Source organism: Rhinolophus sinicus, linkage group LG17, assembly GCF_036562045.2.
Source record: "Rhinolophus sinicus isolate RSC01 linkage group LG17, ASM3656204v1, whole genome shotgun sequence".
Taxonomy (NCBI): Eukaryota; Metazoa; Chordata; class Mammalia; order Chiroptera; family Rhinolophidae; genus Rhinolophus; species Rhinolophus sinicus.
Genome location: NC_133766.1, coordinates 24,701,261 through 24,989,618, shown reverse-complemented (window position 1 = coordinate 24,989,618; position 288,358 = coordinate 24,701,261). Strand labels below are relative to the sequence as shown.

The window sequence follows — 288,358 nt, the reverse complement described above, 5'->3', positions numbered from 1 at the left end:
TTTACTATTTGGAAGTGCTGAAAAGGCTGTGTGAAAAAGTTAGACAAAAATGGCCTGAAGTTTTTGCCAAGAATTCATTGCTCTTGCATCACAACAACGCACCAACTCACATGGCACTGTCTGTAAGGGAATTTTTAGCCAATAAACAAATAACTGTATTGGAACACCCTCCATACTCACTGGATCCAGTCCCCAGTGACTTCTTTCTTTACCTGAAGATAAAGGAAATATTGAAAGGAAGACATTTTGATGGCATTCAGGACATCAAGGGTAATACAACCTCAGTTCTGATGGCCATTCCAGAAAAAGAGTTCCAAATTGCTTTGAAGGGTGGACTAGGTGCTGGTGTCAGTGCACAGCTTCCCAAGGGGAGTACTTGGAAGGTGACCGTAGTGATATTCAGCAATGAGGTAGGTAGCACTTTTTCTAGTATGCGTTCTCGAACTTAATTGTTAGACTTTGTATAGTGAACTTGGCAGTTGTTTGGGACTGAAGAAAGCTAGAAAATAAAAATGGAATTTCCCAAATTAATTCATTCCACAAGATTAAATCAGATTATTTTCACAGTTTTAGCAAGCATGTCTTCCTAAAACGTGTAATTACTACATGTGAAAAAACACATCTCTATAATATGTTAGTTGCACTGAGAAGGAAGAAAGAATATAAAGTTGCCAAGAACTGCTGAAAACCTGACTTTGTATTCTCTTCCTTCATCTTTCTCTGTAGGAATTCTCCTTCTTCCCTTTCTATTTGAAACTCTTGCTTGGTCTCATGTCTATGTCTTTAAAAATTCTGGCTTGATGTCTTACTCAAGTATTTATCTCCTGTGTCTCCAGTGTCTTATCTCTGTCTTTCATCCCTTCTACTGCCAGACAACTAGTGTACTTTCATCAAGAAGATACTAGGTTTTGAGACTTCTTCTGTTGGTATGATGTAGCAGGGTATGAAAGTCCTGTTCTGTGTCATCAATAAGAAAACCAAAATAAAAATCATACTTTTCTATAGGACATGTAATGAGTGGTGTATGCAAAAAACCCTCCATGAACTGAATTCCAGAGAGAAATGTGCCCTTTGTAGAAGAGCACAGAGCCTATAGCTCAGGGGTAGGAGGCTGGTCTGGGGTACAAACCAATAGAAGAGAGATCCTGCCATAAACAAGACCTTGAGAATAAGGACAAAGTAGGTGAAACTTAGGTGATAGTATAGGCTGGTAAGACAGGCTGGACTCTAGAAGAGCCTCCATAGCAAAAACAAATTGTTTTGTCCAACAATCCTCACAATTCAGTAAGCATCTCCAACAGATGTCTTATGCTAAAAAAAACTACAATGCCATGATCATACCTTAGAAAATTAATAACAATTCCTACATATGATATTCAATTTATGGTCAAAATTTCCCGATTCTGTGAAAATGGTTTTTTATTAAAATTTTCTTAAAATGTACTTTCTTTTTTATTTTCAATTACAGTTGACATTTAATATTATTTTATATTAATTTCAGATGTACAGCATAGTGCATTTATATAGATATTTATATAATTTACAAAGTGATCCCCTGTTCCCCGATTAGACTGGTACTCACCTGGCACTATACATAGTTATTACCATATTATTGACTATATTCCCTATGCTTTAGTTAACATCGACATGACTGTTTTGCAACTACCAATTTGTACTTCTTAATCTCTTTGCCTTTTTTACCCAGCTGCTCAACCTTTCCCCCCAAGAACCATCTGTTTCTTCTCTGTATCTATGAGTCTTTCTGTTTTGTTTGTTCATTTATTTTGTTTTATAGATTCCATATATAAGAGAGATCATATGGTATTTGTCTTACTCTGTTTGACTTATTTCACTTAGCATAATACCTTTCAGGTTCATCCATGATGTTGCAAATGGTAAGATTTTATTCTTTTTTAAGTCCAAGTGATATCCCATTGTATATATGAGCCACATCTTCTTTACCCAATCATCTATTGATGGGCACTTAGGCTGCTTCCATATCGTGGCTATTGTAAATATTACTTGAGCAGCAAGTTTTAAAAGACAATTGACAGCTTGACCTCTGTTTTTATGAGTCAGTTTTTGTATTGTTTTATTTTGTTTTGTTTGTTTGTTTTATTTTTTTAGATTCCACATATAAATGAAATCATGGTATTTGTTTTTCTCAACTGATGATTTCCAGAGGGGGCAGGTGGGTGAAAAAAGTGAAGAGGAATACAGTCAATTATATTGTAATAACTTGTCACCACAGTGACAGTTGATTACTAGGCTTAGTGCAGTGATTACATCGTAAGGTATATAAATGTCGAATCACTATAATGTATACCTGAAACTAGTATAAGACTCTATACTAACTATACATAAGTAATTTCTTTTTTTCAAAAGAGACATTGACAAACAGGATTGTATTTAGAAGAGAGTAGTCAGGACAGTCGAAGGGGCATGTGTCGTGTAATAGAAAACTAAAAAACAAAAAGGAGACTTAGATACAAGAGAATTTTAGGAAAAGGACACTTTAGAAATCATCTTGTGCTTTCTCAATACTCCACTTAAACTGGTGAAGACATGAAACTTAGGGATATCAAGTGACTTGTCCACACTCAAAAGTCACATAGAAATGAGTTATTTTCAGATATTTGAAAAATTATCATATGGAAGAAGAATTAGACCATTCAGAGAGAAGAACCAGGATGAAAATAGGCAAATTTCAGGAAGAAGGATTTTAATGAGCTCTCTAAATTGGAACATGTGAAACTATGGTGGGAGAGAATTTAGGGAAGGCTTGGAGAATGCTTAACCATGGAATTAGAGAAAGTGTTGGGATTTCAGGGAGGGGGAAATAAATGATATCTGCTCTTCTGTTTCTGAGTTTGGAACCAATTTTGAGATAGGCTGAAGTCATATAGATGGAGAAAAAGAGTCAGCTCTATTACTGATGAAGTTGATTGGCAACTGTGGCTTCAGGTGAGTGGTTAGCATGATTAGCACTCAGGAAAATGCCTGGCACTTAGCAAGTACTACATAAATGTTGGCTACTATTATCATTATAATGATGATGATGAGGGACAAGGGGGAAAGAGGAGGAGGGGAAGATGGAGGAGACCACAATGAGTTGGCAATCCCAAGCCTCCCAACAAGAGGACAGCCTGCCCTTGTGAGCAGCTGTGAGTAGACAAGAATGTATATCCCACAGACAGGCTAGTTCCAAGAAATAGAGCTCAGCAGGGGCTGAGTTGAGCTTCTTCAGTTCATCTTCCCAAAGTCACAAAACAGTTCATGAGCTAGAGTGAGTGAGGAATGGGGTGTGGAGATAGGCCAGGAATGTTACTCTAGCTAAAGTGACCCCACTTGGAGGGATGCCTACATTCCGTAAGGGATTAGATTAAGAGAACTCTTAAGATTCCTACCACTTATTTAAGTGTTTGAGGCTATATTTCTTCAAATACATTCTCAGTTTGAGTTTTTACCACTGTTTTCCTCAGTTTCTCCATCTCCCTTCTACCACTTTATTCCGATCTATTTGATCCTTTATTTTCCCAGCTGACTTAAACTCTTTCCAGACTAAGAGTACCTTTTTGAAGACTAAGTCATTTGTGATTCCTCCTTCTCTATGATTGGAAAGAGTTGCTATGATACTACATCAATCCATCTTAGGGCCCTCGAGGAGACATGAAACACAGTTCTCAGACAGGCTTTCAGTAGATACTATGCAGAGATGGAATAGCACACCAATTAGAACACTAGAACTTAAGAATCCCCCAGAGTCCTTCTGGTTCTTATTGCAAAGCTGTTACCAAATCCCCCTCACACCCACTTACACACATATCTGGCAAAAAATGATGAAAGCAAGAAGGGGCAATTTGTTTATTATAAAGAAAATAGGGAGATTTCCAATCAAGATGGTATAGTAGGTAAACTTTGTGCTTGCTTCTTCTTATGACCACATCAAAATTACAAGTAAACTACAGAACAATCTTCATTGAGAATCACCTGAAGTCTAGCTGAATCATAGTCCTGCAACTAAGGACATACAGAAAAAGCCACCTTGAGACTTGTAGGAGGGATGGAAACACAGAACAGGTTGGTCCCACACCTGCGTGTGACCTTTAAAATTTGGGAGGGGGGGTGGCCCACTAGCTCAGTTGGTTACAGCATGGTGCTAATAACACCAAGGTTGCTGGTTTGATACCTACATGGGCCACTGTGAGGTGCACCCTCTTAAAAAAAAACTGGGAGGGATATCTCAGCTGTGGAAGTTCCTCTGGAAGGAGCAAGGGGTCCCAGTGCCACATCAGGCTCCCCAGCCCATGGTTCCAGTGCCAGGAGAGAAGTCCCCGTAATTTCTGATTGTGAAAACCAGCAGAAATTATGGCTGAATGAGATGTAGGGCAGCTGGAGTCTCAGGCATTCCTCTTAAAGGGACCATGCATGGACTTACTCATTGATGGAATCACTGGCTCTGAGCGCCATCACTGGGGCAGCAGCTTGAGAGGCAACAGGGACATCTGAGGGTGGGTTGGGAAAACTGAGTTGCGTGGGTTCAGAATGAGGGCTGGAGGGACAGCTTTCTTTTTGACAGAGGAGGTGGCAGAAGCTCCTCTTTGTTTCTTTGTTGAGCCCCACCCTCACCCTGGTGTGCAGACTCATTTAGCTGCTGTATCTGAGTCTCCATCAATCTGGCTAACACTGTTCTCCCCACCCTGTTGATTCCTTGAGACCCCACCCCGCTCAACTTGCAGACCCACCCAAGCTGCTTTCAGTGGCTTTTTTGTACAAACATCCTGTCTCGCACATGTTGAGGACTTTCTTAAAATCTCTCAAATGTTCAGAAAAGCCAAATAAAGTGTCTGCCTTTGGCATCTCCCATACATCTGGCTGAGCAGTCCTAATCCCGGCAGTAGTGATAGCCAACTTTGGTTCACGGTTTGACCACTCAAGGCATCTCCAAGCCCAGTGCAGGAGGTGTCCACTTGCAGATTGCTTTGTGACTTACACCAGATGGCTCCAGGCACAGCACAGGCTGCAGCTAAATTTGGCTTACAACAGGGCCCCTCTCATGAGGCCCCAGTGCTGGAACACCTGGTGGCCAGCTAGGACCGAGCTGGAGCATCACCCAGCTGCCTCCAAGGATGACACACCTGAAGCGCAGACTAGCACAGCACCAGAGCCCTGCTGAAGTGAATCCTGCTCTGTAGGGTCAGCCCCTGCACAACAGCTCTTCCACTGTAGTCATGGCCAGTCCTCACAACCAATCAGCCTGAGGTTCAATCCCTCCCATTGACATGCCAGCAGCAACCCAGGCTCAACTACAAGAGAAGGACACACACACACACAATCCACACAAGGGACGCACTTGGAGTGCACAGCTCAGGTGACTAGGGAGACTGTGCCACTGAATTCCACAGGATACCTACTACATAAGGCCACTCTGCAAAAACTGGGAGGCATAGCAGCCCTACCTAATACATAAAAACAAACACAGGGAGGCAGCCAAAATGGGGAGACAAAGAAACATGTCCCAAATAAAAGAACAGAACAAGCTCCAGAAAAAGAACGAAACAAAATGGAGGCAAGCAAACTACCAGACACAGATTTCAAAACACTGGTTGTAAGGATGTTCAATGATCTCAGAACTTCAACAAAGAGATAGAAAACATAAAAATGGAGATTGAAAACATTAAAAAGAATGAGTCAGAAATAAGACTACAATAACTGAAATGAAGAATACATTAGAGGAAATCAACAGTAGATTAGATGAAGCAGAGGATCAAATCAGTGATTTAGAAGTTAAGGTATCAGAAAACACACAAACAGAATGACAAAAAGAAAAAAAAATCCCCCAGAAATGAGGGTAGTTTAAGGGGCCTCTGGGACAACATCAAGTGTACCAAACTTTGCATCACAGGGGTACCAGAAGTAGAAGAGAAAGAGCAAGAAATTGAAAACCTATTTGAAGAAATAATGACAAAAAACGTCCCTAACCTGGCAAAGAAAATAGACATACAAACCCAGGAAGCCGCAGAGTGTCAAGCAAGATGAACCTAAAGAGACCCACATCAAGACACATCAAAATTAAAATGCCAGAGGTTGCAGACAAAGAGAAAAATCTTTAAAGCAGCAAAAGAAAAGCAGTTAATTACAAGGGAGCTCCCATAAGACTGTCAGCTGATTTCTCAACAGAATCTTTACGGGCCAGAAGGGATTGGCACGAATTATTCAAAGTGATGAAAAGCAAGGACCTACAACCAAGAGTACTCTACCAGCAAAGCTATCATTTAGAATTGAAGAACAGATAAAGAGCTCCCAGAGAAGAAAAACCTAAAGGAGTTCATCACCACCAAGAAGAAATGTTAAAGGGACTGCTTTAAGAGGAAGAAAAAAAATCACAATATGAATAATAAAATGGCAATAACTACATATCTATCAACAGTTACTTTAAATGTAAATGGATTAAATGCTCCAATCAAAAGACATAAGGTGGCTGAATGGATAAGAAAACAAGAACCTTACATATGCTGCTAACCAGAGTCTCACTTCCAATCAAAAGACACACACAGACTGAAGGTTAAGGGATGGAAAAAATATTTCATGAAAGTGGAAACAAACAAACAAACAAACAAAAGCTGGGGTAAAAATACTTATACCAGACTAAATAGACTTTAAAACAAAGTCTATAACAAGATACAAAGAAGGACCTAGTAATCCCACTTCTGGGTACTTTTTTCCTCAGAAACTCAAAATGCTACTTCAAGGGGACATATATATCCATATTCTCATTGCAGCATTGTTTACTGGCCAATATGTGAAGGCAGCCTGAGTATCCATCGATGGATGAATGAATAAAGAAGAGGTAATATATAGAAACAATAGGATATTGCTTCGCCATGGAAGGGATGGGTTCTTGCCATCTGTGGCAGCATGGATGGGTCAAGTATTGGGTTGAGTGCAGTATGTCAGACAGAGAAAGACAGATGAAATATGATTTTGCTTACATGTGGAATCTAAAGAACAAAATAAACATACAAAACAGAAACAAACTCCTAGATACAGGGAATATTTTGATGGTTGCCAGATTAGAAGGAGGTTCAGGGGTTAATGAAAAGGGGGAAGGGATTAAGAAATACAAATTGATTGTTACATAGTAGTCATGGGGCTGTAGGGTATAATATAAGGAATATAGTCAATAATATTGTAATAACTATGCATGATGTCAAATGGGTATTAGATTTATTGGGGTGATAGATGGGAGAGGGTTGAGGGGCAGGGCGAAAAAGGTGAAGGCATTAAGAAGTACAAATTGATAGTTACAAAACAGTCATGGGGATGTAAAGTAAACCACAGGGAATATAGTCAATAATATGGTAATCCTTACGTATAGCGCCAGGTACATACTACATTAGTCAGGGGGATCGCTTATTAAATTATGTAAATATCTAACCACTATACTGTACACCTGAAGTTAATATAAAATAATATTGAATGTCAATTGTAATTGAAAATTTTTAAAAAGGGGTAGAAAAGGTGAAGGGGAATAAGAAGTTCAAATTTCCTGGCACAAAACAAATAAGTCATGGGGATGTAACGTACAGCATAGGGAATATAGTCAGTAATATTGTGATAGGCTGGTACAGTGTCAGGTGGTTGCTAAACTTAACATGATGATCACTTGTTTAGGTATATAAATGTTGAATAACTATAGTTTACCCTTGAAACTAATGTAATATTGTATGTTAGCTATATTTTAATAAAAACCTTTTTTTAAAAGAATGAAAGGGCAAAAAAAGAAACAGGGTAATTAAAGAAAGGTTAGGAGTACTGTAGGAGGAAAAAAATCAATGTTTTAAAAGTTTGTAGGATTTTTCAAATAGATGTATTATATTTTGTTTCACTTAGCTGCAACTGGAAGAATGGATCTAGTAGGGGTGAGAAGTGAATGGAGGGGGGCCATAACAGGAAGATGGATATTTGATTCATTTCAATAACTTTCTAACAACCAGATGTTCCCACTACTGGAGGTGGTAAAGCATGGGTCACAATATCAGGATGTGGCAGAGGATATTCAGGACTTTGGCCAAGCAATGGTTGGACGGTTACCTTTAATGTTTCCTCCAAACCTGACTATCCATAATCTTATGAATAGAAATGTTTGATTCATAGCCCTAAAGGATCTTTGGGGGCAAGAAATGGCAAGAAGTTTGAGAAAGCACCATCCTTCACTTGATATAACAATCATTATTTAATTTTACTTCTCTCATTTCATCTTCTCATTTTCCCAAATTATCTGATAATCCCTATTAAATCCAAATCTAGCAGCCCTTTCTAAGCTCCCTTTCTCCCCAACTGTTTCTGATATAGAAATCTCTTTTGTCCCCATTGGAATCGTCTTTCTTACCTTCTGTGACACCAAGTGATCTTATTTTTGTCCTTGGCTGTGTTTTAAATTTTTTTTTTCACACGTGGGTATATCATTATCAGTGGCCTACTTTTTAAAATTTCTCTTCCTATCCTCAGGTTCAAAGTGTCACTACAAGAAAACTAACTGTGATATCTTGGTTCTATTTTTTTTATTCTGACCTTCAGTGCCTCAATCTAGGCTACGTCCTAGAAATTTTCTCATTTCCATTTTTACTTCAAACTTTTTACCTAAAATACATCTCCCTCTTGTGGTTGCTGTGTGGAACTCTTCACAAAATCCTTTCTAGTTATGACAACAGCCTCTAAATTGGTGGTTTTGTAGATCTCAATCCAGATTTCATTTGGGTTTGATGCCGGGTTTCGATATCAGTGGTTTTTTTTTCTTTTTTTCTTTTAATTAAAGTTTATTGGGGTGACAATTGTTAGTAAAGTTACATAGATTTCAGGTGTACAATTCTGTCATACATCATCTACATATATCACATTGTGTGTTCACCACCCAGAGTCAGTTCTCTTTCCATCACCACATATTTGATCCCCTTTACCCTCATCTCCCACCCCCCACCCCCTTACCCTCTGGTAACCGCTAAACTATTGTCTGTGTCTACAAGTTTTTGTTTCTTCATTTGTTTGTCTTGTTCTTTTGTTGTTTTCAGTTTTATACACCACATATCAGTGAGATCATATGGTTCTCGGCTTTTCCTGTCTGACTTATTTTGCTTAGCATTACAATCTCAAGATCCATCCATGTTGTCACAAATGGTACTATTTCATCTTTTCTTATAGCAGAATAATATTCTATTGTGTACATATACCACAAGTTCTTTATCCATTCATCTATCAAAGGACACATTGGTTGTTTCCATGTCTTGGCCACCGTAAATAAAGCTGCAACCAACATTGGAGCATATATGTCTTTATGGATAAATGTTTTCAGATTTTTTGGGTAGATGCGCAGGAGAGGGATTGCTGGGTCATATGGTAATTCTAGTCTTAATTTTTTTCTACACTACCTTCCATAGTAGCATAGTATCAATATTTTTTAAAAACTACCCTGGTAACTAATATTTAGATAATCTTGGAAATATTTGCAGGTGTGGGCCATGTTTAAGTGCCCAGGCAGTTACTTTCAAATTATGATTTTTTGATAGCTCTACTTCTTGGTACATAGAAGTATATTTAGTCTACACAGAGATCAATAGGGATCTAGTGATCAGTGGTTCTCAATCAGTGGGAATACTTTTCCTACCAGGGAACATTTGACAGTGGCAGGAGTCATTTTTGATTGTCATGACCAGGGACAGGGGAGGTGCTACTGGCATCTAGTGGGTAGAGGCCAGGAATGCTGCTAAACATCATACAATGCCCAGGACAACCCCCATGACAAACAATTATCTGGACCCAAATATCAATAGTGATACAGTTGAGAAACCCTGCTCTTAAACTTGCTCCACAAGGGGAATTTGGAGAAGTTCAAGGAAAGGTATTACTCTGGCTGTGACAAAAATTAAGCAATCCTTTAAACACAGTTCTTTTCTCCATGTGGAAGGTGGCTCCTGACTTTGGTGAAGAAAACACAGAGCTAACCCTTGCCATGCCCTAGGAAAGGGACAACTCATCAAATCAAATCAGCCACCTTCAGTGTTTCGTAACTATAGCCATAGAAACAAAAAGCCAGGAAGCATGTCTTGCCATACTGCTATGTTACGAATACTCTAGGTAACACAAGACAGGAATGCAATTTCCTTAATGGATTGTCTGTATTTTATTCATTTCCAGGAGGTATTAGAAACAAAAACTTCAGGAAGAGAAGTAACTTACTGTAACCAGTGGCTTCTCAGTCAGTATAGGAACACTTTACCAGTCACATCCTGGTTATGTGACTAGAGGAAGTGTCCTAAAGAGGCTTGAAACTGGTTATATTGCAGAACCCCAGTCCCTTAAGACCAAGAATGGGTCTGTTCCTTCTGTGTTCTCCAGAATTCAGATATGTTCGTTCAAAAGAAAACACTAGAGAAGAAACACAGGGAAACCAGACCCTACAGTATCAGTTTTATTTTTAAGCCTGAAGAAAAGGAATAGTTCACTCACAGTGCCTTTGGAGAAAACTGGAGAGTGGGAAGAGTATAATCTGAGGGGTTCCCTGCTTTCCCACTTGAACCTGAGATCTGGTGGTGCACGATGTAATGTCAAATATCATTTGAAGGATGGCACAAAGGACTCTAAGACACAGCCATCCTCCCCAGTGAGGTCTTGAGCCTAACACAGGGAATTTTGAGGGGATAACCTCTTCGTCCCACTTTAGTTTCTGCCCTTCCATCAGGTATAATTTGGCCACAGGAAAAACCAAAGTGCTGGGAAACAAGCCACTGGAACAATCTGAGTTTTAGTAAAGGATAGAGTGGTCATAACAAACGGCTGATTAGCCTACGCTTAGACAAGAGTGGAGTAGTGGATATTTGGTTTTTATAGCCTGCCCAGCATTGAATTCCACTGCTTATGTTTGTGGAATTTTCTAACTCACAAGAGACAGACCCCACCAACAACTATGAAAGTAAAAATTGCCAGATATTCAATTCCAAGCCTTCCTTGAAGTAGAGCATGGACATGTGATCTAGAATTGCTCACTCAGTCCCAGACTCTGAATTAGAAACTAGAGATGAAGAAGGGACCCTGGAAAATTCACTTTGGTGCAGATGGTGCAAGAGCAAGATTGAGTTTTCAAGTCCAGTGAGGTAAGGAGAGAGTGATGGAGTCCAGATCTAGTACTGGGAGGACAACGGCCAGGCAACTATTCACTAGCATCATCAATCCTTGGGCTGGTTTTCTGAGTTGGACTGTGGTACTAGCCACAACCTAAGTCTCACTTTTTCCTGCTCATTTTTAAAGTATGGTTTTAAAGAACCTTCTAGGAGTTATTTGAACCAACCAATATCTTTTCAGTAGATTCCTTTTCTACATTAAAAAAAAACCCACATCAGTTTCGGTTTATTGCAACTAAGAACACTATCACCGAAATTGGTTCCAAGAAATCCACTAAGTAACAGAACTAAAATGTGAATTGATGGAACAGAGATAGCACAAAGCAATAAGGACCTCAGAGTTTTGAGTTGAAAAGTTGGTGACCCTTGTTATACAGTTGTAAGATAGTTGGTGATTTCTTACAGTGTTCACTAAGGTCCTACAAGAACTTATCAGAAAGAACAGCTTAAATTGAAGAGGGCCTGTCTAAAAGCAGAGAACAGGCAGAAAAGAGGACTATGAAAAGAGACTCTTTCTGTCTGCAGCCTGCAATTTAAGTTATTAAGCATTCAATTATTGAAGCTGATGGGCTCAAGTATGTTAATTTCCTAATACAGGATAAATTTAGTGTAAGGAGAGGTATGCAGGGGTTAGGAAGTGCCTGGTAGATGACGCAACACCATGAATATAAAATAGATTCAGAATCGGGTTGAAGAGTCTTAGCTGAGGCTCCAGGTTTGTTATTCAACAGAGTAAACAGAGAACTAGGATTTAAAAATCATTTTGGGAAGTGAAAAATTACCCTGGAATAAGTTCTGATTATCTCGAATTCTTTTGTAACAGCATCAACCAAACACTTTCCACTTTTCTTTAAATCTGAATGCCATTTGCACAGAACTATACTTTTAAGAATATTAGATGATTTTCATTTCATTATTTAAAGCTCAGAGACCTCAAAGTCATATTTTCAGTTTATTGACTCTTTAGCTTCTTTTATAGAATAATCTAGAGTGTTTTACATATAATAAGGAATTCATCTTTCATTGTCCATCCAGAGAGAGAAACTGAGGCACAGAGCTTGATCAGGTCTGCATGGTGATCAGGTTCAGCTCCCAGAACCAAGTACAGGCAGTCAAAATATAAACTGTTCCAGACTTTGTGGCTGGTGGTCAGCTGTCTGAAATAGGTGCTCGATGTCCTGGCTTTTTGCCTTTGGCTTTTGTTATCCAGTCCTTGCGAAGAGCAAGACACCTGAAAGTCTGGACTCACTGGACCCACATTATCCATTTCATCTGCTACACCACAGGAATGGAAAACTCTGTTCTGGGCCTGTGCTCTGCAGTGTAGACTAAGTGCTTGGGAAGCCTCACTTCCTTGTCCATTTCACTGGTCAATGGGGAAGCAACATCACCAAGGAGTTGATCCAATGTGTAGAGTATCATTGGGAACTTGAGACCTGGGGCCGAGTTCAGTGTTTATTTTGGCTCCTCCATATTCCTTCCGAAAGTCCCATCACTGGGTTTATGGTGTCAGCTCTCTGGAAGTGTTATGCTGGCATAGACTGTGATGGAGCTTGGTTCCTGGGGGCAAAACAGAAGAAACCTGTGAGTGGAGGAACCAGCAGTAGCTTCAGGGAACAAATTGAAACAGCGTTGCTTAGGAAAAACAAAGAGTCTTAGAAAATCCTGTAGCGTAGAGACTTGCTAAGGGTATGGTTGGAGGCAGCACTCAGGTCCTCAGACTGCCTGCCCTGCCTGTAATACGGGCTATAGCTCCCTTCCAAGCATACATATGACCTTAGGGAGACTGGGAGACCTGTCCCAGCAATCTGAGGATGAGAACTCAGTGCTTTCTTCCCTCCCTTGACTTACAAGGAAAACCATTTGTTTTACTTTTAGGAATGGGAGCACAGTTTGGAAAAGTTAAGAAGAATTCTAAATTCCTGAGCTTTAAAAAGAGTTAGTGAGGGGTGCAAAGGGAGAAGGAAGAAATGGTTCAGGCAGGAGAGAAAGTGGGAGAGAAGATGAGGAATGTAGGCAAAGACCTCTTATAGAGAGAGGAGATTCAAGAGTCTGAGGAAGAGACAGAAATGGGGGAATTTAGGAGGTTTTGCTGTAAAATGTGAAATACACTATTTTACTTCCCCAACAAAACTCCATTAAAAATCTACATTACTTTTTTAAAAAGCTTTTGAAGTCAGATTTGTATTTTTACTTCCCCCTTGGATAGAACAATGTTCTGAGAATAGACCTCAAGATAAAGACAGGGCACCCTCCTAGGCATTTCTGGGTGTGTGTACCATGGGAACTTTAAAGAAGGGTAAATGTAGGCATTTTGTATGGCCTCTTAATCCTCAATTGTTTCCTAAAATGCTTTATTGAATAGAACCCAACTGGAGCCAAGATTTCAGCCCAGAATTTATTTCTGTACGTTTAGTAAAAGGAAAGATTCCTGCCAAGTAAATTTAATTCATGCCAATCTTGCAATGGGGTAGAATAGATGAGGTTCATTCTCAGCTACACATCACATTCTCTTTAAGCTTCATACCTATGCAGAGCTCAACTCCTAAATATTCTGATTAAATAGGGTTGGGCGGAGCCTAGGCACAAGCAGTTTTACAAAGCTCCCCTACTGATTCTGCTACTCAATTGCACTCGAGAACTCCCGGACTTTAAAGCACCATTCCCAAACTTAAATGTGCATCAGGATCACCTTGGGGGGAGGGGGGACTTTTTCTTTTTCTTTTAATGTGTAGATACCTGGTTATTTGCCATGGACATTCTGATTGAACAGAATCCTAGGTGGAAGGTCCCAAAAATCTTTGTTTTTAACAACTATACCAGCTGATTCTGATGTGTTCTTTGGACAATTCTCAAAGAAACACTAGTAAGCAGAGGGAGCTGTGACTCCATGTGAGCAGCCATGAGGAGTTGCTCGGAAGCCCTGCAGCCATGGCCACAAATGCTCCTTGCTACCTGCTTGCTAGGTCTGCCTTTTCCATTTCAAGACTCTGTTTCTTTTCAGCTCTAACCAGGTCCCACCCTCTCCCCTTCTCCAACTATCCCTTCTCTACAGAGAGATGCCTCACCTGAACAGGCTCTGGGACAGGCTCTGCGGCAGCAACATAAATGGTGGTGCAGGGGTCCTGACCTGGCAAGGGATCTGGTTTCTTCTGAACAGACTACGAGGGAAGCAAAGAAAACCGGAAATTAGCTGAGCAGAGTTATTTCCCATCCAACTCTTCCCACGGAGAAGCACAAAATCAAGAAACTTTGAGTTAGAAATCGCCATAGAATTATTTGGTCCAGCTTCTTCCAAGGTGGAAATTCTCCCTCAGATTCCCTGGAACGCCTTGACTCCCCAAGTGACATCTTGGAGCTCACAACCTCATGAGTCGGCTAATTAGTCATTAGCGCTCCTTAGATTCTTAAAAGTCTTCCTCACAGTGAACTAAAATTGGTGTGGCTTTACTGGGGAACCTGAATAGAAGGTGATCTTCATAGTATTTGAATCTTGCTCATATCACTCACTACATGCCTAGTTCTTTCCATCCCCACACTCTTCTTGTTACTTCTCTTTCCTGCCCAACCATTGAACTCAATAATAACCACACATGTAAGTGTGTTAAAGTTTACAAAGCCCTTCACATGTCTTCTCATTTGTTTTCCAACCACTCTATATGTTAAATACTTTTGCCACTCACATTTTACAGATGAACAAGCTAAAACCCAGAAAGACTTAGTACTTTCCTAATATATACAACGCAAGAAGTATAAACGCCAGGAGTCCCACCAAGATCTTTTAACTTACAGTTTATACTCTTTCCATCACACCATTTTTCTTTGGCTGTTTCAATTTATAATTACCTCTCCTTTACCTAAATACCTCAGGTATTTAAAGTCTAATTCACACACACTATGGCACTTACCTATTTACACATTGTTTCTCCAAACAGACTATCAATTCCTTGATAAGTAGCCTAAATTTCTTTGCAGTCCCCACAAAACAGTGCTGGACACATAAAAAACCTTCAGGTGATGTTACTTGGAATGAATTAAAATCCACAAGACCAGGATGAAGTCAGTGTGGGGGTAAATTGAGACCTCATCCCTGTAAGATGGAGAGGACATAATTTGTGCCAGAGAAATCGTCCTCTCAACATACTTTGGGGGCGCTGCTGTATGGTAATGCTACTCTCCACTTTTTCTGGATTTAGAGCAAGACTTGAAACTGAAGCACATAGGTTTTAATGAGAGGGAATTTAGAATCTTGTCATCTGATGGAAGAGGTAAGGAATTGGAAACGTTTACTGGAGGAAAGAAGTTTCCAGATAGGACATGATCTTTCTCTTCATATGAACTGATGAATTGCCATAGAGAAATTAGATTTGTTCTATATAATCCTTCAGGTTTAAACCAAGGTTGGAATTTTAGGAAAATTTTCTGGTTCAATATAATAAAGATTTTTCTAAAAGTAAAAGGTGTTCAAATGTGGGATGAATTGCCTTGGGAGGCAGTGAATTCCCCATTACTGAAAGTGCTTGGGGTAGATCAGGGCTTCTCATACTTTTAGGTGCATGTGAATTAACTGGGGATCTTGTTAGGATGTTGGTTCTTTTTTAGAAGATCTGAGGGGGAGCCTGAGGTTCTACATTTCTAATAAGGACCTGGGTGATACTGCTGCTGCTTGGTCACAGACTATATTTTAGTAAAAAGGACCAAGCCAACACTTTGGAAATAATGTTATAGAAAATGATTCCAGCAGTAATTGCCTGATTCAAATAGATGACTTTCAAAATCCCATACAACTTGTAGATACTACATTTTGGAGAAATTTAATATTTTTTTCAAAGTAAAGTTTATTGGGGTAACAATTGCTGGTAAAGTTACATAGATTTCAGGTATACAATTCTGTATTACATCATCTATATATCACATTGTGTGTTCACCACCCAGAGTCAGTTCTCCTTCCACAATCGACAAAATAAACAGGCAACCAACTGAATGGGAGCAGATTTTTGGAAACAGCGCCTCCGATAAGGGGCTAATAACCAAAATACACAAGGAACTCATACAACTCAACAACAACAGAAAAAAACCACAAAAAAACCAATTGAAAGATGGGCAGAGGACCTGAAGAGACATTTCTCCAAAGAGGACATACAAATGGCAAATAGACATATGAAAAAATTCTCAACATCACTCACTAATCATCAGAGAAATGCAAATAAAAACCACAATGAGATATCACCTCACCCCAGTCAGAATGGCTATCATCAACAAGACAAGTAGTAACAAGTGTTGGAGAGGCTGTGGAGAAAAAGGAACCCTCATACACTGTTGGTGGGAATGCAGACTGGTGTAGCTGCTATGGAAGGCAGTGTGGAGGTTCCTCAAAAAATTACGAATAGAATTACCACATGACCCAGCAATCCCTCTCTTGAGTATCTACCCAAAAAATCTGAAAACATTTATACATAAAGACACGTGTGCTCCAGTGTTCATTGCAGCTTTGTTTACAGTGGCCAAGACATGGAAACAACCAAAATGTCCTTCGATAGATGAATGGATAAAGAAGTTGTAGTATATATATATACACAATGGAATACTATTCGGCGGTAAGAAAAGATGAAATATGACCATTTGTGACAACATGGATGGATCTTGAGATTATAATGCTAAGCAAAATTTTAAATTTAAGGAAGAATTACTTGCAATAATAGATGAATGAGGTGAACTTGAAACTAATTTAGAGATTTTCATCAACAGAAGAAACCCCTGCCTGCCTTTCTGTCTGGGAGGATTTTAATATGACCTATTTTAGAGGCATGGAGGAAAAGGTAAATAACTTATGCTTTTAATATTTAATTTAAAAGTTTTAGAAAGAAGAAAAAGTATAAAGGAAATCTTCCATAGTTCTATCACTTCAACACAACATGGTTAACATGTTGTTATATTTTCCTTCAGGAATTTTTATCTAGGCATAGGGAATTATTTTAAACATAGTTGTAATAATTTAGTACATTTTTGTATCTTGGTGTCTTCAGTTAGGGCACAATTCCAGGATGCATAATTTGCAAGAAACTCCAGGGGCCTTATTCCCATATATTCTTTGTGAATGCTATCCCCTGAGATTGTGCAAGGTATAACAGTAGCCCTGATAAGACCTATAAGAGTCCCTAGCAGAGAGCAAACATTTGGTAAACAATTTTTCCATTCGATTACAGTCTTTATAATGGTATTGTATAGCCATTAAAAATGAGAACAAATGAAATGTTAATTTTTAAATAATTGTCCATTTAAATAATTGTCCATCACAGTCTTTGTATGATATCATATAGGCATTGTAAATAGGAATAAAGAAAAATGTAAGGTTGTGGGTAAGTCTAAATGCATATTGAAAACAATAATAATTATATCTCATGAGTTTAAAATATATATATTTAAATAATGACCAAAAGGCCCATAAATCAGGAGGTGAAGATAAAGGTAGAGTTAAAGTATTGTCCAGGAAGAGAATAAGCATTAGACTTTGATAAATCAAGGATGCATTTCATAATTTCTAGGGTAACCAATAAAAGAATAGAAAAAAAATTGTTTAATTACTCATCTAAAAGAAAGGAAAATGAGATAGGAAGTATGTAATTTAAGTCTTAACCCTGGCTCTAAGAGCTTCACCTGTGAATTCTGTCAACTACTTAAGGGTAAAAATAACATAAATTCTTCCCCAACACTTTCAGAGAATAACAAAAAGTAAATGCACCCTGTAGTGGGTTGAATTGTTGTCCCCAAAAGATAGGTCCACGCAGAATCTCAAAATGTAACCTTATTTGGAATAGGGTCTTTGTAGATGTAATTATGTTAATAATTTCAAAAAGAGGTCATGCTGGATTAAGGTGGGTCTTAAATCCAGTGAGAAGTGTCCCTATAAGAGACAGAAAAGGAGACAACACAGAGACACACAGAGAGGAAAGTTATGTGAACATGGAGGCAGAAATTTGAGTTATATAGCTACAAGCCAACAAATGTCAGAGAGCACTGGAGGCACCAAAAACTGGAAGAAACAAGACAGATGTCCCCTAGAGCCTCAGAAGGAGCATTGCCCTAGTGGCACGTTCATTTTGGACTTCAGTCCTTCAGAATTGTAAGAGAGTAAATTTTTGTAGTTTTAAATTACCAAGTTTGTAGTAATTTGTTATAGTAGCACTAGGAAACCAACTTATTTTGTGAGGTTAGCATAATCTTGATGTCAAAACCTCACAAGGGCATTACAGGAAAGAAAAATTATAGGCCATTTTCACTCAGAAACAGAAACAGAAAAAAATTGTTAGCAAATAAAATCCAGCAATATTTTTAAAAGACCAGACTGAATTGCTTCTATTCCAGGAATGCAAGGTTGGAGTAATCTTTGCAAATCAGTGTAGTTCAGCAGATAAATTAAAAAGATAAATTTTAAAAAATCATGAGATTATGTGAATTGAAAATGAAGAAATAAAACTAATTTTTTACAGATGATACAATTGTGTACAGATACAATCCTAAACGATCTATAGATAAGTGACTGGAGTTTACAAATGAGTTTAGAAATGTTTCAAATATAAGGTTAATATATATAAATTAATTGTATTTCTATATATCAATAATAAACAAAAACTAAAAAATTCAAGGTAACATTGCTGATAGTATCCCAAAATATCAAATGCTCAAATGCAAAGTAATAAATTATGAAGGCTGTATAAGTCCTCTTATGTAGAAAACTGTAAAACATCACTTAGAGGAATTAAAGAAGATCTAAATAAAGGAAAGGATATATCATTTTGTGAATTGAAAGACTCAACACCATAAATATTTACGGTCCCCTCAAATTGATCAGTGTAGTTCTAATTCGAATTCTAGCAGGATTCTTAGGTGGAACTTGACAAACTGAATTGAAAATATATATGAAAATACAAAAGACCAAAAATGGCCAAGAAGAACACTTGAACACTTGAAGAACAAAAACAAGTGAGAAAACTCATTTTACCAGATGTCAAACTTATAATAAATCTGTAATCACAGATTATAAAGACAGTATAGTACTTGTGCAAGTATAAACAAGTAGACCAATGGAACAGAAGAGAATCTCAAAATAGAGCCACACATATGTGGACCCTTGATTTATGATGAAGGAGGCACTGCAGTAGGCAAGGATAATCTTTTCAATAAATGGTCACTGGGCTGGAAAAAAATGAAACTTGGCCAAACTCACACCATATTCCCAAATCATTTTAAGGTACATCAGAGATATAAATGAGAAAGATATACCATATACCTTTAAGATGGTAGAATATCTTCATTACCTAGAAATAGAGAAAGATTTCTCAAACAGGACACAAAAAGTGCTATACACAAAGGAAGAAATTACTAAATCTACACTAAAAAAAAAGAGAAATTGTCCTTATCAAAAGGTATCTCTGAGAAACTGCAAAAGCAAGCCACAGAATGAAGATATTTGCTAACACAGAACTGCCAAAAAGCTAAAAAAATATTTAAGAGCTTATACGAAGCCATAAAAAAAAAGGCTGAAATGCAAAGGAAAATGGGCAAGTGATTCAGTCACTTTAAGAAAGAGGACATTTACATGGCCAATAAACATACGGAAAATTGTTCAACTTCCTTAATAATTAGGAGAATTCAAAATAAACTATAAAAGCTGTATCCAACAAAATGACAAAATTTAAAAGACTAATAATACCAAGGTTTGATTAGAATGTGTAGCAACTGAAAACTTTTATATGTAGTTGGTAGAAAAGCAAATTGGTATACCGACTTTGAAAACAGTTTGGCTTTAGCTAGTCAATTTGAAGATATGCATACTCTACAATTTAGTAATCCTACTTCTAGGTATACATCCAACAAAAATATGCGCTTGTGTCTACCAAGAGACATGCATTTGAATGTTCATAGTGCAATTTTCATAATAGCTTCAAACTGGAAATAACCCAAATGTCCATCAATAGTCAACTGGATAAATTCTAGTATATTCATACACTGACATTCTATAAAGCAATGGAAATGAATGTATTCTATCTAAGCTCAAAGACATGTATGAGTCTCATGAAGGTAATATTAAGCAAAAGAAATCAGATATAAGAGGAAAAATACTGTAGAATTCCATTTTTATAAAGTCAAGAAAAAAGAAAAAATTAAATTATATTTTTTAGAAAATCAGGATGGGGTATTTTAGGGTAGGAGAGAGAGGATAGTAATTGGGAGGAGCCCAAGGAGGTCTTCTGAAGGTTGCTGACAATATTTTGTTCCTTGATCTGAGTGGTAGTTTTATGGTATTGGAAGACTCAATACTGCAAGATCTAATTTCTCCTCAAATAGATCTGTAGATTCAATGCAATCCTAATAGGATTTTCTTCCCTTTTGCAATACTTGAGAAGCTGATTCTAAAATATATATGATACGAGGGGACAAGACTAGCAAATACTCTTGAAGAAAAACAAGGTGGGAAGACTTACTTTACTAGATATCAAGATGCAGTAATTCATTGAGCTGAAACATACATTGTGCACTTTTAGTATATATGGCATACTTTACAGTAAAAAGAAGGATGCTTACAACATGAGCTAGAGTAGTAGGTTAGGCACCACGGTAAATGCAAGGGTGGAGGTTGCTCTTGGGACTCTAAATGGAGCTTGGGTCTCAGTGGTGGACATGGCCTGTGTAATAAACCCTTCAGGCCACTAGAGGACAGCAGAAATAAGAGCTTTGTCCAAGAGTTCATTTCCGGTTATCAGAAATGCATTTATTGTCATCTGATGCAATTTTCCAAGGTGCCAATCAAAGCTTTCTTTGCCTTCTCATCCTTTACTCCAGAATTTGCTTTCTCTACACCCTGATGGTCAGATTCTGGCATATACATCACATAGATTGTCTTCATGTCTGAAAAACTGTATCTTCATAGCTAACCATAATCCCTTTATCCTCCCTCTTCTAACATCTGCTCCTCAACTTCACCATGACTCTAGTGTTTCCATCCCTCTTCTATCTCAGTCCAACGATTACTCCATCACAGTTTTGCTTTCTTTCATCTCCAGGCTGCGTATCATCTTCCATCACTTCATCCAGAGTCTCTAGCCAGAGTCCTAAAGATCCTCCTTCCTGGTCTCTTTGGCACTTTGCAGACATCTGAACTTGGCTCAGACCAACACAGCACACCATAGCCTTTTTAAACCTTTCCCTCTCTCCTCAAGCCACACCCTTTACTCTAGAGGAAAGAGTTTGATGACATGGAACTGCAGATGCTAGAATGCCAGAGATAGAAGGAGTCACATAACATATCTTTCTAGTTTCCTCATTTTTTTCCTATGAAGAAACAGATTACCAGAAGATTACCCAGTGTTTCCCGTTATTTCTTTAACAAATAGCCCCATCTGACACTGAAGTTTAATGCCCTTTTAGAGAGCTCTTGTTCTTGACTTCTGCTTCCCTAATTTCCCCTGCTTCAGAAACCATGTAGAACCATGAATATCAGACATACAATCCAAGGGAAACATGACAGGTCTACCCCAGACAAAGAAAGTATAGAACTTACACCTGATTTCTGGACTTGGGCATAGATAGTAAGGCTTTTCTCGTCCACTGTTGGCTGGTGATGGTCTGCTTTACCTAGGGAAAAGAAACCATCGTATTTATTTCTCTCTGGTCCCCAGCATGAACTCTCTGCTCAGACCTGTCTGGTTTTTAACCCCATAGCATATTGACCTTCCCCAAGAGTACCATAGGAACAAAGCACTGAGTCCCAAACCCTCTGCACATTTCTCATACAACATTAGGTTAGTTATTGATCTCTCTGGGCCTATTTTCCTGTCTGTGAAATGGGGTTGAAATACCTGCCTCACAGGGCTGTTGTGATGACTACATGAGATATTACTTGTAAAGTGTTTAGAATAGTACCTGGCACATAGTGTTAGGTTGGTGCAAAAGTAATTGTGGTTTAAAGGGATAAAAATAACTGAAAAAAAGGCAATTACTTTTGCACCAACCTAATAAATTCCAAATACATGTTAGGTGTGATTGGTATGCCATTTAATTATTTTAATCTCTACATTTTGATATGTGTAGCTGGTCTTCTAATAGGATTCTAAGTTCTTTAAGGGCAGGGCAAGTTCTTTATACCGCTTTTGTACTCACAGTTTGCTCGCGTCTCTGTTTCAATGGGACTTGGTGTGAGTGAAGCAGGGAGGAAATGTAAGAAGGATGATCCATTTGAAACTATTTAAAAATTAAAGCTATAATGTCATTCTAGTGCCTACCATCTGGAAATTTTGTTCAGAGCCTAAGGTCTCTAGAAAGTAATAAATTGCAGAACATTTTAGTTTTTAACCAATTTTACAATTTTTCTTTTTAAATGATAGGAATAATTCATTTTTGTTACAAAAATTTAAATTTATAGAGTAAAAAGTATGTCCCTCTCCTCCATTAACCAATGCAATTCATTTTCCTAAGTAATCACTTTTAACAGTTTGATGCTTCCAGACCAGCTCGGTGCAATAGAACTTTCTGCAGTGATGGAAATATTCCGTGTCTGTAGTCTAACATGGTAGCCACAGGAAGCTATTGAGTACCTGAACTGTACTGATGCAACTGAGGAATTGAATTTTAAATTTGATTCATTGTAATTAATTTAAATTTAAAAAAAAGAAAAAGCCATATGTGGCTAGTGACTACCATATGAGACAGTGCAATCCCGGATATTTGCTATACTTGCACAGATATTTTTAGGCAAATTTTAATGTAAATTTTTTGCACATACTTCTCTATAACTTGACCTTTTCACTTATAATGTGTTGAGGACATTTTCCATGTATCTCATTGTTTCTAATGTTTCATAGTATTCTTTGCGTGCATCATGTAGCAGTGAGAAGGGTGGAGGGAAAGTAAGACACTGAAAAATAGAGGTCTATTTTGGGACTATTACAAAGTCTAGGCAGAAGCAATGGAGACCCAAACCAAATCACACAAAGTCTTTAGGGTACACTTATTTTGACACCAATGAATATATCCTCTTAAAAAACTTAGAAGCATGTCTCTGAGCGAATAGCACTTAGGAGAGGTATATTTTTCTTTGAAAGGGAAGGCCTAGTATATATGTATGTGAAGAGGGTAGTGGACCATGTGGCGTGAGGGTGTGATCCTTGGGGAGGAAATGATGGGCAGCCGCTGGGGAACCTCAGAGGATGTCAATGCATGATTTTCTTGTGTGGGTGTGGCATGCGGTGCTGGTGGTTCCAACTGCACTATTTTGGTTAGGGTTTATACTGGCTGAGGAGAGAGAGAGAGAGAGAGAGAGAGAAGAATTGGGGTGATCAGAGTAGGTAACAGAGAAGATGCAAGTTAGTTCTGTGAAATATATCCATTTAGTTCAAATCCATGAATGTTTGCAAAGTTAGAAGCACTGACCCAGCACTGTCTTAGGTGCTGTAGGGGAACAAACAGAGAACAGACCCCATTCTTTAAGGACTTCCAGTCTTACAGGTCAGCTCAGCTGAAATTTAGAATTGGGACAGTCCTAAATGGCCACACAGATGGAACAAGTAAGGCTAAACGTTGCTTCTCAAAAACGCCTCTGGATCAAGATCATTTAGTCTCATTATTTTGTTCCCAGTGCAAGACCAGGTTTGCAGGAGCCAGCTCAATGCATCTCAAAGTTAGTGAGGCCTTCTGGTCTAATGAAAAAGTTCTTAGAATTAGGACACCTACATTCTAGTCTTCATTAGTTGTGTGGCGTTGGACAAAACATGTCATCTAAGTGGGTCTCTTCTCGTACCGTAACTGCACAATGAAGATGTAGACTATCCAATGTCCTTTTCAACTCTCACCTGAAGCATAAAGTTGTTATGTTACCATGATTTCAACTATTTTAAATCTTTAAAATTAGGTACTGTCCCAGGTTCTTCTGGTACTGCTCTCTGCTGGCCATTGGACTTAAACATTGATGTTTTAACTCACCTACATTAAGAGGTGCGTGTGTGCGTGTGTGTGTGTGTGAGTGTGTGTGTGTGTGTATGTGTATCTAACTACCATCTATCCACGGAAGCTGCTGTGTTCTGTGATTTCTGTGTATGGATCACAGGTCCCCCACAAGAATACTATGAAGTATATAATGTCCTCATTTTACAGAGGAGAGTTTGAGTCATTTGTTTGGTTATGCAGCTTGTCAGAGGCAAAGTCTACATTTGAAAGTATGTTTGTCTAATGTCAAAGACCATGTTCCTCACCAGTGTATTCTGGATATGAAATTACCAGAGTCCATTTGAAAACCTTCAGAGTTCGGCTGCATTCTGGAGATGGCAGCCTTAGAAACTACCAACAGAAGCCTTTTAGGCGGAGTCTTTTGGAGGGCACAGCAATTAAGGATAGGTTTTTCTAGAAGTTTGAGGCAGGGTGTTTGTGTCCCCAGCTTACAAGAAATACATGGTGACTGGAGACGAGGATGGATATGTGTGTTGGGGACGGTGGTAAGGAATTGTAGTGGGATGGGGAGTACTAGTCTCTTCAGAACCAACCACATGATGAGCAGAATGTAGCTGAGGAAAAAATGTGGGTGAGGATCTCAGCACTTTTCACTAACTAGGTTAAGGTGGGTGTGTTAATCTCAGTTTTCTCAGCCCTGGTGTGTCACTGTGCCGTTATTATCCAAGCCAAATGTAGTTGCCCCCACCCCCGCCACCCCCTTAGTCTCTCCTTATGATTTCTAGCTGAATCACCCCACCCCCCATCTCCTCCCTGGCTAGCTCTTAGATGGAGGAAATGAGACAAAAGTAGGCAGCTGTGCTGTGATCTAGATTTTTCTTATACAAGCAAAACCAACATTAGAGTGCTAAGGTAAGGGCTTTTCCAGGAAGGTTACATGTGGAGAACACTGATCTACTCAGAGAATGAGATCAGCCATCAGCTTGGTCGTGGCATGAGGCTCAAGCTCTCTCTTCACCGTGGTAAAGCCAGCCTGGGCTATGTCCTGGGCTGGGAGCAGAACCTTCTGACTCTAGTGTGAGTGGGTGAGGCAAGTTATGGCCGAGGGGATTACACTGCCCTGAGACACTGGATTATAGGACAATTTGGATGAGAGTTCAGGAGAAACTCCTTCTAGGCATTTAAACTGCAAGGGAATAACTGGCTTTAATGGTTTCAATCTACCATGGGCTGCTTTCTATACTATTTCGTTTAGCTTTAAGCAACCTCACAAATCACACCCTTTCCCAAGCTGAGTCAGAATTTGTACTAAAATCTTAGTAAAGAGTGTTCCCTCTGCTGTCTTCTGATGACCTGTGGGCCTTCCCAGTGGAAAGCACCCTGGTAGTTGGGAGACATAGTTATAGTTCTGATTCCCTCGCCAACCAGGTGGGTGACCTTGCATGAATCATTTAGCCTCTCTGTGCCCCTGTTAGTCCACTGCTAAGTCACAAAGAAACAACTACCATGCTTCTCTCAGAGGGATATCTTAAGGATAAAGATAAATTATAGAAAGGATTCAACCTTTGAGTAAAAACATCTTTTTATAATGTCCCTTTATTAGTCAGTAATTATAACTTTTCTTGAATGAGATCCAAGAATCCTCTGAATTCTGCTCCTGGTGAATATTGTTAAGCCTCACATCTGGACCTCTTCAGCATCCTGCACATACCTCTACTACAGTGCTTGTTATACTGAATTTAAATTATCTGTGCAATGTCTCCCATGTTAGTTAACTATGACTCATCTCTCTTTTTATCCCCATAGATCAGTATAGGGGATCAAGGCATTTTGAATTAGACTGAATTGAACAAGGTCCCAGGATATGTTTATTTAGTGTTTTTGCAAACGTGCTCCCTGCAGAAAGCTAAAGTGGAGAGAGAAGTCGGCGCTTGTGGCGAGAGGTCCCCTGCTTACCACAGAGCCTGATAAACATCTCTTTATTGTCAGACACCTACCTCTTCTTCTCAACAGTAGGTTTACCACTTGGCGAATCATGATGACACCAATGATGCCCCCTAAGAACAGCCCAGCATACAGTCCCCATTGTGTTGGTACTGAAAAAAAAGTTAAAGGGCAATCTCAAATGTGCTGTGAGTGTAAAAACATCCTACACTGAAGTGGGGAGGATGGACCTGTGCCTCGAGTTCTCTTTCTACATTCTCTCTCAAGGGAGACATTGATTTTCTAGGTTTTAAAGATCAGCTTTAGGCTGAAGATTTCCATATATGTTTTCTTATCCTCAATTCTCTTACTATATTTGACTTTCATATTCCTAATTTCTGTAAACATTTTTCTATTCAAATGCTTTATTTTTACTTCAACTACCACATCACATGTCTAAAATCAAACTTGTCTTCATCTTTGCTAAGTCAACGTCTCTGCCCAGTTTTTCTCTTTTTAAATATTTAATGTGTTCTATATCCATTTTAATAAAGAGAACACGATGGCTCCACGTGCTGTCCCCATACTATCCCACATCATTCTCATGAGACACTGAGAGAAAGAAAGACCCACTTTCGTTTTTCAAAAATAAACATAGCGGTGCTATTATTGTCCATCCATGCAAATAACTGTTTGAACCCACTAGACCTGAACTGAAATAAAAGCATGTCGTTTTCCTCTCAATCCTTCCCATGTTTAATGTTGTCTCTAGAGTACCAGTCACCGAGGCTCAAAATCAAAGAGCCAATTTTTATTGCTTTCTCTCCTTTACCCACTTCACCAAATCCTTCTGAACTAGAAACAGCATTTTGGAAAACGGTGATTGAGACCTATTGCCCCAATAAACAAGACATTTAGCACAATAATATAATAACAGATGATTCTGAGGCAGGATTTTTTTTCAGTGCACCTTGTGTATTAATGTATTTAATCCTCACAACAATCGTATGAGGTAGGTACTCTCATTACTCCCATTTTGTGGATACGAAAACAGGTGTGGAGTTGGACCTAGAACTAGAGTTGGACCAGGAGTAGAAACATGGCTGAATACTGAAGACAGACTTCTTGAAGAGTCAAAGAGAGTTATGGGCTTGGAATAAGTTACACCAGGGCAATGAACAGTGGAGACCATCCTGAAGCACTGGGGTGCTACGGAAAGTAATAGCATTAATGTTCTAAATAATATACTACCAGGTGTTGACATTAATGTGTAAAGGTAACTTGTAGGATGATTATGGAATAAGCCTATTGTTGAACCTGTGATGAATTTGTTGGGAAGAAGTTGAAAAGAAGGAATAGGTAGGTGGCAAAGGAGTAGAGTGCTTACAGACAATTCAGATGTCTACAGAGCTGGCCAAAGATAAGACTGAAGTCTCAGTGAATTGATAAAAAATATAAAAAGGCATTCCACTAAGATCCAAGTGGACCTGCAGCGTGATAGCTAACCATAAGTTGCCTCCTGGTTTTGAAAAACTTCTCTTTTTCTTTTTAGGCCTTTCAGACATCAAGTCATCCCAAAGAATCTCACTGAACTGGCTGTGTGAACATCTTGATTATAGATTCTCTTCCCCCAATTAAACATGCTTTAACTCTTCCAGACACCAACTTCAGCAGTCATATGACCTGATGAAAAAGCTAGAGGACAAGCAGAGTTGCAATAAAACTCCTGAATTTACATAAAGTGTGAAATTTGAGCATGGAATCACTGCTGAGGCTGGAGTTGCTCTGTGAGCAGGTCCACTCTAAATGACTACTCTGAATGGCTTATGGTTGCTGAGAACCCCCTGTGCAGGTGTGTGTGTGTGTGTGTGTGTGTGTGTGTGTGTGTGTGTGTGTGTGTGTGATAGAGAGCGAGACAGAGCGATTATCCAGGGCTTATGTTGTCAATACCAGGTACCTGTGGAGAAAACTGTCACATCCTAAGATAAGAAGCAGAGGCAGCAGCCTAAGCACACCATGTCTCCTCAGCCCATGGAAGTGATCAGAAAATTGTTATAGTAGCCCTTCCTATTTTGAGACAATTTCCTCTTTTTTTCCCTCATGTATTTGGCGACCTTCTAAAACAACAGTTAGTCTAAGAACAAACGCTTCAACCAGTTAAATCATTTTAAAAGGTAATGTTTTTCTCAAATTTCATTTGAGATAAAAATAAAATAAAACCAACAAACAAAGTGGTGCCTCTAAAACCAGAAAATAACAGATAACAAAACTGCATTACTAACGCCTGCCAAGTGAAACTTTCTCCTGTCCCCTGGGGCCTGTTGCTGACAGCTACTCAGGTAAACTAACAATGACTGGGGCATATTATTGAGACCCAGAGGACATACTAACTCCAGCCCTTTCTTTTCCACTGTCTCGGGAGCATGAAAGTCATATGCTACCCTTGTACTATAACATAAATGACCAACTTCTGCCAGCCCAGCCACATCTGAAAGGCAACCTGGCCAAAGTCCTGGAAAGAGGTTTTGCAAGCCTTAATTTTTTCCCCTAGTCTTTGGATACAGTGTAATATGAATCTATTGGAGGATTTAAGTTACAGGACCATAGGCTTTCTTAACCTTGAAGGAACTATAGAGCTTATGTCACCCAACCCACTAATTTTGTGCTGTGGAAATAGACTCGGACGAGTGTACCTAGAGTCATAGAAGAAGTTGATGGCAGAGTTGGGTGAGGTGAGAACTGCAGACTTTGTGGTTTGTATTTTAGTTTATGGAGATGGGGCCCCCACAAAGAAAGCAATGGCAGGCTGGGATATCTGGGAGACCTCATGAGTCAAACGCTCTCTGAGGTGCCAACTCACCCCTTCACCATCCTCCATCCAACACCTGCCCATTCCTGACCCCACGCTCTCTCCTCTTCCCTTGCTGTACCTTCAGCTGTCTACCAGGCCTGCCCAGCCTTGACTGCCAAGCCAATCTTCCTCTCTGTCACTTTTCTTGACTGTTCTATCTCCCATGCTTCCCTCTCCCTTGGACTCTGCCATAATCTTGGTTTATGTCATGCATCTTAGAACCTGAGTTGTGACAACATCATCTTTGCTGTGGAGACCATTTTCAATGAAGGCATTTGGAACCAGACAGATGGATTCAAATTCTGGGTCTACCACTTGATAGTTCTGTGGCCTCAAATAGGCTGCTCATACCCTTTGGGGCTTCAGTTCCCTCATCTGCAAAATGAGCATAATAATATTCAGTTCACAGAGCTGTTCTGATAAACCAATGAAATAATGTATGAAAAGTGGCGAGAGCAATACCTGGGATTCAGCACGTGGTGAATAATGTTAACTCCTCCCACTAGCCTGAACTCCCCAACTAGCTGCTAGGTTCTTGGAGGCTATAGACCATCTCTTTACTTCTTTTGCAGCTCTTTAGTACTTAGCACATGTAGGTCCTTGGTAAATTCTTGCTGGTTGATTGGAAGGACAAGGAGATAAGTTTGATCTCAAGTCCAAAGGAATCCCTTCACTGATGTCCAGAGATGCTTTCAGCCCTATCCTGTTGTTTGCTTATGATTTAGTTTCCCTACCTGTCTAGCTTCCCAAGTTTATTTGCACTTGGTGTTCATCTATTGGGTACTATCTAATTATGATATTTGTATGGGAACTAAATGTCAGGGACTCTGTGTCCTCAGGAATTTGGGTAAATATAGACAAAAAGTTACTTTTATGGCTTGTTGAGTTCAAGCTGCCCATGATTTCTGTAATTTCTGGCAATGACTTCCTTGTGGTCCTTTAAGTCTTTGCTTCTGCAGCTCTACTTGCTCTAGTCTGGGCTGTCTTGGGTGCAAGGTTCAGCACCTTCATCAGTTTTCAGACACACACACACACACCCTAAAACCAAAACCAAAACCTAAAACCTACGCTAAGAACCTTGTGGGTTTGAATCCTCTACTGTAGATTTGAAGGGTCACAAGGAGTAGAGTCCATCATGAACCAAGCAGCTTTCCACTACCAGAGAGGCTCAGACCTTTTCTGTCTCTTCCTGTATCTACATCAGTAATGTCTTCCCCCTTTCTCATACAGAACCATCTACCCACTGCCAGATTTTTGGGGGTGAGTCTCACCTTCTTCCCTTTAGAATTTATTAAGTTGTTATACTAAACAAACACGGTTCTCTTCCAAAGGGGAATTCTAGTAGCATTTTCTTTAATATGCTAATATTTTTCTATCTAATAAGGTATAAAAGTCTCACCTAGATTGTGAATTCCTGGAAAATCGACTCTGTACCTTATGCTTTATTTGCATCCCCCATTCCGTCTGATACAATGTAATGCAGAGAGACACTCAATATATACATGATGAACTAGTTAAATTAGAGGCCAAAGAATGAAGCTGGGAGAAGACTGTTATGTACCTTTTTGCTAAAAATTATCTGAATACTAAATATACTCATAAGAAGGTCTCAGAAGGAATGCAGTGTCACCTTCACCAGGGCAGGAGTAGAAGGGAATGAGAAATGACCTACTTGGGATATGCTTTATAATAACAACATGGAACCAGGAGGAAAGTGTGTATCTGTGCTGTCAGCACCACCTGTGTTCCCATTTTCAAACCACCATTTCCTGTGGCAGAAACTCCAGCTCTCCTCTTTTGGTTCAGAAATAGAGAGAGGTCTCTCAGGATGTCGATGCTCAGAGATCAGACTGAAGTTGTTCTGTTGTTCTAGGGTCTACCGGCTTCATTCCTCATTCACAAAGAAACCCTATTTGAACATTCTTAAACAAGTTTGGTACAATCCCCCAGCCCCGCCAGCTTTTTAGAGAGAGCTGAGCAGGCTGATGGAGAACTCCTGTGCCATGAAGCACTTATGAAGAGTACTACACGAGTCTCCACCTTTTGGTCCTCTACTCTATTGGCTGTGGTTTAAACATAATAACATGGCATGTTGCCATGCCTCCAAGCAAAGGCTGGAGGGCCTTTTTTCAGTCTCTGAAGGTCTGCTGCCACAGAAACACAAAAGCTCCTTTCTCTCCTCAAGTCCCCAAACCTTAATGTTTAAAGGAGATAAAGAAGAAAACAAAAAAGAATCTGAGAAACAAATGTATTTTGCCCCAGGAGACACTGAGATGCTAATGTAACGGTCTGAGAATGCCAGATCTCCTTCCTGCCTTTCATGTGGTTCTGTCAGCAAGACTGCCCGTGATGTACATCTACTTGAAGAAGTCAACCATCTGCAAGAGATACCTTCTTGTTGGTGGCGGTTTCCACTCAGAATTGGGGGTGGGGGAAGGATGCTTACAAACCAGGTACTAATTGAAGATCTGGGACTATCAGAGTAAACGATTTTTACAGAGTTCATAGCTTCTAGAAAAATCCCTTCTACCTGCCTATGCCAGCCAACATTGTGTTGCAGAAGCTGCCGGTTGTGCCGCCAGCGCCATTTACCCCATTCCTCCATGGACAAGTCTTTTTCAGTTACGTGCCTGCCCAGCTAAGGACTGCCTTTCTCAGCTTCCCTTCTAGCAGGTGTAGCCACCATGACAAGGCTCTGGTCCATGAAAGGTTCCCAGGTTCCATCCTTCCATCATTGTTGTCATGCTTGCTGGATTGGGAGTAACATGGAGTGGGGCCTGCCCCTTTGCATGAAACATCTAGGTGACTCTGCAACAATGGGGTCTCCCCACTTGAAAAATGGCCTTGGTAGAGAGGGAGCGCCTCGAGAGCTCACTGGCAGGTATCAGCTTTTTCTTTCACTGAGCTACCCCAGACTTGCTGAGCCAGCTTTTTGCCAGTCTACTGAAAGGGGTCCTCTTTTCAAGATGAACTTCCAGGGGAATTTCCTTTCAGTTGAACCATTTATAGCTTTGTGTTATTCATGCTAGCACAATGTTGGAACATAGTCGAACCTCAATAAATGTTTTCTCAAACTAAGCATTAGTATTATTCATTATCAAACACAAATCAATGAATTAATAAAACTCTTTTCAGTAGTTAGGCAACCTGGCATATTGGAAACAGCATACCACAAGCAAGCTGTGTGATCTGGTTTTGACATGCTGTGGTTCTCCATCCCTGGAGGCAGAGGAAGGGATCTCTACTTGTGTTATGGGTTGAATCGTGTTTCCCCCAAAAGTTCATATGTTGAAGTCCTTAGAATGAGAACTTATTTGGAGACAATATCTTTACAGAAGTAATCAAGTTAAAATGAGGTCATTAGGGTGGTGTTATGGACTGAACTATGTTCCCCAAAATTCATATGTTGAAATCCTAACCCCTAGTACCTCAGAATATGACTATATTTGCATATAGGGTCTTAAAAGAGGTGATTAAATTCAAATTAAGCCATTAGGGTGGGCTCAAATCTAATCTTACTGGTGTTATAATAAGAGAAAATTTGCACACACAAAGAGACACCAGGGATGTGCATGCACAGAGGAAAGACCAGGTAAAGGCACAGCAAGAAGGCAACCATTTAGAAGCCAAGGAGAAGGGCCTCAGAAAAAACCAACCTTGCCAACACCTTGATCTTGGACTTCTAGTCTCCAGAATTGTGAGAAAATAAATTTCTGTTGTTTAAGCCCCACAACTCCAGTCTGTGGTAGTTTGTAATAGCAGCCCTAGAAAACTAATTACAGGTGGGACCCAATCCAATATGACTAGTGTCCTTATAAGGAGGAGAAATTAGGACAGAGATATGCATGGAGGGAAGACAATGTAAAGATATATAAGAAGACAGCTATCTACAAGCCAAGCAAAGAATTCTGCAACAGATTCTTCCTCCCAGCCCTGAGGAGGAACCAGACCTGCCAGTAACTTAATTGTGGACTTCCAGCCTCTAGAATTGTGAGACAATACATTTTTATTGTTTAAGTCACCAGTTTGTGGTACTTTGTTACAACAGCATTAGCAACACAAACACACCTTCACCTTGGTAACCCCTCATTAGCATTTCTTACTAATGTACATGGCAGCTGAGTCATAGAATATCAGCTCTGGGAACAACTTCAGTAGCTCACCCTTTTCATTTTACAGACGATAAAACAGCCCCAAGAATGTGAAATGGCTGCCCCGTGCTGGGTAGTTCGCTATGACCGAGCTGAGAACCTGAAAGGGCTTTTTCCATGGCACCATATTTATGCTTTCCCTGTCTCTCCACATCTCCCAGGAGCCTTCCTCATATTCAGTAAATCTGGTTCACGCTACTGCATACTTGGTCCTTAAATTAGCTTACATGGGTAAGGGCATCTTCATGTTTCTTTAGAGTATCTTGAGCCAAGTGCCTGAATGTATACTTTATGGCCTACCACGACTTTGGAATGTACTAAATAAATTCTTGTTAAACCACATTGAGAAGCACGAAGAGAGTTCTCCCTCTTTTTTGAGATAACCAGGGTAAAATATCTGGTGCCATGCCTTCACTCTAAGAGGGCTGCTACAACCAGAGAGGGCTGTGCAGGGGTAAAGGCTACTGCTTCCACAGCTCCAAGAAAAGCAGCAACACATTTTTATTATGATTTATAAGGTATTTTAAGTGTATTATCTCTTCCACTAGTACCTATGAGGATTCCAGGATCAGACAACTAATCTCTGTCACTTGCTCTGTGTGTGACCTTTTTATATAGTTATTTTCTCATCTGTAAAGTGAGGATGCTAATACTACTCTGTTGCTGTGAGGATTAAGTGAGAGGCCATGTAAGTCACACATAGTAAACAATGAAAACCTGTCAGTTATTATTTTAGAGGAAGAACCTAAGTCTTAGGTTAAGTGACTTATCCTTGTAAGTAAAAAGGGCAGCACTGGGTCTAGGACCTCGGGGACCACATTCTGTAAACTCTAAATTATGCAACACTGCTTTCTTGGTCCTGCCAGCATGTTCTGAATGACTGTGGGCAGGGAGGGAATTCTGAAATGGGGGGTAGCCTCAGAATGTAGTTTGTGTGCAAGGTAGGCAAGCAGCCAGATATAATTAGTAGGTGGGCAGATGGTTGACTCTGCCATAAATGGCTGGGGGAGACAACACAGGTTAGGTTCACCAAAGAAATCTCAGCTGCACACTGGAGACCAGATAGGAGTTTTCCAGCAGTCCATCCGGGAATACCTCAGGGGAGTTTCTGAGGTGCTAGGCTGAAGGGCGTAACCTAGCTGGATTCCCCTGTCCCCTCATCCCTGATCATCTGGAAATCCCTCATATAAACACCAAGTCTACTGTGGGCAGACTCCTGGTGGATGCAGAGAGAATGTTAGCACATAAGTAATGCCTTGCAGGGCCAGTGCCTGGTCCTTCTGTCCCTGAACCTACCTGAGGCATGGACACAAAATCTATTGGTGAAAAGGTCAGTGGTCTATCTTGTTTCCAACCTCAAGTGGTTAGGTGGGCATGCTTAATCAGCCCTCCATTCCTTTTGATAACAGAATAATGATGCTTTTCTTTCTAGAGAAAGAGCAGTCAAAGATCTCGGTTTTACGTGCTGAGTCTACAATTTATACGTGAGGAAACTTGAGGAGGGTACTTAAATGCCATGAGATTCATGTTCTTCATCTGTAAAATGAAGGAGATGATAACACTTATCTGGTAAGGGTATTGTGAGGGTCAAAAGACCCTCATTAGGTAGTTGAAAGTGCTTTGCCAATTATAAAGTGCTATATCATTTATCATTTTTTCCAAACTTCCCAGTCCAGACCTTAGACAAAAAACTGAATGGGTCTTCTGACCTGCTATGGGAATCACAGTCCTGTCTGTAAAATGTGGCCCTTTATTATATCCTGCTTTTCATTGCTGAGCCAGTATTTCATGTCTTATCTTTACAACATGTTACTGGAGAGCAGAAAGCATGTGTCATATCTTTCCCCAATTTCCTACAGCCTGGGTAGTCAATAAATAGTTATGGATGGTGTAGAACTGTTCCACCATTAGTGCAATAGGGACATGGGAGTCAGGATCTGCCACCTGCACTCGCTCACCCAGCCATCCCTGCAGACTGGAGCCAAGGCAGGAGGAGAAAAGGAAGATCACGACATGGAGACCTGGGCTCTGGATTTGCCTCCATCTTTTCTTATTGGTTTCCTCAACAGTGAACTTAGTATAATAATGCCACCCTGGTCATTATGCACAGAGAGCACTCCCTGGATGCACATGGGAGATTTTTATAAACTATAGAGAAAATGCAAAGTGTTGTTACCAAGGTGAAGTCTACAACTATGGAAGCAGAGCGACTGGTCCAGGTGGGGACTGAGCCCATATCATTAATGTGGCACACTAGTCACCACCAGGGCACTCACCTGAGGAATACAACTTGCATCTGGACCCTGGGCTGAAGATCCCGGAGCGATTGCTGATGGGGTTGCTCGCAGTGCAGATGTAGATATTGTTGGCATGCTGAGGGCCGAGGGTGAGGTACAGGAGGTGAGAGCTGTTGGCTGGGCTCAGCAGGTTGGTACCTGTCTTCTCGCTCCAGTTGTAAGTCACATGGTCCCCCCTTTCTACCATACAGGCCAGCATCAAGCTGCAGTTCCCGTTCTCTTGGGTCCAGTTTAACACCTTAATTTCTGGAGTGGAGACCTGCTCTGTCAGGAGGGGGAGGAAGGGAGCCATCACTGAAATGAACCCTTTGGAATTCTGACTTGACTTTTTGTTAGAAGAAAATGCAGCCTAATGACACTTCCCCTCCTGCTGTGTCTGCAATGTGATCTGTTTCTAGTGAGGATGTACTGCTCTGCACCATCCCTCTCTCCCCACATAATCCTTTCCTGGACCACCTTGGAATAAACAGAGAAGAAAAAGTTGTCTTTTAGTTCTCTCCTACTGTTAGGGATTCCCTTACCTTTTCTGGTGTCCCTAATCTAGGTTGCTCTCCTGTATTCTATCCTTGGAGTATATCCCATGGGTTTAATTGTCATTGACTAAAATATTACCTCCTAGACCTAAAAAAAATGACTCTTTAGTGGTGGGATTTCATCTATTGTGAACGTGTCTGTGTGTGTGTCCAGGGCTTTAGTGTGTCTGAAGTAGAGATAGCCTTAGGCTTTATTAACCTATCTCACTCTAATGCTATGAAATAGGCAAGGCAACGGGAAATGATTTATTTATTTAGCAACTACTATAAGAGAAGCACAATGCTGGAACTTTATATTCGTCATGTTCTTTAATCTTCTCAAAAACTTTCTCAACAATTACAACCCTAGTTATAATTATTTCCATTTCATAGATGAGGAAACTAGGTCCCAGAAAAATGGAGATGTTACATAATTTCACTCAGCTTCTAAACAGCCAAGTTGAGTCTGTCTGACTCAAAAATCCAGCCTTTTTCTTTGACTTGAGAAAAGCACTATAGTTGCAGAGACTATATTTTCCAAGGTAAGAATTTGATCACAAAATGTGACTAGATATCATAAAGGCAGTGAACTGTTCTGGAAAGTGCATGATGTGTATTCTCCACGCTCCTGGCAGCCTTGAGCCAAGGGCCACTGTCAGAGTGATCAGGAATCTCCGGTACCTGCTAGAGGGCTGTAGAGATTCTGCATACACTATTCGGAGGAAAGGGAATGCTAGGGGCAGGGGAAGAGTGGGAAGGGTATTGCTGTCTCTCCTGTAGTACTTGAGGATTTCAAAGAAATGCTGAGTCTGGGGCTCCCTGTTCCATCCTCACAGATAAGGAAGCCACTGAAGAAGCAGGACAGCCCACATGGCGGTCAGGACCCCTGGGAATTTAAGAGAGCCTCTGGGCCTGAGAGACACAAACGTGGTACATTCAAGAGGGGCTGGCATTGAAGAGGGTCATTCAAGCACTGGCCTTGGATTCAGATGGACCTAGGTTCTAGTTTAAGTTCTACAACTAAGTGACTGAATAACCAGAGCCTTTGTTTAAATGAGAAAAAGGTGCCTCTTCCCCAGGAAGATGCAGTCCTATGCCAGGGAAGAGGATGGGCTTGACGAGTGGTATGTGGGCTGAGATTCAGTTCTTCTTCTCCCAGGACCCCTAGTGTAGTGAACCATACACACAGATGTGTGGAAGCACATGTAAACCACTTCTTTGGTTTTCAGTGTCTTCATCTATGGAACAGAGGTGGGGGCTTGATCAGTGGTATTCAAACTTTTTAAAACTCAGAAAGAAAAACAACAACAACGCCCTTTTTTTCTGAACAAAATCACATTAGCAAATTGAGATTCTTGTGGCTCCAAGCCTTCTACCCCACAGGCAGCTGGGCTCCTTTCCTTTGGGAAATGATGGTAAGGGTGACTAGTACTAATCAGCTACCACCAACATGCAATTTGGACAAAAGTTTTGTGAACCTCTAAAATTCCCCCTGAAACAGTTTAAATTCCCCTGGACTAGGTGATATTTCAAGTTGCTTTTAATTTTGAAATATCTTTTGCTTGTGAGAGAGGTCTAAGTTCTTAGGCAAGGGTCCATTTTGGCCCTTTCGGACTGGGGAAGCCACCATTATTACCATAGAGCTTCAGTTGCAGGCAAAAGCTCTGGATTGAAAGCTGTTCCTCCAGGGACATATGGTACCAGCCCTCATCTGTCTTCTTGCTTTCCAGGATCACGAGGCTCAGGTTTTCCAAATGAAATTTATAGCCATCTTCCAGGTGGCTCAGAGAGCCTTCTTTTGGTAAATCAAGAGACACAAGTTTATTACTGCGGTTGCTTTTTGCTGATTTTGCCATTGTGACAGTGATGTGGATGCTCTTGTTTGTACTGTTACTTATCCCTTCAGATGTCAGGGGCAGCAGCACACTGCTTCCCAACTGCCCACGGATCGTTGGGCAATTCGAGTTCTTGGCTGTGGAAGGAAGAAGACAGTTCCTTATTATGGGGGTCTTTGAGAAACACATCCTCTCTGATAGACTGGATGCTCTCCCTCTTCCTCTTGGGCCATCCCTGGGCTTGCCAGGCCTTAGTGGTCTATAAGGACTGTCACAAGGGTCCTACTGTATTCTCAATATTTCAAATATCCCAGTGGAAATCTTAAAGTTACTTATTTTAGAGCTGTGTGGACTAGGACACGGGGTTTCTTTTATCTAGGAGGGATTATCAACTCAGATATATAGTTAAGGCACCTAAGGAATAGAGAAGTTAAATGACTTCCCTAAAGTCACATAACTAGTAACTGGACTAGAATCCAGGTCTGTTAATTCCTCGACCGGCCTTCTTACCACTATATACTATGAGGGATGGAGAGCAACTGCTGAGCTAGTGAGCCCAGGAGACCAAGGTTACAGAAGCATGATTCCAGACAGTGAGGGAAGAGAAACGTCTGAGGGATGTGCAATCAGCTAGGTTTTGAGCCCAGTGTTCAAACTATGGAATCCTAGTTCTCCAAAAAACTGTTAGATAGTTAATAATGTTGAGGGTCAGAAACTATTTTTATTTTTATTTTTCAAAAAAGCTGAGTGAGTAACAACCAAAAAACAACAACAGCAGCAACAACAAAAAACAACACCCCAAAACCTTTCAAACCACCAGTAAGCGACCCTACTGCTGACTATTTAACACCTCCTCTCTCTTCAAACCCACAACCTCAGCTGATGACCCTGCTTCTCATTTCACTGAAGAAGTAAAAGAAACAAAAAGAGAACTTCCATTAATTATCACCACCAAATCAGCCTACTTATTTGGATGGATCATCTGTGCTCCCTTGTAAGGCTGGTCTCCTCCTTCATGGAGCACTCACCTACTTCAAGGCTTTGCTCCTGCACTTGCCCACACCTTGCAGCATCAGCTTTCTTATGGTATGATATGTTGTGTGTTATTTCCAACATGTCATTTCCTTCACTTAAAAAACCCTTCCCCTGATGCCAGGTCTATCCTCAGCCAACTCCCCATTTCTCTGTTTTCCTTATCACAAAGTTCTTTTAGGTGTGTTTATACTTTCTGTCTCCATTAGCTGACCCACTTTCCTTGTACCCACTCTGAACAGGCATTCTTCCCTACTGCTCACTGGAACCACTCTTGTCAATGTCACTGTATATTCCATGATACCAAGTCAATTCTCTACCCTCATCCTGCTTTCTCAGGAGCACCTGACATGGTTCATCATTCCCCCTATGAAACCCTGTCTTTATTTGAGTCCTGGAACACTATGCTCTTCTGGTTTTCTTTCTATTTTATTGGTGACTCCTTCTCAGTCTCCTTGACTGGAACCTTCTGCTCTTAAAGACCTCTTAGGTACTGCACCATCCAAGAACCCAGTACTCAGACCTCTTCTCTTTCCCAGCCACACTCATTCAGTTGCATAGTTCAAAGTATTTCTGGAATGCTTACAGAGATATATCTCCCACCCAAACCCTTTACTGTACTCCTCAGTATTTGGAGGTCTAAGGGGCATCTCTAACTTAGCAAATGAACTCTTAATTCTGTCAACCCTTCTGCAAACAATATCACAATTTCCCCAAGTTCTCATGCCAAAACACTGGAATTATCCTTGACTCCTTTCTTTCTCATATACCACATTCAGTAAGTATATCAGCAAATTCTGTTGGCTGTGCTTTAAAATCCATCTGGCATCCAAGCACTTTGACCTAGTTCATTTCTACCACCATCATCATGGGCCTGGGCACTGCCATCATCTTCCATCTAACCTTTTTGTATCCATACCATGGACAGGGTATGGCTACATAAAACTGTCAGGTTTTGTTTCTCCCGCTTTTAAACTTCCAGGTTGAGACATAATCATCATGGAAAAGTGAAAAAGGCAATATAGGCATTTGTTCTTTTAAATGCCTTTCTAGCACCCATAAAATAAAAGTCCATAGTCCTTGTTCTGGATTCAAAGTCTCTGAATAACCCAGTTCCGGGTAACTCCAAGTCCGGCCATCTCTCTGCTCTCTGCACTAGGGCCACATCGGCTCTGGCTGCTCCCTCGCACATCAGAAACATTCCTAATTCAGAGCTTTTACATTTGCTGTTCTCTTTCTCTCTGTCTTTGTCTCTTTCTCTCTTCCTCCCTCCCTCCCTTCCTCTCTCTCCCTTACTCTTTCCCTCCCTCTCCCCTCCCTCCCCCTCTCCCTCTCCGTTTTTTTCTCTGTCTCTCCGTTTTTTCTCTGTCTCTCTGTCTCTCTGTCTCTCTGTCTCTGTCTCTGTCTCTCTCTCTCTCTCTCTCTCTCTCTCTCTCTCTTTCATTCCCTCCTTTCCTCCATTCCTCTCTTTCTCCCTCGCCCTCTCTCCCTCCCTCTTCTTTCTTTCTCTCTCTGGAAATCTCTTTCTTTACATATCTGGATAGGGCATTCCCTCACTTTATTTTAGGTTCCTGCTCAAAAACTGATCTCTCCTCTGTGAGACTTGTTCTTACCATTTTATCTAAAATAGCATTCCCTGTATTGTTGTACTTATCACTGTCTGATGTTATATTGTTATTCATTTATTTTATTTTTGTCTCCCCAACTGGAATGCAAACTCCTCAAGAGAAAGAATTTCATTTTGTTCACTATTTTGTCCTTAGGACCTACAACAGTGGTTGGCATATCTGTTCAATTTATGAATGCTGAAAGCCTTCCTGACTAAAATCTCTCATATTTAGTTTTACCCAACATATAACTGAACTTAATAACTGAACTTAACCATAGCTAATGTTCATAAAAGAAGGAGCCCATGACTCAGAGAGAGCATAGATTATTCTTGTTGATAAGCAAGTCAGAAGAGAGAAAAATAAAACTGTCTGCTTATGTAATGCAACCACCTTGAAAAGCACAATTAACTTGTGGTTAAAATGGGTTATTGGAAAATTGGGCAAACTTGCCAAAATATTCTTGATACCAAAATACCCTGACATCTTAATGCTGTCCCGTAAAGGAGCCAAATAATATCCTAATATCAGACTAAAGATTCAGAGATTACAGAAAAAAAAAAAGCAGTCTACATAGGCCAATATCAGGATGAGAGTGGTTGAGACATAATCATTATGGAAAAGTGAGAAAGGCAATATAGGCATTTGTTCTTTTAAATATTGCTAATATACCAACTCTAAAAACAGAGTGGTCTCCTTGTTGCTTAGTTGATTAGATGAGGAATGAAGGTATTGGTATCTTTACAAAGATAATTTGGGAAGCATGTTGGAATTTCTTCCAGCCACGTTAACGGATGTCTGACTGTTCAGGTAATATGGCAGGTACAGTACCCAAGAGAGTAATCTCTTATACTCTGAACTTAAACTTCTACATATAAAGGGATGGCAGAAAATGAGAACCATACATGGAGGTAGAAATGTTCTATGGTACACAAGCGCCCTGAAATTGTGTACAAAAAGTTGCTAGATAAGCATATGAACATTTTTCTGGGAGTACATCCATAAATGTAATTTCTCACAGGGGTCTGAGGCTCAAAACAAGATTAAGAATCATTATCATACTGTCAATTTTTTAGACCAATTTTGATATGGAGAAAAAAAGAAATGGAAATGATTCCACTCTCATATCATAACCCTCCCTCTCCCATATGTTTCCCATGTGCCCCTTCCCCCACCTAACCCAATATCCATGCACCATTGTTGGTGGGGAGGGGGAAAAGGGATATAGGATGAGAGAGGGAGCAGCAAAAAAAAAAAAAAAAAGAACTCGAGAAAATAAAAGAAAGAAAATAGGACGGGAAAGAGGAAAATAAAAGAGGGGGCAGATGAGAAAGACAGGCTGAGTGGTTTGCATACACTCAGTCATGGGAGCGGAATCAAAATTTGGTTAGGAAGAGACCCCTCACACACAACCACATAAGAATGATGATGTAACAACTGAGTGTGTGTGAATGGCTGGGGGACTTGCAATCATTGCCAACTAAGCACGAGTGGAAAAATAAATGAGGACTTTAAAGTGGTTCACAAAACCCTTCAAGTGGTGTCCCTGCTCCTGAAACGCGTCGCTGCCTGATGACTGTTTTCCAGTGGGTCTGTGATTCAATCACCCCTGTTTACTAAAAACGCCCGGAGGGAACATTTGAAGCTGTTAACACCGACTCACTTTCCTTCCAGGGTAATTCTACTTAGAAAGTAGAGTGATTCACATGGGCCATGGATATTTTCCTGAAATCAGTAGCATTTAACCAACTCTTTCACAAGATGGGATTCTACCTGATGATAGCACCACACCCCCACCTCCCCCAATCTTTCATATGTGCTTGTAGCATCTGGCTACAGCATTTCTTTTGGGTGGAGAAGAGGCAGGACTTATAGGCCTCTCAGTTCTTATGGCAAAGAAAGAAAAGATAACTTGGTCTAAGGCTGCTTTTTAAATTGTAGTCTCACCAACAGTCCTCTTATTCCCATTCCTTGATGCTGCTGTGTTTTTCTATCTCAGAGTATTTGCACTTACCATTTCCCACCTAAAAGCCTGTTACTGCCTTTCATTTGCCTGACTAATGCCTTCCATCCTGCAGGTCTCTGCCTCTGACCCCCAGCTGAGATGAGGTTTCCCTGCCATGTGCTTCCAGTGTACTCTGCATCTCTCCATATCACTCATCCCACTTTGAACTTTGGTTCAGTGCCTGGCGTCCTCACTCAATTATAAGCTTCCAAGAAAAGAGACCGTGACTATTGTGTTCACTGCTATAATCCTAACACTCACATGTGACATAGTGGGAACTCCACAAATCCTTGTTACCCAAGAGAATGAAACAACTGAATGAGACAAATGAATGAATAAATGAACAAGTGACAACAGAGTCCAAGTTCTCCTCTCTCCAAAACCATAATATGTTTTCCTTATAATGTCCCTAAGAGACATAATATGCAGGGAAATGACAGGGATCCTTCTCCCCACCTGCCAGATGAGGGGACGCAAATGCCTTAGCTCTGAACCTTAGGTTTCAAGCACAACAGACCATGTACTGTTTCCTCTGAACACACAACACTTCACCTCTGCATTTGTGCCTTCATCTAGAGTACTCTTTTCAAGTCCTATAAAAAACCAACCTACAAGATGTATATATTTGGAAGAATGTGCAAGAAACTGGTAACAGTATTTTCCTCCAGCGAGGAGTGTGGAAGGAAGATTTGTCTCCATTCTATACCCTTTTGTATTGTTGAAGTTTTATAGATGTACGTGATACTCTTCTAGTCAACAAACTATTAACAAAAAATTAAATGAACACTTACATGATGAAAAGAAGTTTCTATTCACTTTCCAAATTTCAGATCAAATACTTCCATATGCCTTGTATTTTGTTCTATGGTTTTACAACTTCTCTCATCTTTTGAGAATTCCTATACTTCAGTTTATTTCATCTCACTTAAAATCAACTGACATGCTTCAGTTATAGATAGCATATTCCAATTTTAACCTTAGGACCTGGATACAAATTTTAGCATCCCCCCTTCCCTAAACATAAGCTCATCCAGTTTTATTTGTTGAGGCCTCTGGAATTAGGCTATGTGCCAGCAGAGAAACTGCTAAACTATTCTGTGGCTCTCTTATAAAATTATAATGGCAATCATAATCAACACATAACTTATAGGGTTGGAATCAGAATTAAATGAATAATACACATAAAGCCCTTAGAACAGTGCCTGGTATATAGTAAGCGTGCTGTACATACTATTATTACTCATCCAACGAACATTTGTGGAAGAGCTGTCATACACAGACAATGTGTCAGGTGCTGGGCAGAGGCTGTGCTTGTTCGTCTTGCTTCCCCCATACCTCGCATAATGCCCGCCACATCATGTGTCCTTAATAGACAGCTGCTGAATGGGACTGTCCAAGGTCAACCAATAGATAAAACCAAATAGCCCTGATGTTCTGATTTCCATTCCAGCACTGGAGACAGTAATGGTGATGGCATTATATCACAGTATTAAAGCTTTTGAGAAACAGAAGTGCCTAGATCTACATCTTGGGATAAAATGGGCCAGTGAACACATTTACTTGTTACTTGCTTCTCCCCCATGCGTGTAAAGTAGGTGGGGAGGGCCTGCATGAAGGAATAAAAGATCCCATTGGGGTAAACTCACCAACTATAACAAATGTGCCACTGTGAGGGGGTGCTAATAATAGGGAAGGCTGTGCATGTGTGGGGGTAGGAACACATCTCTGTACCTTCCCCTCAATTTTGCTGTGAACCCAAAACTGCTCTAAAAATAAATTCTATTTAAAAAATAATACCATTGGGGAAATGGAAAATTCACTTTATTGAGGGAAAGAACATGTGGACTTTTTGATTTTTATCATTCTGACTGGGAACTGGAAGGTGAGATCACTAGACATAAGGAGGGAAAGGGTACTGATTTTACAAGAATTGGGCTTCTTGGTTGGGTAAATCTGTCAATCTGTCATGGGTGACCTGTCCCATTTACAAAGCATTTCTGTCTGGGTTTTACTGGGGCTTCACAAAAGGGTGTGTATTTAAAAATAAAAGCACTGTAAAAAATTTGTATGTATTTCAGAGAAGATGGAATGTAAGGAAGGAAGCTGCTGGTGATTGGGTAGACATGCCCTATGGGGCTGGGCTGTTTCTCACTAACTAGTGACCAGAGGCTTCAGCCTTGCCTTCAGTGGAACAGCTGTCAGCAGCTCCTGAAACACCATGGGCCAGGAGGCAAGCAAACACAGAGATGGCAAAGTCCAACCCACTATTTAAACACATCACTCCTGTAGTCACTAAGAAGTAGTCCAAAAATGGGGGTGTGACAAATAAGGTGCACCCAGGAAGACTTGGCTCTCCCTGTGATGGCTTAAAGTGGTTCAACTTGGCTTTCTGAGTCCTGAACTCAATTATTCCTCTCTTAGACATCTGGCAGCAAGAGCCATGGGTTGGCCTGATTCTGAAGAAAAGTGGGGCCAGGAAGGACCTTTTCATCTGGGAGTCTGGCAAAAGATAGACCTCATGTGCAGCCCCTCCAACATCCCTAGCATATCTCTGGGCTTTTCCTGGAAAAGGCCATAATGGATTTGCGGTCTTGAAAAACCCAAGCGCAAAACACCGGAACTTCAGGATTTCCCCCCTTCCCAAATGCTGCTTCTGCTCCAGGCTGCCTCCCACAGTCTAACCAAAGTCCCAAGGCATTTAAGCTGAAAACAGGTTCTCACCCCACTCCACAGTGAGCCCAAAGTCCACTTCTTGCTTGGTTTTCTCTTTCTCCAATACCTTTTTCATAGCCCTGATACTTCTAAACAGAGAACATCAGATTGCCTTCGGAAGAAGACAAGGAAGACAAGAGCAGAGCTCAGATGTGAATGTTCTGCTGTGTGGTTGGCCCTACACTGAAGCTGCCCTGACCTTGAGGGTTCCCCATTTGCATTTCCCACTCACTGTAACCAGTCCTGGGCAGTAGTAATCCTGGCCTCTCCCTCTCTTGCTGCCTTGGACCCTTCCCTTCCAGGAAAGTAGCCACCAGTATGACCACACTGCAGCCACTGCGTGTTCTCAACTGAATGCCTGGGACTTTCATTTCCACCCCCTCTTACTACTACAGCCCTTTCTTGTTCTTGGATCATGTTTCTGGTTTGTCATCTTGTGTGTGTAAGGATCCCCTTCCAGGACATGGGTGTAGGAATCATCTTCTCCCAGAGCTCCATCTCCCCAGCTCAGGCCTGTAGCCTAGGTCTTTGCCAGAAGGATACCCACGCAAAACCAACCACTCAACCAGAACTGACCAGAACCTCTCACCCTGGAGAGCCTGGTCTAGAATGTGACCAGTGCCTTTGGCTCAGAGCTCCTGGTTTCCTTGGAAACAAGGATTGGTGGCACTCTGCCTTGGAACCCAGGGGCCCAGGAACTCACAATGTTCCTTCCTTTTTGAAAGAGGCAGGCGAAACTCAGAGCCAGTCCCTAAGAAAGAGGAAACTGAACCACAGACCCCAACTCCTGCGTCTTCTCTCCATCCATGGCGTTAATCTCTCCTCTGTGGCAAGTAATCGTGGGACTCAAACACATGAACACTCACCTGTTCCGCAGCTCTGTTCCAAAGCCAGTGAGAGAAGCAGCAGGAAGTTCAAGGAGAAGAGCCCCTTGGGATCCATCAGCCAGTGAGAAAAGAAAAAGGACCTGGTGAGGAGCCCGGCAGCTTCTTGAAGACTCAACAGCAGAAGCAAACTCTGTATCAACCAGTGCTGCCTCTGCTGTCTAGTTTATGCATAAGGAACCAGCAGGCTTCCTGTCTTACGGGACTTTTTGTGTCTTGAGGATTGCTCATCTCCTTTCAGGCCCTAAATCACTTTGTTATTCCCAAGAAGTTCAAGTCAGGCGCTTCGGCTACTAGAGCCGGGAAGGAAGCTGTGTGGTCACCTCGGCCAAACCCTAGTTGTGAGCAAAAATATGCTCCCCTCCTCCCTTTGTTAGCTGTCTCCAGGAAAGGGGCACCAAGTTCTCTGGGCAGTTCCATCTCGTAACTCATCTTAGAGTGCAAAGAAAAGATGAAATTTTGTCAGACCAACCCCAAATTTGGGTCAGTTAGTTCAAAGTAGAACTTGGATGACTAAAGTTTAATGAGCTGATGGACCTCTTATTTTTGCTTTGGTCCATAATTTCAGACATCCCTACATGCAGTCAGGTCTGGGTGCCAAAGTCACAGAGAAATGGGTGGGTAAGTGCAGATCAGTGTCAGAAACCCAATTTCCCTGCTGGGTATAATGTGGTAGGATCTAGTGAGCCCTGTGCTACGTTTGGAGGACCCACCTTTATTTTTGAGGTTTTGTTTCTAAATTTTTGTTGCGGAGAATGGACTGGAATTGACAGAAGAAATACAGTGTGTTTTTCAATGAGTTTTGCTATAAGAATGAAACACTGGGAAGATGTTATTACCAGAGCTCAAAGGAAACTTTCAAAAACCAGGCTAGTGTCTTTGAAGTCCATTTTAAAAGGTCAAATGCACTCTCCAGTGGGCCTCCCTAAGGAGATTAAGGTAATAAGAGAAATAAAGACTTTCTTAGACAAACAAAAGTTGAGGGAATTTGTTGCCAGTGGTTCTGCCTTGCAAGGAATGCTAAAAGAAGTTTTTTAGGGAGAAGGAAAATAATATAGGTAAAAAACTCAGATCTATATAAAGAAAGGAAAAGCATCAGAGAAGGAATAAGTGAAGGTAAAATAAAATTTTCATTTGTCTTACTCTTAACTGATCTAACAGATAACACATTGTTCAAAATAATAATAGCAATAATGTATTCAATTATATGTGCTTATGTATGTATATGCTTATATATGCTTGTATATAAGTGAAATAAATGACAGCAGTGATACAAGGGACACAGGAGGGAGGAATTAGGATTATTTGTTATAAAGTATTCACACTACCCATGACGCAGTATAGTGTTATTTGAAAGTGTGCTTGGATTAGTTGTAAATGTGTATTGCAAAATCTAGGGCAGTCACTAAAATTTTCTTTTTAAATATATAACTGATATACTAAGAAAAGAGAGAAAATCAAATAACACAAAATGCTAAATTAAAACCACTACCTGCAGCAATAAATTGGAAGGCAATAATAGCAACAAAGAGCAATAGTAACAAATAGAAAATAGTAACAAATATGATAAGTATTAATTCAACTATATCACAAATCACTTTGAATGTTAATGGTCTAAATGAACTAATTAAAAGATAGAGATTGGTAGAGTGAATGAAAAACCAAGACTCAACTATATGTTGTCCACAAGAAACCCACTTTAAATATAAAGATAAGTATAGATTAAAAGTAAATGGATAGGAAAAGGAAAAACATGCTAACACTAATCAAAAGAAAGTAGAGTAGCTATATTAATTTCAGACAGAGCAGACATCAAAGGAAGGAAAGTTATCAAAGAAAAAAAGGAATATTACCTAGTAACAAAGTGGTCAGCTCTCCAAGAAAACATAACAATCCTTAACATGTATGTGCCTAACAACAGAGCTTCAAATACACAAGGCAAAACCTGATAGAACTGTAAGGAGAAATAGACAAATCTACTATTAAAACTTGAGACTTCAACACCCCTGTATTAGAAATGGACAGATTCAACAGGCAGAAAATCAGTAAGGATATAGTGAAACGCAACAACACCACCAATCAACTGGGTATAATGGACAACTATAGACTACTTCATCCAACAACAGCAGAATACACATTTTTCTAAAGTTCACATGGAACATTCACCAACATAGACCATCTTCTAGACCATAAAATATACCTTAACAAATTTAAAAGAATAGAAATCATACAATGTCTGCTCTCAGGCCACAATGGAATTAAACTAGAAATCAACAACAGAAAAATACTGGAAATCCCAAAATATACAGAGATTAAACAACACACTTCTAAATAACACATGGGTCAAAGAAAAAAGTTCGAGAAATTTTTGAACAAAATGAAAATACAACTTAAAATCTGTGGGATGTAGCAAAAGTAGTGCTTAGAGGGAAATTTATAGTATTGAATGCATATACTGGAAAAGAAGAAAGACCAAAAATCAATAATCTAAACTTTCACTTTAGGAAACTAGAAAAAGAAGAGCAAAATAAGCAGGAAAAAAAAAAAGAAATAATAAAAGCTAGAGCAGAATGCAATGTAAGTGAAAACAAGAAATCAATAGAGAAAATCAATGAAACTAAAAGCCAACAAAATTGATAAAACTCTAGCCAGGCTAAATTATAAAAAAAGACAGAGGACACAAATTACTAATATCAGAAATGAAAGAGGAGATATCGCTATCAAGCCTGTGGACATTCAAAGGATAATAAAGGAATACTATGAACAATTTTATGCCCAAAATTTGATAACCTAGATAAAATGGAACAATTCCTTGAAAGACACAACCTGCCAAAACTCACACAAGATAAAATACACAATCTGAATAAGCATATATCTATTAAATAAATTGAATCAATAATTAATAATCTTAATAAGTAGTAATCAAATAATTAATAATCTTAATAATTAATAATCAAATCAGAAAGCACTAGTTCCAGATGGTCTTACTGGTGCAATCTACCAATCCTCTAAGGAAGAAATTCTCTACAATTTCTCTCAGAAGATAGAAGTAGAGGGAATTCTTCCTAACTCATTCTATTCCGTATTCTAACTCACTCTAATACCAGAACCAGATAAAGACATTACAAGAAAAGAAAACCACAGACCAATATTTCTCATGAACATAGATTCAAAAATTCTCAACAAAATGTTACCAAATAGAATCCAACAATGTATAAAAAGAATTATCACTATGACCAAGTAGGATTTATCTAAAGTACACAAGGCTGGTTCAACAATTTGAAAATCAAATAATCCATCATGTCAACAGGCTAAAGAAGAAAAAGAAACATGATCATATTAACAGATACAGAAAAAGCATTTGACGAAATCGAACACTCATTCATGATTTAAAAAAAGTCTTGGCCAACTATCCTTAATTTGATTAAGAATATTTACAAAACCTACAGTTAAACTAACAAAGTTTGTGGTCATTTGTTATGGCAGCTTCAGGAAACTAATACAGGACTTGAGGGGCAAGGTGACTAATCCAAGGTTACAGTTATTTTACCTCGTATACCAAGCTGCTTTTATCAGCTATAAGAGCAGATTTGACAGACCAATAACAGAAGATATGCAGGTGATAATGCCTTGTACTTACAAAGTCATTTTCAAAAGCCTTCACATTCACTATTTTATTTGATCCTTGTAACAGCTCAATGATGAAGGCAGAGCTGGTGGTGGTGTAAGGAAAGGCCTGGACCAAACTTGGGAACCCTGACTCGGTCAAGACTTCTTTCTCTTTTGCTGGAGTGTATTCATTACTCTCATGAATACTCAAGAGAGTAGGGAGGAAGAAAATCCCATTAATTGAACTGCCTAGATGTCTAGGGCTTCCATGTACATTATTCCATTAATCTTTGTAACAGTAAAAAACAGGCATAATTATCACTATTTTACAGATTGAGGTACAAAGATGCTAAATCACTTTTCTAATGATTCAGAGCCAAAAAATGGAAGGATTGGATTCAAATCCTGAATTATGTGACTCCAGAGTCCGTACTCTATCCACTCACCATACCACTTCTATTATACTGGGTGAGAAGCTTGGCCAATCTTCAGACTCATGTTGGCCAATAGCCTATTTGCCATGAAATATCCCCTCTGGCACAGACACAGGCATGGGCAAGAGGAGAATCCTGGCTGAGCACAATTTCCTGCCCCTCATCTCTATCATCTGTGACAAACACCACTCCATTCCCTACAGCTATGTGGAGCCCCACCCTGAGGTCAAGGAGGACCCCATGTCTGTGGAAAACTGCCTTCCCCAAACACTCTCAAGTGGGCTGTACAATGAGGCCATCTCCTACTCTTAAATAGGAGGGTGTAACATCTCCCTAAGACTTGCTACTCTTTTTCCTGATACTTTATGGCAAGAAGAGGCAAAGTGTCCTGCCTGAAGGTGCCTGGGGCTGGGCTGCCCCTGAGCATCCTGGCTTCCCTGCCAATGACTGTCCTCATCATGGCCTCTGACCAGAGGTTCCTATAACATGAGCCAACCCCACAAGGAAGGATCACTGAGAGGAAAGCCAGACCACCTGGCCACTTGGAACCCATGATGAGCACATTTATCTGGATAAGTAAAACAAACAAACAAACAAACAAACAAACAAATGAAAAAAACCCCACACACAAAAATGAAAATACAAAATTTCCCCAAACTCTGAAACATCTCCTAGGAGACCTGGTTACAGAGCCTAAAATTGGTCTGGGGAAAGCACTGAGAAAAACACCCTGGGGTCAGCCCTGCTGGGTGAGATGAGGAAGTCCACAGGGACAGGTGTCTGACACAGGGGCTGAGCAGACCAGTCAACCAGACAGCCTTGTTGTGGGATGAGTTTGTAGGGGTTGAGTTGAGGGGAGACAGAGAAGAAAACTAGACTATGAAGTGGCTTTAGCTCAGAACTAGGCCCAGGTTGTACTCAACATCTTTACCCAACATCATGTCATCCAGTGATCTTCATGAACAGATGGATGTGAGTAACCCAGACCCAGGGAAGGGAGCTGGGGGCATGCATGGCCCAGTGTGGCCTGTGAAGATGCCTACTGGCAGTGCCTTGCCTTCACCAAGATTCCCACCTCAGTGCTTCCTCCAGGATTCAGATCCAGTTCACAGCACAGAAGTGGAGAGGTTGAGAAGAGATTCCATGGCATCTGTAATCTGAGGGTTTTCACCCCAAACTCTTTGTCAATTTCACTTATGCTCCTGCCGTCCTTCTAGATCCTGGAACAAATGTGTGGGGGATCTTTCCCCTTCTGGGGTCTTCCCTAGATTGACCCTGAACTTCCTGTTTCCCTGCACTCTCCAGAGCTCTTTGAGAAATATTCTTGGTAGGGTTGTGGGGTTGCAGAGGAGGCGGGGGGTGCTTCTTAGTACCCCTCAAATTACCCTATATAGCAGCCATGTAGTTTGCTAGCCTGCTTTCTACTGGCACAAGCTGCTAGAGACACAGAAATGCCCATACCATTCCACTCCTAGGAAGGACCAGGGTTTAGGAACTGGTTACATTGGCTGTTGAGTCATCAGCCTCCAACATTTTCTGTGCATCAAACATTGCCTCCCATAGTGCTGATCTACCTTCTTAGAGTAATAAATATGACAAAAATTTGCAAAGTACCCTAGAAATCCTGGACAACCACTGTCAACCTCTTTGTCCAAACAAAACTTGAGCTATGGCCTTCTCTTTGGCAGTTCTAGAAGACTCTTTGGCAAGTCCTCTGAACACTTTTCCTACAAAGTCAGATGAGGAGCAGGATTCATTCCTTTCTCTCTGAATAGTCTCTAACCAATCAGCACTTCCCTGGGAGACATAGACAGCTGGGGAAGTGGGAGCTGCATGCTCCGTGAGGTCATTCAATGATTCTCTGAGACGTTTATGAACCGGGTATGGAGCCCAGAACAGGGATCCCTGCCCTGTCACACCAATGAGGTGGGCTGACATGAAGTGAATCTAGGGAAGAGGGAAAGTTAAGATACTTGAGTAGTTTGGGAAACCAAGCTATAGACTAGACAACTTCAGTGAAAAATTCTAGCTTGGATCATTGGAGAAAGCAATAAATTGGGGGGGAAGGGAAGGGAGGTCCCAAATGAAGCACATGGAGAAAGTCCAATAGCTTCCTCTTCTCCATTCACTTGCTTTCCTCAGCACTAACCATGAGAAAACCATTCCATTGGGTTAAAATATGACTCTAAACATCCTTTGATGCTGTAATTATACAAGCATTAACATAATTATCAACCGTGTGAATGACTTCTCAGATATCATTTTTAGTTAAGAGCAGGATATTTAGGAAGTGGGATTTTTAAATATTAGAGTTTCATCCCCTCTTTTTAAAATTGCAAATGCAATACAGCATTGAAGAAATTTTTAAAAAAATAAAGCAAAACAATATTCCATAGTTTTCTAATCTTGCCACAACTGCTTTCAAGTTCTCAGACTTCCTCTAAATCTTTTTTTTAAGGCACTAGAGTAGACTGGTTCAGAACTCTGGCTCTATGGTCAGAGAGGCCTAGGTCTGTTATTTATAAATCATGAAATCTTGCAACCTTTGGCAAGTTATTTAATCTCTCTAAGCCTTTCTTTCCTCAGCAATAACAGTTAAGATGAGGAACCATCTCATAGTGTTGTTGGGAGAACTAAATGACATTAATGCAAGCAAGGTGTTCAGTGCACTGTCTATCATGGTAGTCATTTGGTATTTGGTGTCTACCATTTTCATGGTTTCTTAAAGGTAGGCATGAGTGATTAAATAATGAACCTCATTTAGGTGTGTCTGGTGATGTACAGGAAGTAGTCAAGATTAAGGACTGTCCTAGGAGACCTGGAACAGAAAGCTTCCGGTGCCCCAGATATGAACATCATTCTTGGGCTTCCCCTTAAGAGTCAACAGTAGCTCTGTAGCATAAATTAAAGACAAAGCACATTATGGGCCATTAAGAACTTTTAGTAATTGAAGACAGAGTGGTGGATTTTCTGCAATGAGTATTTAAAAGCCCTGTAATAAAGGAATCAAAAATTCTCAGCAGACTATCACATTTCACAGAAGAAAAAATTTCAGTATATAAAACAGAACAGGAACAGTAAAAAAAAATAGAATCAGAACAGAAAATGTGAAACAGAATGAAAATATGAAGTGAACCCTTAACCACACTTGATTCAGTTTCGCAAAATCCACGTGTGAAGGGATTTGAAGTCAATATGAAAATCACACAGTACAGCAGTTACAGTTATTGTTTTAACTGTGACTGTATAAAATACCTATAAAGTTTTCATTCTGTAAGGTGGATTTGGTCACCTCAGTTTGTTCTTTTGCTGTATTATAAAATTTAAGTAAAAAAATGCCTCTGGGTATCAAAATGAGTAGTGGGGTGAATTTCAATAATAATTACAGTCACGATGCTGGTACTCAGGGAGAGGCTGTGGAAGCATCGCTCCTCACTGCACAGCGGCCTAAGAGAAGTATGTTCTTGCCTCAATAGGCTACTCATTCCATAAGCACATTTGTAACTATAATGACTGGTGTGCATACACTTTCATACATTTAAAATTTAACGTAATACATAAAAATCTATTATTATATGCTGTTGTCTAGTTTTATGAGCAGAAATTTCTTAAAGAATATTGTGTTAATTATCTTGCCTTGAAAACAGAGCAAGTGCAGATCATGAGATAGTTTAAAATGTTAAGTTTTAGAAGGCATTCTATGGGGTAAAAGAGGTACAGATCATATCCAGAGACAGGCTTCCTTCTCAGATTTACTGTTTCTAAATTTTGCTTTGTTAAGTAAGATAACAGAGCATGTCCCTTCTTAAGAAATTTTTCTGAGTAAATAAGTCAGTTAAGAGGAGGCCTCTAGTTCTGTTTTGTTGTCTTTAGGAAGGATGGCTCCCAGCTCCCAGTTCTGATGACACAACCACGATAAAGGCCATTAAAATGCTAAGCCTTGGTCTCATTTGGGCCAAGGTTTGGGATATGAAATCCTGCATGCTCAGATGGCACCCTGATACTCATCTGTCCTTCTCAGCTTTCGCTCCAGCTACACCCTCCCACAGGCATCTGCAGATACTCCCCCTGCATCGCAGAGTGTCCACTCTTCCACCTGGGGAAGACTTCCATACTGGGATGGAGGACTAGGAGAAAGATAACATGTTGCTTCCTACGCTGCTTAGTTAGCTCTTTAAAATCCAAGAATTAACTTTAAGAGCCTGGGTTCTGAATTTGGTTTGCTCACACAAGTGTGTTAGGTCATGGAGGGGAAGAATATGAGATTTCTACAACAGAAACAGCTTATTTTTCCCATGAGCTCTGCAGCAGATCTAGACCTTACAATTATTACCCCCAATTCACAGATGAGGAAACTGAGGTTTAGAGAGTTAAATAATTTGCCTGAAGTCACACAGTAAATAAGTAGCAGGGGCAACACTTGAATATAAACTTTATCACCTCCTGCTACACTGGCCTGGGATACATGCGCCTATGTAGCAAAGCCATTATCAGAGCCCCTCATATCCAGGGGCAAGAAGGAGAGACCAGGGGAAGAGAACAGCTGTGGCGCTACCCGTTCATTCTATCACATCCTTTCTGGGCTCCACGCCCCTAGTCTATTTATGATTAAGTATCTATGACTCTTCACTTTGCTATTTCTTGTCCTCTTCTTGCCTCCATTTTGACCTTTGACTCTCTCTTTCTGCCCTTCCCTCTGTCCCATTTCCATCAGCCCTTTGAGCTCTCTAACTCCTGGGCCAACTCTAGCCACTGGCCCAGCCAGGTCTGTGATTGCTGCCTTGCTGGCTTTTGCAGCTGCCAGTATTCTACGAAGACCCATCCTGGGCCTACCCTAAGCGTGGTCTTGCTGTCCTTGTCCTGAATTTCACATTGAGGCCCCACAGGCCCTGATACTTGCCCTGTCTGTTCTCAGAAATCTCTTTTAGGACCTTAAATACTTGTCCAAACTATTGCTCAGCTCTAATTCTTCTTCTAAGGATTTATGTGTGTGACAGCTTGTACTACCATCCAAATACCTGAGGGTTCAAGTTTGACTTTATGCTAATGAATTTTTTTCTAATTTCAGAAGTATATGTAGCCAAGGGCTCATGGAGTCAGAAAAATATGAATTAGAACCACAGAGGTTTCACTCAGTACTTGTATCAGGTAGGATAATTCAGTTTTGGTGAAACGCAGTTTTCTTATCTATAAAATAGTGTTTTACAAGTTACTCGTATAGTGGATGGTATGACATGCAGCTCAGATCTCAGAACAGCAAAGCAATCTCGCCCCAGGTGCTGGATGCATTGGTGACTAACAGCTCTCAGCTGAGTCCTTCTTCAGCAGCTGCCCTCAGCCAGTTCCTTCCATGAGGGCCACCCACATCTAATGACTGGTAAGCTGGTCAATGAAAGGATATAAAAGTCCAGTTGCTTTGCCTCAACTGGGAGCAACTCTTAACGGGTATCACAGTTCCAGAGCTCCTTGTGGAGTCAGCTAGGACTTTGTTGCAACTGTATTGAGTTCAACGTCTCCCTCTGCTCAATCCTACATGTTTTACTTCCCACAGGCATTGATTCTATAAGTACTTCCCAGTGAATGTCCTGCACATGCATCTTCATCTCAGAGTCTACTTTGAGGGGAATCTGACCTAAGAGATCTCATGTATTTTTTTGAGTGTTAAAGCAACATAGTGTATATAAAGTACAGTATATGATATAGCCTAGGCAGTCAGTATTTTCTAGTTCCCTTCTCTTCCTTGTTGTTTTGTCTTTCATTCATTCCTAAGAATACCTGACCTACTAAACCTAGGCCTCTGACAGGAGGCAATGTTCCTCCTCCCACCTGATGAAAACTTTTCACATACAAATAGTTGAATAGATCCTAGGAAAGTTGTTCATTCTCTTGATAGGATTCACCAAACGTTTTAAGCAGGTAAGTGACCTGATCAAATTTCTCCTTTAGAAAGATTATTTTGGGGGCAGCTCATTGGCTCAGTTGGTTAGAGTGCAGTGCTCATAACACTAACATCATCAATTCGATTCCCACATGCGCCAGTGAACTGCACCCTCTACAACCAGGATGAAAACAAAGCTTGACTTTGAGCTGAGCTGCCCATGGGCAGCCGGTTGGCTCAGTTGGTTAGATGTGTGAGCTCTTAACACAAGGTTGCTGGTTTGTTTCCTACATGGGCCAGTGAGCTGCGCCCTCCACAACTAGATTGAAAACAACGACTTGACTTGAAGCTGATAGGTCCTGGAAAAACACACTGTTCCCCAATATTCCCCAGTGTAAAAAAAAAAAAAAAAAAAAAGAAAGATTATTTTGGCCACAGTGTGGGAGAGATTTAGGTAAAACTAGAGGCTGGGAGATGATTAGAAGAAATGATAGTCTCCACTGAGGAAGTGGCTATTAGGTGGGAGAGAAAGAGATCCATTGAAGACTTATTTCATACGTGGATTTGGCAGCGTTTGCAATTGCTTGGATATGGGGCATGAAGGAGAGAGGCCTATATACAAAGGCCTTTAGACTTATGGTATAATCTCCAGGCATATAGCAATGCCATTCTCTGTGATAGGAAGTATAGGAGATAGAGAAATTTGAAACAAAATTGGGAGCAAGGGTGTGAGATTAGTTTTTGGTTTTGGAATATGTTTAGTTGATATATTTATGGTACATCCAAATGGAGATTTCCAAGTACTACTTGATTATATAGAGCTGAATTTCAGACAAGAGGTATAATCTGGAGAAAATGAAAAACAAAAAAATCTTAGAAGCCACCTCTCTAACTCTCTCATCTCACCTTCAGAAAGCTGAGACTTAGAGGTTAACACCTCTGAGGAATTGCCAGAGGCTACATGAAACAGTTTTTGTGAAGCCATGACCAGAAACCAGGTCTCTTGGGTTTTACGTCAGTCTACCTGTCCTTTGACTGACTTTCATTTTGCTCTATTTATATTCATGTTTCCCCAATCTAACAACGCCTGACATATAGTAGGTGGTAAAAAATGTTTGTGGAATGAACATACCAATTACACCCATTCTTTGAGGTAGGGCTGGCCTCTCCTCTCTACATCATCACTGAAATTATACCTCCACAGCATCTTGGAAATCATCAGACCCAGGGAAGTACTGTTTAGCCTCCAAATTTGCATTTACTCAGGCATCTCCCAACACCTCTCTATGTCCTCTGACAGCAAAACGTCTGTTGTGCAGGCCTCATCCAGGTGCAGTCTTCGTGCTGAGTCCACACACTTGAGTGGGAAGATTAATAAAAGCAAGAAGAATAGAAAGAAGGTATTGTTTAGGACACAGAGATCATATAATCAATTCCTTCTTATTTTACTCTTGGAGAAGCTTAGGTTAAGAGATCTTGTCTTGATTCAGTCAAATGAAAGCCCTAAGCCTAGGAGAAGGGGGGACAGCATAAGACAGAAGAAGCCAACTAGTACTTATTGAGTGTTTGCTGTATACCAGACCTTGTGCTAGATGATTTACTGAGGCTATTTTACTTAATCCTGATTGAAAAGATCATCCACTTTTTCATTATGCTAAGTGAAACAAGTCAGACGGAGAAGACAAGTACCAAATGATCTCACTTATATGTGGAATCTAAAGAATAGAATAAATAAGCAAACTAATAAGAAACAGTCTTAGAGATATAGGAAAAAACTGAGGGTTGCTAGATGTGGGGGGGATGAGGGAGAAGGTGAGGGGATTAGAAAGCACAAATCGGTAACCACAAGATTGCCACAGGGATACGAAAAACAGTTTGGGGAATATAATCAATAATGTTGTAAAGATTTTGTAGGGTGTCAGATGGGCACATGTCTTATTAGAGAGACCACTTCATGGATGGTGTAGGTGCCTGACCACTGCACTGTACACCTGAAGCTGAAGCTGAATAATACTGAATGTCAACTATAATTTTATATATATGTCACAGGATGTGGAGTACAGCATAGGGAATAGAGTCAATGGAATTGTAAGTGTGGGATTATCACTTTGTGAGGGGTGTAAATGTCTAACTATCACATTGTTTTGTACACCTGAAATGGAAAAGAAAAAAGATCATCCACTTCTTTCACATGGAAAACTGAGACTAGACAGTTTACTTTTCTAAAACTCATAATTGGTGGGTTTGAAACTCAAGCTCAAGACTGTCTGGCTCCAAAGATTATTCTCTTTCCCTTACACCATGCAGCCTTCCAGAGGTTTCCATTGTGGTTCCAGATGTTAGGTATAAGCTTGAAGATCAAATATGCTCATTCCAGTGTTTTCTATGGGTGCCAACAAGCCCTTCAATGTTTCCATGTTAGCAGGCCATTCAAAATTCAGTGGTCTAGGGTTTGCAAGAATCCAGGAGACCCCATGGTCAAGCCTCAGAGACGTTATCAGCAAGTCCCAAAGGAAGGAGAAAGCATCTTTGACTTCCAGCCTCAACTCTGCTGTAATTTGTTACGTGTACTTGGGCATGTCACTTCCCTTTCTTGGTCTTCCAAGATTGAAAAAAAGATGGGGAAATGCCAATTTTGTGGGCTTCCCTGCTGATGATTTCCAAACTTTCTCTGTAATAATCATCTCTATTACATAGGGGATGGAAAGAGGTTATATATGGGGGAGGGAGACTCATCCCTAAGAAGTGGTTTCGGGGCTTTGGAGAAGCAACAATTGGTTTGAATCTTGACACATGAGTAGGAGTTTGTTAGGCAGACAAGGAAAAGGAGGGATGATTCCAGGAAGCGCAAAAGCTTGAGCAAAAGCACTGGGTGAGTTTGGGGAACTGCAAGTAGTTCAGGAAGGTTGCAGCATTTGATTCAAGGGAGGGGCCAACCTAGAAATTAGACAGGAAAAATCCACAGAAGCTGAGTCACATAGGGATCAGTAGTAGTCCTCAGGCCTTCTAAGGGGCCTACCTTTGAAGATTCTAAGCAAGGAAATGTCACAAACCTGTATTTGAAAAAGATCCTTCTGCTCTGTATTCCTGCCCTCTGCCAGAGTATAGCACAACGGAGAAACGTTGCCTGGGAACTGGAATAGAAAGACATTTGTGGTTCAGAACCCTGCAGAGCCACAGCCAAACTATAGCCTCTACTTATTACCGTGTTTCCCCGAAAATAAGACCTAGCTGTACCATCAGCTCTAATGTGTCTTTTGGAGCAAAAATTAATTTAAGACCCAGTCTTATTTTAATATAAAACCGGGTCTTATATGATATAAGACCGGGTGTTATATCATATAAGACCGGGTCTTATATTGATTTCTGCTCCAAAAGACACATTAGAGCTGATGGTCCAGCTAGGTCTTATTTTCGGGGAAACACGGGAGTTATTCATGGAAACTTTCTTCTCTTCTTGATTGAGTCAACAGAAAACTAATAAGAGAACTGTTATCTACCAACCTCAGAAAGCTGCAAATTTGATCAATTGCCTCTAGTTGTTTTTCACAAATACCCTCAGGGAAAAGGCTTTCACACTGTGTGATTTCCAGTCATCCAATAAAGAAAGGCTTCCAAGTGGCGTCCTTCACGTAACCACCACATACACAGTTCTCTGGGAATGAGGTTTTAAAGGAGCTTCAACCCCTTCCTACCCCTCCAGTGTCTGCCAGGCTGTTGGTTTTCACCATGATTGTAGGCTGTGGGTTTTAAATGCAAGAGAGAAGCTAGAGAAAGTGGGATGGGACTAGGGCAAGATAAAATGCCACAAAGCTCACTGTTCTTACTGGGATTCAGACATTTTTCTTAAATAAACACTCCCTGAATTGCTGTAAGCCTTTGGTTAATTTCTAGAATTCTGGAAAAGCTGATTCTGTTATTTTTTGTTTTTGGTTTTATGTTTGTTTGTTTTTTAGTTTTCTCATTGCTTTTATAGATGAGAGGTCCTTATTTTGCCATTTTTGCTAACAGTTACTGTGTGTGTAAAATTCTCTTTGTTGAGTTAAGGGAATTCTTACCTATTAGGTTGATTAAAATAATTGTCATAATTTTTCTACAGTTTTCTTCACTTATTGAAGTGATTGTATGCTTCCCCCTGTTAATTAGCCAATGTAATTAATTACACAAATAGATTTTTAAAAGCTAAACTATCTGTGCATTCCTGGGATAAACCCTATGATAATCTTATTATGTTAATGAATTCAGTTTGGTAATATTTTATTTAGAATTTCTGTCCTCAAGTGAGATTGGTCCATAACATAGGGAACTAAAAGAAGAATAACCATCATTTAGACACTGAAGTGAGGTGTATCCATGGCATGACTTCTATGTGCAAGAGTTGGCTATAACTTTTAGATGGTTCCTACTGGGGAGTAGGTAAATCTATTTGAGGCTACACGTGGTAAATCAGTTAGAATTAGAAATAGATAAGTTTTAGAGACCTGGAAAAAAATTGCCTTAAGCAAGATACATGTTTATTATTGTCTCAACTGAAAAAAGACAAGAGGTAGGCAGTTCAGTTTGGTATGGTGATTCCTCAGATATCTCTAGGAATCCTGGGATACCTCTAGGAAATGGTAATTCTATTTCCCTTAATTTGTGGCCTTTGTCCTCATGATCCAAAATGGCTACTGAAGATCCATCCATCCATTTTTGACCCAGGCAGTAGGATAAAGGAAGAAATGGAAAATAACTTCCCATCTATTCCCAGAAATCCCACACATTTTCTGCTTATTAGCAATGGCTAAAACTTAGCAACATGTAAAGGAGTTGGAAAATGCAGACTTTAGATGGATGGCAAAATGTCCAACTAAATATCAGGAGTTAATTTGAGAAAAAGAGAAGATGAATATTTATTTCATAAGCAATTAGAAGTCTCTGCCACCCAGAGAATGGTTTGATCATGTAAGAGAGGTCATCTTTATAATCAGATACATGGGAATGATGTATGTAGGTGAATGTATGTGTGTGCTTGTGTGCACATGTGCTTGGCAGTCAAGGAGAATAAGGAGGACATCTACCAATGTATATGCTCGTCTTGTTTTCTCTGAGAACAGTGTTACAGTAGACCTTATCCCTCGCATTTATTAAAAATTAATCATACGTTTCTTGATCTGGGTGCTAATTACAAAGGTGTGTTTACTTTGTAGAAATTTACCATGCACTTTTCAGTACATATGTAATATTCCAATAAAGAAAGATAATGCTAAAGGTGGCTGTGAAATAATACTGGCTTTTAAGATTTTGTTTCAAATTCTTCCCTAGATTTTTCCATTTTAGCCAGATCACTTTGAACCGTTATTCTCTCTCATTTATATAGACATATATAATTATTTAATAAATAAATATATTTATATTTATCTTACTATCATATAGAAACACATAATAAAATTCATATAAGTATGTACACTTATCAGGATCATTTCTCAGGCTCATGGGCCTACATCTAAAGCCTTGCTTGATATTGCATTATATTAATTATCCCAAATTTAGGAAAAAATTAATGAAATATAACCAAAATAATATGTGGAATTTTTCAAGAAGATATTTCAAATTTCACAGTTTGCTACCTCACATCCTTATCCTGCAGAAAGTTCACATAGAACCACTCCTATCAACACTTGTAACTTCTTTGGAAGTTTCCATACATCAGTAAGAGCAATCTTTCCCAACATAAACCTAGCCAGGCACCTTCCCTGCTGAAGGCCCATCAATGGCTTGTCAGTATCCTTAGGATGAAATTCCCAGGACCCTGCATGACATGCCCCCCATACCCCACCAGTCTCATCTCTTGCCATGTTTTCTCTAGTTTTCCCAGACACACTGGTCTTCTCTCAGTCTGAATCTCAGGAGTGGCAAGCTTTTCCTCCTTTTCCTGAATTAGGGTTTCCTGAATTCTGTTTTGTGTCTGTCGTGCGGGAGACCCTGCTCGCTGCGCCATTTGTCGTGCAGGGCGTCCAGCGGGGTCTCTGCTCCCGCTCCCCATACAAGAACGCAGGACATGGTGAGGCCAAAAAGGAACACCCACGGAGCCATAGGTAGGGGAGTCATACCACTATATTCTCTCTGGCGGCACTATACTCTCACTGGAGGCTGGATCCACACTGTCCGCAAACCGCCATCCACACTTGCCAGCCCAGCCGCCATCTTCTTGCTAGCCCCCATTCTTTCTCTCTCTTCTCCTTCTCCTCTCTCTCCTCCGTAGCCGCAGCAGTTATATTGGCGGCTAATTGGCTAACTGGCTACAGCTGACGGCCAATCAGCCACAGCTGACGGCCATGCAATCACAGTTGATGGCCATTTACCACCTGAGCCAGCACCTGTCTATGTGAGGCCGAGAGCCTGGAAACTACTTTCTGGGGCTCTGCCCTCACAGTGTCTTTGGTGCTCATGCAAGTCAGGAGGAGGTGGGAAGTGCTGTGTGGGGGCAGAGCCCCAGAAAGTAGTTTCCAGGCTCTCAGCCTCACATAGACAGGTGCTGGCTCAGGTAGTAAATGGCCATCAACTGTGATGGGATGGCCATCAGCTGTGGCTAGTTGGCCGTCAGCTGTAACCAGTGAGCCATTGGCCACTAATATAACTGCTGTGGCTATGCTAGCAGAGAAGGAGAGAGAAAGAATGGGGGCTAGCAAGAAGATGGCGGCTGGGCTGGCAAGCATGGATGGCGGTTTGCGGACAGTGTGGATCCAGCCTCCAGTGAGAGTATAGTGCCGCCAGAGAGAATATAGTGGTATGACTCCCCCATCTATGGCTCCGTGGGTGTTCCTTTTTGGCCTCACCATATCCTGCGTTCTTGTATGGGGAGCGGGAGCAGAGACCCCGCAGGCCGCCCGCACGACATGCTGACCTAGGGATCTGTTCAATGCTACCAGCACCTAGCTTTGACTCTACTTAGAAATTCATAAGAGGTTGGGCTGATTCTCCTCCAGCCTCACCTCTCCAGATTCCTCACAAGGGATTAGAGAGGGGTTACTTGCTCTTTACAGAAAAACTCCTGACTTTCCAGTTTTTCTCAGAAAAAGAGCATCCAACCCTGTCATGAATGTGTATAAAGTTCTTTACTGAATTGTACAGAAGATCTCGAAAGCCCAGGGGACTTTAGGAGGAACAGTGGTTACAGGAATTTGCATATGAAGCAGATTTGCCAAGAGCCTGGAAAACAGCGGGAGCTGATTCATCTTTATGGGGAACACTCACAATTTGCCTATTAAATCTTGCTACCTCAGTGCCAATGTTCAGCTTTTCTCTTGATTCTTCAAGTTACTCCCAAACCCTTCAGTGAAATTCTCCTCCACATTTTTTGTTTGGGTAGTTTGCATAAATCAGCTGATACAGGAAGCAGTTTCTATCCTTTCAATCCTTTCTCATCTTTTGCAAACACAAATGTTCTGGCTCTGGTCTAATGCTGATTGAAATTCTCCTTTGCTCAAAGTTGATTTTGGAGTGGGAAAAGCTGAACTCTAGTCTCAAGTGTGAAAGAGAAAATGGGTCCACTCCATTCTAACTGAGTTTCCATACTAGTGAAATTTTGCAGCTGAATTTCTCACTAGTTTTCCTAAGAAATAAGCAGGCTTCAGTCATATTAGGGAAAAGAGATTTTTCTCATTGATCTGACCCTGACTCTTGTGAAATTCAAGAATTATTATAAATAACATTTTATTCTTTGACAACTGGTTTATTTTTAAAGAGCCACCACCCAAGGTGGCTCTCTATCTGCCATCTAGAAATGTGGCAATCACTTCCTTTAGATACTTTTTTATTCACACCTCTCTAGCAACCAGGTTGTTTTTTTCTTCCAGAGCACCCCTGCTTCGTCCTTTTCCTCTTCCTTTCTTTTTGAATATATTTTTTTTGTTTTCATTTGTATCTACTTTTTGTATATGTCATAATTCACATGGATCAAATATACAGTGAAAGGTCACCCTCTACCTCCTCTTTTCCTCTTTCTTGAAGGCTCCACCACACATACTCCCCTGATTTATTTAACACCTATTAATTTTCAGTCTCTGATTCCAAAGGGAAGTTCTCTTTGGCCCTCAAACCCAGATCCAATCTTCCTGATTTACGTTCACTCACTAGCTCTTTAAGGGAGCAGTTGTCATAGTTGACACCTGTAGCATTGCCATAATTGAAATTAAATTACTAGTTGTCCTTAGGGCTCTCTTCCAGACTAGACTATAATCTGCATGAAGGCAACAGCTGTGTGTGTCTTGCTCAGTGCTGAACCTAGAATGGTGTTTAACTAATAATAGCTGCTTAATACATATAAACAGGTGTTTTTTTTTAAATAGTATGAACTTGGTTAGTTGGGAGCCAACACAAAAGAATGCTCTTTCCTCCCTACTCACATCAGCACTATATCAAATCTGCCTTCCATCACTTAAGGAGTTTTGGGAAAATCCCTCAGTTTCATTTTTATCACTTCTAGTAATTTTGCAGTACAGTTCAATGTAAAACTCCCCTTTAACCTCTTCCTGTCACTCCAGCTCAAGCTTGTCTCATGGTCCAAAAATCTATAATAGGGAGGGAGGCATGGTTTAATCTTTCTCCTATTTTATCTCATCTAGTTCCAGCTTATCAAGTGGTTTAGGGCCGGGAGGAGAGGGCCAAACTATTTCTGTTACCTGGATGCTGTTGATTTTCTCTGTTCCCCTAACTAATACTGATCCACTGTGGATGCCTTCTCTGAATACTGGCTCTTTCATGGAGCATAGGTGTGAGTGTTTTGGGACCACAGTAAGGATGGTGGGGTTGGGGAGATCTCCACTAAAGAGTGTCAATGTGGGAAATGTTCTCTGGCTTGGCTTCTCCTGACCCTCCTCCCACTCAGCTTCCACTGATGATGTACCATCCGACCTCTTGCTGCTGGGATCTGCCTATCTGGTGGCCAGGTGCTAAAACAACTGCAGCCTGGCTACCATCTGCAGTGTCCTCTGTGGAAACTCCTGCATCCTTGCCTTACCAAACAATGGGTGTGCAGCTGTACTCTCACTCCTCTGCCATGTTTCCACCTTTGGGAAGATCAAAAGATCCACTGCCCAGCCAGGGAGAAAGACATTAGTCTTCACTTCCTTTGTATTCCTTGACTCTCTCAAGTGTTGCTTTTGGAACCCCTTTCATCTAGCACTATGGAAAGGGGATCTCATTCATGAGGAAGAGACGGAAAAGCCACAGGTGTCTCCCAACTCTAACAATTTTGATTCTGATGGTTTTCTCCTCTCTCCCTAGTGTTCTATTTATATAGAGTGGGGGTGAAGAGTGCTGGGGTTATTGCTGGAGTAACAAAAGCAGTTTGGGTACCCCTTACTAAGCCTAGAGGTAGTGCTACCCCTGACTCATTTGTAGCTCCTCTGAGAATGTGAAGTCTCTTTGTCCTAACCCTGAATTTGAGGCAGTGGGAGAAGTCCCGTCAGGAATCCCATTACAGACATCTATGTGATGAGACAATGAACCAACGTTTGTTGTGCTGTCTGCTCCGTAGGGGCCTCTGTCCAAGCTGGGCTCCCGACACAGAGGTCACTGGGCCGGGCAGCATTTATTGAGAGGGTTGTATTTTCTATTTCACTAAGGATGGAAAGAAACCAACTGAGGCACTAACTATCAGGGGTTATCAGACCCTTGTGAGCAGATGGAACATCAGAGGCAGAACCAAGCATGGTGAGGGCTCAGTAAAAAGCAGGAGTTATGATAGAAATGTATCAGCAGGAAGAGGTGGAATAGAAGAAAGAAAAAAATAAGAGACAGGAAGACGATGGAAACAGAAAATGAAAGTGATAGTGTGAAAAGAGGAAGATGGTGGAGGCGAGAGGAAGAACGACTAAGAAGCTGAGATCAAGAGAAGGGGGCTGGGCAAAGGGAATAGGCTATAGCTTGCCCAGCTGGAGCACAGGGGGCTGCACAAAGCCGCTAGTGAAAGAGAGCAAAGGCCTGTGGTTACCACTTTCCAGCTGGTGCAGGTTGCTCTGGGCTAAATCTGTCCCCTCCTCCACCATGCAGTCTTCTGAGGAGATGGTGAGGGAGAGCGGAGGGGGTGGCGGGAGGGGACAGCACACCTCTCCAGGTGCAGGGGCTGCCACTTTAACAAATGCACTTGAACAGAGCTCAAAGGCCCTGGGAGTGGTGGGTCCTGTTATTCCTGGACAAGAAATGAGGATAACAGATGGAACTTTTCTAAGACTGCGTTGGTCTCAGCAAGAGTTTTATAGACTAAATATGGTCAAGGAAACCACTTAAAATTGAAATCCCCAATGAAGAATTTTGGAAAGACTTCTCCCAATACCCAGTCCCATTCCGTAAAGGGGAGTGTTTGGGTAAAGAATTTGGCAGAGAGCCAGGCATTTAGACGTGCTCCAAGTTAGCTCTCATTAAGCAGCTCCCAGCACAGGGCCTCAGTTCCCGGTACGGGAAGGCACTCAGTAAATGTGGGTGAGGAATGAATGAACTTATTGAGCTGAGGGTCCAGGTCTAATTTATGTGTAACCCTACTTGGTCCCACCACCAGGGTCCAATCCAAGCTGTTCCTTTGTGCACTGCCAGATATGAAGGCTGCATTCTCTCAGTTCACAGGAGCTCCTGGCCTTGCAAATATTCCATGTGCCACCTAGTGCAGCCTGTTATGACAAGCTTGTCCCTGGCAGCATAGCCAACACACGTGGGGACCATGGGAACCTGGGAAGGACGATTAAAATTTTTAACTTGAGAAGGGAAGGAGTATGGTAGCCAGGAGCTGAGCAGGGTAGGAAGTGGAAGAGAAAACCAATTCCCATAGACAGGCCTAGAACAGCATAAAGCCTGGAGAGATCTTGTGCCTTTCTGCTCAGTGGTGTGTGGACAGCAGCATCTGAGTCTCCTGGTAACTCATTAGAAATGCAGACTCTTGGTCCTCACCCCAGACCTACTGACTTACAGTCTGAATTTTAATAAGACCCCCAGGTGATTTGCTGTAGTTATAAAGTTTCAGAAGCACTGATCTGATCTAATCCAAGGTGTTAAACTTTACTTAAATGTGGAGCCAGCAGGGGGCAGTGCTGCAGGGCGGCCAGAGCACGCTGAGTGGCCACCTGGAACAACTTGTCCTCTGACTTTATTTCACAGTGAAAACTTTGGGAAAGTGCTGGAATATCTTCTTTACACAAAGACAAATAGCTTGAGTTCACTGAATCACCCCACTAAGTTCTGATGTATAGGAAAACATATGAGGGGTTGGGGAGCACATGAGAATCAGACTTGGTCTCTGTACTAGAACTCCCAGACAAGCCACTGTCTTGGCTTAGGGTATCAGGGGTCCTTCAGGCAAATTCGGATTCACCGGCATGTGACCTGTGCAATTAAGGAGTACAAAGGAACTGTGTTATGGAAGCCACTGTCTCCCATAGAGTGTCGGTGGAATGTGTGTGCATCAAGAAGTAAAATAAAAGCAGTTAAGTTAGTGTTTTGCAGTATTTCTCATTGTACTGGTAAGAACAAAATACATCTGCATGTATAAGCCACAAAATATGAATTGAATATTTTCAGTGATTCTACACAGAAATTAAATGTTCTTGTATTTCACTCAAAATTGACATGGCAAAATATAAACAGTAAAATTTATAATAATTTAGAATTTTAATTTTCTTAGAACAACATTAAACAGCCAATTAAAAAGTACTATCCCAAGTAGAGAGAGGCTGTAGAAGAAAGGGAAAACCTTTATTTTAGTACGTTTAATGATGTTTTTACCCCTGCTTTTTGAACAAGGGGTCTCACATTTTCATTTTGCACTGAGCCCCACAAATTATATGTATCTGGCTGTGCCTTGAGGGATGGGAAAGGCAGGAGACAGTTTCTGTCTGTGACCTAGGTTTCCAGGTAACGAACCAATAGAAACATGATACCTGGAGAGGTGTGCCTTTTCCCCAGCAACTGAGGAACACGCTGACTTGAGATATACAGTTGACATTTCTTTCTTCTTTTCCTGTTAATGCTCTTTCATTCTGCTAGTACGTGAGTGAGTGAGTGAGTGAGTGAGTGAGTGTGTGTGTGTGTGTGTGTGTGTGTGTGTCATTTCCTCAATAAAACCTCCTCTTATACCAAGAAAAAGTGAGAGAAAAAGGAAAGACACTGCGAACAGGAAGGAAACCTAGATGGTCTAATTGCAGGATGCAAGCTTATCAGAAGAGATGTTGAGGTGGGACTGCAGGCTGGGATGAGGAATAGAGTGGGTGTTTTAGGAAGCCCAGACTATCTTGTGGTAAAAACCAAACGCCAAATTTCTTATCATGTATGTCTAATGCAGACCAGGCAGCTGCCTTCTAAGCAATAGCTCAGACCCAGTCTCCTTGCATTATGTGGCTCCACCTCTGAGTCCCTTACTTCCTATTGGCTGAAACCAGGCACATGGTTCCCACTTTCTATTGGCTAAAACCAAGCACATGGCTCCAGCTAGATGACAGGGCACTAGGAAAAGGAGTCTTTCTATTGGACCATGTATTAGCCAGGGTCCTCCAAAGAAACAGACCAAGAGGAGGTACACACACACACACACCACGCACGCACACACGCGCGCACACACACACACACACACACACACACACGCGCACACACACACTTATTATAAGGAATTGGCTCATGCAGTTATGGAGACTTACAAGTCCCAAGATCTGAGTCAGCAAGCTGGAGACCCAGGAAAGCTGATGATGATATAGTTCCAGTCCGAGTCCGAAGGCAGGAACAAAACAAACGTCCCAGCTTGAAAGCAGTCAAGCAGGAGGAGTTCCTCCGCACTTGCAGGAGGGTGAGCCCTTTTGTTCTACTCAGGCCTACAACTGATTTAGTGAGACCCACCCATGGTGGAGAGGGTGATCTACTTTATTCAGTCTACTGATTCAATTATTAATTTCACACACACCCTCACAGACACACTCAGAATGGTGTTTGACCCAGTCAAGTTGGCACTTAAAATTAACCACCACAGCCCGGGAAGAAAATGTAAAGTTTTGGCAGAGACAAAGCATTGTCTCTGCCAGAGAGGACTAGATGTGGGGAAGGCTAGTTTGGTGTAAAGGCAGTGACGTGTTGTGGGGCAATTCCCAGAAGGGGGAGCCTACCCTTTAGTGACTGTCTCAGCTACCGGCCAATGGAGAGCCTTCGAGAAGAAAAACACACAACAAAAATTTCAGTTGTTTTGTCAGTAGTGGGCCTGTGTGCTCCTACCTTCATATAATGGAAGACCCTGGTGAGAACATTTTGTCAATTTGATGGTTTTGTAGGATCCCATGACACAACTAGGAACTGAAGAGCTGTCCACACAGCAACAATGATGAAAAGAGGACAGGGAACTCAGTTCCCCATGAAAGGCCTGGGAGGGACTCTTTTAAATGTGGTAAAGCTGCATACTCAGTTCTGGGGAGTAAGCCTGATGCCACATTCCCAGGAAACCTAATGAGTTTGTTCCTCAGAGAGGCCAGAAAAAAGCAAACTACTAGGAAGGAGGGCAGAATTTGGTGAGGGGGAAGTTTGGGAGTGCTGGAACCCAAGAAGGTCTGGCACGAATGTGACAGCAAGAGTCAGAGACAGCACAAATGAACTCTTCAGCCACAGTGACAGGAGCCTATGGTCCCAGTCTCTTCCCCTTTGTATCTTAATGTTCCAGTTTGTTGAGGCTGATGGAGCTGTTATTGTCTGACAGATTTGGGGCAACAGTGGGAATCCACTTTGACAATCATCTCAAATATTTACTTAAACAAGATAACACTGCATAGTATAATAACATTTTTTGGTGGGAAGAATATATGTGTGTTTATATATGTGTGTTGGAAAACAACTAGGGGATATAAAATAAAATATTCACCATGCTTTCTAAGAGCTAATTTGACAATCTTTATAGACGCCTCAGTAACACACTTGCTGCATCGCATAGAGCCAGAGCTTCTATCTGGGTTAAGCGCATGGTTGCTGACAAAGGCAAGATCCTGCAGTCTTGAAGCTTCACTCTTGAGTTAGGAGAGTTTTCTCAGGTCAACGGGAGACCAAGAATGGTGGACACCATGACCACTAGCCACGTTGCAATCCAAGCTACTCCAGAGGATCGGGCTGAAAGAGAAAGTGATGTCTTGATTAGATGTCAAACACTTAGATGTCTTGACTAATGCATTGAGAAGGGGTGGGGGTGTGGACATTGTCATGAGAGCAGGAGAGTGTGTTTCTTCCATGAATTTCCCCAGTGTGCCTGAGATATCTTCTTCCCAAATTGACTCAATCTCTCCAGACATAAACTGTAGAGTGCAGAAACCCCCCAACTATCACTGGTTCAGCTGAGTCCTGTGCTTGCAGGTTCCCTTGCACGTCTGTGAGCCTGGGAAAGAATCACTGTCCTCCACCAGACAGAAACAAGGTAAGGCAGAGCTCCAGGTATAGACAGATGACCATATAATGCTATGCACAGCTGACCTTAGGGAAAGAAGGACCACTACCCCTTCCTGTTTCTCCATCCCACTAACCATCTGAATCAAGGAAGAAAAAGGGGGAAGAGAAGAGAGATAGGGAAAGAAGGGAAAAGAAGGAAATGAAAACAGAGGAAGGGAGGAGAGCAGAGTTGAGGAGAGGAGAGGAAAGAGAAGGAGAAAAGAGGAGAGGAAGTGCAAAATAATGAGAAAAGAGAATGGTGATAAAATAAGGAAGGGAGCTTAGGGATGTTTTTCTAGGATAATTGCGGTGGCTAAAAAGTGACAAGATAGGTTTAGCCCGTCCACAAAAATGAATGTATTAGTGCTTTCATCCTTTCTGCAAATGAGCAGTCATCCTCATTTTTTAAAGGACAGGGATTCACTCAGTCCTTACAACAGCATGAGATAAGCACTACTATTTTGTCTGTTATTTAAGGACATGACTTGGAGAAGCTAAGTAACTTGCTTAGCTAGTCAATGACATTTCCAGAATTGATCTCACGTGTCTGACTCCAAAACCTGTGATCTTACTACCCAACCTTAGCTACCCCACTATAGGACCTGTTTACACTTGATAGAAAGCCAGGAGTGATGCTCAAGTTAGTGGATTATCCAAGGAGACAGAGGAATATGAAACATAAAACCCAGAATTTTCCTGTCTAAATTCATCAAGGAGCACACACCTGGGAAAGAGCAGAGAGCCTCTGCCTCTCACGCCTGCTTACTGCTTGTTCTCACTCATGCTCATCTCCTTGGCCTTTCTTGCTTTGCTGATTTAGGCTGTCTACCAGAAACCCCTCTATGTAACTGATCAACAGTGTGTGGCTCGCCCTCTTTCTCCCTGCCCACCCTGATATCTCAGATTGGCCTACAATTACCCTGGCCTCAGCTTCCAGGACTATGCATCATGACAGCGGGCAAGGGGAGGGGATGTCCTATACAACGGCCCTCTGCAGATGAGGACACTGAGCTTCACAAAGGTAAGGGGGGTGGTAGCAGAGCCACGGGTAGAACCCAAGTCTTCCAGATACCTTTCTGATTCTCCTTCAAGTTCTGTGCCAGGAGGCTGAATAGGATCTCCATACCTTTCTTCATTCAAGAGAAAACTAGTGCCCACCTCATTTCCCTTAGGAATATTTCTTACCCGGTTTACAGGTTGAAGTGAAGTAGACTGTATTATTGCTCTTGCTCACAGGATTGCTGACTTGGCAGGTGTAAAACCTGGAGTAGTTTTGTGGCTTGATGGTGATTTCAAGCTCACCACTCTGGAGCTCTTTTGGAACGGGCCCTGAGTCCCTATACCAGGTATAATTGAGAGACTGGTTGACGATCACACATGACAGGATCAGATGACAGCTGTTGTTCACTTCTTGTAACTCCTTGATTTCTATCTTAGGCTTAGGTACAGGATCTGAAGATGAGGAGAATGTTATAAGATGAAACGATGGATTTATGCATTTATGAGGCATTTATGCTGTGAGGGTTTAGCCAACAATATACAAAGGAAGCTAGGGAGGGGCTGACTGTTTCCAGAAGTGGAGTCATGGACAAGAAGCCCCTAGACAGGGAGTCAGTAAGCAGCTTTGCCCTCCGGAAGGCGTCAAACTGAAAAAGCTACTCCTTGGGTGAAACTAAACTGAGTCCAGCAGAGGGAGCCATGCACCCAGAAACAAAATGGATTTCTGATCATCTGTGGGCCAGAAAGAACAGCACAGCAGTATGTTTGCAGAGAAATCCGCTGGGGTCAGACTTAGTATCCCAGCTGTCTGAACTGCTCAGGGCCCTTTCTCTAGCAATGGCCTGCAGTTGGCATTTTGGCCCATCGGTCCTTCAAGGGCTCTTGTGCTCAGATTCAGCAAGAGTGTTAGGGTAAGAGATACATTGCCCTGCACATGGCAGGGCCCTTTCCTTGACTCTGGCAGAACTACAGAAAAGAACTTCATGTAACCCCCAGCACCTGTCAGCATTATATCTGTTAACTTTGGTATCTCAGTGTCTAGTGCAGTGCCTGCCACATAGCAGGTATTCTATAAGTATCGGATGGATGGATGGATGGATGGATGGATGGATGGATGGATGGATGGATGAATGGGTGGAGCACTTAAGAGATAGAAAGGACAAAGCACTAGCTGGATTGAGACAAGCCTGGACCCTGGACCTGGCTCTGTTGGAGTTACATTAGGCAAGATAATCAACTTCTTGAATTTCCTTCTCATTTTTAAAATGACTCTACCTCATAGTACAGTGTCAGTAAGATAAAATGTCATTGTCCATGGGGAAATGCTTTCTGCAGAGTGTAAGTGTTATATGCATGTTGGAGGGCATATCATGATTTCTGCTGTTGTCCTGCTGCCAGATGGGAGAAAAGTTAATCCTAGCATCTGCTCTTTCCTTTGCTAGTGTCATTTTACTTGAAATCCTCTGGGGTCTTTTCATTCTGGTCAAGGGTAAACCATTTGCAGAATCAGTGCAACTCAGATGTCACAGGATTAAAATGTGGCAGACAATGGACCAGATCAGAGCTTGTCTCTGGGTTACATGTGTATGGAGGGGCAAGAGGAGCTCTGCCAGGCTGGCGTCCTGAACTCCAGACTCATCTCCGCCATGAAACCCTCTCAGGTTGCTCGACTCCCCCTGTACACTCTAACTGAGCATTTTCATACCGTTGCTTTTTTCTCCATTTCCTGTGGTCTAGCCTCATGTCTTACACAGCTTCCGCATTTCCCACGGTGAGCAGCACAGCACTGGGCACTTTGTGGGTGGCATTTACTGAACCAGCTGGGGTAGTTCCAAGAAGTCCCCTATGAGCTATCAGAAATTCCTGGGCTTTTTTTTTTTAAATTTAATTTTATTAAATTTATTGGGGTGACAATTGTTAGTAAAAAAAGAAGAAAGAAAAAAAAAGAAATTCCTGGGCTGAACTGAAGGATAATTCTTCTGCTAATCACATCCTGAGGGTCTTATCTTCAGGCAAATGTGCTGAAGCCAAACAAGCTTGTGGATTTTAAAATATTCAGAAACTTTGCAAGCTGATGGTGTAACGACTAGTAGCTTGGAATTGGCTGTATGGGAGTATTTACCACAGAAATTGGTAAATCATATAAATTTAGGTTTGTGTTTTTTTTTAAACACCACTGTAAGAGACTTTGACTCTTTCCTATTCCCAGGACCTCCTGAATTTTCAGGCCATATGACAGGGAGAAAGAGGAGAAGAAGGGACTTTAGCCTGTTAAAATAGAGACCGTCTGGCTAGTGGGACATGAATATATACAACACTTCTTATTTGCACTGTTTTAGCATTTTAAAAAATATCTACTTTGATTCTCATAACATCTTAAAAGGTAGACATAATTATCCTCATAATATTATGAGGAACCCAAGGCTCTGAGGTGCACATCTCTCTTGGATGTTTGCCCAGCCCCATTTCTCTAATAATTGCCTACCTCAATCCCAGAGAAACCTCCGCAGGTTTCTGCTTTATAACCTAACACTTTTGGCCATAAATGTTTAGATCAGGTACACATACCTGAATGAAGTTGGGTTAATCAGTTTCTGTCTCTTGAGAATTTAAACTGAGAGATACAAAAGTCTAGACTTTGAGAGATAAGTCATGTAAATGACACAGATCCATAGACACAGTCCACAGATTCCGGAGGCTAGGGACTCTGGACTGGCCCTGGTTCTCACTCTTTCTCCCCTTCAGCCCTTCCTGAATCTTCTAAACTCCTTGAATTGTTCTAAGGAGTCCTAGTTTCTTAAATAAGTTCTCCTTTTTTGCTCAAGTTACATCGAATTGGTTTCTGTTACTTGCCATCAAAAGAAACTTACCTAATATGGGCACAGAGGTGTTAAGATCTTTTTCCAAGGTCACACAGCTAGTAAGTGACTAAAAGACCAGAGTTTTTAACCCAGGTCTGTCTGATTCTAAGTAGAATGTCCTAGTCCTCATTCCACATATACTAGTTAGGCTGGAGTTACGAGTGGAAGGTTTTGTCCCATCCATTCTGAAGGGTAAAAAGCCCTCTTTAATAGCTCTTGCACCATCCTTTATCTCTTCTATCTTTTCCTTAAGTCTGATAATGTCTTTGTCCAGATATATTATTAAGATGAGCTCAGAATTGACCTGGGTTGATCACAGAAAAGCATGAAGAGAATAGAGAGGAAACCATCTCTATTGTTTTCCTTCACTTCAACTAACAGCAGAACAGGTTTTAAATGTCCCAAGGATATCAGTTTGGGCTCTGCTGGCCCAGGCTCACTCCTAAGCGGAGCTCGCTCCAGGAGAAATGAATTAAGCCTGTCCTGAGGATTTTCTCTCCTCTTCCCAGAGAGAGCCCCAATGATCCCCAGGAAGTCTCCCACTGGTCCATCCAGGGCTCCAAAGTGGAGACATGCCCTTTGGTTCCCCAAACTCACTAAACACCTGCAGTGGGATCTTCCATTCCTCTTCTGCCCCAGCCTCCTTTAACACCTTCAGGACGTAGGTACTGCTGTCTGTTTTCAGGACCTTATAGATGTGGAGTGTGCCATTTCGATGATCAAGTGTGAGCCTGTCCTTAAATTTAGAATGGAAGTAGTAAGGCGCAGGCTTGTTGGACTCCCATTCTACAATCTTCTGGTTGGTAGTGTAAAACCAGGTGAGTTTTTTGTGGTTATCAGGCAAATTGGAGATTTGAAGACTCACATTGCTGCCGGAGACCGCGAACACCGGATGTTCTGAATGACCTGCCAATGAGAGTCAGAGTGAGACCTGTTTTAGAGAAGCAGAGATGCCCTGTGGCCCAGATTTTGGCCTGGGCTGGTGGATCAGATAAGAAGGAAGGGATTTCTGCTTGGGACCAGTGAGTATCTTTATCAGAAGACCTGGCTTCCTAATCGTGAATTCAATGAAATTTGGAGATTGAGAAGTGGGTATGGGGGCAGGGGATGTTGCTTATAATTCATTTGGTTCTGCCTCAGACAATAAAGAAAAAGGAGACTGAGGCTGGCCCAGCAGATTTTCAAATAAAATAATGACAGGTCATGTCTCCTCTCTGGGCTTGTGTTCTCTAGTGGTTCAATTTAGTTTTCCAGCAGTAAGTGGGGTGTAGAGGAGAAACAAGGTTTGAAGTGAATGGGAGTCAGAGCTATTCAGTGGCCAAGTATTATAGAAGCGTGAAGGCATTTCATTAACAAAAATGTATGCCATTTTTCTGGCTTTAGTAAAATTTGTAATAGTTGTCAGCTTTTTTTTTCTTTTTAATCGTTTATTTTGTTATTTTATTTATTTATTTTTTTGGGGGGGAAGGGGAACAGGACTTTATTGGGGAACACTGTGTACTTCCAGGACTTTTTTCCAAGTCACGTTATTGTCCTTTCTATCTTAGTTGTGGAGGGTGCCATTCAGCTTCAAGTTGTTGTCCTTTCAGTCTTAGTTGTGGAGGGCACAGCTCAGCTCCAGGTCCAGTTGCTGTTGCTAGTTGCAGGGGGCACAGCCCACCATCCCTTGCAGGAGTCGAACTGGCAACCTTGTGGTTGAGAGGATGCTCTCCAACCAACTGAGCCATCCGGGAGCTCAGCGGCCACTCAGCTCAAGGTGCCGTGTTCAATTTTAGTTGCAGGGGGCAGAGCCCACCATCCCTTGTGGGACTCGAGGAGTTGAACCCGCAACCTTGTGGTTGAGAGCCCACTGGCCCATGTGGGAATCGAACCAGTAGCCTTCGGAGTTAGGAGCATGGAGCTCTAACCGCCTGAGCCAGCGGGCCAGCCCTATTTGTTAGCTTTTTAAAACTTGTGATATATTGGGATTTCTTTTCTCATTCTAACTAAATTCATTTTTGTTGTTATTTGTATTTACAGTTCCGTTCTTTCTTTCATGAGGGTACCCCAAATTGTATAAGCCTCAGCTCTGAAAAAAACAGGTTTACTGAAGGCAATGAGAAAGAAGATAGTTAGAAGATGCAAGATGAAGGGAGGCCTATTGGCTTTTTGTGGAAAGGGAGAACTACTCATTCATGCACTACAAAACAGTGCTGCAATCACCGATGCACTGCATATACAACAGTAGTCCTATAAGATTATAATGGAACTGAAAAGTTCCTATCATCAACTAGTGACATCATAGCTCTCTTAATGTTATAGTACAACCCATTACTCACACGTTTTTGGTCATGCTGGTGTAAACAAACTCACTGCACTGCCAGTTGTATAAAAGTATAGCACATACAATTACGTACAATACATAATACTTGATAATAACAGATTATGTTACTGGTCTATGTATTTATTATATGATACTTTTTATTGTTATTTTAGAGTATATGCTTTGTACTTATAAAAACATTTCCTGTAACGCAGTATGCTGCCACACCTGCAGCAGCATCATATTGTTTCTCGATTGCATCATATTCTCCATTCATGGTAAGTGTCCTAGTGGGTGCACCATTTTCCATCTTTTATACCATATTTTTATTCTATCTTTTCTATGTTTTGATATTTTTCTGTATAGTAGCATGCTGTACAGGTTTGTAGCCTAGGAGCAATAGGCTATATACCACATAACTGAGATGTGTAGTGGGCTAGACCATCTAGGTCTGTATAAGTGCACTCTATGATGTTAACACAATGATGAAATGCCTAATGACACATTTCTCACCACGGGTCACTGTTGTTAAGCGACACATGACTGTATAGGCTGAGAAAGATCAATAGAAAGAAGCTAACAGTAGAGGAAAGAGGAAATATGACTTACGTCACTCCAGTCTTATACACTCTCACACAAAAACATACTGTTCAACATCATATATATACCTAGTTGTTTTCTTCCCACACCTCTATCATTTCCAAAAGCATTCTCCTCAATGGCGAAAGATGAAAATGCCTGTGTCCCAGGACTTTCAAGTTTCTACTCATTAATCCTTCCAACCATCCATCTATCTATTCAACACATATTTATTAAGCACTTACCCTGTGCCTGGAGCATATGCAGACACACCTAGGCATTCATTTCCACAGTGCTTCTGATTTGATTGGTCCATTTATACTTTATAATCTCTGTGACATAATCAATTCAGTCTAAGCAATAGTATTTGAACAACCGCTATGTGCCTGTGCTAGGCTCTGTACTAGGCTCTGACATCAGCAGTGTAGACAGTGGCTCTGGTTTCTTGGAGCATACAGCCTAGCAGGACATTCTCTTCAGGATTTTAAAATCAATAGACATACTTGTATATTCTAGACTTGTTCTCATTCTGTTAATTGTTTTCATGGATTAATAGAAGTGGTAACAATAGATCAGTGTTTATCAGTCTTGGCACTATTGATATTTTGGTCCAGATAATTATTTGATGTAGGGGGCTGACCTTGTGCATTGTAGAATGCTTAGCAACACCCCTGGTCTCTGCCCACTGGATGCCACTAGCATCTCCCCAGTTATGACAATCAAAAATATCTCCAGACACTGCCAAATGTCCCCGGGGTGGGGGCGGGGGAATCTCCCTATTACCATTTGAGTTGAGAACTACTGCCCTAGGTCATCCTTGCAGACTCTCCAACAAGTGTCAGATATATGCTCAGAAAAACAGCACAACCCACAATTAACCACGTCTTTATTTATCAGTAAGGAGTCACAGCCAACCACCAGGATGGCCTTTTTGGAATCATTATACTTTGGTGGTGAAAGAAGGAGGAAGGAAAGATACAACATCTTGTGTATGTCTATATCTTAGCATGTATTATATTGAAATGATCTGTTTAATGTCTACTATCTGTCTCTATTACCAGACTGTAAGCATCCTAAGGACAAAAACTTTTGAGTCGTATGAGTCTATTTCACTTTCCATTATAGGATGGTGGTTAAGAGCAGGGGCTCTGGATGGAATCAGATTGCCTTGGTTCAAATCCTGGCTGTGTCATTCACTAGCATATAACTATGAACATGTTACTTACCCTCTCTGCTTTTATTTTAGTACTTATCTCCTAGAGTTTGTGATGGCTAATTGTATGTGTCAACTTAACTGGGCTAAGGATGCCCAGATAGTTGGTAAAACATTATTTTTGAATGTGTCTGTGAGGGTGTTTCTGGAAGAAATTAACGTGAATTGGTAGACTGAAGTAAAGGTCAGCCTCAAAAAAAAAAAAAAAGAAGTTCACCCTCACTAATGTGACTGGGCATCATGCAATCTTTTAAAGGCCCAAATAGAACAAAAAGGTGGAAGAAGTGTCAATTTACTCTCTGCTTGAGCTGAAACATCCATCTTTTCCTACCCTTGGACATTCAGACTTAGACTGTGACTTACAACATTGGCTCCCATGTTCTCAGTCCTGTGGATTTTGATTGGAACTACACCACCATCTTTCCTGGGCCTCCATCTTGTGGATGGTAGATCATGAAATTTCTCTATGTAGAGAATTACATAATATTCATTATGCTTATATACCATAATATGGTTATGCCATAATTACATGAGCCAATTCCTTATAATAAATCTCTTTCTACATATTTATATATACCATATTTTACCATGTATAATTTGCTCCCATGTATAATGTGCACCCATGTTTTTGGCCCAAACTTTCATGGGAAAAAATCTTTTATTTTAATTTTTTAATACAAATTTTTATTTGTTTGCATTTAGGTACTTGTTTTTTATATTATAAAGGAGGTTTAGCATTTATTTTTTAACATATTATGGTACAAGAAATTTTACATAACAAATCATTACAAAACACAAGAACAGATACAAGGTACAAGAAATTTTATGGACTGGTAACAAATTTATGATATTTATACATCATAGAAGGCCAAGAAATCCGTTGTTGCAAGTTTGTCATAAGTTCAACAAAACCGATTATCATATTCCAGGGTATTATTTTGCATACAGATATCGTTATTGATTTCTCGAGTTACACTTTTAACTCATAAGCATAAATAAAAGAATCAAAACATTTATGTAGATACAGAATTAGTACTACCCATGTATAATGCACATCTTTATTTTTCCCTCACAAATCTGGGCAAAAAAATATGCATTATACATGGCAAAATATTAGCTCTGTTTCTCTGAAGAAACTTAATTAATACAGAGTTACACAAATAAAATGCTTAGAATACAATTTACTAATACAAATAATCCATACAAATAAAGTGCTTAGAATACTACTTGGAAGATTAGTAAGCATTCAATAAATGTCATGTATTATTGTTGTTTCATTATTATTGCCTATATTATTTTGTATCCATAACACCAAGTACTATGCCTAAATTATTGAGATGTTTAACAATTGCCTGCCTGTTGAACTTATTTTATTGTACCAAAACAGCAGTAAAATAAGAACCAGACTTATAATTTTTAGAAATGAGTGCCTATATGTGAATATGAAAGAGTGAAGAGCATAGAAGAAGGAGCCTTAAATCCAAAAAATAATAGCAGCTTCTGAAGAGGCTTACACTTGAAGCCTAATGGCCTAAAAGTAAAAGACATTAGTATACACAAAGAAAGACACAAAACTAGGTCACTGGCCTGGGGCATGTGATAATAAGAAAGAGAGGCCCCAGCACCACTGTAAGACCAGAGAATTTCTCTGAAGATTCCCTGGGGAAGGAGGAATAAGGATGAGAATAATGAGAAATGAAGAATACAGAGCATATAGACTGAAGTCATAATCCAGACCCAGGAGTAATTTGCATATTTTCTCCTTGTGAAAATGAAATCTACTTGATAAGTGCGATGAGATCCGTTTTAGCCAGGGTTTCTTCAACATCCTCAAAAGAACTTCAAACTGAAGTGTGAGTAAGAGGGAAAAATTATAACTGACAGTCACTAAGATGGTGAGCTTCTCAAAGGCAAAGGCCATGTGTTTACTCAATTTTAAATCCCCACAATACTTGGCTCACATTTGGTGCTTGGTATAAAATGAATGAATGAATGAATGAATGAATGAATGAATGAGACAAAATATATACATAAGTGTTCCCAGTCTTCTTCTCTTCATGACTTTCTAGTAATCAAAAATATTTTTTATACTTTTACTCTCTGTTTAGTTTCTTCCTCTTGCTTACTCCTTAAGATTCATTTGGACTGAACTGGCAGGGAGGAAAGGAGATAAACAAACAAGGGCCACTCAGGTTGGTTTAGGAAATAGTGATGCTACACAATATGAAGACTCAAAAGAGTGAGAATCTCTGGGCAGCAGATGGATGGCATGGTTTGAGAAGACTGAAAAAGGCAGGAAAGGGGGTTGTAAGAGGTGTTACTATAGCTGATAAATTGGATTCCCTTTAACATCTTTTGAGAGACTTCAAGTAGAAATTGGAATTACTGCTGAATTACAGCCAGTGAACAATGTTTTTTAAATATGATACTTGTAATGTGCCCAAACTGGGTCAGTGGAGCTCTGTACTATGGCTGGGTCCGAATAAATGAATCACTATTATGACATAGAAAGCAGAGCAGCAATGGAAGAGGTGCCCAAGAATTCTCAAAAGAAACAACATAAGACTATTGGGTATAGCACTCAAATTTTCATATACCTATAAATCAGTGCAAATCAGCTAAGGGAAACATTGAAATTTAACTCCAGCAGCTTTAGATAGGCTAAGACACATGCTTGAAAATAGCAAAGGAAGAGTGAATTTTGTTATGAAATACCTAATGAAAAAGTAGCCTGAAAAAGCAACATAAACCTTACGGTAGAAGCACTAGAAAGAATGCTTGATTGACCATAAAATATGGAAAAAAAGATACTCTAGTTATCTGAAAGAATTCTATAATCCATTCACAAAATGAAAAAGAAAGATGAATTAATTTTACTAAAACAGAGATTACAAAACTAATGCAGAGACATTGTAATACAATTTGGGATATTTAGGTGGTAGTTTAGTCTGCTAACAGAGGATTGCCTAATACATTCTGATTGATTGGTTGATATTTTTATTATGTATAATATATTTATGTATTTTTCAACTTTTAAAATAAACTGACAAAATTTTAATTGCCTTCCTATCAATTCCATATTTTAGAAGGTAGGGGAAGCAATGTAAGGAAAGCCACTATTTGATTTAATTCTAACAGGAAGAAGTAGTTGGGTATATGTCTGGATGCTTAGGATAAAGTAACTGTGTTTACCTGTAGTTTATAATAGAAAATGAAGCAGATACTTTCTGAGCTTACCCATGTTTCTTGTCTGTAGAAAAGCAAAATTAAAATGGGGAAAAATCAGATCAAAGAAAGTCATAATTTTATACCAAGAGTTTACCCAGGAAAGAGAAAGAGGTTCTAAAGAGGAAGTTCTGATTACTTTAAAAACAAATCACACAGTTTCTAATAAAACTCTTAAGCATGGAAAGAGGAACATTTTAAAGATATGAAGTTACTTGGAGCTCTCTGATTAATCAACTATTTAACAAACCTGCACAAACCTTTTTAGGAAGTAACTTGGCAGTAGATATCAAGACCCCAAATTTGTATCATAGGTGACAAGATGAATAGAGTATCATTTACTGAGATGGGAAGTCTAATGAGTTCACTAGGCCAGATTACAATGGGCCAAGGACTAAATGAAAGATGAGGAAGAAGCAAAAACAAAAGTAAGCTATTCTTGCTAGAAGGGCCAAGATGGCGGAATAGGTAAAAGCTGTGTCTGCTACTTCCCATGATCACATTAGAATTACAACTAAATTATAGAACAATCAACCTATAGAATCATCTAAGGACTAGCTGAACAGAACACCTGTAACTAAGGATATAAAAAAGAGGCCACATCAAGACTGGTAGGAGGGGTGGAGATGCCAAATGGGTTGACCTCAAACCCACAAGTAGTGGTTGAGCACCGGGAGGGACACCTTGGTGGTGGAGGTCCCCCCTGAAGAGTGAGGGGTCCCAGCCCCACACAAAGCTCCTCAGCCCAGAGGTTCTTTGCCAGGAAGAGGACTCCCCACAACATCTGGCTGTGAAAATAAGTAAAGATTCTATTCATCCATCCCAGTGAGAAGGAAAGCAGCTGGAAATCCAGACATCCTTTTAAAGGTCCCATGCACAGATTCACTTGCTTGCAAACACTCACCCTGGGCTCTGGCAGCAACTCGAGGGGTGCCAGAGACATACAGAGAAAGACTTAGTTGTGTGGCTTCAGGGCAAGTGCTATAGGGACAGCTGTCATTGTCCTTGTGTGGAGCCCGCTTCACATGTAAACCTACAGGAGGGCCTGACCCATCTTTCCTGTGTTGAACCCTCCTCCACAGGGTCAAATCTGAGACTGCATTGGTCTGGTAAAATCCACGTGCACACCACCTTGATAATTCCCTGGGGCCCTACCCCACCCAGCTAATGTGGCATCACCCAAGACACTCTTGGCTCCTGAGTGGCCAGCCCCACCCCATGGGCTGCAGGGGGCTTCTACAGAGGTGGGATCCTACAGTGGCCTGGGAAACTTTTGGTGATGGGCTGTCACCCCCCAGCTCATGCTGTAGCCTTTTTTAGTGGCTTTCAAGGATCTACAGGCCTGAGGTGAGCAGCAGCTGGCCACAGTGATCTCAGGGTGTTTTTCGGAGTGACCACAGGCTCAGCACTGGCACAAAAACTGAATGTGCATTAACTTTGTGAAAACCACTGGCCACACCCGGTGACTCCTTGGGACCCTGTCCTCCCAACTGGGAGGCATCACCAGGGTCACTGTCAACACCAAGTCAATCAGCCTGGCCCCGTCACCTAAGGAGGCTCCTTCAGTGGCTGAGCATTATAAGCAGCCAGCAGGTGGCAACAGGCTTGGGGTGTGGGGCTCTGGGCCTTTTGCTAAGCTGCCCCAGACCCAATACTGGTAGCAGCTGGCCTTGGTTCACAGTGAGGCCACCCACACATGCTCCTAGGTCCAGCACAGGCAGCATCCAACTGCATATAGCTTTGGAACTCCTACCAGGTAGCCCCAGGCAGGTCACAGACAAGTCTGAAATTGGCCTGCACAGGAGCCCCTCCCAAGAGGAACCAGAAACAAAACACCCTGCAGCCAGCCTCAGATCATACCAGAGCACTGCTCAGTTAGCCCCACAAGCAGTACACCCAAAGGGTCGTCTTAATAGGCACAATAGCCTGCTGGGACAAATCCATCTCTGAAGGGTAAGCCCCCACATAGCAGCTCACACGCTGTCTGTGTAGCCAATCCTCACAGCCAGTCAGCCTAAAAGTCAATCCCACCCACTGATGTGTCAAAAGTAATCAAGGCTCAACTACAACAGGAGAATACATACAATACACACAAGGGACACTTCTGGAAGACACACACAGGTGATCAGGGATACAGCACCACTAGCCCACACAGGACACTTACTACATAAGGCCACCAGATAAAGACTGACACAGGAGGTCTACCTGATGCATAGAAACAAACACGGAGAGGCAGCCACACTGAGGAAACAAAGAAACAAGTCCCAAGTAAAAGAACAGGAGAGAACTCCAGAAAAAGAACTAAATGAAATAAAGGCAACCAACATACTAGAGACAGAGTTACAAACATTGGTTATAAAGAATGCTTAAGAAACTTAGTGAGAGCTTCTACAAAGAGAGAGTAAGCATGAAGAAGGATATAAAAGCTATAAAAAAGAACCACTCAGAAATAAAGAATACAATAACCAAAATGAAGAATACGCTAGAAGGAATCAACAGCAGATTAGATGAATCAGAGGATCGAATCAGCAATTTAGAAGAAAATATAGCAGAAAATACCCAATTGGAACAACAAAAAGAAAAAAGAATTTTAAAAAATTAAGATAATTTAAGGATAACTGGGACAACATCAAGTTTAACAACACTATCATCATAAGAGTACCAGGAGAAGACAAGGAGCAAGGGATCGAGAATTTATTTGAAGAAATAATGACTGAAAACTTCCTTAACCTGGTGAAGGAAATAGACATACAAGGTCAGGAAGTGCAGAGTGTACCAAACAAGATGAACCCAAATGGGTCCACACCAAGACACTTTATAATTAAAATGGCAAAGTTTACAGAAAAAGAGAGAATCCTAAAAGCAGCAAGAGAAAAACAACTAGCTACTTAAAAAGGAACACTCATAAGACCATCAACTGATTTCTTTACAGAAACTTTGCAACCACAAAGGGGGTGGCAGGAAATATTCAAAGTGATGAAAAGCAAGGGCCTGTAACTGAGACTACTCTACCCAGCAAGGCTATCATTTAAAACTGAAGGAGAGATAGAAAGCTTCTCAGACAAGGACAAGCAACTATTACCAACCCAGTATTACAAGAAATATTAAAGGGACTTCTTTAAGAAGAGGGAGAACAAACAAACAAGCACAAATCAAAAACATGAATAATAAAATGGCAATAATTATGTACCTATCAATAGTCACTTCAAATGTAAATGGATTAAATGCTCCAATCAAAAGACCTATGTCTTTTGATTGAATGGATAAGAAAACGACCCACACATATGCTGTCTACAAAAGACCCACCTCAGACTGAAAGACACATATAGGCTGAAAGCAAAGGGATGCAAAAAGATATTACATGCAAGTGGAAACGAACAAAGAACAAAATCTGGAGTAGCAATATTTATATCACACCAAATAGACTTTAAAACAAAGACTATAATAAGAGACAAAAAAGGACATTATATAATGATAAAGGTATCAATTAAACAAGAGTACATAACGCTAGTAAACATCCATAGATCCAACATAAGAACGCCTAAATATATAAAACAAATACTGTCAACATAAACGGAGATATCAACAGTAACACAATCATAGTAGGGGACTGTAACACCCCATTGACACCAATGGACAGATCTTCCAGACAGAAAATCAACACGGAAACAACTGATTTAAATGACACCTAGATCAGATGGATTTAATTGATATTTTTAGAACATTTCACCCCAAAACAGCAGAATATACATTCTTTTCAAGTGACATGGACCATTTTCCAAGATGGACCACATGTGAGGCCACAACACAATTCTCAATAAATTTAAGAAGCTTGAAATCATATCAAGCATCTTCTCCAACCACAATGGTATGACATTAGAAATCAACTACAGAAAACAAAAACCAAACAAACAAAAAAACCCCAGAAAACTGAAAAACACCCAAACATGTGGAAGTTAAATAACATGCTACCTAAGCAATGAATGGGTTAACAATAAGATCAAGGAAGAAATCAAAAGATACCTTGAGGGGCAGCCAGATGGTTCAGTTGGTTAGAGTGTGAGCTCTTAACAACAAGATTGCTGGTTCGAGTCCCACATGGGCCAGTGAACTGTTCCCTCCACAACTAGATTGAAAACAAGGGCTTGAGCTTGGAGCTGAGCTGCCAGTGAGCGACTGGTTGCTCAGTGGTTAGAGCGCAGTGCTCATACCACCAAGGTTGCCGGTTCGATTCCCACATGGGCAAGTGAGAGACAACAGCTTTAGCTTGGAGATGAGCTGCTGGTGGGCTGGCTCAGTGGTTGGAGTGCGGTGCTCATAACCCCAGGGTCACCGGTTCGAGTCCCACATGGACCAGTGAGCTGCATCCTCCACAACTAGATTGAAAACAATAACTTGACATCTTGGAAAAACATACTGTCCCCCAATATTCCCCAATTTAAAAAAAAGATACCTCGAGACAAAAGAAAATTAAAATTCAACAACCCAAAATTTATGGGATGGTGAAAGCAGTCCTAACAGGGAAATACATAGGAATGCAGGCCTACCTTAAGAAACAAGAAAAATCTCAAGTGAATAATCTAACTTTACATTTAAAAGAACTAGAAAAAGAACAGCAAACAAAAGCCAAAGTGAGTAGAAGGAAGGAAATAATAAAGATCAGAGTGGAAATAAATGAAATAGAGTTTTAAAAAATACAAAAATATACTACAAGTCTACAGTAATCAAAACAGCATGGTACTGGCATAAAAACAGACACATAGGTCAATGGAACAGAATAGAGAGCTCAGAAATAAATCCATGCCTATATGGCCATTTAATCTACAACAATGGAAGCAAGAATTTATGGTGGGGGAAAGACAGTCTATTCAATAAATGGTGCTGGGAAACCTGGACAAACACATGCAAAAAAAATGAAACTGGACTACCTCCTTACACCATATACAAAAATAAATTCAAAATGGCTTAAAGACTTAAATGTAAGATCTGAAACCATAAAATTCCTAGAAGAAAATATAGGAAGAAACTTCACAGACATAACCCAGAGGAAGATTTTTACTGATATATCCCCTCGCTCAAAGGAAGTAAGAGAAAAAATAAACGTGGGATTACATCAAACTAAAAAGTTTTTTCACAGCAAAGGAAATAATCAACAAAACAAAAAGGGATCCTACTGAATGGGAAAAGATATTTGCCAATGACATATCTGATAAGGGGTTAATATCACAAACTATAAAAAACTCACTCAACTCAACTCCAGAAAAACAAACAACCCAATTAAAAAATGGGCAGAGGACATGAAGAGACATTTTTCTAAAAAGGACATACAGATGGCAAACAGACATATGAAAAAATGCTCAACCTCACTAACCATCAGAGAAATGCAAATAAAAATCACAATGAGACACTATACTGCCTCATCCCAGTCAAAATGGCTATCATCAATAAATCAACAAACAACAAGTGCTGGCGAGGATGTGGAGAAAAGGGAACCCTTGTGTACTGTTGGTGGGATTGCAGATAGGTGCAGCCACTATGGAAAACAGTCTGGAGGTATCTCGAAAAGCTGAAAATGGAACTACCTTATGATCCAGCAATTCCACTCCTAGGTATCCATCCAGAGAAATCCAAAACTCTAATTCAAAAAAATTTATGCACTCCCATGTTTATTGCAGCACTATACACAATAGCCAAGACATGAAAACAACCGAAATGCCCATCGGTAGACGACTGGATTAAGAAACTGTGGTACATTTATACAATGGAGTATTACTCAGCCATAAAGAAGAAAGAAATCTTACCATTTGCAACAACATGGATGGACCTAGAGAACATTATGTTAAGTGAAATAAGTCAGACAGAGAAAGACAAATACCATATGATCTCATTTGTATGTGGAATCTAAAGAAAAGAATAAGTGAATGAACTAATCAGAAACAGTTTTGGAGACATAGAGGAAAAACTGAGGGTTGCTAGATGGGGGGATGGAGATAAAGGGGAAGCTGAGGGGATTAGAAAGCACAGTCAGTAACCACAAGATTGCCACGGGGTTATGAAAGTTAATTTGGGGAATATAATCAATAATGTTGTAAAGATTTTGTAGGGTATCTGATGGACACTTGTCTCATTAGGGAGACCACCTCAGGAAAGATGTAGATGCCTGATCACTGCACTGTACACCTGAAACTGAAGCTAAACAATAATGAATGTCAACTACAAGTTTATATATATATATATATATATATATATATATATATATATATATATATGCATACATACATACATATAAATATATATATATATATATACACACACATATACACTTACAAGAAGCGAAGTACAGCATTAGGAATAGAGACAGTGGAAATGTAATGGCTGTGTGCGATGTCAGAGGGATAGTGGATGGGGTGAGGGGCGTTGACACAGTGTGAGTATTACTTTGTTTTGTGCACCTGAAACTAATTTAAAAATAAATAAATAATAAAAATTTAAAAAAATACAAAAATAAAATCAATGAAACTAAGAGTGGGTTCTTTGAAAAGATAAATAAAATTGATAAACCTCTAACCAGACTCATCAAGAAAAAAAGAGAGAGGACTCAAATAAATAAAATCAGAAATGAAAGAGGAGATGTGACAACTGACACCACAGAAATACAAGATTATGAGAAAATATTACAAACAATTGTATGCCAACAATTTACACAATCTGGAAGAAATGAATAAATTCCTAAAAACATTCAAACTTCCAAGACTGAATCAAGAAGAAACAGAAAATCTGAACCAACTGATTACTTCTAATGAAATTGGTAATCAAAAAACTCCCAACAAACAAAGGTCCTGGACCAGATGGCCTCACAGGTGAATTTTACCAAACATTCAAAAAAGAATTAACACCAATCCTTCTCAAACTATTCTGAAAAATTCAAGAGGAGGGAAAGCTCCCAAGCTCATTTTACAAGGCCACCATTACCCTGATTCCAAAGCCACACAAAAAAATTACAAAAAAAGAAAATTAAAGACTGATATCCCTGATGAATATAGATGCAAAAATATTCAATAAAATATTAGCAAACCGAATTCAGCAATACATTAAAAAGATCATATGCTATAATCAAGTGGGATTTATTCTTCAGATGCAAAGTTGGTTTGTTATTTGCAAATCAGTTAACATGATACACCACATAAACAAAATGAAAGGTGAAAATCATATGATCATACCAATAGACGCAGAAAAAACATCTGACAAAATCCAGGATCCATTTATTATTAAAAACTTTCAGCAAAGTAGAAATAGAAGGAACATAATAAAAGCCATACACGAATATTGACAAACCCATAGCTAACATCATACTCAAGGGGAAAAAGCATTCTCCTTAAGATTATGAACAAGATAAAGATTTCCATTTTAACCACTTTTATTCAACAAAGCATTGGCAGTCCTAGCCACAGCAATCAGACAAGAAAAAAATAAATAAAAATAAAAGCCATCCAAATTGGGAAGAAAGAAGTAAAACTAACTGTCATTATTTACAGATGACATGATACCATGGTAGTATACTATATACAGGGGGTGCCAAAAATATATGCAAATTTTAAGAGATGTTATCTATGTATTACTTTTCGAAGTTGAATTGAATTACGGTAGCAATGTGCAGTGTGACATTCGCTCAAAAGATGGCATTAATCAAATGAATGCTAGCATCACCATGTGACAGCAGGACAGTCGAAGAAAATGGCAGAAGCACAGTTGTTGTTTGAGGAGTGCATTTTGAAGTGGTATTTGAAATTCGAGAACATTGTAGAAGTACAATGACAATGGAAGTGTAAGTATTCAACAGAACCTCCAACATGTGTAACAATTGCACACATTCGTGTTAAGTTTGAGATGCATGGTACTGTGTGTGGTGTGCACAAGGGAAGATCTGGGAGACCTCACACAGCAACAAGTCGTGCTTCTTCTGCTATGGTGTTGGAACAGTTTACGCTGATGGTAACCACTCTGAGCACCTCTTGTAATTGCGGAAGTCAAACGTGACTTGTATTCATCTATTGTTATTGGTATATATTAAATATTACAATTTTAAGACAGTTTTTTTCCTTTCTTAAAATGTGTACACACTTTTTTGGCACCCTCTGCAGAAAACCTGAATGATTCAACCAAAAACTATTAGAACTGATCAATGGATTCAGTAAAGTAGCAGGATACAAACTTAATATTCAGAATCAGTGGCCTTTTTATACACCAAAAATGAACTGTCAGAAGAAGAACTTAAGAAAACAAACCCATTTTAAATTGTATCAAAAAAAACAAAAAAAAAACCCACCCTAAAAATAAATTTAACCAAGGAGGTAAAAGACTTGTACTCAGAAAACGATAAGACACTGAACAAAGAAACTGAAGAAGATACAAACAAATGAAAGTATATACAGTGCTCATGGATAAGCATTATTAACATTGTCAAAATGTCCATATTACACATACTATCTATAGATTCAATGCAATCCTTATCAAAATGCCAATGGCATTTTTCACGGACCTGGAACAAATAATCTTACGTTTTATATGGAACCATAAAAGACCCTGTATAGCCAAAGCAATCTTGAGAAAAAAGAACAAAATTGGAGGTATCACACTACCTGATAATCAAACTATACTACAAGGCTATAGTAATTAAAACAGCAAGGTACTGACATAAAAATATACACAAATATCAATGGAACAGAATAGAGAGCCCAGAAATAAACCCATGCCTATATGGTCATTTATTCTAAGAATGAGGCAAGAACATATAGTCCATTCAATAGGTGGTATTGGGAAAACTGGACCGATACATGCAAAAAAAAAATGAAACTGGACCACCTTCTAACACCTTATACAAGAATAAACTCAAAATGGATTAAAGACCTAAATACAAGACACAAAACCATAAAACTCCTAGAAGAAAATATAGGCAGTAAACTCTCTGACATTGCTCCTAGTGATATATTTTTCTGATCCTCAGGTAAGGAAAACAAAAGAAAAAAATAAACAAATGGGACTACATCAAACTAAAACATTTTTGCACAGCAAAGGAAACCATCAACAAAATGAAAAGACAGCCTACCGAATGGGAGAAGGTATTCATCAATGATACATCTATTAAGGGATTAATAGCCAAAACTTTATGAGGAACTCATACAACTTAACACCAAAAAACCCAAACAATTCAATTTAAAAAATGGCCAGAGGACCTGAATAGACATTTTGCAAAAGGGGACATACAGATGACCAATAGACATGAAAAGGTGTCACTAATCATTCTTGTTCGATCAAAATAGCGGCATGAGGTGAGCCTCTGGAAATCTCCCCTGGAATTTACAACAAATCAAACAACTATAACTCCACAAAGGACTCCCTGCACAGCAGACAGGCAAGACGAAGAGTCTCACTACTGAATTCACCTAAAGGTGGGCAAATCACGGGAGCAGGGGAGGAGGGAAGGGAGAAGTACAGAGACTGAGCCAAGCAGGCACAGGACACAGACTTAGCTTAGTACTCCGATCTTGCTGCATCCCAGAACTACCGCAGCTGTGGGAGAGGGAAGAACTTGGACTGCTAGGGCTCCACTTATGGCCCACAGGGCTGAGGGGACAGCATATAACACGGCTGAACCCAACGCTCACGGAAGAGACCTCAGAGCAAAGACTGAGGGAAGAAGGCTGGAAACAGTGGATTAAGCTCTCACTGCCGAGCAGAGAATGGAAGCCTTAGGCCCTGAGACTAGCTACCCCTTTCTGACACTCCCAGAGCTCACCCCGCCCTCACCTGCCCAGTGCTAGAAGCAGAACAGTAGCAGTGTCAGATCAAAAGAACAGAATATTTGCAGTTCTGAGAACTGTGGTCTGCAGACACAGATTTGCAGCCCAACTAGTTCTGGCAAAGAGGAGGAGGCTGTGGAAGCAGGACCGGCTGTGGTGGTGGTCGCCGCCATTGCTCTGGGCCACCTCTCACAACCCACCCCGCCCCTGTCCCCACCTATCGGGAGGATCCCTGCAGGAGTAAACAGAACTGATGAAACACACGGGCTCTGAATCTGGTGCAGGAAAAGCTTTGGAATTTCAAAAGCTCTCCTCATCCCCACATGGACGCAGTGCCCTATGACCCAGGTGAACTGTTAACAGAGGAGAAGCCCGCCTTCCAGGGAATCCCCCCATTGTGTGAGAAGCTGGAATAGTGCAGAGAAAACATAACACTACAGTGTGAGAGAGAAAAACAGGCTGGGTTGGAGAGAAAATAAAACATTCTACCAACACGTACTGGAAAACAAAAGAAAGACCTCTTCCTATCAACCTGTTGCAGAAGCCACTCCTGTAGATGTCTAGGAGGAGAAATAATAAATCATTAATTGCCATGAATAACCAAGGCAACAAGACAGCTCAGAAAGAAAGTGAAAAGTCTCCAGAAAAGGAACTTAAAGATATGGAAATATGTGACTTAAATGACAGAGAATTCAAGATTGCTGTTCTGAAAAAACTCAACGAGATGCAAGAAAACACAGAAAGGCAGTTTAATGAACTCAGAAACACAATCAAAGAACAACACGAATATTTTACCAAAGAGATTGAAATTATAAAAAAGAACCAAATAGAATTTCTGGCGATTAAGAACTCAATAGAAGAAATGAAGAATGAAATAACCAGCTTAGGTAGTAGAGTTGACCAGACGGAGGAAAGAATCAGTGACATCGAAGATAGAAACCTGGAAATGAAATGGATGGAAGAAGAAAAAGACTTGAGACTTAAAAAAAAAGAGAAAGAATTCTACAAGAACTTTCCGACTCCATCAGAAAGAACAATAGAAGAATAATGGGCATAACAGAAGGAGAAGAAAGAGAGAAGGAAACAGAGAGTATATTCAAACAAATAGTTGATGAAAACTTCCCAAACTTGTGGACAGAACTGGATCCTCGAATCCAAGAAGCAAATAGAACACCTAATTATCTCAACCCCAACAGGCCTTCTCCAAGGCACATTGTATTGAAGCTGTCTAAAATCAACAACAAAGAAAGAATTGTCAACGCAGCCAGGAAAAAAAGACATAAACTACAAAGGAAAGCCCATTAGATTATCATCAGATTTCACAGCAGAAACTCTACAAGCCAGGAGGGAGTGGAATCAAATATTCAAACTATTGAAAGAGAGAAATTATGAGCCAAGAATAATATACCCAGCAAAGACATCCTTTAGATATGAAGGAGGAATAAAGACTTTTCCAGACATACAGAAGCTGAGGGAATTTTCTAATACACAACCTGCCTTAAAAGAAATACTAAAGGAGGCTATTCGACCACAACCAACAGGCACAATTTGTGGCAACCAAAACATAAAAAAGGGGAGAGAAGGCCTGAACCGGGATATGGGAATGGAGAAAGTAAGCGTGCTGAAGAAAATGGAATACTCTAAATATCAAACTTTCTTTTACATAAACTTAAGGGTAAACACTCAAAAAAAAAAAAAAATCCAGAACTGAAATATATACTGTAATAAAAGAAGAAACGGAGGGGATACCACCACACAGAAATAACAGATAACAACAAAAAGGCAAAGAAACAATGGAGACACAGCCTTACCAGAAAACTAAAGATAGAATGATAGTAAATCCTCACACATCAATAATCACCCTAATTGTAAATAGACTGAACTCACCAATAAGAAGGCACAGAGTAGCAGATTGGATCAGAAAACTAAACCCAACCATACGCTGTCTCCAAGAGACACATCTCAGCTACAAGGACAAGCATAGACTCAAAGTGAAAGGGTGGAAATTGACACTCCAAGCAAATGGTATCCAGAGAAAATCAGGTGTAGCTATACTGATATCAGATGAAACAGACTTCAGGGTAATAAAGGTAACAAGAGACAAAGATGGACATTTCATAATGGTAAAGGGGACTATACAACAAGAAGACATAACAGTCATCAATATTTATGACCCCAATCAAAGACCACCAAAATATACCAAGCAACTACTAACAGAACTAAAGGGAGAAATTGACCAAAACACAATTATACTAGGGGACCTAAATACGTCATTTACAGCTATGGATAATAAATAATGAAACAGCAGCCCGAAATGACACATTAGACGAAATGGACATAATTGACATTTATAGAGCACTTCATCCTAAAACATCAGACTATATATTTTTCTCTAGTGTACGTGAACATTCTCAAGGATAGACCATATATTGGGACATAAAACTAATCTAAGCAAATTTAAGAAGATTGAAATCATACCAAGCATATTCTCTGATCACAAGGCTTTGAAATTGGATATCAACTGCAAAAAGAAAGCAGGAAAAAGCACAAATACATGGAGATGAAACAACATACTTTTAAAGAACAACCGGGTCAAAGGAGAAATTAGAAGAGGGATCAAAAGATACATAGAAACAAATGACAATGAAAATACATCCTACCAAAATTTTTGGGATACAGCGAAAGCAGTTTTAAGAGGGAAATTTATATCATTACAGGCCTAGTACAAGAAACAAGAAAAATCCCAAATAAATAACCTCATGTTACACCTTAAAGAACTAGAAAAAGAAGAACAAATGAAACCCAAGATCAGCAGAAGAAAGGAAATAATAAAAATCAGAGCAGAACTAAATGAAATAGAGAACAAAAAGACAATAGAAAAAATTAATGTGACAAAGAGCTGGTTCTTTGAAAAGATTAACAAAATTGACAAACCCTTGGCTAGGCTCACTAAGATAAAAAGAGAAAAGACACTAATAAACAAAATCAGAAATGAAAAAGGGGAAGTTATCACGGATGCCACAGAAATACAAAGGACCATCCAAGAATACTATGAAAGACTATATGCCACCAAATTCAATAACCTAGAAGAAATGGATAAGTCTTAGAAACATATAGCCTTCCTAGGCTGAACCATGAAGAACTGGAAAATCGGAACAGACCGACCACCAGTAACGAAATTGAATCAGTAATCCAAAACTTTCCCAAAAGCAAAAGTCCGGGACCAGATTGCTTCACTAGTGAATTCTACCAAACCTTCAAAGAGGATCTAATACCAATCCTGCTCAAACTCTTCAAAAAAATTGAAGAAGAGACAGGACTCACTAACTCGTTTTATGAGGCCAAAATTACCCTGATACCAAAACCTGGTAAGGACAACACTAAAAAAGAAAACTACAGATCAATATCTCTGATGAATACAGATGCAAAAATCCTAAACAAAATTCTAGCAAATCGAATACAACAATGCATTAAAAAGATTATTCATCACGACCAAGGCTACAATCATCAAAACAGCATGGTATTGGCAGAAAAACAGACACGTAGACCAATGGAATAGAATTGAGAACTCAGAAATGAAACCACATATATATGGACAGATAATTTCTGACAAAGAAGCAAAAAACATGCAATGGAGGAAAGACAGCCTCTTCAATAAATGGTGCTGGCAGAATTGTACAGCCACGTGCAAAAGAATGAAACTGGAGTGCTATCTTTCACCACATACCAATATTAATTCAAAATGGATCAAAGACTTAAGCATAAGACCTGATACAATAAACTGCATAGAAGAAAACAGAAGTACTAAACTTATGGACCTTGGGTTCAAAGAGCGTTTTATGAATTTCACTCCAAAGGCAATGGAAGTAAAAGCTAAAATAAATGAATGGGATTATATCAAACTTAAAAGCTTCTGCACAGCAAAAGAAACCATTGACTAAATAAAGAGGCAACCAACTGAATGGGAGAAGATTTTTGCAAACAATGCCTCCGATAAGGGGCTAATATCCAAAGTATACAAGGAACTCATGAAACTCAACAACAAAAAAACAAACAACCCAATTGAAAAATGGGCAGAGGACCTGAAGAGACATTTCTCCATAAAGGACATACAAATGGCAAATAGACATATGAAAAAATGCTCAACATCAGTAATCATCAGAGAAATGCAAATCAAAACCACAATGAGATATCACCTCACCCCAGTCAGAATGGCTATCATCAACAAGACAAATAGTAACAAGTGTTGGAGAGGCTGTGGAGAAAAATGAACCCTCATACACTGTTGGTGGGAATGCAGACTGGTGCAGCCGTTATGGAAGGCAGTGTGGAGGTTCCTCAAAAGATTACGAATAGAATTATCATATGACCCAGCAATCCCTCTCCTGGGTATCTACCCAAAAACTCTGAAAACATTTATCCATAAAGACACGTGTGCTCCAATGTTCACTGCAGCTTTATTTACGGTGGCCAAGACATGGAAACAACCAAAATGTCCTTCGATAGATGAATGGTTAAAGAAGTAGTGGTATATATACACCATGGAATACTATTCAGTGGTAAGAAAAGATGATATAGGAACATTTGTGACAACATGGATGGATCTTGAGATTATAATGCTAAGCGAAATAAGTCAGACAGAAAAAGCAGAGAACCGTATGATTTCACTGATACATGGTATATAAACCAAAAACAACAAAAGAATAAGACAAACAAATGAGAAACAAAAACTCATAGACACAGACAATAGTTGAGTGGTTACCAGAGGGTAAGGAGGGAGAGGGTGGGAGATGAGGGTAAGGGGGATCAAATATATGGTGATGGAAGGAGAAGTGACTCTGGGTGGTGAACACACAATGGGATTTATAGATGATGTAATACAGAATTGTACACCTGAAATCTATGTAACTTTACTAACAATTGTCACCCTGATAAACTTTAATTTAAAAAAAAGAATAAAAGATGTCACTAACCATCAGGGAAATGCAAATAAAAACCACAATGAGATATCTCCTCACAGCTGTCAGTATGGCTATCATCAATAAATCAACAAATGACAAGTGTTGATGAGGATGCCTAGAAAAGGGGGGCCTGTTACACTGTTGGTGGGATTGCAAATTGATGCAGTCACTATGGAAAATGATTTGGAGTTTCCTCAAAAAATTAAGAATAGAACTACCTTATGACCCAGCCATTGCACTTCTGGTTATTTACCCGAAGAAATCCAAAGCACTAATTAAAAAAGATGTACAATGCACTCCTATGTTCATTGCAGCGCTGTTTACAACAGCCAAGATATGGAAACCACCAAAATGCCCATCAATACATGATTAGATAAAGAAATTGTAGTACCAAATAAAATGGTATATTACTTGGCCATAAAAAAGAATGAAATCTGAACATTTGCGACAGCTTGAATGGACCTAGAGTGTATAAGTGAAATAAGTCAGATTGAGAAAGACAAATATCATATGATCTCACTTATATGTGGAATCTAAAGAACAAAATAAATGAACAAATAAGACAAACAGATTCATAAATACATAGAGCAAGCTGATAGTTACTAGATGGGAAGGGGGTTGAGGCTGGGAGAGAAAGGTTGAAGCAATTAAGAAGTACAAATTGGTGCGGTTACAAAAGGGTCATGAGGATAGAAAATACAGTATGATTAATATAGTCAATCATATTGTAAAAATTATGTATAGTGTTTACCTGGAGGACCATTGCATAAATTATATAATTGTCTAGCCAATGTGCTGTAAACCTGAAACTAATATAAAATAATATTGAATGTCAACTATAATTTTAAAAAATAGTCGTGGGGATATAAAGTACAGCATAGAGAATATAGTCAACAATATCATAATAACTATGTACAGTGTCAGATAGGTAATAGACTTATTGTAGTTATCACTTTGTGAGGTATAAAAATGTCTAATCACTATGTTGTTTTGTACACCTGAAACTAACTTTTAAAATCCAAAAACAAAAATGTAAACTATTCTTTTAAGACATGTTAGTATGAATGGGAAGGAGAATGGTAGCGTATTTTGTAAAGGGGCATGAAAGGTAAAGAGAGTTTTTTGGTGTTAGTTTTTAGTTTTATTTAAAGAGGAAACAGACAAGCTATGATAGGTCAAGGGAAGGAGCCATGGATGGGGACACATAGGAGAGAAAGAAGGTGCCTGATGGGTTGGGCTAGAGAGGGTTCAGACCAGAGTTTTGGCTGGAAGAGTAGATACCTCTTTTCTGAGGGAAAAGAGGAGGGAAACACAGTGATATAGAGTAATTTGTAGTTTTGAGGGGATTTCTGCCTAATGATTTCTAGTCCCCATTTCTTCAGTGAAGTAGGAGACAAGTTCTTTGCTGAGAGCTCAGAGAACTGAGGTAAGGGGACTTGAGGATAAGAGTGAAAGTTTGAAATAGATACTGTGGGAAATGAGAGAATTTATCAGGGCCTGCTGATATCAAGGCTACTCTAAGTTCCCAACTTGACTGAAACAGTGACTCCTAGTTTCATCCCTCCCTTCCTTTCTTCCCTCTATTCATCCATTTATACATACAAATTACATCAATTTATCCATTCACCTAATAAATGTTGAGTAATACTATGTATTAGGCTCTGTGCTAGGCACCATGTCTACAATAAGCTATACCTTCTCCCCTTAAGGAACTTCCATTCCAGTGATACAGACAATTAATCAGACAGTTTTACTATTGGTGATAAGTGTTAGGAAAAGAAAATTATGGAATGCTACGGAGGCACATAAAACGCCGCACATATTAGAATTTGGGGGTCAGAAACAACTTCCATGGAAAGTGTAAGTAAGAATTAGTATAAGTAGAAATCAGTGAGGGAAAGATGGGAACTGGAAATAATGAGTGTTCCAACCAGAGGGAAAAATAAAAAATAATATCAAGTCGCCAGAGACAAAAAAAAAAAAAAAGCAAGATTCAGTTGAGGAAGGGGAAGTAGCTCAGTTGGCTAGAGCAAGCCTAGGGGAGGGTAATGTTAAAGAGAAAACCACAGGCTCCAAATGGTGTCACTTGCACTAAAGCTCATGATAGCAAACCTAGATTTAATACCCGACCTAATTGCTGTTTCAACCTCTTTCAGAAGCATAATCTCAATCAACCAGTCTGGAATTTTCTGGTCAACATCAATGAGGTAATCTGAATGGGAACCTGGAAGGTTTTCTCCATAAAAGACGGCCTCTCCTTTGTCTTGGAGGATGACAGTTTGGGTTGCTACCTGAATCTGCATCTCTCAGATTGCAACCCTTTGCTCAAATAAATATTATTGATTCCTTGTTACAGCCTAAAATTAGGTTTGGTTGACAGAGTTTTATGCTCAGAGTTTCTGCTGTGGGAGGGCGAGGGAGAAGGGGGTGCAGGGAATCTTAGGCGGAAGGACAGGCATGTATTACTTAGTCCTACCGGCAAGAGAGAAAACACCTTCTTCAAGGCAAAAAAATTCAGTTTAGATGGAATGTGGTTAATGATGGGGGTCACAAATTGGGGCTAAGATGGCCATTTGTAGGCGTACTCTATGCACAAAGAAATTCAGACACCTTGAACTTGTATCTAGAGAAAGTCCTGAAATATTCCAGTTCTCTTGGTAGCTCTATCTTTCCCAACAGTTGGGTTAATACTTCATATCAGCCCCCTACTCACGAGTCCATATCAGTGTCCTATGAATTGAATCAGCCCTATGGAGCCCATAAAGCCACGACCCCATGTCTCTAGTCTTACGCAGTCATGAACCAGATCCAAAGTATAGTCAGCCTGAGAGGGCTTGCCTGAGTGGTCAGTAGGATTTCCTCTGAGCATTTCTACCTCATCTCCCTAAAAGTTACATACACTCATAATTTTATGATATTGTACTTATTCCCATGTTTGTTCACTTTTACTCATTTTTCTTATAGTAGTGATCATTAAAGCCTTGTACACAAAAAAGACTTGAGCATTTTTTAAGGGGAATAGTAAAAAAGTCAATAGTTTAACGCCCGCTTCTCAGCCGGCCTGGGAAGACAGGTACTGGAGGGCTGGGCAGCTGTAACAGGAAAAGCAAAGTTATCTCAGTCCCTGGGCACATGTGGGAACCAGAACAAGTCTGTGCCTAGGGAATGAAACTTAATGATTAACAACCAGATATTTGGGGGTGCCTATTATATTTGAGGCACCTCAGGCCTCTGTTCAGACTCTCATTCAGAGACCCTGGACAGAGCAGTCCTTTCCAAGTTTTCTTTCTTATAGGTTTAATCTCTTTGGGACAATGATAACACCATTTACCTTGGCTCAGGACGCTACTCCTTGCATAGCCAGAAGTCTCAAAGAACGCCTCAGGGTGCGGCGGAAGTGTGCCTGAGCAGCTATCAATGTGGAACTTCCTATTATTCAAAATGCAACAGCTATTTCACAGACCACAAACCATGGGACTAAATACGAAGGGTCTACTTCCCCATCTCCCCAGGGTCCTGTCATGTCCCCTTGGGAAAACAGATGGCGCTGGATTCTCCAAGGCTAAGGAAAGCTCCCTAACTTGCCACCTCCCTGATACCAGGATGGAAGTACCTGCCATGTTTCCCCGAAAATAAGACCTAGCTGGACAATCAACTCTAATGCGTCTTTTGGAGCAAAAATTAATATAAGACCCGCTATTATATATTATGTTATGTTATATTATATTATATTACCCGATCTTATATTATAGTAAAATAAGACTAGGTCTTGTATTAATTTTTGCTCCAACAGACGCATTAGAGCTGATTGTCCGGCGACGTCTTATTTGCGGGGAAACGCGGTGTGGCCTGGAGACTATACTTCCAGGGTTGAGCCACATCCCACATCCCCTTTCCCACCTGACTGTGCCTTTGGTGCACAGTCATAAACAGACAATTTATGGAAAATACCTTGAATGCTGGTCTTCAAGAACAAAGGAGGCAGAAGTAGAAGTTCCAGAGCCAGACACCACTTCGACCCTCCAGAACACATGCTACTCTCCCGAGGTTTCCAGGAAGGCTGGAGCCAGGCAGGAACCAGGCTAGAAAGGAACCGAGGGCTCCAATGCTCTTGAGTTCCTGGCCCTGGGTAAGAGGGATATACTCTCTGACCTTTTCTCTCCACAGCAGTTCCTGGGTGGAGCCTGGAGCCCAGAAACAGGAAGCCCAGTAGATTTTTTTTTTTTTTTAAATCTGAGAGCACCACGAAAACAGAATGAATAGTTTTGTTTGAATGTGCATGTGTTCTATTTCTGGGGAGTGGATCTATAGCTTCTATTGGATTTTCAGAGGTCAGTACCCCGGCAGGAATCACCCTGATTAATCCAGAGGTTAAAATTAGCAGGTACCCACTCAAGCCTCAGGGGATTTCTGGCCTGAGTCAACTCTAATTCCGTGTTGGGTAAGTCTCTTTCAGAGCAGAAAGTCCGGGAAATCAGAGGTACAACCTCTGCTGCATTTCCAACTCTTTAATCCCCATCCTCAGACTCTTTTTCTTATGATAAATTACTGCTAAAACATTTACATTGGCCTATCCACCGAACAGTACTAGAAAACCAAGATTACTTGGCCCAAAAGAATGGATTCCCCACCCTTGTGGTCTAAGAAATTTCAGGCCCATTCCTCTTGAATCTAAATGAATTGTTTGCCCAACCAGGGCACTGTGGGGATCCATAAGGCAAGCTTTGGTCTCTGATAAAGCATGCTTGTAACTATTTCCGAATTGGGGACAATTCTGATCTTTGACATGGAGGTGACCAATAAAAACACTGCTCTCCTCAACCTATGACCCCCCCCCCCCCGCCCCATGGAAGTAGTCCCTTCCCCCAAAGGACCAGCATGGTGAAACTGGTTGGAAGCCTGGGCCCTCTGTAGTTACACAGGGTCATGGGAGCTCCTGGGGCCAAGGCAGCTGGACTGCTCTGGGGTGGGTGAGGAACTTGGGTTCTCAGGAGTCTGTCAGGAGCCTGGTGTCATGGGAGATACCTGGGGTACAGGAGCCAGCAAAAACCAGAGTAGGCCAGGGGTCTCAGTTCAAGGGAGCCACCTAGGGCTACATGAGTCAATCTGGTGCTAGGGTAAGCCAGTGCTGGGGTCAGTGAAGTCAGGTGCTCACTTCACTCTCCTTTTCTGATAGGGAAGGTGTCTCTGTCCACACTGAGCTGCCCAGACTTGGGAGAGGAGTGATGGGGTAATGTGAATCTGTCTTTCCTATCCTCTTCAATGCATTTTTTCTTATTTTTGTGCCTCTCCCAGGTGCTGTGCTCCCTCCCCTGGAATCCTCAGGTCCTGTGAAGGTATTTTTATGTGTGGATAGCTGTCCAGATTGATGTTTCTGGAAGGGGCAGGTGCTAGATATTCCGATACCACCATCCTGCTGATGTCAATCCTGGTCTCTTCTAAGACCGGATTTTTCTACACAGTCACTCATCCCCAAGACCCGTGTGTCCTTTGTGTGTGTTTTCACTAAAAGTAAGTGTGCATTCATTTGCCCAGTTTAACTGTGGAGTCAGTACCAACTACTTACATGAGACCAGAGCTGCTCACAGTTTGTCGGGGGCATGTGATGGGAGTTCCTCAAGCATACTTTCCATTCCTAGTGTCAACTTGATATGAATTTCATCTTAATATGCTAACATATTACATCAAAATAGAGTGTTTTATATAAAAATTACCCTTAATTTCCACAAAGTTGTTTTCCCAAAAATGCTTTGTAAATCTGTTTATACTAATTTGTATAGTTACTGACAACTGACAAGTGTTGAACTTCTACCAAGTTTCCTTTTTTTTTTTTGAGAAAGACTGACATTATAATGTCAGAGATTACAGTTGGTGGCATGAGTCTCGGGAAAATGGAGTAGACTTCTGGGTGTCTATCACCGCACGCTCACCAGCCATCCACCCTCACTCACCCAAGCCTGACCTGTGTCAGCAGAGGGCAGCAAAGAGTCAGGGAATCTGAGCCAAGGTATCAGTACGGCACTGCGGCCTGCCTGAGGGGGCAGGAGTAGTCTCCGCAGTGGCGCGGAGCTGGGACATTAACACTGAGGGCGGAGGGCAAGTGGAGAGACGATCCGCTCATGTGGCTCCCCAACTTCTTCCCGTGAGACTGCGACAGGGACTCCATCTATTTATGCTCGGCTCTTCACAAGTGATTAGAAGCCATTTTAAAGGAATTAATTAAAATAATAGCTAATGTTTACTGAGGACTTACTAAGAGGTAGTCTCTCTGCTATTTTATTATGAATTATCTTATTTAATACAATTCTGTGGACTAAGGAGTACGGTTATCTCCATTTCCCAGATGAGGAAGCTGAGGCATCAAACATTAAAGTCACCATGCCCAAGGCCAACCTTCTAGTCCATTGGAATTGATGGGAGTTTTACTGCTATGGGCACAAGGCTTGGGATACCCAGGGCTCCTCTGCTGTCCTTTCCTCTGTCCTCCTTTTAGATTTCAGAAGTTGTGAAACTGGGCTAGGACCAGCTCTGAGCTCTAGACGTCTGGATAAATGCCTAAACCCAATGAAAATTGCCGGAGCCAGGTATGGGACCATCCCCTCCACTGTCACCCCATATGCCTTGTAGTCACTCTAGTATAGCCCTTTAGAGGTACAAACTGCGTTCACATTTGCCCACAACAATCCATGACGTATTCAAGAGGAGGCAGTTTAATTCTAAATTTACAGGTGAAGAAACTATGAATCATAGACGTGAGATGACTTATAGTGGCAGACCCTACATTAGAACTACTCTGTGCTCTAATAGCCTCTTCAGCTTTAACCATTGTTGTCTTTGCTCTCTGCATGGTAACTGTTGCCTTATGTGCATATTTCTCCAACAGAGCATGGTTCATTTAAAGGCAGACAAATGTATTTTAACTGTATTTTCAACACATAATATATTGGGTGATACAAATATTGTTAATGACAAATGAGGAGCACTAGGGTTTTGGTCCTGGGCCCTCCACCATAGTCCTTGAGGCAGATCTTTGGGTGTGAGGTCAGTGTGTGGGGTCTGGTCACACCAGGCTCTATTCTCGGCACAGGAAAGGGGTAAACTTCCTTTTCAGAGTCCCCTTCCCCAAAGGACATGCTATGTGATTGGTGAGACCCAGAGAGAAAATGTGAGTGAAGGAGCGTAGAAACTGAAATTCACATTGGAGATGTGAGGTCTAATAATGATTCTGTCATCTGTGACCACTTAGAAGTGACTTGTAAAAACTGGGGGCAGTTTCAGGAAAGCCCAGCCATAGCCTCATAGTCGGCTGATGTAACAAGAAATGACGATCAGCAAAACCCAACCTTGTGAATGAACAAGAGGGGAACCAGTTATGTGCAATCCTAGGGACATTTTAACACTAATATAAATATTTCAGAGTAAGTTGGAAGAAGTATTCTACTAAAGCTGTCCAAAAATTTGGTCAAATTGTGTTTAAAATATATTAGTAGAGAAAGGCATCAAAATGTTCCTGTTCTTTTGGGGGGTTTTTTGGTTTGGTTTCTTTCTTTCTTTCTTTCTTTCTTTCTTTCTTTCTTTCTTTCTTTCTTTCTTTCTTTCTTTCTTTCTTTTTCAACTTGAAATTTAAAGTTCTTTCTTTCGTACTTCAATGTCATGCTTGGTTATCTTACAAAGAAAAAAATTAAATGATGAGTGAGTGTAAAAATCACATAAGAAAAGTGACTGCTATAGTTGCTTTTGCATAACATATTCTTGCTATGCCTACTTTTGCATAACGTATTCTAGTTTTAGGTGTTTTGAAAAAGAAATAACTATGAAAAAGCTATTTTTAAAATTAGATGAGTTGTAATAATACTGTCATACTTTAAAGCAACAACAGTTTCTCACTTTAAAATGACACAGATTTTCTCCTGGAAATGTACAAACATTCTATTTTTTATAAATTTTTCTCACCCCCATAGAGTTGCTGAATCTTCCCTCACATTCTGTTCTGCCATTGTACCAATCTCACAGAAGACTGAGTCCTGAAGTCCTGAGATCTCACCCCTTTTCTGCTCCCAATTTTCCTCTCCAAATAGAAAGAAGGAAATCCTGTGCACCATTCATAATTACTCAAGTTTTATTGCTCAGGACACTCATTCATTCATTCAACACATATTGAGGATTTGCTATGTACCAGGTACTATTCTAGTTGCTGAAATAGAGTAGTGAGCAAAACAATGTCCCTCTTCTTATAGTTCTTAGATTTTACTGTGGTAGGTCCTATGGGGAAAAAATATAATAAAGCAAGGTAGGGGTATAGAGAGTAAAAGATCAGGGAGTGATGTTTTATTGAGATGACAAATAAGTCATCTCTAATAGATAATATTGACTAAATCTTAAAAAAGAGATAGCTATGTGGATATCTAGGGGAAGAGCTTTTCTCTAGTACAAAGGCCTTGAAGTGGGAGTGTGCTTAGTTTATTCAGGAACAATGAGGTGGTTAGTGTGATAGACAGACTAGGAGAAAAGAACTAGCTGACATCAACAAGGAAGCCAAGAGCCGTCATGTAGGCCCTTGGAAAGGACTTTGCATTTAATTCTTCGTGATAGGGGAAACAACTGACAAACAGAGGAATAACATGACTGCATTTATGTGTTAAAAATATCACTCTAGTGGCCTGTGAAGAACAGATTATAGGGGACCAAGGTAGATTATAGGTGCAAGGAGACTAGTTAGGTAGCTGTTGTAACAGTGCAGGCAAGAGATGGTAGTGATGAAGGTTGATAAAGGTGATAAGAAGTAATCAGGTTTGGGGCATTTTCCAAGGAAGAGCCAAGAGAATTTGCTGATGAATGGGTATGGGATATGAGAAAGTAGAGTCAAAGATAATTGTAATTTTCTGGCATGAAAAACTTAGGGGCTACAGTTATATTTACTGAGATGAAGAAGACAGGTGGGGGCAGAGATAAAGAGTAGGGAAGCATGAGTTTGATTTGCCACATGTGAAGTTTTAGATGCCTGTTAAATATTCAAACAGAGAGACTCAGTAGGCCATTGGATATATAAGACTGGAATTCAGGAAAGACGTCAGAGTTGGAAATAAAATTGGGTATTTCTAACCAAGAGACTGAATGAGATCAACTAAGGAATTGGGATAAAGAAATGAGCAAGTCTAAGGACTAAACCCAAAGACTTTTCAATATTTACAGATGGGAGAAATTTCCAACATTGAGCAAAAGAGAATGAGAATCCTTGGGTAGGAGAGAACCAAGAGAGATTGGAGATCTGTGGACCAAAATGTCTCAAGAAAGAGGGAATAATTAACTAATAAATGTTGCTAATAAGCTTTATTTTTCAAAGGTAATTACTTTCTGTTTCAGCATAGCTTTTTCTTTTCAGTTTCTTTCTCCAGATGTCTTTGTGGGGTGCCCTCAGGGATTTTTACTGATCTCATTCCACTCCATCTAGGCCCTTTACCATCTCATGATAGCTTCTCTGCATATCTTCCCAGAAACCTTGGCTTGGTCATTTCTAGGACAAAGTGAAATTGCTTGAATTAGAGTGAAACATGTGCTCCAAAAACACCACTGGGTTGGTTTTAAAAAATCACTTCCTCCCCAAACTCATTCTGTTTGCTAAGAGTATCAGGAATCACAACCACAACATTTCAAAAGTGCTGTTTCTACCATTGTCACATTCATACAAATGGGCAATACCTCATAATGGAAAAATCACTGGATTTGAAGTCATAATATTTGGGTTCCTATCCTGGCTCTGCTAATAAAATGCTGTGTAACCTTGAGGAAAATACCTCTTTGGTTCTTAATTAAACTAGGTCAAGATTAATAAACAAGTGCCAACCTGTGAGCCAAGTTAGAAAAATAACTTTGTGCAATTATGGTTGTTTTCTGGAATCCATGATCACTCTTTTATTAGTTCTGCAATTTGTCTGCAGATTCCTTCAAATTTCCTATGTCAACAAAGAGATGATTAAGAATAATAGTAATTTGTTTCTCCTTTTCTATCCACATACATTTTATTTATTTATTTATTGATGTATGTATGTATGTATTTGTTTATTGTCTCATTGCTTTGGCCAAGAAAACAGTTAATTAATGAATAGTAGCAGTGACTAGAAAAGTCCTTTTCTTATTCCTGACTTTGATAGTATTCTTCTAAAGACTCAGCATTTAAATATGATGCTAGCTGTAATTTCTTACAAATTTTTAAAATTATGAATGAGCATTGAATTTTATAAAAAAATTTATTATACCTTCCAACAAAAATTTTATTATATGACCCAACAGAGTCTGATCATATGTTATTTTGCCTTTAATCAATGTGATGGATTACACTGATAAATTTTTATAATGTTGGCCCATTCTCACAATCCTGGGATAAGTGATATTTGGTCATGATGTGTTTTGAATACATTGATGGATTTGATTTGTTAATATTTCATTTAGAATCTTTGTAACTATGTTCATAAGTGATACTGGTCTATAATTTTATCTTTCTGTTTTTGCATGATTTTGGTATCAAGGTTCTTTTCAGCTGCATATATACACTCTCTTTTCTTCATGCATTGTGGGTTTCTACACAATTTCTCATTCACAGAAATTGTTATTTTAATTTTGAGCAAAGCTATCTAGTTTAATACATTTGAAAATATTTTGTTTATCATTACTGTGTTTTTCAAGTCAAATAAGGGAAATATCCATGTTGGAATCATTTCACCAATTAACAAGAAGTCCTTTTTTAAAGATTTCACCATTATTTAAATGAAGTCAGACGAGAGAAAGGATATAAAAACATATGATCAGACTCTCATTTCAGAAAAGATGAAGTAGGCACATTTTCCCCTATTTTTCCTACTAACTAAGGATAAAAATCCTGAACAATATGTATAAAACACAAAACATGAGAAGATTCTAAAAGGTGAAGAGAAGAAAGGCTATTTAGGGAATTCTAGATCTGAGGAATGGCATGGCAGTTAGTTCCTTGGATTTCCTTTTTGTTACTTATACATCCTGGGCTGCATGTTAGACAAGACTATAACCCAGAAATAAATCAAGACATTCTCAGGTGAATGAAAACTAACAGGATTTGTCACCAGCAGATCTATCCTAAAAGAATGGCTAAAGGAATATTCTGAAACAGAAAGAACCAATAAAAGAAGGAAACTTGGAAAATCAGGAATAAGGAAAAAGCTATGGAAAGAGTAAAAATATGGATAAATATAATAAACTATTCTTCTCTTGAGTTTTCTAAATTATTTTTGACAATTGAAGGAAAAGTTATAACGTTATTTGATTACCTGTAACATTACCTTCAATATATGTATATGATATATTTAAAACAAGTTATTAAGGAGGAATGGTAAAGGAATCTAGTACAGGTTGGTTTCTACACTTTAGATGAACTAGTAAAATGTCAACACCAGTAGAACATATGTTATGTATGTATAATGTAATGCCTAGAGCAGCCATTCAACAAATCTATTCAAAGAGGTACACTCAAGATACACTATAGATAAATCAAAATGGAATTATAAAAAAAATTCAAATAACCAACAGAATGGCCAGGAAAGTAAAAACAGAGGAACAACAACAACAACAAAAAACAGAACCAGACTTGAGCCTTAATATATCAATAATTCCATTATATAAATCAATGAAACGGAATAGATAACATCTATACCCAAAAATTATGATCAACTGACTTTTGACAAAGGTGCGAAAGCAATTCAATATAGGGAGGATAGTCTTTTTCAACTAATGGTGCTGTAAAATACGGATTATGGTAGTCTCTCACTCACAGGGTTATTATGAGAAATAAAAGAATGCATGTACTCCTGGCACTTAGCAAAGCTCAATAGATTCAGATATGGTGCCTGCATGTGTCTGCATGCTGGGTTGGGGAAAGTCTCAACAAAGGAACAATGGCTTCTGTTAGCACTTCTGTCTGGGAGAAGGCTGCCCTTCCAGTCCTCGCCCTGAACCCAAACAATTCAGTTCCTTTCCATATGTCCCTGGCACCTTTAGCGCTGCTACCCCGAAGCTGGAGTTCAGAGCGAGTGAGTCCATCAGCGAGTAAGTACATGTGTGGGCCCTTTAAGAAGATTGCCTGGGACTCCAGCTGCCCTCCATCTCACTCAACCACAATCTCCACTGGATTTCACAGCCAGCAGTTATGAGGCCTTCTCTTCCTGGTACTGGAGCCCTGGGCTAGGGAACGTGGTGTGGGGCTGGGACCCCTCACTCTTCAGGAGGGACCTCTACAGCTGAGATAGCCCTCCCAATTTTTAACTGCCACATGTGGGTGTGGGGCCAGCCTGTCCCACATCTTGCCCCTCCTACCAGTCTTGATGTGGCTTCTTCTGTATGTCCTTAGTTACAGGGCTTCTGTTTGGCTAGAATTCAGGTGATTCTCAATGATGGTTGTGCTGTCTTTGGTTGTAATTTTGATGTGATTGTGAGAAGAAGTAAGCACAGCATTTCCATACTCCACCATTTTGACTGGAACCCCTGTTTTTTCTTTTAAAGTCTATAGTTTTATGTCTTATTTGTTACATCTTCTAAAAATATGTTATAAAGTGTTATAGTAATGATCATTCTAAATTCTTGTTTGCTGTAGTGTTTGAGTAGATATTCTTTATCAAACTAACAAAGTTTCCTTCGGGTATAAGTTCACTATGACATTTTAAATAATAAATAACTACATTTTCCTTTTACTGAATTCCCAATAATCCTTCAAGCATCACCACCTCCTTTGTTCAAATGTTTATGTACAAGTATATATTCTTCTCTTTTGGGTCTACATAGTACTATTTGCATGTATTATCACATTGTATTGTAATTGTTTATTTTTCAAACTTCTTTATAAGCTTGTGAACTTTAGTAAAGAAACTTTGTTTTTCTTGTCTTTGTGCCTTTGTTACTCAAAAAACGTGTCTATAATAGAATTGTATTTAAATATATGTGCAATAAATGCGTTAGATTTCAAAAAACCTCGATAAATATAGTTATTATCCCCAGTGCCATCCTTTCGTCCCCTCTTACCGTTTCTTTCCATTTACTATGTTCTGAATCTCCATAGGTCATATGGTATAGCAGCAAAGGCTGGCCATATGGCTTTAATCAATTTCTAGCCTCTCTGAGCCTGTGATTTCTTATCTGTAAAGTGGGGGATCCATCACCTTTGGGATTCAATTCATTTTTCCCTCCCTTATTGAACACTACTATGTACTAACTGATAAGGATGGAACAAAATTAGCTATGACTCATTACCACGTGTTACCCTCATGACCCCTCCTACTTCTTAAAACCCTTCTTAAAATGAACCCTAGGGAAGTAGGTTCATTTTAACTGCTGAACAATATGCCTGGTTCCCCAGCTTGCTTTATCCTCATTTTTCTCCTCTGCCAGCTCACAGGTGAGTCTACCCAGATCCTCTTGCTCTTTTGACTGCCTTCCCCATCATGAGGTGTATTTCCAGGCTCTGGGTCCACCCTGGAGGCTCTTCTTCCTTGTCTAATATTGCTTTTTATATCCCGTGGTCTCTGAATCCCAGAAGGCAGAAAGAGACTAGAAGGAGACTAGAATGAATGACTCTGGGGACCAATGGCCCTTCTGACTGTCCTAGGGAAAGAAGGGCTGAAAGAAGTGGTTTTGGGTATCAGAAAGACCTGTGTTCTAATCCAGATTCTGCCACAAATTAAATGAAGAATGTCATCTTCCCTGAACTTTAGCCTTCCTTCCTTTTGAGGGTAACTTTAAAAGCAAAATGAGATCGTACAAGTGTTTATTATTTTCATAAATATTAAAAATATTTTATTTAAATATATTTATAACATACTTATACATTTTATAGTTAGAAATATATTTTTAAATTATACATAATAACTATACTGATGAAAGGAAATATTTGAATTTTATCTCTTAACCCAAGCAATCCAATTAGTCCTTGTAGAGAACCAACTCATATTGTCAGCATTTTATGTTTAATACCAGGAATGACTGAGGGCTTTTTCTACCTGTCACAGGTATTCTAGTTTTTTAACATTTTACTATACTCAGGGCTCTCAGAAAGGACCAGGAGCTCCATAAGTTAGGAGTATATATCCAGTCATCAAACTTGTGGGGTTCCTCCATGAGGTCTCCCTCTGAGGATTTGTCACAGCTAATTCATTTACGTGTGCCCCAGACCTGCTTGAAGTGACCTGCCCGTGACTACACATCAGTCAGCACTCCCAGTCCTTTCTTACCCCAACCTGTTTTCGCCAAGTGTTCAGCGTCAGCAGACTCTCACCCTCCTTGGATTCATTAGAGACTGGCAGTTTTAGGAAGCACCTGGTTTTAGGAAGCAGGTGGTCCTAACATAGGCTTTCGCTTTGAAAACCATAAATGGTGATTAAAAGTGGAACTTGAGAAAGGTGAGGTGGGGGAGGACATGACAAGTGCTCACCCAAAACCTGAACTGTGGGCAGCAGGGTGCAAGTGTGTGCCATGCTCCAGGAAGCTGTGGGCACCTGGACTACCATAAGTCCATGGCTGCAAAGAGTCCAATAGTGTCCTATTCCCTTCAAGGGGCAGGACAATGGAAGCAATGCTGGCCCTGGACAAGTGCTGCTGGGTTTGACTTAGTAGCTAAATCTGTGAATAAGTTACTCATCTGTGAAGCTTTGTCTTCACAAGTTCATAACGGAAAATGAAACCTAGCTTGCAGAATTAGTGCAGTCCTTTAAATGAGATATCAAATGCAAAACAATTAGAATAATAATCACCATTTATTAAGCTCCTCCTACTTCCAAGGCATTTTTCATACAATCACCTCACATGTCTGTAAGATAGATGTTATTATCCTCAATTTACAGATGAGAAAACTTAGGTTCAGAGAGGACAAATATCTTGGGCAACATTATACAACTAAATGAGAGAGAGAGAGAGAGAGAGAGAGAGAGAGAGAGAGAGAGAGAGAGAGAGAGGAAACTGAGATCCCAAAGATAGTGTCTTTTCATCACACCAACATGCATAACACTGTTGAGCTGGTACCAGAGAAGTGCTCAATACATGTGCATTCCAGCTGACTCTTCCCAGGAGAGCTAGTTGTGATTCCTGCCCCCTCCAGGTACATGAGGCCAAGGTAGGGACTGGAAATGCCCAAGAAGAGCAGGTAATTCTGTTTCCAGAATGTGAGTGCACCAACAGGGACCCACCCCGGGCAAATTCAGAGGGGCCAAGGTGCAGCTCCGCTGTCTCAGGATTCTCATCTGGAAAACAGGCACTGTAATTTGTCCCCAACTCAGATTTTGTGATGAGTAAATGATACAGGAGTGTTGAGGAGACAAGAAAAAAAGGAAAACAGAAAAAGTGTGTGGGGGGTTGGGGGGGATGTTGGGGAGATGTTGCAAAGGACCAGAATATACAAGAAGGAGGGGCCAGGAGATGAGTGAGGGGCAGAGCAGTAGGGAGCTTGAATGTGAATGTTTCGGGTTAGGGTTGGAGAGGTAGCAAAGGTGTAAGGTGAACTGGGAGGTTTGCAAGCCTCTGCCTCATATGTAGATGGTTCCCGACGCATAATGACTCAATTTGCTGTTTTCTGACTTTATGATGTTGTGCATCAGTAGAGACTGTATTTTGAATTTTGAATTTTGATCCTGTCCCTGGCTAGCAATATGCAACTCTCTGGTGATGACAGGCAGCAGCTCCCAGTCAGCCATGCGATCACAGGGTCAACCAATCCTCTGCAGTGTACTGTGTTGACAGTGTGTTTTGGATATTGTGTTTTGTGTTTTTGTATCCCATCATGTCTACAAAACTATGTTTATTGCTTCTGGTGAAAAGAATAGAAAGTAAATTGCTCCTGAGATGAAATACCTTGAGGTGAAACTCAAGATTATTGCCCAACTGTAGGCTAATGTAAGTGTTCCGAGCTTGTTTAAGGTAGGCTAGGCTAGGCTAAGTTCTGATGTTCAGTAGGGTAGATACATTAAATGTATTTTCAACTTTATGATATTTTCAACTTATGATAGGTTTATCAGGACATAACCCTATCATAAGTCAAGGGGCATCTGTACATGGCCCTGATTTAAAATGTTCTTTCTAGGATGCATTTGTTAGGGAGAAGTTACGTAAAAAGTAGTCGTTTCTAAAATCTTTTCTTTTTCTTTTTAAACAATTTCCTTTAATGGAATTAATCTTACCCAGAAACAAACACGTAAATGACTCTAATGCATACAGCTGAAACATTCCTGATGGAGGGGGTTTGTGTAAACTCCGCCTACCACTGCCTGCTCCATCACCCACCCCCTAGACTTTCCTCTAAGTTCTTCAGAAATCTACTGCAGCACTGCCACAGACCTCAAGGGTGACAGGGGGCACAGCTTGGGAAAACCTGCCTGCCTTAGGAGCCCTGATTCTTTTTTTTTTATTATTAAATTTATTGGGATGACAATTGTTAGTAAAATTACATAGATTTCAGGTGTACAATTCTGTATTACATCATCTATAAATCCCATTGTGTGTTCACCACCCAGAGTCAGTTCTCCTTCCATCACCATATATTCGATGCCCCTTACCCTCATCTCCCACCCCTCACCTCCCACCCCCCTTACCCTCTGGCAACCACTAAACTATTGTCTGTGTCTGTGAGTTTTTGTTTCTCATTTGTTTGTCTTGTTCTTTTGTTGTTTTTGGTTTATATACCACATATCAGTGAAATCACATGGTTCTCTGCTTTTTCTGTCTGACTTATTTCGCTCAGCATTACTCTCTCAAGATCCATCCATGTTGTCACAAATTTTCCTATATCATCTTTTCTTACCACCGAATAGTATTCCATTGTGTATATATACCACAACTTCTTTATCCATTCATCTATCGAAGGACATTTTGGTTGTTTCCATGTCTTGGCCACCGTAAACAAAGCTGCAATGAACATTGGAGCACACTTGTCTTTATGTATAAATGTTTTCAGATTTTTTGGGTAGATACCCAAGAGAGGGATTGCTGGGTCATATGGCAATTCTATTCATAATTTTTTGAGGAACCTCCACACTGCCTTCCATAATGAGCCCTGATTCATAATACTGGCCTTCCACTGACTTGGGATATGTCATCCTCGGAGCATGAGTCTCCTCATTTGTAAAATGGGACTGGATTAGATAGTCCCTAAGATTCCTCTCAGCTTTGAGATGCTCTGGTCTTTGGTTTCCATGAGGATGTGCCATGACATGCTGGTGCATTCTGATGGAGGCACTGACTACTGGGAAAGGTGCTCGGGGACTGGGCTGATAAGCAGAAGGTGGGCTTTACACCCTCTCCTAGCCTGAAGTCTTTGTCCTGTGCCACCATCCCTGATTCTGGCTGTACTGATGATGGCCCTCTCCCTCCACTTGACTCTTCAGCCTTGGGGGAACACTTTAAGGAGTGGAGGTAAAGGGAAGTGGCATAAGGGGGGAGCTGTTGTCGCTTCCTGTTATGGAGGGCATCTTAAGGCAGACTCTCCTGATACCAAAAATATCTATGTCTTGGCCAGGGCAGAAAGCAAAGGGTCTTCTGCCCCAGCTCCCTTAATCTCCAAAGGCAAGTTGTTGGGGAATGTTCGCTGCAGGAGATATCCCCCTGTGTGCTGATCAGACTCACTGTTTTGCTATGAAGTAGCCAGTGACTGGTCTGTAGGCATTAGTTTCCAAGGAGAAGCTCACCTTGCCATGTAGCCATCCAAAAAAGTTTTGGAAAATCTCTGTTTCTCAATTTTAGCCATTCTTCTGAAAATGAAACCAAAAAATTGGAAGCTTTCTTAAGGTCTGTTCCTTACAACACTACTCCCTGACCTGTCTCCCACCATGTTATAGATGACTCTGTACCTTCTAAAGGTGCTTTCATACCCATATTCACCCTTCACTCACCCCAACATCCTGGCAAACAAAGGTTATATTTTGCCTATGAGAGTTAAGAACACCAAAACTCAGAATGGTAAGCAGTGAGTCAGCAGTGGAGAGAAAGCAGGCCTCTGACACAGAGGAACTAGCTAGTTTCTCATCCCACTTCTGCCACTTCCCAGTTTGGGCCTTGGGAAAGTCATTCAGCATCTTGAAGCCCCAGTGTCCTCATCTATAAAGTGGAACTTATCCTCTACCTCATGGAGTTGCTTTAAGGATCAAGAAAAATAATGCCCATTAAATTAGTTTTATCACAGAGTGATACCAAGTGTTTGTTGCTGGAGTTATTATTATGGAGGAACCAGAATGAAACCCAGTTCTTCTGACTCCCAGTTAAGCCAGAGCTCTAAATTTTTTATACACTCCATATTGCCTGGGAGGAGAGACCATCTCCATCCCTCCTTGGGTGGGATCTCAGACCCCATCACCAGGTCATCTGGAACATAATGCCTATAGATATTGGCTAATTCACAGCAAAATGGTATCATGCAGGGTGTCATGCAGGGTCTCTGGTCCCCCTCCCCACATAAGAACACAGGATATGGTGAGGCCAAAGAGGAACACCCACAGACCCATAGGTAGGGGAGTCATAGCACTGTATTCTCGCTGGCGGCCAGGCAAGACACACGAAGTAAGATCCACATGATCTGCAATTCGCTGTCCACTTCTCTGCCTGCCAACCAACCAACCAACCTCACTTGCTAACTGCAATCCCTGCCTCTGCAATCCCTGCTTGCTAGCTCAGCCACCATTCGCTGTTAGCGTAGCCACAGCAGTTATATTAGGGGCCAATGGCTCACTGGTTACAGCTGACGGCCAACTAGCCACAGATGATGGCCATCTGATCACAGTTGATGGCCATTTACTACCCGAGCCATCACCTTTCTACATGAGGCCGAGAGCCTGGAAACTTCACTCTTGGCCCTGTCCCCACAAATGGTATGCCCAATCACCACCCAGGGGAATATTTCCTTCTGAAGAATTTTAAGTGGAAAATAAATAGATATTCAGAGAGTGCATGTGAGAAAGAGTTGGAGACTTTCTCAAGGAAGGATCTTGAACTAGGCTTTATGGATCTTGAATAAGATTTAGATGAGCAGAGACAAGAACAAACAGAAGTTTGTGAGGTAGAAAGTAAAATGGGATCAGGCTGCTTGTCTGGTGGTAGTAAGTGTACGGCATCCTGGGCTTCACATCTTCCCACAGCATCGTATGGTCATCCTGACCTTGGAGCAGAAGTCCTGGGCTTCTCTCAGATACAATCAACCCAGGTCATGTGTTATCCCTGAATTAATTACTATGCCAGAGAAAGGCTACCACCTGAGCTGGATGCCTGTCCTTACCCAAACCACCGGGCTACTACAAAGTGAGGCAGGGGTGAAATGGATGCAGGGGAGTGAAGTTACACCATTCACTGCACTGATCTAGATGGAAGGGTAGGTGGACGAGTCTCATAGGGCCAAATCTTCCCAGGTCTTGTAAATAGGCATTGTTAGTAGCCCCTCATTCTCTACAGTCATCTGACCCCACAAATCATGTTAAGTCCCCCCATTGTGCATTCCCCAAGTACCTGTTACCCCCCTTTTTATAATACATGTAGTTACTTATTTCATGACAGTCTCCCAACACCATGAGTGCAAAGATCATGACTGTCTTGCTCCCCACTTATATTCTCAACTCCTAAACAGTACCTGGCACAAATGTAAAACTAAAAAGAAGTGTTTTTTGTGTTTTTTCCCCTTCTGCCTCCGCCCCCCGACTCCAGTTCAAGCCGTTGTTTGTCAGTCTAGTTGTGTAGGACACAGCTCCCTGGCCTATGTTGGTATTATGAGCTTTGCACTCCCCCCAGCTGAGGCAGTTGGTCACCTGTTGTTGCTGGGCCACTCATGGCTGAGAGCTGCTGGCCGCTCATGTTGGCTGCCGGCCACGTGGCAGCACACTGCAGGTCAGCTCCAGGGAGAGCTGTTGTTCACAGTCTTAGTTGTAGAGGGCGCAGCTTACTGGCCCATGTGGGAATCCAATCGGCGACCTCGGCGTTAGGAGCTTGGTGCTCCAACCACCTGAGCCACTGAGCTGGCCCTAAAAGTTTTTACAGGAAAGAACGACTGAATGAGAAAAGCATGACCTACCTAAACATGGTAAAACTCTATAGGGTCACACTTGCATGTGGAGAAGCTGTCACAGAAAGGGGAGATTCAGTTCCTCCTTGGACAGCTGAGAATTGAGAAGTTTCTTGTTTCACAGTCAACAGGGAAGAGGAAACAAAACTGGTTGGGACTCATAAATCCTGCTTCCTATCCTCTGAACTCACATTTAGGGATTGGCATGAACCTATGTGGGGACAGAACCCCAAAAAGCAGTTTCCAGGCTCTCGGCCTCACATAGACAGGTGCTGGCTCAGGTAGTAAATGGCCATCAACTGTGATTGCATGGCCATCAGCTGTGGCTAGTTGGCCGTCAGCTATAACCAGTAAGCCATTGGCCACTAATATAACTGCTGTGGCTGTGCTAGCAGAGAGAGAAAAAAATGGGGGCTAGCAAGAAGATGGTGGCTGGGCTAGCAAGAGCAGATTGCAGAGAGGCGGATGCCGCCAGGGAGAATATAGTGGTATGACTCCCCTACCTATGGCTCCGTGGGTGTTCCTTTTTGGCCTCACCATATCCTGCGTTCTTGTGTGGGGAGCGGGAGCAGAGACCCGCAGGCCTCCCCGCACGACAACCTACTTTCTTCCTTTATGACTGCTTTTGCCACCCTGAAGCTACAAATAAGGTAGAACAAACTCCATCTAGACTTATGTTAGCAATTTACAGTTATCTGCCAACTTCATTCTAAAAAGGAACTATAAATTTGGAAACATTTTCTTATATCGCCACACAATTCACATCTTTTGACATTTATCATGAGAATATAGCTCCTCGTGTGAAGTGAACAAAATAATTTTTCATAGTTTAAATACATGCACACATGCTAAAGCCACATCCTGGCAGTTTTCTCACCTCCCTAACTTAAATATCTCTCTAAAACCTCATGTGAAACTGAAGTTACTCTAAGGTACCCTACATTTAAGCATTATACCAACTTGAAGGCAAGTTATATTCAATCTTTATTTGACTGCAAAATTTTAACTCCTTCCATTTCTGTTGTTAAAGTGAATGAATAAATGCATTAACTAATCCATCAAAAATTCAAAATAAAATTGATTTTGTCTATAACATTTAGTGGGATTATTTTGACACCCCTTGAGATATTCAAAGAGAGTAACTGAAAAACCATCCTGCCTCAGTATTAGGGGAGCAGGGAGAACAGTTTTTTGAAAAATCAGGTTGCTTAATAGGATAATTTGATAAAGTCCTGAAGGATCCAAAGAATATATGAACTCACTGATAAATTATAGGGAGAAAAATGTTTTAAAACAGGAATCAGCTCCTAAAAGGCATTCACCCAGGGAGAGAAACCAGTACTTTTGGAGATAAATTTAGCAAAAAGGTTGGTCAAGATACCAGACCTGTAATCAAGGGACTAGGTCAACATTTGGTAGCATCAGATTCTCTTACTCTGGAGCACTGGGAGAGTAGCTTATGCTGGAGGGAAGGTCACAAAAGGCCATAAAGAGAAAATGAGGATTCTTGAATCCACTATATCATAAAATAGAAAGATAAATTATCCTTAAAATTCTAAGCTATCACTATCATTAGGAACTTATAGCTTACTTCCCAATGTCCTGATCTGTGCTTGGGAACAACTGACCCCATGTCAGTTAGGCTGCTCCTTCCTCTGCATCAAAATCAACTCTCCTAGGAGCAATGGGGTGGGGGTATCCTAAGCAGGGCTTAGGAAGTAACCTCCCTGTCGCATCCAGCGCAACACGGGCAGTGAGGGTGCGAGAAGGGGCGGTTTGGATTAAGTTTTTAAGAAAGAAACAGAGACTTAATGCAGTTAAATCTCTCCGAAGGCCAGGGGTCTCTCAGTCTCAGACGACTGGAGCCCAGAATAAGGCTGACTGGAGGTTTTTATTGATAGGTATACAAAAATAAGAAAGTAACATTGTTTCTTACACGGTCTGTGAGACTCACTCATACATCATAACAGAAAACGTTTATTCCAATCACCCTTTGTCTGTAAACAGCCGAAGGACAAGGTCCCATGATGTCTTACCTAAGGTATGTACCCTCTCAGGGTCAAGTCTCTCGTATTGTAACAGTTCTGTTGAGATAAGTGGGGAGAACTGATCTTCATTGCCCTCATGACTTCTCTCACAATCAGGTGAGAGAGGAAAGCCAGAGACAGCAATGGCTTTTCCCAGGCAGGGGGAAGGGGAGGAAAGGCTCCTTTTTGGATCTTCTAAGGCAGCTCATTGGTGGTCCCCACTCAGTTCTGCCTGGCTTAGGTTGTATCTCCCGTGAGATATCTTACCCGTCTTTGGCTGCAAACCATCTTTTGGGGACCAGACAGAGAGACATAAGGTGTAAACACAAGGATGGAACAGAGTCCCAGAAAGGCACAGTCTCACAGACTCTTCTTTCCTTAAGGAAAGACACAGGGGGACAGTTGGCTAGGCTGTTGTGTGACTATACCTCCCCACTTGTTCCCCTGCAGGAACTTGTCAAGGATGGAACTGGGTCTTGTGGTCTACCTCAGAGCTTGGTCTTTTAAGTCAGAGGTCTCCAGGAATGGGGTGGGTTCACCTGCAGTCACCCCTTTCAGGAAAAAGTTCTGATCTCAATGGCTTCATGTGAGTGAAGTTCCAAAGGATTTCCCAGGGGCTGGTTGGGTTGGAATTAGAGACTTTCTTGGGACCTTCCCAGAACCCAAAGAGGGTAAGTAATTGCTCTAAAGTGCAGGGACTAATGCTTATTTTATGGTTCTCTGTGTCTGCAGGGCCAGCAGCCTCTGGAGCCCTGATGCAACTGGTTGGTGCCCTTGGGGGGTCTGTGATTTTCCCTCTGACACACTCAGTAGATCAGATTGACAGCATTGTCTGGGTCTTAAACACAACTATTCTTGTTACCATACAACCCAAAGTGGCGGACAGACAAGACAATGTCATAGTGATTCAAAATCATAACAAGAAAAGGCTGAGCTTCCCACATGGAAACTACTCCCTGAAGCTCAGCAAACTGAACAAGAGTGACTCAGGTACCTATCGTGTGCAGATATACAGCTCAGCCCTCCAGGGTCCCTTCATCCAGGAATATGAGCTGCATGTCTATGGTGAGTAGAAACAGTTCCAAAGGTGGATGACTGCTTTGGTAACGTGGCAAACTCCTTGATATTGGAGATATTTAAGCAAAGGCAGGATAAACACTTGGTAAGAATGGAAGAGAGAAATCCTGCATGCCTGAAGTAGATGTAGCTGATCCCTGAGGTTCTTTCCTACTTAGAGATTTTATAAGAGGCAGTGTGGTGCAGCAGATGGGCAAAACAGGAAGTGGCAATCACACAGGCCAAATGCTGGCTTCTCTACTTACTAGTTTCATGGCCTTAACCAAGTTACTTTGAAACTTAGTTTTCATATCTGTAATGGGGAGGAAAATTATAACTATCTTAGAAAGATTATCAGGTATAAACACCAATTACAATTCTTCCCCTACAGATTCCAACCAATTGAGAAATAGACACAAGAATCAGAAGGAGATAAAAATAGCTTTTTTTTTCTGGTAAAGCTCAATAGCAGAAATATTTTTCCCTAAGTCTAAACCTTGAAGCCCATTCAAGAAAGATGAACTTTCAAAACAATTGACCAACTACAATAATAACTGCCTCACTTACTGAGCTGCAAAATCATGGACACCAGGAGATGGGCCTCCAGGTTTGCTTATAGGAGGTAGGCCATTTACCTTGATCTAGGTATGTCTTCCATATATACATAGTTGAAGGGAACAGAAGACATGCATTCTGTGGGCAAACTAGCTACGGGAGGGGAAGAAAGGGCAAACCACACTTAGCAGCGATCTTAACAGTTCAACCCCACAAGCAGAAAAATGTAGATAATAGATGCCAGATTCTCACCATATCAGCGATTAACCAATTAATCATCCTCTGAGGGAGAGGAGTGAGCACAAAGTAGGGAGAGGGACCAGTAGTGTTATTCCTCCAGAAAAGTAAAGTGAAAAGTCTCTTCAAAGAAGCCTAAAGATAGGGTAATAGGGAGTCTCTAAAAAAAAGTTTAAATTAGCTAACATCTAAAATGCATTTAACATAATATTGAATGTCAACTGTAACTGAGAAAAAAAGAATTAAAAATAAATAAAATAAAATGCATTTAACACAATGTTTGTCATATGGCTGTGTTAGTAAATGGCAGCTGCATTCTTGTTGGGTTGTTATTATATCTATTACTATTGTTGTTGTTGTATAGCTGTGGGCAAGCTGACCAAGATAGTTCTCTTTCCCAGACAAGAATGACAATTCTACTCTGAATTTCTGCTTCCTCTCCACTCTGTTGTATGTTGTAGAGATTCAGGTCCAAGGTTCACAGAATAATTCAGAAAAAGGAGGGCAGTCAGCACAGTTTCCACCCTTGCTTGTCCATTTATCTTTTACAGAGCACCTATCAAAGCCCAAAGTCACCATGAGTCTGCAGAACAATAGCAATGGCACCTGTGTGACCAATCTGACATGCTTCATGGAACAGGGAGGAGAGGATGTGACTTACAGCTGGAAGTCCTGGGGGCAAGCAACCAATGAATCCCATTATGGCTCCATCCTCCCCGTATCCTGGAGTCTGGGGGAAAAGGATATGACCTTTATCTGCATGGCCAGGAACCCCATTAGTAGCAACTCTTCAAACCCCATCTCTGCCTGGAAGCTCTGTGAAGGTGACTGTCTTACTCTTCCTCCAGGAGCCGCTGGTCTGAGGATCTATACATTCTTCAGCTCCTGGTTCCCATGGGAACAACCCCATGTGAAAACTGGAGGCCTCTCGGAAGTCACCAGACTGGGAGGGAGGAAGGTGGTAGTTGCTCCAAAAGTTGGATCATTTTCCCTAACTGATTCTTTCTTCCCTGTGCCTCCACCTCTTCTCTCTTTAAAGGTGCTGCTGCTAACCTGGATTCCACCATTATCCTGAACCTCCTGTGGGTATTCCTCCTGCTCAGTGTCCTTGCACTGGTGCCAGTTATTTTGATTATGTGGCGAGAAAGAAGAAAAGGTAAAGCATGTACCATTTTCGTCTCCACCCTTATTCAGGCATTTTCTCCCTCATTTACTCAACAAGCATATGTTAACTGTGTTCCAGGCTCGATGTTAGGCACTAAGGATACAGAAATGAAAGACCATAGTCTCTGTCCTCAAAGAGAGCACCATCTGCCTACGCTCCTTAGTTATGGGGTAGAGTGCTTGACTCCTTAACTTCTCTCCTGAGGCCAAAGTCCTTTCAGTTCCCTCTCCAGTACCCACCCCTTTCCTTCCCCCAGAGGTACTGACTGATGTGGCCCCCTTGTTGACACAGGTCCCAGCACTGCTGACTCTGTTCCCCTGGCCTGGGAGGTGATGACTTCCAACTCAGAGACCCCATAGAGCAGCACCCTCCAGTCCCCATCCCTGTCAGTGCCCCCAAAGCAATCTCAGTCCTCTCTATTGGGTCACCCTCAGAGACCGCTCTGTACTCCCAACCTCAGTCTAGACACATTCTTCTTGGAGAAGCCTGATCTTGTCTCTGTCTCTCTCCATGCTGCCCCCCATGTTATATCCCTAAGCCCTGCTGATTTGCCTTCTCAGGATCCCACTGATACTGTCCATAAGGGTTATTGGGGAGGAACCTAAGCATGGATTCGGTATGAACTGTAGACTTCCCCCCTCTTGAAAGCATTTCTGACCTACTCTCTTTCCGTTTGGGTGCTTGGTCCAGAGACTGGGAAGTAAAGTGATGAGGCTGACAAGTTCATCCTGGAATTTTCCTGGGTTTAGCACTAAAAGTCCCATGTCCTGGAAAACCTTCTAGTTACAGGGAAACCAGAATGGTTGTTGACTCTAAGTAGGTTGTCATTTGGGGTGGTAGGCCAATGGAGTGGTGAGTGGAAAGAAAGGCCACTTCTGATTCTCTCCCAACTTGGTTGCAGGGTCCATTAAAAAAGAGAAGAGAATGGACATTCATCAGGAAGTTCTTAATTACTATCCCCCTTCTGGAGAGACCTCAGAGTACGACACAATCTCTAACCTGAATGTGAGTCCATTCCCATTTTTCCTGGGGCCTGATCCTCCTCTCTGAGGCCCTTCTCGTTTTACTTGAGATTTTTTTCATGGATTTGGACAACATGGGAAATGAGGATGTATAGCACCGTTTTTTTTCCCTTCAGACTGCACAAATACTTCACGTTTTGACCAAAATAATAGATCCTGGGAGGAAGTGCAAAATACAAAATCAAATGACTAAAAATGCTGAACAAACAGCATTATTAATATACAAAATAATTTATATTACTGAACTAGTAACAGTTGATGTTATCCATGTCTGTGAAACTTTGGAATCACATAGCTGCTCCGTTAAATGGAGTCCATGTCAGCTTCCAAAAACCAGAAGAGATTTCAGTTACTTTCATTCTTGATGCCTCATCAAAATTTTCTATAAGATCTGGAGCATCATCATCCTTTTAGTCAACATATTCTGGTTTTGGTGCTTTGCTATCCGACACTTGCGAGGGAACTATTCAGCTAACTTCCTAAGACTTGTTAAGCTGTCAGCACCAAGTTGACGTAATACTCCAGGAAGCATTTCTGTGATTGCTTTGGTTTCTGTATGACTGGTAATTGCACAGGTATTAGCAGAAAGGGAAGCTTGGACTTTGGGATTGTTGAAATGAATAACTGTCCCATCATCTTTAGTCATATTAACCTCTTCAATACCAGCTATATTATTTGCAGCCAGTTTTTTTTGTTGTGTGTGTTTTTTTTAGAGAACTATTAAGTTTTTTGTTATCAGCTGTAGCTATTGCATGTACCACCTTCTTCTTTCTGTGAGCTGTACCCTTGCCCCCTATCTGAACCTGAGCCTGAAGTTTGGCTATGTTTTCTTGATCCATGCTGTTGGTAAATCTGAAGCAGGGCGGATCCTCCAATTAAGGATGTATAGCTCTTGAAATCCAATGCACATGTGTCTCCCCCAAGTCTTTATGGGTTCTTTCTTATGCAGGAGTTTGTGGCCTCCAACTGGTTCTGACCCAAACAGTAAGGCTCATACTGTGATCTATAGAATCACCCCTTTCCTCCACATTTCACAATAGCCACTCAACAGGCCTGATTCCTTTTGCATAGGACACTGGATAGAGAAGTGTGCCTTTGACATCATATTTGAGTTATGGTGTCAGTAGGCTGGCTTTGGAGATGCCTTTTCCTCTGAGGAAACTTTAGAAGCCATCAGGAGAGGACTTAGAAGGCTCCACAGTGGCTCTGAGCCCACACTCGGGGCTACCCAAGTGCCCCGACCAGTGGGGCATTCAACAGGGACCGAAGGGAGACACCCTGAAAAGAGAAAATAGGAGGCACGAAGAAATGGAGGCAAGACAAAGTTCTGATCAAGCCTCAAATTTTTTATTGCAGCTACAAGATTATATGGGTTAGGGTAAACTGGGCGGGGAGTGAATGAGGAAGGAGAGAGGAGGAATGAGGAAGGAGCTTTACTTATCAGAGACGTGACCTTTTAAGGGCAAACTGACGGTTCCAGGAATTAGGTCATGTGCTGCCGGATAGCATAGTTTCTTTGAGTCAGGCTCCTACACCCAAGTGTGGGTCACTAAGCTGAAGGGAATGAACACAAGGTTAATCCAATGGAAACTCTTTGAAGAATATAAGAATAAAGTTTAAAGAAACCCAAATAACAAGAGATAATTTGGAGACATAAACTGTGTAGATAACTTCAAATATCACCCCAGGAACAATCACTGTAGCCCAGGATGGACTAGCTCCTTATAGGTCATAGACTGCTTTTCCACATTGGCCCATTTAATGAAGAAATAAGAACACTGTGGAGCTTCAAAATCCATTTTACTCCAGCCTTTAGTGTCTCCCAACCAGGTTGCATCTTCCTGCTCTTACCTACAACTTTTGCAAAAGGAGACATTACATTTCCTCTTTGAAAATGTTAGTGTCCTGAGAGCTCCTTCCTTCCCACAGGGAGACTGCTCTGTGTTCGCCTCAGTCTGGGTTCTGTCAAAATTGATCACGTTCTGCTCCCTTTTGTCCTGCTCAAGACATATTCCCAGGAGACAATAGGACTGTCCTGGATGTTCAGAAATAAACTTCATCAACCCAGGGTATTTTTCTCCAGCCTGGAAGGAGCTTTTGTTATTGCTATTACTGTTGGGTTTTTTTTGTTGTTGTTTGTTTTTTTAAGATTTTATTAGGGAAGGGGAACAGGACTTTATTGGGGAACAGTGTGTATTTCCAGGACATTTTTTTCCAAGTCAAGTTGTTGTCCTTTCAATCCTAGTTGTGGAGGGTGCCGTTCAGCTTCAAGTTGTTGTCCTTTCAGTCTTAGTTGTGGAGGGCGCAGCTCAGCTCCAGGTCCAGTTGTCGTTTTCTAGTTGCAGGTGGTACATCTCACCATCCCTTGTGGGAGTCGAGGAATCGAACTGACAACCTTGTGGTTGAGAGGATGCGCTCCAACCAACTGAGCCATCTGGGAGCTCAGCAGCAGCTCAGCAATCTGAGTTGCAGGGGGCGGAGGCCACCATCCCTTGTGGGACTCGAGGAGTTGAACCGGCAACCTTGTGGTTGAGAGCCCACTGGCCCATGTGGGAATTGAACCGGCAGCCTTTGGAGTTAGTAACACGGAGCTCCAACTGCCTGAGCCACTGGGCCGGCCCCTATTACTGTTGTTTTGTTTTATTCTGCCCATCGTCATTCTTACTGAGCTCCTTTTCCAAGGACCCTGATTTCCAAGGGCCCTTTTAACTGATGGAAAGGTTTATTTGCAACATTATTAAAATTACTTCAACTTATCCTTTAATTAAGAGGCTCATAGCTCATGGGGACTTAGATATCTTATATTTTTTAAATTAATTTCAACACAACACAGTTTTATTTTATTTTTTCCCCCTTTCTTCTGCCTCTCCCCCCCCCTCCAGTTCAAGCCGTTGTTTCTCAGTCTAGTTGTGTAGGACACAGCTCCCTGGCCCAGGCTGGTGTTATGAGCCTTGCGCTCCCCCCGGCTGAGGCAGCCGGTCGCCAGTTGTCGGTCAGCTGCTAACAGCAGCTCACTGCAGCTCACTGCAGCTCTTGCTGGCTGCCCCACTCATGCTGGCTTCTGGCTGCTCATGGCGGCATACAGTATCCCACAGCAGCACACAGCAGCTGGCAGCAGCTCACACCAACCTCCGGCTGCCTACGGCAGCCCAGCTCCAGGGTGAGCTGTTGTTCACAATCTTAGTTGTAGAGGGTGCAGCTCACTGGCCCATGTGGGAATCGAACCAGCGGCCTTCAGCGTTAGGCATTAGGAGCATGGTGCTCCAACCACCTGAGCCACCAGGCCGGCCCACAGCACAGTTTTAAAATAGTGCAATTGTTTCTTTTTAAATAGTTACTAATAATTATAATAACAGTCACTAGCAAGAACATTTACCACTACCCATTCCTGTTTCAGAACTCTCTACCTCCATCACCATCTCCTCCTGTCTCTGCTTTCCTTTCTCTGGATTCTGGACATCTTTTTTGCCTTGTCTATGTGATTCAGGGGTGGATGATAATTTGTTTCGTTTTGTTTTGTTTTGTTAATAGAAAACTATTCCAGAGGAAAATTCAATAAATACGCTTTATTCCACAGTACAAATACCCAAAGAGGTAAGACGTGTTAGAACTGGGCTTCATCTCAGTTGTCCCATTGCTTTTCCTAGTTCAAGCTTAGCTTCAAATTTCTTGGACCGCAAGGAGCTCATGTTTCCTGTCCTGGTATTATAAAGACATCTCCATTCTCTTTGCTTACAGTTACAGAAGAATATAGAGAATAGAAGAAAATTGTGTTTTAGGAGCCAAATGGGGCTAATGTGGAACAAACAGTAGCAGAGAGGTTCTACCCTGTTTCCCCGAAAATAAGACCTAGCCAGACAATCAGCTCTAATGTGTCTTTTGAAGCAAAAATTAATATAAGATCAGGTCTTATATTATATTATATAAGGTCTGATCTTATAGTATAGTAAAATATAATATAATATAATACCAGGTGTTATATTAATTTTTGCTCCAAAAGACACATTGGAGCTGATTGTCCGGCTAGGTCTTATTTTTGGGGAAACAAGTTAGGTAGGAATGATAGGGAAAATCAGCCCGATCCTGACTGAGGGTATACATGGAGGGAAAGGCCATGGTTAGGCTGTGCTTGGGAGGAGAGGAACAGCTGTTAAGGAGACTCCAGCTTGCTTCTGAGCTACCAGTAAACTGGAGGCAGGAGAGATTTCCTTTTCTTTTCTGTGGTCTAGCTCTTATATCTAATTTGTACACTCCCCCAAGTCTAACTACTAAGGTAGTAAGTTTTAAAGTGTATTCATTCACAGACCACACTTGGCAGAAACAGTGATGCCTCTTTTCTCCCCTCCCAACCAGATCCGAAAAGATGAGGATGAGTAAAACAGTTTGCTTAGTAATAGGACAGATTGGTTCTGATAGGTTATTGGAAGAGAAATTCAGTTCATTGAGCATTCAACAAGATAAATGTGTGTTAGCCTTAAGGAATAGTTTCTCTAAAGTCAGAATGATTAAACAGTGGGAGCAAGAACAGCGGGAGGCTCGGGTTGAGTAACCTTGGCAATTAAGAGTGTCTGGGATGAAGGGGTCACCTAAGGGGGATTCAGAGTCCTGCCCACCTTAACACTATGCTTTCTTATGTCTGCTTAACAGATGGAAAAACCCCACCCACTGCCCACATCACCAGATACACCAAGGCTATTTGCATATGAGAATGTCATCTAAACAGCTATGTGCTCTTTCCTGTCTCCCCCCACCCCCAAATAAAAAGTCAAACGAATTCACTAATGTGACCAAAAATATCGAGGAAGAATGAACATTGACTTCCTTCCAGGATAACTATGTATCTTTTATGCGACTTCAAATTTATGAGTTACTAATTCTATCCACTGCTAAGAAATCTCCTCAAACCCAGAATAACTATGTCTTCCTGGAAATGTTACTGTGAATTTATCAGCCAAGCCCAAGCAAGGGGCTTAGAAGTGTCTCTATTGATATGTAAGTGCAGTGTCACACAAATGAATGATGGCTCCATCCCTGACCTCGGAAGTCAGGAATACACCAAAGGTCTGTTTGTCAAGAGGGCAAAACGACAGGAACAGCAGATGTTTCCAGCAGAGGCAGATATAGCAGCCAGAAATGGATTTATTAACCAACATATTAATTATGTACCTGGTACAGTGATGAACTTACACTGATTTTGGTCAGTCATGCTGTCTGCTCTCATGAAATTGGCCCCTCATGAACTACTTCTGTGGGCAGTCACACCAGGCCTGACCACAGATTCCTAACACCCAAGGAGGCAGTTGTGGACCCATAGGAGTTGGGGATCAAAGTGCACAAGGACAAAAAAGCCAGGTTGAAGACTCGGTTTAGCTGGATGGAAACTCAGAAGTGTGCCTGACCCAAGGACAATGACCACTGCCCCAGTTTTATTTATACTCTTGTTCTACAATGAGAAGTCCAGGCCATACGCCTGTACAGAGCCCCTCTCAATGGAGAAACTGAGCGTGAAGACACACTTCAAATTATTACAGGAGACTTGGAATCAAGGTGTGGTCACTTGCAAACCTTTAAATTCACTTAAATCACTCAACCAATATTTATTGAGAAACTCTGCTATGTCAGTCTGGCAAATAAGATGGATGTCATCTCTGTCCCCAGGGAGTTTACCTTCTTCTTAATGAAATGAAAAACCCGAGGATGGGAAGCGTTCTTTTGGTGGACTCATGTCTTGAATAGAAATATTGGGAACAGATATGATGTCCCACATCTAGGGGTGTGAAGTGTCAAATGACAAAACAAAAACAATTTAGTTTGATGTCCTTTATCCATGGATTGGGGGAGTACAGTGTCTCACCAGCAGTGGAACCCTCTTCCCAAGGGAATTTGGGCAAGTGTGAGTTTTATGGAGCATTGTTACAAGAGGGAACAAGGAAACAGGCATGATTGGCTAAAAGGTCAGGGCCAGCAGGTCCAGTTTCTAGGTTGAAGTGAGCTAGCTTGAGCCCAGTTAGAGGATTGTGATTGGTGTACATGAAGTTTCCTTGACAGTTGTTTCCTATAAGTGCAGATTGATTTAGGTTTAGATCTGTAACACGGGTCGGGCCACTGGGGCAGCCTCCATTTTGTGGGTCCTGATATACCAATTAACTTTATCAGAAGTTAACACACATGCAGAAATGTGTGTTAAAATTTGTGAAAAGGCAAAATATCAGGAGGGGGAAAAAAACCTTCACATGTAAGATGGTCAAGGTAACAGATAATAAACCTTCAAGAAAAAAACTAAGGAAGAGGGGACCAAAAGAACAGCCTGAAGCTGATTCAAGAGGAAATGAAGGTAGGAAGTAGGAAATAGTTTGTTAACTCTGAAGAACGTGGAGGAGAGCTGTGCTGGTCTCCACGCGGAGCGGCGCAGGTGTAGAAGAGAAAAAAATAATTTTCCCTCTACACTTCCAGGTTCTTGGCTGAGACACCCCTGTAATAAAAAGGCAGATTAACAGGAGTGAAACAAACAAGTTTAATAACATGTATACATCGGAGATACCCAGGAAAACTAACTCCCTGAAATGGCCCAAGCTACCACCCTAAATATCATCTCTAGCTAAAGACAAAAGAAGATGTTGGGGTTCGGGGCAGTTATGGGAGGTTATTAGCAAAGAACAGTAACTGGGTGTCATGCGGAGCGGCCTGCGGGGTCTCTGCTCCCACTCCCCACACAAGAATGCAGGATATGGTGAGGCCAAAAAGGAACACCCATGGAGCCACAGGTAGGGGAGTCATACCACTATGGTCTCACTGGAGGCTGGGTTCACTAGATGTGCAACCTGCTGTCCGTTTTTCTGCCAACTGACCGACAACTCTCCTCCACTCTCCTCGGCTCTCCTTGGCTCTCCTCTGTAGCCGCAGCAGTTATATTAGTGGCCAGTGGCTCAATGGCTACAGCTGACGGCCAACCAGCCACAGCTGATGGCCATCCAATCACAGTTGATGGCCATTTACTACCTGAGCCAGCAGCTTTCTATGTGAGGCCGAGAGCCTGGAAATTGCTTTTTGGGGTTCTGTCCCCACACTCCACCCCTACAGGGTCTCGGTTCACAATCTATGCGACAAGCGTCTTCCGCGAGGGGCTGTGTGCGAGGAGCCTGGAGGTGAATGCAATATCCTGGACATAGCCAGGCTCTCTGGGCACAGCCAGGGTGTCTCGGCACCACCAGTGCTTCTGGGCACAGCCAGACTTCCTGGACTTTTTAGGGTACCACCTATCTTCCCGGACACAGCCAGGGTTTCTCAGGGCACCACCAGTACTTCTGGGCGCGGCCAGACTTCCTGGGCTTCTTAGGGTACCACTAGTTTCCCCGGGTACAGCCAGGGTTTCTGAGGGCACTGCCACCCTCTCTCTGTGCACTGCCAGACTTCCTGGACTCAGCCAGGGCTCTCAGGGCACTGCCACTCTCTCTGGGCCTCCCAGGGTACTGTGCTGGAACAACAGCAACTCACAATCAAGGTGCTTACATATTCTCAATGGTGGCCAGTGAAGACACAAAAGTAAATATCCCCCAGTTCCAGTACATGGTGGTATGTTCCTAAACAAACAGTCAAGCTGTCCATTAAATTAGGGATAGAAGGCAAGTCCCCATAGTCCATAGTCATTCGCCAGGGCTGTCCTGGGGTGAAGGACGACCTTGACCTCACTCTCATCTCCCATGAGGACTCAGCAAGCCTTTCCTCCTGGGACAAGTCCCGCATCCAGGCTGCCTGAGCAGGAACTTCCCGGCCCACAAGGCCGCAACGACCTTTGCTTTCTAAGGCCTGTGCTGGTTGGGGAACTGTCCACATCTTCCCACCCCTCCACGGGGGTCCAGCTTTCTGGCAGCTGCTCCTCCTGGTCTTCCTAAAACGGAGTGTTCATACGGACAAACTGCTCCACTGCACTTTGGAGAGCTTTGGCCGGCACTGTACCCTGCTCGCTGCTCCATTTGTCATGCCGGGTGACCTGCGGGGTCTCTGCTCCCGCTCCCCACGCAAGAACGCAGGATATGGTGAGGCCAAAAAGGAACACCCACGGAGCCATAGGTAGGGGAGTCATACCACTATGGTCTCACTGGAGGCTGGGTTCACTGGATGTGCGACCTGCTGTCCGTTTTTCTGCCAACCAACCGACGACTCTCCTCCACTCTCCTTGGCTCTCCTCTGTAGCCGCAGCAGTTATATTAGTGGCTAATGGCTTAATGGCTACAGCTGACGGCCAACCAGCCACAGCTGATGGCCATCCAATCACAGTTGATGGCCATTTACTACCTGAGCCAGCACCTTTCCACGTGAGGCCGAGAGCCTGGAAACTGCTTTTTGGGGCTCTGTCCCCACACTAGGGTAAGGTTGTTATGCAGATTTAACTTGTTGTCTTGTCCATTGATAGGAAGTTTCTAGAGATTTACTCATCCTGCACTTTCTGGTCCAGAGAGGGTGTGGGGACAGAGCCCCAGAAAGCAGTTTCCAGGCTCTCGGCCTCACATAGAAAGGTGCTGGCTCAGGTAGTAAATGGCCATCGACTGTGATTGGATGGCCATCAGCTGTGGCTAGTTGGCTGTCAACTGTAACCAGTGAGCCATTGGCCACTAATATAACTGCTGTGGCTACGCTAGCAAGAAAATGGGGGCTAGCAAGAAGATGGTGGCTGAGCTAGCAAGAGCGGATTGCAGAGAGGCAGATGCCGCAAGAGAGAATATAGTGATATGACTCCCATACTTATGGCTCCATGGGTGTTCCTTTTTGTCCTCACCATGTCCTGTGTTTTTATGTGGGGAGCGGGAGCTGAGACCCCGCAGGCTGCCCCACACGACAGAGGGAGACCCTTATAAATGGAGATTTCCCTTATAAATGTAAATGTCTCCTACAAAAGAGTAACATCTGCTCATTTTCACAGTTTTTTCCTTGTCTGCTATTTCTTAAAAATAATGAGCTCAAAATAATCCTTATACCAAAGAGGCAAATATTGGGGTGACACATTCTGCTTCCTTTCATATGTGTGCCCACCTGAAGCACTGCACCTGAGGGAATGCCATTCACATGATAAATGGTACAAATGCCTGTGTTTATTACTACAATTTTGGGGGTGTATAAGGGAATAAAGTATCTTTTTAACATAAAATCAGGACGTCATCAAAATGGCGGCGTGAGGTGAGCCTCTGTAAAGCTCCCCCAGAATTTACAACTAATCGAACAACAATAACTCCACAAAGGACTCCCTGCATAGCAGACAGGCAGGACGAAGAGGGTCACTACTGAATTCACCTACAAGTGGGCGAATCACGCGAGCGGGGGGGAGGAGGGAAGGGAGAAGTGCGGAGACGGATCCACGCAGGCGCAGGACGCAGACCTAGCTCAGTGCTCCGAGCTCGCTGCTTCCCGGAACTACCGCAGCTGCGGGAGAGGGAAGAACTCGGACTATAGGGCTCCGCTTATGGCCCACAGGGCTGAGGGGACAGCATATAACATGGCTGAACCCAACGCTCACGGCAGAGACCTCGGAGAAAAGACTGAGAGAAGAAGGCTGAAAACGGTGGTTTAAGCCCTCACTGCCAAGCAGAGAATGGAAGCCTTAGGCACTGAGACTAGTCGCCCCCTCCCTACCCTCCCAGAGCTCGCCTTGCCCCCCACCTGCCCAGTGCTAGAGGCAGAACAATAGCAGTGTCAGATCAAAAGAACAGAATATTTGCTGTCCTGAGAACTGTAGACCGCAGATACAGATTCACAGCCCAACTAGTTCCAGCAAAGAGGAGTGAGCTGTGGAAGCAGGACAGGCTGTGGTGGTGGTCGCCGCCATTGCTCTGGGCCATCTCTCACAATTAACCACACCCCTGGCCTCACCTATCAGGGTGGATCCCTGCAGGTGTAAACAGAACTGCTGAAACATACGGGCTCTGAATCTGGTGCAGGAAGAGCTTTGGAACATCAAAAGCTCTCCGCATCCCCACACGGACATTGCACCCTGTGACCCAGGTGAACTATTAACAGAGGAGATGCCCGTCTCCCAGGGAATCCCCCCCATTGTGTGAGAAGCTGGAATAGTGCAGAGAAAACATGGGACTACTGTGTGTGAGAGAGAAAAAAGGCTGCAGTCGGAGAGAAAATAAAACATTCTACCAACAAGTACTTGAAAACAAAAGAAAGACCTCTTCCTATCAACCTGTTGCAGAAGCCACTCCTATAGATGTCTAGGAAGAGAAATAATAAATCAGTAATTGCCATGAATAACCAGGGCAACAAGACAGCTCAGAAAGAAAGTGAAAAGTCTCCAGAAATGAAATTTAAAGATATGGAAATATGTGACTTAAATGACAGAGAATTTAAGATAGAATGTTGGGATATCCTCACATATCAATAATCACCCTAAATGTAAATGGACTGAACTCACCAATAAAAAGCCACAGAGTAGCAGATTGGATCAAAAAACTAAACCCAACCATATGCTGTCTCCAAGAAACACATCTCAGCTACAAGGACACACATAGACTCAAAGTGAAAGGGTGGAAATTGACACTCCATCAAAGTGAAAGACTCAAAGTGAAAGGGTGGAAATTGACAACTGCATCAAAAAAGAAAAAAGGAATAAATTTAACCAAGAAGGTAAATGACCTGTACTTAGAAAACTTATAATACATTGAAGAAAGAAATAGAAGAAGATACAATTAAATGGAAGCATATGCTGTGCTCATGGATAAGAATTAACATTATTAAAATGTCCATATTACCCAAAGCATTCTATAGATTCAGTGCGGTCCCTATCAAAATGTCAATGGCATTTTTCACAGAACAGAAACAAATCTTAAAATTTATATGGAACCACAAAAGACCCTGAATAGCCAAACCAATCTTGAGAAAAAAGAACAAAATTGTAGGTATCACACTACCTGATATCAAACTATAGTACAAGACTATAGTAATCAAAACAGCACGGCGCTAGCATAAAAACAGACAAAAAGATCAATGGAACAGAATAGAGAGCCCAGAAATAAACCCACAGCTATATTGTCATTTAATCTATGACAAAAGAGGCAAGAACATACAGTGGGGTAAAGACAGACTATTCAATAAATGATGTTGGGAAAACTGAACAGATACATATGAAAAAACTTACACCATATACAAGAATAAACTCAGAATGGCTCAAAGACTTAAATGTAAGACCCAAAACTATAAAACTCCTAGAAGAAAACATAGGCAGTAAATTCTCTGGCATTGCTCTTAGTGATAATTTTTCTGATCTATCTTGTCAGGCAAGGGAAACAAAGGAAAAAACAAACAAATGGGACTATATCAAACTAAAACATTTTTACACAGCAAAGGAAACCATCAACAAAATAATGACAGCCTACTGAATGGGAGAAGGTATTCACCAATGATACATCTAATAAAGGATAAATACCCAAAATTTACAAAGAACTCATATGTTTCAACACCAAAAAAAGAAAAAAAGAAAATAGAAAACCCAAACAATCTCATTAAAAAATGGGCAGAGAGCCTGAATAGACATTTCTCCAAAAAGGACATACAGCTGGCCAATAGACTTATGAAAAGAGGCTCAATGTCAGTAATCATCAGAGAAATGCAAATTAAAACCACAATGAGATATCACCTCACAGCTGTCAGGATGACTGTTATCAATAAATCAACAAATGACAAGTGCTGTTGAGGATGCGGAGAAAAGTTACATTGTTGGTGGGATTGCAAATTAGTGCAGCCATTATGGAGAACAGTTTGGAGGTTCCTCAAAAGATTAAAAATACAACTACCTATGACCCAACAATTGCACTTCTGACTATTTACCTGAAGAAATCCAAAACACAAATGCAAAAAGATATATGATGCACCCCTATGTTTATTGCAGCACTATTTACAATAGCCAAGATATGGGAACAACCGAAATGCCCGTCAATAGATGATTAGATAAATAAATTGTAGTAACAAATGCAATGGAATATTATTTGGCCACAAAAAAGAATGAAATCTTACCATTTGCAACAACATGGATGGACCTAGAGGGTATCATGCTTAATGAAATAAGTCAGATTGAGAAAGATAAATACCATATGATCTCGCTTATATGTGGAATATAATAAACAAAATAAACAAAATGGAAATAGAATCATAGATATAGAGAGCAAACTGATGGTTGCCAGAGGGGAGGGGTGTTGGGTGCTGGATGAAAAAAGTAAAGAGATTAAGGAATGCAAATTGGTAGTTACAAAATCGTCACAGGGATTTAAGGTACAGTACAGAGAATATAGTCAATTATGTTGCAACAACTATGTATAGTGCCAGGTGGGTACTGGACTAATTGGGGGGAATCACTGTATAAATACATAAATATCTAATCACTACACAGTATACCTGAAACTAATAACATTGAATGTCAACTGTAACTGGAAAAAAAAGAAATAAATCATTTTAAGAAAATAAAACATGTTACACATAAAATAAAAAGCAGCATTACTAGAAAAAAAGAAAAAAGGGGTTCTATGGAAAGTAACCTCATAGGGTGATCTCATCATAAATTCCTAACTGGGCAGGTCATGGTATGTAGTCTCACCCAGATGTACAACTTTTTTTTTTTTTTTTAATTAAAGTTTATTGGGGTGACAATTGTTACTAAAGTTACATAGATTTCAGGTGTAAATTCTGTATTACATCATCTATAAATCCCATTCTGTGTTCACCACCCAGAGTCAGTTCCCCTTCCATCACCATATATTTGATCCCCTTTACCCTCTTCTACCATCCCCCTCCCTTACCCTCTGGTAACCACTAAGCTATTGTCTGTGTCTATGAGTTTTTGTTTCTCATTTGTTTGTCTTGTTCTTTTGTTGTTTTTGGTTTATATACCACATATCAGTGAAATCATATGGTTCTCTGCTTTTCCTGTCAGACTTATTTTGCTCAGCATTACACTCTCAAGATCCATCCGTGTTGTCACAAATGTTCCTATTTCATCTATTCTTACCACTGAATAGCATTCCATTGTGTATATATACCACAATTTTTTTATCCATTCATCTATTGAAGGACATTTTGGTTGTTTACAAAAATCTTCTCCCATTCAGTTGGCTGCCTCTTTATTTTGTCAATGGTTTCTTTTGCTGTGCAGAAGCTTTTAAGTTTCATATAGTCCCATTCGTTTATTTTAGCTTTTATTTCCCTTGCCTTTGGAGTCAAGTTCATAAAATGCTCTTTGAACCCAAGGTCCATAAGTTTAGTACCTATGTTTTCTTCTATGCAGTTTATTGTGTCAGGTCTTATGCTTAAGCCTTTGATCCATTTTGAATTAATTGTGGTACATGGTGACAATAGCAGTCCAGTTTCATTCTTTTGCACGTGGCTATCCAATTCTCCCAGCACCATTTATTGAAGAGGCTGTCTTTGCTCCATTGTATGTTTTTAGCTTCTTTGTCAAAAAGTATCTGTCCATATTTATGTGGTTTTATTTCTGCGTTCTCAATTCTATTCCATTGGTCTATGTGTCTGTTTTCCTGCCAATACCATGCTGTTTTGATTATTGTGGCCCTGTAGTACAAGCTAAAGTCAAGGAGTGTGACACCTCCAGTATTGTTCTTTTTTCTTAAGATTGCTTTGGCTATTTGGGGTCTTTTGTGGTTCCAAACAAATCTGATGATTTTTTGTTCTATTTCTTTAAAAAATGCCATTGGCATTTTGATGAGGATTGCATTAAATCTGTATATTGCTTTGGGTAATATGGCCATTTTAACTATGTTGATTCTTCCAATCCATGAGCACGGAATGTCTTTCCATTTCTTGGTGTCTTCTTCAATTTCTTTTTAAAATGTCTTATAGATTTCAGCGTGTAGGTATTTCACATCCTTAGTTAAGTTTATTCCTAGGTATTTTATTCTTTTTGCTGCAATTGCAAAAGGAATTGTTTTTTGTATTTCTTTTTCTGAGATTTCATTGTTACTATATAGCAATGCAATGGACTTTTGTACGTTGGTTTTGTAGCCGGCAACTTTACTGTATTCGTTGATTGTTTCTAATAGCTTTTTGGTGGAGTCTTTAGTGTGTTCTATATATAGCATCATGTCATCTGCAGAGTGACAATTTAACTTCTTCATTCCCAATTTGGATGCCTTTTATTTCTTTCTCTTGCCTGATTGCTCTGGTGAGGACTTCCAACACTATGTTGAAAAGCAGAGGTGATAGGGGGCAGCCCTGTTGTGTTTCTGAACGTAGAGCAAAGGGCTTCAGTTTTTCACCATTAATTATGGGATTAGCTGAGGGTTTGTCGTATATGGCCGTTATTATTTTAAGGTATTTTCCTTCTATACCTATTTTATGAAGTGTTTTAATCATAAATGGATGTTGTATCTTGTCAAATGCTTTTTCTGCATCAATTGATATAATCACATGATTTTTGTCCTTTATTTTGTTTATGTGATGTATCACATTGATGGATTTGCGTATATTGAACCATCCTTGTGCCCCGGGAATGAACCCCACTTGGTCGTGATGAATAATCCTTTTAATGCATTGTTGCATTCGATTTGCTCAAATTTTGTTTAGGAATTTTGCATCTGTATTCATCAGAGATATTGGTCTGCAGTTTTCTTTTTTTGTGTTGTCCTTACCAGGTTTTGGTATCAGAGTAATGTTGGCCTCATAAAATGACTTAGGGAGTACTGTCTCTTCTTCAACTTTTTGGAAGAGTTTGAGCAGGATTGGTATTAGATCCTCTTTGAAGGTTTGGTAGAATTCACTAGTGAAGCCATCTGGTCCCGGACTTTTGCTTTTGGGAAGGTTTTGGATGACTGATTCAATTTCGTTACATAGTGATCGGTCTGTTTAGATTTTCCAGTTCTTCATGGTTCAGCCATTTGTCCATTTCTTCTAGGTTATTGAATTTGGTGGCATATAGTCCTTCCTAGTATTCTTGGATGATCCTTTGTATTTCTGTGGCATCTGTGATAACTTCCCCGTTTTCATTTCTGATTTTGTTAATTAATGTCTTCTCTCTTTTTATCTTAGTGAGCCTAGCAAAGGCATCATCAATTTTGTTAATCTTTTCAAAGAACCAGCTCTTTGTCACATTAAGTTTTTCTATTCTCTTTTTGTTCTCTATTTCATTTAGTTCTGCTCCGATTTTTGTTATTTCTTTTCTTCTGCTGACCTTGGGTTTCATTTGTTCTTTTTCTAGTTCTTTAAGGTGTAACATGAGGTTATTTATTTGGGATTTTTCTTGTTTCTTGACATAGGCCTGTAATGATATAAATTTCCCTCTTAAAGCTGCTTTCGCTGCATCCCAAAATTTTTGGTAAGATGTATTTTCGTTGTCATTTGTTTCTATGTATCTTTTGATCTCTCCTCTCATTTCTTCTTTGACCCGGTCGTTCTTTAAAAGTATGTTGTTTAATCTCCATGTATTTGTGTTTTTCCTGCTTTCTTCTTGCAGTTGATATCCAATTTCAAAGCCTTGTGATCAGAGAATATGCTTGGTATGATTTCAATCTTCTTAAATTTGCTGAGGTTAGTTTTGTGTCCCAATATATGGTCTATTCTTGAGAATGTTCCATGTACACTAGAAAAAAAAAATGTATAGTCTGATGTTTTAGGATGAAGTGCTCTATAAATGTCAATTTCATCTAATCTGTCATTTGGGGTTGCTATTTCATTATTTATTTTCTGTTTGGATGATCTATCCATAGCTGTCAATGATGTATTTAAGTCCCCCTAGTATATTTTGTTTTTTGTCATTTTTCCCTTTAGTTCTGTTAGTAGTTGCTTGGTATTTTTTTGTTCTCCTGATTAGGGGCATATATATGATGACTGTGTATGTTTTTTGTGTGTATAGTCCCTTTACCATTTATGAATGTCCATCTTTGTCTCTTGTTACCTTTTTCACCCTGAAGTCTGTTTCATCTGATATCATTATGGCTACACCTCTTTTCTCTGGGTACCATTTGCTTGGAGTGTCAATTTTCACCCTCACACTTTGAGTCTGCTTGTTGTCTTGTAGCTGAGGTGTGTCTCTTGGAGACAGCATATGGTTTTTTTTTTTTTTTTGATCCAATCTGCTACTCTTTGCCTTTTTTTGGTGAGTTCAGTCCATTTACATTTAGGGTGATTATTGATATGTGAGGATTTTCTGTCATTCTATCTTTAGTTTTCTGGTAAGGCTGTGTCTCCATTGTTTTTTTTTGTTTTGTTGTTGTCTATTATTTTGGTGTGGTGGTATTCTATGATGTTTTCCTCTGTTTCTTCTTTTATATATATATATATTTCAGTTTTTTTTTTTTTTTTGAGGTTACCCTTAAGTTTAAAAAAAAGAAAGTTTGATATTTAGAGTTTTTTTTTTTTTTCAGCACTTTTCTTCTCCATTTTCATATTTTCGTTCAGGCCTTTACCCCCCCCCTTTTTTATTTTTGGCCATCAAATGTCCCCTGTTGATGGTGGTCCTATAGCCTCCTTTTTAGTTTCTTGTAGTGCAGGTCATTAGAAAGAAAATTCCTCAGCTTCTGTATGTCTGGAAAGGTCTTTATTCCTCCTTCATATCTAAAGGATATCTATTATTCTTGGCTTATAATGTCTCTCTTTCAATAGTTTGAATATTCGGTGCCACTCCCTCCTGGCTTGTAGTGTTTCTACTGAAAAATCTGATGATAATCTAATGGGCTTTCCTTTGTAGGTTACCGTCTTCTTTTCCCTGGCTGCCTTGAGGATTCTTTCTTTGTCGTTGATTTTAGACAGCTTCAATACAATGTGCCTTGGAGAAGGCCTGTTGGGATTGAGGTAATTAGGTGTTCTATTTGCTTCTTGGATTCGAGGATCCAGTCTGTCCACAAGTTTGGGAAGTTCTCATGGACAATTTGTTTGGATATATTCTCTGTTCCCTTCTCTCTTTCTTCTCCTTCTGGTATGCCCATTATTCTTCTATTGCTCTTTCTGATGGAGTCAGAAAGTTCCTGTAGAGTTCTTTCATTTCTTTTAAGTCTCAAGTCTCTTTCTTCTTCCATCTGTGTCATTTCCAGGTTTCTGTCTTCGATGTCCTTGATTCTTTCCTCCATCTGGTCAACTCTACTACCTAAGCTGGCTATTTCATTCTTAATTTCTTCTATCGAGTTCTTAATCTCCAGAAATTCTATTTGGTTCTTTTTAAAAATTTCAATTTCTTTCGTAAAATGCTCATGGTGTTCTTTGATTGTGTTTCTGAGTTCATTTAATTGCCTATCTGTGTTTTCTTGCATCCCGTTGAGTTTTTTCAGAACTGCAATCTTGAATTCTCTGTCATTTAAGTCACATATTTCCGTATCTTTAAGTTCCTTTCCTGGAGACTTTTCACTTTCTTTCTGAGCTGTTTTGTTGCCTTGGTTATTCATGGCAATTACTGATTTACTATTTCTATTCCTAGACATCTACAGGAGTGGCTTCTGCAACAGGTTGATAGGAAGAGGTGTTTCTTTTGTTTTCCATTACTTGTTGGTAGAATGTTTTATTTTTTCTCCAACTGCAGCCTTTTTTTTCCTCTCTCACACGGTAGTGCTATGATTTCTCTGTACTATTCCAGCTTCTCACACAATGGGGGTATTCCCTGGGAGACGGGCTTCTCCTCTGTTAATAGTTCGTCTAGATCACAGGGTGCAGTGTCCCGGTGGGTATACGGAGAGCTTTTGATGTTCCAAAGCTCTTCCTGCACCAGATTCTGAGCCCGTGTGTTTCAGCTGTTCTGTTTACTCCTGCAGGGATCCGCCCAGATTGGTGGGGTCAGGGGTGGGGTGAGTTGTGAGAGTTGGCCCAGAGCAATGGCAGCGACCACCACCACAGCCTGTCCTGCTTCCACAGCTCCCTCCCCTTTGCCGGAACTAGTTGGGCTGCGAATCTGTACCTGGGTCCACAGTTCTCAGAACAGCAAATATTCTATTGTTTTGATTGACACTGCTATTGTTGGGTTTCTAGCACCGGGCAGGTGGGGCGGGGCAAGCTCTGGGAGGGTAGGGAGGGGGCGGCTAGTCTCAGTGCCTAAGGCTTAAGTTCTCTGCTTGGCAGTGAAGGCTTAAACCACTGTTTTCAGCCTTCTTCCCTCAGTCTTTTCTCCGCGGTCTCTGCCATGTGCGTTGTGTTCAGCCGTGTTATATGCTGCCCCCTCAGGCCTGTTGGCCTCCTGGCAGGTGGTACTTTCGCAGTGTAACCATTCGATGGGGCTGTGGCAACACTTGAGGAGGGTGGTGAGCATGCCCGCGTGTCACCACTTTCACCATCTGGATTGGGAGACAGAACTCTCCTACCGACGTCTGTAAGCTGAGGCCATGTAGCACGCCCACCCCTAGAATATACTCCAGAACGGGGGAGACATAAACCTTGTAGGTACGAGGGGGAAGCCTTCCTATGCCCAGTGGTAAGGAAACAGCTTTTACAGTCACAGTCTTTCTCCCATAGCCATTATTGCAGATTGCTGGTCCGGGGAACAGTTCTGGGTTCCCATAAACAAGACTGGAGTCTGCGCCAGTGTCAACTAGAGCCAAAACCCTCTGTACATTAGAAGGGGACCAACGTATGAACAGTTCCATGTGGGGCCTCCGGTCCCTGCTCATCCCCTCTGACCGGGTACCTTGCTCCCCCCATCAAGCTGAAAGGAGTCGGCCTCAAGTGGCCACATGAAGTCCTGGAGGGACACGGGTCACACTTTCCCAGACTTCTCCTTTACGCTTCTCCAGAATTGCTATTCCGGATGCAACTGTTTCCAGAGTTCCAACAATAGTGCATTGGGTTGTTGGTCTATTTTTTCCCTGATCGAACCCTGCCGCCACGAGATCACGCCACATCTGTGCTCGTGTTACTCTCTGAGGTCCACGACCTCACCCCTTTACTTTTGATTTGGGCTTCCAGGTCTCGACTGCTCGGACCTCCTGTCTTAACTTCCTTTGCCTCTGGCTTTCAACATCCCCTAGGGTGGCCATGGCAATTGTAACTTCGTGGATCCACCGCCCCACATAGAGTGTAAGAATCGCAACCAAGGATCCAAAAGCACTGGCAGGTGCAGTATCCAAAACCAGATCTCTCATGCTGGCTGTAAAAAGTTCGTCATCCGGCCCCCGCATATTAGGGTTGAAAATAGCATGTCTTCTACCCATTTCACGGATGATTTGAGTAAGTTCCGTGTATGACTGCCATTGACTCACAGTGTCTGGCAGCTCACCAGCCTGTCCCCATACTGTGCGTACCGCAGCAGTGAGCCCCTCCATTAGAGTGTGGTTGCCCTGGTCTTGGGCCAACCTATGGCAGTTCTGTAACCTTTGTCGCAGGGATGGATGTACTGTCATGAAGGCTAGCTTTTCCATCTCTCCTGGGGAGCAGAGAATGTTGTCTGCTCCCTCATCCCATAAACTAACAGCCAAGCCGAGACTGGCTCCCCAGGGCGCTGTCTGTACCGCCTCCCCAGCTCCTGCAGCTCAGTGGGAGTGTATGGGGTGTAGGTTGTGAACTCAGTCACAGCTGGGTTGCCGGCAGCAACGCCCCCCGGGGCCCAAAGGTTGCTCATGTTTTACCCTTTGCTTCAAGATTGGCCGGGCTTGGGGGTTGGGAGCTACGTTGTCTCCACTTGCTTTCTCCGCCTCTGCCTCAGAGTCTTCACTGTCGGGCCCCTCTTCTAACAGGCAGACCCGAGCTTCCAGCGCCTCCAGCCGAGACACCTGGTCTGGCACCTGGGCTATTTCATTAAGTGTATTTTCCATGTTACGACTCAAGGTGGTGAGGAACATCCAGCCCATGAAGCCGGCTGTAGCCTTCGCCTCCTCCGGCAACTGCTCAGCTAAAACCTGCAGGACCCTTTCCACACTGGCTGGAGAGCTATCCATATCCTCCTATATCTCCTTGGGGGTCCAACTCCTGAGAACAGTGGCCACCGGGCACTCCACACTGTGTGGGGGCCACATGTCCTCCTGCTCAGAGTCAGACTCTGTTCCTACCTGATCAGAATCCTGCTCGCTGTGCCAGGTGTCTGAGTGGGTGGAGGCCTCCGTGTAAGATGTCCACAACTCTAGGAGCCCACAGCAGCAGCAGACCACCAAAAGGAAGATGACACTTGCTCTTGCCAACAGAGCGGTGTGCCATCCGGAGGTTTGAGTCTCCCAGGCAGACCTCACCTCCTGTTCCCAGTGTCACTCCTCATGGGCCTCCCAAAGCTGAGCTTTTACACCCACAAACTGCTCCACCATCCTTCAGTAAGTTTTGGCCGATATCATACCCTGCTCGCTGTGCCATTTGTCATGTGGGAGACCCTGCTTGCTGCACCATGTGTCATGCAGGGTCTCCAGTTCCACTCCCCATATAAGAACGCAGGACATGGTGAGGCCAAAAAGGAACACCCTCGGAGCCATAGATAGGGGAGTCATACCACTATACTCTCACTGGCAGCTGGGTTGGAGACACAGGAAGCAGGAGCCACAGAATCTGCAATCCACACTCTGCCACACTCCTCTCTACCAACTAACCTCACTTGCTAGCTGCAATCTGCCATGCTGACTGCAATCTGCACTTGCCAGTACCATCTTCTTGCTAGCCACCATTTGCTGCTAGCATAGCCACGGCAGTTATATTAGTGGCCAATAGCTCACTGGTTACAGCTAATGGCCAACTAGCCACAGCTGATGGCCATCCAATCACAGTTGATGGCCATTTACTACCTGAGCCAGCACCTTTCCACGTGAGGCCGAGAGTCTGGAAACTGCACTCCTGGCTTTGCCCCCACACTGTCCCCTCAGCCCTGTGGGCCATAAATGGAGCCCTAGCAGTCCAAGTTCTTCCCTCTCCCATGGTAGTTATGGGATGCAGCGAGCTCGGAGCACTGAGCTATGTCTGCGTCCTGCGCCCGCACGGCTCCATCTCCACATTTCTCCCTTCCCTCCTCCCCCACTCACGCGATTCGCCCACCTTTAGGTGAATTTAGTAGTGAGCCTCTTCGTCTTGCCTGTCTGCTGTGCAGGGAGTCTTTTGTGGAGTTACAGTTGTTCGATTTGTTGTAAATTCCAGGGAAGATTTCCAGAGGCTCACCTCACCCCACCATTTTGATGACGTCACTCCAGACGTATAAATTCTTTACTAAAAGGTTTATCTTTGCCTTAAGCAAGCCCTGTCCATTGTTTCTGTGCATCTAGGTTAACACATCTTTGAAATGCCCCTTTTCAGCCCCCTCCTTCTAATACCTGATCACTCCTTCCTTTCTCCCACCTTCATGTAATCTTCCTTACATTCCCTCCTTAATCTCAACTACATAATAAAAACTGCAAACTGTTATTCTCAGGAGTATTTGAGATCTTGTTCCCTGGCATATGTCATCAGTTTGGCTCAAATAAACTCATAAAAATTCTATACGGGCTTGGATGTTTCTTACATCAACAAGGTATACATGTTACTTAACTTCTGTTTGTTTTAATCTTGTTAATTTTTATTATAGTGATGTAATGATGTTGGATCTGCCAGTAATTTCTGGGTAGGGGCTGGGATCATGTCTCATGAGACCGAACAATGGAAACATGGACCCAGGAGAGACAAAGAGTTTCTAAAAAGAGAATAGTTTATTGAAAGCAAAGGGTCAGAGCTCCGGAGTGGGAGGGGTGTCCCAAATGGGGGTGCTCAGTGACTGAGGCAAAAGTTCTTTCTTTTATACCTTCCCTTGCCTGCTTGGGGAAGGGGGCTGGAGCCTTCTAATGGAATTCATCTACTAGGTTTGTTCTGTTTGCCCATCCTGAAGGGATTAATGAAATAACCCATTCCTATCTATCAGATCTGTTCCTATGTCCAGCCAAAAGAGATTTCAGATGATTTATTAACCTCAAGATGTGTTCTCCTATCTTTGTCCTGGAGTGAAGGAGATATTCCAGAACCTGGAGTTTCAGGATATGGCTGCTTTTTGTTTATTCCACCAGGGACCCCCTGTCTACCTAGCAATATACGAATTACCCTGTCTCAATTCCCCCTCTGAAGACGTAACCCTAACTACTGTTAGGGGGTAGGGGCGATGACCGTTCTGGCTACTTCAGGCTGAGGAAGGACATAGAAAAAGACTGGCAGCTAGGGCTTGTCCAGAGGTCTGTCTAAGGGTCCCCAGTAGATGAACAAATCCAGATGAGGATATTATTGTCTTGTAGGCCATTGTAGCCAACCAGTGGGTAGTCTGTAAGCTGAGACACATTATAGGCAACAGCATGAGGTAATACCTATAATAATGGATAAAAGATAAATGAGAAAAGTTTCCTTAAGTCCCGCTAAACTGGGAAGCCAGGAAGTAAGGAAAGAAAAATCTAGGCTGAAGAGTCTTGTTTTTGGTTTAATATTGGAAACTATATTATGAATTTGTTGAACTTCTTAAGTTAACATAGGAAATAACAGAATTGAGGTTAGAATCTAAACCAATGGGCAGCAGTTAGAGCCAGGGCCTCGAGGTCTTTTGAGAAAACTTTTCTAGAGTCCTTTTTAAGTTAATTTGTTTGCTTTAAGGTATAGACCAATGATAAGGAACAGGCTGTCTTTATCGGGGGGCTGTCTTTATCTTTACAACCAAGCAGTTTGCAGAGGAAAAAGGTCCAGAGTGAGCAGTTGAAACAGAATAAATGGCTTCTATATCAATTAGGAAAGTAATAGGCTTACCTGCCACATCAGGGTTACCCGCAGTTTTACCTCCTGTGATGAGAATAGCGTGGGAGCCACCGGGAACTTTAGGCCCAACAGTGATAACAGTGATTTGGGGGGGGGGGTACGCGCTCCTGTAGTGTCCTTTAGTCTGTACAGGGGGCACCCGGCTGTTTGGGAGGATTAGGAGTCCAGTGATCTGGGCTTGTATATCCAGAGTAGGCTCTTTTATCTGGTGTTTCCTCTTCTGGGGCTTTTGGGGTGTCTTGGGGTGACTTCAGCCCTGGGTTGTCTATAACTGAGGCCCAAAGTCTGGCCTGTCTCTGGTCTTATGCTCTGGTCTCACTGTTCCTTTATTCCTCGTTTTTCTGTCTTGTTAAAGACATTTAAACAGATTCCTGGCCTTCTCTAGGATCTGAGCCTCTTAATCAGGGTATAACAGTGGGTCAGAACCATTAGAATTCCCTGCCAGTTAAGGAAAAACATCAGGCTAAGCTTCCTTATATTGGCCTGTAGCTGATACCGAGGAAGGTACATGAACTCTAACAGTTCTAAAGTATAGAAGTTTACTTAACTATTAGCAAAACTTAGTTTTTAGATTTAATTTTTGAGTAACCAAGGACTTTATTGAGAAAATATAAAATATAGAAAATTATTATGGTGACATATATAATCTTTGCTTTTTTTAGGTAGAAAACTTTTTCATGTCAGTAGCAGACCAATAGTCTAACAAACTTTATGTTAGTAAAGAGAGAAAACTTAACTTTTATTTTGTACCAGCTTACTTTTGATGTTTAAATTTACTTAGTTAATTGTATTAGCTTAAGTATGTATAAAACTCTCAAAACTTCTCACAAACCTTCTACAACTTTCCCAGTCCCTCTTACTTTGTCTCTTTTCACTCATTCAGAAATAACCATCTTTAGGACAAACTGTTTTCTTTCAGTGCCTTCAAAATTGCATTTCCATACCTTATACCTTTCTTGAAAACACACACCATTTTTTACCCATATTAGAATCCATAACCTTTTAGAACTTTAAGTTTTACTGACGACCAAAAGCACGCAATCAGCACTTCCACTGGCAAATCCAGGAATATATTTGTCAACCTTCAAAAGCATAGGCTTTTGTAATAAAATATAAGATATATTTATTAACAGCTCTTAATTTATGTCTTAACAAGAAGCCAGAAGTAGATGAACTTAGACCTATACTTCAGCATTTTGTTGCTTTGAAATACCTAGATATTTAATCTAAGCTATTTTCTTGACAAATTCTGTAACAGAGATAACATGACTTTAAAAGTAGGTTTATTTAGAATGTTAGTCCTCGGGGACTCCAGTCTAAAGGCAAGTTTCCTTATAATGAATCCCACTGTGAGTGGTCCCTGCAGGACTTAGAATTAGAGCAGCAGAGTAAGGGGAAGAGATCTGGCTTGAGAATTAGCCACTTGGTTTTTTAAAATGCCATTTTTTTCCTTCAGTTACCTCAGCCTCAGGCATTCCTGTTTATAGGTGGATTAGGAGATGGGTTTTTGTTGAAGGGGCCTCCTCAGGAGAGGAGGATCCCGCTGGAGGTTCCTTTGGAGGAGTCCCTTTAGGAGGAGTCTCCCTAGGAGGAGGGAGGCAAGAGATCACTACTAAAAGAGACGGGTCAACACTACATTTCTTACAGAGATCTGGGTTGTGCCTTAGGGTGAAAAAAGCCTGAACATATGGAACTTCTGACTATTTGCCCTCCTGTCTGCAAAACAGGTCTAGTTGCATGATAGTATTGTAATTAATACTTCCCTCAGAAGGCCAAGTCTCCCCATCTTCCAATGTGTATTTAGGCTAAACCTCTGAACAAAAAAAAAAACCAGGTGCTGTTTCTTCAAAGTCTGAGGGTCAAATTTGTCCCAATGTTTCAAGATGCAATTCAAGGGGGTGAAGGTACATAAGGGCTGATTGCCCATCTGAAAGGGAGGAAGAATAGAAAGGCAATTCATCTCCCACAGCTTGTTCTAGAGTGTCCCCCAGAAAACGTGGGCCACGGACACTGCACGACCAGTTCCAAGGCAGGTAGGGAGACACAGCGCGCCAGGATTTATTCTCACTTACCTGGGCGGACTGGTCCGGCCCATGCCTCCAGTGGGCGCCTACCTAAATCCGTGTGTGTGTGTGTGTGTGTGTGTGTGTGTGTGTGTGTGTGTCCCCGCCTGAATGTCTGGCCCTGGCCCACAAGCCAATAAAGGCTGTGGCTGATAATGAGGTGCTTTAAAGCGGAGGGAGCATATACTTAAAGCTTATAGGGAAGGCATACGGCCTAGGCGAGAGGGAGTGGAAGGAGGCTCTGAAGCCCAGTATGCGAGGGGGGACAAAAAGAGATATCTGACGCCCCAGAAGGATTCGGACAAGGCTGTTTCCTTAAAGAAAAGTGAGTCTGGAATATGTTGGTCCTCCTTAAAAACTGCCTGGTGGTGGCTGAGGTGGCCTGGTGGGTGGTGCTCTGGAGGAGCTGCCCTCTTGTGGCCCCTCCCTCTCGGCTGTCGCTGTGGTGCAGCCGGGGGTGGAGCCAGGCGGCACAGAAGCCCTGTGTGGTCCCCGGAGGACTACAGCATTAGAACAGAGGAGATGAAAAATCAAGTCTCCAGAGAGACGTTATGCCGTACAAACACAAACCTCACTGGTGCTTGGATTTGTCTTGAGCCCGGCAGGTTCTAAATGACCTGTTTCAAGACCAGGTTATCCTGTCATGGGAGTTTTCAAGTGGTGGACACCCTGATGGTCATTTAACTGCCTGACCCGTGCCCACAAAGGATGGCAAACAAAAGAGGTATAGGAAAGTGAGCGAGAGGTTTTGAGGTCCACTAAAAGGGGCTTACCTCCTGGCTGGCTTGTCAAAATATGTTACTGGAGAGTGTTGAGGAGGTCTCACAGGGAAGGGACCCTCAATCAACGTCTCAAGAGCTGAGGAGAGATAGTGACAGGATGAGAGGAGCAGCAGAGACAAAGGAGTCATCCTGCTGGCACCCTTTTGGGCAGTCGGGCTGGGAAGGGACCAGAGGGACCTTTGGAGCCCACCACAGAGTAGAGTAGCCATGGCCAGGATCCCTCGGTTGTCCGCAAAGGCCCACAGTCCTGGCCACGTGCCAGTATTCAGTTTCCTTGTGGAAAGGAAAAAGGCAGCAGAAGGATAGGAGAAAGTAGCAGAGACAGGGAGGGAAGCCTCCAAACAGCACCCTTATGGGCAGTCGGGCTGGAGGAAGACCCAGGGAGCCTTTGGGACACACCGCAGAGTAGCTACAACCAGAGTCCCACAGTTGCTGCCAAGGGCCACTCACTTCAACTGCACGCAGTCTTTGGGCTTTACTGGACCGGAGAGAGAAAGCAAGAGAGAAGGCAGTTTGACTATGGTGTCGACATTCCTCCGGCTCAGTGCTGGAGGGGGTCAACCAGAGCCCTTCCGCAAAGCTTTACCTCCGTGGCTTAAGGTCGGCAGCCACGCTAGTCACTTTTAAATGACTGACGGAGGCCTGATATTTGTGTGACAGGAGAAAGAGACAAAAACTGATGAAGGCCCATAGGGTGGGCAAGTAGAAAGGCACAGATAATATTTAACTCTCCTTCAATCCTGGACACGAGCCCCCAAATGATGTAAATGATGTCGGATCTGCCGGCAGTTTCTGAGTGCGGCTGGGATGGTGTCTCGTGAAGCCGAAGAGTGGACACACGGACCAGGAAGAGGCAAGGAGTTGTAAAGGAAGATAGTTTATTAGAGGCAGGAGAAGTTGTAGCTCCCGAGCGGGAGGGGGTACCCAAAACTGGGAAGCCCAGTGACTGAGGCAAAAGGCTTTTACTTTTATACCTTCCCTTGCCTGCTTGGGGAAGGGGGCTGGAGCCTTCTAATGGAATTCATCTATCAGGTTTGTCCTGTTTGCCCATCCCGAAGGGATTAACGAAATAACCCATTCCTATCTATCAGATCTGTTCCTTTGTCCAGCCAGAAGGGATTTGAGATTATTTATTAACCTCAAGGCATATTCTCATGTCTCTGTCCTGGAGTGAAGGAGACATTCCAGGACCTGGAGTTTCAGGATATGGCTGCTTTTTGTTTATTCCACCAGGGACCCTCTGTCTACCTAGCAATATACTAACTAACCTGTCTCAATAGGAGGGTTTCAACAACAGAACCTAGAAAAGTAAAGGGGAAGTTATTTTTCCTCCCTTACAACATCAAGTTTAAAAAGTAGAATGTAAAATGTAGTGTGCTGTATGGTTACAACTATATTTTTTAAATACCTGTATTTTTTAAATGCATGAAAAAACTTAGAAGAAAATACATAAAAGTTTCAACACGGTTTTTCGAGGGAGTGAAATCTTAGGTGGCTTGGTTTTCTTCTATTTGTCTTCATTTTCCAAATGTTCTTTAATGAGAAAGCCTGTATTACATAATGGAGTGGAAGAAGTTTTAAATGAACATTCAGTGAGAAAAAAGAGGTGTTGCCCACTGTGAGGGCCTGAGGGGAAAGTCTGAGACCTACATGTTGGGGTTGCAATGGAAAAGGATGGAAAGTGCTTACTGTAAGTGAGAATGGGGTGGGCAGAAGGGAAGAAGCCCCTCAGCATAATCAGAGGAAAAGATTACTCTCCCTCAGAGAGCACAGTTTGAGGTTGGGGAGCTTGAATGGGTAAAGATTGGAAGGGGGGAGAGAGACGATGAGGGCTTTAGAATACTTTTCCCACCCTTTTCTCCTCTGAGATAGTTCAGATGGTAAAATAATCGGAAATAGTCCTCCCTACCCACTTTTCTTTTTAAACCAGTGACGAAATTGGGTCCAAGGATACCAATGGAATAAGGACACTTGACAAGATCTTTCCCACAGGCAGATGCAGGCTCATGAGATCAACAAGCGAGCAAAAGAAACCACCAACTTGGTTGGGTGGAAGTCACTTTTCACATCAAAGTCCACACATGCAGTCCCCAGAGCTGTGTGGTTTGGAGCTTGTGAACTGCAGATACCAGGTTCTCAAATACAGAAACCATGTTAGTGGAGAAAAGAAGGTATCTGTATTATTTCAGGCGGTATTTACTCATTCATTCATGCATTCAGCAACATTTAATGAGCACCGCAAAGTGCCACGCCATGTGCTGAATGCAGAGAATACAGCAATGAGCCAAAACAGAGGCCTCTGCCCTCAGGGTGCTTACATTCTAATGAGAGAGCTGTAATACTGTGATATGATAATATTTGGTCTTTCTCCCAGTTTCCTTGCACACATCTCCCCCAAACCCTGGAATCTTAGAAGTGATGTGTCTTTTGTATGCTAATGAATGACTGGTGGCTGGAAGCACCTGGATAACCTCAGGATGGAGCCCTTTGCCAGGAAAACAACTATGTGATTAGAGGGTTGGAATTTCAGCCCCATGCCCTGCCCAACTCCCTTACCCCCCAAACTCCAACCTCAAGGGATGGGAGAGGGACTGAAGTAGAGTTTTGTCACCAATGTTCAATGATTTACATAATTGTGCCTACATAATGAAGCCTCCATTAAAAAATCCCAACTGAAGGGATTCAGAGAGCTTCCCAGTTATTGAACACCTGGAGGTGCTGGCAGGGTAGTGTGTCTGAAAATAGCACAGAAGCTCCATACTCCTTCCTGCATACCTTGCCTTGTCCATCTCTTTCACTTGGCTATTCCTGAGATGTATCCGTTTATAATAAACCAGTAATTTAGTAAGTAAACTGTTTTCCTGAGTCCTGTGAGCCATTCCAAGCAAATTATCAAACTTAAAGAGGGGTTTCTGGGAACTCTCAGTTTATAGCTAGTGGGTCAGTCAGAATTACGGAAGATCCAGACTTGTGATTGGCCTCTGAAGTTGGAGTAGTATTGTGGGACTGAGTCCTTAACTTGTGGAATGTGACACTAACTCTAGGTAAATATTGTCAGAATTGAACTGAATTATAGAACAGCAGCTGGTGTTGGAGGATTGGTTGCTGTGTGGAAAGAAACGAACACAAATTTGTGTCACAAGTGCTGGTTTTGAGCAGAAAGGAAACAGTTTCCCTTTAATAGTAAAGAGAGAACAAAGAGTTTCCTCTTTGGAGGCCAACAATCAAATTATTCTTCAAATAACACTACAGCAGCAATGACTGGAAGAAAATGCATGGTGCTATGATAACTTATAATGAGGGATTTTGCTAGGATCACCGTAGGCTTATTCCAAACATGAAGATTGAGCTGATATGTAAAGATGAGTAGAAGCTACTTATGAAAAAGGGAAGGGTGAAAGCCTTCTCCTAATTAGAGGGCAGAGCCTGTGCAAAGGACCTATGCATGGTGAGAGAACCTAAAAGAAAGACAATCAATGTGGCTGATTCAGAAATAATTACGCTTCTAAAATTTCACAAGTTGCAGTGACAAACTAATTATAGAAGATCAAGATTGGATGCAGTCAAACAACTTAAAAGACTATACAGGAGAGAGGTTCAAGAGAGAGGTGATGATAAATGGACTTGGTTAGTAAGATGGAGATAGAAAGGGAAGGATGGTTACAAGAGGCATCTAAGAGATAAGAGGGCTTCTGCTTCCAGTACTCCTTGGGGATCTTTGCTTGTCTGAAAGAGAAGACCAGAAAGCTAACCATTGCTTTCGACAGTTTCTTGGGACTGGAGGGACAAACTTGGTATCCAAGGCCACCAAGATCAGGAAATGTGTAAATCACTTATTCCTTTGACCTGGACCCCAAAGGCTTACCCTAGGAGGAAGGGCGAACAAGAAGTATTCCAGCTTTCTGCAGAAATTCATGTCATCTGTGTAGCTAAGAAAATCTCAAACCACAAAACTAGATTAAGTTGCTTAATCTATTGAAATTAGATTAAACTCCAAGACTGTTAGTGCCCATGAGTACCTAGCCAAAGGAAATGAAGATTATCTTTAGAAGAAAATAACATTTTTAGGCCTCAAATTTTTCCTACAAAAATTTTTTCATAAGCAATGTTCATCACATAATCAGAGGTAACCAGGCAAGACATCATGAGAAGAACCTCCTGGGGGGGACAGCCTGTCAGACTGTAGCCCAGGGTGTAACATGGCCCTTTCCTCTCTTATTTCATCCCTAGAAGAGGAAAGAAACAACTGCAAACCATCTCTGTTTATGTATTTGTGAGCAAATTTTAAAGATTCTTCAGAGTCTATATGGCTATAATTCTAAGCATGCCCTTTATTTCAATCTGTCAAGAAGCTGACCAGCAAGAGAGATGAGTTCACTAACCATAAAATATTAATCTACAATATTTAATATTTATTGAGTATTGACTGTATGCCAAACATCATTCTAAACACACACACACACACACACACACACACACACACGCATGTATAGGTTTATATGTATGTGTAGGGTGTCGGGGAAAAAGGAACTTTCCTCTACCCTCAAGATTCTTTTGGCTGGTCAAATAGACATAAGACAGATTAACAAGAGAAAATGACCAAACTGAATTAAAAACATAAGTGTGGGGACTCCACATACATGAGAGAGTCAGAGACGCCACATACATGAAGATTCAAAGACAGCAAGGGAAAAGTTAGGTATATATGACATTCTGAGCTAAAGATAAGTTAAGGTGCTTTGGGGCTTCAGAGGGGAGGAAAGTCATTGTATGATAAGAAGAGCAAATGTCCAGTAATTAGTAGTTTGCCCTGCCATATAGATAGGTCAAAAAATAAAGTTATTGTTAGTGATTACTTTTATTATGGGCAAGGTCTCTAATTTAAATTCTTTAAGGGGGAGGTAAAACTTTCTAATGAGCATGCAGGGTCTTGATTGACTTCAGCTCAAAATAATTCACAGGCCAATGTGCCACATTTGGGGAAGACCTGTTCAGAACCCCTAAAAGTAGTTGAGACTATATATATATATATATATATATATATATATATATATATATATATATATATATTCCTCATGATAAATATATCCATTTTACAGATGAGGTAATGAAGTAAAGATTGTCTTTTATCTTATCAATTTTGTTTGATTTTGTTTTTCATTTGTGGCTCACAAATAATACTGCTCTGGACATTTATTCTTTTAAAATAAATGCTGGTATTGGTCATCTTTTTTAATTAAAAAAGTCATTTATTCTTTCAGCTAACATCTATTATGCATCTACAATGTGCTCACAATGCTTCTAGTTGCTCACAATCAAGTGGGAAACAAAGATATAAAAGGACACTGAGATGAGCTGGTAGGTAAGAAATAAAAGGTGAGTACAGGCCATACTAGGGGCCAATAATTGTTTTCTCTTTGCCAATGTAGATTCTCCATATAAGGCTGGCACTGCACTGATGGAGTAGCTTACAAAAGGAACATTCCTGGATCTGAGTCAGTCTGGGGAGAATGCAAATAACAAAAGGCCAGGAAGAGATGAAGGTGAAGCTGAAGGAGAACAGAGTTAATATCTGAGGTCTACACTTCAGATATGGGTGCACAGCAAGGTGAGTGGTGGGAAGGTTGAGGGAGACCAGAGACCAGGGAGTTAATAAGTGGAGACAGTAGTGAGGACCAGGGCTCCCCAGAGCTAGAGCCACCCAAAGTTTTTGCTCTTGCTCTTCCACTCCACAAATTAGGCAGAATGAAAACCAAGGGATGAACTAGCCTAAAGCCAGAGAACAAAAATAAATAAAAGGATTCTTAATTTAAAACGAGAAAGGAAGTGGGTCAAAGACGGCAGCATAGGAAGATACTGGGCTTGACCCCTCCAATGAGCACACTGAATGTCCATCTCTATTTAGAGCAATTCCTCCTGAGACAACTGAGGGCCTATTGAACAGCTTCTGCAAAACAAATGAGAGAGAGAGAGAGAGAGAGAGAGAGAGAGAGAGAGAGAGAGAGAGAGCGCGCATCTGGGATCTGAGGATACTCTCCAGGATCAGAAGAACTGGTGAGCATCATTATTTACATTCTTCCTCTACTTGGATAATGCAGGTGGGGCCTCTGTCCTGCTGCTGTAATCAACCTGAAAGGCCACTATAAAACATTCCTGGTCATCCATTCTGGAGTTACTTCCATCAGGAAAAACAGGGTGCCATAGCATGCATGCACAGTCCCCACACACACACATCTGGGGCTTGATCCAGTGGGTACAACTGGGTGCTGAGCCACTGCTATATGCATCCACTGGGTTGCCCCAGACAGACACCACTCCAGCCTTGGACAATCAGATCAACAGGGAGCTCCATGCATGCACATCAGGCAGCCCAGCCTGGAGCAAGAGCAAGACAACCAGGGAGCTGCAATACATGTGCCCACAGGGCCACTCCACCCAGATCACCAAGCTACTGAAGCATGAGCACACTGGGCTGCCCTGCACTGATTCCATTCTTGCCATGGGCACCAGGATGTCATGCCCTGAACCTACTCCTTCTAGCCAAGTGACACCCCGGGCACCACGTGTGTCTGTCCCAATTCCAACATGCCTGCCAAAACCATATGGCACACAGACCACATAGAGGCTGCTTCAACACAAGATCACTTGTCAAGATTGGAGAGATAGGTATTTCATAGAAACAAATACAGAAAGTCAAACAAAATGAGAAGACAGGAAAGTGCTTCAAATGAAGGCACAAGAAAAAAAAACCAGAAAAAGTAAAAAGAAAACAAATGAAACAGAGACAAGTAATTTTTCTGATAAAAAATTCAGAGAAACAGTTATAAGATTGCTCACCAACCTGGAAGTATAACAGAATAGAGGAAATCAGCAAGAACTTCAACAAAGAGTTAGAAAATATAATAAAGAACCAATCAGAGCTGAAGAACACAATAACTGAAATTTAAAAATAAACTAAAAGGAATCAACAGCAAATTATTACAGAAAAACAGATTAGTGACCTTGAAAACAGAATAGTGGAAATAACCCAATCAGAACAGCAAAAAGAAAAAAGAATTTAAAAAATCAAGGATAGTATAAGGGCCTTCTGGGACATAGTGCACTAACATCTGCAGGATAGGGATCCCAGAAGGAGGAAAAAGAGAGAAGGGGGCAGGAAGTGTATTTATATAAATAATGGCTGGGGGGAAAAAGAAATAATGTCTGAAAACTTTTCTAATCTGGGGAACAAAACAGACATCCAGGTCCAAGAAGCACAGAGAGTTCCAAATAAGATGAATCCAAAGAGGCTCACACGAAGACATATTGTAATTAAAATGAAAAAAGTTAAGGATGAAAATACAATTTTGAAGTAACTCAGAGGAAAACATAAAGTCATATATGAGGGAGACCCCATAAGGTTAGCAGCTGATTTCTCAGCAGAAACTTTGCAGGCCAGGTGGGAATGGTACAATATCTTGAAAGCGATAAAGGGGGAAAAAATCTACTACCAAGAATACACAGCAAAGTTATCATTCAGAATACATGAAAGATACAATTTCCCAGACAAGCAAAATCTAAGACCTCATTCACCATTAAAACTAGTTTTACAAGAAATGTTAAAGGGTCTTCTTTATGTAGAAAAGAAAAGGCCATACCAAAAATAAGAAAACACATGAAAGAAAAAAATCTTACAGGGAAATGCAAATATAGAATTAACACAGTGAATCAGCCACTTAGAAAGCTAGTATGAAGGTTAAAAAAAAGTACCAAAATTAACTATAACTGCAATGAATAGTAAAGGGACACACAAAACAAAAAGATATAAAATATGACATCAAAAATATAAAGCAGGCTGTTTCTTGGTGCTACCTACGAAGATGGCAGCCATCTCCTACTTGGTATCATGGCTGCCCTCAGACCTTTTGCAAAGCCCAAGATTGTCAAAAAGAGGACCAAGAAGTTTATCCACCACCAGTCAAACTGATGTGTCAAAATTAGGCGTAACTGGTAGAAACCCAGAGGCATTGACTATAAGGTGCACAGAAGGTTCAAGGGCCAGATCTTGATGTCCACCATTGGTTCTGGGAACAACATGAAAACCAAGTACATTTTTCCCTGCAGTTTTCAGAAGTCCTGGTCCACAACATCAAAAAGCTTGACGCGCTGCTGATGTGCAACAAATCTTACTGTGCTGAGACTGCTCACAACATCTCAGAAAACTGCAAAGCCATTGGGGAAAGAGTAGCCCAGCAGAATATGAGAATCACCAATCCCCATGCCTGGCTGTGCAGCAAAGAAAATGAATAAACAGCTTGTATGTACATCATATTTGTGTTAATAAAAACATAAAATTCTACCCTAAAAAAATCACAAAGCAGGGAGGAGGAGTGAAAACGCAGTGCTTTTAGAATGCATTTGAATTTAAATGCCTATCAGCTTAAAACATACCTCTACAGATATACATGGATATATATTAACCTCATGGTAACCGCAAACCAGAAATTTACAACAAATACACACACACACACACACACACACACACACACAATAAATAAAGAGAAAGGAACCAAACAAAACACTGAAGAAAAACAGCAAACCAAAAGTAAAGAGATCAAGAGACAAGAAAAAAAAAAAAAGAACTACAAAACACAACCAAAAAACAATGAACAAAATGGCAATAAATATATATCTATTAATAATTACTTTTTAAAAAATCAAATATATGGTGATGGAAAGAGAACTGACTCTGGGTGGTGAACACACAATGTGATGTATAGATGATGTATTATAGAATTGTACACCTGAAATCTATGTAACTTTACTAACAATTGTCACTCCAATAAACTTTAATTTATAAAAATAATAATTACTTTAAATGTAAATGAATTAAATTCTCTTATCAAAAGACATAGAGTAGTTGAATGGATTTAAAAAAAAGACCCATTTATATGCTGCCTACATACTGCCTACATCTACAAGACTCACTTCAAATAGAAAGACAAAGAGACTAAAACTAAAGGGATAGGAGAAGATATTCCATGCAAATAGAAGCAAAAAGAAAGATGGGATAGCAATACATTTAAAAAAAAAATTTATTGGGGAACAGTGTGTTTTTCCAGGACCCATCAGCTGCATGTCAACTCGTTGTTTTTTTCAATCTAGTTGTGGGGGAGCGCAGCTCAGCTTCAAGTCAAGTCGTTGTTTTCAATTTAGTTGCAGAGGGCGTAGTTCAGCTCCAGGTCAAGTCATTTTTTTTTTTTTTCAGTCTTGTGGAGAGTGCAGCTCACTGGCTCATGTGGGAATTGAACTGGCAACCTTGGTGTTATGAGCACTGTGGTCTAATCACTGAGCAAATTGGCCACCAGGGGTAGCAATACTTACATCAGACAAAATAGTCTTAAACACAAAAACTGTAAAAAGAGACAAAGAAGGTCATTATATAATGATAAAGGGGTTAATCCAAGAAGATATAACAATCATAAATATCTATGCACCCAAAATAGAAGCACCTAACTATATAAAGCAAATAATAACAGACATGAAGGAAAACATTGATAGAAATACAATAGTAGTAGGGGATTTGAATAGCCTACTTACATCAATAGATAGATCATCCAGACAAAAAATCATAGGAAATTATGGCTTTAAATCTCACATTCGGCCAGATAAATTTGATATTTTCAGAACACTTCATACAGAAACTGCAGAATACACATTCTTCTCAAATGCCCATGAAACATTCTCCAAGACTGATCACATATGAGTGATCACAAAACAAGTCTCAATAAATTCAAGAAGATTGAAATCATATCAAGCATTTTTTTCCAACCACAATGGTATGAAACTAGAAATCAACTACAAGAAGAAAACTGGAAAAAACACAAACATGTGGATACTGAACAACATGCTACTTAACAACAAATGGATCAAAGAGGAAATAAAAAACTACATTAACACAAATGAAAATGAGAACACAACATTCCAAAATTTATGGGATGCAGAAAAAGCATTTCTAAGATGGAAGTTCATAGTGATACAGCCTTACCTCAAGAAACAAGAAAAATCCCAAATATAAACAAATTAACTTTACACCTAAAGGAATCAGAAAAAGAACAAACAAGACCCAAAGTAAGTAAAAGGGAGGAAATAATAAAGACAGAGTGGAAATAAATGAAATAGAGGCAAAAAAAATAACAAAAGCAAAGATCAATGAAACTAAGAGCTGGTTCTTTGAAGGATAAACAAAATTGACAAGGCTTTAGCCAGACTCATAAAGAAAAAAAGAGAGACTCCAAATAAATAAAATCAGAAATGAAAGAAAAGTACAACTGATTCCACAGAAATATGATTTTTTAAAAAATCATTTTAAAATGTTATTAATAATCATATGCCAAAAAAACCTAGAAGAAATGGATAAATTCCTTGAAACATACAACCTTCCAAGAATGGACCAGGAAAGAAAAAACCCCAGAAAATCTGAACAAATTACTACCAATGAAATTAAGCCAATAATCAAAAAACTCCCAACAACAAAAAAAAAGTCCAGGACCAGATGGTTTCACAGGTGAATTCTATCAAATATTTAAAGAATTAATACTTCTTCTCAAAGTATTCCAAAAGATTGAATAGAAAGAAACTCTTCTAAACTCATTCTACAAGGTCAGCATTACTCTGATATCAAGACCAAAGACAATACACACACAAAAAAAGAAAGAAAGAAAGAAAGGAAGGAAGGAAGGAAGGAAGGAAGGAAGGAAGGAAGGAAGGAAGGAAGGAAGGAAGCGAGGGAGGGAGGGAGGAAGGAAGGAAGGAAGGAAGGAAGGAAGGAAGGAAGGAAGGAAGAAAGAAAAAAAGAAAGAAAGAAAGAAAGAAAGGAAAAAGAAAGAGAAGAAAATTATAGGCCAATATCCCTGGTGAATGTAAAGGCAAACGTTCTTGACAAAATACTAGCAAACTGAATTCTACAATACATTAATAAGATTATATACAATGATCAAGTGAGATTTATCCCACAGATGCAAGAAAGGTTTTGTATCTGAAAATCAATTAATGTAATACACCACTTTAACAAAAGCAAGGATAAAAATTATACAATCATCTCAATAGATGCAGAAAAAGAATTGGATAAAATCCAACATCCATCTATGATAAAAACTCTCAAGAAAGTAGGTACAGAGGGAACTTACTTCAAAATAATAAAGGTTATATACGACAAACACAGAGCTAACATCATACTCAATGGTGAAAAGCCAAAAGCTTTTCCTCTAAGATCAGAAAAAACATAGCAATGCCCACTGTCAGTACTATTATTCAATATGGTGTTGGAAGTGATAGCCACATCAATCAGACAAAAAGAAGAAGAGGAAGAAGAAGGAGGAAGAGGAGGAGAAGGAGGAGGAGGAGGGGGAAAAAGACATCCATATTGAAAAGGAAGAAGTAAAACTGTCACTATTTGCAGATGTCATGATACTATATACAGAGAACCCTAATGATTCTACCAAACAACTATTAGAACTAATGAATGAATTCAGTAAAGTAACAGAATACAAAATTAATATACAGAAACCCATCACATTTCTATACGCTAATGATGAACAATCAGATGGCTAAATTAAGAAAGTAATCCCCACTCAAAAAGAAAAGAAAACAAAAGAAAAAACAAGAAAATAATCCCATAAAACGAATAACATACCTAGGAATCAATTTAACCAAGGAGGTAAAAGACCTGTACTCTAAAAAATATAAGACATTGATGAAAGAAATTGAAGATGATACAAATAAATAGAAGGACATACCATGCTCATAGATTGGGAGGATTAATGTAGTTTAAATGCCAATATTACCCAAATCAATATCTAGATTCAATGCAATCCCTGTCAAATACCAATGACATTCTTCTCAAAACTAGAAAAAAATAATCCTAAAACTTATATGGAATCACAAAAACCCCGGAGAGCCAAACCAATCTTGAAAAACAAGAACAAAGTTGGGGAGACGTCATCAAAATGGCGGCATGAGATGAGCCTCTGTAAATCTCGCCTGGAATTTACAACTAATCGAACAACTATAACTCCACAAAGGACTCCCTGCACAGCAGACAGGCAAGACAAAGAGACCCACTACTGAATTCACATAAAGGGGGGCAAATTGCACGAATGGGGGAGAAGGGAAGGGAGAAGTGCAGAAACGGAGCCATGTGGGCGCAGGACGCAGACCTAGCTAAGTGCTCTGAGCTCACTGCATCCCAGAACTGCCGCGACTGCAGGAGAGGAAAGAACTCAGACTGCTAGGGCTCGATTTATGACCCAAGGGCTGAGGGGACAGCACATAACATGGCTGAATCCAACGCTCATGGCAGAGACCTAGGAAAAAAGACTGAGTGAAGAAAGCTGAAAACGGTGATTTCAGCCCCCACTGCCAAGCAGAGAACCGAAGCCTTAGGCGCTGAGACTACCGCCCCCTCCCTACCCTCCGAGAGCTCATCCCGCCCAACCTGCCCAGTGCTAGAAGTGGAACAGTAGCAGTGTCAGATCAAAACAATAGAATATGTGCTGTTCTGAGAACTGTGGAGCACAGACACAGATTTGCAGCCCAACTAGTTCTGGCAAAGGGGAGGGATGTAGAAGCAGGACCTGCTGTGGTGGTGGTCGCCGCCATTGCTCTGGACCACCTCTCACAACTCAACCCGCCCCTGACCCCACCTATCTGGGCGGATCCCTGCAGGAGTAAACAGAACTGCTAAAACATACAAGCTCTGAATCTGGTGCAGGAAGAGCTTTGGAACTTCAAAAGCTCTCCGCATACCCACACGGACATTGCACCCTGTGACCCAGGTGAACTAGTAACAGGGGAGAAGCCCATCTCCCAGGGAATCCCCCCCATTGTGGGAGAAGCTGGAATAGTGCAGAGAAAACATAGCACTACCATGTGAGAGAGAAAAAAACGCTGCAGTCAGAGAAAAAAGAAAACATTCTACCAACAAGTATTGGAAAACAAAAGAAACACCTCTTCCTATCAACCTGTTGCAGAACCACTCCTGTAGATGTCTAGGAAGAGAAATAATAAATCAGTAATTGCCATGAATAACCAAGGCAACAAGACAGCTCGGGAAGAAAGTGAAAAGTCTCCAGAAAAAGAACTTAAAGATATGGAAATACGTGACTTAAATGACAGAGAATTCAAGATTGCAGTTCTGGAAAAACTCAACGAGATGCAAGAAAACACAGAAAGGCAGTTTAATGAATGCAGAAACGCAATCAAAGAACAACATGAGCATTTTACAAAAGAGATTGAAATTTAAAAAAGAACCAAATAGAATTTCTGGAGATTAAGAACTCAATAGAATAAATTAAGAATGAAATAACCAGCTTAGGTAGTAGAGTTGACCAGATGGAGGAAAGAATCAGTGACATCGAAGATAGAAACCTGGAAATGACACAGATGGAAGAAGAAAGAGACTTGAGACTTAAAAGAAATGAAAGAACTCTACAAGAACTTTCTGACTCCATCAGAAAGAGCAATATAAGAATAATGAGCATACCAGAAGGAGAAGAAAGAGAGAAGGGAACAGAGAATATATTCAAACAAATTGTCCATGAGAACTTCCCAAACTTGTGGACAGAACTGGATCCTCGAATCCAAGAAGCAAATAGAACACCTAATTACCTCAATCCCAACAGGCCTTCTCCAAGGCACATTGCATTGAAGCTGTCTAAAATCAACGACAAAGAAAGAATCCTCAAGGCAGCCAAGTAAAAGAAGACGGTAACCTACAAAGAAAAGCCCGTTTATTATCATCAGATTTTTCAGCAGAAGCTCTACAAGCCAGAAGGTAGTGGAACCAAATATTCAAACTGTTGAAAGAGAGAAATTATAAGCCAAGAATAATACATCCAGCAAATATATCCTTTAGATATGAAGGAGGAATAAAGACCTTTCCAGACATACAGAAGCTGAGAGAATTTTCTAATACACGACCTGAACTAGAAGAAATACTAAAGGAGGCTATTCGACCACCATCAACAGGGACAATTTGTGGCAACCAAAACATAAAAAAGGGGAGAGAAAAGGCCTGAACCGGAATATGGGAATGGAGAAAGTAAGCCAGTAAGCGTGCTGAAGAAAATGGAATACTCTAAATATCAAACTTTCTTTTACATAAACTTAAGGGTAACCACTCAGAAAAAATCCAGAACTGAAATATATACTGTAATAAAAAAAGAAATAGAGGGAAACATCATAGAATACCACCACACAGAAATAATAGACAACAACAAAAAGGCAAAGAAACAATGGAGACACAGCCTTACCAGAAAACTAAAGATAGAATGTTGGGATATCCTCACATATCAATAATCACCCTAAATGTAAATGGACTGAACTCACCAATAAAAAGCCACAGAGTAGCAGATTGGATCAAAAAACTAAACCCAACCATATGCTGTCTCCAAGAGACACATCTCAGCTACAAGGACAAGCATAGACTCAAAGTGAAAGGGTGAAAATTGACACTCCAAGCAAATGATATCCAGAGAAAATCAGGTGTAGCCATAATGATATCAGATGAAACAGATTTCAGAAAGAAAAAGCTAACAAGAGACAAAGATGGACATTTCATAATGGTAAAGGGGACTATACAACACGAAGACATAACAGTCATCAATATTTATGCACCAATCAGGGAGCACTGAAATATACCAAGCAACTACTAACAGAACTAAAGGGAGAAATTGACCAAAACCACAATTATCCTAGGGGACTTAAATACATCATTGACAGCTATGGATAGATCATCCAAACAGAAATAAATAATGAAATAGCAGCCCTAAATGACACATTAGATGAAATGGACATAATTGACATTTATAGAGCACTTCATCCTAAAACATCAGACTATACATTCTTTTCTAGTGTACATGGAACATTCTCAAGGATAGACCATATATTGGGACATAAAATCAGCCTCAGCAAATTTAAGAAGATTGAAATCATACCAAGCATATTCTCTGATCACAAGGCTTTGAAATGGATATCAACTGCAAAAAGAAAGCAGGAAAAAACACAAATACATGGAGATTAAACAACATACTTTTAAAGAACGACTGGGTCAAAGAAGAAATTAGAGGAGAGATCAAAAGATACATAGAAACAAATGACAATGAAAATACATCCTACCAAAATTTTTGGGATGCAGCGAAAGCAGTTTTAAGAGGGAAATTTATATCATTACAGGCCTATCTCAAGAAACAAGAAAAATCCCAAATAAATAACCTCATGTTACACCTTAAAGAACTAGAAAAAGAAGAACAAGTGAAACCCAAGGTCAGCAGAAGAAAGGAAATAACAAAATCAGAGCAGAACTAAATGAAATAGAGAACAAAAAGACAATAGAAAAATTAATGTGACAAAGAGCTGGTTCTTTGAAAAGATTAACAAAATTGACAAACCCTTGGCTAGACTCACTAAGATAAAAAGAGAGAAGACACTAATTAACAAAATCAGAAATGAAAAAGGGGAAGTTATCACGGACACCACAGAAATACAAAGGATCATCCAAGAATACTATGAAGGACTATATGCCACCAAATTCAATAACCTAGAAGAAATGGACAAGTTCTTAGAAACATATAGCCTTCCAAGGCTGAACCATGAAGAACTGGAAAATCTAAACAGACCGATCACCAGTAATGAAATTGAATCAGTCATCCAAAACCTTCCCAAAAGCAAAAGTCCGGGACCAGATGGCTTCACTAGTGAATTCTACCAAACCTTCAAAGAGGATCTAATACCAATCCTGCTCAAACTCTTCCAAAAAATTGAAGAAGAGACAGTACTCCCTAACTCATTTTATGAGGCCAACATTACCCTGATACCAAAACCTGGTAAGGACACCACAAAAAAGAAAACTACAGACCAATATCCCTGATGAATGTAGATCCAAAAACCCTAAATAAAATTCTAGCAAATCGAATACAACAATGCATTAAAAAGATTATTCATCACGACCAAGTGGGGTTCATCCCCGGGGCACAAGGATGGTTCAACATCCGCAAATCCATCAATGTGATACATCACATAAACAAAATAAAGGACAAAAATAATATGATTATATCAATTGATGCAGAAAAAGCATTTGATAAGATACAGCATCCATTTATGATTAAAACACTTAATAAAATAGGTATAGAAGGAAAATACCTTAACATAATAAAGGCCATATATGACAAGCCCTCTGCTAATCTCATAATTAATGGTGAAAAACTGAAGCCCTTTGCTCTACGTTCGGGAAAACGACAGTGCTGTCCCCTATCACCTCTGCTTTTCAACATAGTGTTGGAAGACCTTTCCAGAGCAATCAGGCAAGAGAAAGAAAAGGCATCCAAATTGGGAATGAAGAAGTTAAATTATCACTCTTTGCAGATGACATGATGCTATATATAGAAAACCCTAAAGACTCCACCAAAAAGCTATTAGAAACAATCAACGAATACAGTAAAGTTGCTGGCTACAAAATCAACGTACAAAAGTCCATTGCTTTCCTATATACTAACGATGAAATCTCAGAAAAAGAAATACCAAAAACAATTCCTTTTGCAATTGCAGCAAAAAGAATAAAATACCTAGGAATAAACTTAACCAAGGATGTGAAAGACCTATATGCTGAAAACTATAAGACATTTTTGAAAGAAATTGAAGAAGACACCAAGAAATGGAAAGACATTCCATGCTCATGGATTGGAAGAATCAACATAGTTAAAATGGCCATATTACCCAAAGTAATATACAGATTCAATGCAATCCCTTCAAAATCCCAATGGCATATTTTAAAGAAATAGAACAAAAAATCATCAGATTTATTTGGAACCACAAAAAACCACGAATAGCCAAAGCAATCTTAAGAAAAAAGAACAATAATGGAGGTATCACACTTCCTGACTTTGGCTTGTACTACAGGGCTACAATAATCAAAACAGCAGAAAAACAGACACGTAGACCAATGGAATAGAATTGAGAACCCAGAAATAAAACCACATATATATGGACAGATAATTTTTGACAAAGAAGCTAAAAACATACAATGGAGGAAAGACAGCCTCTTCAATAAATGGTGCTGGGAGAATTGGATAGCCACGTGCAAAAGAATGAAACTGGACTGCTATTTGTCACCATGTACCAAAGTTAATTCAAAATGGATCAAAGACTTAAGCATAAGACCTGACACAATAAACTGCATAGAAGAAAACATAGGTACTAAACTTATGGACCTTGGGTTCAAAGAGCATTTTATGAATTTGACTCCAAAGGCAATGGAAGTAAAAGCTAAAATAAACGAATGGGACTATATGAAACTTAAAAGCTTCTGCACAGCAAAAGAAACCATCGACAAAATAAAGAGGCCACCAACTGAATGGGAGAAGATTTTTGCAAACAGTGCCTCCGATAAGGGCCTAATATCCAGAATATACAAGGAACTCATGCAACTCAACAACAAAAAAACAAACAACCCAATTGAAAAATGGGCAGAGGACTTGAAGAGACATTTCTCCAAAGAGGACATACAAATGGCAAATAGACATATGAAAAAATGCTCAACATCACTAATCATCAGAGAAATGCAAATCAAAACCACAATGAGATATCACCTCACCCCAGTCAGAATGGCTATCATCAACAAGACAAATAGTAACAAGTGTTGGAGAGGCTGTGGAGAAAAAGGAACCCTCATACACTGTTGGTGGGAATGCAGACTGGTGCAGCCGTTATGGAAGGCAGTGTGGAGGTTCCTCAAAAAATTACGAATAGAATTGCCATATGACCCAGCAATCCCTCTCCTGGGTATCTACCAAAAAATCTGAAAACATTTATAGATAAAGACACATGTGCTCCAGTGTTCATTGCAGCTTTGTTTACGGTGGCCAAGACATGGAAACAACCAAAATGTCCTTTGATAGATGAATGGATAAAGAAGTTGTGGTATATATAAACAATGGAATACTATTCAGCGGTAAGAAAAGATGATATAGGAACATTTGTGACAACATGGATGGATCTTGAGAGTGTAATGCTGAGCGAAATAAGTCAGACAGAAAAAGCAGAGAGCCATGTGATTTCACTGATATGTGGTATATAAACCAAAAACAACAAAAGAACAAGACAAACAAATGAGAAACAGAAACTCATAGACACAGATAATAGTTTAGTGGTTGCCAGAGGGTAAGGGGGGTGGGGGGTGGGGGGTGGGAGATGAGGGTAAGGGGGATCGAATATATGGTGATGGAAGGAGAACTGACTCTGGGTGGTGAACACACAGTGGGATTTATAGATGATGTAATACAGAACTGTACACCTGAAATCTATGTAATTTTACTAACAATTGTCATCCCAATAAATTTAAAAAATAAATTATAAATAAAACACCCCACAGTGAAATACCACCTCAAGTCTATTAGAATGTCTATTATCAAAAAGTCAACAAATAACAAGTGTTGGTGAGGATGTGGAGAAAAATGAAACCTCATGCACTTTTGGTGGGATTGTAAATTGGTGCACCCACTATGGAAACAGTATGGAGATTCTTCAAAAAAAATAAATAAATAGAACTATATACAACCTAGCAATTCCACTACTGGGTATTTATTTAAAGAAAATGAAAACATTCATTTGAAAAGATATATGCACAGGAATGTCATTGCAGCATTGTTTCCAATAGCCAAGATATGGAAGCAACCTAGGTGTCCATTGATAGATGAATGGCTAAAGAAGATGTGACATATATACACAATGGAATATTACCTAGCCCTAAAAAAGAACGAAAGATTGCCATTTGGGACAACATGGATGGAACTAGAGAACATTATGCTAAATGAAATAAGTCAGAGAAAGACAAATACTGCATGATTTCACTTTTATGTGGAATCTTAAAAAAAAAGCAAAACAAAATCAGACTCTGAAAAAGGAAGAACAGGCTGCTGGTTTCCAGAAAGCGTGGGGGGGGGGATGGGTGAAAAGGTGAAGGGGAATAAAAGGTACCAACTTCCAGTTATAAAATAAATATGCCATGAAGGTGTATTGTACAGCTCAGGGAATCTAGTCGACAATATTGTGATAACTTTGCATGGTGACAGATGGTTAGCCATCTTAGTGTGGTCATCACATTATCAGGTGTATAAATGTTTAATCACTACGTTGTACATCTGAAACCAATATACTATAGTATGCCAACTATACTTAATACAAAATTTAAAAATAATAACAATAAAAATGAGCAAGGAAAGAAAAAGCTCATGCACCTAAAGGTGGTTAATCACTCATCTTTTGCCACCCTGAAAACTGGAGAGAGAATAGGGGGGTTGGGGAGCTCAGCATCATGTATCTCCTGATCTCCTATAACCATCAGCAAGGAGCTTAGCATCTCTGAATTTCAGTTTTCTTGTCTAGAAAATGTGAATAATAGCTTCCACCTCATAAGGGTATAGTGAAATTAATGGTTAAAGGTAATCATACATGTAAAAGGTTTAGCAGAACATTTATTACATAATAATCATTCAACCAAAGTTAACTAGTATTAAGTAGGCCACTGCCTAATCATATACATTCCATTCAGAACTGAGCCTCTAGACATTTAAGAATAAAAAGCAATTGAAGACCTGGGAATAGCTATTAACCAGATAATTAAAATATTGAGGCACATGTTAACAGTGCTCATGACTTACCAGGGCTCACAGAACAAGTGAAGTACCTAATGCTCCCCTCTGTTTCGTCCATTCATTCATACAACAGCTACAGAAGGCTTATCTGGTATAAGGCTCCAAACTGTTCCTCTAAGCCCTCACTCCTCTGGGGCCCATTCTTTCTCCCTCTCCTCCTTGCTATACATGTGTGCTCCACTTTCCCTCTCAGTACTTATGCATGTTAGGAACTGTGCACCACCCCATCTGCTCAGGAGCAGGCCCTGCTAAGGAACATTAAACAGGCTTACTATTTCTGGAAGTGTTGTAGGCACAGCTGTCCTGTAGGTATAACTCTCTTGTGTCTCCTCCCAGTCAGTCAGTCTTCTCCCACTGCCAATCTCTAACTTTATTGGCCCTAAGAATAGATTGCTCCCTGCTCCCACCTCATTTGGCTCCAGCAAATCCCATCCTATTTCCTGCATTGCCTGGTCTCTGGACCTATCTAGTGCCTACTGGTCATGCCTTGGCCTGACTTTTTACCCAGGCTCACACCCTCCATGTCTCACACCCATACCATCACTGTGGCAGCCACAGAGCTCTGGAAAGCCCCACTGGAATGTAAGCCTCATAAGGGTAGAAAATTCTTGTCTGCTTGGTGCACTGTTCTGTCCCCAAGGCCTAGATCAGTGCGAAACTTCTATTTAAACCTTACACAGAGAGTTTTAGAAGAGACTCTAAGGATTACTCAGCCCAATGCCTTCTTTTCACAGGTGAGAAACAGAAACTGAGAGAGAGAAAATGATGAAAGCAAGGTCCCAATGCAAGCTACTAGTGGGACCATCAGGATTTTCTACTAACTCACACAGCAAGCTCTGTATCAGCTCGCTGCTTCCCACTCCTGGTGCAGCAGGCAAGCCATGCACAAATTCAAACAATTTACTAGTGAGTTGGAGTTTCTTTGTTTGTTTGTTTTTATTTTCAATAAAATATAGAACCTTATGAAAATATCTGCACATTAAAGTTTTCCATGGGGACACAAGCTTCTGCACTCAGGACTCTTCCAGACTCCACTCTACGTACACCTCTTAATCTGGTTGTTCAGTGTATTCTTTATAATATCCTTTATAATAAACTGGCAAATGTAAGTAAATGTTTCTTTGAGTTCTATGAGCCATTCTAGTAAATCAATTGAGCCTGAGGCGTGGGTTGTGGAAACTTCCAATTTATATCCAGTTGGTCAGAAGCACAGTTCGGACTTGTGATTGGCATCTGAAATGGTGGTAGCTTCATGGTACTGGGCCCTTAACCTGTGGGATATGACACATCTTTATTTCAAATATCGTAACACAATTCACTGCATACATGGGGATGTATGGGTATTATTTAAATGTATGGAAATAGCACTGTGCTGAACACACCTTACAAGAGGGTGTTAGAAAACATCTCATTCAGTACTGTGCTGTTTCTGTGAATAGAAGTGAAACCAATTCTGTAATCCATATAGTGAAGTGTTTCACAAGACGTGTAATAATGTCTCCAACAAGTTACTTGCAAACCGAATTTAACACAGGGTTATTTTAGTGAATAGAGGTAATGCAAATTTTCCAATTCATGTAATAGAGTGCTTGACTGATTTGTAATAAACAAAAGCTTGTGAAGACTCCTAATCAAGATGGCAGAGTAGGTAAACGCTGTGCTCACCTTCTCCCATGACCACATCAAAATTATAACTAAATTATAGAACAACCATCACTGAAAACCACCTAAAGAATAGCTGAACAAAATTCACATAGCTAAGGATATAAAGAAGAAGCCACATAGAGACTGACAGGAGGGGTGGACATATGGATTAGTCCCAAACCATGGTGTGGCAATTAAGAATCAGAAGGGATATCTCAGGTTCAGATATCCCTCCTCAGGGACTGAGGGGACTCAGTCCCACACAGGGCTCCCCAGCCCGAGGCACCAGTGTAAGAAAGAGGAGTCCCCATAACACATACTGTAAAAATCAGTGAGGATTATGTCCCAGAGAGACAAAGGGCTTCAGGAGATGACACATGTTGCTCTTAAAGGAACCACTCACAGACTTACTCACAAACTCACTTACTCTAAGCTCCAGCACAGGAGCAACAGCTCGAACAGCTCCAGGAACACACGGGGAAGAACTAAATTGACTAACTCCAGAGCAAGGCCTGAAGGGGAAGGGGTTGGGGCAACTCTCCCCAGTGACAAAAGTGCTGGCAGGTGCCATTGTTCCTTTGTTGAGCTCTCTTCCCACCCAATTGGCTCTGAGCAGGCAGGTGCCAAACATCTTTCACCTCCGGTGCTGAATCCATGAGACTCTGCCCCACCCAACTCACGCAACAGCTGGAACCTCTTCTGGCAGCTCGTCCTCGGGAGCAGCCTGCCTTAGCATGCACTGCAGAATCCTCAAGGGACTGTAAACCCCACGTGAGTGGTGGCTGCCCTAGGCTTGCACTGCAGACTATCTCAAAGGTCCACAAACTCCAAACAAGTAGTGGCAGGCCTCAGTGTGTTGTAGTTCCTGTCAAGTGGCCCCAAGACCAGCACAAGCAGTGACCAATCTCATCTTGCATTGTAACTCCCATCATGTGGCCCTAAGCATGGTATAAGTGGTGGCCAGTTTGGACCTAGAAAGTAGCTCCAACTAAGTGGTCACAAATCCAGCATAAGTGTCAAGAGCTTCTAAGCCCAGTATAAGCAGCAACCACAGATCACTTTGTAGCTTCCATCAAGTGACCCCAAGCCTAGCACAGGTGATGGCTGGACTTGCCCTGTTCCAGAGGACCTCCCAAGAGGCCCCAGACCCAACAAACCCAGTGGCTGGCTTCAGACCACACTAGAGCCACATGCAACCAGCTCCACAACTGACACTCCTGAAGGCCAGCCTCAGCTGGCACCAGAGCCCTGCTAAAGGGACTACCATTCCATGGTGTCACCTCCTGTACAACAGCTCATCCACTGTACTTGCAGCCAACCATCACAATCAGCCTGAGGGTCAACCCCATCCACTGGTCACATGTGCCAGCAGCAATCAAGGCCCAACTACAATAGGAGAGGGCATACACAACCTACACAGGGGACACCCTGGAGAACCCAGTTCAGGTGACCAGAGAGATTGTGCTACTGGGCTCCACAGGACACTTTCTACATAAGGGCATTCTGTCAAGATGAGGATAGGGTAGAAAATCAAATCAGTGATCTGGAAGACTAGGTAGCAGAAAACACCCAATCAGAACAGCAAAAAGAAAAGAGAATAAAAAACATGAGGATAGTTTAATGGACCTCTGGGACAACATCAAACATACCAACACTGACATCATAGGGAAGCCAGAAGGAGAACAGAGAGAGCAAGGGATGAAAACCTATTTGAAGAACTAATGACTGAAAATTCTCCCAGCCTGGCAAAGAAAATAGACATACAAGTCTAGGAAGTTTGGAGAGTCCCAAACAAGATGAACACAAAGAAGCTCATATCATATTTAAAATACCAAAATTTAAAGACAAAGTGAGGGTCCTAAAAGCAGCAAGAGAAAGTCAACTAGTTACTTACAAGAGAGCTCCTGTAGACTGTCAGCTGATTTTTCAACAGGAACTTTGCAGACCATAAGGGATTGTCATGAAATATTCAAAGTGATAAAAAGTAAAAAGCTACAACCATGATTACTCTACCCAGCAAGGAAGAATATCATTTAGAATCAAAGAAGAGATAATTTCCCCAGACAATAAAAAGCTAAAGGAGTTCGCCACCACTAAGTATAACAAGAAATGTTAAAGGGACTTCTTTAACTAGAAAAGAAAAGATCAACAAAAGCATGGATAAGAAAATATAGAGGGGGCCAGCCCGGTGGCTCAGGCGGTTAGAGCTCCATGCTCCTAACCCCGAAGGCTGCCGGTTCGATTCCCACATGGGCCAGTGGGCTCTCAACCACAAAGTTGCCAGTTCAACTCCTCAAGTCCCGCAAGGGATGGTGGGCTCCGCCACCTGCAACTAAGATTGAACACGGCACCTTGAGCTGAGCTGCCTCCCAGATGGCTCAGTTGGTTGGAGCACAGGCTGTCAACCACAAGGTTGCCGGTTCGACTCCCGCAAGGGATGGTGGGCTGTGCCCCCTGCAACTAGCAACGGCAACTGGACCTGGAGCTGAGCTGCACCCTCCACAACTAAGACTGAAAGGACAACAACTTGACTTGGAAAAAAGGCCTGGACGTACACACTATTCCCCAATAAATTCCTGTACCCCTTTCCCAATAAAATCTTTAAAAAAAAATTTATTACAGTAAAAGACACATTGCTATTAATCCCATTCACATCAAACACACTTAACCCATCATTTTTGCCACTTTCTGAAGCAGTTCTGGAAGCCCTCTTTCATGAATGTCTTTAGTTGTGCTGTTGTGGATGCCTCGATGTCCTGAATCAATTCAAAACGTTTACGTTTAGTGGTCATTTTGACTTTGGGGAAGAGCCAGAAGTCACACAGTGCCAGATCCAGTCAATAAGGTATAGGAGGACACACAGTAATGTTTTTATTTGACAGAAATTGCCATACCAGAAGCAATATGTGACACAGAGCCTTTCCATGTGATCAAAACATATGGTGAATGCTGCTGCTAAGTGCCATGCAACAGAAAGGCAGGGATCTTCAATACGGGAAGTGAGGCATTGAACCTTAATAACAGTGTGTGACAAGTTTCAACTTGTTTACTGCAGTCGGTTGTATATGAGCTATGGTTGAGAGAAGGTGTATTTTAAAGTGTGCCATAAATCATCCTCCATCATGACAATGCTCCATGTCACAAATTGCTTCTGTTATACAACAATTTCTGTCAAATAAAAACATTATGGTGTGTCCTCATCTACCTTGTTCACCAAATCTGGCACCATGCAACTTCTCTCTCTTCCCCAAATTCAAAATGATTCAGAACATCGAGGCAGCCATGACAGCATAACTAAAGACACTCATGAAAGAGGACTTCCAGAACTGTTTCAGAAAGTGGTAAGAATGATGGGACAAGTGTGTTCAAAGTGAAGGGGAGTATTTTGAAGGCAATTAATGGCAATGTGTCCTTTACTGTATAATTTTTTAATTTAAACATTCACTCTATTTTGTGATCACACCTCATACTACCCAAAGCAATCTACAGATTCAATGCAATCCCTATCAAAACACCAATGGCATTTTTCACAGAACTAGAACAAATAATCCTAAAATTTCTATGGAATCAAAAAAGACCCCAAATAGCCATAGAAATATTGAGAAAGATGAAGAAAGTTGGAGGTATCACACTACCTGATATCAAACTATACTACAAGGCTGTAGTAATCAAAATCACATGGTATTGGCATCAAAATAGATCAAAACACATAGAGCATTGGTAAAGAATAGAGAGCCCAGAAAAAAACCTATGCCTATATAGTCATTTAATCTATGACAAAGGAGGCAAGAATATACAAACGGTAAATATAGTCTCTTCAATAAACAGTGTTGGGAAAACTAGAGAGATATGTACATGCAAAAAAAGAAACTAGACCACTTTCTTACACTGTATACAAAAATAAACTCAAAATGGATTAAAAACTTAAATGTAAGATCCAGAATCATGAAACTCCTAGAACATAGGCAGTAAATTCTTTGACATCACACTTAGCTATATATATATATATATATATATATATATATATATATATATATATATATATATATATACATATATATGTGTGTGTGTGTATATATATAAATATATATGTATGTATATATATGTGTGTGTGTGTGTATGTGTGTTTATATATGTCTCTACAGGCAAAGGAAACAAAAGAAAAAATAAACAAATGTGACTACATCAAACTAAAAAGATTTTGCACAGCAAAGGAAACTATCAACAAAAATAAAAGACAAATTACTGAATGGGGGAAGATATTAGCCAATAATGCATCTGATGAGTGGTTAATATCCAAAATATGTACAGAACTCATACAACTTAGCACCAAAAAACAAAAAACAAAAAACAAAAAAACACCAAACAATCTGATTGAAAAATGGGTGGAGGACCTGACAAGATATTTCTCCAAAGAGGACATACAGATGGCCAACAGACATATGAAAAGATGCTCAATATCTCTTATCATCAGGGAAATGCAAATTAAAACTACAATGATCTATCACCTCACATGTGTCAGAATTGATATCATTAATAAATCAACAAACAACAAATGTTGGTGAGAATGTAGGGAAAAGGAAACCCTCGTGCACTATTGTAGGATTGCAAATTGCTGCAGCCACTATGGAAAACAGTATGAAAATTCCTCAAAAAATTAAAGCTAGAACTACCATATGACCCAGCAATCCCACTTCTGAGTATTTATCTGAAGAAACACAAAACACTAATTGGAAAAGACATATGCATTCCTATGTCACTGCAGCATTATTTACAATAACCAAGATATGAAAGGAACCTTAGTGTCCATTGATAGACAAATAGATAAAGAAAATGTGGCATATATACAATGAAATATTACTCAGTCATAATACAAGAATGAAATGCCTTTTGCGACAACATGGATGGACCTAGAGGGTATGCTAAGTGAAATAAGTCAGAAAAAGAAAGACAAATACCATATGATCTCAGTTATATGTGGAATCCGAAAAACAAAGTAACAAACAAAACAGAAACAAATTCATAGATGCAGAGAATAAATTGATAGTCACCAGATTTCAGGGGGCCTGGGAGGATGAGTGAAAAAGGTGAAAGGAATTACGAAGTACAAATTGCCATTTATAAAAATAGTGACTGGGATGCTAATGTATTTAACTTATCCAAGACCACATAAGTAGTACATGGCTGAGCTGGGAACAACTCCCAGACATTTGGGGTCAGAGCCTGAGTTCTTAACAATCACCAAATACTGCATCAAATCTAGTTGATGGCATCAGTGAAACTTTCTCTGAAAAAGAATAGATTTAAGAGATAAAGAGAGGGGGCAGCCAGATGGCTCAGTTGGTTAAAGTGTGAGCTCTGAAAAACAGGGTTGCCAGTTCAATTCCCAAAAGGGACAGTGAGTTGCACCCTGCACAACTAGATTGACGATAACGAGCTGCCACTGAGCTTCCGGAGGGGTGGCCAGATGGCTCAGTTGGTTAGAGCATGAGCTCTGAACAACAGGGTTGCCAGTTCGATTCCCACATGGGCCCGTGAGCTGCACCCCACAACTTGATTGAAGACAACAAGCTGCCACTGAGCTGCCAGAGGGCAGACCGGATGGCTCAGTTGGTTAGAGCATGAGCTCTGAACAACAAGGTTGCCAGTTCAATTCCCTCATGGGATGGTGGGCTGCACCCCCTGCAACTAAAGATTGAAAAATGGTGACTGGACTTGGAGCTAGGCTGTGCCTTCCACAGCTAGATTGAAGGACAATGACTTGGAGCTGATGGGCCCTGGAGAAACACACTGTTCCCCAACATTCCCCAATAAAGTTTATTAAAAAAGAAAAAAAGAGAAAGAGAAAGTATATGACTATGATTAACCTATAGAACTAATTAGAAATTACCCCATAGGCAATGGGGTCATTTATTTTAGGCAGTGTAAATATTATATGCAAAGGCTGTGGAGTGGAAAAAGGTTCCAGTCAAGATGACAGAGCAGGTAAATGCTGTGCTTACCTTCTCTCATGACCACATCAAAATCACAACTAAACTACAAAACAATCATCATTGAGAATTGCCTGAAATCTTGCTGAACCAAAGCTCTACAACTACAGAAATACAGAAGAAGCCACCTTGAGACTGGTAGGAGGGGCAGAGACGCAGAACAGGCTGGTCCCTAAACCTCGTGTGACCATTAAAAATTGGGAGGGATATCTTGGCTGCGGAGGTACCCCTGGAGGAACAAGGGGTTCCAGCCCCTCCCCAGCCCAGGGTTTCAGTGCAGGGAGAGAAGTCCCTCAAAATATCTGGTTGTGAAAACCAGCAGAGATTGTGGCTGAGTGAGATGAAGTGTGACTGCACTCCTAGGCATTCCTCTTTAAGGGACCTCACACGAACTTAATCACCAATGGAATCACTGGCTCTGAGTTCCAATATTGGGGCAGCATCTGGAAAGGCAACAGGGACATATGGTGGGGAACTGAATTATCTGGCTTCAGGACAGGGGCTGGAGGGGCAGCTTTCTCCCAGCTGGAGGAGCTGGCAGAGGCCATTGTTTCTTTGTTGAGCCCTCCCCCTTCTCAGCATGCAGACACAGGCAGACACTGTATCTGAGTCTTCATCAAGCTGGCTAACTTCATTTGTTCACCACACCCTGGTGATTCTGAGACCCTGCCCCACCCAACATTCCAGCACACCCAAGCCATTTCCAGTGGCTTTTTGTACAAACTGCCTACCCTAACTCATGCTGCAGACTTTCCTACGGTCTCTCAAAGGTTTGAGGAACCCAGACAAGCAGCATCTGGCTTGAGCATGTCCTGTACCTCTGGCTGAGCAGCCCTAAGCCCAGCACTACTGGCAGCCAGCCTTCGTTCATGACTTGGCCTCTTGAGGTACTTCCAATCACTGCATGGGGGGCAGCCATCTGTGGATTGCTTTGTGGCTCTTGCTGAGTGGCCCCAGGTTCAGCATGGGTTGCAGCTGAACTTGAACTGCAGCAGGTTCCCTTCCAGGTAGCCCTGGGGTTGGCACACCTAGTGAGCAGCTTACAAATGAGCTGGAGAATCACACAGCCACCTCCCAGGACAACACACCCAAGGGACAGATTGGGTAGGCACCAGAACCCTAATGAGGCAGATCCCACTCTGTAGGGTCAACCCCTGTGCCATAGCTCCTCCACTGTAGTCACTGCCAGTCCTCACAACTAATGAGCCCAAGGATCAATCCCTCCCATTGATATGCAAATAGCAACCAAGGCTCAATTACAACAGGAAATCATACACAACCCATACCTGGAGCACATGGCTCAGGTGACCAGAAAGACTGCTACTGAGCCCCACGGCACACCTACTACATAAGGCCACTCTACTAAGACCGGAAGACATAGCAGCCCTACCTAATACATAGAAACAAACACAGGGAGGCAGCCAAAATGGGGAGACAAAGAAACCTGTCTCAAATAAAAGAACAAAACAAGGCTCCAAAAAAAGGACCAAACAAAATGGAGACAATCTATCAGATGCAGAAAACACTGGTTATAAAGATGCTCAATGATCTCAGGGAGACCTTCAACAAAGAGATAGATGTTAAACCATATTTAGGCCAGGAGCAGAAACCCTATCTTAAAAGCCATCTTGTCTTCATCTTGTCTTGCTTTATCTCCTAGGGGCCTATGATCAGTGGACCTGGACGGGCCTGGGTGGTCTGGATGGCGACCTGGGTCCGGAGTATGGAGCTGGAGGGCTTGGTCATGCCCTGAAACCCTTTGTCAATGAAAACCCCCTGAAGCATTAAAAGGGAACACAGCCTTGTTTACCCCCTCTTATAAAACTCCATACCCCTCTTTGCTCGGGGAGGTTATGGTCTTTTCTAGCTTGACCTCCCACAGCTCAAACACGCCAAATAAATTCTAATAGACCAATTTTGGTCTCCTGCGACTCATTCCTCTGTCCATGCCTAACAATAGGAAACATAAAAATGGAGATAGAAAACATGAAAAAGAACCAGTCAAAAATAAAGACTACAATAACAAAAATGAAGACTACATTACAGGGAATCAACAGTAGATTAGATGAAGCAGAGGATCAAAACAGTGATTTAGAAGACAAGGTAGCAGAAAACACCCAATCAGAACAGCAAAAAGAAAAAAGAACTCAAAAAATGAGGAGAGTTTAAAGGGCCTCTGGAACATCAAGCATACCAACGTTCACATTATAGGGGTAACAGAAGGAGAAGAAAGAGAGCAAAGAATTGAAAACCTATTTGAAGAAATAATGACAGAAAACTTCCCTAACCTGGCAAAAGAAATAGATATTCAAGCCCAGGAAGCAGAGAGAGTCCCAAACAAGATGAACCCAAAGAGCCCTACATATCATAATTAAAATGCCAAAGGTTAAAGACAAAGAGGGAATCTTAAAAGCAGCAAGAGAAAAGCAGTTAGTTGCCTACAAGGGAGCTCCCATAAGACCAGCAGCTGATTTCTCAACAGAAACTTTGCAGGCCAGAAGGGATTGGTAGGAAATATTTAAAGTGACAGAAAGCAAGTACCTACAACCAAGAATACTCTACCCAGCAAAGCTATCGTTTAGAATTGAAGGACAGATAAAGAGCTTCCCAGACAAGAAAAAGCTAAAGGACTTCATCACCACCAAACCAGTATTACAAAGAATCTTAGAGGGACTTCTTTAAGATAAAAAAATTAAAATATATAAAATATGAATCATAAAATGGCAATAACTACATATCTATCAACAATTACTTTCAATGTAAAATGGATTAAATGCTCCAATCAAAAGATAGGGGGACTGAATGGATAAGAAAACAAGACCCTTACATACGCTGCCTATAAGAGATTCATTTTAGATTGAAAGATGCGCACAGACTGAAAGTAAAGGGATAGAAAAAGCTATTTCATGAAAATGGAAATAAACAAACATACAAAAAGCTAGGGTCGCAATATTTATATCAGACAAAATTTAGTATTTTAATCAAAGATTATAACAACAGACAAAGAAGGACCCAGTAATCCCACTTCGGGGTATTTATCTGAAGAAACCCAAAATACTACTTCGAGGGGTTGTGCTCATCCATATGTTCATTGCAGCATTATTTACAATAGCCAAGATATGAAGGCAACTTGGGTGTCCCTGAATAGATGAATAAATAAAGAAGACATGGTACATATATACAATGGAATATTACTCAGCCATAAAAAATAATGAAATCTTGCCATCTGTTACAACATGGATGGACCTAGAGGGTACTGTGCTGAGTGTAGTAAGTCAGACAGTGAATGACAAATGTCATATGATTTCACTTATAAGTGAAATCTAAAGAACAAAATAAACAAATAAATGAAACAAAAACAAACTCGTAGATACCGAGAACATTTTGATGGCTGCCAGATGGGAGGGGATTTGGGGTGAGTGAAAAAGGGGAAGGGATGAAGAAGCACAAATTGATTGTTACACAGTAGTCATGGGGATGTAGGGTACAGCATAAGGAATATAGTCAGTAATATTGTAATAACAATGTATAGTGTCAGATGGATTCTACTAGATGTATTGGAGTTATAGGTGGAAGGGGGGGTTGAGGGCAGGGTGAAAAAGGTGAAGGGATTGAGAAATACAAATTGGTAGTTATAAAATAGTCATGGGGAAGTAAAGCATAGGGAATATAATCAATAATATGGTAATAACTATGTATAATGCTAAGTGGGTACTAGTCAAGGGGATCACTGTAAATTATACAAATGTCTAAACACTATGCTGTACACTTGAAATTAATATAAACTAATATTGAATGTCAACTGTAATTGAAAAATTAGAAAGGAGGGGAAGATAAAAGGGAATAAGAGGTCAAAGTCCTAGGTATAAAACAAATAAGTCTTGGGCATGTACTGTACAGCATAGGAAATATAGCCAACAATATTGTGATAGGATGGTATGGTGTCAGATGGTTGCTACACTTATCATGGTGATCACTTCTTCAGCATAGGGAATATAATCAATAATATAGTAATAACTATGTATAGTGCCAGGTGGGTACTGTTAAATAACTGATGTACTACTGAAACTAATATAATATTGCATATTAGCTATATTTTAATAAAAATATTTTTTTAAAAGGGCTGTGGGGTAAAAGAGAATGAGGTATTCAGAAGAATTTAAAGGAAAAAACAGCTGGATTTTAGATAGCAACAGAGTATGATGCAAGATAAAGCTGGATAGATTTAAGCTCATTGGAGCATCTCTTTGAATAACGCACACTCTTAAAAGCCTATTCCTCTAGGTACTTCTTTCCAACCCTATGTTTACTGCTATTTATCTACATCTTGGTTTTTTGTTGTTGTTGTTATTAGTTTCAGATGTACAAAAGAACATTGTGATTAGACAGTGACACAACTCACAAAATGATAAACCCAGCAAGTCTACTACCCGTCTGACACCGTACATAACTATTACAATACCATTGACTATACTCCTCATGCTGCACTTTACATCCCATGACTATATATCTTTTAAATTATAGTTGACATTCAATATTATTTTATATTAGTTTCAGGTGTACAGCATATTGAGAAAGTGATTCCCCCAATAAATCTAGTACCCATTTTCCTCATAATGTGGTTATTGTGAGGATAAAGAGTTAATGCATATAAAATGCTTTGACTAGTGTTGGAACATAGCTAAAATTAAATCATAGTTAATTATTATTACATATCAATAATCTTTATATTGAGAGCACAATTATCTTCTTCTTGTAATACCTAGAAAAATTATAATTGTGATTCTTTGGTTGGATAATTTGGTTTCTCTCTACCTCATCCACCAGCCTTTAATCTCCATGAAGGCAAGTACTATGGATGCTCTTAGTCACCATTATATCACAGGGTCCTGTTAAATGATTAAATTTATTAATACATAAATGAATTACTTTTTTAAAAGTCCCTGGGATGTAAAATACAGCACAGGGAATGTAGCTAATAATATTGTACTATGTATGGTGTCAGATGGGTTATAGACTTATCGAGGTGATCACTTCACAAGTTATACGAGGTGTGATCAAACAATATGGTGAATGTTTAAATTTAAAAAAATTATTACAGTAAAATCACAATTATGATCACAAAATATGGTGAATGCTGCTGCTGAGTGCCATCCAACAGAAAGGCAGGGATCTTCAATACGGGAAGTGAGGCATCAAACCTTAGTAACAGTATTTGACAAGTTTCAATCGTGTAGTCAGTCTGGTGTGAGCTACGGTTGAGAGAAGGTTTGTTTTAAAATGTCCCGTAAATCATTTATCACGAACAATGAAATGGGCAAATGGTTTCATTCTCCATCATGACCATGCTCTGTGTCACACATCACTTCTGGTACAGCAATTTCTGTCAAAAAAAACATGACCGTGTGTCCTCATCCACCTTATTCACCAGATCTGGCACCTTGCGACTTCTGGCTCTTTCCCAATGTCAAAATGATCATGAAAATGGAAACATTTTGTATTGACTCAGGACATCGAGGCAGCCACAACAGTGCAACTAAAGATACTCACAAAAGAGTATTTCCAGAACTGCTTCACAAAGTGGCAAGAGTGATGGATTAAGTGTGTTCGAAGCGAGAGGGAGTATTTTGAGGGGGATTAATGGCAATGTGTCTTCTACTGTAATAATTTGTTTTTAACTTAAACATTCACTGTATTTTTTTGTCATACCTCATATAAATGTCTAACCGCTATGTTACATACATGAAACTAATATAATATTGTAGGTCCACTGTAATTAAAAAATAAATAAAACAACAATGTATCAACAACTTTGAAAAAACAAGCAAAATCTTCTGTTAAACCTGTCACTGTGAATTTTCTTACTGTTTCTTTTTCTTCTCCTGCAGCTTCCTTTTCTCTTGCTGATTTTCAGCTATGTGTTCCTATTCCACTTCCAACACCTTCTCATCTGTCAGTTCCTTAGGCACCACCTCTAGGAGCCCCTCATTCATACCCAGGTTTAAATTGTTTGCCATCTTCACCAGCCTGTTGAGTTTCGTAACATCCTCATCCTTGGCAAATCCTTTGAAGTCATGAATGAACTGCTTAAGTGTCTTCTTCCAGATGCCATTCATATATTCCTTAGTGACATCACTCCAAGGCCAAGCAAGTGTCTTGATGCAATCATAGATGTAATTCTTCCAAAGCTGCATCAATGTCTTCTTCGGTTGCAGCAGTAGTCTGGGAAAAAGTCCTATAACACTTAGATCCATTGATCGGATCAAAGAGCTGGTGTTTAAAGGGAGAAACACCACTTTGGTATTAGGATGAAGACCACCAACAAAAGGAAGACGCCTGGGAGCATTATCAACAATAGGAAAAATCTTGAAAGGCATGTTATTCTCCCAAGAGCACTTCTCCATTTCTCTGGCACAGCAATTCAGGATTGGAAGAGAAACTGGGTCATCCAGGACTTCCTATTGCTCCTGTAGGACACGGACAGTATGTGCTCACTGACATGCTTGAAGGCCTGGGGGTTCTCACTGTGCCAGATTACAAAAGATTTCAATTGTGGCCTGCGACATTTCCCTCTCACAAGACTGTTATCCTGTTCTTTTTTTGGGGGAAGGGGTGGGAATATTGGGGAATAGTATGTTTTTCCAGGACCCATCAGCTCCAAGTCAAGTCATTGTTTTCAAACTAGTTGTTGAGGGCGCAGCTCACTGGCGATATGGGAATTGAACTGGCGACTTTGTTGTTAAGAGCACTGCACTCTAGCCAACTGAGCCAACTGGCCACCCTGTTATCCTGTTCTTAAAAGCCTTGAAACCTGGCATTGACTTGACTTCCTTACTGGATGAAAGTACTTTCAGGCATTCATTTCTAGAATAGAGATGTTTCATCCATATTAAATATTTTCTCTGGCAAATCATTTTCCTCCACAATCAGCTTATCTAGAGTTTCCAAAAATTCTTCCTCTGCCTTCACATCAGCATTCCCAGGCTCACCACTCACTTTCACATTATGTAATAAATGATGATTTTTGAATCATTGAAACCACCCAGAACTAACAGTAAGTCCAACATTGTGGTTGAGCCCAGTCTTTTCTTTCAACATCAGAAAGAAACTTTTTGCTTTGGCTGTGGTTATCTTAATGCTGAGAGGGATCTCTAACATGTCTGCTCTTCAATCCAAGTTATTAGAAGTTTCTCCATGTCTGATATAGTCCCTTCTCAAATTTGTATTAGTCTTGTTGCCTTCAATGAAGCAAATCCTTTAACAGCTTCCATCACTTTGTTCTTGTTGTTCAAGATCATAGCTATGGTGTGGGACATGCCTGATTGATGAGCAATAACCATCATTGATTTTTTTACCTTCATAGACTTAATCACTTTTAATTTTGTTTTCAGGTTAATCACTCAACATGGCCTCTTACTGGCAACAGTAGCGGTGGATTTTGCATGCTTAGGGGTCATGATGAACAAAACAACATGAGATTAAATCAAGCACAAGAGAAAATGATGCAATCAAGACACTAGATGCATGAGGCTGTTGCCAGCATAACGCAGCATCACTGTTTTACAGAAAACTTTTTTATAAGTAGAAAGAGGACACTCCAAAATAACTTAAAAAGTGTAGTAAATACATAAACCAGTAACATAGTTTATTGTCATTATCAAGCGTACTGTACTGTACATAATTGTATTGCTGTACTTGTATGCAACTGGCAGCACAGGTTTGTTTCCACCAGCATCACCACAAACATGTGAGTAATGAGTTGCACTATGACGTTATGATGGCTACGATGTCACTAGACAATAGGGACTTTTTACCCCGATTATAATCTTATGGGACCACTGTAGTCTATGCAGTCTGTCTACTGAAACAGTTATGCTATGCATGACTGTAATATTATTTAAAGCCTTAAAATTGATGACTGTTATATACACATAAAGGACATTTTTATGCCTTCTATTTCCCAGTCATTGCATTTTTTGCCTTAAAATTCTACTTTCTCTGGCTTTTAAAAAATGTTTCATTTACTTCATATGTCTTTGCCTATCCCCTTATTTTTTAACCACTTGAAACCATTTCCCTTTGAGTGTTTTATAAAAACATTCACATTTACTATAATTACTAGTATGATTGAGCTACTGTAATCTTTTATACTTTATATAGTTTTTGTTCCTTTTTATTTTCTTGTGTTTTTGCTACATTTTTCCTTGCTCTTTCTCTCTCTAGTTACTTAAAACTTTTCATCCAGCTTTTATTCTACTAGTGGATAGATACTTATTTTTAAATCTCTTAAATTTATTAACATCAAGAATAAAACCATAGCTATTGACAAGAAAATGAAAATTTTAACTTTTCTCCTTCCCAGTTTTTGTCAAATTGTGATTTTAAAAAACCCGTTAATAATTATGAAATCTTTATTATACATAATGGTAAGAATTGTTTTTATCTTTTTTCTTGAGTTTCATATCATATCAATTACAATTATTTAGTTTATATAATTTTATTTAGTTCTATTTATTTACTCTTCTTTGACTTTATTTCTATACTACATTTTTTGAGGTCTTTATTTTGATTTATTTCTCAGCTGGCAGTATTATTTCCTAAAGTAATATTTTCAAAGTGGTTTTTTGGAAAAGTCTTCCCACCTCCTACCCCCCTGTGCGGACAGAGTCCCAGAGAGCAGTTTCCAGGCTCTCCGCCTCACGTGGCTCGGTAGCAGATGGCCATCATCTGTGATTAGTTGGCCAGATGGCACATTGCTAAGCTTTGTCAGCAGAGAGCACTAAAGGGATGCGAGGAAGAGGAACCTACCTTCCCCAAGATCCAGGAAACTTCAGTCTTCTGCTGCAGCACTTGCTACACAGCTGCTCCTTGTGGAGGGTGTTGAGTAGAGAGGCAGCTGAGTTTTCTTGGTTATCACTGGTTCTCTCAGCTTTGGGTCCTTATGCTTCTGATGAAAAAATTTCAGTCATTATATACGTTTACCGACAGAGGGCGCCATTTTCACACAGATAAGTGTTTTCCCTTTACTAATCTGAACCAGATTTCATCAAGGCAGCCCAGTTTGGTAGGGAAGATCAGTTACATGGCAGAGCAGGCCTACGAAAGTGACTTAAATGGGCACAGATAAAAGGAGAGGACAGAACAGAGAGAAATACCGAGTCAAGCTGGTGGGAAAGCTTCCTGAGAAGTGAGCCTTCAGCTGGCCGAGGATGAATCTATGGAGTGAAGGGAAATAGAGTTACCAGGGGAAGCCACCACCCTAGGCTAGGTGATCATGGCGTGGGCAATGCAATGGTAGTGAGGGTGACTAAAGGAGGGTATGAAGGACACCAAAGAGGGAAGCAGGACTATGAATCCAGCCAAGGGGTCTTAGGAGAACACTGGGCCCACTGACACAGGGCAGGAGTAAGGAGGGACTGACAGAGCTTTCTCCAATTGATTTGACTCTCACTATGTCTTCATCTGCAATGACCTTGCCCTACATAGCACCCTTTTACAGCGAGCCATAATTTTGCAGGATTTCTGCTCTGTGCAGATTCCAGAAACCAGTAAAATATTCAGAGATATTAATAGCATCAATCATTGTTGTTGTTTTCTTCCATTCTGAGTAGAGAAGGCAAGAAATAACCCACAGCTTTCTCTTGCCTCTGATCTAGAAGTCACACACTAATCTGAACAGGGAAAGTTTGATATAAGAAATATTAACTATTTTCAGGGAATTAACAACGCCATGGGCATAAACGGGAATGTTTAAAAATCTCCTAGGGCTGATGGAGAGTCCACAAAGAAGGAGCATGCTTGGAAGGGGAGGAGGCATCCTAAGGTTGGGGTTTAGCCCTTGGAGAAGTTGTGGTTGCAGCCCACTGGATGGCAGAGAAGTTCCCTGGGTCCATAGTTAGAGAGCCAAGGCTGGTGGGTAGAGGACTGCGGGCTGAGGCTACCAAATGGAAGCCTCTTGCTGGATGCTCACATAATTCCTCAGGAAGTTGCTTTTATGGGATGCTGCTGAATTCCTGGTGAAGCCACTTATGGCTACCTCAGAACTCAATGAGACGCTGCCCTGGGACAGTGCTACATGCTCGGCTTTCCAAGAAACCAGCTGAGTCACCTATGCTCTACATCAGGAATCTGACTCTGAGGGGGTTGAACTCAGGAAACCAGGCAGGATACTCACAGGACTAGCCGTGAAGGTGTCAGCAAGATGAAACTTGCTGTGAGGGAGCTTCATGGGGTGTTCAGAATCCTGGGACCAAGTAGGAAGGAAAGTGCAATGGAACCAGGAAGAGAAGGTTCCTCATCCTCCTGTCCCTTTAGTGCTCTCTATTGACAAAGCTTAGAACGTGCCATCTGGCAAGGGAGACATGTTCCAGGGATCTTACGAGCGTGGATTTGGAGCTGAAAGGCAACAAAGTGATAACTAGTACAAGATGTTGGTGCACTTTATTTCCACTTTGAAAATATTACCTTAGGAAATATTTCTGCCATCTGAGAAATAAATCAAAATAAAGACCTCAAAAAATGTAGTATAGAAAAAAAGGCAAAGAAGAATAAATAAATAGAAGTAAATAAAATTATATAAACTAAATAATTGTAATTAATATGATATGAAACTCAAGAAAAAAGATAAAAACAATTCTTACCATTATGTATAATAAAGATTTCATAATTATTACCTGGAGTTTTTATATCACAATTTGACAAAAACTGGGAAGGAGAAAAGTTAAAACTTTCACTTAACATAATATTGTCATTTTCTTGTCAATAGCTATGGTTTTATTCTTGATATTAATAAATTTAAGAGATTTAAAAATAAGTATCTATCCACTAGTAGAATAAAAGTTGAATGAAAAGTTTTAAGTAACTAGAGAGAGAAAGAGCAAGGAAAAATGTAGCAAAAACACAATAAAATAACCAAAGAACAAGACAAACAAATGAGAAACAAAAACTCATAGACACAGACAATAGTTTAGTGGTTACCAGAGGGTAAGGGGGGTGGGGGCTGGGAGATGAGGGTAAGGGGGATCAAATACATGGTGATGGAAGGAGAACTGACTCTGCGTGGTGAACACACAATGGGATTTATAGATGATGTAATACAGAATTGTATGCCTGAAATCTATGTAACTTTACTAACAATTGTCACCCAAAAAAACTTTAATTAAAAAAAACAAAACAAGAAAATAAAAAGGAACAAAAAATATATAAAGTATAAAATATTATAGTAGCTCAATCAGACTAGTAATTATAGTAAATGTGAATGTTTTTATAAAACACTCAAAGGGAAATGGTTTCAAGTGGTTAAAAAATAAGGGGATAGGCAAAGATATATGAAGTAAATGAAACATTTTTTAAAAGCCAGAGAAAGTAGAATTTTAAGGCAAAAAATGCAATGACTGGGAAATAGAAGGCATAAAAATGTCCTTTATGTGTATATAACAGTCATCAATTTTAAGGCTTTAAATAATATTACAGTCATAAGATTATAATCGGGGCCATGGATCCCGATCAAAATGGCGGCGTGCGGTGAGCCTCTGTAAAACTCCCCTAAAATTTACAACTAATTGAACAACTATAACTCCACAAAGAACTCCCTGCAGAGCAGACAGGCAAGACGACGAGGCCCACTATTGAATTCACCTAAAGGAGGGCAAATCACGCGAGCAGGGGAGGAGGGAAGGGAGAAGTGCGGAGACGGATCCACACAGGCGCAGGACGCAGACCTAGCTCAGTGCTCCAAGCTCGCTGCTTCCCGGAACTATCACAGCTGCAAGAGAGGGAAGAATTCGGACTGCAAGGGCTCCGCTTATGGCCCACAAGGCTGAGGGGGCAGCATATAACACGGCTGAACCCAATGCTCATGGCAGAGACCTCGGAGAAAAGACTGAGGGAAGAAGGCTGAAAACAGTGGTTTAAGTCCTCACTGCTGAGCAGAGAACGGAAGCCTTAGGCACTGAGACTAGTCGCCCCCTCCCTACCCTCCCAGAGCTCGCCATGCCCCCACCTGCCCGGTGCTAGAAGCGAAACAGTAGCAGTGTCAGATCAAAAGAATACAATATTTGCTGTTCTGAGAACTGTGGACCGCAGACACAAATTTGCAGCCCAACTAGTTCCAGCAAAGGGGAGGGAGCTGTGGAAGCAGGACTGGCTGTGGTGGTGGTCGCCGCCATTGCTCTGGGCCACCTCTCACAACTCACCCCGCCCCTGGTCCCACCTATCTGGGCGGATCCCTGCAGGTGTAAACAGAACTGCTGAAACATACGGGCTCTGAATCTGGTGCAGGAAGAGCTTTGGAACTTCAAAAGCTCTCCGCAACCCCACATGGACACTGCACCCTGTGACCCAGACAAACTCTTAACAGACGAGAAGCCTGTCTCCCAGGGAATCCCCCTGTGGGGACAGAGCCCCAGAGAGTAGTTTACAGGCTCTCGGCCTCATGTGGACAGGTGTTGGCTCAGGTAGTAAATGGCCATCAACTGTGATTGGATGGCCATCAGCTGTGGCTAGTTGGCCGTCAGCTGTAACCAGTGAGCCATTGGCCACTAATATAACTGCTGTGGCTATGCTAGCAAAGAAATGGGGGCTAGCAAGAAGTTGGTGGCTGAGCCTGCAAGAGGAGAGCCGAGGAGAGCCGAGGAGAGCTGAGGAGAGCCGAGAAGAGGAGCAGAGCCGAGGAGAGTGGAGGAGAGTCGTTGGTCGGTTGGCAGAAAAACGGACAGCAGGTCGCACGTCCAGTGAACCCAGCCTCCAGTGAGACCATAGTGGTATGACTCCCCTACCTATGGCTCCGTGGGTGTTCCTTTTTGGCCTCACCATATCCTGCGTTCTTTTTTTTTTTTTTTCTTCTTTTCCTTGCTTTATTGCATTGATTAAATCCTCCATTAAAATGATAAATAGAAGTTGTAAGTGCAAAAACCCTTAACTTTCTCCCAATTTTAAAGGAAAATAATTTAATATTTTATCATTGTGATGGTTCTGTAGATTTTTCATAGATGAGCATTGACAAAATGAGTAACTTCTTTATATCTTGTCTTCTGATGTTTTAAATGTTAAATCAGTGTTAAATTTTGTTAAATGCATTTACTGCAGTTATTGAGGTGACACTGAATCTACCAGTGCCTTAATTTCAGACTTTCAGCCTCCAGAACTGTGAGAAATGCATTTCTGCTTTTTTATATAGTCTGCTATAGCTGATCATAATTACTTAAACAGTAGCATAGGTAAGTCATTTACTCCTCTAAGTCTCAGTTCTATTTTCTATAGCATGTAGATAAAAATACCACCTATTTCAGAAGGTTGTTATGGGTACCAAATAGCATAATACAAATAGTGTTTAAATTAGGGTCCATGACATGTTTATCATCTCAAAATATTAGTTGATGTCATATGTATTATCTGAGAACTTGATTTTTACAATTAATAATATAGCCTGGACATTAATCATATTGTTACATAAACCTTGTGTGCCCAGAATAAAACCAAAAAATAAAATTTCAATAAATATTTACGAAATGAATGATTGCCAAAAATAACAGCTGCTTACAATTTCACAGTACGCCTGTATTTTAATTATGTAAACTCTTTTACTTGTCCACAGGTCCTTAGTTTATTCATAGTTTCATATTGTACTTGAGTTTGCAGTGATCCTTGGCTGAGCGTAAGGTAAGCACTGTACGAAAACCCAGAAGAAAGCTTTCTGCTCTAACAAGTCTTTGTCCATACCTATACCATGGGACTTGGCAGGATACTTCTTGGCTGAGTGAATGAATGAATGGTGGTGTCATTACTGAAAGCAAGGAGACTGGCAAGGAGAGATGATTTCAGGCAAGAGACCAAATTATGAGACTGTTGAAGGCATCCCCTCATTTTCAATAGCATGATGAGAGCCGTGCTAACTGCAGTCCATGCTTGCCAGCTCAGCCACCATCTTCTTGCTAGGCCCCATATATCCTGCGTTCTTATGTGGGGAGAGGGACCAGAGAACCCGCAGGCCGCCACGTACAACAAATGGACAAATGGCGCAGCGAGCAGGGTCTCCCGCACGACAAATGGCGCAGCGAGCAGGGTATGGCGCCGGCCAAGGCTCTCCGAGGGATGGTAGAGCAGTTTGTGCGTGTGAAAACGCAGTCTCAGGAGGCCCATGAGGAGCGACACTGGGAACGGGAGGCACGGTCTGCCTGGGAGACTCAAGCCTCCAGCTGGCACACCACCTTCTTGGCCATAGAAGGCATTGTCCTCCTTTTGTTGATCTGCTGTGGCCTTAGGATCCGAGGGTGGTGGACAGCTTACAAGGAGGCCTCCACCCACTCAGACACCTGGCATGGTGAGCAAGATTCTGACCAGGTAGGAATGGCGTCTGACTCTGGGCAGGAGTACATGTGGCCCCCACACAGTGTATGGTGTTCGGTGGCCACTGTTCTCAGGAGTTGGACCCCCAAGGAAAGGTGGGAGGACATGGAAGGCTCTCCGGCCAGTGTGGAGAAGACCCTGTGGGCTCTGGCTGAGCGGTTGCCGGAGGAGGAGAAGGCTACAGCCGGTCACGTGGGCTGGATGTTCCTCACGGCCTTGAGTCTCAACACAGAAAATGGGCTTCATGAAATGGCCCAGGTGCCTGACCAGGTGTCCCGGTTGGAAGCGCTAGAAGCCCAGGTCCGCCTGTTAGAACAGGGGCCCCAAGGTGGAGACTCTGAGGCAGAGGTGGAGGAAGCCAGTGGAGACAATGTAGCTCCCAAACCCCAAGCCCGGCCAATCTTGAAGCAAAGGGGAAAACGTGAGCAACCTTTGGGCCCCGGGGGTGTTGCTGCCGGCAACCCAGCTGTGACTGAGTTCACAACCTACGCCCCATACACTCCCACTGAGTTGCAGGAGCTGGGGAGGCGGTACAGACAGCGCCCTGGAGAGCCAGTCTTGGCTTGGCTATTACGTTTATGGGATGAGGGAGCAGACAACATTCTCTGCTCCCCAGGCGAGATGGAAAAGCTAGCCTTCGTGACAGTACCTCCATCCCTGCGACAAAGGTTACAGAACTGCCATAGGTTGGCCAACAACCAGGGCAACCATTCTCTAATGGCGTGGCTCACGGCTGTGGTACGCACAGTATGGGAACAGGCTGGCGAGCTGCCAGACACTGTGAGTCAATGGCAGTCATATACAGAACTTACGCAAATAATCCATGAAATGGGTATGAGACATGCTATTTTTAACCTCAACATGCAGGGCCCAGATGACGAGCTTTTTACTGCCAGCATGAGAGATCTGGTTTTGGATACTGCACCTGCGAGTGCTTTTGGATCCTTGGTTGCTATTCTTACACCGTATGTAGGGCGATGGATTCATGAAGTTACAACTGCCATGGCCACCCTAGGGGATGTTGAAAGCCGGAGGTGAAGGAAGTTAAGACAGGAGGTCCACACAGTTGAGACCTGGAAGCCCAAACCAAAGGTAAAGGGGCGAGGTCGCGAGCCTCAGAGACTAACACGCGCACAGATGTGGCGTGATCTCGTGGCAGCAGGGGTCGATAGGAAGAAAATAGACTGACAACCCAATGCACTCCTGCTGGAACTTTGGAAACAGTTGCGTCCGGAACAACAATTCCGGAGAAGCATAAAGGAGGAGTCTGGGAAAGCGCGACCCGTGTCCCTCCAGGACTTCATGCAGCCACTTGAGGCCGACTCCTTTCAGCTTGATTAGGGGTGGGGCCAAGGTACCCGGTCAGAGGGGACGAGCAGGGACCGGAGGCCCCACGTGGAACTGTCCATACATTGGTCCCCTGCGAATGTACAGAGGGTTTTGGCTCTAGTTGATACTGGCGCCGACTGCAGTCTCGTTTATGGGAACCCAGAACTGTTCCCTGGACCAGCAATCTGCATTGATGGCTACAAGGGAAAGACTGTGACTGTGAAAGCTGTTTCCTTACCACTGGGTATAGGAAGGCTCCCTCCTTGTACCTACAAGGTTTATGTCCCCCCCCCCCCGTTCCGGAGTATATTCTAGGGGTGGACGTGCTACATGGCCTCAGCTTACAGACGTCGGTAGGAGAGTTCCGTCTCCGGATCCCGGTGGTGAAAGCGGTGACACGCGGGCATGCTCACCACCCTCCTCAAGTGTTGCCACAGCCCTGGCGCATGGTTACAGTGCGACAGTACCGCCTGCCAGGAGGACAGGAGGAGAATGGTCGTACAATATTGGAATTGGAGAAGGCACATATTGTGAGGCCAACGCACAGTCCCTTTAACTCCCCAGCATGGCCTGTCAAGAAGCCAGATGGGACCTGGCGAATGACTGTGGACTATAGGGAGTTAAATAAGGTGATGCCACCCTTGCACGCTGCAGGGCCTTCAATTCATGATTTAATGGATCGTCTGACTGTCCGCCTGGGGACATATCACTATGTAACGGACTTGGCCCTGGCAGGTCAATAGCCCCCACTGTCGATGGTTGGGCCTGATAGCCCCATGGGGGGCCGGTTTGACTCATGATTTGCAAGTGACGCCAGGGGTGGTGGCTGAGTGGCCACCGCAAGTGACTGTAGTATACAGAGGTCCCGATACCGGGATGATTTTGCGAGGAAACTATGTGCTCTCACTATGGCCTATTATGGGGTCCCCTGTTCTGTACATGTTGAAACTATGCAAGGGACCCCAAGCACTGCCATAAAGGTCTGGTACCACAAACCGGGAAAGGTGCCAGTGGCAGCGACCCGCCTTTCCCAGGACAAAAAGCTAGCGTGTATCCTCCCAGATGGAAGGGATTTGCAATTGTTGGTTCCTAAGACTACCGTTTCTTTTCGTCCGTAGGTGTCAGTAGGCTAATATGGCACACGGACCCTCACAGAAGACGCTTGTTGCGTAGATTATGAAGCGAGACCCTGTAGGGGTGGAGTGTGGGGACAGAGCCCCAGAGAGTAGTTTACAGGCTCTCTGCCTCACGTGGAGAGGAGTTGGCTCAGGTAGTAAATGGCCATCAACTGTGATTGGATGGCCATCAGCTGTGGCTAGTTGGCCGTCAGCTGTAACCAGTGAGCCATTGGCCACTAATATAACTGCTGTGGCTACACTAGCAAAGAAATGGGAGCTAGCAAGAAGATGGTGGCTGAGCCTGCAAGAGGAGAGCCAAGGAGAGCCGAGGAGAGCCAAGAAGAGGAGCAGAGCTGAGGAGAGTGGAGGAGAGTCGTTGGTCGGTTGGCAGAAAAATGGACAGCAGGTCGCACATCCAGTGAACCCAGCCTCCAGTGAGACCATAGTGGTATGACTCCCCTACCTGTGGCTCCGTGGGTGTTCCTTTTTGGCCTCACCATATCCTGCGTTCTTGTGTGGGGAGCAGGAGCAGAGACCCCGCAGGCCGCCCCGCACAACAAATGGCGCAGCGAGCAGGGTCTCCCGCACGACACCCCCCATTGTGTGACAAGCTGGAATAGTGCAGAGAAAACATAGCACTACCGTGTGAGAGAGAAAACAAAAAGGCTGCAGTTGGAGTAAAAATAAAACATTCTACCAACAAGTACTGGAAAACAAAAGAAAGACCTCTTCCTATCAACCTGTTGCAGAACCACTCCTGTAGATGTCTAGGAAGAGAAATAATAAATCAGTAATTGCCATGAATAACCAGGGCAACAAGACAGCTCAGAAAGAAAGTGAAAAGTCTCCAGAAAAGGAACTTAAAGATATGGAAATATGTGACTTAAATGACAGAGAATTCAAGATTGCAGTTCTGAAAAAACTCAGCAAGATGCAAGAAAATACAGAAAGGCAGTTTAATGAACTCAGAAACACAATCAAAGAACACCATGAGCATTTTACGAAAGAAATTGAAATTTTAAAAAGAACCAAACAGAATTTCTGCAGATTAAGAACTCAATAGAAGAAATTAAGAATGAAATAACCAGCTTAGGTAGTAGAGTTGACCAGATGGAGGAAAGAATCAGTGACATCGAAGATAGAAACCTGGAAATGACACGGATGGAAGAAGAAAGAGACTTGAGACTTAAACGAAATGAAAGAACTCTACAAGAACTTTCTGACTCCATCAGAAAGAGCAATATAAGAATAATGGGCAGACCAGAAGAAGACGAAAGAGAGAAGGGAACAGAGAATATATTCAAATTGTCCATGAGAACTTCCCAAACTTGTGGACAGAAATGGATCCTCGAATCCAAGAAGCAACTAGAACACCTAATTACCTCAATCCCAACAGGCCTTCTCCAAGGCACATTGTATCGAAGCTGTCTAAAATCAATGACAAAGAAAGAATCCTCAAGGCAGCCAGGGAAAAGAAGACGGTAACCTACAAAGGAAAGCCCATTAGATTATCATCAGATTTTTCAGCAGAAACTCTATAAGCCAGGAGGGAGTGGAACCAAATATTCAAACTATTGAAAGAGAGAAATCATGAGCCAAGAATAATATATCCAGCAAAGATATCTTTTAGATATGAAGGAGGAATAAAGACCTTTCCAGACATACAGAAGCTGAGGAACTCATGAAACTCAACAACAAAAAAACAAACAACCCAATTGAAAAATGGGCAGAGGACCTGGAGAGACACTTCTCCAAAGAGGACATACAAATGGCAAATAGACATATGAAAAAATGCTCAACATCACTAATCATCAGAGAAACACAAACGAAAACCACAATGAGATATCACCTCACCCCAGTCAGAATGGCTATCATCAACAAGACAAACAGTAACAAGTGTTGGAGAGGCTGTGGAGAAAAAGGAACCCTCATACACTGTTGGTGGGAATGCAGACTGGTGCAGCCGCTATGGAAGGCAGTGTGGAGGTTCCTCAAAAAATTACGAATAGAATCATCATATGACCCACCAATCTCTTTCCTGGGTATCTACCCAAAAAATCTGAAAACATTTATAGATAAAGACACGTGTGCTCCAATGTTCATTGCAGCTTTATTTACGGTGGCCAATACATGGAAATAACCAAAATGTCCTTCGATAGATGAATGGATAAAGAAGTTGTGGTATATATACACAATGGAATACTATTAGGAGGTAAGAAAAGATGATATAGGAACATTTGTGACAACATGGATGGATCTTGAGAGTATAATACTAAGCGAAATAAATCAGACAGAAAAAGCAGAGAACCATATGATTTCACTGATGTGTGATATATAAACCAATAACAGCAAAAGGACAAGACAAACAAATGAGAAACAAAAACTCATAGACACAGACAATAGTTTAGTGGTTACCAGAGGGTAAGGGGGGTAGGGGGTGGGAGATGAGGGTAAAGGGGATCAAATATGTGGTGATGGAAGGAGAACTGACTCTGGGTGGTGAACACACAGTGGGATTTATAGATGATGTAATACAGAATTGTACACCTGAAATCTATGTAATTTTACTAACAATTGTCACCCCAATAAATAAATAAAAAAGATTATAATCGGGGTAAAAAGTCCCTATTGCCTAGTGACATCGTAGCCATCATAACGTCATAGTGCAACTCATTACTCACATGTTTGTGGTGATGCTGGTGGAAACAAACCTGTGCTGCCAGTTGCATACAAGTACAGCAATACAATTATGTACAGTACAGTACGCTTGATAATGACAATAAACTATGTTACTGGTTTATGTATTTACTACACTTTTTAAGTTATTTTGGAGTGTCCTCTTTCTACTTATAAAAAAGTTTTCTGTAAAACAGTAATGCCGCGTTATGCTGGCAACAGCCTCATGCATCTAGTGTCTTGATTGCATCATTTTCTCTTGTGCTTGATTTAATCTCATGTTGTTTTGTTCATCATGACCCCTAAGCATGCAAAATCCACCGCTACTGTTGCCAGTAAGAGGCCATGTTGAGTGATTAACCTGAAAACAAAATTAAAAGTGATTAAGTCTATGAAGGTAAAAAAATCAATGATGGTTATTTCTCATCAATCAGGCATGTCCCACACCATAGCTATGATCTTGAACAACAAGAACAAAGTGATGGAAGCTGTTAAAGGATTTGCTTCATTGAAGGCAACAAGACTAATACAAATTTGAGAAGGGACTATATCAGACATGGAGTGGGAACTCCCCTACTGGAGGGCCATTGCAGGCCTCTTCTCAGGAACCCCTAATTCCTATACCAGGACCCTTACCCACTAGGCACTTAGCCACCTTGCCCATTGTGTCTCTCTGGTGGCAAATCTACTGAACATCAGCAATCCTTTTGGCCCAGGTGCTCCCTGAGTGTGCCCGGAATACAGAAATGGAAGAATATGGCAAGAAGGGTGTCGTGTGGGAGACCCTGCTCGCCCACCATTTTTCAGGCGGGGTGGCCTGCGGGGTCTCTGCTCCCGCTCCCCACACAAGAATGCAGGATATGGTAAGGCCAAAAAGGAACACCCACGGAGCCATAGGTAGGGGAGTCATACCACTATGGTCTCACTGGAGGCTTGGCACACTGGATGCGCGACCTGCCGTCTGCCTTTCCGCCAACCGACCGACCGACGACCCTCCTCCACTCTCTCGACTCTGTTCCTCTTCTCTCTTCCGCTCTCCTCGGCTCTCCTCTTCCACTCTGCTCGGCTCTGCTCGGCTCCTCGGCAGTCCTCAGCTCTCCTCCGTAGCCGCAGCAGTTATACCAGTGGCCAATCGGCTAACCGGCCACAGCCGAAGGCCAATCAGCCACAGCCGACGGCCATCCACCACCCGAGCCAGCATCCTGCCACGTGAGGCCGAGAGCCTGTGAACTACTCTCTGGGGCTCTGTCTCCACAAGGGGGTCTTGGACGATGGAGATGAGAAGACACAATGAGATCTCCCTGTGGGGGTCCAGTGGTCCTCATGTCAGTCAGTGGGCATGTCTGCCTCCTCATTGGCTCTGCAGTGAAGGAAGCCTCAACTTACTGTGTGACCCTGGGAGAATCATTTCAACTCTCTGAGCCTCATTTCCTTCCACACTACAGGGAGATTGTAATGCAGGGTCTCTGGTCCCGCTCCCTGCACAAGAACGCGGGATATGGTGAGGCCAAAAAGGAGCACCAATGGAGACATGGATAGGGGGTTCATACCACTGTATTCTCAATGGTGGCTGGTTGAGACAGAAAAGCAAACATCTGCCAGTACCCCAACGAGGGGTCCTCCTGCACGCAAGTCTCACTGGCGGAAAGGGGAGACATAGGAAGTAGGATCAACACGATCCACAATCTGCCGGCCGCTTCTCTCCCAACCCACCAACCAACCAACAACCCCTGCCAGCGTAGCCAAAGCAGTTATATTACTGGCTAATGGCTAACCGGTAACAGCTGGCGGCTAACTAGTCACAGCTGATGGCAATCTACAACCTGAGTCAGCATCTTTCCACGTAACTGGAAACTGCTATCTGGGACTGTGTCCCCACAGAGGTAAATCCTGCCTTTGGGAGAATGAACTGAAGTAAATCTCTCTGGTTCCCTTGAATAAAACGAAAGAGGGAGACGTGGACTGTTCTTATTCAACTCTGTATCCCCAGAGGATCCAGGACAGTTTGTTTCCCCACCATATTTGAGATCACTCAAGCTGGTGTCGGTGTCCAGGCTCACCAGCAGGGGGAGCCAGGCCTTCATCTTGGTCCTTGAGCTGCCCTGGCTGAGAGCCCGGATGGGAGCTGGGAAAGTTGGGCAAGTTGGGCCTCAACAGGTGTTGCTCTGGGCAAGGTGTCTCTTGTAGCTCAGAAAAGATACCCAGTCCCAGAGGTCTAAAATAGCTGATTGTGTTTATTTTAAGCCAGTCACAATTTCTCATCATCTTACTTCCTTTGGGGAAGTACTTGAGTACTTATTGGATGGAAGTACTTGAGGCCAAAGGAGCATGTGTGATGTCCACATACAGGAGAATGCCTGTTTCCCTCTGGGCTTTGTCCCCAGTGGTGGGAGGGGCTTCTCCTGCAGGTGACCAGGGGTGTCCAGGAAGGACATGTCCAATGCTTGGAGAGGGTGCTGCTGGTACTATAGAAGGGTCTGGAACCACTTTCCTGTGTGTTCAGCCCAGAAAGGAGCCCTCTGTAGGCCCTGCAATGGGGAGGACCCACTTGAGTGGCCTCCCTAGATCACCCCTGGAGGCAGCCCCATCTAGTTCCCTGCAGCAACCCCTCCCTGTGTTCCTGCTCTCCAGGTCAGTAGGGGCCCTGGACAGAGAAAGTCTTGCTAAGTCCTCTGGCCAGAGGAAAGGGGCCAAGAGGTTGCAAAATAACCCTCAGGTTCTTGGACAAGAAAGCAAAACAAAACACAAAAGTTCAACTAGCTCACTGTCTTACTCAGAGGCAAGTAATTGCCCAAGTCAGATCAGCCAGCCTGGGCTCTGTCACCGCTGAGCCCCAAGAATGGACCCTGCCAAGGTGGGAGCTGGTCTGATGGGGGCAGGTGGGGAAGCACGGCCTCTGCCCTGAGCTCCTGGCCTGAGGGAGATTCTGTCCTCCCCTTTGGAAAACACAGCAGAGATGCTATTCCACCCAGGATGAATCAGGCTGGTTGGAGAGAGGCCTGCCTCCACACGTGGCAGAAAAGATAAATTCAAACTGTGAAACAGACCAAGTACGGGGCCCTTCCCCCTGCCCAGAGTCTCCCTTTTAAACGCTTACTGCAGGGCCACCACATGACCAACCTTCCCAAGTTGGGGGCACAGACAAGGAACTTACAGAGCAGGGAGGGGCAAGGGACCGTCACCACGGAGTGACAAGTCCTGAAGAAGCCTCCTGAATGGGGCAGGTGACAGGAGGGCTGGCTTACAGGGGCCTGCCTTCCAGAGACCAAAGAGGCAGAGAAATTGTCTAGGCAGATGACAGGAGCAAGGCTCCACTCTGATTCCCGCCCTAAAGGGATTCAGGACCAGAGGGCCAGGCAAGCACATGGTGGCAGCTACACTGGTGGCAGTACCTCAGGGCAGAGCACAGAGTTCTTTAGTTTACAGAGTTGTTTCACATACCTTTATTCTGTGAGGCAAATCAGACAATGAAGCTCAGAGGAGTTAAGTAACTTACCCAAGGACACACAGCAACAATCTGTTTCCACATCCTAAACCTGAACTGATTCTTTAGGTAGCCTCTGCCTTTCCGACCACCCCAACTCGCTAAGGGAGAACTTGGTGAAAACAACAGGGCCTTGTCTTTGCTTTACTGGTCTAGAACCTGTTTTTGGTTTTATTTTTCAGGTCATAGAGTTGGTTAACATCTGGAGGCCTGGCTCACACCAACCAAACACATAGGAGGCGATAGGCAAACAGAATGCCAATATGTTCATTTATAGGGAGTGTGACTTTGTCATTGAGGCTGGTGTTGGGAATCTGCTGGAGTCATTCATTGTCCCCTGGTGATGCCTATGACTAAGGCCCAAAGGGAAGGAGTGGGCCCAGTTTAAAGGACTGCTCATCGGTCCGAGCAAACAAAAGGTGCATGACATGCCAGAGAGCATTAGGGGAAGGGGATGTGGGTTGACCTGGGTCGGAATATTAGCTCTACCAGCTCTTGACGTGTGTCCCTCGCAAGATACGTGCCCCTCAGCTTCTTCATCTGTTACAAGGCACAAATCATAGAACAACGCAGCAGTGCTGAGAGGAGCATAAGAGATGGCACACGTATGACGCTGTGAAATCAATGGTAGCTCTTGCTATTTGGGGTGGCTGCCAGCTTCCCTATCCCTACAGAGGTACGCTCACAGCAACTGCCCTCCAGAAGCAGGTCTTCCTCAGCCCAGTCAGAGCTGGATCGGTCATGAATTCTTGCTGTTCCTGAGCCCTTCTCTTACACAGTGTCTCTCCAGACAGATGCCTGAATAAGTCATTGGGCTACCACTTTATCTAGTGACATTCTTCTCCTAAGGATGGATGCTCAGCACTCACCTTGATGGAGACAGTCTCTGTTCTTCAAGGCGATTTAACGACACTGCACCTCACTTCCCTCAACCACACACCCTCCCTTGAAGGGTCATTATCTGATAACACAGGCTTCCGAGTTTGGGACCTGGATGACAGTGTTGTCCCACCCTACAGCCACGTGACTTCCCCTCATGGGACCCATTTCCTCACCTGTCAATTGGGGCACAGCCACACCTACGGTTGCTGGGAGGATAAGACTTGAAATGTGTGAGCTATCTGATGTCTTGCCCAGAATGTGGGGGTACTCGATAAGTGATTACTGTTGTGTTGTCATGGTAGTGAGGCAGGTTTTATAAGCTTCAAGTTCAGAGATGTTGTCTGTGTAACTAGGGTGTACTGATGACAAGACCTTATAAATGGATTACTGTTAGAGCCCATGGGTGGTGAAGATCAGTTTCACAACAGGGTTATAGGGAGGTTTCCTGTGGGCATTAGAACCAGGGCTTCTTGTGTGTTCCTCCCCTCCTGGGCCCTTCCTTGGGTCAGTGTCTGAAATCCCACTGGTCCCCCTTTTCAAGTGACCACTCTGGGCAGAGTATGGAAGCTGAAGAAGAGGGCATCTGCAGAGTGGTCTGCTCCTTGACACCCCGCAGAGTGTTTCTAGCCTAGAGGCCTGAGGGCCCCTCAGGAGTAGGGAGATTTAGGGGTAGGTGGGTGGAGAAAAGGCTGTGAGTAGCCTAGTTGGGCAGGGAACTGAGGCCTTTCTAAGAGCCTTTCTTCTCCCAAATGGTCCCTGCTGGTCCCTACTGAGCTGGATGGTTAAGGAGGGCAACTTAGCTGCTCAGTGAGACATGCAAAGTCCTCCTACTGCAGAGGGCAGGCAGGTGCCCAGTGTCCTCACACCCAGGCCCTAATTGCTGGGACGGGCTCAGCCTCAGGAAGAGCTGCCAGAAACCTGGGTTCTCCTTCCACGGAGCACAGGAGGAATTAGGAAGCCTTCAGGGATGGGCCTTCCCTCTGCTCAAATCCAAGTTTGGTTTTTCCCTGTTTCACTGTTCCTCTGTTTTTGTTTTCCTTCAGGGCTGACAAGGAGGGGAAAAGCTGGTACAAATTTCTAAACTGGGAATGTAGAAGGGGAACTGAGCTGGACTCCATTGCACATCAACATTAATTCTGTGTACTAAATTTAGCAAGTCTGCCCCAGCTGGGGCCTTGAAGATATCATAGCTAAAACTCTCTGTGTCTCTGTCCCTGTCTGTCTGTCTCTATCCCTGTTTCCCGTCTGTCTTTGTCTTTCTCCATATATATATATATATATATATATATATATATATATATATATATATATATATATATACACATATATATGTGTGTATACTGGGGGTGCCAATAAAGTATATACAAACGCACACTTTGGTCAACGTTGCTCAAACAGTAGTTCCCCATAATCAGAAGTGTCTGGACCCTGATGGTAACCACTTGAGCACCTCTTGTAACTGCAGAAGTCAAACGTGACTTGTATTCATCTTTTGTTATCGTTTTATACACACACACACACACACACACACACACACACACACACATATACATACATATATATATTTTTTTAACTTTTATGTTTTAAGTGTGTTTTTCCAGGACCCATCAGCTCCAAGTCAAGTAGTTGTTTCCATCTAGTTGTGGAGGGTGCAGCTTTTGTGGCCCATGTGGGACTCAAACTGGCACCTTATTGTTAAGGGTACCGCGCTCTAACCAACTGAGCCAACCGGCCGCCCCCTTAACGGTATATATTGAGTATTACAATTATAATACAGTTTTCCTTTCTTAAAATGTGTATACATTTTTGGCACCCTTTGTATATGTATCTATATGTATATATAAATATACATGTGTGTGTATATATACACACACACACATATATATATTCCTGTATATAGTCTGTCTTTCTCTGTCTCCATGTCTCTCCACTAATCTGACTTAAAGGACCATAGAGCTAGATGGGGACAAGGGTCATCTCATCCACTCACCACCTCTGACCAGGATGGTCCTTGAATCATTGGACATGGATAAGGTTTTCAAATAAATTTCCACTTCTCACCCCCCTGAGGAGTCAGTTCATGCTTAGCTTGGATTTAACAGTCTCCATAGTTCCTCTTTTGGCCAAACTCACATTTTTTGTGTTGCAGTGTAGAGACTTGCTTTGGTACCCTAAGGGAATGATAAGACAGAGGTCAGATGCTGCCTGCTAGGTGGTAAAATTTGGTGCTTTATGGGGCTAAGCTTCACCAGGATTAGAAGAAGAGGCAGCAGTGGCAGCTCAGGGAGTGTGGCAAGATGCTGTCATAGCCCTGGGTAAGACCCCAGCCAACTGCTGTGTATGAGTACATTTAGAGACACAAACAAAGACATACACACACACTGGAAAGTACTGTTTGTTTTCTGGAAACATGTGTCCAGTCTCATGTCCTACAAAATTTCCCAAGTAGCATCATCCTGAAACAGGGAAAACTATGTCCTCTTCTCCCTGGCTTCTACCCACCACATGAAGAGATCTTTGGAAAAATAGATCTTTGGATAAATAGCTTCTCTCCCCCTTGGCAACCTGTAGTGTCCCCGTGCTCTCAGTGTAAGCTCTTTCCCAGGCCTGCCTGACTGCCCTGCTAACTACTCCCGCTCACCTCTGTCCTCCCAGGCCTCACTACGCTCTTCCCAAACCAAAGCACTGTACGTGCAGTTCTCTGAGTGCACCAGACCCCTTTCTACCTCCTGACCTTGGCACACACAGTTTCCTCCGCCAGGAACATTTGTCCATTCCCTACTCTTCAAGCAGAGTCCTATTCAGTCTCCAGATGCAGCCCATGCATCACATCCTCTGAGGCGTCTTCTCTTACCTCTTCCTGCTGGGTAGTTACCCATCCTCTGAGGGCTTAGGATTCTGCACAGCCATCTCACTGTTATTTCTATTCGTATCTGCCTCCTCCTCAAAACCATATGTCCTCAAGGTCAAGAACTGTCTCTCCCGTGGAAATGTAATGGCTCTGTGCAACGTCAGAGGGATAGTGGATGGGGGAAGGGGGTTCACACAGCGTGAGGGATATAAATGATAAACGTCTAAGTATTACTTTGTCTTGTGCACCTGAAACTAAGAAAAACAAAAAAAAGAGAGAAAAGAAAGGACAAGACTGTAAAAAAAAAAAAAAAAAAGAAGAACCGTCTCTCACTCATCTTTGCATCCCCAACATCTAGTCCACTGTCTGATGCAGAATAGCTATGCAATGGATGAGACTTTTACAGTGTAGCTGCTAAGAGCTCAGGGTCTGCTTTCAGTGGAAGATTGGGCTTAAATACCAGCTCTACTGCTTGCTAGCCACAAGATTTTCCAAGTTACTTAGCCTCTCTTAAGTGTCAGTTTCCTAATCTGTGAAGTGCATATAATAGAATCTCATTTGTATGGTTATTGTGAAATTTTAGTGATAGCTTAGAAAAAATTTCATGTAGTACTTAGCATATGCACATATAATTTTTTCTCACAGCCCATATTTTATCTATCAGCAAATCCTATAGGATCTTCCTTTAAACTATCCAACCACTTCTTACCTTCCAACTGCTAATAGCCCAATCCAAAACACCATTATTTCCAGAGACATATTTTGATGGGCTTCTACCTAGTCTCCCTGCCTCCACCCTTATCCCATGTCATCAATTTTCAATACTGCTGCCAGAGGTGATCCTTTAAAAATACAAGTCACATCAGGTCACTCCTCTGTCAGAATTCTCCTTTGGCTTCCCTTCCTCACTGAGAGTACAAGCCTGAATCCTCATCATGGCCTTCCAGGCCCTTTACAACTGGTCCCTGCTACCTCTGATTCTATCTCCTCACTTTCTTTGCACTCTCCCAGCTGCACCACACTGGCCAATGTGCTATAACAAACCTGCCACACACTGCCTGGCCCCAGGGCTTTTGCACTTGCCATTTCCTGAGCATGGCATTCTATTCTCCCAGAAATCCTCACACCTCCATTGGTTACTTAAAGTCTTCACTCAAAAGTCACCTTCTCAACTAACAATTTAAAAAAAAAAAAAAAATCAAGCAAAAAACCAAAACAAAAAGAACAACAACAAAAAAGTCACCTTCTCCATGAGGCCCTTCCATCTGAACTTCCAATAATACTTTCAGCTCGCTGTTGACACTTTCTATTCCCCTTCCCTTTTTATTAGCCTTTATCATTAATAAAAATATATATATTATTTATCTTGTTTACCATCTGTCTCCACTGTAGAATGTAAGCTCTAAAAGAGCAGGGAGTTTGCCTGTTTTGCTCATTGCTGTATCCCAGCATCTAGAACAGTGTCTGGCACAAAGTAAGTGCTCAGTAAGTACTTTGTTGAATAAATAGATCATTCCAGGAATTTTTGCTAGTGTCCATTTCCCCTCTGTTATAAGAGCTTGGTGCCGTGACTGCAAAGGTGAGAGTTTAGATTGCTGTAAAATCCTGGGACAGCAGCACCAGGCCTGGGCTTGGGCCACTCCTCACTGCCCCTGGGCAGTCAGTATTGACTTAGGAGGCAGAACCCCAAACCATACTTCTGTCCTCAAACTGGATTTTCCCCTTCTTCCAGCCCAACCTAACTGCATCTGGCGGAGGGTGGGGCTGAGAAGTCCAAGCTCTTCTTTTTCTCTGGAGAGCCTGGGCACTGGGCCCGGGGAAGAGGGAGTGGCATGTGAAGATGCCCCACAGCTAGAAAGAGGGGTGACACTGCCCATAGCTGCCTTTTGCCCAGTTTTCATAGACTTCCTACAGGGCCTTTCTAAGGGGAAAATCAGTGTCATCCTTCTTGGACTTGGTTCCTAAGAAAGCAGTGCTCCTTAGAGTGGGTCTGTGGCATCACATTTCTGGGCTGGAAACCAGCCCTGCTAAATTAGACTCTCTGAGGTGGGGTCTGGGCATCTGAATTCTATAGGTCCACCAGGAGATGCTTCATTATACCCACATGAGAGCCGCTCAGCAGATGGTGACCTCCTTGGGGCAGGGAATGTAGCCTCTCACATTGCAGCCAGTCTCCACTGTCACACTCTCACCTGCTTCATTTTCCTGCTTAGCGCTTAATCACAAGGCAATCTAACACAGTACACATATATTCTACTTATTTATCCCATTTTTTAATCAATCTCCCCTCAGCCCCTCCCACACACTAGGAAGGGATATTCTGTCTGTTTCATTCACAGTTGCATCTCCAGTGCCTAGAACAATGTCTGACACATAGTAAGTGCTTCATAAATAGTAAACCCTTATCCAAAATCCTCCTTGATAACAGCTTATTGGTGGGGGTGGCGGGGTGGGGGAGGAGTCAGGGAGGGAGATAATAATCCTCTTCAGTGAGACTGTTCCTGCCCTCAGGGGACTCTCAGAGGCCCCAGGCAGAGCAAGACCCAAGAATCCCCCTGAACTGACGATCAGCCACACAGGCCTCTTCCACCCGTGGACCTGATGTTAGATCACTTCGCACAGAGTAGGGACACATTGCAATGGGGTCTAAGACAAGCTCAACACTTTCTCCTCTCCCAAGACTTCCTCCTTTCTGCCTTTACAACTCCCACCCATTCTATGGGCCCCCTTCCACCCAGCGGGCCCCCTTCCACCCAGCGGCCCCCTTCCACCCAGCGGGCCCCCTTCCACCCAGCGGCCCCCTTCCACCCAGCGGGCCCCCTTCCTCCTTCTCTGGGCTCTCCGAAGCACCGGGGGCCCTACTATCATCTGAGCACTCGATGGCCAGGTGGACTGCTGCATGGTCAGTGGACCCTTCACAGGCATCCTTCTTGCCTCCCTAAATAGACTGCAAGTTTGCTGACGTTACAGACCCCATCTTATTCACCTTCATCTGCCAGTGTCTAGAACACAGTAGGTGCTCAATAAGTCATAAGTCTGTGGCTTTATGAAAGAAAAGCACACAGAACAGTTATGTTCAGTGCTTGGTCTGTGCTCGGGCCACCAACAGATGGGTTTTCTTTAATATAAAGCTTAAATGTGCCTTGATGTTGGAGCTAAATTGCCCACCTATTTCCTCTTACTACCTCCAGTAACCATAGCTAACATCTATTGTTTACTGGGTGCTAAATGCTGTTCTAAGCATTCCACAAGGATTAGCTCATTAGCATAACATTTCAAGATAAGTTTATATATATCACATGCACATCAGGGCCTGTGCTATTTTGGGGGTAAAAGCTATGAAGTAGTTGATGGGAGGGCAAACATGTATGCTGAGGGGTAAATAGATCGGGAAAAGGGACTTCATCAGCATGGAAACTCAGGGACGCATGAGACAGCATGAGTTTTTCTGAGCAGAGAGACCCAGTTCCATCTCTATCGTGCCTGCAATCCTGATACCACAGGGTCTCAGGAATATCCTTCAGATTTCAGTCTCTAGAAGTTCAACCTGCAAAAAAATAAATGTAGGAGTCAAGGGTCCAGGCTTTGTGACTATTTGTCTGAAGTGCTGGCCATTTTTGATCCATTCAACCAGCTTTCTTCCCATGTGAATTAAGAGTGAAAGATTATGAAATCACCATTATTTGTCCTCTTGCCCAATCCCCACCCCCACCCCCACCCCTACATAGAAGTCTTCCTACAAAAGGATCCTTCCCTCTTTCACTTTGACTCCCACCAGACAGGGAGCCCCTATAGGGCAAGGCCATGTCTATCCAACTCAGTGGGACCTGTCTGCCCATCCTGTCCCCCCAACTCCATGACTAGGAACACCTCTTGGACCTCTGGAGGGTTCTCTGCTCCACTCCCGATCCCCTCCTTCTGTCCTAAGAACACTTTCTCCAGGCTCCTAGCTGAGTAACACCTCAGGTACAGGGCGCTCCTATATAGAAAGAAGGTGGGAGGGCGAGGAATATGACAGGGTGTGAGAAAGGCAGAGATTAAGAGAAATCGGAAAAGGCAGCAGGTATAGTCCCTACCTCCCATCTCGGAGGCAGGGTCATTAGACCAGATCTATAAATAACAACTGAGTGGCCTCTAGGGCTGTGTTTGAACCATGACATTCTGCTCCCCAAATAGACCTTGATTATCTGCTCCAAGCATTCCATGGGCCCTGGGGGAGGGGCTAGAACCTCTCTCTCCCTTCCAGAGCCAGGATGAGGACCCTCAAGCTCACAGGAGTATGGTGGGGTTCTGCTAAACATGCAGTAAGCGTGAACTTTGCAACATGCCTATGTCCTTGGAGTACTCAAGGTCCCTGTTTTCAGCAATTCATAAGAGTGACAAATACTGTTGTGTTTTCTCCCTGAAAATAAGCAGATTCATATGCTCAGGGGACACCAGAGTGGGCTCAAAGGCAATTTATGTTTAAGCCCCACAGAAATTTAGCCACTCACCATCCCTCAGTGCTTTGGGTCTCCCAGGAAGGCTCTGAGAGTGGGCAGTGGGCAGACCCCAAGTGCTTGCTGCTGGAGATCACTGAGAAGAGGCAGCTGGGTGTTCTGTCCCCGTTAAGTGTGTCTCCTCTGCCCCCACCGTATGTCTCCCACCCTCTCACCCTTTTTGCTCCAATAATCTCTTCTTCCTCTGAAAGCAGAAGAGTGACTGGTGAACCTACCATCTGCCACCTCCCTGAGCCCAGGTCTCTGCTTCAGAGTAACCTAAACGACTTGGGTAACTGAGATAAAATTCTTGGTGTCATTAAACATTGACAAGCCAGAGTGTGGTGTTCAGTTGCAGAGAAACTCCCTGGCTAGTACCAGGGAGGCAGGGAGACCACAGCAGCTGGGCCATTAAAAATAAATGGAAACCAATCCCTCTGAGATGGGGCTGCATATCTTAAAGCAGCAGTTCACCTCCTGGCCAGAGGGAGGGACCAGAGGGACTCAGGAAGGGCCAGCAGGGCCCACCCTGAGCAGTTTTCAAAGTGTCATCTACTCGTGCCCTTCACCGTCTGTCAGGTAAGTGGAAAGAGTATGGGCTCTGGAGTCAGGCAGACTTGAATTTGAGTCTCGGCTGGACCCCAGACTATGGCTTTAAGCAGTCAAATCTCAGTTTGTTCTCCTGTAAAATGGGCTTAATACTTACTCTAAATGTTCTTCTAAGGATGAAATGAAATAGTATATATAAGTTATCTAGCACAGTGTTTGGCCAAGAGAGGTGATTTCTGAAGGTTAGTCCCCCCTTCCCTTCCTCTTGGAAGGGAGTGAGTTTCTTCCCAGACTTAACACGTTGCATACGACGGGGTTTAAATCCCTCGTGAAGATTCTCGTGATCCGTACGCAACGTGTTAAGTTTCTTCAGGAAGACTTTTTTCTACACAGGAGCACCCAGTTCCCCTGTACCTGACGTGTTACTCAGCTAGGAGCCTGGAGAAAGTGTTCTTAGAACAGAAGGAGGGGCTCAGGAGTGGAGCAGAGGACCCTCCAGAGGTCCAAGAGGGGTTCCTAGTCATGGGGTTGGGGAGTCAGGATGGGCAGACAGGTCCCACTGAATTGGATAGACATGGCCCTGCCCTATAGGTGCTCCCTCTCTGGCCTGGTGGGATCTTTTTCCTGGCCCATGGGGTTTCCAGAGATTTGGATCTCATTACTGGTTTGCTTGCCCCTCCCCTAAACCAGAAGCACCTTGAAAACAGCTATCTTGGGCACCACTGATTTCCCAGTACCCATCTCAATATCTGGCATGTAAGAGCTGCTTGGAGAATGCTCAATTGAACTAAATTTAAAAAACAAACAAAAAAAACTTTAAAAGGATGTAAATGAGACCAACAAACTAAAGACAAATGATAAAAGATGGAAGTCATTTATAACCTCAACCACCAGCAATTTACCTTGATGATTCCGGGGTGAGTTTTTGGTCCTGCTGAATCAGCCCTCTTGGTGGTGCCACTAGAAGCTTCCAGCTCATTAACAGAACCCTCTGAGTTACTACCCTACCTATCAAGGAGACAGAGGCTCCCAGCTTTCACCATCTCCGGAAATTAGGCATCGGGTTAAAGTGCCATATTTGAAGACTAATCATTTCTTATTTTCATAAACTCTTCATGTTGCAAAATGAAAAAAAAATGGAAGGAATTGAGGTCATTTTGCAGAGGACATCACAGGCTGTCCAAGCTCACAGGCACCATAGGTATAATTGACCCAACAACCTCACTTTATAATGGAGGGGACTGAGGCCCAGCAAGTCTGTGCAGAGCTCCTGTCTCCATGCCAGAGAGCGGGGGCTGGGACCACCAGGTTCTGCCCCCTCCAGTGAGCAGGGCAGGCCCATACTCCCTGTCTAGGTACCTAGAGAGGTTACACGACTGACCCCCGTCACACAGAGTCAGCTCAGGGTGAACCTGGACTCAGGTGGCTCTCTGAACATCCAGGCCAGAAGGTCTTAGACACCTGGAATTTCTTGTTAGCAGGCTAGAAGGGTACTCAGCTCTTCCTTCCTGGTTCTAGCAATAGACTTCCTAGACGGTGGGAGGTCAGAGGTTAAGTAGAAATGTTTGAAGAGGGGAGAGGATGAGCCCTTTCTCTGCATAGTGTCTACCCCAAATAACCCACTGAATGAACCCGATATTAAGTCACCCTGTCACTGAACTCAGCCCCTGTGGGGCCACCTCTCAGCTTCCTCAGCAGAGTAGCAGGGCCCAAACTGGATGAGGCCCTGCCCAAGTAGCATGCTGGAATGGGGAAATCCAGCTGGCCTCTCTGATAAGATCTTTACAGCCTATTCTGTGGGATCATTGTCAAGATTAAATAATAAATGTGAAAGTTCTGGTAGATAAACACTATCGTAATAAAAAATATTTGGCAGGTGAGGAACTGAATGAATCAAGTCAGAGACACTTGGCCAGGCAGGTTTCTTACACTGAAAAGCTTCCCAGACCTTCCACTCCCCATCCCCCAAACTGACTGTTATCACCCCAGTGCTGGTGGTGAACAGCTGGTATGATCTTCATGGGTTTCCATCCACAGGAAGGAACTGACCATTCTCCTCTTATGGCACCTGGAGTTCAGAGGCCAGAGAAATACATATACACACATGCTGACTTGACTCAAAGGTGTCAGAACCAGGGAAAGAACTTTCTTTCACAGAGGTAGAGAAATAGACTAGAAGACCTCTTAAATAAGGTCTTTCTCATGATAACTCACCAGGCACAAACAATCCTGTGTGATAGATACTCTTGTGATTCTCACTTGACAGATGAGGAAACTGAGGCATAGAGAATATTAAGTCATTTGTTGCAGCTAAGGTTTGAACCCAAGCAGTTTGACACACAGCCTAAAACCCTGGACCCTCATTACACAATTCTGACTCTACTAGAGAAGACCACCTGGGGAAATTTCCAGGTGAAAAGGAACTCTTGCTACAATGATCAATGCCAAGGACATTTCTCTGGACCTTCAGAGGGAGATTCAAAACCCCTCTGCATCCCAGTTCTAGGTCTGCTTGATAAGCTAGGACTAGAACTATCCTGTGTCTTCCAGAAGCTTCTGTTCCTTGGGTAGCAGGGCATTTATCTGGCCTGGGCTTCCCACCTCCAGAGGTTCATCTGCCTGCTGACGATAGGCAGAGCCAGGCAGTTTTCGATGGAAGCTGCATGATGTGCCTGCCCTCTGGCACACCTGAGAGGCCAGCCTGGGAGGGACAGCCTGCTGAGAGCTGAAAACATAAGACCTTTGTCCTTCTCTAAAAGGATGGATGGCTATCCCGAGCTCCTCTCCTCAGGGCTTTCCTCTGTTCAGTTCACTGGCTCCTTCTGCAGACAGCTGCCTTTTGAATGCCCAATGAATCCAAAATTAGCTTGATTCACAAGACGAAAATATACAAAATCCCTCAGTAGCTAGAGAGTGATTTGTCTACGAAGTCCTATGTGGTAGAAATAAAGTTTTTCCCCAAAGAGCCGGCTGGCTGTGTGCCCTCTCCCAAGTACACCCTGCGATTCAGTACACTTATTGTCACACTGTGCTGTGGGGAACAGAGGTACCAGCTGTGGATCAACTGGGACCAAGCTTATACTGTCCTGATGCTAGGAAGGGGGTGGGAGCAGGTAAGGCAAGCACACAAACCATAGAAAAAACGAGGTCATTTTCAACAGCCCCAAGCACAGGTGCACTTCTCTGTGGCACAATTTGAATAAGTCAGCCCTGAGGAGGCAGAGTGGGGTGCATTCAGCTGCCCAAAGAGGGGAGACTTTATTTTGGGTTTAAGAAAGGCAGGGCCCCTTGAGGAGATAGCAGCTGGTGGTCTGTAGGGGTGGCAGGTGGAAGTAGCAGGTGTGGTGGCATTATTTACAATGTACCTTCACAACCACATCTCATTTTGTCCTGCTGCCACTCTGTAAACAGGCTTTGCCACTCTCATTTCTCAGATGAGGAAACTGAGGCTCAGACAGGTTTGTCAGTGGCCCAGAACTCAGGGCTTCTGGCACATGTTCTTTCCCTTAGGAGGCAGTTTGCCTGAGGAAGTCCCACGAAATCTCTCCGAGGAAGGTCAGCCTTCAGGGAGGGAAAACCTTGGCTTCTGAAGAGGCAGTTTCCTCCCATCCTTGTGCAAGCCCCATAACAGACACAAAGCTGTAGTGGTAAAAAGTGAGTGTGCAAGGGCCACTGACGATAGCTGGTGGCCAGACAGCAGCAGGAACAGCCAGGGACACTCAGGGGCTGAGCTGGGTGCAGACCCTCCTGTAGAGGACAGCTGTGGCAAGCAAAGAGCCGTAGGGAGAAGGCTGGGCTGGGCCTCTGGCTGGCCTAGGAGCTGCTACTGTGCCCAGGAGCAAGGTCTAGCCTGAGGGAAGCCAGACTGTGTGCTGAGGTCTTTAGTCACCAAAGGTAAGGGTGAGAAAAAGCCTATCCCTCATGTTTTAAACCAATCAAAGGAAGGACAGCTGTTCTTTGCTTTCATGAGCCAGCAGAAGAGGAAACTGGTCGCTGGTGGTGGGGTGTGGCAGGATTGGAGGGTGAGGCTTGGGGTTAGTATTCTGAGTGTAACTTGTTACAGATGGACTTCCTTGGAGTGCAGTGGCAGGGGCTAGAGACATTCAGAGGTTTCTCCCAGCCCTGAGAACCTAGAGCAAAACCTGTCAGCACAATGTCACCTTGTGGAGGTGGGGTAATCGTGTCTTTGTGTGATGAGAACAGCAGGAATCCTGAGTCTGAACAGTGCCAGGACAGGCTCCCCTCCTTCCCTCCTTCTGCCTCGCTTCCCCATCCCCTCCCTCCCAGAGGACAGAAATGTGCTTCCCCAAATTCTATCTGGGCCACCTCCTTCTGGCCTGTCACTAGGATTTGCTGATAGACAAAAGGGAATTAGCTTTTACTGAGCCCCTACTATGTACTCTGCCCTGGGCTTGGCATGGTGATCATGCAGTGAAATGAATAAGACATATTTCCTACCCTGAGCACTTGTCCATCAAGGAGTTCAGTGTTAAACAACTGTGAGAATTTTGAGTTGAAGGGACAGCCATCACCAGAGCTCTGCACAAAATGCCAAAGCTGTGAAAACCCACAGGAGGGAGACTCGGAAGGGGGGGAAAGGAACAGGAAGTGAGGCTGAGAAGGAAGAATTCACCAAGTGGAGAACTGGTAGATGGGGCAGTTTCCAAAGTATTTTCTCAAACTGTCATCCCCTTCACTCCCACAGTAAGGGAAGCCAGCCACAAAGTATTCTCTCCAGTTCAGTGATAAGGAAATTGAGACATGGGTGATGGCACAGCCGGGATGTAAGCACCTATCTTGTGCTTCCATGCTCACTGCTCTTTCTTCAAGGCTCAGGGTGGAAGCTAGGATCAGGATGGAAGAGGAGGTAATGAGGTACCAGAAGAAGAAGAAAGTTGAGGGCTAGGGGACCCCCAAAGGGAAATCTGGAATACCCGATGATTCTAACTTTTCATATGGTTTCCTAAAGAGCACTTCTGTGATTGCTGTTACTACTACAAATAACTCTTATTTCTATTTTTCAGACAAGGCAACTGAGGTTCAGAAACGTTAGGAACTTGTCAGACCTCACAGTGAGTGGCAGAGCTAAGACTCCAAAGCCCTCCTCTCACAACCACTGGCAGCACCTCCCGAGCAGAACAGGAAAGCTGTTTGCATTTAGCACCTCTGGCATCATCCAGCCCCAAGGCGCTGCCCTCCTACCCCTTCCCAAGGAAGAAAGCCTCTGTTCTCCAGCCTCTTAAATTCCTAGGTTTAAAACCACTTTGACCGACTGCCCTGAGCCTAAGCCTGAGGAAGATATCAACAGCCAAGGCAAACTGGAAACACCCTTCACACCCCTGCCAAGGAGGGCCACCATCTCTTCCCAGGTCCCCTGACTCCCATTCTCTCTGTGCCCAGAGCTTGGGGTGGGGTGAGGTTTTCACCCAGACAATTTTCTACCAGGGGAAGTAGAGAGAGGAAGTGGGTCTTAGATAGGGAAGGGAGAGGGGCTGGGTGATCACCGTGGGTGTGAAGGGACAGTTTGGGAGGCCCTGGGGACTTTCCCCTATGTCTAAGTTCCTCCCCCAAATAGGACAGCCAAGTTCCCCAACACACCACACCTGAGCGCCTGGTTGGGTTTGTGACTCTTCTCACCTGTGTTCTAGTTTATTTCTCTCACACTCTGCAATGCACCCCTCTCCCTTTATCTTGGAATCCTTTTACTGCTCACTGCTTTCCCCCACCCCACACACAGTTTCAGGTGAGACAAGGCAGGTCTATGAGACCAGGCTTCACCTGGGCACAGCTGGACGCAGAAATGAGGGTATCCCCACCCCCAACTAAGGCTCCAGGAAGAAACCTGATTGAAATGTGAACCGGAGCTACTCTCCTTGTGGGAGCTCTTCTTTTTCTGTTTCCTGGCCTCTGCCTGGCACGAGGCATCCTGGCAGGATCCTTTTTTGGGCTTCTCCTAAGTCAGCCCCTCAGCCCAGATCTCTTTTTTATCTGACTTGGTTGGGGCAGCTGTGGGAGATGGCTTGGTAAAAGGGAAGCCAGGCTTCTAGTGAGACTTCCTGGGGTAAGTCTCTGGAAGCAGAGCCAAAGCACAGGTCTTTTTCTTTGTTTAACGAAAGAAAGATGGAGAGCTGTGACTCTTTCAACACCCACGGCAAAGTTCCTTTTGTGTCTCCAGAGTAAAAATATACACCATCGCCGCAAGGTGAAATACACATCTTGTCACCTTGAGACAAAACAGACTGCAAGCACACTTGGACCTCCAAAGACCAAACTGCTCAGACAGACTGACAGCTATCCACGTCTAAGCAGAAACAGAAGTACTCACACACGCGGCCTCCATGTTACACCAACAGCGAAAAACAGAGGCTCCAGCTTGGCCAGGAGCTGGGCTGGTGGGGGCGCGGCACATGACACCGCCCCCCATTCTAACCCGCCCCTTTCTCCCTCCCTCTCTCCCCTCTCCCCTCTTCTCTCCTTCCCCTTCTGCCTGACGTCACTTTACGTGCAGTGGCGCCCGCCCCCTTTCCCGCCGCTGACGTGACCCTTGAGACGTCACACCCGGTAGATGGGAAGCGCTGCCCTTATATGGGCTCAGAGTCTGGCGAGTCGGGCGGGGCGGGGCGGGGGCGGGGGCGGGGGCGGGGTGGCAGCAGCTGCCCTGCTGTCGGTAACCAGGCCCTGGTCTGCCAAACAATTCCCAGGCCAGGGCTAAGGTGATATAATTTGGAGAGAGGACGTGGCTTTCCCGTGCTCCTGAGAGCTGGAAGGCCAGGTGGGCAGCCTTCCCAGATGTTATCTCCCTCAAAATCCCTCAATAGCTAGAGACTTCTACGAAGTCCTATGTGGTAGAAATAAAGTTTTTCCCCAAAGAGCCGGCTGGCTGTGTGCCCTCTCCCAAGTACACCCTGCGATTCAGTACACTTATTGTCACACTGTGCTGTGGGGAACAGAGGTACCAGCTGTGGATCAACTGGGACCAAGCTTATACTGTCCTGATGCTAGGAAGGGGGTGGGAGCAGGTAAGGCAAGCACACAAACCATAGAAAAACCGAAGGTCATTTTGCAGCTCCCCAAGCACAGGTGTTTCTCATGAAATGTTCAGAGCTAGATTGACATAGAGATGACAAATTGGCCTTTAACAGATGCCATTCAAATAGTTCCTTAATGCCCTGGATCCCTAAAGTCCAAGGCCAGAAGGCTGTCACTCAGAGGCCAGTGTAGGGTTGTGGAAAGGATAGCCGTGCCTCCACAAGGAAAGGATAAACAAGCCTCATAATGGCTTCAGGCCTCAGTTTCCTTACCCATAAAGTGTAGAGAATATTTGCCAACAGGCTAGTGGTGAGGATCAGATGAGCCTTCCACTTGGTGTAAAACTGCTTTGTAATCTGTGGAGTACTGTGCAAAATTATAGGTGGTCACTTTGTGTCCTGGAGGAACCTATTCAGGTGCCCCTTCTGAGGAAGGGGACAGCAGAGTCCCCAGATGCTGACTGGGCTTCCGGAACGTGCCTCTCTGGGGCCTCAACGTGCTGCTCTGGGAATGCCTTTTGACCCTGTTGAAAAGCTTAAGCTTTGTAAGCAAAGTCATTTGGTGTTTGCCTCCTGCTCTCACCTGATTGTGGACAGCTATTTGTGGCCTCTGTTAGTAAATGGTGAGAATGCTAGAGATGAATGTGGGGACAGAGCCAGGAGTGCAGTTTCCAGGCTCTCGGCCTCACATAGAAAGGTGCTGGCTCAGGTAGTAAATGGCCATTAACTGTGATTGGATGGCCATCAGCTGTGGCTAGTTGGCCGTCAGCTGTAACCAGTGAGCCATTGGCCACTAATATAACTGCTGTGGCTACGCTAGCAGAAAATGGGGGCTAGCAAGAAGATGGTGGCTGAGCTAGCAAGAGTGGATTGCAGAGAGGCGGATGCCGCCAGAGAGAATATAGTGGTATGACTCCCCTACTTATGGCTCTGTGGGTGTTCCTTTTTGGCCTCACCATATCCTGTGTTCTCTTGTGGGGAGCGGGAGCTGACACCCCGCAGGCCGCCCCACATGACAAATGGCGCAGCGAGCAGGGTATGGTGTCGGCTGAAACTCTCCAGAATATACTGGAGCAGTTTACACGTATAAAAGCTCAGTTTCGTAAGCAGGGTATGGTGCCAGCCAAAGTTCTCCGAAGAGTGGTGGAGCAGTTTGTGTGTATGAACACTCAGTCTCAGGAAGACCAAGAGGAGCAGCTGCCGGAGAGCTGGACCCCCGTGGAAGGGTGGAAAGATGTGGACGGTTGTGGGGACAGAGCCCCAGAAAGTAGTTTACAGTCTCTCGGCCTCATGTGGAAAGGTGCTGGCTTGGGTAGTGGATGGCCGTCCTCTGTGGCTGATTGGCCGTCGGCTGTGGCCGGTTAGCCGATTGGCCGCTGGTATAACTGCTGCGGCTACGGAGGAGAGCCGAGGATTGCCGAGGAGAGCGGAAGAGAGTGGAGGAACAGAGTCGAGGAGAGTGGAGGAGAGTCGTCGGTCGGTAGGTTGGCGGAAAGGCGGACGGCAGGTCGCGCGTCCGGTGGGCCCAGCCTCCAGTGAGACCATAGTGGTATGACTCTCCTACCTATGGCTCCGTGGGTGTTCCTTTTTGGCCTCACAATATCCTGCATGCTTGTGTGGGGAGCGGGAGCAGAGACCCCGCAGGCCGCGTCGCACGACAAATGGCACAGCGAGCAGGGTCTCCCACATGACAACGGTTCCCCAACCAGCAAAGGCCGGAAAAAGTGAAGGTCATTGCAGCCCTGTGGGCTGGGAAGTGCTTGCTGAGGCTGCCCGGATGCAGGACTTGTTGTTCCAGGAGGAAACGCTTGCTGAGTCCTCCGTGGGAGCTGAGGGTGAGGTCAAGGTCGTCCCTCACCCCCAGGACAGCCCTGGCGAATGACTATGGACTATGGGGAATTGCCTTCCATCCCTAATTTAATGGACAGCTTGACTGTTTGCTTGGGAACATACCACCATGGAGTGGAACTGGCAGATGTTTGCTTTTGTGTCTTGACCGGGCCGCCATCGAGAATATGTAAGCACCTTGACTGTGAGTCGCTGTTGTTCCAGCAGCGTACCCTGAGAGGCCCAGAGAGAGTGGCAGTGCCCTGAGAGCCCTGGCTGTGCCCAGAGAGAGAGTGGCAGTGCCCTGAGAGCCCTGGCTGTGCCCAGAGAGAGAGTGGCAGTGCCCTGAGAGCCCTGGCTGAGCCCAGGAAGTCTGGCTGAGCCCAGAGGGAGTGGCAGTGCCCTGAGAGCCCTGGCTGAGTCCAGGAAGTCTGGCTGTGCCCAGAGAGAGTGGTAGTGCCCTGAGAAGCCCCGGCTGTGTCCAGAGAGAGTGGCAGTGCCCTGAAAGGCCCTGGCTGTACCCAGGGAGACTAGTGGTACCCTAAGAAGCCCAGGAAGTCTGGCTGTGCCCAGAAGAACTGGTGGTGCCCTGAGAAACCCTGGCTGTGCCCAGAAAGCCTGGCTGTGTCCAGGATATTGCATTCACCTCGAGGCTCCTCGCACAGAGCCCCTCGCAGAAGACGCTTGTTGCATAGATTGTGAGGCAAGAGCCTGTAGGGGTGGAGTGTGGGGACAGAGCTAGGAGCGCAGTTTCCAGGCTCTCAGCCTCACATAGAAAGGTGCTGGCTCAGGTAGTAAATGGCCATCAACTGTGGCTAGTTGGCTGTCAGCTGTAACCAGTGAGCCATTGGCCAATAATATAACTGCTGTGGCTACGCTAGCAGAAAATGGGGGCTAGCAAGAAGATGGTGGCTGAGCTAGCAAGAGTGGATTGCAGAGAGGCGGATGCCGTCAGAGAGTATATAGTGATATGACTCCCCTACTTATGGCTCCGTGGGTGTTCCATTTTGGCCTCACTATATCCTGCGTTCTCTTGTGGGGAGCGGGAGCTGACACCCCGCACGACAATGGCCCTTCCAGTTAAACCAGGGAGGAAACCAGAATTGCTAAATGCCAGTGAGTGAGAAGTTGTGTGGACGTCTCACACAGTACTAGACATTGTACAGGAACTGTGGTCTTCTATCCCTGCTCATCAGATCTCCTTCCTTCCGAATCCTACTCAGGCTCAGCACTCCCAGCCCCAAGAAGCTATTTCCTACTGGACACCAGCTGAGTGCTGGTGCCTCCATTCTAGAATTTTGGACTGTGTGCCCAAGGCTCATCTGCCCACATTTCTGTGTGTGCTGCTTGTTTGCATGTGTGTCCTCTGTGTGCCTGCTTCCTCCGGAACTTGGAGTTTCCTGATGGCAGGGACCATTTTTCTCCAAACCAGACAGAAGAACCCCCCCCCCCCCACCTCCAAACCAGAGGGTGGGCACCACGTCTCCTACTTTTGATCTCTCTAAAACAAGGAGGACAAAAGATGTTCACTTCCTGGGGTCAAGTGATTGATTTATGACCCATATATAAATAGCAGTGAGTCATGGTGAGAGCTAAACAAGGAAAATCTTGGCAATGCTCACTCTTCCAATCTTTGTCCTCACCCTCTGGCCTCAGTGATTCCCACGGAACCCCCGCCCTGCCAGGGAGGACCTGCTGGGTTATTGAGGAGATTGCACAGTGGGTAGGTAGGTACCCTGTTTTTGGAGGTGGCTTTCCTCATTAAAGGTAAGACACTTGAGGGTGACACCTAAGGCCATGCTCCTTAATGGCTAATCTGTGTAAGCTGAAGTCAACTGCTCCTGAGGTGCTGGCTAAAACTGGTTCAAAGATTCATTTTAAGACCTATGGAAGATCCAATGCTCACTATTCCTCTGGAAGTGGAGATGGAGGGTGGGGAGGACTTTCCTTCCGGTTACCTCTGGCTTTGCACTCCTGTTTTTCTCAAGTTAAATCAGTTTAAGAATCTTGCTGATCCATGAGTGCTCTTGCTGCTGTAAGCTGTGGATTTCAGCCCTTTTCCTTGTTTCTACAAATGAACTCCTTACAAGGTTTTCGCATGCATCAGGGGCTTACCAATGGCTTGGTTCTGCGGAGGGGTTAATATAGCAAAAATGCAAACAACTTCAGAATGGAGTACTGGATATCTCTGTTCTTAAAAATTCCCTCTCTTTCCTCTGTAACACAGGCTCCAGCTCCCCCACCCCACCCCACTTTAATGTTACCCAAGATCTTAGCTCTCTTCTACCACTTCCCCTCTTTTTTGATGCTTCCCTCAGTAGCAAAAATGCTCCTGTTTTCTTCTATTAATTCAGCTGTTTCTAACCCTCATCCACACTTCTGAGATAGTGTCATGCAGAGTGTCATGAGGGGTCTCTGGTCCCTCTACCAACATAAGAATGCAGGACGTGGTGAGGCCAAAAAGGAACACCCACAGAGCCATAGATAGGGGAGTCATTTGACTATAGTCTTGCTGGCGGCTGGGTTGGAGACACAGAAAGCAGGAGCCACACGATCCGCAACCCGCCGTCCACTTGTCTCTGCCAACCAAACTCACTTGCTAACTGCAATCTGCCTCTCTGCAATCCGCAATCCACACTCCACCCCTGCTAGCTTAGCCACGGCAGTTATATCAGTGGCTAATGTCTAACCGGTAACAGCTGATGACCATCTACTACCCGAGCCAGCACCTTTCCATGTGAGGCTGATGAGCCTGGAAACTGCTCTGTGGGATTCTGTCCCCACAGATAGGTCCAAGGTTTCTGTGGGGACAGAGCCAGGAGTGCAGTTTCCAAGGCTCTCGGCCTCACGTGGAAAGGTGTTGGCTCAGGTAGTAAATGGCCATCAACTGTGATTTGATGGCCATCAGCTGTGGCTTGTTGGCCGTCAGCTGTAACCAGTGAGCCATTGGCCACTAATATAACTGCCGTGGCCACACTAGCAGAAAATGGGGGCTAGCAAGAAGATGGTGGCTGAGCTAGCAAGCGCGGATTACAGTTAGCAAGTGAGGTTGGTTGGCAGAGAGAAGTGGATGGCAGGTTGCAGATAGTGTGGCTCTTGCCTCCTGTGTCTCCAACCCAGTCGCCAGCGAGAATATAGTGGTATGACTCCCCTATCTATGGCTCCGTGGGTGTTCCTTTTTGGCCTCACCATGTCCTGCATTCTTATGTGGGGAGTGGGACCAGAGACCCCACATGCCACCCTGCATGACAGCTTCTGTGTGTAAGTTCTTCTTCACAGTCCCTCGTCCTCCAGAGCCAGGCCAGGCTGGAGGAAGTATTGGTCTCCCTGGATTTACAAAATGTTTTTTTACATAAGAATATTTACTTACAACAGCTTCTTTGAATTCAGAACCTTACAATAGATTCTTCTTTGAATTCAGAGGGAGCAGGGAGTTATCTTTCTAGGAGCTGCCACATTCTCACTAAGCTCACCATTCTGCTAAAATTTGGGGGTTTAATATTCTCAAAACTGGCTTAGACCTATCTCATAACATTCCTCTTTCACCTCAGGAGTTTTCGCCATAGGACACACCTGGCTTCCACACAACTCTAACTTAGGCAAGAGGAAGCTGAAAACACCTGGGACCACCTGAGTCTTTGCCTGACTCAGCAGGACTCAACCCCTAACCTCAAGGGAGTGTCCTGAGCCAAGAGGAAGGGAAGGAAACCCTGAGCTAAGCATAGAAGGAAACATGAAAAGGATGTTAATTATTATTTTCCCAACTATTATCCTGACCTGATTACTCCCATTATTATTATGGCCTCTCATTAAAACCCAGTTGAGGATGATTGTAGGGACAGTGTCCTAGAGAGCAGTTTCCAGGCTCTCAGCCTCACATGGAAAGGTGCTGGCTCGGTTATTAGATGGCCATCGGCTGTAATCAGATGGCCATCAGCTGTAACCAGTTAGCCATTAGCCACTAATATAACTGCTGTGGCTACGCTGGCAAGGCGGTTAGCAGAGAAGCAGACGGTGGATTGCAGGTCATGTGGATCCTGCTTCCTGTATCTCCAACCCAGCTGCCAGTGAGAATATAATGGTATGAACCCCCTATCTGTGGCTCCATGGGTGTTCCTTTTCAGCCTCACCGTATTCTGTGTCCACCTGCCAAAGGCAGGACCAGAGACCCTGCATTTCATTTGGTGCAGCGAGCAGGGTCTCAACCAGCACGAGGAACAGGAAACACGATCTGCCTGGGGGAAACATGACCCCTCAGGAAATTGGTGGTTCTCTCAAGCCTCCAGATGGCATACCATCCTCTTGGCCATAGGAAGCGTCGCCTGCCTTTTGGTAGTCCGCTGCTGCCATAGGCTCCTAGAGTTGTAGACAGCTTATACCAGGGCCACTACCCACTCGGATACCTGGCGCGGTATCCTCCAGGGTGTCCTGCAGGGTCTCTGGTCCCGCTCCCCACATAAGAACGCAGAATATGGTGAGGCCAAAAAGGAACACCAGCGGAGCCATAGACAGGGGAGTCATGCCACTATATTCGCGCTGGCAGCTGGGTTAGAGGCACAGGAAGCAGGAGCCACAATATCCTCAACCTGCCATCCACTTCTCTGCCAACCAACCAACCCCATTTGCTAACTGCAATCTGCCATGCTAACTGCAATCCATGCTTGCTATTTTAGCCACCATCCGCTGCTAGTGTAGCCACGGCAGTTATATTAGTAGTCAGTGGCTCACTGGTTACAGCTGATGGCCAAATAGCTACAGCTGATGGCCATCCGATCACAGTGGATGGCCATTTACTACCCAAGCCAGCACCTTTTCATGTGAGGCCGAGAGCCTGGAAACTGCACTCCTGGCTCTGTTCCCACACACAGCAAGCAAGATTCTGGCCAGGTAAGAATGATGTCTGACTCTGAGCAGGAGGACATGTGGCCCTCACACAGTGTGTGGTGCCTGGTGGCCACTGTTCTCAGGAGCTGGACCCCCGAGGAGGGCTGGGATGACGTGGATGGCTTTCCAGACAGCCTTGAGAAGGCCCTGTAAGTTCTAGCTGAGCGGTTGCCGGAGGAGGCAAAGGGTACAGCCAGCCGTGTGGGCTTGATGTTCCTCACCGTGTTGTGTCGAAACATGGAAGAAACACTGTTGTCATACAGCAGCATGCCTGTCTGTCCCCTCATACCTACCCCTAAAAAGAAAGAAGTCTGTGAGACTATTGCTTTCAGGGACATTGTTTCTCCTTCATGCCATCTCCTTGTTTGGCCCCAAAGGATGGCTGGCCAACCAAGGACGGGTAAGAGTCCTCAAGAAAGGAACAACCTAAGACAGGCACAGTCATGTGGGGACCACCAGGAGAATTCACGGGGTTGATAGAGATGGGCACAGTCCCCACCTTCCCCCGTCTAAGGAGAGCTTCTGCCTCTGTGGCTGTATTCCTTCCCACAACCTGCTTGGGAAGTGATAACATCAGTTCTCCATCTTAGTAAGTTTTCGACATAAAGGTTTTGTCCCCTGGGGAGGTACAAACAATAATTATTTATACATCATGGGACTTTCGACAGGCAAGAGTGATTGGTTTGAACCAGTTTTCTGGTACAATGCATGGGACTCACAGACCGTAGTAAAAACAGTGCTACTTCCTTGTATGTGCATCAATAAAAGCCACAGGGTGGCCCGATTCGGGGCTCTCAGTCCTTTGAGGCTGTGAGACCCTTGGCCCCTGTTTCAAAACTTTCTTGACTTCTGTTTCTTTCTTAACCCTTCACTGCCCCTTCTCATTCTCTCACTGCCCGTGTTGCACTGGATGCGACAACACACGTGATGAAATAGCCCAGGTGTGGGACCAGCAGTCCCGGTGGGAGGCACTGGAAGCCCGGGTCCGCCTGTTAGAGGAGGAGCCCCACAGTGGAGACTCTGAGGCAGAGGCGGATGACGCGAGTGGAAGCGATGTAGCTCCCCACCCCCATGCCAGGCCCATCGTGCAGCAAAAGGTGAAGCATGAGCAACCTTTGGGCCCCGGGGGCGTTGCTGCTGGCAGCCCAGCTGTGACTGAGTTCCCTACCTACTCCCTTTACACTCCCACTGAGTTGCAGGAGCTGGGGAGGCGGTAGAGACAGATCCCTGGGGAGCCAGTCTCGGCTTGGCTATTACATTTATGGGATGAGGGAGCAGACAGCGTTCTGTGCTCCCCAGGCGAGATGGAAAAGCTAGCCTTCATGACAGTGCATCCATCCCTGTGACAAAGGTTACAGAACTGCCATAGGTTGGCCCATGACCAGGGCAACCACACTCTAATGGAGTGGCTCACTGCTGTGGTACGCACAGTGTGGGGAGAGGCTGGTGAGCTGCCAGAAACTGTGAGTCAATGACAATCATATGCTGAACTTGCTCAAATCATCCGTGAAATGGGTATGAGACACGCTATGTTCAACCCTAATGTGTGGTGGCTGGATGACGAGCATTTTACAGCCAGCATGAGAGATTGGGTTTTGAATACTGTCCCTGTAAGTGTTTTTGGATCCTTGGTTGCCAATCTTACTCCCTATGTGGGGCGGCAGATCCATGAAGCTACCACCGCAATGGCCACGCTGGGAGATGTTGAAAGCCAGCGGTAAGTGAATTTAAGACATGAGGTCTGAGAAGTCAAGGTCTGGGAGCCCAAGTAAAATGTGTCGGGGCGAGGTCATGGGCCTAAGAAAGTAATAAACACACAGATGTGGCGTGATCTCGTGGCAGCAGGGGTTGATCAGGAAAAAATAGACCGACAACCCAACGCACTCTTGTTAGAACTTTGGAAACAGTTGCGTCCAGAACAACAATTCCGGTGAAACCCAAAGGAGAAGTCCAGGAAAGTGCAACCCGTGTCCCACCAGGACTTCATGTGGCCACTTGAGGCCGACTCCTTTCAGCTTGATTGGGGTGGGGGGGCGAGGTACCCGGTCAGAGGGGACAAGCAGGGACCGGAGGCCCCACATGGAACTGTCCATACATTGGTCCCCTTCGAATGTACAGAGGGTTTTGGCTCTAGTTGACACTGGCGCCAACTGCAGTCTTGTTTATGGGAATCCAGAACTGTTCCCTGGACCAGCAGTCTGCATTGATGGCTACGGGGGAAAAACTGTGACTGTGAAAGCCGTTTCCTTACCACTGGGTATAGGAAGGCTTCCTCCTCGTACCTACAAGGTTTATGTCTCCCCCGTTCTGGAATATATTCTAGGAGTGGACGTGCTACATGGCCTCAGCTTACAGACGTCGGTAGGAGAGTTCCATCTCCGGATCCGGGTGGTGAAAGCGGTGACACGCGGGCATGCTCACCACCCTCCTCAAGTGTTGCCACAGCCCTGGCGCGTGGTTACAGTGCGACAGTACCGCCTGCCAGGAGGACAGGAGGAGATTGGTCGTACAATTTTGGAATTAGAGAGGGCACATATTGTGAGGCTGATGCACAGTCCCTTTAACTCCCCAGTATGGCCTGTCAAGAAGCCAGATGGCACCTGGCAAATAACTGTGGACTATAGGGAGTTAAAATAAGGTGACGCCACCTTTGCATGCGGCAGTACCTTGAATACACGATTTGATGGGTCGTCTGACTGTCCGCCTGGGAACATATCACTATGTAGTGGACTTGGCCAATGCTTTTTTCTCCATTGACATTGCACCCAAGTGTCAAGAGCAGTTTGCTTTTACTTGGGACAGGTGGCAATGGACTTTCCAAGTCCTTCCACAAGGATACTTGCACAGCCCCACTATCTGCCACGGGCTCGTGGCCCAGGATTTGGCACAGGGGGATCACCCGTCCTCTGTGGCCTTGTTTCATTATGTTGATGATATTTTACTAATATCTGATTCTCTTTCAGATTTAGAGCAAGCAGCTCCCTCTCTTCTCCACCATCTAAAGTCATGTGATTGGGCAGTGAATGAGGAAAAGGTCCAAGGCCCTGGCTTATCCGTCAAGTTTTTTGGTGTTGTGTGGTCGGGTAAGACAAAGGTCATAGCTGAAACAATTATTGATAAGATACAAGCATTTCCCTGGCCGACCAAGGTCTCCCAACTGCAGACGTATGTGGGTCTGCTGGGGTATTGGCAGGTGTTTATACCCCATTTAGCACAGATAGCAAGTCCCTTGTATTCCATGGTAAAAAAGGGGGCCTCATGGGATTGGACAGAGGCTATAGAGCAAGTCTTCGTTGTCACAAAACGGGCAGTGCAGCAGGCACAGGCTCTGCAAGTAGTAGACCCCGGCCGCCCTTTTGAACTTGATGTTCACATAACCCAAGAGTGGTATGGTTGGCGCCTCTGGCAACGGCAAGAGCGTCTCCGGTCACCAGTGGGATTTTGGTCCCAATTGTGGAAAGGAGCGGAAGTCTGCTACTCTCTAATAGAGAAACAGCTGGCTGCTGTGTACGCAGCCCTAGTGGCCACAGAAGCCATCACAGGAACGGCACGGGTGTTGGTTCGAACAACCTATCCCATCCAGGGGTGGGTCCTACGTGGACCCAAGCACCCAAAATGGGGGTGGCACAAACCACCACCCTTGCCAAGTGGGGTACCTCCTTGGAGCAACGTAGCACCCTTCGTTTAAGCTCTTTGAGCACAGAGCTACAACAGGTCCTGGGGCCTGTGGAGCTTATAGCCCAGGCTGAGCCAAGCACTCTGCCTAGAGAGGAGGACTTGGAGCCCTCGCCCTACAGAGAAGGACAGTTCCCAGTACCTGAGGATGCCTGGTTTACCGATGGTTCTAGCCGAGGAGCTGCAGCCAGTTGGACGGCTATTGGTGTGCAGCCCAAAACAGACACCATTTGGTTTGATACTGGGACGGGCCAGAGTAGCCAGGGGGGCTGAGCTACGGGCTGTGTGGATGATAATCAGCCACAAGCCCAGGCCCCTAGTTATTTGTACTGAAAGCTGGGCGGTGTTCCGGGGCCTAATGTTGTGGCTCCCTACATGGAAACACCAAAACTGGTTGGTAGGACACCGTCCACTGTGGGGTCAAGCCATGTGTCAGGACCTGTGGGACCTAGGGCAGGGAAAGGAGGTGACCTTAATGCATGTCACAGGTCACTCCCCCTTAGTGTCCCCAGGTAATGATGAAGCAGACGCCCTAGCACGGGTACGATGGTTAGAGCGGGCTCCTGCCACTGATGTGGCCCATTGGCTGCATAGGAAATTGCAGCACGCTGGAAGCCGAACCATGTGGCAGGTGAGCAGATGCTGGGGCCTGCCTTTGAAATGGCAGGAGATAGCAGATGCCTGCTATGATTGTTCCATCTGTGCCCAGGACAGCCCCCAAAGGCGGAGGCTCCCCTGGGAGACACAGCAGATTACGCGAGGGAGGGTGCCCCTCACTCGCTGGCAAGTGGATTACATTGGACCCCTGCCTAAGGCCTGCGATGTGATATATGCATTTACAGCAGTGGACACTGCTACAGGGTTGATGTTTGCTTGGCCGTGTCCTGGCTGCGGATCAGCGGCATACAGTGGTCGCCCTTACACAGCTGTGCGCCCTCTATGAGCGCCCCCAAGTCATTGAAAGTGACAGGGGTACCCATTTTACGGGGCAAAAAGTGCAGCGACGGGTTACCACGATAGATGTACAATGGTTGTTTCACACCCCGTACAATCCGCAAGCAGCTGGCATGATTGAACGCTATAATGGTCTTTTGAAGCAAGGCCTCCATGTGTCAAAACACCCTCCTACGATGCGTGACTGGGCCTCGCGTCTATGGGACGTCCTGAGAGTCCTGAATGAGAGACCACGGAAGGGAGGGCCCGCGCCAGTAGAAGCTCTACTACATTGAACGGCCGCTCCCATTCAATTACAAGTTACCACCAGTGAGACTCTGTTAAAGCCAGGCTACGGCAGAAATGGGAACATTTTGCTGCCAGCACCCACATGCTTGAAAGCAGGGGAACGGCAGCAGTGCACTTGGCCCTGGCAGGTCAAAAGCCCCCACTGTTGATGGTTGGGCCTGATAGCCCCATGGGGGGCCGGTTTGACCCATGATTTGCAAGTGACGTCAGGGGTGGTGGCTGAGTGGCCACCGCAAGTGACTGTAGTATACGGAGGTCCCGATACTGGGATGATTTTGCGGGGAGCCTCTCGCTATGGCCTATTATGGGGTCCCCTCTTCGGCTACATGTTGAAAATATGCAAGGGACCCCAAGCACTGCCATAAAGGTCTGGTACCACAAACCGGGAAAGGTGCCAGTGGCAGCGACCTCCTTTCCCAGGACAAAAAGCTAGCATGTATCCTCCCAGATGGGAGGGATTTGCCATTGTTGGTTCCTATGACTACTATCTCTTTCTGGCCATAGGTTCCTATGGGCTAATATGATAGTGGATGGGGCCCACACTTTTAATGGTGTGGCGAATCAGTCAGCTTGTCAGATCGGCACGGAACTGCCCATTAGTCAGCCCCAGGTTGCCAGGGAAAATTCACCACTCCAGGTGGCAACAGCTGTATAAGTAGACATCAGGGGACCCCTCCTGGGACATTATTTAAACTGAACTAAAACTTATTTCTCATGGGTTGGGTTCCTGGCACAGGGCCCCTGTGAAAGACGCTGGTTGCGTGGAGTGTGTGGCGAGACCCTGGAAGGGTGGAGTGTAGGGACGGAGCCCCAGAGAGCAGTTTCCAGGTCTCGGCCTCATGTGGAAAGGTGCTGGCTCGGTTATTAGATGGCCATCAGCTGTAACTAGTTGGCCATCAGCTGTAACTGGTTAGCCATTAGCCACTAATATAACTGTTGTGGCTACGCTGGCAAGGTGGTTGGCAGAGAAGCAGACGGCGGGTTGCGGATCGTGTGCATCCTGCTTTCTGCATCTCCAACTCAGCAGCCAGCGAGAATATAATGGTATGAACCCCGCTGTCCATGGCCCCATTAGTGTTCCTTTTCGGCCTCACCATATACTGTGTCCACCCGCTGAGAGCGGGACCAGAGACCCTGCATTACACTGATACTAAATGCCAACTGAGAATAATTTTAGATTCCTCAGCTCCAATATTCCAACACAGAGATTCACATCATAAATTCCTCCTTGAGTTCAGTGTGTGTGTGTGTGTGTGTGTTCTCTTTCTGTATCACTTGTGTGGAGATAATTAATTCAACCAAATTTATTAAAGGTTCACTGAACACATATTCTGTGCTGAGGGCCAAGGTATGTGCTAGACACTGAAATACAAATGTGTTATCTGGTCTCTGCCTTCGAGGAATCCCAGTCTCACAGGTCTACACAGTGAACCATAACACCAGAATATGCGCTTATAGAATTATAAACAAAGAAGAAAGCGATTAATTGCATTGGTTGTTGTTGGGTTTTTTTTGGTGGGGATGGGGGTCAGTAAATCTGCAAAGGCTTCACACAGGAAGCAACACAGAAGCCTGGTCTTAAAGGATGAGTAGGCTTTTTGAGGGGCAAAGAAGTGGACTAACAGAATTTCAGGCAGAGCAAATAATATGAGCAAAGGCACAGTGATATTGAAGTGCAAAGTGTGTGTTTGAGAAACTCTGAGAATGGGGTTCACTGTTGAAGGTTGGACCATATTATAAAGGCCATGAAGGCCCAATTACGAATTTGAACTTCATCCTCTATGGAGCCTCAAAGGTTTTTCAGTAGCAGAGAGACAAGATAAATCTGTGGTTAGAAGGAACTCTGACAGCAGAGTATGGACTGAGGGAAGGGCATGAAGGGGAGCAGTCTAGGCAGAGAGACCACTTAGGAAACTGTCATAATTGTCCAAGAAAGATCTGATGGCAGGTCGCTTTAGTGATGCTGAGTAGAAGCTATTTCAAAAGGATTGACAGAACTGGGCCTCTAGCTGGAGATGGTATATCAGCTCAGGAAGTAGGCCTCCTGGATATCTGTCTCCAAATCAGTTGATCTGTAATACAGCTGGTGGTCACAATTTAAGCTCCAAGTGTGGACCATAGATTACAGGTTAAGGAAGAGACAGGGTGGATCGCTCTCATTACAGATAAACAAACTGAGGTGACTCCAAGTCTGGCCACCAGGTTTGTTCCTCTGAACCATATGGATCAGAGGCTTGGCCTCCCTGCCTCTCAGCCATGGTGCAGTTGAGAAATAAATACCTTAGGCCTAGAACCAGGAGGCCAGAGGTAGGAAAGTGCAGTGCCTCTTCTTTAGATTCTTCCGTGTTTCCCCTTTCCTGAGTTTGTCTTTTTCTACCCTTTGGTCCCCACCCCAGGGGCGGGTCTCTGACGGTCACAGCTGTGATACCAGCTTCCTGCCAGCCCCAGACACTCAGCCCAGGAGGCCCAGGCCCATTACGGCTCTGCCAAAACAACATCTGGGGAAGCTCCAACAGTCTCAGGCCTTTTCTCTTGTTTCCTGTCTGGAAATGAAGAGGTTTCTCCTGTGCTCCAGAGAGTGAGGATGACGAGGGTTTACAATGAGTCTATCCTCTAAATTTGGGAAAGAGGCAATAAATTCAGCTTCAGATCTGCTACTGCCCCAAGGCTATGCGTCTCCTGTTGAGTTTCCGGGCACTTTAGTCACACCTCCTAGTACCACTAGAGAAAGCCTGGAGGGTGAAGTTGTGCGAGGCCCCATTTTTGCGGGACCTCCAGGATAACAGACCTTAACAGATAGTTCCCATCCTATAATACTCCTAGGAAATCACAGAAGCAAGAAATACTTCACTGGGGACCTTTGCAGGCAAATACTAGTCATCTCTCCTCCTAGTTCCTACCTTGTCTCTGTTCACTCTTTCATACACCCTCAGCCATCCTGCCTTCCTTTGCCCTGCCCTTTCCACAGGGCCAGGCTGACAAAGGAGGTGAGGACAACCAAAATATTCCTCTGCCATGGATGCTAGTGGGTCAGTAGGACACAGCAGCTGAGAAGCAACCCTCAGGGAATAGCTGTCTTTAGGAGAGCAGATTCCCTCCCTAGTTGGCGCCTGACATCTAGTCAGCCTCAGTTACAAATCTGATGAATTAAATGATACTCCTGCCTCCCTCCCAGTGGAAGGAGAGTGAGTCTGTATGAGCCAACATGATGCAGGATGAAGTGGGGAGGTGAAGAGGTGAGTTTGGGGAGCACAAAGCAGGCCCTAAGAGCCTGAGTCCAGAAGCCTGGAGGCCTCAACCCTCTAAACAATGGAGGTCACCCAGCCATCTCCTGGCTGGTCCCTGAAAACAAAAATGGTAGCTTCTTGCCTACCACCCCCCCTCCACCCCCAACACTCTGAGTCTCATGGCTCTAATGGCTGAGTCTCCCTCTGGCACCCTGGGTTCAATTGTCTCCAAGGCCCAGCCACAACTAAATCCTGATTGCTTCTCCTCACACTGGTCACTGCCTGAAGTGCAAATGCTCTCCTCCCCACACCACTGTGTACTTGCTCTCTACTAATCTGACTCCTGCCAACCTCCCTTCCAAACCCTTTCCTTGGGCCTTCTTTGGATCCAGCAAAGCCCCCTGTATTCTCAACCCCTCCAAGCATTTTCTCCTGACCTTAAGTGAAACTGGCTGTTCCCTGAGGGCCCTTTCAAGAGGAGCTTGTTTCTGTCACACCCACTTCCCTCAGGTCCATGAGGCAGGGCAGAGTCTTCCTTGCTCTGCATGACCTCTTCCAGACCAGCACTCCCCATTGCCTTCTCTAAAGTTAATTTTGTCCCGCTGTACCATCATCTTTAACCCTCCTGATCACCCCTTCTCACTGACCCAAGATCTTGCCCCTACAAGGTTCATAGCCTGTTTTTCTATCCCAAACTCCTGCCACTACCTGAGAAAACATCCAAATCTGTGCGAGCAGCTGAGCTCGTCCTGCCCCCTGGGCGCTCAGTCTCCTGACTGTATGTCACCAAGTGACCTCTCCTGTTCTCAGCCTCCAACCTCCATCCCAGGCAGGTGCTCCAAAACCTACCACTGTATCTCCAGAGCCTGGCCCCCAGGGGAACTTGATAAATATTCCCCAAGTAAGTGAATGAATGGATTAGCGACTGAATGAACGAACGAATGAACGAATGAAGCAAGTGTCATAAGACCGGAGTCTGGCATAATGGAAAGAACACTAGATGGGAGCAGAGGATAGGGGGCTGTGTGTGACGGGGCGGAGATCTAGGTTCTAGTCCTTGCCCTGCCACTAAGTAGCTGTGTGACTTTGGGCATCTAGTGCCATCTTATGACCTCCTTTTCTTCATCTGAAAAACTATAAATTCTATGTAGGTGATTTCTGACAACCTCCTTTCTGACAGTTGACAATAATAAGAGCTATGGTTTATTGAGTACCTATGATATTTAGGCATTGTGCTAGGTGTTCTCTGTGTGTGACTACTTACCATATTTCCCCGAAAAGAAAACCTAGCTGGACAATCAGCTCTAATGCATCTTTTGGAGCAAAAATTAATATAAGACCGGGTCTTACATTATATAAGACCCGGTCTTATATTATAGTAAAATAAGACCTGGTGTTATGTTATGTTATGTTATGTTATGTTATGTTATGTTATGTTATGTTATGTTATATTATATTATAAAGACCCAGTCTTATAGTAAAACAAGACCAGTTCTTATATTCATTTTTGCTCCAAAAGACACATTAGAGCTGATTGTCAGGCTAGGTCTTATTTTTGGGGAAACATGGTATCTACCTAGTAACTCTGTGAAGGACATATCATCCCCATTTTAAAGATGAAAAAATCGAGGACAAGAGAGATCAGTGATTTGCTTTGTCATAAAATGATAGATGGCAGATTGAGGATTAGCGTCCAGGTTGGTCAACAAAGGCAAGTATGTACAGATGACTCTCGTGTCTTGAGATGAAAGAGGCCTTGTGTTTAGGGGGACTGCTGTGTGCTCTTTAAACCAGGCCTCTGGTTGTTGAAGGTCTCTCTGAGGAGGCAGGGAGCAGCCTGCAGAAATCTGGCTGGGTCAAGGCCTCACTTGACCTCTTTGTGTGGGGCTGCTCCCCACCTATTCAGTTTTGCCAGCAGTTGTGAATCAGGTACTGTGGCTGGCAGAGGAGGCTGGTGGGAGAATCATTGTAGGGGATGGGTAGCTCATGGTGTCTGGGCGGGTATGTCAGGTAACTGTAGGCTTGGAGCTTTATGAGTGCCTCTGAGACAGGATGTGCTCAGTGTGGGGTTCACAGCCCCTGCATCAGAATGGCCTCGGTTCTCATTAAAAATACAGATGCCCAGACCCCACCTCACTACTGAATCAGGATCCCAGGGAGAAGAGGATTGATATGAATTTTTACCAAACTTCACCGGTGATTTGAATTACTGTCCTAAGCAGTCTCATCATGCAGGGACTGAATGCTGGGTGAGAGCTAACATGCTATAGGCAATGGGAAGTCATTGAATGTTTTTAAAGCCAAAAAGTGACATAATTAGGATATTATTCAAGAAAAATTATGCTGGCAAGCAGTCTTCAGCATGGATTAAAGTGAGGAGGGCAGAATACCAATGAGTATTATGCCAATACTCATGAATGGACAGTCTAGAATGGACAGAAGGACTGGGGGAGGGAGGACAAGAGACAAAAGCAGGAAAGATGTTGCAAATGTAGGCTCTCTAGGCCTTGGCAACTGATTATCAGGGATAGGGTTAAAGATGTCTGCCAGCTTGTGAGACTGGTGAGCTTGGTGGCTAGAAAAAGAATGGTAACACTATTGTGAGAGAGAAAGAAATAAGAAGTGGGAAGAAGAGAGAAAAGTATCTTGATTTGGTACATGTTGAGATTAAAATACCAGAAAAATATTTCAAAGATGTCCAGTTCTCAATTGGAGAAAAAAAAAGTTGGGAGCTCAGTAGTAAAATTAGGGTTAGAGATGATGGTTTGAGATTTACTCTGTATCAGGAGATGCAAATTCTAATACCTCCAGGATCAAGACAGGTAATGCAAATGAGGATTATAATAATAATAATAAAAAAACGAGGTCTGACAATTAAGTTTGCGAACTTTTTGCAACAATGTTGCTAATTTTTTTTGATATCAGAGGGATTATTCATTATGAATTTGTACCAACTGGACAAACAGTTAACCAAGTTTACTATTTGGAAGTGCTGAAAAGGCTGAACAAAAAAGTTAGACAAAAATGACCTGAGCTTTTTGCCAACAATTCATGGTTCTTGCATCACAACAATGCACCAGCTCACACGGCACTGTCTGTGAGGGAGTTTTTAGCCAGTAAACAAATAACTGTATTGGAACAGCCTCCCTACTCACCTGATCTGGCCCCCAGTGACTTCTTTCTTTATAGGAAAGATAAAGGAAATAGTGGACGGAAGACATATTGATTACATTCAGGACATCAAGGGTAATATGACAACAACTCTGATGGCCATTCCAGAAGAAGAGTTCCAAAATTGCTTTGAAGTGTGAACTAGGCACTGGCATCCATACATAGCTTCCCAAGGGGAGCACTTTGAAGGTGACCATAGTGATATTCAGCAACAAGGTATGTAGCACTTTTTCTAGGATGAGTTCGCGAACTTTATTGTCAGACCTCATATATCCATGATACAGGGTAACCGCCACTTGGTCTCATCAGGGATGCCATAGAGTGGTGGGGACTGTGATGAACTGAAGAACACACTCCTGTCCTCAGTGCCAGTCAAGGCTAAGCAAGCACGTGGGACCAATGTTAACAGATATTCTGGTTTTTAAGGAGAGATCATAATTCAAGGTTTTTAAAATATGATACTTCCTAATAGTTAAATGTTAACTAATCTTAAAAATTTTTAAACACTATACAGACCAAACAATATATATCGGTGATTGAGTCAGCTCCTCCTCACAAGCTTCCAATGTGTAACATCAGAGCCACACAGACGGGATTCAGGAGAGAGTTGAGCAAACTGAGAAGAAATCCAGGTACTGTGCCATGGAGAATTAGGACTCCCAGGCTTGCCTGTGGGTGAGCCCAGGGCTTAGAGAGGCCCTGATTTTTTTTTTTTTTTTTTTTTTTCAGCCATTGGATATCTGATGGCCTTTCATGTTGGTGGCAGCAAATGGAGCCTGCATCTGCCATGGCTATTTCTGCTCATCACCATGGAATTGTGTGAGCAGCCACTGAGGTTCTGCTACTTTCCAGGTTAGATGCACCTTGGGGAGGAGCCTGCGGCCTTTATCCCACCCCCTCAGTGGTTGTTTTCATCCCCATGTAAAGAGGCCTGGCTGGAGCAGGCATTGTGTTTACCACACTCTAGATGCTCATTTTCCTATCAGGAAGTTCTGTTGCCTAATTTAGGCCGCTTTTGTACAACTGAATCTATTTTATTTATTTATTTATTTTTTTATCTTCAGAGCAACTGATGGAATGTGTTACTTTTTAGCTTTCAGGTTCTCAGAAATGGTTCTTAGGGACATAAAAGTTTTTGTGACCTGGATATTAAAAAGCGCTTTGCACATTTATATTTTACCAAGTTTTCCTTTAGTCAAGATGGGTGGTTTTCCACTTCCCTCAACCCCAGTCATCTTTGCATTATCTATTTCTGTCCCTGTCTCAGTTCACTTTGGGATGGGAGAACACGCTTAAAGACAGAAATTTGTAAAGTAGCTAACATCCCTACTTTCTTATACTCTTCATTAACAGGTTTTAGGGACAATGTTATTTTCTTCTGTCCTTGATTCTGGTTCCTCATTCTAAAGACTCACTCCCAAACTGGTTGGCCTAGAGCCTATCTTGAAAAGTACAACGTTATGTGAAGATGATAGGGAACCCTGAAAGATGTTTCGACATTGCCCAGACATGCTGGCAAAGAGTTGTGAGTATATTTAGCAGTCTTTCCACCTAGATTAGGAAGTGAGGAAGAGGTGTCTGGTCCTCCCTGGGTGATGCTGTTTATCAGCTCTGGGCAGCCCAGCAAGGTTGTCACCAATGAGGTCTGAAAAGAGAAAAGATCGAATTACCATCTACAACAGCCATACTCAGACATACTCTGCCAAAATGTACTCTCCCCTCCCAAATACACACACCACCAAAACACCCACACTTGACAAAATGACATCCTTCAATATATACTGTTATAAGTTCATGTTAACATATACAAAAATATATCCATAGTCCCTCCTATCCACAAACATCAGAGCACAGATACATATTTAAGTATGTACACTTACTCAAATATATATAGTGCACACCATTCTCCCTTTCTCTCTCTCTCTCTCTCTCTCTCTCTCTCTCACACACACACACACACACACACACACACACACAAACCCCTACTAAAACTACACGCTATGCAGTGTAGGAGTGCGCTGATATTATCCTCCTCAAATATCTTAGCCCAGCCTCTGCCTACACATCAGCTTTACTCAACTTCAGGTTTCTATGTGTAGTCAGGTAACTGGGAGGTAACCTTGGCAACCAAGCCAAGACCCTGCAGGCCCATGAGGGTTCTGGGAAAGACAAGGGTCACATACAATGATCTTGTTGCTCCTGATTGGGAGTAGAGGGCAAGGCGGGTGTGACGACCCCATAGACAGGGCCAGAGATGAGACCTAAGGAGAGGGACCCCATTCTGGGTGCGGATTTGGTTTGAGGAGGGCAGTTTGGGATACTGTGGGTTGCTCTAAAGTAGACCACACAGGTGAGCATCCAGGGGAGCCAGTGGGTCAAGGTCACATGACACAGAAGTTTCTGGTCCAGATGAAGCATAAACTTATATCCACCCTCACCCCACCACTATCTACCCACTGGGAGTGGGTGGAGTCACAGGTTGGCGCAGTGTATCAGGACATTTAATGTTAAAAATGGAACTCAAGGCCCTTGGGGGAAGCAAAAAAGATGAATGCGGAGGAAGGTAAGGAGGACGAAGGGGAAGAAGAGGAACAGGAAGAGCAGGAGGGGAAGGAGGGATGTTCAAACTACTCCTTGGCTATGCCAAGGAAAGGGAGGCAGCAGGTAACACACAAAGGGGAAAAGAAGTGAAATCTGGACTTTTGACCTTCTAAGGATCTTGGTCCTAGCAATTTAAGGGCAATACAAGAAAATTTCAAAAATAATTTGTACTACTATAATGTATTTGGCCTTATAAGAAAGTTGAGTTGAGAATCCAAATACTGAGTTGGGTACAAGTACACTGTGTAGTGACCTGGGAACTTTGACTGTGGGGTACATTAAGCTTCTTCTCCCTAGGCTTGTGTGAAAAAAAGGAAAGAGGATGAGGAAGGAGGGGGAGTGCCTTCTGGTTCTTATGGGTTATCTATGCTCTATACAAAGTTCAGGAACTAATCACCAGTGATGAAGCTGCAACACACCCTAGGTGTGGGGATAAGGGTGGGTAGAATGTCTCCTTGCTCCTGTCCCCAAAATACACATTATTCCCTCTTCCCCAATTCAATGCATCATCATATGCAATAACAGCTTGTGGGACCCTGAGGGACGATGGGCCATTGTAACAACAACATGGACTTCTTGGACCAAGTTGAAGTCAGCAGATCTGGTCCGAGTCCTGGCTCTATTGAGAACCAGCTGTATAACCTAGTGAGTGATACAAAAGTCTACATAAGGACAGAGTTCTATTTCCTGAGGCAAAAAACCGGTGATGTCAAAATATGTTTTTCATCAATTCTGGACTAAAGCAAGGCCCAGACACCAGATTTCTGTAAACAACATACCCAGGAAGATGTTAAAGTTTTCAGACTTAAGTGCTGAATGATCCTGTACACCTGTCTGTTCTTTGACCTGTTTCCCTGACTCCTTTGGTGGTTGACTTGGTCAATTCTGGTCTTGCTGACACCAGGTCTGTTTGGTTTGATGCTTTCTAGGTCATCTTGTTTCCAGTTCCAGCCTTGTTTCCTGTAACAAGTTGTTTCCTCCCTCATTGAGTAGAGTAAGAGTCTCATCCGGCCCGATACATACAGCTTTGGGGAGGAGACAGTGAAGAGGCCAGCTAGATGTATTCAATGCCAAATATGAGAATTCCAGGGCATTTTGATGAGTATGTGAAGCAGTGGAGCAAGGTATTTGAAACCTGAACTGTCTTCGAAATGTAGGATGTCTGAACATAATAACCTGTTTTCAAACAGCTTGCAACTGTGGAGACAAGATGTCAACCTCTAAAAAGATCACTAACAATACCAAACAATAGATTATAAATGCCAAATGGGTGGTATGGCTAACATTAATTCTGTAGTGGGAGAAAGGTCAGCGCAGGTTTTCAAGGTGGAAGACCAAGCTTAAAGTGTGCCTTCAAGAGTGTGGGGGATTGGGAGAGGTGGGAAGGAGGCAGTGAGGAATCTAAGATTATCATACGAGCCACAGTGCAGCAAGGCCAGGCACTTTCAGACAGGCATAGATTGGGCAAAATGTTGAGGGCTCTGGTTTGCAAAGTGGTGTGATGCTTAGAGAACAGTAAGGAGAGTGACCCTGGAGCACAAAGTGGCAGAAACCTAAAAAGGCATATGGGGCCAAATTATGAAAGATCTTAACTATTAGGCAAAGAAGTCCAGACTTAATACCATAGACAAATGGGGGAGGGGGTGTCTCAGATGATCTGAGCAAAAGAAGAGCAAATGAATGTAGACAGATGATTTGATAGAAGCAACAGGTCTTGTGATTGGATCTGAAGAGCAAAGTATAAAGGGGAAGCCAAGAGTGAGTGTGAGTTTTGTCGGTGGAGTGACTGGGGAAATGATGGTATCTCTGACGGAATGGAGATCAGGAAGGCCCTGGCTTTGGAGAAGAGAAGTGGGCTTAGGCCGATATTGAACTGGTAGCTGGACATCCAAGGGGAGGGACAGGGCAGATGGTAGGAGGAGCAGGATGAAAGGGCCCGAAGGTAGACTGTGCCAATGTGAAAATGAGTTGTACAAAAGTAAACATCCAAATGAACACACTTAGGGTCTCTCTGAGGAAAGAGAGAGAAAAGGAATAGTGAGGGCATGGGGGGTAGGAAGGCATCCAGCAAAGGAGGCAGAGAAACCTGGGGTATCCTGTCAAGAAAAAGGAGGGGAGACTTCCTGCAGAAGAAGGTGATTAATGGGGCCCAGAATTCAAGGAAAATAAGAATTTACAGAGACTGTTGGGTTTGACTCATTAAACATACATGTATGCCAGCCCCTGGAATATTGATTAGAGGTTATGCCACTAAGCAGACATCCAGGAGTGCCTGTGTTGATGCCAGGCTCTGAGCACAGCCCAGTGTGTGGAAGAGGGAGATTTTGAGGCTGGATTCTGCCCCCTGAGGAGCCGATGTTTACAAAAGCTTCAGTCCACAATGAAGAAGGACTAGGGGTGGGGGTGAGAGGAGGGAGAGGAAGAGGGAGTGGGTGGGAAATTGTGTACAGTTGAGGGCACACCACGTACTCAAAATTTTTGGCATTTAAAGCAAAGCAAGAACTAGAAAAATAACTTTAGGGGACAGGAAAGACTAAACACTCCTCCCTCCCCACCCCACCCCCAACCACCCACCAAATATCTGAGACTCGGATGTTTCTAGGCAGGAGAAAAGACATCAATGCAAAGGAAGAGCAGAATTTGTTGAGGGAGGAGAGATTACTGAGACAGTGAACAGAAGATAGTTCCCAAGAACTAAGAGGAACCCATTCCCACTAATTATGAAACACGGCAAAACGGTAAAATGGTAACAAAGCGTCCGGGTGAGTGGTTCTTGCAGTGTATAGTTGGAAAATGTGGGAGTCAGAAAAGGGGACCGCTTGGGAGAGGTGGTATCAGCGAAGGCTTCTTGGAGGAGGTGGCCTTTAACCTAAATCTTGAAGGATGGGCGGAAAGGAAAGGTCGGGGCATTCCCAATTTAGAGCAAACTGGGCGACGCTCTCCTCCCCTGCTCTCTTCCGGTCGTTGCCAAGCTCCGCTTTCTCCTCCCGACTTCATAGGTTTGCGCGCTCGTCTCGGGTTCCCAGCACTGACGTCAGCGGGCAATGACCTCAGCGCAGCGGAGAGGGCGGGGGTGGGCCGGCGCCCACCGGACGGGGCGGAGCGAGCGGCGGCCAATGGGTGCGGCCGCCGCTCGCCCCGCCTCTCCTCACGGTACGAAAGGCGCATCCGGGCGCGCTTCCCCCAGAGCTCGAGTCGCGGCCGAGCGACCGCGTCGTGCGGAGCCGTCTGTACCCCGGAGACCTCTCGCCGCCCCCGCTGCCGCCCCCAGCCGAGCGCGGTATGAACCAGGCCGGCTGGACCCGGAAGAGGACAGACATGCTGCCGGAGATCGCCGCCGCTGTGGGCTTCCTGTCCAGCCTCCTAAGGACCCGGGGCTGCGTGAGCGAGCAGAGGCTGAAGGTGTTCGGCGGGGCCCTTCAGGAGGCGCTGACAGGTGAGCCCGCGCGAGGGGGCTCCGCACCCCGCCACTGAGGCTCGGGTCCCTTCCCTGGCCGGAGCGTCCTTCCTGCCCTCCTAGGACAGGGTCCCAGTGCGAGCGGCTCCGGGACTTGCTTTCCCTCCAGCACGGGGGGCGGCCCGCAGGCCCCCATTGCTTTGGGTCGCGTCTCCCTCCCGGCCCTGCGATCAGCTCTCGGTCGGTGATGGTCCTGGGGGGGCGCAGCGGGCGCAGACCTGTGTCCTGGAGGCGGTTTCGACTCCCCGGCTTATGCCCCAGAAGAGCCGGTGCCTGCGGGTCTGAGTGTGGCCTCGTCTCCCTCACCGAGACCCTCGGGGACGCTGCGGGCGATGAGTCCCGGCGGACGAGCGGAGCCTTTGGGAGAAGAAGGCGCTTGGCTGAGCCTCTCAACGCTCTGGAGGCCCAGCCGTGACTTCCAGCGGTGCACGCCGCGCTGCTCCTGGGCTGGTCGTTGACAAGCTCCAAGTTGGAGGCCGGGTCCCCTTTGCACTTTCTGGTCCCCTTAGCCATCTGCCACCTATTACGGGGCCAAGAGAGCCTTCGTAGATAGTAACTGCTCTGAGGGGGCGTGTGGGGCGCGGGCGGCGCGAGACGGGGGTGGGCGAGAGCTGATCAGCGCTGGCGAGGGAGCGCCCGCTCGGCTGTTCTGGCCCTTTGGCCGCAGTGTTGGGCAGCGACGGCCATCTCCAAATGTGCCCACGCAGGTTCCGCCGCCTTCTGAGGAACAACGTATGTTTCATCAAAACATCCTTTTCTGACTCCTTAGCCAGACTTGCTAAGGGTTTCTGACCTTTGAAGGAGGTAGAGGGAACCTTTGGGGCTCAGGATGGGAGGTGCAGTAACTCGCTGTGGCTCCGACCATGATGATCACCTTCATGGCCTTGAAACTTCAGCTGTCGGTCTCCAGAGGCCCTGCCTGGACATGCCAGCAGTCACACCCTCCTCCTGAAACAGGGAATGTGCCAAAAGCAGTGCACTGGCTATTAGGGATTGCCCCAGAATGTTGGGACCCCCTCCCAGTATACACACACCCCTGTCCTGGGATGGGGAGTCTTTCCAGATCTCATAAAATTTCTCTGCTACATTGGCTGGGGGAGGTCTCAGGAGGGTCCTGGCAGTCATGACAAAGCACCTTGTTGCTTAAAGTCACTGGGCCCCTTCCTCGCCTTTATCCCATCATCCTGCTTGTGGTAGTAGCAGCCCTGACCCAGCTGCTCTAACCAGGGCACCTCCCCTGTCCTGTGTTCACAGAGCACTACAAACACCACTGGTTTCCTGAGAAGCCATCTAAGGGCTCTGGCTACCGCTGTCTCCGCATTAACCACAGGATGGACCCCATCATCGGCAGGGCAGCCAGCCAGATCGGACTCAGCCCGCCCCAGCTGCACCAGCTGCTGCCCCGAGAGCTCACCCTGTGGGTGGACCCCTACGAGGTGTCCTACCGCATCGGGGAGGACGGCTCCATCTGCGTCCTGTATGAGGAGACCCCGCTGGTTGCCTCCTATGGGCTCCTCACCTGCAAGAACCAGATGATGCTGGGCAGGCACAGCCCCTCCAAGAACTACGTGATGGCCGTCTCCAGTTAGCCCCTCTGCTGCCCCCACCCAGCATTCTACTGGACTCATCCTGCCATCAACAGGCCACTGCATACCTCAACCTGGGGAACTGTATTTTACATGAAGAGCTATTTATATATATTATTTTTTTAAGAAAAGGGCAGGGAAAAACCTAAAGATTTTTTTTAAGAAAACAATCCGTAAAGCGTGCTGCTTGGAAGCAGCCTTCCCAGGTGCCTTTGCAGAGAACTGTTGTGTGCTTGAATCTGGGAACCAGTGTCTGCCTATGGGAGGGGGGAGCGGTTAGGGGTGGGCCCATCCCAAGTGAGGTGGGAAAAGCTTGGCCAGCACCCCAGGAAGATGTGAGAGGGAGCAAGCAAGGTTAGCAACTGATTGAGAGAGGTTAGGATCTGCCCTGAAGGAAGGAGAGAGGCTGAGTTTAAACCTCTCTCTCTCCCAACCAGGACACCTAAGTCCCTGGCCCCTCTCTTACTCAGGGGCATTCAAGCCTGGACTTAACTCATGTTACCTAATCTTCACTTTTATTTTTCTGATGCGATCCTGGGCAGAGAGTGATTTCTTCTGTCCTAAGCAGCTTTTCTTGAAATCATGGCTTGTTTCTAATCCTATCTTCAGGGGCCTGTAGATACTGCTTCCCAGCCAGGAATCTAAAGCTTTTTGTTTTGTGGGGATCAGGGGTGTAAGGCAGGGGTTGGAGTTCACTGGGGTTGGCCTGGAAGGGTACTCTGCACAAAACCTTTGCTTTGCAATATGCTGCTCTGTGTGTCAGTATGTGTGGTGCAAAAACTTGGGGGTGATTTACAGTGGAATTTTAGGACCCAAAGAGTATCCACTGGGGATATGCTTTTGGCCAAAACCCTTCTTTTTGGAACCACATGAAAGTCCTGATGCTCCTACCGTTATCTCTTTGAGAGGCGGCTCAAAAGCTACAGGGAACTCCAGGTCCTTCGTTACTGCCTTCTTTTTAAAAAGCACAACACTCCTCTCTACCTCGCCCCACTCCTCTCCCTTCCGTTTGGATCATGGAACTACCCAATGTTCTAGGACAAGAGTTCTCAATCACTGTGCAATATGGCCTCCTAGTCCCAGGAGGGTGTGGAGGAGAACTGGCTCTCAGAACCTCCTGGTGCTCTGGTGGGCCGAGGGAACCATTTCTCCCGCTGTCCTTGGGACTGTGGCTGGCTGGACAGCCTTGCAGGTATCCCTTGGCTGAACGGGAGAAAGCCCCAAGTTCTGCAGGACTACTTGGTATTCTTGTAGGGCTGACACTCAAAACTAAACTTTCGGCATTGTTTTTCCTCCCCCTGATGCTCAAAGCACTTCTGGGAGAGGTTGCGGTCTCTCTCAGTACAATCCAAATTTGTCTGTAGACTTGTGCAATATTTACTGTTCTGGGTTGGAGAAAAATGGAAAACTACACTGGGAGGAAATCCCCATCCTTTGGTTTCTCAGTGACAGGTCCTCAGAAGGCCTCGAGTTTTCCAAACCTGAATCACCTTAAAAAGGACATAACTAGAACATCTAGTCAACCTGGCTACCCTGCTATTGCCCCTTAATAAGGGACCTTCCTCCCCCACCCTGAAGTTCCCCTCCCCACTGCAGACCCCTTTCCTGTTACTCAAAGGTGCTATTTACCAAACACTCTCCCAATCCATTCCTGCCAGTTCTGCCTCCTTTTCAGCTCTCCAGATCCAAGCTGTTTTCCCAGACCTTGCTTCCAGTCTTTATTGCTTTAAAGGTAACTTGGGGTCTACAGACCCAATAACTTCTTTTCTGACATGTGGGTTGAAACAAAGCTGTGAATCATTGCAGACTGCGTTGTAGCATTTTGTCTGCAAACAGGTCCCTGCCTTCTAGAAACAGCCTCATGATCTCGTGCTTAATCTTTTCTCTCTTCTTTTTGATGTTCACTTTAAAAACAACAGAATGCCCAGAGCTGGACTGTTGAGCAGGCCTGTCTCTCTTATTAATAAAAATAAATAATAGTGCATTTCTAAGCTATTCTGACAGAAAAGACAAAGGTTACTAATTGTATCATAATGTTTTTATATGGAAGAATGTACAGCTTTATGGATAAATGTACACCTTTTTTGTTACTTTAATAAAAATGTAGCAGATGAAGTTATGTGGTGTAGAGAAGGTAAAAGTCCCACATCGCTAATTTGCATATCCTTCAGATCCAAATCCTATCTTTGTGTCTTCAGTTGCACTCAGAAGATCTATATAGCATATGGTGAGAATAAAAGAAAAATCTAATTTGTGTAGTAAGGCCATTTCCAAGCACCCCTCTTCCCTAGGAAGTAGCCCCTTATTTCCTTCCTTCAATGCATATTCCAACAGTTCCCTGTGAAAATGCTAGATGGGACAGGGTTCTTGCAGCTGAACACCCTTTAGTCTATTCTAGCCAGGGACCATCGTATGCATCCTCTTCTTGCTAGGCCTTAGTTGTGTTTACACATTCGTTTATTCAGCAAGACTGTATTGTCAGTAAGTGCTGGGGGCTGAAAATATTATAGATGATTAAGACACACAGCCTATCTCTCACAGACTGGTGTGGTGAGCAGGGGACTCTTGAGCCCATTCCCAGGTTGGGGCAGAATTGTTAGGAATTCTTGGTACAGGCTCTCTTGCCCTTTCTGAGGCTGCCATTTTGCTGCCTGCCATTCTTACCAGACAAGAACAGTTGGGCCCCAGGATCTATGCACTGGAGCTGAAGGTGTGACTGCAGGCCAGTGCCATCAGTTAGCTAAAGAGCAGCTACATGTGACAGCAAACACTGAGCCAAAGTTTTGTTACCAATTTTCAATACCCTTTGGCTATATGGATAGGATCTATGCAAGAAAATAAGTATCATCTCTGACTTTTGGGTTCTTTCCGTGAGGTTTTGACAGAATTCCCCACCCCACTTACTGGCTCAAGTTTCCACTGAGTAACAAGTACAGTTTTTTGTTTTTTTTCTTGGCCATGGGTGGACTGTCTTTAAATTTTAAACCTGTTGACTCCTAAATAATGGCACCCCTCTACCCCCCCCCCACACACACACACTTCATACCTCCATGACCCTCATCAATAAATATGCAGTTTGACCTAGATGTCCTATGTGGGAAGCCAGCCCTGGAGGCTCTGATATGCTGGGATGGTAGGTAAGCCATGGTATGGGGATGGGGGAAGCCAGCTCATCTGTATTATAAATAGAATTGCTTATGGGGATCTACTTGTGTTAAGGAGTTTTTATTTAAAGGCATGGTCCCATTTTCATTTGTAGCTTCTCATACAAATGTCCTAGGCACTCATTTTATAAGGACCCACTTTTTTGGACATAAGGACCCAGAGTTAAAGGTTCAATTTTTGCCCATCCAAGAGGACTTATTCTGTTATTTGGTACAAAGTCAGCATCTACCTTCTTGTTTCCTAATAGACTGGCCGCACTCATGGAGCATATTTCATTGTTTAGTAGAAAGCCTGAACTTCAGGGAAGGTTGCCTAGAGGCTAAGGGGACATTGTCACGCACCTCGATCTCCAAGTACCTCGATCTCCAAGCCACGGAAACCATAGAATAGCAGATTCAGCTTGGGAGTGCTCTTGGCTCTTGGCAGACTAATAGCTCCTCAATTCACATGGGAGGGTTCTGTGATCAAGCAATGTGTTACTTGATTTAGATCTGACCAAGTTCAGCAGGGGTGGAGCATGCCCCTTGGCCAGCTGGAATACAGAGGCAGTGGACAGGAAATGCTTACAGAGTTGCAGGTGGTGGCTTTATGTGTGCAGGGACTGAGTATTGGTCAGTCATTCTGCTCCCAGCTCCCCACTTGGTAAACAGTGCCAGCCTGGGAGACCTGTGTTCAGTCAGCTGTTTTTGGATGATAATACACCTCCCAGAGAGTGTAGACAAGGCCCTGGGAGCTGCAGATTAAGGGCCCATCCTGGCTCCTGATAAGGAGGTTTGGGTGGGGGAGTCCTCGATGCTGCAACAAACAAACTCCAAGAGGAAGAAACCCACTTCTGTTAGTCTGACGCCCAATCCTCTAGCAACTTTTGGTAAGAAAAGATAGGCCTCCTGGCTTCCAGTGCTACCGTGTTTCCCTGAAAATAAGACTTAGCTGGACCATTAGCTCTAATGCGTCTTTTGGAACAAAAATTAATATAAGACCCAGTATTATATTATACCCGATCTTAAAGTAAGACAGGGTCTTACATTAATTTTTGTTCCAAAAGACACATTAGAGCTGATGATCCAGCTAGGTCTTATTTTTGGGGAAACATGGTAGCACCACAGCCCAACAAAGTGTGGTGCACCAAAGAGAGTTCTGGGCTAGGAGAGAGAATATATGGGTGGTGGTCTGGATTCTTCCTCACCACCTGTGTGAGTTTGGACAAGCCCCTCAATTTTCCTGTGTCAGAAATTAGGGGGTTGGATTAAATGACTTCTGTTCCTTTCTTCAACTTTTGATTCTAAGTCATCTCCATTATCCTGGCAATCACAGGAGGGCAAATTAACACAATGATTATCATCATTTTCAATTAGTTGAACTGAAAGGGTTTTTTGGACTGGGAAGTGCAATAAGTAATAATCGCTTGCTTGCATCACACTCCTGCCTGATAAGGTTTCAGAAACCATGGTGAGCCAGCTGCAAAGAGCTTAGGTGCTCAGACTCTGGTGTCAGGCCACCTGGGAAGGGCAGGTGGGGGGGTCTCATCAGCTGTACCACCTGCCTATTGGCTGTGCAACCTGGGCCAAGTTACTTCACCAACCAGGCCTCCATTTCCCCATTTGTAAAAGGGGATTGAGAATAGAACCCATCTGACAATGTTGGTGTGAGGATTAAATGAGATCCATAAACTACTCAGAACAGTGCTTTCCACATCTAAGTCCTCAGTGACTGTCGTGCGGGAGACCCTGCTCGCTGCGCCATTTGTCGTGCGGGGAGGCCTGCGGAGTCTCTGCTCCCGCTCCCCATACAAGAACGCAGGATATGGTGAGGCCAAAAAGGAACACCCACGGAGCCATAGGTAGGGGAGTCATACCACTATATTCTCTCTGGCGGCACTATACTCTCAATGGAGGCTCGATCCACACTGTCCGCAAACCGCCATCCAAGCTTGCCAGCCCAGCCGCCATCTTCTTGCTAGCCCCCATTCTTTCTCTCTCCTTCCTCTCCCTTCTCCTCTGCTAGCGTAGCCACAGCAGTTATATTAGTGGCCAATGGCTCACTGGTTACAGCTGATGGCCAACTAGCCACAGCTGATGGCCATGCAATCACAGTTGGTCATTTACTACCTGAGCCAGCACCTGTCTATGTGAGGCCGAGAGCCTGGAAACTTCTTTCTGGGGCTCTGCCCCCACACTCCACCCCTACAGGTTCTCGCCTCACAATCTACGCGACAAGCGTCTTCCGCGAGGGTCCCTGTGCGAGGAGCCTGGAGGTGAATGCAATATCCTGGACACAACTAGGCTCTCTGGGCACAGCCAGGGTTTCTCAGGGCACCACCAGTACTTCTGGGCACGGCCAGACTTCCTGGACTTCTTAGGGTACCACCTGTCTTCCCGGACACAGCCAGGGTTTCTCAGGGCACCACCAGTACTTCTGGGCACGGCCAGACTTCCTGGACTTCTTAGGGTACCACCTGTCTTCCCGGACACAGCCAGGGCTCTCAGGGCACTGCCACTCTCTCTGGGCCTCTCGGGGTACCCTGCTGGAACAACAGCGACTCACAATCAAAGTGCTTACATATTCTCAATGGCGGCCAGTCAAGACACAAAAGCAAATATCCCCCAGTTCCACTAACAACAGTTCCCAAACAAACAGTCAAGCGGTCCATTAAATTAGGGATGGAAGGCAATTCCCCATAGTCCATAGTCATTCACCAGGGCTGTCCTGGGGGTGAGGGATGACCGTGACCTCACCCTCATCTCCCACGGAGGACTCAGCAAGCGTTACCTCCTGGGACTATAAGTCCTGCATCCGGGCTGCCTGAGCAGGAACTTCCCAGCCCACAGGGCCGCAACGACCTTCGCTTTCTCCGGCCTGTGCTGGTTGGGGAACCGTCCACATCTTTCCACCTCTCCACGGGGCTCCATCTCTGCAGCAGCTGCATGGCTTTTCCTGTGCTGGTGGGAGAACCGTCCACGTCCTCCCACCCCTCCATGGGGGTCCAGCTCTCCGGCAGCTGCTCCTCCTGGTCCTCCTCAGACCGAGCGTTCATATGCAGAAACTGCTCCACTGCCCTTCGGAGAACTTTGGCCGGCACCGTACCCTGCTCGCTGCGCCATTTGTCGTGCGGGAGACCCTGCTCGCTGCGCCATTTGTCGTGCGGGGAGGCCTGCGGGGTCTCTGCTCCCGCTCCCCATACAAGAACGCAGGATATGGTGAGGCCAAAAAGGAACACCCACGGAGCCATAGGTAGGGGAGTCATACCACTATATTCTCTCTGGCGGCACTATACTCTCACTGGAGGCTCGATCCACACTGTCCGCAAACCGCCATCCAAGCTTGCCAGCCCAGCCGCCATCTTCTTGCTAGCCCCCATTCTTTCTCTCTCCTTCCTCTCCCTTCTCCTCTGCTAGCGTAGCCACAGCAGTTATATTAGTGGCCAATGGCTCACTGGTTACAGCTGACGGCCAACTAGCCACAGCTGATGGCCATGCAATCACAGTTGGCCATTTACTACCTGAGCCAGCACCTGTCTATGTGAGGCCGAGAGCCTGGAAACTTCTTTCTGGGGCTCTGCCCCCACAGTGACTGAGAATTGAACTTTATGTAGAAGTTAGCGTCACCTCTCCAAAGGCTCCCAGCTGGTCCCAAGGTAAATAAGGACACTTGCATTCTGGTAACTAGAAGGAAACTCTTATTAAAGTGATGCCTCCAAGGATGGTTATAGTTAATACCATCCAAGCAAGCCTGTGACCTCGCTCATAAAAAGATGATTTTCTTTTTTTTTTTTAATTAAATTTATTGGGGTGACAATTGTTAGTACAATTACATAGATTTCAGGTGTACAATTCTGTATTACATCATCTATAAATCCCATTGTGTGTTCATCACCCAGAGTCAGTTCTCCTTCCATCACCATATATTCGATGCCCCTTACCTTCATCTCCCACCCCCCACACCCCACACCCCTTACCCTCTGGTAACCACTAAACTATTGTCTGTGTCTATGAGTTTCTGTTTCTCATTTGTTTGTCTTGTTCTTTTGTTGTTTTTGGTTTATATACCACACATCAGTGAAATCATATGGTTCTCTGCTTTTTCTGTCTGACTTATTTCGCTCAGTATTACACTCTCAAGATCCAAAAAGATGATTTTCAATCCTTTGTTTAAATATCTTCACAATCCAAAAGTCCTTCCTAGTGTCATATGTAGCTCCTAATAGGCACTTTAAGAATCCGTTGAATGAATGAATTCAAGTCTGACATCTGTCATTCTTGCTGAAATGTACAGGTGTCCTTGCCAGACATCTGATCTCGTTGGCCAAAGGGCAGCTTTGACATGCTGGCTCCATGGTCTGCTTGCAGATTAATACCAAACTGGGCTACATTGTCATTCACACAAAGTGGGCAGGAAAAGGATTTTCCACTAACAACTTTGCTTACCTCCATTCTGCCCACCTGTGGAATAACACCCGAAGCTGAGAAGAGCAAGTCTGATGAGTTCTGGAGAGTTCTGGCTTTCCATGCAGAGCTGGCAAGAAAAACATTTGAGCTCCATCTAAGAGGCCACCAGAGCCCTGGATGATAATCTTATGCAAATGAGTGTACCCCAGATGTGTAGCTAATCCTTCCCCTGCTTTGATAGAAGCCAGGTTCTCTGGGCCTGCACCAGCTCCAAGTCATTTTGTTCCCAGCTGAGGACTGGCTCCACTGTTCCCCACCCCCGGCCCATAAACAAGGGCGGGCCTTAATTCAACCCTTGTCCAGTAAACCTGACAGGCTGCCCAGACACATCAGATAAGAGGAGTGAGGCTGGGTGGGTTGGAGCAAGGGTGACTTTATTTACCACCACCGGCAGGGAGGGGCCATTTAAAGTTCCATGGGCACCAGGGGAGCAAGGGCGGGGCCAGGGAACCAATGAGTGAGGATGGCAGGACAGAGGCTGTGCTGAACTTGGGGAGTAAGTTCAAGCCTCCTGAAAAGTGCCCCACTCCTTACCTCTACTCTATTTGATATCACTGGTCATCCTTGGAGACCAGTAATACCAGATATTGTGATTTTTCAGGAGAAACCTGAAATGCACTATTTGACATTTCCCTATATTCTAATGATGGTAACTATTTTTTTTAAAAAAAGTTAAGCACTTTTTTTCAAGGACATAGCTTCATAGACCCCCAGTTGGTGATGCACCTGGGACCACCTGGGAATGGGGATGTGGGGATTTCTGACCAGCCCCCCATACTAGGAGTGAGGCTGCTTCAAGGACATCAGTAGCAGGCTGTCACCATGACCATGGTCTCAGGAAGCAGCACCCAGCATGTTCCTGATAAAACCGAGGGCACAAGTGGGGCCTCTGCTTCTCCTGCAAGGATCCACCTGGAAGCATCTCATTCCACCCTCAACTGGGATCCATTAACCTGTGCCTGGGACTGCAGCTTCTGGGCCTTTGCTCAAGAAATGCCCTGCCCCACTTCTACCCACCCACTTTTGTCTGGTTAATACTTGTCTCTCAAGACTCAGACCATCTCTTCCAGGTACCTTTCCAGTGACATCTCCCCTTCCCAGTCTGGGATAAGTGTTCCTATGATATTCAGTTCTTTCCTCTGTCTGTGTCCGTGTAACCCCGAATCTGCAGCTAAAATGTGGACCCAGGATCTTTCCCAGCAATGTCTGGTGCTTCATAGGTGTTAATGAATATTGGTTGACTGGATGTCAAAGTTGTCAAGAATAAGAGGCTAACAGATGAAAGGGTTTTAGTGAGGAGTCCCAGCTCAAAATAGCCAACCTATGGACTGCACCTTCTTAAGAAAACAGTCCTTTAAATCTTGCAGGCTTTTAGGTCTTTAAGCACCTGCTACTGAAATGTAAATACCACTTAGAGAGGGGTGGACATACTTTAAATCATAATGTGGGAGAACTTTAGTTATCAATTAACTTCCTAAGTGGGTTTACCTAGAAGATAATTGCCTGGAGAGAAAAAGGCTGGACTTCTCTAGGCAAGGCACTCAAAAGTGGCAGGAAATGCTCCGTAACTACCGATCACTGGTGCTGCCCATAGTAGGCCTCCTTCCCACTGTCTGCTTCGGAGGCCGGCTGCGGGGTGGTAAAAACAGCTCTGGGCTTATCAGTTGGGAAACAGGGGGTCTATAGAGCTTCAGGTCTGACAATAACTAGTTAATAGATGTCTTTGACATCCTGGACTGGTCCCTTCTCCACTCTGAACCTCTACATGTTCTTTCTTCTCTGTAATGTGAGTCACTTGTGCTAAATCACCTCTCACTATTCCATTTCTATTTCCAGTTTGGACGAAGGAATTCTCTGATTTTTCGGTTCCATTTGTGGCCAGCACACAGCCCTGGTCCTGCCCCTGTCACTCTCAAAATACCACAACAGCCTTCTTACTGCTCCACTTGTCTGGGACAACCAAAAATTCCAATTTCATCATGGCTTTCCCTCCCCACAGTCTTTCTTTGCCTTTCTGAATTCCTAAGATGGGAATACAAGGCTCTCCCAGTCTTTCCAACCCCAAACATGGCCTGTGTCATGGCCTAACCATGCCAGGACCCCCCTCCTGGTCAATTCTCTCCTATTCATCTTTCCTTGCAGCTGTGCCCACATTTGCAAATTTCACTACTCTGCCAATTTTCATGGCCCAAAACAACTTGTAAAAGTACTTTGACATACTTTTTTTCTAGGATATGAGCACCTATTTTGTGCTGAATACTCACTATTGCCAGGCATTCTGCCTGGTGCCTACACACAGAGTCTCTCATGCACACAAGCACACTGTGAGATATTGCTACCTCAAGAACACAGAAGAGGATAGCAAAGCACCGATAACTAGAGAGGGAAGTGGTGGACACAGGTTTACAACCTGAATGTGTTTGTCTCCAGAGTCTATGCTTTCCCTTCTCTTGCTGCCTCTTCAGGATGCCTTCCCTGAATAATTCCACTTGTTCTCTTTATAAACATTTGTACCTCGGGGCTTTTCAACATTTATACATGTGCTTTAAAACTGCTTGCATGTTTATCACATTTTTCTTATTCCCAGAGCTTCTAAATAATGTGTGTGCATGGTTTATTACTGGTCACACCTTTACAACAAATACAGTCAGCACATCTTCATGTATTGCTTTTGGCTTATGTCTGGTGGCTTTGCAAGCTTGTGTCCCCTCTCCAGCTGTTACCACCTGTGCCCCCATAGCAGGAACCATGGATTCTATTTCTTTTTCTACCCCCATGTGCTGCCCATGACTTGACCCAGGACAGTCTGAGTCCACTGGCTGTTGAATGAGAGGCTAGGGTTGAGTAAACTGGCATGCCTCCAGGTGGCCATAGCGCAAGTGTCCTCTCCTCACTGTCCCCTTTAGTCCTACCTACACCAGGCCTAAAAGGGACAGTGCCCTCCTTGGGAGTTTTCTAAGAAGGGGTGAGGGAGCCCTGTGAGCTAAGCCTCCCTGCGTATAAACACAGCTTCCAGCACATGGTCTACACACCAGCAAACATGTTCTTGGGTAGATGCTGATGGTAGGGCTTCATTTGGCCTTCTCAGTTAAGTCTGTTCCACCCTGAACCACAACCTGAAATAATAAGCAGTAAGTAGGCAGTTATGGATACAGATCTAGACAAATGTGTTTGGAAACAAATGGAGACTTATCTTTGAATAAACTTTCACATAACATAGGCTGGAAAAAAAGTAACAGCAACAACAAAAGAAACCAAAAAGACAGAAGAAAAAAAGAAAAAAACAGGCTGATGCCTTGGGTAAGGATTCTGTTTTCATGCCTGGACCATGGGTTTAAATTTACTTGGTCCGAAGAAGATCAGAATCTGGTTGAGAGTGAGGCCATGGAAGGAAGGGCGGCAGAGACAAAGCCCTCTAGGAGCCTTTCCTTTGTGAGTGTTCTTATCCTGGGTCTAGGAAAGCTGGTATTAGAGGGGAAAGATCCCTTTACTGTGTGGGGGTGGGGGTGGGAGGATGGGAGTGATGGTACATTTGAGTGGCTCAGCTATTAGTACCCAGCAGCTGGTGGGTGCCAAGAGAAGTGTGGCGATTGAGCGAGCGCCTAAGCCCCTTCCTCCCCACCGCCCCCCTACTCCTCCCCTGCCTAACTACTCGGCAAGCCCTTACTTGTCTTGGGCAGAGTGTTGCCTCACCAGCTGCCTGCTTCTCCAGGTGTTTCCTGTACTCTCTTTGTTTGCTGGCTGGGCGACTGAGGGTGGGGAACCAGTCACCAGTGTCAGCCAGTGTGAGGGAGGCAGGGCACTCCTGTATCTGGAGAGAACCCACCAGAAGCAGCAGCTGCCTCCTCACACCTGTCTTTCTGAGAGTGTGTCCACAGTAACAGGCAAAGGAGGAAACGGCTTCCTCAACAGAGCAGGGCAAGGGCTTTGAAATGACCCGCGGGGCTCCTTTCGCAAGGGAGACGCCAGAAGCTTTCTACCCCAACTCCCTTTCCCCAGGGGAGAGGGGTAGGGTCAAGGCCTAAAGTGTGGGTCACTCCAGGGACCTCAGTGCAAAGGCCTGGTTGCCCTGGACGCCAATCCCTACATAAAATGGCAGTTGCCTCTTGAGGCAGAAGCCAAGAGTGGGCAGTGGCCATCTTAGTAAAGCCTCCATGTTCCTACCTCAGACCTGAAACTGCTGCACTCTCTGTCTTTACCAACTCTCCCCAAGCCCAGCCAGCTGGTGCAAAGACACACTGTCTTGGGTTTCTCCCTGGCCACCTCTTCCCAGGAAGGTGGGGCAGTCTTTGCAGTTCAAGTTTCTCCATTTCAGTTGAAATGATCCACTTATCTGCATAATTATGTCTGTGTCTCCCTGGTAGTCTGTTGGCCCCCAGGAGCTGGGCTGTGTATTTTGATGCTATATTGTATCTCCCGTGCTTGCATAGGGCCTGTCACAAAGTAGGTTCTCAACAATATTGCAAATGAATGAATGGGAATGTTACCTCTTCAGTCCTTTTCTGTGTTTGTTTGTGATGGGCTAAAAGAATAACACAATAATACGTAGCATTAGTGGGCACTCATCATGTATACAATCTCATTAAATCCTCCGAATAACTCTATGGGGTTGACATTATTAGCCTTAAACTATACTTGTAGAGCCTAAGGCTCAGGGAAGGTGAAGCAAAGTACCTATAGGCACACCACTAGTAAGTGGCAGTCAGAGTCCAAGTCAGGACCTGCTGAATAAACGAAGAAAAAAAAAAACAGAACACAACCCTCCCCTCGCAGCCCCCCCCCCCCCAAAAAAAAAATTTAAGGCAAAACTGTAACCAGGTTTTTTCTATTTCTCCCTTTTACTCTTAGGCCTTGGGTCTTCTGGATTTCAGGAACTTTTACTCCACGCTACAGTTCACACTGCAGATAGTCTGTACAAGATGAGAAATCTGGAATATCAATCTTACACGTCTTTTATGCCCAAGTTTAGATTGCCTCTTCTCTGTGAAATCCTTGCCATGTATCGCAGTCTTAAGTGATTTTTTATAAAAACCTTCAGAACTCTTATAGGAAGAATTACTGCTCCCATTCTCATTCATGTATATAGCGTTTTGTGCACATGTGTCTTTCATGAATTTCTTTTTGTTTGTATATCATATTTCAACTTGAACTTAAGGCCCTAGAGATCACCTGTGATATTGCTCAATATCCCCCGTAGCATCTGAGTCTGTGTGGGTCTGAGTCTGACAGCAAGAAGGACTGGGGGACCAGGTAGTCCAGTCTAGACACTTGAGTGCCCCCACTCCCCTTGCCCTTTGCCTCTTTCCAGTTGGAGAATCCTGATCCAATAGAGATGGATTAACCGTATGGACTGCTTTACCCTCAGCTGCTGATTTCCCAGCCCTGGTGCAAAGCACAGGGACTCCTTGTGTTCATTGTGACGACTTCCTTTCTTACTGTTCAGGGCAGAGGCTTAGGTCTCAGCGGCTTCTTTTGTTTCCACAAAAGGAAAATAATCTCCCTGTCATTGTCACTGCTTGACCAATAGGCTTTTCCCATGGCGCCTCCCAGGTGAGGGAAAAAAAAAAAAGGAACACTGATTGTGTCCTGGGATGAGATGCAAAGATACCCAGGAGGGAGGAACAGGATGTAAGGCACTTGTTAAGATTATAGTGGTATTTGAATGTGAGGGATTGAAGAGATCAGTGCTGGCCATGGAGTCCAGGGTCAGCCGCACACGGCAGCTTGAAAGGCATTTTTACGGTTTTGAGTTTTCAGCTTCTGTCTGCCCAGCAGGCAATGGGTATCCTGGAGTAAGGGCCCTCTCGTGTCCAGAGACCGGTCCTTGTGAGACACACAGGGTGGAGGGTAGGCAGAGACAAGAGAATTAGGTTTTTGTCCTTAGGGTGCTGTGGTCTAAAGGAGGTGATGGGATAATTATATATGAGAGTACATAAAAACTAACAACATGAGTTTAAATGCAAACTAATGGAGATACACAAAAGGGTACATGATAGATAGATACCCAGATGGCTGCTAGACAAATGGAAATGATCAGAGATGGGTGAGGTTAGCTTGAGCAAGGATTGGGAAAGAAAGATGTTTTGAGAAATGCCTTTACTATATTATGCCAGAGAGAAGAAACCCAACCCTTCCCTGCGCATGGGCACCTTGGCCAACACAAACAGGAGGTCAGTGGGTGGGAGGAAGAGCAGGGCATGAAGCCAGGTAGGAGGGAGCTGTGAGTTCTGTTCCCAGTGTTCCCTGGGCAGCTACTCTCTTCCAACCCCTGCTCCCTACTTCCTCACACCAGCACCACCAGCTCAGCCCTTCTGCAGAAACAGCAAGTGGGGAGTACAGCCCAGAAGAACACCATCTGCCTGTGGCCTTGGAATCATAACTAGCATATGCTATACATTTTTACAGTTGTAAGATACAGGGAATGGTTCCCTTTTATTCTGAATTTATTAAGATCTCTTAGCACTTTAACCTAGAGTTCCCACTAGTCCTCCCAAGTCAGGTTGGACTGATGTTGCAAGGCAAAAGGAGGAGGGAAACAAAAATGGGAGATTCAGGAGACTGGAAGGGACAAGAGGAGGGGAACCTCTACCCTTACTCTCTAAAGAAAGATCTGTGCATTGCCCTAGACCTTTTTGGTCTCAGTTGTCTCATGAAAAAATAGATGTGAAGTGCTTTGAAAAACGTTTAAAGGGCCATGCCCACTCTACTTCCTAGGAGGTACGGGTGTGGGGAAATTGAGAATGAAGGCCTTATATTTGCACAGCCTCCCCATTTATAGAGCATTGGATCACAGTCGGCTTACTCTCCACAGGCTGGGAATAGAGGTGGTGGGTGATTTTACCCCCAAATTACAGAGAGGAAACTGGGACTCAGACAACTTCTATGACTCGCCCTGAATTACACATCAAGCAGGTGGTGAGCTGAGAGTGGAAGCTGGTCTTCTGGTCCACTCCTTCCCACCTGGCTTCTTAATGAAGACACACGTGGGTTATTTTGACGGAACCCCATTCTAGAACAACTCAAGCTGTATTATTCAATGGTAGAGTGCCCAGACCCCACTCTCTGCTTGTCCCAAGGCTTGGGATTTTCCCTTTTAACCCTATTTCGGGAGAGATGTAATAATGCCCAGTCCAGGGATTTTTGCTTAAGGAGAACCTGAAAGCAAAAAGCCCCAAACTACTGGAGCATATCATTGCTGCCCCAATTCAATGTCTCCCCATCCAGGGGCCCTGGTTCTGCACAGAGCTGGCCACAAGCCCAGGAGGAGCGTGGGGCAGAGCCTCCCCTAAGGAGAACAGATGGGCAGGCTGGCCCCAGTGCCCGTACTTTGAAGAACCTTTTTGTTTTCCAACCAAACATTCAGCGTCAGTTCCCCTCTCATCTCTCACTCCTTGGCAGCCTCCACTTACCCCCACCCCTCCACTCTGTCTTTGGGCTGCCTCTGAGGAGCCAGTGGACTCTGGAGGGATGGGGGCCACTCTCCTTTAGGACTGGGAGATGCATGAAAAGTGGCTAGCAACTGGTGTGGGGCAACTGTTGCCATTTGTCTAGTGGGATGTCACCAGGGAGGGTCTGGTCCATTCGCTCCTCACACTCCTGGGCTTGGGCCTTTTATTTAGTTGTCTGGGGAGGGGATGGTGCTGCCAAAGGGCAGTGCAGAGACACAGCTGGTAACAGAAGCAGCTTCTGTGTGTCTGCACCACACTTCTAGTGACTCACTGGGATAATCTGCATGAGGAAGCTCCCCAAGCCCCAAACCACTTAAGTCACTGACAACCTCCATCCCTCTCCCCATTTCACATCTTCTCCACCTCCCCCTTGAGCCAAACAGCTCAGTTAAAGAAAAGTGGCCCCAGCTCCTCTGCAGGGCTAGGGGACAGGACAAGATGTTCTGGACCTCCCTGCCCCCACCCCTTTCCTAATTCGGAGGGGTCTGGGGTCTTCCTCCCTCCTCACTCTCATCGTCCCATACAGCTCTTCTCTTTTTGTTTGGTTTCTGTGGCCTGGCAGGCCCAAGGGCCAAAACAGGAGAAAAGGCCCATTAGCAGCCAGGCAGCTGAGCAGGAAAAGAAAGGAGCTGAATAGAGGTGGGGTTGACATTCCTCCCTCCCACCTCCTGGTCTTTGAATAGCACCCCAGGCCAGTGGCTATGGTCAGTGCAGAGGAGGGTTTGGGGGCATTTATTTAAAAGTCTCAATAAAAGGAGCTAAGTCCCTGGGGAAGGGGAGCATAGGCAGATGGTGTGCCCAAGAAGCTGGGAAAAGGGTGAAGATGGGGGTAGAGGAGGTAGGAAGAGCTGAACAAGAGAACGGGAGGTGGGAAGTGCAATGGACTGTCCCCCAGACCCAAGCAGGCCCTGCAGATGGCTGTTCCCTACACCCGCTGGGGGAAGGATGTCAGCCCACCCTTCCCCAACTTCAACATTCCTGTCTTCCCTAAGAGAGGTCCATTTTGGAAATAACAAAGCCATGATATGTGGGGTCACCCCTCACCTTCTTCTGGCACTCAGGGATGCTCCAGATTTGCTCACTGGTGCTTAGGACTGGGCAGATGGGTGGGAAGATTTTCTGATTTCATTTTTAAAAAATTGTTGTAAAACTTGTATAATATAAAATTCACCATTTTATTTAGTTTCATTTTGTATGGTGAGGCCATACAGTAAGTATGTTGGAAGAATTGAGAAGGCAGACAATTGGAGGTCCTGCTCGCAGAGGCATATCCTGCTTCAAAAGGCAATCCATTTTAGTCCTTTTCTCTCAATATTGCAGGAAGGGCTGCCTCTTAAAGAACAAGGTCAAATGGGGTCCCTAGGTAGAAACCTACTACCTAGGTTCAAATCTAGCTGTCACCACAGGTACCTTACTTAATTTCTCAATGCCTCAGCTTCTCATCTATCAAATGAAAATTTTAAAAACCAGTTCCCACTCAGTGCTGTTGAGAGGATTCACATATGTGAAGCACTTAGAAGAGTGCTTGGCTGTGAGTAAGCACACAATACATGTTATTAAATATTAATATTTTCATTCCCAGATCAGAAGGCATTTATACAGACCACACAATGGAATTTGAGAGAAACAGGGATTTGGAAATTGGGTATGAGGCCAAAGGAGTATTTTGTGGGGTGTGTGTGGGGATGGGGCAGGAGGTGTAGATTTGTTTCACCCCTTCTCCAATTTGTAATGAGCGAGGTTGGAAATGTGCTCTTTACTGTTGCTAAAATACTAGTCCCGTTTGGGTAACCCCTGTGGGGACAGAGCCTCAGAGAGCAGTTTCTAGGCTCTCAGCCTCACGTGGAAAGGTGCTGGCTCCGGTAGTAGATGGACGTCAGTTGTGGCTAGTTGGCCGTCAGCTGTAGACGGTTAGCCAATTGACCACTGATATAACTGCTGCAACTGTGCTGGTTGGTGAGTCGAGGAGAGAGTCGGTCGGTTGGCAGAAAAGCGGACAGCAGGTCGCATGTTGCGTGAATCCAGCCTCCACTGAGACTATAGTGGTGTGACTCCCCTACCCATGGTTCCATGGGTGTTCCTTTTTGGCCTAGCCATATCCTGTGTTCTTGTGTGGGGAGTGGGAGCTGAGACCCCGCAGGCCGCCCTGCACGACACTCCCCTTCCCACCTGCACCCTGTTTCCCCTTCACCAGGCTGAGCCAACAGCTCCAGGTCCTCGGGCTCTGCGACACTCTCTAGTCCTCTAGTCCAGATCCTTGTTTTGTGGCTGTTTAGGACTGTTGTTAGCCCCATTTTACTGATGGAATGACCAACTCAAAGGGTTAGCTGGGCTTGAGATCTGATTCCTCCTGGGGCTTTTCCCACTCTCATTAGCCACGCCCAGTACGCAAGGTCACCCAGCAGGAGGTGGTCTCGAGGTCACTGGGGGGGCACCCACTGCGAGACAGCATCTTTTAGGCCGTCTTCATTTCTTAGTCTGGTCTGCCCCCAACGTGAGAAGGCGGTGGGGCTGTTTTCTTTTTCTTCCAGCAGAGGCATACCTGGGGGACGATGGCAACGCCTTTCAGCCCCGACAACTGAAGATGACAACCTGTGGGGACAGAGCCCCCTAAAGCAGTTTCCAGGCTCTCAGCCTCACATAGAAAGGTGCTGGCTCAGGTAGTAAATGGCCATCAATGTGATTGCATGGCCATCAGCTGTGGCTAGTTGGCCGTCAGCTGTAACCAGTGAGCCACTGGCCACTAATATAACTGCTGTGGCTATACTAGCAAAAAATGGGGGGCTAACAAGAAGATGGTGGCTGAGCCTGCAAGCAGCGCAGTGAGGGCTGAGAATTGTGTGGCTCCTGCTTCCTGTGTCTCCAACCCAGACACCAGCGAGAATATAGTGGCATGACTCCTGTATCTATGGCTCCGTGGGTGTTGCTTTTTGGCCTCACCATGTCCTGTGTTCTTATGCGGGGAGCGGGAGCAGAGACCCCGCCTGGCACCCTGAAGGACAGACCCCGCCGCTGGCCGCCTGGAACTAGCCCTGCCCTCCCCTCCGGATGCGGTTGGAGGGAGGAGCCCTCAGCCACCTGCCAGGTCCGTCAGTTCCGGCAGAGTAGCAAGGCCAGGACCTCCAATCCCCGTTTCCTCGCTCAGCTTCCGCGGGGAGCCTGCCTCAGCAACAAGGTGCTGATTGGCTGGCCCGGGGCAGAGCGCGCCAATCAACGGCCTCCCTAATGGTGGGTGCATGGCCGAGAAGGATCGAAACCGAGGGTGGGAGAGCGCGTAGTTCCGGAGTGCTGTAGCACCCAGTTGCGGTGGGGAAACTGGGCCCTTCTGGAAAAGGGGAGGCAGGGGGAGGACCTGGGCGCGGCAGCGGGGGCTCTACCCGGAGCCCCTCCCGCCCGCCACCTGCTGCCGGAGAGTCTCGATCCCTAAAGCTCAGTCGTCCCCGGTTTCTCAGCTACCCCCGCCCCTGCAGGCTAACTGCAGGCCCTGGCCCAGCCATTCTCCAGCAGTTCCAGAGGTCGTGGGTTTCTGAACCTCCAACCCTTCCCAGTCTTCTCTCCAAAGCCCCTCTAGATTGGGGCATTTATGTCCCCACGTTTGTGACTCAGGCCCTCCGTTTTCTTGTCTCTGTGTGCTCATACCCCCCTATGGCCGCGTTACCAGTCACCTGCCCTTTAAAAACTAAATTAACCATCCCGACTTCATTATACTGACCCTGTTGGCACCTGCCTCCTGTTAGAGTACACATTTTTTGAGGATGTAGATTGTAAACTTTGTGAGAGACAGTATTTTGAATAACTTGTTCCCCCACTTTAATGCACACGAACATGCACACACGTAATAGACTCAGAGAACCTAGCACAGTAACATGGAGACTAGGACTCTACAGTGACCAGGGTTTGAGCTCCAGCCTCTGCCACTTATTGATTGTGTGGCCGTGAGCAGTTATTTAATCTCTCAGAACCTATTTCTTCCTATCAAAAATGCTAAAGATAACAGCACCGACCTCCTAACATTATTGTGACCAAATGCCTGGCACACAATGCTGATAAATGGTATTATTTTAGGTATTGATATTAAAGGAATGAATATACTTTTCCCACATATAATCTTAGTCCTCCATTCTTGGTTTAGGTGCTAGAGATAATACTTGATTCTAGAGACAATTCCTATCTGTAAAGCAATATTAGACTCAGAATAAAACAGTATAGTCTCATAGCTCCCAACCTTAGCATGTGTCCTGCTTTTAGCTCATGGTTTTTACCAAGGGAGAAATCTCTTGGCAAGACAGGATTCCTCTTTCCCTCAAGGACTCTTCTTCAAATTCCTCCCTCTCGAAGTTTTAGAGCAGCAGCATCTGAGGATTTATAATAATTCCATTTTAATAGGATTTAACATTCTCCTTCTTTCATGGACCCTTGGAGTGCCATACCTGATCTTTCCATATACCTACATTAACACCAAGATGGGACTGTAAGTTTTTCCCAAACTCCTGAAGTCCTTTCTTATGGCCCAGAGACTCATTTCTTCTGCTGTCTTTGTTTTCCCTACAAATTCTACACACTGGCACATAGATTTTCATCAGTGAATGCAGACACTGGCAAGCCAGTGCTCACAGACTCCGGGCGGCTGCTCAGTACTGTTGCCTGCTGGGCCCTGTTGATGTTAGATGGGGGCCTTTTTTGATGTTTTGCATTGTTAAGAATAAAAGCAATGGCATATCTGATGTTCTCCGTGGTGCCAGAAGATGGGGATAGGGAGGATGGCAAGGAGCACACAGTACTGGGGTAAGATTCAAATGGGAAGCCAGTAGACTTGGGTTTTGGTGCCGAGTCTATGCTTTTGGGGGAAGTCAATCAAAAGTGGTTGGTCCCAATTACCCTATCTGTAAAAGGAGTGAATCATACCTGTCTCTTTACTGTATAGACTTTAGGAAGAGAAACGAGGTCATACAATTGAAAGTACTTTATATGTTTTGAAAAAAAGAAAAAGTGTGTGTGTGTGTGTGTGTGTGTGTGTGTGTGTGTTGGGGGGGGCGTATAATGGGCTATTAAATTCTTTAATGCCAGCATTTTCACTGGGCCCAAAAGAATATGATCCTGTTAACAAGTGTTATTAAAAACTTATGAACCCAACTCTGTGCTACCTGTTGTGCGGTATATGGAGGAAGCATATAACATGATCTCTACCTTTAAAGAATTTACACCCTAACCAGGTTGCTCAAATAACACATGAAACATTGATGTGTTGTACTGACGGTGGGTTTACAGCAATGGTTCCCCACCATCCTATTCCATCCTACTCTATCCTACAAGAAAAGGATAATCTAGTGATGTGCGAATGGAGCCAATAGGCGGTGTGCTCCACTCTGACCAGCACAACTTCTGGCTTCTGTCCTCTCCCCATCCCTGGAGGAGCAAGGGGTCTTACAAACCATCCTCGCTGCTGCCTTCATCAGTGTTCATGAGTCATGATCTGATGCCAGTGCATTCACGGGGGCTCCTCTCCTGTTCACCTTTGATGCTGCCCTTCACTACAAACACGTAGGTACCTGTTCCTGATACTTTCTTTGAAGCACCCACCCACTACCACGGCTTACAAATGACATCACAGCTATTATAGCTGCAGCAGCTGCTCAAGAGTGGGCCTGGGTGGGATACTGGAGCTGCTGTTGTCCCCACCCATCCTGTTCTGGGCAAGAGTGGCCACTTCTCTTCCCCATTCCACAAGTAGAAGGGTGCTAGTGTGCCCCTTCTAATCTCTGCATTTGCCCCTCACCCCTCCAGATAGGCTGGAAAAGATGCAAGGTGCTCACCTTTTCCCACAGCATGGAGGGCTGTGCCCTCTTTGGAGACTCCCCCTGCCTTCTTGGTGGAGGAAGCTAGTCTGGGATGGCTGGAGGGTCATCTGTTGCTGTGTGCTTGGCAGGCAGAGTCCAGCTCCAGACCACCAATGTTGGGCTGGCAGATTTTTCGGAATTGCCAACGAAGGCTCAACATAACTTCTGAGAAGGAACAAATCAGTATAATTGCTATCTGTTTGAAAATAAAAGGTGGGACATGCCAATGAAAATAAAAATCAATACCAAGTCTCACCCATCAGACTGTCAAAATTATTAAAGTCTGAAGCAATATTTGGCATTGCGGGGATGTGGGGCACATGAGGGCTCTTGTGTACCGTGGGTGTGAATGTACACTTGTACAACCCCTTGGAGAGCAGTCAGGGAACTTCACTGCATCATTTATTTCTGACAATGAAATACTGAAAATAATGTAAATTATTTTAGATTGTACTCCCTCCAAATGAGGATAGAGAAATAAATTTATTCATACAGTAGTTAGAATGAATGAACTGGAACAAGAATCAATGTGGATAAACTTTGAACACAATAATTTAGTGAAAGAAGTAGAAAGACACATAAAGTACTACTGTATACAATTTACAGGCATAAACAATTCTAATTAGTTTATGGATACAAAAATACGTAATATAAAATGATAAAAACACAAACCTCAGAGACAGTTTACCTCCGGAGAAGAAGTTACAGGAATGGGAAGAGGTAAATGGGGACTTAAAACATGTTGCAATGTTTTATTTTCTTCAAACTTTCTCTAAAGAAAATATGACATTGATAACATTTGTTAAATCTGGATGGTAAACACATGAGTCTTTGTTATATCGCTTTCTGTGCTTTGTTGTAGGCTTGAAATATTTCATAATAAATTTAAAATGGAACAAATATTTTTAAATATTCTATTTTATGGTCCCATGAAGCCATGCATATTTAGTGAAATGTGTTATAATTGCTGATTCAGAAAATGTAATCATTGAAGCCAGTGAGAGATGCTTTTCATGCTTTTATGGTGCCTGTGGACTGAGAGCATCCACACACGAGGATGGGCCAGGAAGCATCACTTGACACTTGCACTGGACTTAAGTCATCAGGGATGTGTTAAGCCCACTCCCATGTTGCCATAATCATATCTCCCTCTGATCCTGACTCACCTTTCCTTCTGGGCTTAGAGCTAATTGTAGCCTTGACACCCCGACCACATATATCTTATTCTACATTGGGATTTGGGTTTTGTGGCTTCTTCCTTGGAATAGCTTTCCCCATACCTTCTTGTGCAAACTGCAATTGTTGGCCCTAGTATCTGACATGTTTACCTCTAGAACTGCCAGCTAAGCCTGGTACCAATGGCATGCATCTGCTATTGTCCCAACCTGTCTGAAGAGTCTTATTTTGCCAAGACCCATGGCTATGTATTACACCTGTGGAGAAGACCTGGGGATTATTGGGGTAGAATGCTCTCTGCTGGTGGGTTTTAGGAGTGTTAAAGATTAACCCTACTGCTTTTCAATGCTTTTGCTTATGTAGGCAGGCCTCCTTATCTCCTCTTGGGACTCTAACCCATTTCCTGTTGTTATTTCTTAAACTGGGTCAAGTGTAATTCTGTGCTTTCTCTTCGAAGTGTAGTTGGCAACCCAGACATGTAGGTGGGAGTAGCGCAATCATATTTGCTGTTTGTAATTTTTGTCGGAGCCCAGCACGATTAGGCAGGATCTGTGTGGTTCTTTTGTCCGTTTCAGTTTTTCTACACTAGTTTCCCCTCCTTTTCTGATCCCTGGACTACATGGGGAAGCCAAGGCCTTGGTTTCGTCTCTACTGTCAATCCTGCTCAAGCCATGTCGGCTCTGTCCCCAGGGCAGGGCCTAGTTCCCAGGAAGGATTGCTGCTCTGGAAACCTGGGCTGCCGTGGGATTGAGCAATGTGTTTGCTCCCATTGGGCACAACATGGTGGCCTGGTTCACGCAGAGGCTTATCTGGTGGAGGCAGCTTCTATCAGTTTCTGAAGCAGAGTACTTTCTGGGAGAGTCTGAGAAGGTCTACACAGGATACTGAGTCTCCTGATGACACACGGTAGCTGTGGACGATGTACCCAAGTGCTTGGTGGAATGAATGGCTGAGCTAGCCACTAAAGGAGTGGTTCCCAGCCTCCCAGGGAGAGGGTGCTTGAGGCTGCTCCTGCAGCTTTGCTGGCCACCCCAGCTCTCATCATTCCTTCCTCTTCGAAAGAATGGAGACATTTTGTCCATATACTTCCTTTGGCACTTACATCAAAGTGCCTCGTGTGTTCTCAAATCAACTGTGTCTTTTAAGTGGCTAAGGCAAAATACATGTCACTTATTATTCTCTCCACCAAACTCCCCAGCAAGTACCTTGAGCTCTACATTCATTCTTTCATATCCTAAATGTGCCAACTAGTGACACATTGGCTCAGGGTTTTGCATCCCTGATGTAGTAAAAATTTGTTGAGTAATTGAGCTGTACTCAGAGAGAGAAAAGACCATGGCTTGCCTTCTATTCCTGCCTTTTCTCCGTGATCCAGGTTTCTGCCTGTCTTTTCATGGCTTAACTTAGGTCCATGAACTTGGATGAGAAAACACTGTACATTCATTTCTCACACAACTAACTAAAATTTAGCATTCCCTTCAATTATGAAGGTAACAAACCACAACAGTATTAGCAGTATGAGGCTTGGTCACCAACTGGAATGAGAGGTGTTTTTATATCACATTACTGTTATTGCAAATACTTCCATATGCCATGTATGCTCATCAGCACTTTGAAATGGATGTAGTTAGACTTGTTGATAGATTTTGTTATTTAGTACATTAATCAAAATATATTGCTATATAAAAATGTACATATTTTACATCTTTATAACTGTATTTCAATGTAATTTGTTTCTTTTGTAATCCTATGTATTTTATTTTATGCCTTTAAAAATATTTTGAGAAAACGTCCAGAGGCTTCACCAGACTATCAAAGGAGTCCACAGCACACAAGATCAAAACCCCTGGCTACACCGTGCCTCTGGGTTCTTGATTTTTGGTACGTGTCCAGTGGGGCTGGGCGCTGTCAGAGCAGGTTGGGAGAACAGGAGCGCGGACTGAAGCCTTTTAAGTTTCAGAAAAGCCTCTAATGGTGCGAAGTGAGATACTGCCCACTAGTGGTTGGAAGGCAGAACTATGAGACTGTGTAAAACCCAGGCCCTTGGACAGCGGGTTGGGGTTGTTGCTCAAGTTTCTTGGTACTTGTGTCTGAAATAAAAGAATAAAGGCAGGTGTTTTTACCTCTGCCTACAGTTCCAGCCTCATCGCTTGCAAATATCTTCCTCATTCTCTGTGCTCCAGCCATTTTCGCTGTCTTTCAGCATCCCAAAGCTTCCTCCTGCATGAGGGTGTTTATACATGCTGTTATCTCTGCTGGACTGCCACTCCCATCTCATCTGGATAACTTCACTCTGTCTCCGTATCTGGGTTTCTACCCTGAACCTTCAGTCTAGGCCAAGCTCCTTGATAATCCTTTGTAGGCCTGTGCTCATCTCCTTCACAGCTCCTTCTCAGTTGGCTAACTACACAATTCCTGTGGTGATGTTTTTGTTCATTGTTTATCCCTGGACTAGACTATAAATCCCATGGGGGGGGGCTTTTTGTTTTTATTCTCTGCGGTATCCCCAGTGCCTGCCTGAGGACACTCAGTAAACACTTATTGATGAAGAGTGAACTTGAATTGGAAAATTCATAAAGCAATTGTGAATGCTAGCAGAATGGATTTAGGTCCACAAAAAATAAAGTCAGATGGCCTCTCTCCACTTATGACACCCCATCCACCACCAAGCCTCTCCATACTTCTAGTGGTCCTGCTTACACCAGTAACATAGGGCTCTCCAGGATTGCACAGTAGAAACAGTATAGCAAGACTGACAGGCCAGGAAGACAGATGGCCTGGGGTCAGAACCTGGCTTTGATGCTTCCTTCCTGAGTCACCTCAGCCTTTTTGTGATTCAGTTCCCTCTTCTATAAAATAGTGAAAATAATAGGACCTCTGGAATAGAATGGTTAGTAATGCAAATGAGGTAACATAAGGAACGCACCTAACACATGATAAGTACTGATCAAATGGTACCTACAGGGAAAGAGCCAACCGAGCCTGGTGGGTAGACAGTCCACCCTCACGGTCCTTGAGCAGCACTGTGTTTAGAGAGGAAGGCAGCCTTGCAGCAGGGCGGGGCCTGGCTCCAACTCTTCCCCCTGCTCTGTCTTGGTTGGGATGTTCATGGGAGATGCTAAGAAGCTAAATTGAAAGGCAAAAGATTCTTTCTTTCAGTTTGGCTGGAACCCTGACTATATGGCTGTGTCTCCTTCACGATGTGCTGAACATGCTGTCCTTGCAGAGAGGCCTGTGCTTCCTTCTGACCTTCTGATCTTTTACACACTCACATTCCTGCCTAGCTCTTGCTCCAGAGATTTGTAATCAAATTAGTTTACTCTGGCTTCAGATGGAGTTATAACATTTGTAACATATGTGGCACAGAAGTTCATAGAATATGTTAGTGCTCAATAAATACGTTATTTCTCTATAGAAAAAAGTGGGTTGTCCTGAAAGAGCAAGCCTAGTCTTCCCTCTTAACTTCTATAACATTTGCTAAACACCTAGCACAAAATCTAGCACTTAAAGGCTTTCAAGAAATGTGTATGGAGAGTATGAATGAAAGACTGGATGGGCGGCTGAATGCTGTTTTCCTCTTCCAGGCCCCAAAAATGGGTTTTGCAGAGCTCAGCTGCCTCCAGTTCTGCACAGTTGCCACTAGAGGGCAGGAGAGGTTAAGACAATAATACTCAGGACAAACCAGACTCAGAATTACCAGTTTGGTTTGACAAGGGAGTATGATGGAAGGAGAAAAATGTTAGAATGTTGAAAAAACCCAGTTGTTCTTTATCTCTTAGGGACCAAGTAGAAGGAAATGTGTAGCTAGAGGGATTGAAGTTAGACCTAAAGAAGAAGTTCCAATGCACAAAGTATGCTAACTAGAGATTTTATAAAGGCGATTTAAAAAATCCCCTTAGCTACATCTGCCTAAGCAGAATAGATGAGAGCGTGGGCTTTTCCTGTCTGAGGACTCCACTAGGTCCTCTTAAAGTAACCCTTCTGTGTCTGCCTTCAATGACGCCATTCTTGCAGATGCAATTGTACAATAACTTTATTGGTCAGGTTAGCCACCACCCATGCTTTTCCTATAATAAGGATCCTTTATAGAGGCATGATGGTGTTCACATGCAGATGCTTTCTGAGGAGCCCTGGGGCGGGGGCAGCCGTGCCCTCACATCAGAGCTCCTTTGTTGAAATGAGATGGTTTGGCTTTAGTGGATTTCAGAGTCTGGAGCCAAGAACATAGTCCAAGGAACTCCCCCCCTCCCCCCCCATTCACTTCTTGAGGAAACCACTTCAAAGCACACACAGTATTAGGGACATAACGGCATCTAGGCAGGGGCTAGCTGCCCAGATGGCTCCATCCCCATGGTACCCCAAAGAGAAGGCGGGTTAGGCCCCAGGCAACATTGCCTTTCAGAAATAGAAGAATTCAATGGTCTCCAAGTTATAAAGGGACAGGCATCTTCAGTAATGAGGGTGTAGCTCAGAGATGTGAAAGCAGAGGGTTTCATGCTCAGCATAGGCAAGAGTTGGGTGCCTCACTTGGGCTTCATGGACCCAGTGAACATCTCCAGCCAGAACTAATACTATTCATTGTGGCCCTGGGACAAATCAATTAATACAGATGAAACATAGCCTCCTCCTTTGGGCTAGCAGGCAAGTCCCAGGGTAGGATGTAGACCTTCGTGCATGGATAAGAGGAGAGGACAAACTACTTTTCTCATGCTTTGAGAAACACATGGTCTCCACCTTTAAGGATAAAGACCGAAGTAGGGAGCTGCTGGCAATGCAGAGAGCGCTGGGCAAGAATGGAACTACTGGGCTGCCTCCTCAGTCCAGCCGATTCGGTCTGACCTTTCCTCTTTTGAAGACTGATTCACCTTCAAAGAGCTGCCTGGCTGCTAAGGTATAGGCCCATATATTTATGTAAGCCCAAGGTTGGTTGTCTCACCATCGGGCTCTGAATATTGTCATCATACTGGTGATCTCCAATCTGGTGGCTTTCACGGTGTGAAGTTAGGGAGTTGCAGAGGTGACGCTTGGTGTCCTTTCGACCTCAGATACAAGTGTGGGTTCTCTGCACAGGCAGGATGCCCACATGCCTTGGGGTCTTCTGCCTCTGCCTCAGGCATAGAAGAAGAGGTGTCTATAGAGCAAGTTGAGTGGATGAGGTGGATTTAGGAGGAGGCACTTGGGCAAGAGGTATATTCTGAGGAGGAGCGAGTGAGAGCCCAGAGGAACTGCATGACCAGCCCCACATGTGGGAGAGCTGTCAAGCGCTGCTCACAGAGTCAGGGGTTGTTGGAAAGTAGGTTATGCACTGTGCCCAAACAATTTTTAAAGTTCACAACACCAGATTATCAAGAAGAATTTTAGGGCAGTAAGATTTCTGACGTTGGGACTGTCAGGGATACTCCCTCTGCCACCACTTCTGTCTTGGAAAAGAGAGTTTGGGCCATGTCCCTCAGCAGAAGGCTGCCTGTCCCCTCATCCCACTTGACCCTGACTACAGGGAAGAAGACTACAGGGGAGCACGTGGAGTTCTGTCACATGATCTGTCCTAGACCTTCCAGCAAAAGCCAAACCAAATCATCAAGCCAAATGCAATGGGGCAGCTCAGATCTCAATGAGGCTGGCCAGGCGCAGGCAGAGCGGTGCGTCCACAGGCATCGCGCTGCGCTGAATCTCGTTCCCGTCCAGACGCAGCACCTGCAGCTTGGAGAAGTTCATGAGGTCCACCACGGTACAGAAGCTGCTGATGGAAAACTCTGTGGGGACAAATGGAACGTGGGTGGGTGAGAGAGACCGGATCATGCACCGGACCCACAGCAAGGCCAGGCAGCATCTGTGAAGAGGCTTACACATTATACTTTGATGCGAGCGGCGGGAACTTGGCTGGGGGGGCAAGTGTTTTCCAGGATAGGACTCATATGGACTCGCACCACTAGGGGACGGAACAAGGGATAGAGTGGGTCCTCTGCAGTGTCTGCCCCTCCGTGTCCTACCCACGCCCAACCACGCCCACGGACAGAACTCTGTAGACCCTGGAGTGTCCTCAGTGTCCTTCCAGCCAGAACCTGATCTCTTCCCTTTGTGTGCAGCAGGGGGAAGCAGGAGGTAATGAAAGACCGATCCTAGCAGCTTTGAAGTACTTGATTGCTTTTGGAGAGCTTTGAAAAGGAAGACTAGGAAATGGAGGAACTTAAATCTGGACTATCTCCTGCCACTTTGCAGATAGAGAAAGTGGCAGGAGATTAAAGTGAGAACACCTGAGCAGAGAGACAGTGTCTCTGCATGCCAGAGCTTTGAGGGGGTTGCACATCTCCATTTCAAGTACTGCCAGAGTGAGCAAGGCTCTGAGGTTAACGGAGAAGGAAATGCACAGATGAACGGAGCTGCTACCGTGTTTCCCCTAAAATAAGACCTAGCTGGACAAACAGCGCTAATGCGCCTTTTGGAGCAAAAATTAATATAAGACCTGGTCTTATATTATATTATGTTAGATAAGAACCAGTCTTATAGCAAAGAAGACCTTATATTAATTTTTGCTCCAAAAGACGCATTAGAGCTGATTGTTCAGTAGGTCTTATTTTCCAGGAAACACGGTATGGACCTCAAAAGTCAGATACATATTTCCCCATCTCCTGCATTTTGTGCGATTACAATTTACACGTTTAAAAGAAAATCTCTAAAGAATTCCTCCCTTTTGAAACTTGCCCCCCAAACCTTGCAATCCTAATAGGTACTATAGTTCTGTTTGGTTTTAAAATAAATCCTTCAGCTGACTTCCACTCTCTTCTCTCTCTGGTTGTCCTTTTAGATACATCAACCACCTCTTGAGTCTACTGGGTCAGGAACTTGAAATGAGAAAACCAAGTACTTAGTTAAAACTACAGCAAGGACAACAAAAGTCACCACTGAAAAGCTGCGAGGCCTCTTCGGCTCCTTCAGTGTGGTGCATGAGGGCTTCAGAAAGATCTCTCATGTGAGTGGCAGTCTCTGTTGGGTCTTAAGGGTAGGATCGCAGTACATCTGGATGGCTTGTAACACGCGGGCAGACCCAGAGTAGGGCTTGCTGTAGCGTCCATCAGACATGCTGATCAGGGGTGGACAGGCGGCTCAGTTGGTTAGAGCAGGAGCTCTGGGCAACAGGGCTGCCGCTTAGATTCCCACATGTGAGCTGCGCCCTCTGCAACTAGAATGAGGACAATGAGCTGCTGCTGAGCTGCCACTGAGCTCCCCCGCTGCCGGGTGGCTCAGTTGGTTGGAGCGCGTGCTCTCGACCACAGGATTGCCGGGTCAACTCCCACAAGGGATGGGGGCTGTGCCCCCTGCAACTAAGATTGAACAATGGCGACTGGACTTGGAGCTGAGCTGCGCCCTCTGCAACTAAGATTGAAAGGACAACAACTTGACTTGGAGTTGATGGGTCCTGGGAAAAACACACTGTTCCCCAATAAAGTCCTGTTTAAAAAATTTTTTTTAAATTAAAAAAAAAAAAGAAAGACAGAAATGCTTATCAGCTTGACCTGGTGGTCAGGAGCTGGGCAGCAGGAATGGGAGGAAGGCTTTCTGACTCTCTTCCCAGGGGCAACTGTGGAGGGCGACTGTGGAGGGTTTTGTGGGGGGAGAGATTATAGGGGTGAAAATGAAGGTTGCAGGAAAACAGTAGAGGGAGCTGACACAGACTGATGAAGAGCTTGTTTTTAAATTAGCTCCTACAGATTGTTGTCAATCTCTGTTGAGAACCGACCAAGAGGAGATGGGGGGAAGCCGCAACCAACTAACTTTTACTGCAAATGTAAGACAGAAAATCCAGCCCGAAAGAATAATGAGACGCTGGGAAGAGTGGGGAGATGAGAAATACTCTTCTTTGGACAGTACTGGTGGTGGTGTGGTGGGGTGTGTGAGAAAATCTGAAATGCTTTTTGATGTTTCCTTTCTAGTTTCAGGGGGTAGATCAAGTGGGCTCCGAGTGGGCAGGTTGGGGCAGAGTGAAACCCAGGGGCTGAATCTATGGTGTCTGCATAGAAGAAGTGGAGTGGGTTGGACTGGGGAGAAGTAAAGTGGCCCAGCTGGAGTATCATTACCACTCTATTTGAGACTGTGCTAGAGATCCCGTGATAGATTCTCTACCCTGCCTGGAGCCCTCAGACTGTCTGTTCAAATCCTGGATCCCAACTGTGCATATATAAATATGGGAATACTTGGGGGATGCTGGACACACAGTGTGTAGATTCTTTCCACACATTGGGCACTGAGAGCCCCCCTGTGTGTCTTCCTCAAGCTCATGAATAGACAGGGCTTCTGCTTGGAGACTCTGAGGACACTTTCCAGCCCAGATTAAATGCTGACATAAGTCTTTCCAAATTCTTCCTGGCATACCCGCCCTGCTCCACTGGATCCCAAAGCTACTGAATAACATTCTGAGCTGTGTTCCCTTCCTGTTGCCAGGCTGGAAAAACTGAGGGATATACTCATGGAAGAAGGAAGGGGAGGGAGAGGACAGGCCTTTCCCCCTGCACACCCTTTATTTCCTGTCCTTCTTTTGGATCCTCTCTCAGAGGGTTGCTTCAATCCCACCTTCACCCCCCACCCCCATCCCAGTTCCTGACTGGCTGTGCAGGGAGACCTCCCTCTCATTTGCCCTAGGAGAGGGGCTGAGCTTGGGCAGCTGTCTTCCCTGCTGGTTGACTCAGAGAGACACTTCTTATGTGCTCACCCAGAGATGCCAGCTCTAGCTCCTTGGACATTGAAAGCTGGGGTTCAGTGTCTGGGTGACCTGGAGAGATAGCTTTTCCTTCTGTATGTCTCAGTTTCCCCATCATTGCAATGCAAAATAGAAAATAAAACTATTCCTGTCAACTTCAAAGTGGCAATAGGAAGAAAAGCTAATAACAATAGTAATCGTGTATTGCTTTTTGAATTATATGTCAGGACCTGGACCAAGTACTTTTCATATATTAATTCATTAATTAAGATAAATAAGGAATTGGTGTTATTTTGCCTAAAGAGAAGACTACATCAGGAGAGACTGATAACTAGATAAAGAGGATTTGGCTTAAATTGCACAAGAAGGTGTTTGGGGTAGACACTGAAAATTTTTAGGTGTTTTAACTTACGGGAGAACTTTCTTGCAAGACCTTGGGACACTTATCTTCAGCAGCGCTTTTGGAAAGGGTGGACCACCTCACATTTGAGCAGCAGATGTGGTTCTGCATGAAGGCCAAGTGGTGACAGGTGCTGTGATGGAGCCATTCCCACCCCAAGTTTCTGCAATATCTAATGGGTTCTTTCCCAGGACAGCTGCTCTTTGCTGTCACATTTTCAGGGTCAAACTCTGATGAAGCACAGCATACAATGTGACATTTCTGATGTGATAATCTTCCTGGGTTCAGAGTGGGTGGCAGGTAAGTAGTGGTGACTTCTGGTGGGATGATGGACAGCTGTGGGTAAATATCAAACCCTTTGTGTCACGTAACATCTTAGAGAACTACCTGCCTCAGAATAAGAAAACCCCCAAAGGAAGAGAGACTTTAAAGACAAAACAGTCTACACTGTGCGTGATAGTGTCTTATGCTTCACAGGACCGGCACCTCTGCACCTTTCTTGCCCCTCTGTCAGCCTCCGGGACTGGTGCCTCTCTCACTCAGAGGGCTGTCCAGCTTATTAACATCTTGCCAAATGACTGATCTGTTCCCTGAGCACATGGAGAAAAAGGATTGAGAGGGACAGGGTGATGACTCAGTCCCTGTTGGTGCTGTGCTGTTCACTCTCAGTAGGCTTCATTTCAGAGCCCTTTGTCAATGGTCATTAATGGGTCCTTCTTTCCTCAGGGGAGGGGGCTTTGCTGACAGGGGAAGAGAGCTTAAATGCTGGCTCCGGACCTTTCAGCTGGGATTAAGACATCAGAGGCCCTAGAGTAATGTAAGCACATTCTAAACACAAGATTCTGAGCAGGGGCTGAAAAGCAACTACGTAATCCAATCTGAAATGAATATTTTAGTTCTTAGAAGCAGAGAGACAGCTCTTTGGGTTCCTTTAGGCATCTGCAGGGAAGTGTTTGGAAAACAAGAAGACCAATGTCCTTGCCCACCATTCCAGGGCTTTGTGGTAGTCAGGTTCATGATACCCTAGGGAAACCTCTGCCCTGCCTCCGGGGGCTCCTTGTACTCCAGGGAGAACTGACCAGAACACGTACTGCATTCAGCTCTGAGAGGCTTCACATTCTTGTCCACCAGCTGTTATGTTTGAAAAACAAACACCCAAACACAAGACCAGGCTGTAGAGGCTGGAGTAGATCGTGTGGAAACAGAGCTCATCCTCTTCTGGGTCAGTGAGTAGATAGATACAGATGTCTTGGTTTCTTAACCCACCTTCCTCCCAGGATGGACCCTAGAAGTTCAACTTAAATCCCCCCTCTGTGAACTGTCCCTTCCCAAATCTTTCCAAACTCATCTCTCATTGCTCCTCAATACGTGGCCCCTTCAGACACATGAATTTCCTGGCTGTCCCCTACAGGTGACCTGTTCAATGACTGGTTCCTTTGTTTGTGGCAATTCCTATTCCCAGAATGGCTTTGTCCTGCATTCCTCCAGCCCATGCCCATTTATCGCTCAAGACCTAGATTGAAACTTACCTTTTCTGGGAAGTCTTCTTCCACACTAACCCACTCCCCACTGAATTTTCTTAACACTGCCATTTAGTGTAAGTGTAAGATTTGGTTTTCAGGTTGCTTCATTTGTGCTTTTTGGTTACCCTACTGCTATTTCATACTGCCACTAGCACTCAAAATAGGGCCTTTCCAATGCAATCGACAGCCACTCCCCATGCCCCTCTGCCAAGGTCTCACCATTGATCCTATTGCCTTGGAGGTAGAGGTTCTCCAGATTGGTGTTGACTGGGGGGATCTTCTGCAGCTGGTTGTAGGAGAGGTCCAGCTCAAGGAGGCTGCTGGAATTGAAGGTGTTGGAGGCCAGGCCATTGTTGGTGAGACTATTGTGGGACAGCCGCACATACAGCAGCTTGGGTGACCCCCGGAAGTAGCTGTCAGGGACGGAGTAGACGTTGTTGTGCTCCAGGTACAGCTGCTCAAGGGCTGAGGGCAGTCCATCAGGCACCCTCCGAAGGTGGTTGTAACTCAGGTCCAGCAAGATCAATGACCGGAGGCCCCTCATCGCACTGCCCACTTCCTGGATCTCGTTGTGTTGGAGGTACAAGGCTGTGAGGTTCTCCAGCCCCTCCAGAGCGTTGTTGGGGATCCGTGAGATCTGGTTGTGATCAAGATGGAGCTCCCTCAGGGATCGAGGCAGCGGGCCGGGCATCCGGGTCAGGTTGTTGTGGTCCAGGTACAGCCTCTCCAGGTGTCTCAGCTTAGAGAAAACCTTCCTGCCCACTTTATCACTGGTGATCTGGTTGCCATGGAGAGCAATCCAGAGCAGCCCAGTGGCATTGTCGAAGACGCCTTCCTGGATGGAGGAGATCTGGTTGTTCTGGAAGTAGACATACTTCATGCGGGAGGGGACGAAGGGCAGGTACTTGAGGTTGCGGTTGTCACAGTACATGGCCGTGGGGAAGTTGGGTGGGCAGTCGCACTCTTGGGGGCAGTCTCGGGGATCTGGTGGTGGTGGAGAGCCATAGGCATAGGCTGGACCTTCCTCCACACCGTAGGGGTAAGGCTCATAGGGCTCATAAGGGTAAGGTTCATAAGGATCATAGTAGGTGGACTGCTGGCTGCGGAGGTAGTGGAACCACCAATGGGGATCTTCGTCGTACTGGGCCTGAGAGAGGGAGCAGAGCCCTGCCAGCAGCAGGACGGAGGCCCACTGCATTTTGTCTCTGCAAGAAGGGAGAGAGAACAGGGCAAGTAGGCATGAGTTGAGACTCTAGGGAGGCAGAGTGGGTGAACCTTAGGCTTTGAGCTGCAGATCTGCCTTAGCACCAAACATCTGAGACCAGGGGCCTTGCCCTCATTTCTTCCATGCCTCCTTTCAGGGATGGCTCTGGACACTCAGTCTAGGTGACCCTTGGCTATCTGCGGGGCGCTAGGCACATTTTCTCCTGGTCATAGAGTCACAGCAGCCGTCTTTGAGGTTAGAAGGAACTGGAATGGGGAGCACTACATTTTTTCAGAGGGGCAGGTCCCTTGGAGCTTCTAGCAACCTGAAGGTTCTGTTGGGGCAGCTAGCCCCTAGCAGTCCCTGTCAGGTAGGGGTGAGGTGCTCTTCTGGCCTGAATTCATGTCCAGGTGGGACTTCCCAGGCAAATAGTATTTTCCAAGAATCCAAGGAAAAAGCCCTCTGGCTCTTTCCATGTCTCTGGGAAACATCCAGAAGTGGTTTGAGACTGCGAAGGGGGAAGATCTGAACTACTTCTTAAAGACCTTTTCGTCGTTTGGGCAGGCTGGGAGTTTCTGTGTTGGAGTCTTTGGGGGAGGGGTGTAGTCCCTCTGCAACTACCACGAGGCTTGGGCTACCCTTTAAAGTGCCAGTGTCTAGAACAGTCTGCTGGGTGAGAAATCTCTCAGGTTAACAGTTTGTGGCTACACATGAACTTGGTAGGCACATGGTTTTCATATAGCAGTTATAGATGCCCTCCAGACTGGGGACACTGGCACCCAGGAATGACACTTGTCTACTAGAATGGTTGAATGCATGGAGTCTGAGTCAGTCCACTTGGCTGTCCTCTCTGGTGTCTAGTAAAGTGTTAGCACTCTTCATCATCACTGTGGACATTATGCAGGAGCCACGTGGGGCCAAGAGAAATGAATGAACACCAAAAAAGGGAATAGGAATTGAAGACTCTCATGTATGTCCAAGGGAACGTGGCTTTAGAATGGGATTCTGGCACCCCCTCTCCGATCCCAAGCTCCCTGTGGTGACATCTGGATTACGAGGCTCCATATCAAGGCCCCCCACACTGCCATCAGCCTGTTGCCTCTGAGTTTATATGCTAGTGAGATGAGAACAGGCAAACATGAAGAGAAATGCGGGCTTGGTATCATCTGAGAGGGAAGCTGAAGGTATGGAAGATGGGGGCCTAGGAGATGGCATATCAGGCTTGGGTACCCAGCTTTGAATACCTATAGCCAATGCATTGCACAGCCCCTGTGAGCAATGAGCAAAGGTGTGAGTGTCACCCTAGGACAGGGAAACCTTAGAACATTTCTTGGTCCTGGAAAAGTCACATATATCCCTCACGCTGCTGTTTGGCCTTGTTCGGGTTGGCGACTATGGACAGGAGACAGAGAGGAGTGTAAAAGCCAGCATCAAATCCAGTGGACTGATGGAAAGGTCCCTGATTGTGACAATCTAGTCACTTTCTGGTCACCACCACTCCCAGGTCTCTCTGTCCCCTGAAAGTGGTTCCTGTAGGCCCACTTCATCCCATCAGTCACTGGACTGCAGAGGAGAGGCACCCTGGCTCATTCTCAGGCAGCCTGAGGCCTCAGACAAAGAGCCTACAGTATTTCTGAGAGGCAGACCCAGTCGCCCACTGCATGGGCATGCTGGTTGGGCCCTGGCTCTGGCCAGGAGAGAAGACTGAGGGAGCGGCCCACTGCCAACAGTGCATTTTTGCATGCACAGCCCTGGGCTGCTGCAGGACCAGGGTGGCTGTCTGGAGGCTGGCACAGTGAGCCTCTGTCTCCATTTCTCCTTCCAGACTGGGCACCTTGGCAGACCAGAGCCACCTTCCTCTTTAAGACTCAGCTTTCCAGGGGCTGTGCATCCTGCCCACTTTGGCCTCTCCTTAGGAGCCCTGACTACTGACAGGGCTTGGTGGGGACCTTATACGCCTCTCTTTTCCCCACCCCCACTTCTTAGCAATGTTGCTCTGGCTGTATATTCTTAAATTCCCCCCTAATGCTAGAGACTCTCCTGTGCTCAGAGTTCTGTGTGGTGGAAAGTTCCTAGGACTGGCATTCTAAGTTGCAGGAAGTAACTACTGTTCTTTCATTTCTCCACTTCTAGAGCGCCATCTCTCCCTCCCATCAGAGTCGAGGAGTTCACACCAGAAGCCACCCCCCCCCTGGACCGGACCCTACTTCACAGCTCCCTGGATGTGGTCAACTCTCAACACTTCTTATTCTCTCGCTTTCACCCCAGCCCCACCCCCAACACTCAGGCACAATACACAAAACTCCCTGCCTCTGCCTCAGATAGCAGCGTTTACATCCCACAACCCCACTATATGAGCGACTGCGAGGACACAGGGCTAGGATGGGGGCATTTATGAATAGTAGGGGGGCAGAGCTGGCTCCCCTAAAACCTGGTCCTTCGCTTTTTCATGCCTGAGAACTGAAGGTTCTCCCCCAACAACCAGAAAGGAGCTGCAGGACAAAGGTAGCACATTAGAACCCGTACTTTCTACACCCCCTTTGCCCTCTTCAGCCTCCTGGGGTCATGGCCCAAAGAGCCAGAGTGAGGATGACTCCTCCCTGTGGTCCTCTCCCTACTCCCTGGCCCCTTTCCTTCATTTTCTTTATGGAACTACAAGGCACAAAAACTGAAGTAAAATGACTACACTTACCTGGGCTGAACCTTTCAGAGAGTGACGGTGTCCCTCTGTCTCGCCTCCTTGGGCTGAAGAAAGTGTGTGTGAGAAAGAGCAGGAGTGTGAGTGTCTACTGAGAGTGTCAGTGTCTGTGCCAGGCCAGGGGCCCGCCCCCAAATTCCTAATCAAATATTGTGAAGAGAGGCTGAGAAGCCCCGATTCTGGCTTCTTCAGCTCTGCTGCAGGGGCGGAGCTCCCACTCAACCACGCAAAATCCCTCCAGCCGCCTGACGCTTTAAAAACCACCTTCTTTCCACTCACTATCTTCCCTGAAGCTCTGGCAGCTCTGGGGCTTTTTCTGCTGAATGACTTAGTGGCGCCCTAGAAGTTATTTGTACAGGCTTATGAAGTGCCTGGGTTTCTCGTTAAACCCACAGGAGCAGATGCTGGGATGGGGGGGTGGCCAGGACTGGGTAAGAGGCATCATAATTAACTGTTTCAGCAACCCCTGTCTCCCCCACTCCCCTTCTTGTGCTCACACTTCTTGGCTTAAGCACCCCCACACTGGCAGGTGGTTGGGCTAGGGGCTAAGAGAGCGGGACAGCTGGCTCTGGCTCCTGTTCTCTCCCTGACCAGTGTAGACTTGTCTGGCCTGCAGGGTTTCTCTCCCCGCCATTGGAGCAAATGGGAAAGAAGGGAATCTAACATTTGTTGATCACTTGCTGTGCACCAGCATCATATACTTCCATTCAACACACCATGTTGGGTTAAAGCAGGATTATATGAGGTGCTGTGTGTGAAGTGCCTGGCCTAGAACATGGCTGGTTCTCACTATGTGGGAGAGATGATTGCTGCTGTACCCACTTTACAGTGTGGACACCCTGAACAAGGGGAAGATGAGGTTGGAGACGTAAGCAGGACCTAGACCAGGAAGGAAACTTAGGCCATGGAATGGATTTAGTTTTTATTCTAAATGTTTAAAAGACAACATGTTTTAGCAGGAAAAGCAACAGGATTTGATTCACATTTCTAAAGGCACATGGGAGAGACTGTTGTGTGAGGAAAGGGAGGCCAGGATGGAAGCTGGAGGCACCAGCCCTGCCTTATTGAGAAATGATGGCATACTGGCCCAGTGCAGTGGAAGAGGGCTGATGTATTTTTAGACAGGCAACTGACAAATCCTGAAGATGGACCAGATATGGGGAGTTAGGGAAGTCAAGATTGAGTCCTAGATTTTTAGTTTGAGCAACTAGGTGGGTGGTAGCTCCATTTCCTGACATTGGAAAGATGGGGAGAGACAGAGTTGGGTAGAAAATCAAAGTATGCTTTGGATGTGCTAAGTTAGAGACGCTTGTTAGGCATTGTAGTGGAGATGCACACAGTTAGGTATATGAGTTCAGGGGATGGAAAAAACACATTTGGGAACCTTAGAATTTAGATCACATAGAATCCCAGTAGCTTCGATGAACCCATGTGTCCTATATGCTGTCTCCTCAACTAATGTCCTAAAGCCAGCATCGCTTAAAGAAGCACCTCTTTTTTTTTTTTTAATTTTAATTATGGTAAATTACATACAACATAAAATTTACCATCTTAACCATTTTTATATGTACAGTTCAGAAGTGTTGAGTATATACACATTGTCATGTGACCAGTCTCCAGAACTTTTTCATCCAGAACTTTTTCATCTGTCAGAACTGAAACTCTATATTCATTAAACAAAAATTCCCCATTTTACACATACCCTCCCGTCCCCAGTCCCTGGCAACCACCATTCTATTTTCTGTTTCTATGAATCTGACTAATCTAGATACCCCATATAGGTGGAATCATATAGTAGTTGTCTTTTTGGCCTGGCTTACTTCATTTAGCATAATTCTCTCAAGTTTCATCTATGTTGTACCATGGGTCAGAATTTTTTTCCTACACTATCCTATTGCATAAATATACCACATTTTGTTTATTCATTTATCCATCAAAGGTCATTTGGGTTGCTTCCACCTCTTTGCTATTGTGAATGATGCTGCTATGAACATGGGTGTACAAATATCTCTTTGAGACCCTGCTTTTAATTATTTTGGATATATGCTCAGAAGTGGAATTGCTGGATCAAATGGCTATTCTATGTTTTTTTGATCCTCACATATTATTTTTTATTTAGTTTCAGGTTTACAACACAGTGTAATAGTTAAGACACTTACACCCTTCACAAAGTGATAACCCCCCAATCTACTACCCATCTGACATTGAATATAGCTGTTACAATTGCATTGACTATATTCCCTCTGTTGTACTCCACCTCCCGTGACCATATATATGGTTATAGTTGACATTCAATATTATTCAACTTCAGCTTTAGGTTTATAGTGCAGTGGTCAGGCATCCACACAGTCTATGAAGTGCCCATAAAACATGGAATAAGTCCAGTGCCCATAAAAGTATGGAAGGCTTCACGAATTTGCATGTCATCCTTGTGCATGGGCCATGCTAGTGTTCTCCGTCTCGTTCCAAGTTTAGTATATGTGCAGCTGGAGTGAGCACGGCAATTCTATTTTTAATTTTTTTTAACCACAATACTGTTTTCCATAGCAAATGTACCATTTTACTTTCTACTAACAGTGCACAAGGGTTCAAATTTGAGACACTCCTTATTTTTAAAAAAAGGCAACAATTGAGAAAGCCTCAGATTTGAATTTGAAGAGTTTAGAGGTGTTAGGCAGATGGCACTTTTGGTTGCTCCAATAGGTTTGAGCTGTGTAGGCTGTTAGAAAAGTCTTTGTCAGGAACCCACACTTCTCAGGACGTACAAAGAGTTTTTAAAGAAATTAAACATAATGAATGGGCTTTTGCTGACTACCTACTGTACACTAGGTGGTTAACTTATGTTATTTAATGATCATAGTAGGTATTTTGCGTTGGAAATAGGCACTCAGTGATGTAAAGTGACGAGATAAATAGTGATAAAACGAGGATTTGAACTTTGACCTACATGACTGCAAAGCCCATGCGCTTTCCTGCAACAAAAGGCCAGAGGACTGGTGGAGAGGAGGGGGTAATGACCACCCTGCTGCCAGGGCTGAACTAATAGATATGAAGCAGTCTGACTGAATCTGGGGACAGGGGAATGTGAAGATGAGAGGGGGATAGGGTACAGAGCTTCTCTTCCTGGCCCCACACAGATTTCATTTCAATTTAGTAAGTATGAGTATCTCCTCTGTACCTAGCATGGTCCTAAGTGTTGGGGACACAAAGAAGGCTTCACTATAATGCCTACTCAAAATAAAGCAGATGTATATGCAGCAGACTGATCTCATGAGTGAGGCAGAGTGACCTTAACATAAAGGTGGTTGTAAATAATGCACAGATAACTTTTGCATAATTTTTGAGTTCAGAAAGCAGTCACTTTTCAATGGAAAACACTGGTTCTGGCAACTGGATCTGAGAGATGCTTTCTTAGATGGGCCTAGATAGCCTGGCAAATATACCCATTCGGTACAAATGGTTTTGTGCTTCTTTTTTTTTTTTTTTTTTTTAATTCCAGCATGCTGAATAATACTGCGTTTACTAACAATGGAAGTCAGGAGAGTCTGGGGACCAAACATTGACTGGGATACTTTCCAACTAAGTTCCACCAAAAAAGAGTATCTGCATGTGGTTTTTTTGACCATTTTTAAAACAGTGAGATTTGCTCCAGGTCTTTAGTTATCTGTCCTGTTTCAAGGTAGGCATGAAAGTAAGAAAGGAAAGAGGGGGTGTGTCGTGCAGGAGACCCTGCTCGCTGTGCCACTTGTCGTGCAGGGCGGCCTGCGGGGTCTCTGCTCCCGCTCCCCACACAAGAACGTAGGATATGGTGAGGCCAAAAAGGAACACCCACGGAGCCATAGGTAGGGGAGTCATACCACTACGGTCTCACTGGAGGCTGGGTTCACTGGACGTGCGACCTGCTGTCCGTTTTTCTGCCAACCGACCAACGACTCTCCTCCACTCTCCTCCGTAGCCGCAGCAGTTATATTAGCGGCCAATTGGCTAACTGGCTACAGCTGACGGCCAACCAGCCATTGCTGACGGCCATCTACTACCCGAGCCAGCACCCTTCCACGTGAGGCCGAGAGCCTGTAAACTACTTTCTGGGGCTCTGTCCCCACAGGGTGATTGGGATCAGGTCAGAAGGCAGAGTTCCAGGGAACCATCCACTATTCAAAAGTTCTTCCATTTTGACCACTGCTGCTCTCTTTGCCTGGTTTCTGGATCTAGGCCCTCAGAGCTTGGCTTCAACATGGGAAACCAAGAAGGGTATACTGATGTCCTCCAGATTGCCAAAGGAGTCCACATATGAAGAAGGTTCATTTGAGACACTGGTGTTTTCTGGGTGGTGTTAAGTCAGCTCTATCAAGTCATTCGACTGAAAGCAAACTAAAGAAAGAGGCTATGTTACTCGTATCTGAAGCCCCTATCCCCAGCTGGGTTATAATGCTTGTCACTTAGTAGGTAATCAGTAAAGAGTTCTGAAATGAATTGCATTTTTGGTTCTCTACAGAGTCTGCTTGTCTTCAGTACGTGATGTTGGGTGGAACCACCACCAACCAGACCAGGAAAACCCTCCAGCCTTCAGGCCAATTAGACTTTCCAGGGGTTCAGGCCACTGCTTTTCCTCAGTCGATTGCCTCTGATGTTGGACCCATCCTGTCTGGAAGGGACAAAGTGTCTTCTGATTTAAATTCCCACCAGCAAAGACACAGTGATGCTCCTGGGGTGCCAGCCCCTTCCTATTTGTCCCCCACAGGACCCAACATCCCCTGTTTTTATATCACAGCCTCTAATCCCAAACAACCAGGGGTTGGAAGGTAAGACTGAAAATCTACCCAAACAGATTTCTTGATTGAATGTAAAGAGATCAGTAGAAAGATGATCATACGGGGACTGGCCCAGTGGCTCAGGCAGTTGGAGTGCGGTGCTCCCAATGCCGGGTAGTTGGTTCGATTCCCACATGGGCCAGTGAGCTGCGCTGTCTACAGCTAAAACTGTGAACAATCGCTCTCCCTGGAGCTGGGCCGCAGTGAACAGTCGGAGGTCGGTGTGGTCTGCTATGAGCTGCTGTCGTGCGGGAGACCCTGCTCGCTGCACCATTTTTCAGGCGGGGCGGCCTGCGGGGTCTCTGCTCCCGCTTCCCACACAAGAACGCAGGATATGGTGAGGCCAAAAAGGAACATCCACGGAGCCATAAGTAGGGGAGTCATATCACTATATTCTCTCTGGCAGCATCTGCCTCTCTGCAATCCGCTCTTGCTAGCTCAGCCACCATCTTCTTGCTAGCCCCCATTTTTCTGCTAGCCTAGCCACAGCAGTTATATTAGTGGCCAATGGCTCACTGGTTACAGCTGACGGCCAAGTAGCCACAGCTGATGGCCATCCAATCACAGTTGATGGCCATTTACTACCTGAGCCTGCACCTGTCTATGTGAGGCCGAGAGCCTGGAAACTACTTTCTGGTGTTCTGTCCCCACACTCCACCCCTACAGGCTCTCGCCTCACAATCTATGCGACAAGTGTCTTCCGCGAGGGGCCCTGTGCGAGGAGCCTGGAGGTAAATGCAATATCCTGGACATAGCCAGGCTCTCTGGGCACAGCCAGGGTTTCTCAGGGCACCACCAGTACTTCTAGGCACGGCCAGACTTCCTGGGCTTCTTAGGGTACCACCAGTCTCCCCGGACACAGTCAGGGTTTCTCAGGGCACCACCAGTACTTCTGGGCACAGCCAGACTTCCTGGGCTTCTTAGGGTACCACTAGTTTCGCCGGGCACAGCCAGGATTTCTCAGGGCACTGCCACTCTCTCTGGGAACATCCCGACTTCCTGGGCACAGCCAGGGCATCTCAGGGCTCAGCCAGACTTCCTGGACTCAGCCAGGTCTCTCATGCTGGCAGTAAAAAGCTCGTCATCTGGGCCCTGCATGTTGAGGTTAAAAATAGCATGTCTCATACCCATTTCATGGATTATTTGCATAAGTTCTGTATATGACTGCCATTGACTCACAGTGTCTGGCAGCTCGCCAGCCTGTTCCCATACGGTGCGTACCACAGCAGTGAGCCACACCATTAGAGAATGGTTGCCCTGGTTGTTGGCCAACCTATGGCAGTTTTGTAACCTTTGTCGCAGGGATGGATGCACTGTCACGAAGGCTAGCTTTTCCATCTCGCCTGGGGAGCAGAGAATGCTGTCTGCTCCCTCATCCCATAAACGTAGTAGCCAAGCCGAGACTGGCTCTCCAGGGTGCTGTCGGCACTGCCTCCCCAGCTCCTGCAACTCAGTGGGAGTGTATGGGGTGTAGGTAGTGAACTCAGTCACAGCTGGGTTGCCGGCAGCAACGCCCCCGGGGCCCAAAGGTTGCTCACGTTTCACCCTTTGCTTCAAGATTGGCCGGGCTTGGGGGTTGGGAGCTACATTGTCTCCACTTGCTTCCTCCGCCTCTGCCTCAGAGTCTCCACCTTGGGGCCCCTGTTCTAACAGGCGGACCCGGGCTTCCAGCGCTTCCAACCGGGACACCTGGTCCGGCACCCAGGCCACTTCATTAAGCCCATTTTCCGTGTTGAGACTCAAGGCCTTGAGGAACATCCAGCCCATGCGGCCGGCTGTAGCCTTCTCCTCCTCCGGCAACCGCTCAGCCAGAGCCTGCAGGGCCCTCTCCACGCTGGCCGGAGAGCCGTCCATGTCCTCCCACCCCTCCTTGGGGGTCCAACTCCTGAGAACAGTAGCCACCGGGCACCACACACTGTGTGGGGGCCACACATCCTCCTGCCCAGAGTCAGACGCCATTCCTACCTGGTCGAATCTTGCTCACTGTGCCAGGTGTCTGAGTGGGTTGAGGCCTCCTTGTAAGATGTCCACCAACCTTGGAGCTTAAGGCCGCAGCAGGTCAACAAAAGGAGGACAACGCCTTCTATGGCCAAGAAGGTGGTGTGCCAGCTGGAGGCTTGAGTCTCCCAGGCAGATCGCACCTCCCGTTCCCGGTGTCACTCCTCATGGGCCTCCCAAAGCTGGGCTCTCACACGCACAAACCGCTCCACCATGCTTCGGTAGGTGTTGGCCAACACCGTACTCTGCTTACGAAGCTGAGCTTTTATACGTGTAAACTGCTCCAGTGTATTCCGGAGAGTTTCAGCCGACACCATACCCTGCTCGCTGCGCCATTTTTCAGGCAGGGCGGTCTGCAGGGTCTCTGCTCCCGCTCCCCACATAGGAACGCAGGACATGGTGAGGCCAAAAAGGAACACCCACAGAGCCATAAGTAGGGGAGTCATACCACTATATTCTCTCTGGTGGCATCCGCCTCTCTGCAATCCGCTCTTGTTAGCTCAGCCACCATCTTCTTGCCAGCCCCCATTTTTCTGCTAGCCTAGCCATAGCAATTATATTAGTGGCCAATGGCTCACTGGTTATAGCTGACGGCCAACTAGCCACAACTGATGTCCATCCAATCACAGTTGATGGCCATTTACTACCTGAGCCAGCACCTTTCTATGTGAGGCCGAGAGCCTGGAAACTACTTTCTGGGGCTCTGTCCCCACAGTTGCTGTAGGCTGCTATGTGCTGACGTGGGCTGCTGTGTGTTGACGTATGCTACCATGAGTGGCTGGTGGCCAGCAGCCGGTGTGAGTGGTCAGCAGCCATCGTGAGGAGCTGGCAGCTGGCAAGAGCTGCCCTGAGCTTCTGTGAGCAGACGGGTGACCGACTGCCTCAGCTGGGAGGAGCGCAAGGCTCCTAATACCAGCCTGGGCCAGGGAGCTGCACCCTACAACTAGACTGAGAAACAACGGCTTGAACACGGGAGGAAGAAGGAATAATCAAGTTCAAGATGGGGAGAGAGTAGAACAAGAATACCACCCAACCAGTAGCATCATTCTGTGTTGCGTCCACCACAACACAGGCAGTGAGCAAACAAGAAGGGGTGGCGAAAGGTTAAGAAAATAAGAAACAGAAATCAAGAAAGTTATGAAACAGGGGCCAAGGGTCTCACAGCCTCAAAGGACTGAGAGCCCCGAATCAGGCGCCTTGTGGCTTTTATTGATGCTCACGCAAGAAAGCAACATTGTTTTCTCCAAGGTCTGTGAATTTCACACATTATACTAAGAAACTGATTTGAACTAATTACCCTTCAGCAAGCAGCTGAACCTCAGTTTCAGGATGTACCTCCTAAAGGGACAAAACCTTTATGCTGAAACTTACTGAAATGGATAGATGGAGAACTGATGTTATTACACCACTGAATCTCTTCCCAAGCAGGTTGTGGGAAGGAATGCAGCCACAAAGGCAGAAGCTTTCCTTATCCGGGGGAAGGTAGGGGTCTCTGCCTACCTCTACCAACCCGGTGGCTTCTCCTATTGGTCCCCACTTGGCTGTGCCTGGCTTGAGTTGTCCTCCCCCCAACCTCTGTGGGGAATCTTACTCATCATTGGCTAATCAGCCATCCCCTGGGGCCAAACAGGGAGACATAAGGTGTCAGCACAAAGGTGAAGCAAAGTCCCTAAAAGGATCCGTCTCACAGACTCTCCTTTCTTTAGCGGTAGGTACGGGGGACAGACGGGTAGGTTGCTGCGTGACAACAATTCTGAATCTCCCTGGGCTGAGGAGAGAGGTTAGCTTCTGTCTGGGGATGGTCAGGGCTGATTCCTCAAAGTAAGAACTAGTGACATGCCCCATGAGCCATCCAAAAGTCTAAGGTCCTAGTTAACTTAGAGTTCGGGGAGACCAGGGATAATGATCTCAGTAATGTGTGCGATGTCTTGACCTCAAGTTCATTCTATTATCTGCTCACCGCTATATGGGCACTAGAGTAAAGGAATAATTTAACAATTAAACAAAAAAGTAGATAAGAAAAAGCTCTTAAAAGCCAGGGGAGGAGGGGGGTTTAGAAAGAACAATGTATTGTCATTGGCAACTTGGAAAGGGCCTGGGTTTGACTGAGACAGAATGGCTTTGAATTCCAGAAATCTAGAGCATGTTCCTTGATTTCCTTGGCCTTCAGATTCCGTATCTATAGAATGGGATGGTTAATGCCTAGCTCATTGTGTGGCTTTAAAGCAATTGTGAGCATCTAGCATAGCACCTGGCACATAGAAGACACAAAATGTCACTTCCTTTCCTCACCTTCCGTGGGTGTTTGTCTGGGAACTGGTTGGTGGGATAGAAAGGAGGACCTTATGTCCTAATCTATGGGAAGGTCAGAGGGAAGATGATTTTAGTAGGAATGTGGGTGGCAGCAGCTTGGAAAGAAAACAGGCTAAATACCTGACACTCATAGGAAAAAACAGAGCTGGGGGTTTAGCAGGCCCAAAGGGTCTAGAACTCTGACAGTAAAGCTCTCTATTTGAGGAGTGGTTCTCAGCCCTGGCTACACATGAGAGCCATTTGGGCAGCTTTAGAAAACACGCAGGCTCAGGCCCCACTCCAGATGAACGAAATCGAATCTGCTGATGGTTCCTGGCATCCTTTTATGTTTATTTTTTTTAAGATTTTTTAATTAAAATATAGCTAACATACAATATTATATTAGTTTCAGGTGTACACCATAGTTATTCAATATTTATACACATAAATTCAATATTTATATATCATGGTATTACATACCATGATAAGCCCAGCAACCATCTGACACTGTACCACGCTATCACAATAGTATTGACTATATTCCCTATGCTATACTCCATATTCCATGACTATATATATTAAGTTATAGTTGACATACAATATTATTCAACTTCGGCTTCAGGTGTACAGTGCAGTGGTCAAGTTTCTACACCATCCACGAAATGGTCTCCCTAATAAGACATGTGCCCATCTGACATCCTATAAAATCTCAGAGAAGGATCATATCTCAACATAATAAAGGCTATATATGATAAATCCACAGCTAACATCTTACTCAACAGGGAAAGGCCAAAACCTTTTTCCCTTAAGATCAGGAACAAGACAAGGCTGCCCACTTTCACCACTTTTATTCAACATAGTACTGTAAATCCTAGCCACAGCAGTCAGACAAGGAAAAGAAATAAAAGGCATCCAAATTGGAAAGAAGGAAGTAAAATTGTCTTTTTTTTTATATTTCTTTTCTTGTTTTTTTTTAAAGATTTTACTGGGGAAGGGGAACAGGACTTTATTGGGGAATAGTGTGTATTTCCAGGACTTTTTGTTGGGGAACAATAGTGTGTTTATTCCGAGACTCATCAGCTCCATCCAAGTCCAGTTATTGTCCTTTCAATCTTAGTTGTGGAGGATACAGCTCAGCTCCAAGTCCAGTCACCGATTTCAATCTTTAGTTGCAGGGGGCACAGCCCACCATCCCTTGCAGGAGTCGAACCAGCAACCTTGTGGTTGAGAGCACGTGGTCCAACCAACTGAGCCATCTGGCCACTCAGGAGCCGAGCGGCAGCTCATTGACTTCATTCTAGTTGTGGAGGGCGCAGCTCGCCGGCCCAAGTGGGAATCGAACCGGCAGCCCCATTGCCCAGAGCTCACACTCTAACCAACTGAGCCACCCATCCACCCTAAAATTGTCTTTATATGCAGATGACATGGTACTATATAGCGAGAACCCCAAAGACTCCACCAAAAAAAACTATTAAAACTGATAAACAAACTTAGTAAAGTAGCAGGATACAAAATTAATATTCAGAAATCAGTTGCATTTATATACACCAATAATAAATTATTAGGAGAAATAAAGAAATTATTCCCTGAGGTGGCCTGATGGCTCAGCTGGTTAGAGCGGGTGCTCTGAACAACGGGGTTGCCGGTTGGTTCTCACATGGGCCAGTGAGCTGCGCCCTCCACAACTAGATTGAAGACAATGAGCTGCCGCTGAGCCTCCGAAGGGGCGGCCGGATGGCTCAGCTGGTTAGAGCTCAAGCTCTCAACAAGATTGCAGTTTCAATTCCCTCATGGGATAGTGGGCTGCGCCCCCTGCAACTAAAGATTGAAAACGGCGACTGGACTTGGAGCTGAACTGAGCCCTCCACAACTAGATTGAAGGACAACGACTTGGAGCTGATGGGCCCTGGAGAAACACACTGTTCCCGAATATTCCCCAATAAAAAATTAAAAAAAAAAAATCAATCCCATTTACAATTGCTTCAAAAATAATAAATACCTAGGAATAAATTTAACCAAAGAAGTAGAAGACCTGTACTCAGAAAATTATAAGACACTGAAGAGAGAAATCAAAGAAGATACAAATAAATGGAAACACATACCATGGATAGGAAGAATTAATATAGTTAAAATGTCAATACTACCTAAGGCAATATATAGATTCAACGCAATTCCTATCAAACTACCAATGACATTTTTCTCAGAAATAGAACATATAATCCTAAAATTTATATGGGACCATAAAAGACCCCAAATAGCCACGGCAATCTTGAGAAATCAGATTGTCTAACTTTTTCACACGACCTTTTCATCACTTCCAAATAGTAAACTTGGTTAACTGTCCAGTTGGTCCAAATTCATAATGAATAATCCCTCTGATAACAAAAAAAATGTTAGCAACATTGTTGTAACAAGTTCACAAACTTAATTATCATACCTTGTATAGCTGTTACAATACCATTGACTATATTTCCTGTGCTGTACTTTACATCCCGTGAATATATATATATATATATATATATATATATATATATGTATCTATATGTATATATGTGTGTATATATATGTATGTGTGTGTGTATGTATATATATGTGTATATATATATATATATGTATGTGTATATATATATATTTAATTATAGTTGACATTCAATTTTATTCTACATCAGCTTCAGGAGTACAATGCAGTGGTCAGGCAATTACACAATCTATGAAGTGATCCCCTAATAAATCCAGTACCCATCTGACACCCTACATAATCTTTAGAACATTATTGATTATATTCCCCATACTGTATTTCACATCCGTGTGACTATTTTGTGACGACAAATTTGTACTTTCTAATCCCTTCACTTTCTCCCCATCCTTCAAACCCCCTCCCATCTAGCAATCATCAGTTTTTCCTCTGTATCTCTGAATCTATTTCTGTTTTGTTTGCTCATTTATTCTGTTCTTTAGATTCCACATATAAGTGAGATCAAACGGTATTTGTCTTTCTCAGTCTGACTTATTTCACTTAGCATAATATCCTCTCAGTCCATCCACGTTTTTGCAAATGGTAAGATTTCATTCTTTTTTATGGTGGAGTAATACTCCATTTTATAAATGTACCACAA

The 288,358-nt window shown here is 43.5% G+C and overlaps 5 protein-coding genes, 2 long non-coding RNA genes, 1 other non-coding gene and 2 pseudogenes across 17 annotated transcripts; 3 read left to right on the top strand and 7 right to left on the bottom strand.

The window, feature by feature from the left end:
• Nucleotides 1-12,116: 12,116 nt before the first annotated feature.
• Nucleotides 12,117-46,973, bottom strand: SLAMF1 (signaling lymphocytic activation molecule family member 1). 4 transcript variants are annotated; one of them, XM_019718158.2, is made up of 7 exons: nt 45,911-46,973; nt 37,490-37,825; nt 35,321-35,605; nt 26,117-26,215; nt 21,739-21,812; nt 14,246-14,338; nt 12,117-12,737 (listed from the first exon to the last, which is right to left on the bottom strand). In XM_019718158.2, the coding sequence occupies exons 1-7, from the start codon at nt 45,984-45,986 to the stop codon at nt 12,687-12,689; spliced, it is 1,014 nt and encodes a 337-aa protein (XP_019573717.1). In that variant the 5' UTR covers nt 45,987-46,973; the 3' UTR covers nt 12,117-12,686. The 4 variants fall into 4 exon arrangements, with proteins under 4 accessions (XP_019573717.1, XP_074178251.1, XP_019573718.1 ...); XM_074322150.1 differs by lacking the exon at nt 45,911-46,973 and adding an exon at nt 45,054-45,200; XM_019718159.2 differs by lacking the exon at nt 26,117-26,215 and having other exon boundaries at nt 45,911-46,971.
• Nucleotides 46,974-69,574: 22,601 nt separating this feature from the next.
• CD48 (CD48 molecule) lies at nt 69,575-100,378 on the bottom strand. The gene is made up of 4 exons (XM_019718151.2): nt 100,162-100,378; nt 74,728-75,036; nt 71,456-71,722; nt 69,575-69,958 (listed from the first exon to the last, which is right to left on the bottom strand). The coding sequence occupies exons 1-4, from the start codon at nt 100,241-100,243 to the stop codon at nt 69,879-69,881; spliced, it is 738 nt and encodes a 245-aa protein (XP_019573710.2). The 5' UTR covers nt 100,244-100,378; the 3' UTR covers nt 69,575-69,878.
• A 9,161-nt stretch (nt 100,379-109,539) lies between these two features.
• On the top strand, nt 109,540-128,028 carry SLAMF7 (SLAM family member 7). Of its 5 annotated transcripts, none has more exons than XM_019718152.2 (7): nt 109,540-109,627; nt 119,017-119,349; nt 120,684-120,956; nt 121,172-121,288; nt 122,199-122,302; nt 125,851-125,913; nt 126,967-128,028. In XM_019718152.2, the coding sequence occupies exons 1-7, from the start codon at nt 109,573-109,575 to the stop codon at nt 127,036-127,038; spliced, it is 1,017 nt and encodes a 338-aa protein (XP_019573711.2). In that variant the 5' UTR covers nt 109,540-109,572; the 3' UTR covers nt 127,039-128,028. The 5 variants fall into 5 exon arrangements, with proteins under 5 accessions (XP_019573711.2, XP_019573716.2, XP_019573714.2 ...); XM_019718153.2 differs by lacking the exon at nt 109,540-109,627 and adding an exon at nt 118,735-118,870; XM_019718157.2 differs by lacking the exon at nt 122,199-122,302.
• Nucleotides 122,263-125,844, bottom strand: LOC141569325 (transcription factor BTF3 homolog 4 pseudogene; annotated as a pseudogene).
• Nucleotides 128,029-128,465: 437 nt separating the features above from the next.
• Nucleotides 128,466-213,384, bottom strand: LOC109438342 (uncharacterized). Of its 3 annotated transcripts, XR_012492846.1 has the most exons (6): nt 213,178-213,384; nt 185,314-185,534; nt 184,295-184,354; nt 183,948-184,086; nt 147,809-147,893; nt 128,466-128,791 (listed from the first exon to the last, which is right to left on the bottom strand). It is a non-coding gene; the product is annotated as an uncharacterized LOC109438342 (long non-coding RNA). The 3 variants fall into 3 exon arrangements; XR_012492847.1 differs by lacking the exon at nt 147,809-147,893 and having other exon boundaries at nt 213,178-213,383; XR_012492845.1 differs by lacking the exons at nt 128,466-128,791; nt 147,809-147,893 and adding an exon at nt 156,868-157,209 and having other exon boundaries at nt 213,178-213,382.
• LOC109438341 (large ribosomal subunit protein eL32) lies at nt 155,618-156,296 on the top strand (annotated as a pseudogene).
• Nucleotides 205,094-207,216, bottom strand: LOC109439447 (uncharacterized). Its single transcript, XR_012492848.1, has 2 exons — nt 206,319-207,216; nt 205,094-205,372 (listed from the first exon to the last, which is right to left on the bottom strand). It is a non-coding gene; the product is annotated as an uncharacterized LOC109439447 (long non-coding RNA).
• A 23,713-nt stretch (nt 213,385-237,097) lies between the features above and the next one.
• Nucleotides 237,098-241,665, top strand: BTG2 (BTG anti-proliferation factor 2). The gene is made up of 2 exons (XM_019719756.2): nt 237,098-237,943; nt 239,219-241,665. The coding sequence occupies exons 1-2, from the start codon at nt 237,790-237,792 to the stop codon at nt 239,551-239,553; spliced, it is 489 nt and encodes a 162-aa protein (XP_019575315.1). The 5' UTR covers nt 237,098-237,789; the 3' UTR covers nt 239,554-241,665.
• Nucleotides 241,666-265,636: 23,971 nt separating this feature from the next.
• FMOD (fibromodulin) lies at nt 265,637-276,344 on the bottom strand. The gene is made up of 3 exons (XM_019719755.2): nt 276,136-276,344; nt 272,459-273,444; nt 265,637-267,374 (listed from the first exon to the last, which is right to left on the bottom strand). The coding sequence occupies exons 2-3, from the start codon at nt 273,435-273,437 to the stop codon at nt 267,223-267,225; spliced, it is 1,131 nt and encodes a 376-aa protein (XP_019575314.1). The 5' UTR covers nt 273,438-273,444; nt 276,136-276,344; the 3' UTR covers nt 265,637-267,222.
• Nucleotides 276,345-278,533: 2,189 nt separating this feature from the next.
• LOC141569408 (U6 spliceosomal RNA) lies at nt 278,534-278,640 on the bottom strand. Its single transcript, XR_012493020.1, has one exon. It is a non-coding gene; the product is annotated as a U6 spliceosomal RNA (small nuclear RNA).
• Nucleotides 278,641-288,358: the final 9,718 nt, after the last annotated feature.

Bases quoted from the DNA above. Each gene is read 5' to 3' on its own strand.
- CD48 (XM_019718151.2), bottom strand. From the start codon at position 100,243: ATGTGTTCTGGAGGGTCGAAGTGGTGTCTGGCTCTGGAACTTCTACTT. The intron at 71,723-74,727 runs GTGAGTTTGGGG...CCTCATCTTCAG, and splicing joins GATCCCACTGCAGGTGTTTA to ATCCTGTACCTAAGCCTAAG. The intron at 69,959-71,455 runs GTAAGAAATATT...TTTCTCTTTCAG, and splicing joins CACTTCAACCTGTAAACCGG to CCCGATCCTCTGGAGTAGCT.
- BTG2 (XM_019719756.2), top strand. From the start codon at position 237,790: ATGAACCAGGCCGGCTGGACCCGGAAGAGGACAGACATGCTGCCGGAG. The intron at 237,944-239,218 runs GTGAGCCCGCGC...CTGTGTTCACAG, and splicing joins CCTTCAGGAGGCGCTGACAG to AGCACTACAAACACCACTGG.
- SLAMF7 (XM_019718152.2), top strand. From the start codon at position 109,573: ATGCCTGGTTCCCCAGCTTGCTTTATCCTCATTTTTCTCCTCTGCCAG. The intron at 120,957-121,171 runs GTGACTGTCTTA...CTCTCTTTAAAG, and splicing joins TGCCTGGAAGCTCTGTGAAG to GTGCTGCTGCTAACCTGGAT. The intron at 125,914-126,966 runs GTAAGACGTGTT...TCTGCTTAACAG, and splicing joins CAGTACAAATACCCAAAGAG to ATGGAAAAACCCCACCCACT.
- SLAMF1 (XM_019718158.2), bottom strand. From the start codon at position 45,986: ATGGATCCCAAGGGGCTCTTCTCCTTGAACTTCCTGCTGCTTCTCTCA. The intron at 37,826-45,910 runs GTGAGTGTTCAT...TTCCTTCCACAG, and splicing joins GGAACAGAGCTGCGGAACAG to CCAAGAACTCGAATTGCCCA. The intron at 12,738-14,245 runs GTGAGGCATCTC...TTTTGCCCCCAG, and splicing joins CTGTCCCAGAGCCTGTTCAG to GAACCAAGCTCCATCACAGT.
- FMOD (XM_019719755.2), bottom strand. From the start codon at position 273,437: ATGCAGTGGGCCTCCGTCCTGCTGCTGGCAGGGCTCTGCTCCCTCTCT. The intron at 267,375-272,458 runs GTGAGACCTTGG...TTGTCCCCACAG, and splicing joins CCAAGGCAATAGGATCAATG to AGTTTTCCATCAGCAGCTTC.